Consider the following 259,544-nt stretch of genomic DNA (forward strand, 5'->3'; position numbering starts at 1 on the left):
AACAATAAACAGAGGGTTGTCATGGAGTATCAGTAAACAATAACAGAGGTTGTCATGGAGTATCAGGTAAACAATAACGAGGGTGTCATGGAGGGTTGTCATGGAGTATCAGGTAAACAATATACAGAGGGTTGTCATGGAGTATCAGGTAAACAATAACAGAGGGTTGTCATGGAGTATCAGGTAAACAATGGATAGTCAGAGTATCAGTAACAATAACAGAGGGTTGTCATGGAGTAACAATAGAGTTGTCATGGAGTATCAGGTAAACAATAACAGAGGGTTGTCATGGAGTATCAGGTAAACAATAACAGAGGGTTGTCATGGAGTATCAGGTAAACAATAACAGAGGGTTGTCATGGAGTATTCAGGTAAACAATAACAGAGGGTTGTCATGGAGTATCAGGTAAACAATAACAGAGGGTTGTCATGGAGTATCAGGTAAACAATAACAGAGGGTTGTCATGGAGTATCAGGTAAACAATAACAGAGGGTTGTCATGGAGTATCAGGTAAACAATAACAGAGGGTTGTCATGGAGTATCAGGTAAACAATAACAGAGGGTTGTCATGGAGTATCAGGTAAACAATAACAGAGGGTTGTCATGGAGTATCAGGTAAACAATAACAGAGGGTTGTCATGGAGTATCAGGTAAACAATAACAGAGGGTTGTCATGGAGTATCAGGTAAACAATAACAGAGGGTTGTCATGGAGTATCAGGTAAACAATAACAGAGGGTTGTCATGGAGTATCAGGTAAACAATAACAGAGGGTTGTCATGGAGTACAGGAGAGGTTGTCATGGAGTATCAGGTAAACAATAACAGAGGGTTGTCATGGAGTATCAGGTAAACAATAACAGAGGGTTGTCATGGAGTATCAGGTAAACAATAACAGAGGGTTGTCATGTGCATGGAGTATCAGGTAAACAATAACAGAGGGTTGTCATGGAGTATCAGGTAAACAATAACAGAGGGTTGTCATGGAGTATCAGGTAAACAATAACAGAGGGTTGTCATGGAGTATCAGGTAAACAATAACAGAGGGTTGTCATGGAGTATCAGGTAAACAATAACAGAGGGTTGTCATGGAGTATCAGGTAAACAATAACAGAGGGTTGTCATGGAGTATCAGGTAAACAATAACAGAGGGTTGTCATGGAGTATCAGGTAAACAATAACAGAGAGGGTTGTCATGGAGTATCAGGTAAACAATAACAGAGGGTTGTCATGGAGTATCAGGTAAACAATAACAGAGGGTTGTCATGGAGTATCAGGTAAACAATAACAGAGGGTTGTCATGGAGTATCAGGTAAACAATAACAGAGGGTTGTCATGGAGTATCAGGTAAACAATAACAGAGGGTTGTCATGGAGTATCAGGTAAACAATAACAGAGGGTTGTCATGGAGTATCAGGTAAACAATAACAGAGGGTTGTCATGGAGTATCAGGTAAACAATAACAGAGGGTTGTCATGGAGTATCAGGTAAACAATAACAGAGGGTTGTCATGGAGTATCAGGTAAACAATAACAGAGGGTTGTCATGGAGTATCAGGTAAACAATAACAGAGGGTTGTCATGGAGTATCAGGTAAACAATAACAGAGGTTGTCATGGAGTATCAGTAAACAATAACAGAGGGTTGTCATGGAGTATCAGGTAAACAATAACAGAGGGTTGTCATGGAGTATCAGGTAAACAATAACAGAGGGTTGTCATGGAGTATCAGGTAAACAATAACAGAGGGTTGTCATGGAGTATCAGGTAAACAATAACAGAGGGTTGTCATGGAGTATCAGGTAAACAATAACGAGGGTTGTCATGGAGTATCAGGTAAACAATAACAGAGGGTTGTCATGGAGTAACAGGTAAACAATAACAGAGGGTTGTCATGGAGTATCAGGTAAACAATAACAGAGGGTTGTCATGGAGTATAAGGTAAACATAACGAGGTTGTCATGGAGTATCAGGTAAACAATAACAGAGAGGTTGTCATGGAGTATTGTAAACAATAACAGAGGGTTGTCATGGAAATCAGGTAAACAATAACAGAGGGTTGTCATGGAGTATCAGGTAAACAATAACAGAGGGTTGTCATGGAGTATCAGGTAAACAATAACAGAGGGTTGTCATGGAGTATCAGGTAAACAATAACAGAGGGGTTGTCATGGAGTATCAGGTAAACAATAACAGAGGGTTGTCATGGAGTATCAGGTAAACAATAACAGAGGGTTGTCATGGAGTATCAGGTAAACAATAACAGAGGGTTGTCATGGAGTATCAGGTAAACAATAACAGAGGTTGTCATGGAGTATCAGGTAAACAATACAGAGGGTTGTCATGGAGTATCAGGTAAACAATAACAGAGGTTGTGGTGTCATGGAGTATCAGGTAAACAATAACAGAGGGTTGTCATGGAGTATCAGGTAAACAATAACAGAGGGTTGTCATGGAGTATCAGGTAAACAATAACAGAGGGTTGTCATGGAGTATCAGGTAAACAATAACAGAGGGTTGTCATGGAGTATCAGGTAAACAATAACAGAGGTTGTCATGGAGTATCAGGTAAACAATAACAGAGGGTTGTCATGGAGTATCAGGTAAACAATAACAGAGGGTTGTCATGGAGTATCAGGTAAACAATAACACAGAGGGTTGTCATGGAGTATCAAGGTAAACAATAACAGAGGGTTGTCATGGAGTATCAGGTAAACAATAACAGAGGGTTGTCATGGAGTATCAGGTAAACAATAACAGAGGGTTGTCATGGAGTATCAGGTAAACAATAACAGAGGGTTGTCATGGAGTATCAGGTAAACAATAACAGAGGGTTGTCATGGAGTATCAGGTAAACAATAACAGAGGGTTGTCATGGAGTATCAGGTAAACAATAACAGAGGGTTGTCATGGAGTATCAGGTAAACAATAACAGAGGGTTGTCATGGAGTATCAGGTAAACAATAACAGAGGGTTGTCATGGAGTATCAGGTAAACAATAACAGAGGGTTGTCATGGAGTATCAGGTAAACAATAACAGAGGGTTGTCATGGAGTATCAGGTAAACAATAACAGAGGGTTGTCATGGAGTATCAGGTAAACAATAACAGAGGGTTGTCATGGAGTATCAGGTAAACAATTAACAGAGGGTTGTCATGGAGTATCAGTAAACAATAACAGAGGGTTGTCATGGAGTATCAGGTAAACAATAACAGAGGGTTGTCATGGAGTATCAGGTAAACAATAACAGAGGGTTGTCATGGAGTATCAGGTAAACAATAACAGAGGGTTGTCATGGAGTATCAGGTAAACAATAACAGAGGGTTGTCATGGAGTATCAGGTAAACAATAACAGAGGGTTGTCATGGAGTATCAGGTAAACAATAACAGAGGGTTGTCATGGAGTATCAGGTAAACAATAACAGAGGGTTGTCATGGAGTATCAGGTAAACATGGAGTATCAGGTAAACAATAACAGAGGGTTGTCATGGAGTATCAGGTAAACAATAACAGAGGGTTGTCATGGAGTATCAGGTAAACAATAACAGAGGGTTGTCATGGAGTATCAGGTAAACAATAACAGAGGGTTGTCAATAGTATCAGGTAAACAATAACAGATGTTGATGCAGAAAACACTTTTCAGGTTATATGCATTTTTTCTTAATTAAATTCCCCAAATAATACTTAGGCCTTCAAACATAGGATAAAACTAGTGATCAAAGAGAGACACAACTCCAAATGTTTTCTCGTCTGCCCATATTCATGGATCAAACGTTGATGTAATGTATCGATTTTGTGGTCAATTTCCAAAGTTTCTCCATCTTTTTCTGGTATCTGTAAACGCGTCTCCAAATTATGGATTACTCTCCCCCTGATTGTGAGTTACACTGTGCCAAATGCAATTTATGTGTGTCTGACGCTGTTGCCCATTGTACTTTAGATTGTAGAAATATAGATATAGTCGCAATTAGAGATACGTTTTTTACAAAAGTTGTGAATATATATCCCGTTCGTGTATATGTTCTATTAGACCAAGCGGACAGGGAAGAACAAATACATATTATTCTTGGCCGCCCAAATGAGAACATTATTCTAGCTCTCGGTGATGATAATACCGTATATTCATTCGTTCAAGATTGTTTGTGTTTCGCAGATAAAGTGTCTGCATTGACCTTTTCAGTAATTAAATGCTCTATATACCATTCGCTGTATAGTGTAGCTATTTGATGTCTTTTCTCATAACTGTATTTGTAAGTTTATACTTACTTTTCAATTAGTGGCAATACAGTAGATTCAATTCAACATGTTTGTTGATAGTCAAAGTTAAACTGATGCTTTCCTGTGCATTCATATAGATTACAATTAATGATACTATTTCTATTCTATTTCCTTTTTTACTTTTTTGCCTTGTGTTCTCCCTTTCCTTAATGCTATCTCACCTTTTTTTGTTTTATTACCTTGCACCTTTTTTTGTTTGTATTCTTATATGTTCATGTAACTCTTCGTTTACGGAGGAATAAAGATATGAATGAATGAATGGAATTTAACCTGATAGATACATTACAATTGAATATGGAAAATAATAAGTTAATAAAATGTCATCAACATCGACTGGAGCTACCTCCCTTCAATGATTAATTAGAGCTAAAACTTTGTATAAGCCAAAAAAAAAAACATGTAAAAGTATATATACAATGTATGAAAAAATAACAAAAAATGTTGACGCAAAGTCCTTCTGCCTTTACATGCGCCTTCAGGCGGGATATTATATATTCATAGGTTATTCTGTAAAGTGATGTTATCACCTTAGAGTGGGGACCTAATAATGATTCACTAGTTACCAGTTTAATCATTTCTATCCTCTATCCTCTGACACAATCTTAAATATCAAATAGGATCGGGATAAAGCAGAAATCCACTAAAGGTTGACCACTCATTCACTTTCTGATTTGTTCCTGAATCCAATACCTTGACCCACAAAGTCTACCCGGAGATGTACCACAGCCATGTTGCTAGCCCCGGCATACTCATTGGAAACCGCCGGAGTGTGTGTGTGGATGATCTGGACGTTATCCTTGACTAGAGCGGTCCGGACGTGGCTCTGATATTCACCCAATATGGATATAAAGAACACATAGGTACCAGCTCGGTCAAAATTGAACACTCCGATATGTGGATTGTAGGAGTTTCCGATATTAGTGATGATATTGGGAAAATTGATCACCTGATTTGCCTTCAGGTCATGCACAATTACACCAGAAGCACTGAATGCAATATTGTCCGACGTATCGCCTGTAAAGTGAAGTTAATTTATTAAAATCAATTTGTAAATATATTATCATAAATATAGAACGTGTTGTAGTCAACATGAATTCATGGTCTGTATAGACCTCATTGTGAAATAACATAATCTGCCACTGCCTTTTCTCTCGCTCTGCTTCGATTGGAACCACCCTACTGAGTAATTCCGTGTGTTATTTTTAGAAAATATGCAAATGATATAAAGTTGAACTATAACCAAAACTATTTTTTTAAATGCTTTAATCAAGTGGAGGCAAAGAATGCATACCGTCTACAACGATTCATTAACATATTTATGAATTACCTGCTACTCTGCTCTTTCTTTCAGTCTCCTTCCATTGAGATCCCTCTACGGAGGAAGAATAGTTATTTTTGCTGTTGGAGAAAAAGATGTGGTAAATACGGTGTCCGATATCTGCCATCTTGTAGGGGGCGCTAACATAATTTACCATATAACTATAATATTTTCCTTAATATAAATTTCACAGGAATGTCTAGAATAATGTAAATTAAAACCGTTCATACATGTTGATGACGTTAAAGTTGTATGGTCTATAACTTTCGCTCTTTTTGTCATGGTGAAAACTCTTTAAGTGTTATACACATTTTTCTCCGTCTGCCCGAGGTTTAAACTTTCTACTTTTTCCACTTTTTATAAAGTTGCAGCACTGGAAGTATGTTTAACGTGTACGCGTTTAAAATAGCTGGGAAATATCCGAACTGTTCCGTTTTACTGGTATTGCCGATATTGAGTACGTGATGCAACTCGGTTTTCCGATATTACAAATGTCATATTGTAACTTGCAATACAATCCTATGTCAAAACTCAAATTATATCAAAACGTAATTTAAGGAACAGACAAAAACTCATCAGATAAGATGGAAATTATTCATTTCAATTTGATTATGCACAAACAATCAAAAGATACACTGTAAAACAAAATTAATTCTCCATGCATATCCTATATAACATATACAACATTTTATATGCAGTTAAATTGTCAGTCTTTAAGTGTGACACATTAAGCTTTCAACTATCTATGCCTTTTGTCTTATTATTTCAACACTAGATTCACTACTGGATATCAAAGTCCATTTCCTGTCTTCCAGTTGATATAAATATTCAGTCTTTTGTTGTGAGATAAGAACACTTTTTTTCAACAAGGCCTGTCATCCTAACAAGTTGGTTTTATTGAAAATTGCCTTTTCAAATTAAGCTGTTTTCATGTCAATGCCAGGTCAAGTTTCCATGATCAACGTTCTGGATGCTGAGCTGATTCATTGATGACACCTGAACCATTTGCATTCTACCTATTATTGATCAATTAATGCTGTAACTTGCATAACACAGCTTCACAATTTTGCAGTTTTTCAGTTCCTCCAGTTGCTTGCCTCTTTTCATGTTTCCTTTCACTGTAAAAATCAAAATGGGAAAATATTACAAAGGGTATTATACAATAATCTATTAAATTTCACGGATGAACAATTATTACCGGAAACACATAGGGATTGGATTTCGTTTTTATGTTAACCATGCTTGTATGGAGCAATTCCTCTAAGAATATATTCTATGGGGCGCGTTAGCGCCCCATATTGAATATATTCTTAGAGGAATTGCTCCATACAAGCATGGTTAACATAAAAACGAAATCCAATCCCTATATTTACACTCACACGACTTTTTATTTATATTTTATGCAATAAAATCGTCATTTGAAAGTGACGTAATTATTCAATGAAAGTCGGTCAAAAGTGGGAGGAGCATACTCAATTGAACAGCGAATGATGACGCTGCACGTAAGGTAGAATTATTCATCCGCGACGACAAAAAAGTTCAATATTTTTAGTGTAAAATAAACATGACAAACAAAGTAAATTTCAGAGATAATTTTATTTAATCAGATCAGAACTTTAAGTAGGTATTTAAATTTTGCAAAAAGTTCATATATATAGGGATTGGATTTCGTTTTTTATGTTAACCATGCTTGTATGGAGCAATTCCTCTAAGAATATATTCTATGGGGCGCGTTAGCGCCCCATATTGAATATATTCTTAGAGGAATTGCTCCATACAAGCATGGTTAACATAAAAAACGAAATCCAATCCCTATATTTACACTCACACGAATTTTTATTTATATTTTTTATGCAATAAAATCGTCATTTGAAAGTGACGTAATTATTCAATAAAAGTCGGTCAAAAGTGGGAGGGAGCATACTCAATTGAACAGCGAATGATGACGCTTCACGTAAGGTAGAATTATTCATCCGCGACGACAAAAAAGTTCAATATTTTAGTGTAAAATAAAACATGACAAACAAAGTAAATTTCAGAGATAATTTTATTTAATCAGATCAGAACTTTAAATATATATATTAAATTTTGCTAAAAGTTAATATATAGCGTAATTACATAAAGAATTTGTACTCGGCACATGTGTGAACTCGGTGACCGTTTTTGTGCAGCGAGGCGAAGCTGACGCACGCTTACACACTTGAGTTTCCGAAGTTGTCAAAACAATGATTTTCAAGTAGCTCAATGTGTTTGAGATGTCGTCTGACTTGACGATATTACATCCTTGGGAGCCATGTGATTATATAATCTACGCTTAGATCCATTATCGCCATCGATAGATGAAACAAATTCACTTGTGTTCGATATGGATACAATGTATTTGTGGTGAGACGCATAAGTGTCAAAACGTGGATTATTAGCGGTGCATGTTTTATAATACACATGATTAAATTCGCAAAGAACAAAGACAAGAGGATATGTTTATAACTGACCTCTATCAGAGGGTCTCACGCCCGTCCACCCCCAAAGGCTCGATCGTAGGACGAACATAGGCACAGAGGTAATGTTTACATTTGACACCCATCATTTTAAACAAAAATGAAAGCACGTCGCCCCGGTCGGGATATTTTTTCGTTTCTTTATACAATTGTTAATTTAAAAAATTGTTTGAATCATATATTAATGTAAAACATGTATATATTGTTTACATTTTTCCAAAATTCTATAAAAACAACAATATACACGTAATGTTGCGTCAAAATTTAAACAAAGCCATGTGTTGCTTTTAAAAAAAGTAGTCCTTTTACGTTGCACAGAACATTTTCATACGCAAGTTCAAAGTTCAATGTTACCATGCAGTTATGGTAAACAAAATCGGCTAGTATTAGCGTATAGTGACCAAGCCTAGCAAGTGTAAATATAGCGTAATAACATAAAGTATTTGTTCTCGGCCACATGTGTGAACTCGGTGACCATTATTGTGCAGCGAGGCGAGGCTGACGCACGCTTACACAGTGGAGTTTTCCTAAGTTGTCAAAACACCAGTGTTCAAGTAGCTAAATTTGTTTGAGATTGTCGTCTGACTTGACGATATTACATCCTTCGGAGCCATGTGATTATATAATCTACGCTTATATCCATCGCCATCTAGGCTATAGATGGAACAACTTCACTTGTGTTCGATGGATACAATGTATTTGTGGTGACGCGTAACTGTCAACACATGGATTACTAGCGGTGCATGTTTTATAATACACATGATTAAATTCTCAAAGAACAAAGACAAGAGGATATGTTTACAACTGACCTCTATCAGGAGGTCTCACGCCCGTCCACCCAAAAGACTAGATCGTATGACGAACACAGACACAGAGGTAATGTTTACATTTGACACCCATCATTTTTAACAAAAATGAAAGCACGTCGCCCCGGTCGGGATATTTTTCCGTTTCTTTATACAATTGTTAATTTAAAAATTGTTTGAATCATATATAAATATAAAACATGTATTTTATTGTTTACATTTTTCCAAAATTCTATGAAAAACAACAATATACACGTAATGTTGCATCAAAATGTAAACAAAGCCATGTGTTTGTTTAAAAAAAGTAGTCCTTTTACGTTGCATAGAACATTTTCTTACGCAAGTTCAGAGTTCAATGTTACCATGCAGTTATGGTAAATAAAATCGGCTAGTATTAGCGTATAGTGACCAAGCATAGCAAGTGTAAATATAAAGGCATAATAAGCACATTTATGTACATGCATGCACAACTAGAAAACTGGAAAGTCAGGAAGGGCCCTGATAAATGACTGGACCACCACAATAGCGGAGAAGGAATCATAATAGTGCGCATGTCTTCTGTGTCGTTCAGACTGGGCCAGCACAATGTAAAAACTGACGCTGCCTTTTCTACGTCAAAACAACTGTTTTATCAGTTCCTGAAATGTTGTAAATTAGTAATCTGTTGCATTTGTTAAATAACTTTTCCTGACACAGTACTCGGGAGAAATTATGTTTAACGTGTACGCATGCATATCAAATGTCTATATATTGTAACATATACAACAAATTTTATATGCAGTTCAAATTTGTCAGTCTTTAAGTGTGACACATTTTTAAGCTTTCAACTATATGCCTTTTTTGCCTTATTATTTCAACACTAGATTCACTACTGGATATCAAAGTCCATCTCCTGTCTTCCAGTTGATATATAATGTTCAGTGTCTTTTGTGGTGAGATAAGATACACTTTTTCCAACAAGGCTTGTCATCCTAACAACGTTTGGTTTCATTGGTTGAAATTGCTCTTTTCAAATTAAGCTGTTTTCATGTCAATGCCAGGTCAGTTTCCATGATCAACGTTCTGGATGCTGAGCTTGTTTCATTGATGACACCTGAACCATTTGCGTTCTACCTATTATTGTTCAATTAATGCTTGTAACTTGCCCCATAACATACAGCTTTCACACAATTTTGAAGTTTTTCAGTTCCTCAGTTACTTGCCTCTTTTCGTGTTTCCTTTCACTGTAAAATAAAAATCAGGAAAATGGGAAAATATTACAAAGGGTATTATACAATAATCTATTAAATTTCACGGATGAACAATAATTACCGGAAACACAAAGGCATAATAAGCACTATTTATGTACATGCATGCACAACTAGAAAACTGGAAAGTCAGGAAGGGCCCTGATAAATGACTGACCCACAATAGGGATATATCAGACTCTAACTTAAGCAGGGCCCCTTGATATATGCCATATGTTTATCAGTTAGGCCTAAAATGAAATATTGTTTATTTACCTAAACCTGACAGACGCACTTGAAAACCACTGACTCAAACTATTTATGTAAGTTTCAATTTTATGTTATTGAAATATTTTTCAACCTGTTTTCATGGATGTCAGTCAGATCTTCCTTTTTTTTTGTTGGTATGCTTGCCTCGTAAAAGTGTAGAACCGAAAATGTAGCTCTGTACAGTGCTATCACTTTAGTAAAGCAAATTTTCACAAAAAGATTGGTCTGCACTTGAATGTTTGCTTATTGATTAGGCCAAATTTATCAGGCAATATTTACCTTGAATGGAAAGTGACAGTTGTCCTGTAACATGTACTGTAGCCTTCTCTGTCTGTCACGGGAGCTGGAGATTACGTCGGTGGTATCAACCTAAAAAATCAACAACCATGTTCATTTTTTTCGAAAAAAAAATAAAAAAAGGATTACATAAGTAATTAACATTGATTAGGTAGACAGATCTATATGAAACTTCAAAAAACTTATCTAATGTATCAATGCGTATGGACCATTTTAAATATTATTTCAAAATATCAAACCGGTATATAGTATTATTCCAATTAAAGCTTTATACAAATAAATAACATGAACACTAATTAACAGTATTTATTTTAGACGCCATGCCCAAATACAGTAGCTTACAAGTTATTAAAGGATTTGTGCAGTCAAAATTTTTTTTTGATAATACGTCAGGATATTGCTTTGGATGGATGAAAAATTAAGTCCCACCCAACGAATCGCCTAGCTTTTAGCGCTATCGGTTGGTTTTGGTCGTGATTTACGGGTAGTGTCGACTACGGTTCAGAGATAATGAGCTAGGCGGTCACGTGGTCTTGTGATGTCACAGTAGTCCGCGGCTGCACAAGGTAAGCCTAGTACTATACATCTATACAGCACATACACGTACAGTGTATACGTTATTTCTACAATTTGAGTTTTTCGAGTAAATGGTTATTCTAGCTTTATGATGTAGATATTTTCAGTTTCAAAACATTCAATTTACACCATTTCAAACATTCAAACAAGCGTATATCTAACTTTAGATTAATTAATCAGTCCAATTTGATAGTGATATCAAAATGATGTTCGGATCAGTCTGGACTGAGATTGAGATAGCATATTATGAAAATTGCGGTGTAATAAAAAACAGTATAATGTAACGCTATCTTTTTACGATTAAAATCCCAAAATTTAGCATGAATATATCTAGAATCGGTGTTTTTATTTCAAACTTCTGCCATTGCGATGCAAACACGGCACAGTTTTTGAGTAAAAATAAAATGTGGACGGTTATCAGTTATGTGATATTGGAGTAACAATACCGAACTTATACCTGAAATAATATGTATATCTATATTGTTGCCTTTGAAACTTTATCCATAACGTTTACTAAAAAGCAGAAATACATCAATGATAATTCTGATATAAGTTCTTAAATTACAGTATAAGTGTAGATTTAAATTCATTATTTCAAAATTATACTAAATCCTTAAAATAGTATATTCATTGTCGATCCTTTTGTATATCATACCGCGATTCGTATAATCCAAAAAGTAACCACATATAGTGTTCAAATGAAAAATGAAATTACTTGTATACAGGCATTATAAATAGATTAATATCTTGTACCTTTTCAAAAATATACTTAGTGATATTTAAATAAGTATAAATTTGTGGTAATGATTTAAAGCCGCATGATCCGTATCTTTCAGGGTCCGTAAAACAAACAATGACAAGATATGGTGTAATAGCCCTAAAAAGTTATGAACTTTCCCCAAATTACAAGTCTAGAAAGTTAAGAGGTCCAAAGATATAAATATACAAAATTTTATTTTAGACTTATGCGCGGTCCGACAGAAAGTCAAAAGTTAACGCCTCCAAAGCTTACAAATGCTACTTTGCGCATGTACGGAAATAAAAGTTGTTTACCGCAATGTAGCGAGCTTTGCACTGAAAGCTCGCCGGCTTAGAACGAAATTATTTAAACTAAGAAATGTTGTGAATTGCTGAGAATATTACATGGAAACGAATTCGAGCTATGACAACAACTATGATTTGTGAATGGTCTACCAAAACCACATAAACAGACTTCTCTTCGTCTGAGTGGGGCCCCGAAGGGGTAACAGTTATTGGAATTGGTACCATAGTAAAATAGAGATTAGAAATTAGGAAAAGTGTTGATAAATTGGGGGACATATAACAGATTTAATCTTGGATTACAACAGAAGCATTAATAGAGTCGTATTATACGCGTTTATTTAATTTAAAAGATGATCGCATTCTTCAGTGTTATATGTATATACATGTACGATGTATATACATGTAGCTACTGTTACAGGCTTACAGCGTCAGGAGTGTGTTATCTTTTCCGATATCTATTTGTGTATTTATGTTTATGCACACTCCACATACAGAAAAGAAGAGTTAAATGAATTGAAAATGGCCACCATAAGGTGACATATTTATTATAAAAATTATATAAAACTCATATCAAAGTAATAAAACAAATATTATGCAAACAAATTGACACATAATTCAGTTTTATAGAATTATGTTAAAAGATTATGAAACATAACATAATCTAGAACATCTCAATATATCATAAGTGGTGTAAGTAAAGAATAGTAATTGACTTTTTAAAATATGTAATATATATTATGTCCAATACATTTAGGCTACATAAATTCTGGCACTAATTAGTACCATTATTCTTCACATGAAAATGCCTAGACCCCTGTAATTCAAAAAATGACTAACTTAGTATCTAGTGAGGTTTGATTTTGATAAACGTGTTCAAAAAATGTGTAATTGTTATAAATTTGATGTTTGACAGAAAAAAAATGGAACTTGTTTGTTTTACATGTAGGCTTACACTGAAAGATTATGTACATGCATACATGTATACAGTATTTATCTATGTACATAACTGACATTTACTCCATATTTTCTTTATAGAATGTATGGGACCTTCAACCAGATGACAGAAGTGCAAGATGTGATGGCAGCTCGCCCAAAAATAAAAAGGGAAAAACAACTCCATGTATCTCTGAGATCAAAACTGACAGTAAAAAATAAAGTCTGTTTGTAATGTACCCATTATGAACCAGAAAGAAATTATTTTCAAGAAGGAAGGACAGAACAAACCTAGCATAATTCTTTACTATTATCACCAGGATATTTTCAAATTATTTATTTCTTCTTCACACAAATGAAAAAAGGAATAATAATGATTATTGCATGTTTACATACCTAGTACGTATAACTTTTGAATAATTTATATGGGACACGGATGTAATTCCAATTTATGAACAATAAACTAAATTAAAATATGTCATTTGTCCGAGTTGTTTAATTATGTAGTGTTCATTTTAGAAATGTTCAAATACAGAAAATAAATAGCAAACAAGACTGGAGCCAGATCAAAGGTTATTTGGGTCAAAAGTCAGTGTCAAATCTCAGGATTTTGGCTCTATAGGTATACATATATCCCTATGTGTAATAAAAATCTTGTTGTGTAATACACAGATTGCACATATATATCAGAATATCCATATATCTGTAGAGACAATTGCCTGTGATGCATGTTGTTAAATTGCATTATTCATTATTGACTATTTTAAGTTGCAAAGTTTTGATTGAATTAGAAAGGAATAGACTGACAATAACTTCTTAATTAGTCCAGGTCAATCAAGGTCTACATGTACAAGCTCTTAGCAACTTCACTTAGTGTTTGGAGCAAGATCACACTAAAGGAATTAGGATTGCTTGAATATATAAAAATAAACAAACAAAATGCAACTAAAAAAGTTAAGATTTTCCACCAGGTTAGACTATATACAACCTAAAAAAATGAATTTTACTGCAATTACTCTGATGACATGAGAATCACATGCTATGGTCAGCTTATTTACTACTGGATGCTATTTTGAACTCCAGTCATTTTTTATTGACTTAAAATTCAATGCACAATATGTATACATGTACACTATACAATGTATATGAATGTGCTATTTGTGCATGAATATGATTGTATAAGAAACACCTAGGTCTTTCATTATACATGTTTCTGATTCATTTGATTCAGAGGCAAATTCATGGCTGGACATCATATTATATGGTAGCTATATGGTTTATTGGCAAACTATAATGTACATGTACATCACAAATTTAACTAAGGGAACTGTCTTCATTATATACACAGAAAATATATACATAAATGTTTGTTAGACATTCAGAACTTTTAACACACATTAAACCGCCTTATTGCAACCTCAACCCCATTCTTTCTTTTATTTTTTTTTTATTTTCTGTAATCAACCAAATGTTTATAGTTTCACCCAAAACGAACATGGAGCTTTTCCAACATAAATATCAGAAATATACATACAATAACATGTATTAAGTTTTATACTCGTTTATGGCGGTACATGGTGATCTTTTAACTAATACATGTATACACAGTACATATGACACTGAACGAAAATGCATATTATGTGAAGTTTGCTCTCCGTGCTTATTTTACTTGATTTATTATTATATTTCACTTGGACCTTTATAAAACAAGTTATATGGTTATCCAAGGCAAGTCAAATATCGTCTGAGATATTTATTTTTTAAAAATATCACCAGAGATTTACATGTAGATAACCATTTTCATCTCTATATAGTACGATGTGTCTTGTCTATTTCATTATTTATCAATACCATTATTTATATATCTGGTACATTTTTGTACAATTTATTCTCTTGTATGGTATCGCAACACGTATTTTATACGAAGTTTAAATACCGTTCCCACAAAAATCCCTCCGGTGGCCCCCGGAAATTAGGCAAAGCATAGTCAACCGATCGCCGTATTGTAAACACTCAAAATGACCGAATGGAAGTATTGTTTACACGACGATAATGTATATATATTGATCTGGGGGACTCTTTAACTTCATCACATAACAAAACATTCACTTGTTCATGATAAGTAACAAGTTCTTCCGTAGAAGTTCCTGCGAACATGAACGAAACACTTTTGACTGGGCACGCCATTTCGTTTGGTCTGGAAAGTCACGTGATCGTCTACGATTGAAAATGCATTTTAATCATTAATTTCTTTTGAACTCAGGACTTTTTGGGTGTGTAATTAGGGAAAAGTTGATAACTTTTTATAATATATGTACCCTAATTTTCTTTTGTTGATTTACGGACCCTGAAAGATACGGATTATGCGGCTATAACCTTTCTTGTATGACTATACATATGTAGCGTGACTAGAATTACGTCTGTTGTACATATATCTATAGATTGTTATTATTGTCATCATTCCATGTATTAAGTAAAGATAAGTTTGTAATGTTTAATATACGATGACATGTTTACGTTTACAGTTGTACTAGCCGGCCATGTGACTGGATGAAGTTTGTGAGATTGTCGTATTTACCCGCGGTAACAATACGTGTTACGATTATTCTAGGTTTTAGCGAGTTGTATCTTATCTACGCGATGTCGAGTTTACCTATATTACGGTCGTTAAGTGATGTTATTTGCCGTCTTAGGCATCGTGAATCTTGCAAACTTCAGACAGCCTTTTCCGCTTCGACTATTGTGTTGCGCATGTCCGCGGTTGGGAATCACATTTCCGGTTTGGTTATTTTGGCCAGCCAATCAGCGTGACGGAGTGCCCGCACGCGAATTCGGGGCATCGGGGGGCATCTTATGCCCCCGGGTCAGTTGCGCCATGTAGTCGATGAGGTAAGTCGTGTTCTCGATCTCGGAACCGATAACCTAGGGTCTACGTAACTCAGCCCCTATCTTCCCATGTAAATGGCTTTGGTGTATTAAGTGTGATGTCATAGTTAGGCTATTAATAGAACAGGGGTTTTACAGCTTGTCTATTCGGTTTATTTACATTAGCGACGCTGTCAAGGTCGTAGACTTGCGGTAGTTCCAGATAGTGTGGTACTACAATAGAGTAGTGGGAATAGAAATAGTATTAATTTGTTGTGGGATACTACTATAAAGAAAATAGTATTTATCTGTCATAAGTGAATTAATGTGGAATTATACTATTTAGATCTATTCTACTGTAGCTATAATGTATTATAACTGTTAGATATTGTACTGTGTGTTATCTGTAATTTCCTGGTTGTTTATATGGCCATGTAAATAACAATACAAATACTGAAACTTGATTTACTGAGTTTGTCAATTCTGTCACTGAGTGGTTGAACTTAAATATCTATAGCCTTGCTACCAAAGGCGTAATAGTGATACCTCGCTACCAGAGGTTATACCTGTAGAAACCTTGTTACCAAAGGTGTAAGTTGTTACCAGGGGTTTGAACCTTGTTACCAAAGGTTATAGAGCACCTCGCCTACCAGAGGGCTATACTATTTAAGTAGACTCGAGCATGTTACACATATAGATTCGAAACGATGAAAATACATGCTTAGAATTTTTACTAATATCTTAGAAAATACGGGTGATTGCTATATGCCACGATTCCGTAATTACAGTACTAGAGTGGAACAATTTTTAAGGTTAAATCTTTAGTTGAAATAGTTCTTAGAACCATTTTTGTTTCTGAATAAGTCAACTTCCATTATTGTTTTACCTGTGTACGACATATATATATATATGTATATATTTAATATATATTCCTAGGTATGATCAGTGATATTTTATTTCCATTTGCTTTTACATCTTCATTTTAAAAATGGAGGTGACAATAAAAAAAATCCAGAGCATAGATGTACGGGGTTTCCATAATTCAAATCACAATCCAATTAACGGATGTCCTAACCTGATTGACAGTAAGACAATAGCAAATACCCGATATAGTCCACCGAATAGCAAACTGCCCGCGGCCAGGTAATTACAGGTAAGTTCGATGAATGGCGTGGTGTACAGGCAAACAACATCCTGGTCCAGGTATTACATAACCATCAAACCAAAGGCATGGCATGGCTAATAATATATTTATATCGAAGTATCTACTCGTATATCGATTAAACATTGAAAGCGACCGCACGGTCTGAAAAAAATATTTTTTTTTTGCTTAATATCTGAATATTTAGATATTTTATAATATCAAAAATAAATTCTTTCTACCACATGCTGACTCTCACTCTCAATTTATTCGGTTAGCAACACACAACACACAACACAATGTTTGTAATGATCAATCATCGATGTGTATGTACAGAAACATACATACATATATGTATATATGTTTCTGGTATGTGCGTCAATACTTTAATAAAGGATTTCGTAAATTGTTACGTAAAATTTCATTTTACAGTCAAAAACTTTGTATTTCAAAGATACAGACTACAGGAAAATATTATCTAATAAAGACTATTCGTTGCTGAACTCCTCGACAAAAAATCCGAAACTTTCATTTCTGTGTGGATTTTCTTTCATAATTACACGAAGATACCTGCTATTAGAGCATAAATTATAGTATTTGAAACATCGAATTTCACTCTCTTAGTTATTTACATTCGAGCCAAAGTTATTGCAAAATCAACTTCACTCAAAAGAAATTATAAAAAATCGTTGATCGGCTTTTCCTGTGACCGTCGATGTAAGTGATAGCACATCACTTATAGTACAGCTATAAGCCACGGACTATTATGACGTCACACGGTTTAGAGCTAGAAAATATGCATAATCGGGCGGTCAGAAGTTTGGACCTCGATATCGACGGTTTACAGGTTATTCCGGTCGCGCGCGGAACGGAGAGGTTTCTACACGTGCTAATAAAGCCATTTCCAGCATAAACTGAAATTAACATTTTTGACTGCACAAATCCTTTAATGTACCGAAATGACTCTCGCTTGTACCGAAACGACTCCCTTTGTACCCAATCTAATTAAAATTAGACTTGTAATTCCGCTCCCACTACGATACTCTACGTTACGCTTCATTATTAGATTGTTCCGAGAGAATCAAGCACACCGAAGATTTCATAGGCGACGCGCTGATTGGCTAATCGTAGGGGTCATGCTGAGGTGACCCCGAACGGGGTATCGTTAGATCTTGTATTGAAGCGTAACGTAGAGTATCGTAGTGGGAGCGGAATTACAAGTCTAATTTTAACTAGAACACTGACACGTCAGAAAGGGCCCCGCTATGTGTCTGACGTGCTTAAGTGGAAAAGTAGTATTTTGACAACGAATTCTTCCGTGTTAGCTATATGTTGCTAATAAATAATTAATGTCAACATTAATTGGGAAACCGATGATGGTACATTATTATAATTCTTTGGAAAAAGTCTTCCAAGTATTTAACTTGAATCCTGATTCCAAGCTAACATTACATTAAGAGCATACAATTAACTCAAATAAATTTGACCTTGACCTTTGACTTAGTAACCTTGGCCCATGACCTTACCTTTGGACAGTCAACTCCTTGTTTAATTCTGAACAACTTTGCATCATAATGTCATAACAAAATGTTTATCAGTTAAGAGCAACAACATTGTGATTTTTTTAAATGTTAAAATCCAAGATGGCCGATTTTTTAATTTAATTTCAGCCTGAAAAATTACCAAGCAGATCTAGGATGGATGGGGAATCATCATGTAAAATATGGGGAAAATACTCCACTCCCTTCCATCATTAATGTGCAAAAGAAAAAAAACGGACAGACGGACGGACGGACAGACAGACGGACGGACAACCTGATTACTATAGGGCACCCGCATCTCGATGCGGGGCCCTAATTAGATTGCATGTAAAGTATGATTTTTATCGTTTTTCAATCAATTTAGACCTCTAAAACGTCTAAAAATGGTTTTAGGGCATTCTCGTGGGTCCATGATTATATAATGTGTAACGAATTCTCAGATCCCCGTGCCATTATATAGCAAAATACGTTGGGGGGGGGGGGGGGTCTCAAGTAAGGTCACATAAGACAAGGAGTCGCTTCATACAGGGGGTCGATCAGACAGTCTCGATTGTAGGACTATTTTTAGATTGTTGTGGTAATAAGAAGTCTTTATACATTAGCTGATAAATAAAACACTGTTAGGTTAATGGGGGGACCGTCTAACCAAACCTCAATCTATATACTACCGCCAGGATTGCTTTCGCCGTAAGCGGAAACCCTTTGAAAGGAGCAATCTACTTTCATTTTGGTGCGTCGGCATTTGTTAACCCTGTATCACCTACATTCCTACTTCAGTCGGATAAATAAAAGTGATCAATATGTATTTGATACAGTGTTGCAGCTGTTACATTTTATTGTTGTGTGGTTGTGTATCACAATGAAATTATCAATAGAGTTTATCAAAGTGTACAGCTAAATGGAGCCTCAACGTCGACTGGACCATTTTGTTATATTCAGCTTAAACCATGGGACTGTTTCCGGACCAGAACTCGTCCCCGAGACACTATCATCGAATGAAATGGCTAGGTCTAGGTGTTGGTTGTCTCGCCAAGTTTGTGACGGGGTCACTATTTGTCTTCAACGTCTACGAAGATGCTATCAAGAACACATTCAATTACACTGAAACTGAAGGTATGTCCTTGTTAAGTTAATTGTGGGTTATATTCAAAAACAATTGGTGTCTCTTTGGCTGACTCAAATACATAATTATCATTACCTTACTGTCAGATGTTGGAACGTTTTCTGTCATATAAAGCTATTGTGTTTGTTTGAAAAATGTGGGAATATAGGCCACTCGCCTTACGTATGATGTAATAATTGCTGTGGTCCATTTCATTGTTTCCATCTGTTTGATATAACACCAGTAGGGTTGAGGACGCGATATTATAAAAAGAAATAAATTACGCTCAAACGAAAGTTTAATTCTGGAAGAACATTACCGTACTGCAGCCAGAATCCAACTAAATTAGAATATTTCTTTTTTTTTTTTGCACTCAGGACTAAGGTCATTCTCTATGCATATATGGTCCCAATGCGACAATGGTATATAGCATATGTATATCTTTTATATATCTTTCACAATAACAATTCTCATTGTTTCTAACAGTAATTTTTTCCGACAGAGATAGAGAGAAAGAGGGGAGAATCGAGATAGAGAGGAGGGTAGTGAGAGTAAAGAGCAACGTAGAGAGAGAGGGGGTGGAGAGAAAATACAGAAAGATAGAGAGAAATACAGAGAGATGGTGAGAAAATACATAAAGCGATAGGGGGAAGGGGAGAAAAAAACAGAACGAGAGAGGGTAAGAGGGAAAAGACAGCGAGAGTGAAAAAAAAGGAAAAAGAGAGAGGGGGAAGCAGGCGGAAAAGACAGGAAGAGGGAGTTAGAGAATAGAGAGAATGCGGAGGCAAGCGAGACGGTCATGGGCGCATGGCAAGTAGGACTACTGTAGATGAGTGAGAAAGCTTAGAGAAAAATAGAATATCCGGTAAAGGGAGTGAGTGGAGAGATGAGAGTCAGGCTAGAGCAAGTGCGAAAGCTAAAGTAAGCTATGTGAGAGTCATGAAGTCATCATCTTTCTTACAAGGATTCACATTACGCTAATATTCAATTATAATACAATCATGCGGAAAGAAAAAATGTGAATATTTATATATTGTTTGAGTGATTTTTTTTTTGAATTGTTGTAAATATCCATTGTCTCACTTTTTCCATATCTGCTTAAGATATTCTTCTTTCAGTGTCATCATAGTGCATTTTTTTATTATTATTATCTTTTTTCACCATTGTTTCAAATACACTGTATTTAATTTCTAAGCGAGTCATGAACCAAAAACATTACTTACAATTATACTTAACAAAATTGATTTCATGCGCACACAATCTTCATTTGTACAGGTATACATCAAGTGGCATTGCCCAATATTCCACCAAACAGTCCATATAAAAAGGAAAAAGGCTATGACACTCAAAACTTATACAGAGAAAGTAAAAAAAAAAAAAAAAATTTCAAGTATGAATACTAATTGCCATATTTTGCATGATATTATTACAAACCTGTAAATGCAAATTAGATAATTCAAAGAAATTAATTTACAAGGTATCATTACACGCATGTAAAAAGTTATTTATGCATGTGTTACTTGGCAAATGTCTAATTTTCCTTACATCGCTATACATTTTCAATTCGTTTTTTAATACCCTAAAATGTCAATTTCCTTCGTTCTTTTTTCACTAACGTAGTATGTTTTATAAACAGAAAAATATATAATCGATACTAGGACATTTAAATCTTCATATACTGGCGATTCCGTTTTATAGCCGGTAATAATATATTTGATATTTGCAAAGTTCCTTCCAATTTTAATTATCTTAAACGTTTCATTGACTTTTTCCCAGAATCTTTTTACATGTTCACATAAAATAAAGAAATGATCGTAATCCTCCGTTACCTGACATGTAGTACACAAATGATTGGATTCTATTTTCCATTTGTACAGTAATTTTTTACAGGGTAGTATACACATGAAAAGTTTCCACCTAAAGATTTTTAATTTATTCTCATCCAAAGAGTGAAAACTAAAGTTGAGACTTGTTTTTAATTGAGTATCGCTTGACAATTCAAATTTATTTTTTCCAAAAATTAAATGTATGTGCTTTAATTTTCTTATTCTTTACTAATAAGTCATAAATTACTTTATTGGTAAGCTTTTCAAGAGGAATACACTGTCTACTCTTAGTCGTTATTTGCAATTTCAAAGCATCATGCGTGATTGTTGTATTAATAGAAGAATTAGATTGGAGTTCCTGTAACCACCACTTTGGAATTGATTTTTTCAACATAATAAGCTGTGACATCCAGTTCTGTTTCGAGGTCAGCTTGTTCAAAATATACTTCTCACAGATTTTTCCAGAATCATCGATTACATTGTCAATTGTTAATAGATTATCTTTAACCCAATTTGGAAATAATAAGGAATATTTCCCGTTTTTAATATGTCTGTTGCCCCAAATGATTTCTTTTCTTATATCTAGGTAATTTCGTGGATTGCATTTGTATCCACCCCCCACAATTTTCCACGCCTTTATTATGTCTAAATAAAAATCTGATTTAAAGTTGACTACATGGTCAGTTTGACTCTTATTGCATAAGAAAATAAGGCCATCTATACCGTATTGATCAAAATAGAAAAATGGAATAGAGGTCCAGTTAGCACCAACATTATCAAAAAATCTTTTAACCCATGCCACTTTTAACATATATATATGAGATTCCACATCGATCATTTGTAGCCCGCCGTCCTCGTGTTTACCGATAAGTGTCTTTCTCTTAACTTTTTCCATTTTTCCATCCCAAATGTAGGTGAAAAGTATCTTTTCCAATACACTAATTTGTACTTTACTTATGTTTTGAGTCGACGCTATATATGTAATTTTAGATAAAAGTATGGCTTTTACGACAGTAATTCTACCTAGCATAGTTAATTTTCTTTTCTTCCTATTCTTAATGTCACGTTAGAATATTTCTAACAATAACAGCAAGGACTATTATAATGTAGTTTTCAATCGTAACAGTATAATATAAAATTCTATGATTTCGTCCACAATCATCCTGATGGTTAAAATATCATTGAATTACTATAAACGTGTCGCTGTCTTAATTAAGGACAAAGAATAATGTCGCCCTTACCTGGTTTTTTTTCTTGTTTTTTATCTACCAACAGTTCAACTACAGTCATCCCTCCTGTGCATCGGACTTGGCTTTGGTTTCATCCCCGGGATGTTCTACGACAATTTTGGTCCCCAGTGGGCATCTTTGGGAGGCGTTATAGTGTCTGTGTTAGCCTACACGTTACTATGGAGTACACCTAAATATGTCTCCTTTTACCAAGACAAGAGCTGGCTGATGGCCATCTACTTCTTTCTATCGGGTAGGTTGCTATATCATAATGCTATAATCACATAATTGTTTTTATTTCGCGTTTATAAATTTTCACGATTTTCTCTTTGATAAACATATTAGCGGGTAGAAATTTACGGACAGTAATACACTATACAGGTTATCATCCATGCCAATCTTTTCACTGTAGTTGCCGTTATTTATAAAGATGCTCCACCGCTGATAAACGGTATTTTTCTCCATCACGAACAAGAGCAGACAAATTAGCATTTTTCTTCAGTTACAAATGTTACTTACTTCACAACATAACCACCATTGAACAGTTAAAGCTTCTAATTTTACTTCAACATAAAAATATTAAAAATAATAAATTGCGTCCCGAAAAACATCTGTTGCACTATGTCCTATATGGAATGAAGTACTGATTACACATATACCATACACATATTTTTTCATTATTTATTACACACATATATATATCTAAATACACTATTGAACACCAATTATTGTTAAAAAAATGAGTATCGTTAATACTGTCGGCGGTGGAGCATCTTTAAAGAATTTACACAGTAACTGTATTGACGAGTTAATTCTAGGAGTTTAGATATTCTACGGGGACTTAATAACTGTACTCAAAACACGCGATATCAATTTATTTGTATTGAAATAATGTTCATTAGTTTTAGGTAATATTGGCATTATTAACAGAAAGCAAGGCTAATGTAACGAACTGATTTTTAGTTTAAATAGTTTAATACTGACACATTAAAATCTTCATGGATTATTCAGGTCTTGGATCTGTTTTCACGTACATGGTCGCTCTCAACACTAATGTCATCAACTTTGATGAAAATCACAGAGGCAAAATAGTAGGACTTCTAAATGCATGCTTCGCTGGAAGCCCTTCTGTATTTGCAGTGATATATTACCATGTCATAGGAAACCCGACAAGCACTGAAAGCTTTTCAACGCTCATGCTGCTTTTTGCCATCGCGTTTGGTGTTACAGATGTCATATGCATGTTTTTCCTGAGAATTTACACCAAACCAACAGAACTCTTGGAACAACGCGAAATGAAAACTGAACTCGCGTCGGAAGGTAATGACTCTAGTTCCTGTTGTGATAGTGTCAGTAAAGGAAGGAGAAATGAAGGGACGCCGCTCCGTGAACTCCTACAAAACGCTGACTATTACATATTTACACTGATGTTTACATTCGCTTCCTGTGTTGGAGTAGTATACGTGATAGCCCTTACACAGACCACCAATTCCATGGGCTTCTCGTCACATAACCCTGATGTTGTGATGATCATCCCGATAGTGAGTACATTGATCAGTGTTTGTATTGGTGTGCTATCAGACCATTTTAGGGAAAGGCTTCCCCGACTTGCCATTCTCATTGCAGGAAGTACATCGTTTGTGGTGTGTCAGGTCCTGATAGTAACGCTAGCTGCCGGATACACCTGGATCTTGATATCGACTATATTCTGTGGGATTGGACTAGGCCTTATCTGGTCAATCGCTCCCACAGTCATGAGCGAGTACTTCGATGTTGCTAACCTGGGGCGAAATTGGGGTATAGCTCTCTTTCTGGGATCGCTTGTGGGCCTGGGAGCTCAGGAAAGTTTCGGTGCTTTTTACGACGCGGCAAAGACACACTCCAGTGATATAGATTGTTTTGGAATCGAGTGTGTTCGTAAGGGACATGCAGTAGCTCTGATATCTGGTATTTTATCAATAGTTCTTGGTGTAATACTTTATTTTAAACGAAGATATTCAAATCAGAATGTTTTTCAGAGATTTTAGTGATTAGGAATTAATGATAATCTTATTACATCAAACTTAAACTGAAGTATAATTATTTAGTTAAAGGCCCACTACCTTTCCGGAGCAAAATTTAAAGGTTTCTTAAAAACATTAATAACAAAAGAAAATATATATCGATGGCTTAAGATGAGGTTACAATACCAAACATATGCAAGATTTCCTGTCCAATGTACGATAACAGTGGAGATTCATTTCGCTGTTTTGCCGTCTGGCGCAGCGATAGTCAACTACCGCGCTGCATTTAGGACGACGGCGGGAAACATAAAATGACCCGCGTTATGAAAATTAACATTTTATTTATTCTAATTAAACAGTTCTGAAGGTGATGATAAGTGTGCTAGTAAACGTATAGTTAATAACTTCTGCGACTCTACAAAATTTTTGATCTCGTTTTACATTCCTATTTTAAAAATTAAAAACCGTCTCGGAAAGGTAGTGGCCCTTTAACTTTGTTTTTTAACTGTAAATCAACAAACAATTCAGATCTTGACGTCCACAACATTCTTTGCAAAGTTTTTTTTAAAATAAGTAAAAAGACATAAGGTGATAGCCTTATAATGTCAATGCAATGCTGTATTATCATCTTCAATTGTCCTTTATATTTACAACGTTCTGTATTTATCTCTTGTTCCATATTGGATACCTAATATGTTCAAGCTTGTCCGCATTGTTTAAAATGTTCTTGAAATGGAATCGATAGATTTATTGGTGCAAAAACAATAAAACATTTCCCTCAATATAATTTGTACCCACCCTACTTTAAGAAAAAATAATTGGTTAAATAAAACTTATTGGAAATTTCACTACTGGTCTTAATGAACTTATTAATATTAAGTAACAGAGATAAAATGAATAGTCAGACAAATCACATGTAAGAAGTGGTAGACACTTCTTGGATTATTAAGTCCCCGTTATGTTAACCACCTTAATGGGGCCACTAATTTGGTCTCTCTGGAAAATAGCAACAATGAGTGTTGTCTTTAAAATATGTTATGAGGTAAAATATCAAGTGTACCTGAATTGAAGGTGTTTTTATAACCTTGATTACTTTTGAATTATAAAAAGAGAAAAATAATTGATGAGGAACACTGGAGTCCTTTTAAGGACGCCTCCTGGATATTAAACATTAATTGAAATGCCAAATTGATTACTTTTTATTTTATAGATCAATTAAAACAGCTTCGTGGTGTGGTTTAATCTTAATAATCTTTCAGATAAAGTGTTGGTAATTATGGTATGGAAGTGATATTTGATTTTATTTCCGTAATTCATTGGCGCCATTATTGGCCTCGTATCAACACCATCTCCCAATAATACTGTCATAACGTCATATTATCACATGCCCAATAATACTGTCATAACGTCATATTATTACATGCCCAATAATACTGTCATAACGTCATATTATCACACGCCCAATAACACTATCATAACGTCATATTATCACACGCCCAATAACACTATCATAACGTCATATTATCACACGCCCAATAACACTGTCATAACGTCATATTGTCACACGCCCAATAACACTGTCATAACATCGTATTATCACACGCCCAATAATACTGTCATAACGTCATATTATCACATGCCCAATAATACTGCCATAACGTCATATTATCACACGCCCAATAACACTGTCACAACGTCCTATTTTATCGCACCTCGGACAGAAATGTCCCCAAATGATTGGCGGAGAGTCGTCACGTGGTGACCCCCTAACACTTTATAGGGGGTCAGTAAATTTTATTATGGTGCAATGTGGCGGCTGTTGCCCTCGCTTCAAAATTTAAACACATTCTCTACAAATAATATACCACTTCATTACCGTAAAACTATATATTAAATGCATTTTTTTAAATACGAGTTGCTTCCCCTACGCCAGTTTGAAAGTTGATGACGCGGCGAAAGTCAAACGTAGCAATTCAAGCGTTTTCTAGACTGTGATTATAAACAAATGGAGGTGTTCGGACCCACAGACCAATCCTCACTCTACAACCAATTTATCGGCATAACTTTTTAGTGATTATCTCAGCAAGAATGCACAGATGATCAAGGAGATTGTGCTTAAAATGTTATAGGCCGGGATCTAGGGGGGGTCTACGTGCTCCCCCCCCCCCCACAACTTAACGAACCAATGTTTTTCTGAAGCCTTATGACCCACTGATAACGAAATCGAGTGGTAACATTGTATAAACTGGGATGAACTTCCGGTTATGACGTCATCAAGATGGCCGCCATCTCGAATTTCACTAAAGATTGAAAAATAGTCATAACATTGACATTTTTCAACCGAAGAAGACAAATGAGGCATCAAAATGACCACAATAGAACAACAAATACGTATCAGGACCATATAATCCAATATATGTAGTTATTTCTACGCAGGAAATGAAAAAATCGGATTTTAAGCTCAAAAATGGTAATTTTTTAGCAATTTTTTCATATTTGGCTTGACGCAGCAAAAATGTTTGCAAAAAGCAAACTATTATTTCTAATCAGTTATTTGACCTCTTATCAATCAGTAAAAACGACACCAACAAAAAAACAATGTTAACATTGTATAAGCTCCGGTTATGACGTCATCAAGATGGCCGCCATCTCGAATTTCACTAACAATTGAAAAATAGTCATAACATTAACACTTTTCAACCGAAGTAGAAAAATGAGGTATCAAAATGATCATAATAGAACATCAAATTCATATCGGGACCACATAATTCAATATATGTAGTGATTTCTAGGTAGGAAATGAAAAATTCGGATTTTAAGCTCAAAAATGATAATTTTTAGCAAATTTTTCATATTTGGCTTGACGCAGCAAAAATGTTTACCAACAGCAAACTATTATTCGTAAACAGTTATTTGACCTCTAATCACTCAGTAAAACAATAAAATATATAGAGATACAAAAAAGAATTATTGTTATACCATCATTAAGTTTACAAAACATCACCGGGTGGGTATACTGGGTATATGCTATTTTTCTAACTCCAAACCGCTGACACTACAGTTTCCTGGTGTATTACAAGTTCCTTAAATAAGTTTGACTATTGGCGATTTATAAGTAGGAAACATGAATGTAAAGTTGACAGAATATCTAGCCTCGGGTAGGACAAGTCACAGTTTCGTTTATTTCCTATGCATATTATTAGCAAAATGTCAGATAGTTACCACAATGTCACATATTTCTTTCACTGGTTCTCAATTATAACCATTATCATTGTGCGTGCTTTCCCACCTCACTGCACTATCCTCTGACGACATGACTCGGCATGTCTGGTAGCTGGTACATGCAGTCCATATCAGAGTAATCGAGATATCAGTATCCAATTCGTCGAAAGCCAGGGCGTCGTCTTCGATGTCGATGAGATGATGTGACACTACATTACCAGTGGTGTTCTAGCCTGTCATCTTTCATGGCCCATCCATGGCCAGAGTTTATATCAGGAACAACAGGTTCAGGGATGTGGGATCTCCTTCAGATTCTAACACATCGTATATGCTGTTTCAGACTTCTCAGGAAATTACACCAGATCCAGATTCTTCGAATGGTGGAATGATTCAAGCACCATTCATTAACCTTGTGGACACTCGTGCGACTATAGATGGCACAGGTGATATCCTAGAGGTCTTTAATGAGGTCATAAATGTTAAATGTTTTTCATTGGTCAGACTTTCCCATGTCCCTTGAAGGTACTGATTGTGTCGCATCTGGTGTATACGTGGATACACCATTGAAGACTCTCCAGAAAAAGTTTTCTACAGTGCTCTCCAGACTTGGCAAAGAGAGGAACTTCACTGTAGACCTCATTTATGACCTCAAATAATTCACCTGTGTCATCTATGGTCACTGAGGGTTCACAAGAATGAGGAATTGTGCTTCATACGAATTAAGGAGATGCAACTCAACCCTTCGCAGAATGTGGCTCTGGTGTCTTTTCCATCCTACCGGAGAGGTCTGGAACATCATATACGATATGCGAATCACTAGGTTGAAAACAGGATGAGCTCCCACATCCGCGAACCCGATGTTCTTGATGTTACCTCTGGCCATGGACGGTTGACAAGTTAGAACCACGATGGTAAACCGGTAATGTAATGTCACATCAGCTCATCAGCTCATCGACACTCTGGCGAGAAAGCACGCACAAAGATAATGCTTATCATTAAGAACTATTGAAAGAAATATGTGATACTGCAGTAACCGTTTGACATTTCCTTACGTTAAAGTTAACAGTGGATGCGCTATTTCTAAAAGAAACAAATTTCGGAAAGTGTCGTGGTATTAACGGAAACAAATGCTTTCTTCAGTTTTAATTTGATACCCTATTAGTTGGCGTTGTGCAGTAAAAAATCATTTTGAGACGCTACTAGTCTACAAACTTTCGAACATGAAAATGAATTTTGTTAGGAAATTGTCAAGTCCCACTTAGATATTAAGCCAACTTATAATTCAAATGTGTTAAGATATGGATCGTCAATTGCCAATGTTATCTTCAGGAAGTTCTAAGACATCTGGAAACTGTAGTGTCAGCGGTTTGGAAAAAACAGCAATCATATACCCTGTATACGCACCCGGTGATGTTTTGTATACCAAATGATGGTATAACAATAATTCTCTTTTGCATTTCTATATATTTTTGTTGTTGTTGTTTTTACTAATTGATAAGAGGTCAAATAACTGATTACGAATAATAGTTTGCTGTTGGGAAACAATTATAGCTGCGTAAAGCCAAATATGAAAAATTTGCTAAATAATTATCATTTTTGAGCTTAAAATCAAATTTTTTCATTTCCTGCGTAGAAATCACTACATATATTGGATTATATGGTCCCAATATGAATTTTTTGTTCTATTATGATCATTTTGATACCTCATTTGTCTACTTCGGTTGAAAAATGTTAATGCTATGACTATTTTTCAATTGTTAGTGAAATTCGAGATGGCGGCCATCTTGATGACGTCATAACCGGAGCTTATACAATGTTAACATTGTTTTTTTGTTGGTGTCGTTTTTACTGATTGATAAGAGGTCAAATAACTGATTAGAAATAATAGTTTGCTGTTGGCAAACATTTTTGCTGCGTCAAGCCAAATATGAAAAAATTGCTAAAAAATTACCATTTTTGAGCTTAAAATCCGATTTTTTCATTTCCTGCGTAGAAATAACTACATATATTGGATTTTATGGTCCTGATATGTATTTGTTGTTCTATCGTGGTCATTTTGATGCCTCATTTGTCTTCTTCGGTTGAAAAATGTCAATGTTATGACTATATTATATGGATGTTTGTGTCACTCTTGTTTGTGATGCTTTCAATATACAGACGATCTGGTGTAGTATTGAGGTAAGTTAGGCCTACTGTGTACATAGGAATGTCGAACTTATTGTTGATTTATGAATTATTCAGTATTATTCTGCAGGTTCCTTATACAGTGTATTTGAAAATTCTTGAAATTAATAAATGAATAAATAAATGTATAGCCTACTGAAGTAGGCCAATTATTTTAAAAGTGTCGATTGTTTGTTATCATTCGCCAGTATGATTTAAGTTTGATTTCATATTCTTGACAAAACAAATACTATGAAATAGAATTAATGAAACAATTAAATGGTCCTCGATGCGATAAATTCGTTATATAGTCAGTTACTGACCCCCTATAAAGGCATAGAGGGTCAGTAAGAAGTATAGGAGGCTCGGGCTACGCCCTCGCCCCCTATAAATCTTACTGACCCTCTATGCCTTTATAGGGGGTCAGTAACTGACTATATAACTAATATTATCGCACCTCGGACAGAAATGTCCCCAAATGATTGGCGGAGAGCCGTCACGTGGTGACCCCCTAACACTTTATAGGGGGTCAGTAAATTTTATTATGGTGCAATATGGCGGCTGTCGCCCTCGCTTCAAAATTTAAACACATTCTCTTCAACTAAATATACCACTTCATTACCGTAAAACTATATATTACTTGTTAATTTTTGTGTAAAAATAATTTTAATCGTTTTAATACTTCAAATTAAATGAAATGCATTTTTTAAATACGAGTTGCTTCCCCTACGCCAGTTTGAAAGTTGATGACGCGGCGAAAGTCAAACGTAACAATTCAAGCGTTTTCTAGACTGTGATTATAAACAAATGGAGGTGTTCGTACCTGCAGATCATATCAATCCTCACTCTACAATCAATTTATCGGCATAACTTTTCAGTGATTATCTCGTCGAGAATGCACAGATGATCAAGGAGATTGTGCTTAAAATGTTAGATGGATGTTTGTGTCACTCTTGTTTGTGATGCTTTCAATATACAGACGGTCTGGTGTAGTATTGAGGTAGGCCTACTGTGTACATAGGAATGTCGAAATTATTGTTGATTTATGAATTATTCAGTATTATTATGCAGGTTCCTTATACAGTATATTTGAAAATTCTTGAAATAAATAAATAAATAAATGTGTAGCTACTGAAGTAAAAGTATCGATTGTTTGTTATCATTCGCCAGTATGATTTAAGTTTGATTTCATATTCTTGACCAAACAAATAGGAAACAAAGAATTAATGAAACAAATAAATAAATACGCCCTCGCCCCCTATAAATCTTACTGACCCTCTTACCTTTATAGGGGGTCAGTAACTGACTATATAACTAATAATCACATGCCCAATAATACTGTCATAACGTCATATTATCACACGCCCAATAACACTGTCATAACGTCATATTATCACACGCCCAATATCACTGTCATAACGTCGTATTATCACACGCCCAATAACACTGTCATAACGTCGTATTATCACACGCGCAATAACACTGTCATAACGTCATATTATCACACGTAAAGTAATTGTTCCATGACAACACATTAGTAAATATATGAAATTAAATAATAATATATTTAAAGTAATCACCACATAAGTTTTCCTCGATGCAGATATACTATTTTCTTGACTTTAGTTCCATTGTGTATCTGGATGATATTTAGAGTATGAAATCTTTATTTACAACAGTTAGTTTGTACCCTACATTCAGACTACCGCAATGAAGCTTGTAATGAGTTTGTTGCTTTGTTCAAATACTTACATCAACCACCAATGGCATTTCAAGCCAATTCATTGTTTGTATGTCCATTTACTTTTAAACAGTAGCCATAGCGCTGGTAACTTACAAAACAATGGAAATACATATATATAAGGTATAAAGGAGGGTATGTTTAACATTGGACATTTGTAATCAGATCTTTACCAGTGGTGGACTCACCTTAGATTACAGTGTTACGAAAATATGTATATGTGATATCTAGGTCATTTTGTCGCACTCAGCTGCTTCAGTTACGATTTCCATTTAAGTGTATTGTGTTTGTAAACAATTGGCTCTATTTAGAAGAATAATACACCTGAGGTATATTTATCTTATCATAGTACTTCCTGAGTGCTGATATCTTTGTTTATGAAATGTAGTAGATTATATAATATGGGACAAAGAAGTAATTCCAACCGTGTGGTTGAAATAAAAAAAAATGTCAAATTTTCAAGGCGATCTGCCCCATTATCAAGACACACAAAACGAACACGATTACATTATTTGACACGAAGAGTAAAACAGGACAATAAAAGTAGATAAATATTTACCAAAGCAAATGTGATCAGACTGTGTTAGTATGATAAGGGTACAAAGTGAGGACAACAATAGGACAAACAGCAGACAACAGAATGGAAAAACTGGATCACAAAAAAGTGGGAACTAGTTTGTGATGCAGACATTACCTAAAAATAATAAGGGTCAAAGAAGTAGTATCAACATGATTTTCCAGATGACACGGGATCCCATCAAACGTAAGTCTGTAGGATACGAATTACTTCAAATGGTAAATGTTGGACAACGGAGTAATTCCAACCGTGTGGATATTTTTTTATAATACTCACATTCGAGACCCTCATTGGCTATTGCTCCCGTAAATTTTTATATCGCATCATTTCATTGGTTGGCTCGTCGTTACGTTGGATCACTGAAAGTTTTTCAACGTTCATGCTGTTTCTCGTGTTGTTAAAATTTCTACTGAAATTACCAAAATCAAACAAGATAAAGGACAAACCTGCCTAATTCTACACGATATTTCATATTCTTCTGTCACCTTTAACTTTTAACCATAAATATTCTAATGAAATATTTTAATCTGTTACGACCAAGAAAAACAGAAATGAGAAACCAGCAGCTAAATTCAAAACAATTATATATACAATATTATACAGAGGTGGTTTACAATATCTAAAGTAATTGGTGGTGGTACAAGAGTAATACGAGAATTTAAAATGTTACTTATTTGTATGTGAATGTCCAAGTTCGCGAGCACATCTGAGTTTCGTAATGCTAGGTTTACACTATGTTCCCGGCGGCCACGGCAGCCCCGTTTCAGACCACCGTGGACAAAACGTGGTGACCGCGAGACAACGTGAGCAGCGGAGAAGGACGTGATAGACAAACGTAAGCGGCCGTGAATACCGTGAATGCCGTGCCAGATTTTTAAACTGTCAAAAAATTTGCCACGGAAGTCACGGTACAGATGGTGAACGCCACAGGACGTAATAAAACGGGATTGACGTGACAAAACGTAACAGTGCGTACGAGGCCGTAACAAAACTTCCAGACGGTCCGTGGTGGAACGGGCACCAAGCACTTTCCCCGGAATCTCACGGTAATTTCAAGTTTTGTGACGTTCTGTTAAGTTTTTTCCACGTTTTATCACGGTTGATGCAGATTGGCTGCACGTTTTGTGCCGTTTTGTCCAGGTTTGTCAAGGTTTTGACGGCAAGCCAAGGTGGAAGATAGCCGTTTCGATGCGTTCTGTCAAGGCACATCACGGCTTGTAGCGGTTGATAGCCCGACGTGATACGGCGTGTTGCGTCTTATTACGGTCTTGCGTTTCAAGCAATATATGATGGAGTATCATTGCCTGGCCTGGTACATATTTGCTACTTCATGGAGTTATTTGTATTAATAAGTAGAAATAGTCATTATCAAACACATTTAAACCATGAAATTATACCAAAGCTACCATTGCAAAAGGCAGATTAAGTGAGAACCATTAGAGAAAAAAATTATAATTTTGTAATCAAAACGTGTTTGAAATTACATTTTCGGCGATAAATATTGTTTCATTTGCTCCAAAAAAGCCCGGCATCAGACTTTCGTCCCTAGTAAGCCTTGGCGGACCGTGAAAAACGAGATTGATCAAAACGTGTAAAACGTAGCAGACCTCATCAGGTCGTAACAGGCCTAGAGAGAACGTAGTGGTATCCTTGATAGACCGTGCTTAAGCCGTAGTGTACCTTTAACCTCTGAGAACAGCACTTTCCCCTATATCCACGTTCTACCACGTAATCCGTAAAAGACCGTGGCAAAACTTCACAAGACCTAGATCAACTTGAATACAGAGACAAAAATAGCCAAAATTCCACGGCGCACCACGTTCCGGGCAAACGGGACTACCGTGGTCGCCGGGAACATAGTGTAAACCTAGCAAACTTAACACCACAGTCTAAACCTACATCTTGTACACCACCATCTAAGTCTAATTTACAAATATCAGCTCTACTTTCAATTTGTGATGGTACAGAGGCCAAAGTAGCAATAGGTTGAGAGGTCTTGCTCTCTTCTCTATCTACATATTTCTTAAGCATATCAATGTGACTTAAATGAGTTTTCTTGCGCCTCCCTGGAGTTTGTACAATGTAATTAACATCATCGACCTTTTTCTCAACAACATAAGGTCCAAAATATCTAGCTTGAGAGCCAAAATGTTGTCACCTGGATCAAAACTTCTTGCACGGGCATCTTTATCATACCATGTTTTCATTTTGGTTTGAGTAACGGCCAAATTTTCTTTTGCAAATTCACATGCCCTGGATGATCTGGAGCTGGTACATGACTTGTTGAAAAATACCAGACATGAAATTCGAACCTTGGTCCGATTGGACAGCTTTTGGAAGACCAACCAGTGTAAAGAATTGAACCAAAGCCTTGACTATGTTAGGGGCCTTAATTTTCCTGAGTGGAATGGCTTCAGGGAAGCATGTGGTAATAGTTAAAAGATACTCATTCCCAGACTTAGTTTTGGGTAGAGGACCTACACAGTCTATAATGACTTTACTAAATGGTTCCTCAAATGCTGGAATGGAGTGCAGAGGTGCCACACGGATTTTCTGATTAGGTTTCCCTACCACCTGACAAGTATGACAAGACCTACAATAATCAGCCACATCCCGTTTCAACTTGGGCCAAAAGAAGTGATCTAAGATCCTGTTATTAGTCTTGGTCACACCTAGATGCCCTGCCATAGGTACGTCATGAGACAAACTCAGAATATCCTGCCTATACCTCGGTGGGACAGCTATTTGATTGACAACCTTCCAGTCTTCTTCGGGAGACACGTCAGGGGGCGCCACTTGCGCATCAACACACTTGACTTACGGAAGTAACAAACTGGGACTTTCTCAGCCTCTTCCTCACTCAAAGCTCAATTACACAATAAGGAGATTTCGGGATCTTTTTCCTGTTCTACTATAAGTTCCTCTCTAGATAAAGATGATTTACTCATCATGTCAGCCAAAGAAGTACCTTTGTTAGGAACAACACTATCACTATCAAAGTCTACAGGATTGCTCAAAAGATCACACTTGTCCCCGACATCCTTTATATCATGAGCCAAGAAAGTGTCACCTAACCCTGGACTATAATGATCCTCAACTACTGCAACATCAGAAACCTTCTTAATCATTGAACGAGTTACAGCACAAAAAGGGAAAATATCAGGAAATTTCTGTTAAATAGTCTCAGCACAATCTGTCACAATCAGGAATACTGGACACTAAGGGATCTACCCTAACTTTCTCTCCAGCCAAGTCATTGCCTAAAATGAGCGACACGCCCTCTATGAGAAGTTCCGGTCTAACACCAATGGTGACAGGCCCAGTAACCAAGTCTGACTTTAAATAAACACAATGGAGAGGCACATTAACAAAACCTAACTCTACATCTTGAAGCAAAACACTACTACCACATGAGGTCTCCTCAGAAAAAAGTCACTACGCCATCTAATATCAAAGAATGAGAAGCCCCAGTATCTCTCAAATCCTTCACAGGTTTCAAGTTGGTGATATTACTAGTAAGTGAAACAAAACCTTCAGAAATGAAGGGAGAGTACTTCTCCAAGACCTTATCAGACTCTGAGCTCTTAATGTCAACAGACACTTTAGAATCTTCCACAATATCAGTAAGTTTCTGACTAGGCTTTGACATAGCTAACACACAAGGAACTGACTGTTTACGCCTTTGCTCTTCCAGGGATGGCGCTTTAACAAACTGTTCTACCTGCATAGTAGTCATGTTTATCTAGCTGTTGATTTCAAATGTAAATTCAAAGTTTGTACACAAATTTTGAAAATAACTAATTAAACTTCCAAAGTTAGATTTCACAAATTAAATATCGATCACGGACGAGCCCCCAATCTGTTACGACCAAGAATAACAGAAATGAGAAACCAGCAGCTAAATTCAAAACACAATTTAATTATATATACAATATTTTACAGAGATGGTTTACAATATCTAAAGTATTTGGTGGTGGTATAAGAGTAATACGAGAATTTAAAATGTTACTTATCTGTATGTGAATGTTCTGGTATAATCCTTAATCCTTCCAGGTTCCTAATTAACACTGTTCACAACTCCATGAGGAAAATGAATGTCCACAGATATTTGTTAAGTTCCAGTCAATATTAATAAATCCTCACAATGCGTTGTAACAATCCAAGGATAAAGTCACAATAGCTCTCCCAATAGAATCTAATATGGCGCTGTACAATTCTTGATATGTCTAATTACAGGTCTCATTTCAGTTCTCATTACAGTTCTGATTAGCCTTGGACAGCTGGAGTATATATAGCTAAACCCTATTGGAGAACCTTCTACGTCTAGCAATATCTAACTAAAAACAGTATCCAAATAAACACACAGAACTTTCTGGAAATAGATCATTCTAGATCCCTACTTATAATCAACATGTTTACAAACATGTATGTTTATACATGATATTCTAGAAAGTTCTATAACCTAAATTAATTATATAACCTAGAATGTATTAATAATAGCGCTATAGGAGTTATCTCCCTTATCTAATGACTACATGTATTTAGTGTCATACATAACTTTTGTTTGTTTGTTTGTTTGATTAATTAACGTCCTATTAACAGCCAGGGTCATGTAAGGACGGCCTCCCATGTATGCTGTGTGTTGCGTGTATGTTGTGCGAGGTGCGTGTTTTGGGAGACTGCGGTATATTCATGCAGTGTCTTCTTGTATAGTAGAACTGTTGCCCTTTTTATAGTGCTATTTCACTGAAGCATGCTGCCGAAGACACCAAGCAACACACCCCACCCGGTCACATTATACTGACAACGGGCGAACCAGTCGTCCCACTCCCTGTATGCTAAGCGCTAAGCAGGAGCAGAAACTACCACTTTTATAGACTTTGGTGTGTCTCGGCCAGGGGACAGAACCCAGAGCCTTCCTCACAGGGGCGAACGCTCAACTCAAGGCCAAAAGTGAGGCGGTGCCAAGGGAGGCATTAGGAAGAATAAAGTCAGTTAGGAAGAAGAGAAAAGATAAGATCCTAAATTTAGTCGCCTTTTACGATCATGCAATAGGGGCAGCAGGTACAATTCTTACGTCCTACCTGCAGGGCCAAGAAACTATTCTGAGACAAGCATACATGAATTTCCATTATATAGTATCAAAAGCCTTCTGAAAATTGATCGATATGAAACTTTTCAGAACGGTCGATTATATATTGAAATTGTCACATATTGTAACCTATAAACCTATATTTATGTACCCATTTTGATCTGTGTAAATAATAGTTGGCATTGGTAATTTTAATCTTATGGCTATAGAGTATGCCATAAATTTGGCGCCAGATTTCTAAATTAGCAGCAATAGCTTTCTTTCTTTTTTTTTTTCTTTTTTTTTTGGTAGTGTGACCGAACCATGATTCTGTGTTTCACTTAATTCACTGTGATTGTATGCCTCATTAAAGGCTCACTACCTTTCCGAAACCAAAATTTTTAGTTTCTTAAAAACAACAATAAGAGATGCATATTGATGGCCTAAGACGAGGTTACAACACCAAATAAATTCAAGATTCCCTCCATAATCTATGTTAACAATGAGGATTCATTTCGCTGTTTTGCCGTCCCGCGCAGTGATAATCAACTAACGCGCGGTAATAAGGACGACGGCGGGAAATATAATACGACCCGCGTTTTAAAAATAAACCTTTAATCAATTTTAATTAGAATGTTTATAAGGCAATGATAAGTATAGAATTAACGGTAAGCTAATAACTTTTGCTACTCTACAAAATTTACATTTTAAAAATCAAAAGTCGTTTCGGAAAGGTATTTGGCCTTTAAACGAATTAATTAGTAAAGATATTAATTGATTCCAATTTTTTTATTTATTTTTTCATATTATTTAGTACACTTTTGCATTCTTTTTCAGTAAATTTCCGATCTCGTGATCTTTTCAGTAAATTTCCCATCTCGTGATCTTTTTCAGTAAATTTCCCATCTCATAATCTTTTTCAGTAAATCTCCCATCTCGTGATCTTTTTCAGTAAATTTCCCATCTCGTGATCTTTTTTAGTAAATTTCCCATCTCGTGATTTTTTTTCAGTAAATTTCCCATCTCGTGATCTTTTTCAGTAAATTTCCCATCTCGTGATCTTTTTTCCTAAGCTTTTATGTTTTATTCTCTGTAATTCTTTTTATATAGTCTATAGTATTTTTGCTTGTTTATTTTAATGAACTGTATTTAACAGATTTGTTTTTATCACTATTTTTTAGTAATCCCATGTCTGTCGTTTGCTTCTATTGCTTTTGCATCATTTATGCACTTTATATGATATTCTGAAATTCTACATCAACCAGTATGCTATTATTAATTTTCCAAGAATTTCTATTTCGTCTCCAAGTATAAATTGTGTTTTGTTCTTATTGTTTTATCCCAAATATCTGTCAGTTTCAATGATTCTTTTAGATGTTTTAAAACTTATGTTATCTTCAATTTCTTTTTTGTTGTACTTTTTCTGTCTCAATTTTGAAGGACTTCGTTAAAATCCCCGCCCAGAATTGTCGGAACCTCTTGATTTTTTATCACTTATAGTGGATTTAAAAAAAACATTCATTTCATGTTTTGGGCATATACATATACAATAGTTTGCACTTTATCTGCAATTTCAACATTTAGTAAAATGGATATCCCACTTTCGTAGTTATATTCACTTATCACATTTGGGTTTAGCTGTTTTCATATAAAAAAATTGCTAACACTTTTTTGTTTTGTTCTTGAAAGCTATGATAACAGAAAGCAAAAGACTTGTTTCTAATTCTGTCAAATTACTTAGATTAGGCGTCAAATGTTCTTCTTGTAGTGAACATATATCCTAATGTTTCATCCATTGGTATAGTCGATGTATCTTTCCTTTAACCCTAGTCCTTGGGTATTTAATGTGTATATCATTTTTACTATTTACTTTATTTCATCTGTTCTTTTTAGTCCGTTTACCTGTGGCATCCTTGGTAGACCGGACGCTTTTCCCTATATACCTACGGCTCGCCACGTAATCCGTAAAAGACCGTGGCAGAACTTTGCAAGACCTAAAACATAAATACAAAAATAGCCCAAATTCCACAGCGCACTACGTTTCGGACAAACGGGGCTGTGGTCGCCGAGAACATAGTGTAAACCTAGAATAAGCGGATTTGGTAGATAATTCATAATTCATAGTTGTTGCAATAGCTCGAAATCTTTCCCATCTAACATTTTCAATCGTCCCCAACATTTTTTAGCTTAAATTCTCCTTATTTTCGTCGAAACAGCAGTTGATTCTAAGCCGGTGACATCATCCATGGTGTACAACAGATGTATAGTTTTACTATTCAATGATGGCCAGTTGGATAGTTTACTACCCAACAGTATTACCGTTGTATAGTCAAATATCCGACAGTTCAAATCTAGTGATAATCTGCATGATTTTTAATCATTGAGAACAATAAGACTATGAAACAAAAGTTCATTTAACTGTGGTAAATATAACATACTTATACATGTACGTATAGATATTGTGTTTGAAAAAATACCCAAAAATAACGTATGCAAAAAATCAATTAATCAACTGTTAATAAATCATTCCTTACTCCCGTAGATGTGGGTTTATTTGACTCTTCAAGCACAATGAACACTTGGTACAAATCCAAAATGTTTTTTGTTTGGAGTATCAAGGATTTCAATATGATGTCACGTTAGAACTTAACATAATCCAGGTATTAGAATCGTTACTCTATTTCGTTTGTGTCTGCATGACACCTCATGTGTCTGTAAGTGAAGCTGTAAATGGGTCGAATAAGATCAATATCCAATTTTAGAGTTATCATCTGCAACTCATCTTTAAAGGTGTTTCGTTCCCAATCATGATTTCGATTCCAAGACACTTTTGCTCCTTTGGAATTTTTAACTTCCTCATCATAAATATTACTGAAAATGTTTAAATCTTCATTTGATATCCACAAGAATAAAATTCACAGAAACTTTTTTGGATCGTTGTGTGTATTAATTATACTATAAACTGTATGTTAAATCCATTCTGATTCGATGACCATGTAACTGTGATATGGAAAATTGAATGCACGTGTACCTATATAAAAACCTTACCTGTATCTCTGCATCAGACCATATAATGAACATGATTTACCTGTGTAACCAATCAAGTTCTATTCAACTATCCAATAGTTGGATAGTTGAATTATTGCAATGTTTAATGGATGGGATTCTTTTGAGTTGGATAAACCACGAGTTTGTGTAGAATAAGCCAACACCCTATCTCGGGCCTTCGGTCCTCGATAGGTGTTTTTTCTCTTGACTGTTCTACACCAATTCATGGTTTATCCTATACATAAAAGTAAAATATTGTCTGTGTTAATAATAAAATGGATATAAATGCAATACACAAATAATTTCTGCATACATTCAAACAAATAATCCGTGTAATTTCATCGGATATAAATACTCTCTGTCTCGTTTTCAACAAAGAAAACATTTCTATAACAAATGAAAAATCTCAAGTCCGCCATATTGGATCCAAGTGAACGCTTCTGAAAACGAACCATACAGTTCTGCTGGTACGGGGCGTTCCATTTGAGTTACAACATATTCGTATCGATTCAACTGGTACGAATCCGCAAATTGAACGCACGGTTACATTTCCGTACATACCTATAAAAGCATTTTTAAGCATTAGAGGCGATAACTTTTGACTTTCGTTTAGACCAAAAACAGGTATAAAATACAACTGTACATACATGTGTTTATCTCTTTAGATCTCAGAACTTTCTGGACTTGTAATTGGGGGGGAAATTGGTAATTTTTAGGGTTAATACATCATATTTTGTCATTATTTGTTTTACGGACTCACTCGGAAAGATACATAGTATGGCGAGCATCCGGTTCAGGTCCCATTATCAGCTATCTGTGCATAGCTGCTGATATACAGGTACTACAATGCCAGGCAGATTTTACTTGATGTATGTCCCCATTTAGTAACTTCATACAATACTGATGTCCAATATACCTCAAATGTATTGATCTCATAAGATAATGATATATATACACTTGGGAACAGTGACATTGTTATTATAGTAAATATTCACGAAAGCATTTTTTGAGAAGAAAGGAAAGTTTTTTTAACGATAAATCGATCAATTTTATTGCTTGAGCATACACAATAAGGATAACATTGAACATAAAAGTAACCAAAAACACGTAGACATTAAAGGCGATCGAATACTTATATTGATAATACAGTATTACCGTGACATGAAGTTGTCATTGTTCCATTTATTTGTTTTAGCTTAGTTATGATTTCTATTAAATCATTTAGACTCTACATCTTTTCATAATGCATTAAACTATAAAGAATACGTGGTCGTGATAGTCCAATTGTTTGTAGATTAACAAATGACAAAGATGCCTATATAGCTATTCTTCACACTGAGTTTGATGTGATAGGGTTCTAATTGATTTGCAATCACTCAAATCTCTGAAAAGCATTCTGATTTGAATTTCGTCGTTTGAAATAAAGTGTCACACCAAGAATTATTGATACAATACCAGATGCCAAAGCTACTGCATGTCCCTTACGAACACACTCGATTCCAAAACAATCTATATCACTGGAGTGTGTCTTTGCCGCGTCGTAAAAAGCACCGAAACTTTCCTGAGCTCCCAAGCCCACAAGCGATCCTAGAAAGAGAGCTATACCCCAATTTCGCCCCAGGTTAGCAACATCGAAGTACTCGCTCATGATAGTGGGAGCGATTGACCAGATTAGACCCACCCCTATCCCACAGAATATTGTCGCCATCACGATCCAGGTGTATTCGGCAGCTAGCGTTACTATCAGGACTTGGCACACCACAAACGATGTACTTCCTGCAATGAGAATGGCAAGTCGTGGAAGCCTTTCCCTGAAATGGTCTGAAAATACACCAATACAAACACTTATCAATGCATTCACAATCGGGACGATCAACACAACATCGGGGTTATGTGACGAGAAGCCCATGGAATTGGTGGTCTGTGTAAGGGCTATCACGTATACTAGTCCAACACAGGAAGCGAACGTAAACATCAGTGTAAATATGTAATAATCAGCGTTTTGTAGGAGTTCACGGAGCGGCGTCCCTTCATTTCTCCTTCCTTTACTGACGCTATCACAACAGGAACTAGAGTTATTACTTTCCGACGAGACTTGAGTTTTCATTTCGCGTTGTTCCAAGAGTTCTGTTGGTTTGGTGTAAATTCTCAGGAAAAACATGCATATGACATCTGTAACACCAAACGCGATGGCAAAAAGCAGCATGAACGTTGAAAAGCTTTCAGTGCTCGTCGGGTCTCCTATGACATGGTAATATATCACTGCAAATATAGAAGGGCTTCCAGCGAAGAACGCATTTAGAAGTCCTACTATTTTACCTCTGTGTTTTTCATCAAAGTTGATGACATTTGTGTTGAGAGCAACCATATACGTAAAAACAGATCCAAGACCTGAAAAATCCATGAAGATTTTGATGTGTCAGTATTAAACAATTTACAATAAATTTCAGTTCTTTACCTTTTCCTTGCTCTCTGTTACGGGTACCAATTTTACTTATAATTAATGTACATATTTTCAAAACAAATAAATTGAAATCACATGTTTGAATACAATTATTTTGTCCAAGTATTAGTGATTAGTTTTATTTTTAAACTACTTTAATTAATTTATCATTACAGTTACTGTATACCGAATAAAATGAAAAGATTGACAATAATGATAACCTGTATAGTGTATTACTGATAAAATTAGCAATGCGCGCTAATTTCTACCCAGTACTAAGTATAAAAATGAAAATCGCAAATATTCATCAAAGCAAAATGAAACAGGTATATGATTGTAGCATTATGATATAGCAACCTACCCGAGAGGAAGAAGTAGATGGCCATCAGCCAGCTCTTGTCTTGGTAAAAGGAGACATATTTAGGTGTACTCCATAGTAACGTGTAGGCTAACACAGACACTATAACGCCTCCCAAAGATGCCCACTGGGGACCAAAATTGTCGTAGAACTTCCCGGGGATGAAACCAAAACCCAGTCCGATGTTCAGGAGGGATGATTGTAGTTGAACTATTGGTAAATAAACAATTAACAAGGTATTGTACTATCATGCTTTGTTTTTAGATATAGTAATCCAAGGACATGTTCACCATCAGTATGCTTGTAGACCATCATATTATATACTAGTATGGTAAACCTTCTTCGTATCTTTAAAGATCTTGCAATTAAGTCGTGGTCTAGACAAACGTACAACATGTTGATAAAAATGTCTTCCTGAACGTACCTTCAGTATTGGCCTAATATTACTGGTGATAGTATCCTCGAAATACAAGCACATGATAGATCTACATATAAATAGCAAAATACAAATGAAATAACATTACCTGATGACAGAATACATTCAACGATCTGACAATTAGATAACGATTATGAAGTGTTTGAGTCAGTCAATGAGACACCAAATGTGTTCGAATGTATCCCACAATGACCTTAGTCAAGACATACCTTCAGTTTCAGTGTAATTGAATGTGTTCTTGATGGCGTCTTCGTAGACGTTGAAGACAAATAATGACCCCGTCACAAACTTGGCGAGACAACCAACACCTAGACCTAGCCATTTAATTCGATGATAGTGTCTCGGGGACGAGTTCTGGTCCGGAAAAAGTCCCATGGTTTAAACTAAAAATAAAAAAAATGGCGAGCACTTTTCAAAAAGACCTCAAATAAAGGTAATTGATAACTAGTTACAACCGTTCTCCCACATTTTATCACTTGTGTAAATTAACAACGACAAAATGTAGCAACTGTAATGCTGTATCGCGCTGTATCGTAACCTGCTAACTCACAATTTAGACGGATCTACCTGCTCCAGAGCGATCAGGATCCCTCGACCACCTGATCGAGCAGGTGAACCAGATATATGTACACAAGCTGGGACAATGACTCTGTCCCTATTTTCTGTCTATCCACCCGTCGTACAAAAGCGTACCGCATCCTGCGGTATGTCCCGACACTACCTCTAACCCTGGATTCACATCTAGCCAGTGATCTGTACTCTGGACATACGCGACTCCTCCTAGTCCCTCTAGTAATCATTGCCGCCGATATGCCACTATCTCAGTCCTTATTATATGTTACAAATCTTGGGACCGCATGACATAGGTGACAAACACAAATATGGCGGCGTCAACATGTGCTTTTATTACCCATGATACAGTTGTCATAATAATTACCGCAAAGATATTACGGATATTGTAGACCGACAAACAGTAACAAGACTCAACTATTCAAATATATTACATCTCTCCACATTTAAGTTAAGGCTTTAAACTGCCTCTAGATTTTTATGAAAACAAAATAATTGAATGTTTTCCAGTTTCCATTAAAGATCACTTCACACATTTACATTACTATCCATGTCCATGTCTCTTACTATAGTATCACCGCTCATTAAATTTACTAACACTGTAAGAATCATTGTTTGTAATTATAACTAGAACTTCGAACACGTTAAAATGTACTGCTGGTACATTAAATAACTCTTGCAAAACTTAACACAGTGAAGATTTCTTCAAAACACTTTAAACATTTAACTCTGTCTCTAGAGACTCTGGTCTCTGTGATTTCTGACTGTCTGGTTCATTGACTGTCAGGCAATGTCTTTGTCGACTGTGATCGACATGACGTCTAGCAACAGTACCGTTTTGTCCTTCAATAATGTACGATACTGGACTATTCTTAGACACTATCTCGGCAGACTTCAATTTATGTCGAGCATTTTTGACAAAAACTTGATCCCCGACTGCAAATGAACGATGCTTAGCACGAGAGTCATGATAGTCTTTCTGAGATTGCTGTCGTTTCTCGACTCGATCGCGTACTTGGGGTTTTACCAAGTCTAACTTTGTTCTTAACTCGCGACCACATAACAGTTCTGCGGGTGATAGACCTGTAGTAGTAATCTGTTATACCGATATGAGAGAAGATGACGGCTCAATTTAATCATGGTATCGCCACCAGAATTGCCCATCTTTTTCAGCTAATCCGTTTGTAGAAGGGTGATGATGTGAAATTAGCACGTGTTTGATTCCGTTCTCTCGCATGAATGTTTCAAATTCCCCACTGACAAAACATGTACAATTGTCAGACATGAGTTTCTCCGGTAAACCATGTTTCGCGAAAATCTGACGCAGTTTACTGACAGTCACCTGTCCGGTTGCGGACTTCGTTGAAATGACCTACGACCACTTATTACAAAAAGAGTCAACAATGATCAAAAACATTTGCCCTTGGAAAGGACCAGCGTAGTCGAAGTGTATGCATGCGCGTCCATGGCCTCTCAGACCAATCCGACGAGTGTAATGGGGCCAGTGGTTGTGCAGGTCGCTGTAGCTGACATTCAGTGCTAGCCTGAACTCGTTCTTGAATATCAGAGTCTATGCCTGGCCACCACACATGACTGCGGGCTAGTGCCTTCATACGCACGATTCCTGGGTGTACTTCATGTAAGAAGTTCAACAACGTAGCGCGTCCTTTTTAGGTATTACTACGCGGTTGCCCCAAAGTAAAACACCATCATGACATAAGAGTTCAGCTCTCCTGTTAAAATATAGCTTTGCGTCCTCAACAACGTGTATGTTCCATCCATTTTGTACATGTCCTAGTACGCGACAAAGTACTGGATCTTGCTGTGTCCATGCTTTGATTTGCTCAAATGTAAGTGGAGTAGTTTCCAAATGTTCTAACAATAATATGGTCTCCCCTGGAATAGGGACGTCATCGACTCTATTGCTTAAAGGAAGGCGGCTGAGACCATCAGCATTACAGTTCTGTGTTCCTGGCCTGTATCTCATCTCATACTCATACGTAGCTAGTAATAGAGCCCATCTCTGAATACGTGCAGAGGCCATGTTAGGAATGGCGCGATCAGCCTTCAACAGACCTAACAATGGTTTATGATCTGTGTACGCGACAAACTTGGTGGAATTTTACGCACACCGAATATCAACGCTGCACCTTCTTTGTCAAGCTGCGAATAGGTCTTTTCCGCAGGTGCTAGTGTTCGAGACGCGTATGTGATTGGTCGTTCATGGCCATCAGGCATAATATGAGAAAGCATGCTACAAGTCCGTATGGTGATTCACCACACGACAAAACAAGTTCCTTATCCGGATCATAATGTACGAGTAAGGAGTCTGAAGCATGTCCTTGGCTTCCCGAAAAGCTTTGTCCTCAGTTGTGCTCCATTTCCACTTGATGTCTTTAGCACGCAAAGCGTATAACGGTGCTAATGTGGTGCTAAGCCGAGGCAAGTAGCACAAATGGTAATTCAACATTCCTAAAAATGTCTGTAACTTCTTCACGTTGGATGGAGCATGTGTGTCCTTCATTCCCGTGACCTTGACCTCAATAGGTTGCATGCCCTCACTTCTTATCCTGTGTCCGAGATATTCAACATCCTTATGAAGGAAGTGGCACTTACTTCTTTTTAGCCTAACTCCAGTTTTCTCCAAATGATTGAGAACAGCTTCTTAGTGTTCCAGGTGTCCTTGACGGTTCTTACCAGTAACCAAAATATCGTCTACACGCACGATTACTTGAGGTATGCCTTGCAATAAATTTTCCATAGTGCGCTGAAATATCCCTGGAGCAGATGAAATGCCATATGGAAGACGGTGGTATACAAGCAATCCCTTGTGTGTGTTAATGGTTGTGTACTGTAGTGTTTTGAACCCTCATCCAACTCGAGTTGCTGACACGCCTGACTCAAATCCAATTTAGAAAAATCTCCGCCCAGAATACAGTTCGGTATAACATGTGCCATACTAATTACCGGAATGATATTACGGATATTGTAGACCGACAAACAGCGACAAGACTCAACTATGCAAATAGATTACATTATATTCTATAGACAAATCATTCACGACTGCCAGCACTACCTTAAACAAGCAAATTCACGGAATTTCCATCCCCCGCTTTCAGGACATATTGTAGGTAAACATTATTGAGGTTAGGTTTAACCTTGGTTGAAACATGACAAAATAAACTGAAGTCTTATTCGGAAGTAATATTTGTAAAATAATGTCCGCTGGAAGTGATTATTAAACTTGGCTGAGCTCCTAAGGGAAATGGCAGAAAATGACTTTCTTTTATTAAATCAAGGGGCCATAACTCTGTTAAATAAGGTCCGTCGTAAGTGGCGATCGAACTTGGCCAAGCCCTTAAGACATTTAACTTTGTAACTAAGTTTGAAGAAAATCGGTTTATAAATATCACAGTTATTACACGGAAACGAAGTGTTACAGACAGACGGACAGACAGACAGACAGACAGACAGACAGACGGACAGACTGACAGACAGACGGACAAACCCAAATTAATATCCCCCGTTTCGGAGAAAGCGGGGGATAAAAACAGTGTCCTGCTCTGAAGTAAACCTACAACTCTTGGATAATCCAGCGCAGCCTTTTCAGGCGACTCCTTAATATAAATGTGGGAGCTTCTGGCGTACCCATGGCCGTTCACGTGTCGACATTGACACCACTGTACAACAGTCTTTGCAGGAAACCCCTTACTCAGGAGCTTTTGACACCTGGGCCTGGCACCATAAAATTTTCATATACATATGTTTTTACTCAAGTCTATGTAAAATAATATACTTAGCTAAAAAAACCATTTTGATCGATTGATTAAAGGGGCGTAACGTCCTTGTTCCAGTTTTTAAAGATTGCATAGGACGCTATTATCAACCATGATTAATTGATCGATTGATTGATGGGTTTAACGTCCTAACCGACCTAGGACACTGTGTGATTCTTTACATTGTAAAGATATATGTTCCCTGACAGTGATATAGCTCATTTGCTAATATAATCACTTGCAGTTCTTCGTGTTCAATACTCAACACATAATAACCTATATCAGTTTATTGAATTACTTTTTATATCAACACAATATTACAAGGTACTTTTTAAGGGAGATAACTCGAACAAAAATTGTCAAAGTATGTACATGTATATCCTTTGATAGTAAAAACTGCTCCTTTAGAATGATTTTTTTACAGCGAAATCAAAAATTGCATGTCAAATGTGGAGTTTGTTGGTTAGACAGTTATCCATTTATCTAAAGCTTTATTTGTAATATAATTCATTAAGACTTCTGAATATAATAAATTAGAAATAGCCCCATAGCATCTAAAAATGTAAAGCCAGTTACATACCCGAATGTCCGAACGGTTTTCTCCACAAGTGACCTCACTCCATCTAAGCCATCATGGTAAAGTTTATGCCTCAAAGGTATAAAACTGAAGGTTGATAATGGAAATATATGACTTGTATACAGAAGATTCACCCGTCCATAGTCCGCCTACATCATGTGCCGATGTGTGTCACACTTACCCGATTAACTAGTGCATGGTAAGCATCCGGTCCAGGTCCCTAATATACAGGTCCCATTATCAGCTATACGTACATACCTGCTGATCTGCTGATACAACAACGACATGACCGATATATGCCTTAAATGTATTGATCATATAAGATAAAGATATGTGTACACTTTGGAATGGTGGCATTGGTGTTGTAGTAAATAATCACGAAAGTTTTATAACTATATGTATTGATTAGACGTAATTAAGCTAATAAAATTACAAGTATGTGTGTACATGTGCATTTCAAAATCCGTCGATAACCATTATATCAATCATATTATTCCTTTATCATAAACTACGTCTGATAGGAGGACCACAGGGATCTGAGAATTAGTTACAGATTATGTAATCATAGACCCACCAGAGTGCCCTAAGACCATTTTTAAACGTTTTAGAGGTCTAGATAAAAAAACGATAAAAATTATACTCTACATGGTACTATTTACGTATATAGTATATAGTACCATGTAGAGAATGAGTTTTAATTGATCTGAAGTCCAATACCAATGGGACGTTCTCAGAATGGAGTGATTAAAAGGATCTGTATTTTAATCACATTGACCATTGTATTAACACCAAAGGGGAACTATTAATACGATACAGAACAGAACCTTGTTATGTTACTAATATTCGAAGTAGTCGCTTCATAATATGATTCTTTGTAATGTATACTACACTCAATTAAACCTGATAAGTGGATAGAACTATGTGGAAAATTCTTGTTGAATGACTGGTTGTTGATTTCATCGCCAATGTCAGATGTTTGATGGACATTTGTTCAAATAGTAAAATCAAATAAACGGATGGCACAAAGGGGTATAAGAGTATTTAAGGCAATATGTTTATTCCAATCGATGATCAGTTATGTAAATGCACACTTACATTGCCCAATACTGTATCATGTGTATCATATCGTAAAGAAATTAACTTGCATATTTGCAAAGCCAACATTGAGAGGTCATTTTCAGATACCGTATACCGGCCATTTTTCGACTGTATTGCTTAAAGGTAGGCGGCTGAGACCATCAGCATTTCAGTTCTGTGTTCCTGGCCTGTATCTCATCTCATACTCATACGTAGCTAGTAATAGAGCCCATCTCTGAATACGTGAATCAGGCATAATATGAGAAAGCACGCTCCAAGTCCGTATGGTGATTCATCACACGACAAAACAAGTTCCTTATCCGGATCATAATGTACGAGTAAGGAGTCTGACTGAAGCATGTCCTTGGCTTCCCGAAAAGCTTTGTCCTCAGTTGTGCTCCATTTTCAGTTGATGTCTTTAGCAAGCAAAGCGTATAACGGTGCTAATGTGGTGCTAAGCCGAGGCAAGAAGCACGAATAGTAATTCAACATTCCTAAAAATGCCTGTAACTCCTTCACGTTGGATGGAGCATGTGTGTCCTTGATTCCCGTGACCTTGACCTTAATAGGTTGCATGCCCTCACTTCTTATCCTGTGTCCGAGATATTCAACTTCCTTCTGAAGGAAATGGCACTTACTTCTTTTTAGCCTAACTCCAGCTTTCTCCAAACGATTGAGAACAGCTTCTAAGTGTTCCAAGTGTTGTTGACGGTTCTTACCAGTAACCAAAATATCGTCTACACGCACGATTACTTGAGGTATGCCTTGCAATAAATTTTCCATAGTGCGCTGAAATATCCCTGGAGCAGATGAAATGCCATATGGAAGACGGTGGTATACAAACAATCCCTTGTGTATGTTAATTGTTGTGTACTGTAGTGTTTCGAACCCTCATCCAACTCAACATATTTTATTGTCAATACAAAAGACAAAAGGGTGAGGCAAAATTTATTACAACTTATAAAAAACTTCTCCTAACATTTTCAAATTTAGATCAACATTCAAGTTTCTAAAGTTATATAATAAAATACATTTGTAATTGTGTCATTCACGAAATAAGTCGAAATTTAACTGGCTACATCGATGTCTTAACTTTGCATGTACAAGTTTTGTATTTCTGCCACCAAAATTTACTCAAATTCACTGATTAATTTTTATACATGTACATGTGATTTCTAATAGTTAAAAATGTTTCGCATATTATCATTTGGACATAATATTGAAATAATCATAGATTTTATTATATGTATTACTTTAACGGCATTCTCAATATGTTCCGTTTGTCAAAATATATCACTATCTCATACTAAACAAGTAATGCATGTTCCACCGGAATTAAATGCTAGCACTTCCATTTTCCACATATCGCCATAGCAAGCATACATGAATCAATGATAAATCAATACTAAACGAAAATTGAAGACATTTCAAATTGATTTCTTTGTTAAATAGTAGTATCTACATGTATCAAACGCTGCTTGAGATCGTGAACGTAAAAAAATCATCATTTGCAACATAAGTAAATGTAAGTTATTAACCTACTGTAACCAATCCTATCTAAAAAGAAGATCAATATAAAACAATAAACACTTTCTATTAATTTCTTTTGGAATAGTTAATCTTTCGTCATAAGCTTATTATATCTCCCTATATAAAAGTGGGTCATGTATATGTAACATAACTGTTTTGATATGCATCTTTTTATAAATCCCGTAAAAAACTATTGATTGAACATCGCTAATATAATTGTGATCTATATTAGGCTATTGTTTTCTTCTGATGGATTGCATCTTTATTTTATGGTGTTTGATAACTTAATAAATAACTATATACTTGTTTGCATCTTTATTTTATGGTGTTTGATAACTTAATAAATAACTATATACTTGTATGAATATAATCTTAATCCTTTCGTCTATCCGTTGCGTAATAGGAGTTCTACACAGTATCATAATCAATCATAACTTGTTATGGGTTCAGATTCTCTATTTGCTTTTTTTTTTCACTCAGATAAGAGAATATTCACTTTTATGAGCAAGTTGCTTATCATTCTCATTTTTTTTTTTTTTTTTTTTTTTTGCTTTAAGTTTACAACGACAATTTACGCTTTCACAGACACTCGCACAACCTTGATAAAAACATACATTCTTGATAAAATTGAAATGTATTGTAGTAGAGAAAGAGAGTACAAAACTTGATCTTAATCTTAATTACAGAAATGTTCTTTTCTAGGGCTAATGAAATATAGTTACAAAGATTATTATTTTTTTTATATATATATTTTGTGCATTAAGTAATTGAACTAACTTAAACATGTTGGGATATCGGACAAAATATGGTTTTCTAATATGATTTTTTTTTTTATAATTTACTTTTTATTCAGGTTTTTCATCAATACATGTACAATATACAATGTATGAAAATGCTTGCACTCATCTTTCATTCATTTGCACACACTTAAAGATATTGATTTTTTATATTCTTTCAAAAAGTATTTTAAACATAAACACATAAACACATATATATATCTACTATTTATTCCTAACAGGTTGCATATTGCGTTTAGTTTATATTAGCATATATTAGTTTAAAGTTAAAGATTATGTATTTTATTATGATTTCAAAGTGTGAAATCTATAATTGCATTTTTAAGGAAATAAAATTCACCCTCAATATCGTTATTGTAAAATGCAATAATCTCTGATTTTTTATCCTTTCTATATGTGTTCACACCTTATGCAGATAACCGAGATGCACACAGTAATAAGATTTTTGAATGAAGTTAATTCGAAAGTATTTCACGCAAATGCCATCTGTATTAAAGTTTTTGTTTTTTTTACCGAGGCTATGGAATAATAAAAATTAAAGCTTTCGAATTTTTGTCTATGTCCCACAGTCCGTTCTTAGGCTTCGTGATAAACACGTATATCTGTAGAATGCTATTATTTGATATTCCATTGACTATATTAAAAGATTAAATGTACATGTCGCTAGAACCGTGACCAATTTCACGGCTACTTGCGTCCAATTTGATCATTCGTTGATCTAATAATGAAATATCAGAAACAAAAGTGTCCATAATTTAGCATTTATTCTGCCAAAAGAAACGTTTTAAAGAGGTGTATAATTTACAATGTAGCGTTGTTGGAATTTAATAAACAGTTTCCAATTTGAAAAAAATACGTTGTACAAAAGAAAGAACAAAACAAAGCAAGAAAAAATATGAAAGAAATTAAACAATTTCACTGTAACAATCATTGTAGAATATCTAGGCATAGATTCTATATGTATAACGAAATGATTAGTTACAAATTAGTGACGTGTTTCGTATTTTTCTATCATTATAATGTACAAGATAATATATAGATTCTTCAAAAATAAAATAAACAAAATCAACGCTGAAATAAACATATGTTCCCTTTTCAAACATTTTTTTTTTTTGTAACGGGGCCGTTTTGACTGGGACCGTTATTGCAGTGGGGCCGTTCTGACCGGGGCCGTTTTTACAGTGGGGCCGTTTTAACTGAGATTCGTTTTGACTGGGGCCCTTTTACCTGGGGCTGTTATTGCAGTGAAGCCGTTTTAACCGCACAACGGCGTGAAACATAAGAAGACCCGCGTTATGAAAATAACTGTTTAATCTCATTTTTATTTAATTGTTCAGAAGGTGATCTTGAATGTAATTAATATCAATCTCGTTTTACATATTTCCATTTTACTAAAATTTTCAGATCCCCGTGAAGTTGCACACTGTCAACTTACCGATCTGATTAAAATACAGATCACCATTAGGCCCTATACACTACATTGTACGTTACACTAACGTAGTGTAAATGGTGATCGGTATATTATAATCAGATTGTCAACCTACATGTATGTTAGCTGGTCTTTTTTAGTCTTTGTTCGTTAAAGGCTTAGAATTACGCTGAATTTGAATTTGTGGCTTGAAAATATCTAATTAAATCAAAAGATGCCTTTGCAGTGTTTTGAATAAACAATGTTTTGACGTTTTGCCGCCACGCACCTGCTCCCTTAGCAACTGTAAACATTTTAAACGGAAGTAGAAATATTTTAAACTTCCGGAATGAGGAATTGTGGTATTGAATTCCGTCTGCAAGCAAGAATTCACTGTTGACATGAGCAAGGGGTAGTGATTCTGTTTTATCGCTTCTTTATAGTAAAAGAGAAGACGTATGGTTGAACTTGATTCATTTTCATCAGAAGAGTATTGAGGTTTAATCATGGATCCGAAAGTAATGAAGAAAACCCAGGACACACTGGGCAAAATCATCAAGAAGCCACCTTTGACAGAAAAATTGTTGTCCAAACCGCCATTCAGATTTCTTCATGATGTTGTGACGTCGGTAAGTGATAGGACTGAGCTCACTTGCTAATTATCCGGTACAAAATCAATTCTTGGATTTGAATTAATGAGTATAGCTCATATCACAACCAGCAAATCTCTGAAAAGAAAAACTGGTTTGAGTGTGCTCTCGGTCAATGCAGTAATTACATTGTAATACCAGGCAGTAAGCCGACACATTGACATTGTCTTGATGCAATACATTCCAAATTAAGTGTCATTCTTCAGTCATAATTTTCCATATCTGCAGTGTTCATACCTTTGAAACACAAGCAAATACTGATAATGTATGCTAACGACAATTATTCAATACTGGCGATCAAACAACTGGTCAGAATCTTGTACTTAATTTGTTATGTCATAGGAGAGGAGAAAATGTAGCAGCCAGACCGGGATTCGAACCCGGGACCCTCCAAACACTAGCCCAGTGCTCTACCGACTGAGCTACCTGGTCACCGATGATCGACCCAGTCCAATCCTGCTACACTCCTCCCTCCTTCTCGAAGTCTTTGCCCTCGAAGACATACAAAACCCTTCCAAACACCACCACTGTGGGTTATTTTGTTGCGTGCCAATAGGAGAAATGTAGCAGCCAGACCGGGATTCGAACCCGGAACCCTCCGAACACTAGCCGAGTGCTCTACAGACTGAGCTAACTGGTCACCGATGATCGACCCAGTCCAATCCCACTACAGTTATATTGTTAACATAAAAAATATTGGTTACTACTAAAATATGGAACAGTGGAACATACTAAAAAAGATGACCTGTTGTACCTGTGTATTGTAAATGTTGTTTGCCAGACACGCACTCAGGGGTCTGTTCTCAGTCCAAACTTGTTCTTATATTACATTAAAGGGACAATTCAGTCTAAGAGTACATTAAAATTTGCACATATTTCGGATGCAAACCAGTTCTTATAGAAATAGGATTAGTTGGTTTTACTGTGATATTTCAGAAAAGCCCACTGTAGTGAAATGTATGTGAAATGGTCAAACTCGCTTTATGTCGGCCATTATGTCGGTAGGATGTCTTGTATGCCGAACCCTGGCCCTTGCCAGTGTAGTAAAGAAATTTTTGTCTAGAATTGCTATAAATCGCTCTTACAGTAGTGTGTTTACCTTATTAGATGCAAAATAATTTCATCAACTCTTCAGTGGTTATGTATTGCATTTGTTTAACGTGCATGACTTTGGCTTTGGTATGGCAGTGATTTTATTTTGGTGCATTTGGGGCCGAAATAAGGCCCCTTCCCCTACAAAAATTAAATGCATTTTCCCAATTTCATGTAAATATTAAATTAGCCTCACTGAATTGTCCCTTTAATGATATGCCACTTGACCAAAAAAATTCACAAACACTCCAAAATGATCTAGACAAACTAGCTGACTGGGAAAAAAGGTGGAAAATGTCCAAGACTGGAACTCTCTTCCGCCAGATCTTGTAATCTCAAAGTCGCTAGACTGCTTCAAAACTTGTCTTTATCTCTAATTTAATTATTTTCTTCTCTTCCCCTGTTCATAACCACACCTTGAACAATATCAACATGATCTTCAATATGATGAAGTAGGTCGATAATTAGGTAGATGTAGATGTACATTGCGTGTGACAGATGCGATCACGATTTCCACCCACAGTACATTATGATTAGCAAAGCAAACGCTGAAAATAGAAAGATGTTTTTAACCTATGCAGAGATTGCTAAGCTCAAAAACAAAAAATAAGAAAATAAATAAAATATTTATCTTTATCCCATATATTTCTTCTATGTTCCGTTTACATTTAGCATTTTAGTATGTACTGTCATTCCGCATTCTGTATTTTAGTATGATCCAGTGTTTCGTCTTTTCATCGCTCTGTGTTTTAGTAAAAGACATAAATATTAAGCGTTCATTGAAAATCTATAAAAATCTATAAAATGTTTATTATTCAAGCTACAAGAGTAAAAACCTCAGCTCTCTTTTTGCTATTTATAAACTGCTTTGTTTTATTTCAGTTAATAAAAACTACTGGATTCATGAAGGGGTTATTCACAGAGGCAGAAATGAATTCAGAAAATGTCAAGGTAAAACCATAAACCATTCTTCCTTAATTAATCATAGATATTTAAATCCATGCTACAGGTCAAAATTCATTTAATATGTTTTAATTTCCAACAGAAGTTTTTAAAACAAATCCCTTTGTTTATGTAATATTTGCATTTAATGTATGACGTCTGTGATTGTAATTTTGATTTTATGTCCACGTTGTCTCAAGTTATATGCACACATTTAAATTTTTTATCTATCTTTTGAATTACATAATGTAAAATTTCTATAGTGTATAATTATGATAAATATGATTTATATACTTTTCATTATTTTTGCAGGATAAAGACAGTAAAATGGCATTTTTACAGAAAGTCATTGACTTCACATGTAAGTTATAAAAAAGCCCAAAAAATAGTGACATCCATGTGTAATTGAAACAAAGTTCAAACAAATTCCATGATCGTGATATATACTGTATCACATACAAAAATACAACTGTTGTTTTGACTATGATAATAATTTGTACCACTCTCAATTTATCATGCGTACCTCAATGATTATTGATATGAATTAACAGAAGATTTTGTTTGACAGCTTCAGTAACAGGCAAGTCTGTGTCAGCTAAACCTAGTAAGATAGTGGCAGGGCATGAGCCAGAGAGGACAAATGAGTTATTACAGAGTCTGGCAACGGCGGTAAATATGAAGGTATGGATACACTGACACATCAAAAAGATGGAACCAATTTGTAGTTTTTTCAAAGAAATGTATTTCTCATGAGTTTCTTTAGTCTTTATACCACAGAAAGAGAGCAATTAATCTATAATTGCTTTCAACGTAAATTATCCTAAATAACTTTTTTCCTATATGTGACCACAAAACATTGAAAACAGGGATTTTAACAAACTTTTATTTTCTTTACAGTACTCTAATACTAAAGGGAAAAGACATTGCATTTAGTTATAGATACATTTTACTGGATACCTTTGGATCCTTTTCAATGTTCATTTGGTGACTATGATGACCTGATATGCTTCCACTGATCAAATTCACTAGATGGTCAAATTTTACACATATGCTGAACATTTCAGGGGGGCTATGATGACCTGATTTGCTTCCACTGATCAAATTCACTAGATGGTCAAATTTTACACATTTCAGGGGGACTATGATGCACAGGTTAGCCGGTTTCTAGGTAAAGGTTCCAAAGAAGAGCCAGCCAAGGAGAAATCAAGGGACAAAGATGAAAAACGTAGAAAGGACCCTGAGGTATGAAAATATGAGGAAGAAATATTAAAGGTTGTTTTCCATATAACACTGAATCCTAATAGACATATATAGATCAGTAATAGACATATATAGATCAGTAATAGACATATATAGATCAGTAATAGACATATATAGATCAGTAATAGACATATATAGATCAGTAATAGACATATATAGATCAGTAATAGACATATATAGATCAGTAATAGACATATATAGATCAGTAATAGACATATATAGATCAGTAATAGACATATATAGATCAGTAATAGACATATATAGATCAGTAATAGACATATATAGATCAGTAATAGACATATATAGATCAGTAATAGACATATATAGATCAGTAATAGACATATATGGATCAGTAATAGACATATATAGATCAGTAATAATAGATCATAATAGACATATATAGATCAGTAATAGACATATATAGATCAGTAATAGACATATATAGATCAGTAATAGACATATATAGATCAGTAATAGACATATATAGATCAGTAATAGACATATATAGATCAGTAATAGACATATATAGATCAGTAATAGACATATATAGATCAGTAATAGACATATATAGATCAGTAATAGACATATATAGATCAGTAAGATACAAATTACTTTACTAGTAAATAAAAGGAATACTAACAGTGTGGACAAAATATTGTCAAAGTTTCAAGACGATCTGCCCCTTTATCAAGACACAAAAAGAACAAATGAAATTGATGGTCATGTACATTAACAATTACATATTAAGGATGGTCACGTACGTTCACAATTACATGTTAAGGATGGTCATGTACGTTCACAATTACATATTAAGGATGGTCACGTACGTTCACAATTACATATTAAGGATGGTCATGTACGTTCACAATTACATATTAAGGATGGTCATGTACATTCACAATTACATATTAAGGATGGTCATGTACGTTCACAATTACATATTAAGGATGGTCATGTACGTTCACAGTTACATATTAAGGATGGTCATGTACGTTCACAAAAACATAAACAATGAACTCATATAGATGTATATTATGTATATCGTTTTTACTTAAAAAATATATCAACTCTTGATAGAAACCAATTACAAATAACTTATCAATGAACTGTATCGTGTTACACAATAGCGTAAAACATCGAACATAGGAAGGTAATCTATGTAAGTAAATATTTATGATTAGGAGAAACGTGATAGAGAGAAGAGCAGAGATAGGGAAAGAGGGAAAGAAAAGGAGGACAGGAAAGATAGAGATGACAGAAAAGAGAGGTCTCGAGATAGAGAGGACCGACACAGAGATAGAGAGGATCGACACAAGGATCGGGAGGACAAACATAGAGATCGTGATGAAAGACATAAAGACAGAGATGAAAGGCAAAGGGAACGTGAGGACAGGCACAAAGATAGGGAAAGGAGAAAAAAGGTGAGATCTTTGTATCAAATGCATGGAATTTTTTTGATAAAAAATATTGAAATAAGTCATTTGTTTCCAATAAAGACCTTATTAAACATTAATATTTATAGTATTAGGCCTACTTTATGTTGCTTTACTAATTCTTAAATAATGTCTTCATTTCAATACTCTGTTTTGGTACAGTTTAATACTGTTCCTTATTCCCTTAAATCTGATGATTCATTAAAAACATTTAAATTTATTTCTAAATAGCTTAGATTGTCTATGGTTGGATGCTTCTTAGATATTTAGCAAGTATCTTTTCTATCTAGTTCATGTGTTCTTACTTTGCTGATATGGTAAACAGTGGTTATTTAATGATGAGAGGATCATATTTATAAGTCTAATATTTGTTATATCAAGGGGACTTTGTTTTGTATCTCATTAAGATTTGATATCCACACCATTATGAATACATAAGTATATTACTATGTTCCCTCACCATGATCACATGTTACAATCATCACTATAACAAACATAATTTTTTGGCCTCATCATCATAATATGTACCTACCTCGTTATGTGTAGGTTGTAGACATACCCGACCCTGATACTCTGGCCGAGTTTTTATGTGCTGACGACCAATCTGATGGTAATACTGACTCAGATTTGGACCTTCTTGCTAATCTATCGGATATGGATAGCCCAAATCATCAAAAGGTAGCAAACATAAAGAACAAAAAGGGCAAAAACCTTGAAATGATGTCTGTCAATCCTGTCCAGAAAGTTGAAGAGAAAGAGGTAGTAAAAACTCCGCGGACAAATCGGCCTGGTGCAGCTCGACCACGAGTCAATCGACGGCCTGATATTTCCTATAGCAATGAAGTGGTACATAAAGCTCAGGATTTGGAGCATAGAGATATAGCACCAAAAGGCCAGGACTCTATGGAGTACATGGAGCCAACTCAGGAACAGCAGAATATGGGGAAAGTTGAGAAATCACCAAATGGGGGCTTCATAGAAACAGAGGGGAAGAAAAGGAAGTCAGGCACAAAAAGTCGCATGGCTATTAGGGAGAGACAAAAAGAAGAGGCCATGAAAGTTATCCATGGCAAAAATGATGCTATCAGCACTAAACCAGAATCAGGCAAGTCACCGAAATCTTCTCCTGGGAAAAAGACTTCTTCAAAGGAAATTGTTGTTCTGGATTCACGATCCAAATCCACTAAAAGATTGCAAAAAAGCCAAGTGTTGCAGAAAAATAAAGCAGTCAAGCAACCAATAGTTACAAAGAATAGTCCAGCTAGGTCAAAACACCACAAAAACAGTCCATCGAAATCAGCGTCGGGCAAGGAAGACTCATCTTCCAGTAGACAGGAGGATCAGGTGTACCAGGTTGACCCATACAGAGTACAGGATATCAAAAGGAAACGACCTCAGGTCTACATTTGTATTTCTAATCCTTGTGGAGTTCATTGTTCAAGTTATTTTTTCTTTTATGAGGTTTTGAATTTTATTGTTTATTCTTGCCTAAGTTATTGGAGTTCATTGTTTTTTCTTGTTGGAGTTCCTGGGGTCACTTTTTCATTCTTGTTGGAGTTCCTGGGGTCACTTTTTCATTATTGTTGGAGTTACTGGGGTATTTTTTTCATTCTTGTTGGAGTTCCTGGGGTCACTTTTTCCATTCTTGTTTGAGTTATTTGTTGAGATTTAATTGTCTGCTGCCTCCATTTGAGTTTGATCAGGGATTTCCCCTTGTGGACAGCAAGGTTCCACCTTTCATCACTTGGTTCCCTGATTTTACTAATCCTGATGCAATAATGATGTTCCAATCTTGAAATACTGTTTACGGTATATTTCAGTTCATTCTTGTATATCCATGCAGGACTAACAATGTTAGCTAATGTTTATTTTCTTTTCCTTCCATAAGGTTTTACCATTGTAATATCTAAATGTTAAAATTTTATTTCAAAACGTTTTTTTTTTTTTTTTTTTTTTTGCACACACGTTCTATTTCATACCAGATACATAGTCTTATAACGAAAGTAATAGCAAACAAGTTTGTTGACATTATGGTAAAAATATTTAAAAAGAATTTCACTTACAGTGATGGAAGTTGCTGCTTCTGTCAAAAACTTTACTCATTTGAATTTGAGTGAAAATTTAAATCAACAGATGAAAGTGCCAATGAGTTAGTGATAATTCCTGTAACTTATGTATCTGGTTGTATGTAGTTGATTTAATTTTGATGTTTCTCTTTATAGTTTTGTTATCACTGATTTATCTTAAATTACATTGCTAATTTGTTCCTTTAGCATCTATTATTGATCTTTAAGTGTTTCATTTACTTTCATTGCTTGAATTATTTAAAATATATTTTTACAGGTTTTAAGATCTAATCTATTAAATTGATTTATATAAACATTTATATAAAAAAAATAATTCATAAAATTATCTGTATGTATATGAAATTGGCATCCTTGAAATATAAAGAAATAATGTCAAAAAGAAGGAAGAAATTTGCCCTCTAACTTCTTACTTTGGAATTCAAATAATTCATCAAACTTACAGAATTAACCTCATGTTTAAGTTTCCTTCTACATGTACTTGTATTGTTGATGTATCTACCCAACATTTTGTCTATTGTTTGTTAAAATGACCACTGACTGTACCTTATATGCTCTTCTTACAGCATAGAGATGATGATGAAGGGAAGGAAAATGAAGGCATGGTGAACGGAGAAAAACAGGATGTAAGTAAAAGTAATCCTTACTTCTGTAAATCTTATTGTTAATTAATAAGATCTGCATAAGACTCTGCCAAGTTTTAATGTTATGCTGGTTCAATTTTTTTTGTTCTGATTAGTATTAAAAGTTCTACCAAACAAAAGAGATGGCATTTAATTAAAGATAGGTTCACATGTATTAATTTGTGTTTTGTAAGTTATGATATTTGAGTTAATACCAAATTTATCAAGTAAATTAAAGTTAACTGAAGCCCATAATAAATACCAAATAATTGATTATTTGGGTTAATAGAGCCAACACTGGGTTCCCGAGGAGATAATAAGGTGGCTAATACTGGGTTCCTGGTGCCTCTGTCAGATACCTTGTGATGTATTGCAGGATGATTAAGGAAATATGGAAATCAAGATTTCAGAATTAATCATAGCAGACAAAGGGACCCTTTTGCCTGTCATGGGTACTTCTGCATTTTTTATTATTACTTAAATTGTGATGTACTTCACAAATCTGATATCAAAGCTCATAATTTTTACAATTCAGAAAAAATTACAAAATGAAATATGTTTGTAAACAACAAAAATTGAGCATAAATGTGCTGGTATACAACTTTAAAAATGATTGTCTAAAACCCCAGCCTGCACTTAAAGTTTTGTGCTATAACTAGGGGTGACTATTGCCTACAATTTTAACCATTGCAATACTTATTGCTATCGAGGAAAACACTATTGCAATAGTTTAACTATTGCAGACTACAATTGCAATAGTATTATGATAGTATTGCACTCTGAATTTGATGACAATCCAGTCGATGAATTGGCCGCCATGACTTACAGCTAGTGCAGTATTGGTTTAGAGTTACTTCCCTTTACCTGCTAGCGTCAGTACCAACTCAAACTCAATGGAGATAGTGATTGACAACATTGTCGGTGTTTGCATTTGATTGAAAAGCATGGAAAAGAGACATTTTATCGAGACTGTTAGTCTGTTTGTGTATCAAACCTCTGTGAGTACATGATTTTAGTCCAAGTTACAGAAAAATATCTGACTATTGAAACTATTGATAGTTTGGATTGTTATCAACTTTTTGAAATTGCCATCGATTGATCGAGTTGAGAGGCATACAATCGCAATATATTGAATCATTGATAGTCCGATGTATTGTTACATCCCTATATGTACATATATTTTACTTTAATGTATTATTTATCTTATTAAACCATCTATTTAGGGAAGATTACCTATTTAACCAATAAACTATTGTTTTATCAGGCCGATGTACAGAGACCAGTTCGTCCCTCCTCAGCAAAGGGCTCTAGGAGGAGACGAGATGGTAAGTAGAAGTCAGGATAGAGAATATCTCTCAAAATAAGTTTTCCCTGAAATATCAACCTCTATAACATCATGCCGCGGAAAAACTTTGAAATGTACTCGTCCGTCGGACAAGTGCTTCATCACAATCTACTCGTCCGAATGACATTTTTACTTGTCCGCAATATTTGTCAGATAAATAAGTAGATGTGACTGTATATATTAACCTACAGTGGTTTTAGATATATCCATTTGATTGTTAGAACTGTATTGATGCCGATTTGGGATAACATGACTAACAGACAGTTTTACAGGAAGACTGACAGAACATTTAATTCCCAAACAATTTTGTATGCAAGTGTTATAAAAAAAGATATCTTTTTAAAGGGTCGATATTTTAACTTACTTTCCAATGTAGTAGGTATATATCATTTTTAACTCCATTAGCTTCTGGTAAGATTTTTTTGAGGCGAATGTCGCAAAAAAATGAAGCAAATTTCGCTATGACATCTTGTTTTTCGATACACCTCTAGACTCTTGATTACGATATCAATAGACCTCGGATTTATTCATGTTACAATGCTGTACACGCGCATGCGCATTGAAAACGAAAGTCGGGAATTCCTAGAATGACGCAGAAAGCGAAAGCTTATCATTGCTTCGTCGTATTTTTAAGAAACCGTTACGAATGTCAGACCCTATATAAATTTATCGAGAAACGATACAATTAATAAGGTGTAGGTCATATAGTCACTGTCAGAATTTTTCACTCGTCCAACGGACAAGCGTGATGTCAACATTCACTCGTCCGATGGCCAAATCCACTCGTCTAGACGAGCGGATGAGTACATTTTCCCTGAAATATCAACCTCTATAACATCATGATTCAAAGACATTTAAAATCCTCATCCATATGAAATTGTATCAAAGAAAGCATTGTATATATATGTCATTGGTGACTGGTTGTTTTCAATAGATGTGTGTGCATTCAGACATATTCGTCCTGTATCTCATTACCTCAATAATACTAAATCAGTCAACAGTGTTTCAATTTGCAAATCTGGTGCAGATATCTTGAGATTTTTTTTTTTTTCAACCTTTTTTAAAAAAAAAATATTTAAATAAATAAGTTACAAGACAGCACTCCCATAAGGTGTGTTTTTTAAATAAGGATTTTTTTTCTCGAGAAAATCTGACCAGGCTATGTAAAGTCTTTCTGTGCACACATTAGCTGCCTATGATCTGTTGACGCCCAAGTGCACCATTCCTATATATACAGGATCACCCATAGCTCTGACTGAAATCACCACTCCCTATCTACTGTACTACTATACTGTATATTTAGTCCAACACATCAAACAGATTATACATTTTATGACTGATGCTGGTAGCTTGCATGAAAAACATTGGAATGGGATGGTGTTGGTACCATGTTCTGACTCCTTGGGCTTTATTGGAGGGATTCATAATGCATTTGAGGATGAGCATGAATTCTAACTTTAATACTGATAATAATGATGATGATACACAAATGATAAGATAAGATTTTGTGATTTATTTGGCTTCCTAGTAGGTTGTGTAGCTTTGAGTACATTTAGTATCACAAGCCTATTGGATGTCTGCTTTTAGTGTTAAGCTTGAACTTACCAGGGCTCTTTTTAAATCTTTTTAAGGAAACAAAAATAATATTTGAAGCATTGCTTTAGGATTCGATTTTACGATTTATCGTGGTTAGCTGTGCTGGTCAATGATGCAGGCAGTTTGTTGTAACCGTAGCTACGATGATGTAAATAAATACATTATTTATAAGCTATAGCTGCAGCATTTGCCACATTATAAATTAGTTGAGAATAAAACAGCCATCTGCTATCAGGGACATGCTTTTATGTAGAATACTAATTCCACATCAAGCATTAAAACAACTTTAAAAAGATTCCATGTTGCTTGGTCCATATTAAGGTACATAATACTACTATTTATCGTGAGGTTGCAGCTCTGAGAAAAGATCTCTCCTTTATACAAATATCAACTTTTCAGATAGGTACTTTTTAATCCTCCTTGTTCCTGTTTTATTTTATCTCACTTATGCAATATAGGCTGAGTCTTGTTGTAACAGTGTAAATATAGATAGTGAGTCAGTCACCAAAATTAAGAAGCACAATTATTGCAGTCTTAACAAAAACAATCTCCAAATTATGAACATATATGTATCTCTAAACTGTAAAGCTAGGTGAAGAATAGATCAGATGCATTAATTGGGTATGTTTGACTGGGTAATTTGTGTAATAGCTCTCAAAAACTAAGACTGCCTATGTGAGAGTTATCCCCCTTGTGTACCCATTGGATCATCTCTGAGTGTGGCTTACAAACAATTCCTTTGCTGCATGTACATTTTGTTATTCTATTGGTAACCTTGCAGGGCGGCATCGTGATTCGAGTGATGAAGGTATGGTTTTCACCAGACAGAAGGGCGTAATGTTTAATTACTGTGAAAATTACCCTAGACAGGAAAGTATTGGTATATTCTACATGTTAATCCAATGTTTGGCTTAACTAAGGGATTAAGTAAAAAAACATTTGCAGAAGAATTTATAACTTAAATGAAAGGAGAAAACATTTACACCAGTAGAATAAGGTAGAGCATAACATTGAAAAAGAAGAAAAAGAGAGATTATAAATTATCTACTGGTAATTAGAAAACTTGATTAATTGTTTTTTTTTTAATTTTTTCTATTTAGATTATTGATTAAAAGTTTCGAGAAATGTCAAGAAAGAAAAATATAATTGGATTTACATGTTGGAAGCTATACTTATACTATCTAGTTTTGGGTAACACGATCTGGGTTGTTCAAGGTGTATGAAATGTCGGTATTAACTCATGCACTCCCTTTACATTTCACTATGTGCATTGAATTGATATTATTTTAATTCCAAAAATCACATTGAAAATTGTGTTGTAAAGATTACTCAAATAACAAAAAGTCTGAGAATTGAAAATACAATTGTAATTCTCAAATTTGATTCATTTAACTTATCAATCCTGGAATTAACCTTCAATTAATTTCTGATAGATATGATTTCTAAAGCTCCATATTTCTTCTGACAAATTAGGATAATTCTTTACAAACACAAGACTGTAACAGTAAGAGTTTTATGATTTTAATAATATTTGATTTCTACAATCTTATGCACCATTGTTGATACAATATCACTTGAAAATCCACCCACCAGGTTTTACTTTTATCAAAAATGCACAATATTTTGGAGACTCGTTAAAAACCTGTCTGTCCATGTGTATTATTGTTAGCCTTGAGCAGCCTAATCAGCATGAGAGACTGTGGTACTTGTAGTTGTGTAGTTGTAGCATGGGCATGATGGTATATATCAGATTTCTCTATTCTGTCCCCTATATTTATCTCGCTTTCCATTCTCTCACCTCCTACAATATACCTGCAGGTCTAGATCCCAGAATGGTGCCTCTTATCTGTATTATAAAACATATCATTTAGTCTTGAATGTCTTGTTAAACTTCAGCTAGACATTAAGAAACTATAATATTTCCATTGTTAATGCTTATATTTTATCAAACACAGCAGTCTAAAATGCATCCTAGAACTTTCCTGTGTAAATGATGCTACCCAGGTAGATTGCCTGAGGATCTCTGGTTGAGGTACATTGTTGAGATGCTTGGTGAGAAATGGTAACATAACTAGACCTCAGCTTGATAAAGTGCCACTTTGAGGCTACGTTAACTAATCTTATTACTCTGTCATGACATTGAATCTACTTTTCTTTTTGTAATCAACAAACAGTGCAGTAGTTTAGTCTCTCAGGTAAAAAGACAGTGCGGTCTACTGAGTAACACCATGTTCTACTCCATGCTAGGAGTACAAGGGTCCAAATGACTCTTAACTTGTAGTAATAAGATTCTTTATTTATTTCTTAATACCAATTACCAGGTAGTTTTTGAAACACACTGGATGGGATTTTTCATTCTTATATTTTTGAAGGATTCTCAGAGTTTAATTTAAAGCATGGTTTTTTAACTTATTTTGAAGTTTTTCTTTTTTATGCAAGTATGAAACAACATACTGTGATATTTAACCTTCACTAAAGATGTGACCTAAAAATTTGATAATAATACTAAAAAGCATGGTTTTCAGTTTATCATTGTGAATATGATCATCAAGGATGTTTGTATAAAAACTGTTTTGTACTGCTGTCCCTCAGTTAGTTAGATATTATGTAACTTACATATATTCATGTGACATACAGGTAGCATAAAATCTTGACATCAAATTAACAAAGGTATATTTAACTTCAACTGACATTTAAAATGAGTCATTTTGTTGTAGTCAAGGATTTTGTTTCCTTGACAATGATTTGAAATACCATTTATATAAGGTTGGCTACAACACTAAATAATCTGCTTGTTTCAGGGTAGATAGAATACTGTAGTACTGTTATGTATGTCATATGATAGTCTAAGGTCATAGGTTGATCTGTAGGTGGTTGGGTGATATTAAGTTATATTGACTGGCGCCCAATTCTCACCATCACATATGTTGGATTGCATACAAGTCAATTATTTTTGAGGAGCTCTGTATAGTAGCATCTTCCAGTAGAAGATAACTATCCATTGGGGCTGCGGTGGCGAAGTGGCAAAGATATCCTAATATTTTATCACAAGCTCTTCACCTCTGGGTCACAAGTATGAATCCAGAGCTCTGGCCACTAGCAGTGGTTTTTCTTCAGGTACTCCAGCTTTTCGCCACCTGTAAATCCTTTTATCACCCTAGCTGTTAATAGGACATTAAAACCAATTAATTATTGATTTATTTACAAAAGTCAGTTTGTAATCCAACAAATACATGGTGAGTTTTGGTACGCCGCGATAATTGGTCGGTGGCTAGTCATACAGTAGATAGATAAAACGATAGAAATACTTGTATATGTAATGTTTTTCTATGGGAAAACCAGAATAATAATGAAGTATGTAAATATTGGATACTTGATCTTTTGGAATTTAAGTGATAGCTTATAGATGTTATAAAATTCAGAAACATTAAGTTTTATTATCATGGAATTACAATGCAATTGTAAAGTTTTTGAATGAATAGTAAAATTATTTTGTTGTAATGAAGTTTGTATCTTGTAGATAAATTATAGAACACATTATTACACTAAGTAAGGATCATAATATGTATATGTAGTAAATGAAATAGATGTATTATATATAAATAGGTTAACAAATGAGGTACGTTTTTATGATGTGTGGTTTAGTTTACAACGTGAAAGCATACAAATTACATTTAGGATTTTTGTTGACTGGTGTTAGAAAATCTTGAAACATATCAGGGGGTCTTTAGCCGAGGAATTCTGAAAGGGATCGAAATAAAACAAATGGACTTTAATCATATTTGTAAATATTAAACAAAAAAAGGATCTTGTTTGCTTATTACAATGACATAGTGATTACAAATGTATTTTATTGACAAAAGTGCTTTTATCCTTTGTTTGCTTTACATAAAGATATTTTAACCAGTTTGTGTCTTTTTATGCCTCTGCTATTATTATATATATACCCTTTGTAATCAGAACAGCTTTACAGAAGATCTATAGCCTCCAGGGCATCAGTTATCTAGGGGTTTTCTGTAGCTGATAATTGGCGTCATTCCCAAGGGAAATTATTTCCAAGTTTAGCTATATTCCCCGAAAATAGTCCATGAAAATGACTTGTTTTTTTACCCAAAACTAAGCAAATAGAATCAACCATTTAATACAGAATAAAGGATGTCAGTTCTGATAAGATATTCATCATCCCTCTAATTTGTTTTTAATCTGTACCATAAAAATGTTTTTGTCTCAGCATGTTGAGACCACTCCATGTTGTATGTTTAACACTTGATATTCACACCTTGATATCATTTATGTCCAATAAGAACACATCAAATTTAGTACAAGTAAAATGAAATCCAGTGGTACTGTAGCAGGTACAGATGTACTACACAAATAAATACGGTAGTGATAATTATGAACTAGCCAGCTAGATAATACATCACCTATTTATCAGTAGGTGTGTCTATGTTTACATATCTATTTTACTGTATTCTGTATCGTATCCCAGGTATAATTTTGATCTCTTGAATACTCAAATATTTACAGCTTGTATCTAGAGATATGGATTTTTTTATTGCATGCCACCATTTTATAAAACCTTATTTTATTAGTATTTATAAAGATATTCATCTAGTATTGTTCTTGGGTAGATAATCAAATTTACCAGTGTTTTCAAAAACAAAATTATTCATTTTAGTGGTTGAACATGTTATCTAGGTTTCAGAAATATTAACACAGCAATTAAGCTTTATTTATGGAAAAAGATATATACTGCATATTAAAAACATCAATTAAACTTTATTTATGGAAAATAATTCCTAATTTACAAATGTATTTCTTATATAAATGATTGTGAGGGGATAAAAGACTGTTAAGACAATCAACAATGAAGATATCTGTGATGAATAGATTTGACAGGGGTTCACACAGATCTCAATGAAAATTTTAGGTTTTGTTATCAATAAGCACTAGATTAAACAGTGTCCAGCAGGTAAGTCAGTGGTATAGGCTATTACTCGACAGTTTGATCTCTTCATCATGTAATACAGTACAATAAAGGTTAAGTGTAGTGATCGATATAGACAACATTGTCAGTTTTATGTCCTCTGTAAAAGAATGATTTTACTTCACTTACAGAGGATGAACAGCATCAACAACAGGCACCACAACAAAAAGCCCCAGCTCCATCAGAACCCATGGGTGAGGACGATCTCCCACCCCAGGTGTCAGCCACGTAAGTACCACACAACCACTATACCTCCATCGGAGTCCATGGGTGAGGATGATCTCCCACCCCAGGTGTCAGCCACGTAAGTACCACACAACCACTATACCTCCATCAGAATCCACGGGTGAGGATGATCTCCCACCCCAGGTGTCAGCCACGTAAGTACCACACAACCACTATACCTCCATCAGAGTCCACGGGTGAGGATGATCTCCCACCCCAGGTGTCAGCCACGTAAGTACCACACAACCACTATACCTCCATCAGAGCCTAAGGGTGAGGATGATCTCCCACCCGAGGTATCAGCCACGTAAGTACCACACAACCACTATACCTCCATCAGAGTCCACGGGTGAGGATGATCTCCCACCCCAGGTGTCAGCCACGTAAGTACCACACAACCACTATACCTCCATCAGAGTCCACGGGTGAGGATGATCTCCCACCCCAGGTGTCAGCCACGTAAGTACCACACAACCACTATACCTCCATCAGAGCCCAAGGGTGAGGATGATCTCCCACCCCAGGTGTCAGCCACGTAAGTACCACACAACCACTATACCTCCATCAGAGTCCACGGGTGAGGATGATCTCCCACCCCAGGTGTCAGCCACGTAAGTACCACACAACCACTATACCTCCATCAGAGTCCACGGGTGAGGATGATCTCCCACCCCAGGTGTCAGCCACGTAAGTACCACACAACCACTATACCTCCATCAGAGCCTAAGGGTGAGGATGATCTCCCACCCCAGGTGTCAACCATGTAAGCACCACACAACCACTATACCTCCATCAGAGTCCACGGGTGAGGATGATCTCCCACCCCAGGTGTCAGCCACGCAAGTACCACACAACCACTATACCTCCATCAGAGTCCATGGGTGAGGATGATCTCCCACCCCAGGTGTCAGCCACGTAAGTACAACACAACCACTATACCTCCATCAGAGTCCACGGGTGAGGATGATCTCCCACCCCAGGTGTCAGCCACGTAAGTACCACACAACCACTATACCTCCATCAGAGTCCACGGGTGAGGATGATCTCCCACCCCAGGTGTCAGCCACGAAAATACCACACAACCACTATACCTCCATCTGAGCCCACGGGTGAGGAAAATTTCCCACCTCAGGTGTCAGCCACGTAAGTACCACACAATTACAATACCTCCATCAGAGCCCATTGGTGAGGACAATTTCCTAGGACCCATGGGTTGTGATTTGTAGTGTATTGTCATGTAACAATGTGCTAGGTTATTAATTAGGAAATAAAGGAAGCTGTAGTATCTGGAGAAAAACCACCAACGAAAAATTATGGATAGCATCTGATGACTACATCACATGGAATTCAAATTCATTTAGGGGCACGGTGGCCAAGTGTTAAAGATGTTACAATATTACCACAAGCCCTCCACCTCTTGGCCGCGAGTTCTAATCCAACATGAGACTGTTGCCAGGCACTAACCACTGGTCAGTGGTTTTTCTCCAGGGACTCGAGCTTTCCTCTACCATCAAACCTGGCACGTCCTTACATGACCATGGCTGTTATTAGGACGTAAAACTAAACAAATAAAGAATTCATATTTGAAACTCATAGGTGAAAAGCTAGTGGTAAAATGTCAAAACATCCTAACCATTCAATCCCTGTGGGCCATCTTAAAAGCCCATAACTTGATTTGTTTGAAAGTTATCTCCCCTTACATTTACCTGTTTTGGTGGATAACTTGAGGAGTATTTAAAGGAATGATCATCTGTTCCAGGAGAAAAATGAACCGCCCCAGTAGTGCCCGCCCAGCACCACCCAGGAGGAAGCAGGAGACAATAGAGAATGAGCCAGCCATGAGGTGTGTATAGAAGCTTACCTTAACCTTTCTAACAGTTTGTAAACTGACACGTACTGATATCATAACCATGTGTACTTGTGTTTTAATTTTTGTTCATTTTCACCACAGACTGGGAAGTGGAAAACCAGCTAATGTAATTGTAGATGATGGAGATTCAGATGACGATGAAAACTTTTTAGTAGAAGAGTCTGCCCCTCCTCCTCCTGAACCAGATCAGGTCAGTGAATCGAAGCAACAATAGTAGTACTGTAACAGAGCGCAGAGTGTCATTAAGATTTAATCACTGCCTCTTCTAGGGGATCAAACTAGAGACTTCTGTATTACTAGTCTTGCACTCCACCAATCAAACTACAGAGAAATTTTCTTTAGCTGAGAGGAACCAGTATATTGCAGCTAGTAGTCAGGGTTTCAGTGGTTTTGAGAGATTATTTTGTTTAAAAAGAAACTTAAAAACTTTGATGCTAGCAATTTAAGTAAAAGTAGGTCATATATGATTGCAAATTAAATTACCTGTAGGATTGAAATAATCATTTTTGACTTTGTCCAATACATTCCATGAAATGTGTGACCTTAAATTGCAGCCCAGTTTTGTCTTGATATTTGATGTGGAGGTGGGGGTATTTACATCTTTACAATCAGAAAAAAATAATTTAGTGTTAGGTAATACATATATATTGCTCAATGTGTTAATAGATCATTAACACTTGTTTTTACAAATTTTTGCAGACAATTTCTCGGCCAGAGGATAGTGATGAGGATGATCATGGAGGACTTGTGAAGAAGATTCTGGAGACGAAGAAGGAATTGGAGGGTGGCAGTCAGCAGCAACAGCAACAGACAAGAAAAACAGAAGTAGTATGTACACATCACCAGAAAAATATAGATAGGCAGGGTACCATTTATATTGTGGTCTAAAGTCACCTCTGAGATAGGCATGGCACCATTTATATTGTGGTGTATAGTCACCTGTGAGATAGGCAGGGTACCATTTATATTGTGGTCTATAGTCACCTCTGAGATAGGCATGGAACCATTTATATTGTGGTCTATAGTCACCTCTGAGATAGGCATGGCACCATTTATATTGTGGTCTATAGTCACCTCTGAGATAGGCATGGCACCATTTATATTGTGGTCTATAGTCACCTGTGAGATAGGCATGGCACCATTTATATTGTGGTCTATAGTCACCTGTGAGATAGGCATGGCACCATTTATATTGTGGTCTATAGTCACCTCTGAGATAGGCATGGCACCATTTATATTGTGGTCTATAGTCACCTGTGAGATAGGCAGGATACCATTTATATTGTGGTCTATAGTCACCTGTGAGATAGGCAGGGTACCATTTATATTGTGGTCTATAGTCCACCTGTGAGATAGGCAGGGTACCATTTATATTGTGGTCTATAGTCACCTGTGAGATAGGTAGTCACCTTTAGATAGTCACTGGATAGGCACCATTTATATTGTGGTCTAAAGTCACCTGTGAGATAGGCATGGCACCATTTATATTGTGGTCTATAGTCACCTGTGAGATAGGCATGGCACCATTTATATTGTGGTCTAAAGTCACCTGTGAGATAGGCATGGCACCATTTATATTGTGGTCTATAGTCACCTGTGAGATAGGCATGGCACCATTTATATTGTGGTCTATAGTCACCTGTGAGATAGGCATGGCACCATTTATATTGTGGTCTAAAGTCACCTGTGAGATAGGCATGGCACCATTTTTATTGTGGTCTATAGTCACCTGTGAGATAGGCATGGCACCATTTATATTGTGGTCTATATTCACCTCTGAGATAGGCAGGGTACCATTTATATTGTGGTCTATAGTCACCTGTGAGATAGGCATGGCACCATTTATAGTGTGGTCTATAGTCACCTGTGAGATAGGCATGGTACCATTTATATTGTGGTCTATAGTCACCTGTGAGATAGGCAGGGTACCATTTATATTGTGGTCTATAGTCACCTGTGAGATAGGCAGGGTACCATTTATATTGTGGTCTATAGTCACCTGTGAGATAGGCAGGGTACCATTTATATTGTGGTCTATAGTCACCTGTGAGATAGGCATGGTACCATTTATATTGTGGTCTATAGTCACCTGTGAGATAGGCAGGGTACCATTTATATTGTGGTCTATAGTCACCTGTGAGATAGGCAGGATACCATTTATATTGTGGTCTAAAGTCACCTGTGAGATAGGCAGGATACCATTTATATTGTGGTCTAAAGTCACCTGTGAGATAGGCATGGCACCATTTTTATAGTGGTCTATAGTCACCTGTGAGATAGGCATGGCACCATTTATATTGTGGTCTATAGTCACCTCTAATATCATGTTGTCTTTAGTGCCATATATATTGATTAACTAAATTCCTTATTGCAGTGCATTGACTACAACATTAATATACATTCTCCATGTGTTGGTGTATTTATATAAAGGTATACAGCAGTTCTGTGATTTTAACAGTATCTTGACATATGAATATCAAGGGATATGCTAAGTATCATCAGACTTGTAAGAATATTTGAAATTGAATATTTTCATCTGCACTCGTGACTTCATGCTGAAATTGATAATAACATTTTCTCTAGGAGCGACCCACAATGTCTGATGCCCAGAGGCGGAAACAGCGTGAAATGGTCCAAAAGGAGATAGATAAGTTACGTGGTAGTATTCAGACTTTGACACGTAGTGCAAATCCTCTTGGAAAAATCATGGATTACGTACAGGAAGATTTAGATTCAATGCAGAAAGAGTTGGAGAGATGGAAAACTGAAAACAAGGAACATGTTTTGGCATTAAAGAGAGAGAAAGGGTAAGTTCTATGTCCACATGCTTGTATCAACATTAATCCATACAGAAATTAGAATTTGTTTTCCCAACAAAGAATGCTATTCCATCTTTGCATATTACAAAGCTATCTCCCTTGCTGTTAGGTATCGATTGTGACATCTTTGTTAGCAAAATTAAGTGGTTTTCTCTGTAGAGTATGATGTTACACTCGTAGAAACATGGCGGAACAATACCTCTGTACAAGGGCAAATATGCAAATACAGAATATCCTGTTTGAGACTCCTGTTTGAGTAATGATAAAAACATGGTCACACATAGAAAAATACTATTGACACAGAGTGCATCAGGCCATTTAATCATCTGTTGTCAAAACAGTCTCTGAGCTGTTTTTGGAGTTGCAATTTTTATAGCATATATACCAGGTATATATTCAATAGATTTGATATATAAAGCATGATATATATTCAACAGACAAAATTAATGACAAATTGTGTTCATTGTGAAAAGTGTTTAACTTTTAAAGAACCTGAAATTTGCATGTAAACAATACATGATTTAATATAGGATTATTGTAAATGCACTAGTGTAGAAATATCTGAATGATAAGATAACGTGTGTGCTTTACAAAAATGATTCCTGTGTTTGCAGCATCACAGACAAAGCTATAGAGCCTATGAAGGCCCAGCTCGGGGAAGTGGATCAAGCCATTGCTGACCAGATGGATCTCATTGCTGCTGTGAAATCCAACATTATTAGGAATGACCAGAAAATAGAGAAACTACTGCGCAGTATAGCCAAATCTTGAGTTTCCTATTTGTGTGTTCATGTTTAGTTTGTCGTCCGTCCAAAGACTTTAAACCAATATTATTAAATGCGCATAACTATGAATCACAAGAGGCATTGGTGTATCACCTGTGATACTGTTACACAGGAAATACAGTAGCCTTAGAAAGAACTTATTTTTAGAGAAAGGATCTGGTTTATACATATTGTTAAATGATCTGTCAACTTGTTGTTTATGAATATCATTTACATATCATTAATTTATGTCCATATCATTAGATGAGCTAGAATATTTCTTAGTGCTTTCTCTTGAAATAATTGAAAAAAAACTTTTAAGGTAAACAGTTCTGCACTATCATGCTTTAGGCATGGACTAAATATATATGAACTCCAGACTGTATCCTAATGACAGATCATGAGATGTGGACTAAAATGATCAAAAGTGAAACACATCAAATTATATTGCTCCTATGTTTCCGAATCCTGATCACCAGGTCCCAAGAATCTCTCGTATTGTGAACTCTTAACATAATCTGAAAGTTCTACAGGGATATTGGCTGATGTCTCCCTTTATGCAACCAAATTGTTTGGTCTGCCGACAGACTTCCAAAACATACAGAAATTCACACATGCAACACACTTCATACAGGGGAGGTTGTCTTCAAATAACCCTAGCTGTTAATAGGACATACAACTTGATCAACTAATCAACCAATGTCAAATGATTGTGCTTTCTATACGGCCATGGAACAGGGTAATCTACTATTGCCTCTCTCTGTCGAAAACTTGAGCTTGTTGTTTAGCATAATCACAAAAGTATCAGACCTTTGTGTGTGATAGCTCTGTTAGGTCTCTACATAAGTTTTAGAGAATATTGTATGAAACGACCCATTCATAGTAGTGAAAGGCACAATACATGTTTATATTCAAAATTGATTTTGTTAAAAGTCTCAGGAACACTGTATATAACTCGATCTATTTTTGGCATGAAAAGTTTTGGTTAGGAATCTGACAGTGAAAAAGAGAATAATTCATTACAACTAGAAACTCGTAGATGTGTTTGCATGTTTTCCTTGGCACGTAAGTTATTGTGCATAGCTATGTGTTAAAATTATATTTTACCATGAAATGTGTGTATGGCCTTAGGGACAGAGACAGTGTTACATGCGTGTGTGTATGTGTATGCTAGATTAGGTTACACTTGTACATATATTTATAATAATTACATATTTTTTCACTGTATGGAATGTGAAGAGTTAGTTCCCTTGACTGGTAAGAGAGGACTTTGTTGATTTTTGTATTTTCCTTTGTAAAGCAGGGCTACTGTTTTAACATGACAGGAAGTACATATGTATATTTGTCTCACTTCTCTTGACAGCATTAACTCTGCTTCACACACCTAATACACCGACTACATTCATAGATCTGCTGTAAAAAGTAACTTGTCCTTTATAATTTTATTTTGTTTCTTTTTTTCTTTTAACTTATTTTTATCAATCTTAAATATTTAAAATTACAATATAAAATATCATTGAAGATGTATTAATTACCCTTCTATGTAATGTGACTATTCCACAATACCAGGTATTAATATGAATTGTCAATTAATTGAGAACTTTTTCAGAAACTGTAATTTATTACATATAACATGTATTCCAGAATAATTGCAGTCATACGATTCTTTATGCAGCAAGGTAATAGTGATTGCATTATTTATTTGTTTTTAAAGTGATGATAAGGAATCTCCTTGTATTGTGTTAGTGTGAGAAATAACAGGGATGACGCCATCATTCCAACAAGTGCTTTATGTTCGTCTGTGATACATTCCACAAAATCGTCATCTTAAAAGTACCTTTCACCCAGCCAAACATGGTAAATCCAAGATTTCTCTCTTTTTATCTTTGTGTCTTCATTTAGAAATTTTGTTAGAATTGTGAAGTAATTAAATCATTAGATGTGGAAAGATGTGTTCACATCACTTTTTGTACAATTCATGTTTTCTTTTGAATGTTTTTGTTAAATCTTAAGAGATCAGACAACTACATATGTAGTATATGTAGCCTTATATTGTGTACTTCTCGATAGACAATATAACTCTGTAACATTTATCACATTTGTATTGATATTTTCAAGTGAAAATGGAAATACATTTAAGCCTTTGCAGAATTCTGGTAATTACTTATTTTAACTGAAAAAGAATTTCGATGGAAGGTCTTGTTTATAAGTTTTTGAAAAAAATGTGAATTAAATTCTAAAGACAGTCCACCTAGCTATAAGAAAGCAGAGTTATTCATACAAAAAGCCGAAGGTGACAAATTTCATAAATAAATCTCTAATGTACAAAAAATATTTAAATGTATAATGTTAAATGAGATGAGACTTAATGAAAAGTTTCTCTATGAAAATAAATCTTAAGTAAAATTGCATTTTTGGTTGTTATTTTTTTTTAGTTTTTGCTATGGGAATCCTGACAGAGATGCAATCTTTTAACTGCCCTTTGGTCGATTAAACTCAAACGCTGGTCAAACTCTCCTTTCCTTAAGTGTTTGTTTCAGGTTTGAAGCTTTAATACAAGTTCCATTTAACCATTTGAATCTTTGAGCTTCATGCAGACCTTTTCTTTTTAGAGACTCTTTTCATGATAAAAGATTGAGAACTTACTAACAAGAGATCCCAGAGGGATCTTGGCGCCCACCAAAGAATGATCTATGTCTGACAATGGAAAGAGGGATCTTTTCCCTGCTTTTCAAACTTTTTCAAACACACGACATATAAAATTTGAGACAGATCGCTATAGTACTTTCTAAGAAATAGTGGTAACAAACTTCAACAATGAAATCTAAGATGGCGGCCGGTTGGCTATCTTGTTTACCGATCAGTCCCGAAAGGCATAATGCATCAGTCCTAAAAGGTACTATGCAAAACTAGGGTACAAGGGGAACCTACACATAAAATTTGAGAGAGATCCCTTAAGTACTTTCTGAGAAATAGCGTTAACAAACTTAAACAATCAAAATCCAATATGGCCGTTGGTCGGCAATCTTGTTTACCGATCGGTCACAAATAACAATATGCACAACTAGAGTCCTTGGGGAACCTTCATATGAAATTTGAGAACGATACCTTCAGCACTTTTTGAGAAATAGCGGTAACAAACTTTAACTATCAAAATCCCAGATGGCCACTTGTCGGCCATCTTTTTGCCCGATCGGTCCCAAAATGCAATATGCACGACTAGGGCCCTAGAAGAACCTATATATGAAATTTGAGAAAGATCCCTTCAGTACTTTTTGAGTAATAGCGGTAACAAACTTTAACTATCAAAATCCAAGATGGCTGCCTGTCGGCCATCTTGTTGACCGATCTGTCCCAAAATACAATATGCACAACTAGGGCCCTAGGGGAACCTATATATGAAATTTGAGAAAGATCCCTTCAGTACTTTTTGAGAAATAGCGGTAACAAACTTTAACTATCAAAATCCAAGATGGCTGCCTGTCTGCCATCTTGTTGACCGATCGGTCTCAAAATATAATATGCACAACTAGGGCCCTAGGGGAACCTATTTATGAAATTTGAGAAAGATCCTTCAGTACTTTTTGAGAAATAGCGGTAACAAACTTAAACTATCAAAATCCAAGATGGCCATCTTGTTGACCGATCGCTCCCAAAATGCAATATGCACAACTAGGGCCCTAGGGGAACCTACATATGAAATTTGAGAAAGATCCCTTCAGTACTTTCTGAGAAATAGTGGTAACAAGAATTGTTAACGGACAGACGGACGGACGGACCACGGACGAAAGGCGATTTGAATAGCCCACCATCTGATGATGGTGGGCTAAAAATAGAAAATTTGATTCTGAACTGCATGTACATGTATATGCTTTATATTTGTACTGAATTACATGTTAATGAAGAACTGGTCAGCTATGAAACTGATACTTGTGATTCTGTAATCCTTATATTGTTACTTGGACATACTCAGGTATTTAAAGGTTTTTTTTTCTTCCCTTAGGAGCAGAAATTGATGGCTACATCATTTGCATCTCTGAGAAAACTAGTCAGTAAGTCTACCAATATCTAAAAGTAGCCTATACATTTTTAATGATCCAAGTATTTTTGTAAAGAAATCATAGTTCAAAGTAGCAGTGATGAAGTAGACTAAAATCAAAACTTAAATTTTGTACATGAAGTCAATAACGAGAGGCAACGGACATGCCGAGTTATAGTAAAACACATAAGTATCACAATGTAACAGTAGCTTAAATCCTCTAGGATTATACACAATCTTAATCACAGTCACTAATAAGACAACACTATAAGTTGTAGACAATGAATACGGACATTTTTGTTCCCACCCTAAACTGTCTAGGTAAGAAATTTTTCTGGACTGTCAAATTCTGTGATTTTAGTGAATATAAAACATTCATGTCATCCATTCCCCGACATTTTTGTCCGAACTGTAACAAAGGGAAGTAACTTTAATGAATCAGAATGTGGAAAACAATATCAAGCAAGTATTATAAATATATTCTAAAATATTGTGAGGACCTAAAAGCAAGAAAACAAAGATCAGGATAAAATTGTCGCTTTTATTTATACATGTATTTCAAAATAGTCTTCAATGTAAAATTAAAACATTTGTATTTAACCAATTTAAGACTTCATTTTAAAATTCTAACGAAGACTAGTTCTGAATACCAGGCTTGGTAATCGGTTACCAAAGTCGTAAAATCTGTGAAGAGGTAGCAATGTCTTCACACTAAATAAATGTTCATAAAACAGACTAGATAAACTGAATCAAAAATAGCTGGACACTGGTACAGAGCAAACTCTATCACCTGGTTATCTTCTCCAATCGGTGCCCTCTCAACTCGACAATTAATGTCTACGATTAGATAGTAGACACTCCATGTAATTATGGTATGTATACATATACGTTATATACATATAAATACTTCTTTATTGTTACTATGTATTTACAGAGTTACTTGGCCTTGCAGATTGATACATCATTTTCTCACATACACAAACTACGGCCAAGATCAGACAACTCTAACATACAAGTACAGAAAACCGTTAAATAGACCCGAACAGGTGGAACCATATTAACTCAAGGTCATATTAAAATCACTTTATTTTGTACAGTATTATGTTCAATTCCTTGTCGATCTTATTAAAATTATACTTGTTACAGTTCCTATTCAGTATAAATGAAGGAGTAGAAATACTGGTCTGTACATGTAATTCTATTTACAGGTAGATTGCACTTCAAAAATGCAAAATTAACAACAGCATATTGTTTGATTTTAGGTTTGGGAATGATATAAATCACATGACTATACATAATTAGTTCATTCATTAAAAAGGATTTTATCCTCTTGTATCAAATATATTTGTTCACAGATATTAAAGCAGAAGCCAATCAACCAAGAACATTCAAGTGCAACAAAAATCTTTTTTCTGGTTAATATACATCAATTTTTATTTTACATTTAAAATCTTTCATTCCATGCGATTTGGCTATGTTCTGAACTTGGAGTACAACTTCATATCTTAATATCACAGGTAATTTAATACAGGTAAGTTAAATGATCAAGTTTCAATATTCATATGTGTACATAGAGATATAACATCACAATATATCATTCATTCCATACAGAAAACATTATTCAAAGTCACTCATACAACTGCATTTATAAAAATTAATGTAATACCTGTAAAGTACTGCTAAGTATCACGTACAGAAAAAGCTCAAGGGTATTGATCTATTAACAATACTTTAGCATACTACTAACATAAAATGTCAGTCCTTTTGTATCTAATTCCGATGACACAGATTCCACACTCCCATCATATAAGGTGTACACTGTGAATCAGCACAAATAGATCATAAATCAGCTTCTAACAATCTCTTTAAAGATACAAAGTTTTAAAATGATTTTTGACATCACCAAGTATGGGACTAAGGGATGATCATTTTAAGTCTTAAAATATCAAATCTCTCCACATCATGGTACGTTGGAATCGTCTTTCATACCTCAGGGGAAAATTTGATATTCTGTCTCCGCTGTCTTTGAGTGTCCCAACAGGAAGATAAGAGTTTTCTCCCTGTCACAGTGTCCTGACAGGAAAATGAGAGTGATTGCCCTTTCACAGTCCTGACAGGAAGATGAGAGTGATCTCCCTGCCACAGAGAGTCATCAACTGTTGAATGTTACCTGGCTGATCACATCAGCATGATAAAAACAAAGAGCCTTAGACAGATCATATTGTTAACATCTGTTGTGTCAGTCGGTTACGTTCCCTGAACACAGACTTGATATATTCATAAGAACTTATCATAATGGCACAGGCTGGAGCAACTTTGATCACTCGAGGAACAATACCTGCAACAAATAAAATCATGCACCATTTATTATTTCCTTACAGTATTTTCTGTATTATCAAACTATTGTCCATATCTTGTTTTCATAAAAATGCACACAAATCATCATCCTTTATAAACCCTGTACCAGAAAAAAGTCTAATATTATAGAATTCAATTGAACTTGAGCTGATCTACTCAGAAGAAAGGTTTTCTTAAATCTTTCAACATTTTAATGGAAGAGCTTCTACAAATCGAATCATAATTAGAAGTTTATTCTCGAAGTAATAGAAGAGGGCAAATCGAGCTCCGTAGAAATGGAGCAAAATGTTTGGAATAACAGGATAATAAAAGGATAAGTTGAATAAAATCTGCAATAAATCAAAATCAAAGAAGATAGTCATATAACCTGTGAAAAGGGAGGTAATTCCTTGCTGCCTGTATAAACCTTGTATCAGACGGAATGTTGAGCTTGTTTGATTTTTACCTGTTGAACACAATTTTTTTTACATATTATAGAATGAATTTCAATTGATTATTACTCGTATAGCATCAGCATATTTTGGAATCCTGTTGACTTATGGGTCTAATTTATGTACCATGTTATAACCGATAACGTTTGTGCAGGACAAGTATCTCCATGTAGTGGTGATGAAACTTAACTCTTTGTAATCTTCCCATTGAAATGACATCATTAGTGGAAGATATCATCTTTTAGCATCAATCCATCACCAATAGAAACTAGCATTGTCGCCAGAGAGGCTGACTTATACCACCAACTGCACAAATAGTAAAAACTACATTAATAGGGTACATTGCAGAACTCTATAGTTTACTCAACTACCCTTTATGTCAAGGTTCTGTGTTCAAAATCTTGTCAAAATCTGTTTTGTAGTTTAGGAGTTAGCAGGACAAAAGTGTGTCTACAGACAGAGAGAGATGGACAACCGGATTCCAGTATACCCCCCCCACCCCCACCTCACACCTTAACTTCTTTGCCATGTGGTGGTGGTGGTGGTGGTGGGAGGGGGGATGTATAACAATAGTCCAACAAATGATAGTTTATCAAATATCATGTGTAACATGTGGATAAAGTTACAGTAATATTAATGGTATAATTATTGTTATTTCATAAACAGTGAAATCTATAACAGACCAGTTATGCCTTTAAAAACCTGCATCTCTACTCGTGTATCTCCAGCTTTAGTGTCTAGAGTTGCCTTACCTGCTGAGCTCATTAAGTTCCCCAGTTCTATCTGTCGATGAGTTTTGATTACATCAAAAGGTAATGTTATCACACCTGCAATCTGTAAAGACATCAAAAGGTAATGGTATCACACCTGCAATCTGATATCAATGGTAATTGATAGTAGTTACGCAATCATAACTTGTCATAGTATCATGTTGAACTAGAATAAAATTAAAATTTCTATCAATATGATCAAAGATTCATATCCTTTTTTAAAAGAATAAATCTTTCTGAAAACTTGCAATATCAAACTATCGATAAACAACAAGTTCTTTTTAAGAACACAGTCCGCCAGTCATATTTTCTACTCATTTCAAAATTAATATAAGATTAAAGCACAAATAGAAACCAAGACAACGATAACATGTCAGAAAGTCTACTATAACCTTAATCACTGGTCAATAAAAATCTAATTTGATTCTGGACATTCTGAAAACATATTATACCTAACCTCAATATGAGGCCAAGTGATCTTGTCAAATGACATATATAGCAACCTTGGTAGCCGACTCAATATTAAATAAGAAAGTGACACTTAATTATAGTAAAATGTTAATCAATTAAAAGATGTAAAGACTAATTTGACCATATGGCCTTGACCTCTTTTTTTACTTAACTTCAGCCTAATTTTGATTTATATTATAACCGAAACACCATTAACTATCATGAGACAATGACACATTTTACTTACAGCACCTGAAGCAGCACCAGCGAAGAAATTTTCCCAGAAATTAATTCTTGTTTTGCCATGAATCTTCTGAATCATTGATCTAAAGCTTTCATATCCAAACCAATACAATGCTGTAAAATTAAGGGTTGATGTAGCTAATGATACTGCCTGTAACTTTATTATTGATAGCAGAAAATGATTTAGAACCTATTCATAGAATAATACAAGTATCAATTTCCTTACATCATAAAACCAAAGGTATACAGGTAAAGTAGGTGTACACTGTCTACTCGAATCAAATCAGATCTATATAAAATGAAAAGCTGTTTAAAATGGAAAATCATATACACAGACAGCAATTATATTATGTAGTTTAATCTTAGAAATGTTGAAAAGTTTAAATAAATTAATCTTAATTTTGCTTAATATGTTCTCAGGTGTAACATTTAAACATAAAAATGACAAAAATATCAACCTAGAAAAATGCCTCACCAGAAAAAGGGACATCTCTGAGTAATGTGGGACCTAGTCCCATCCACAATCTCAGGACGCCTTCTTGTCGGACCATTTTCTTCACAGACTGCCATACAGCAGTATAACTCAGCTGTTCTGACTGCATTTTGGTACGCACCATCTCAAGGGGGCTTATCATTGTCACTGCCCAGGCTGAAAATATACCAAAATTTACCAGGCTGAAAGTATACCAAAACATACCAGGCTGAAAATATACCAAAATATACAAGGCTGAAAATATACCAAAAATATACCATTTTCTATGTTAATGCTATATAATATAACTTACTGCGAGCCATAACTCCAGCTGCCATGGGTTTCCATCATTTTCTATGTTAATGCTATATAATATAACTTACTGCAAGCTATAACTCCAGGTGCCATGGGTTTCCATCATTTTCTATGTTAATGCTATAGAATATAACTTACTGCGAGCCATAACTCCAGGTGCCATGGGTTTCCATCATTTTCTATGTTAATGCTATACAATATAACTTACTGCGAGCTATAACTCCAGGTGCCATGGGTTTCCATCATTTTCTATGTTAATGCTATACAATATAACTTACTGTGAGCTATAAATCCAGGTGCCATGGGTTTCCACCATTTTCTATGTTAATGCTATACAATATAACTTACTGCGTGCTATAACTCCAGCTGCCATGGGTTTCCACCACTGTCCGTGCTGAAGTCCATCACTATATCCCAGCTTGTTACGACACTGCTCGTAACAGGTGAAGTAGACAACTGTGGCAGGTACAGCCATTACCCTGTCAACATAAATTTAATTCATGAAATGGGGCTTATAGGCAAAGCATGGGTTATCCTCAAGGAAATGTTTACCAATCTTGAGGCTTTATGTGTGGGGATATCTTTAAGTACATGCATACATTAGCCTTCACTTTGCACTGGTATATTTCTATGAATCGCTCAGAGAGAGAGAGCTTATTTATAAGTTGTTAGAACTTGTGTCCAATCCTTTTTGTCAAATTTAAAAATGCAGATAAAATATGTGTACATCAATAATTTCTCCCATATAAAACACTAGTGAGAGTGAACCAGAATAAAAACTCTAAGACTATCAGCTGTTTTGACACTTACAATGTTGGTGGGAGGCCGCTCCATAGAGATGCTGGGCCCTCTTGTCTGGAAATCTTTATAAAGGCATCCTAAACATACAAAATATAAACTACATTTTATAGAACACATATACTGTATCAATACTGTTAGGCTTCCTAAAGATACAAAATAATAACTACAGTCTGTAGACACATATACTGTATCAATAATACTGTAGAATCGCAAAATTAAAATTGTCATGAATTATCAAGTCAATGGACAGAAAAACACAAAATTGAGCAGCCACGAAAATAATTGAAAACATAACAATTTACATTTATAGTGAAGATGAGTCACTGATCTATCATCTTCTTTTTAAAAAATATAAAATGTTTGTGTCATACATATTTGTAAATATAACAATTGTGTATGCATGTAAATATACATTCAATGTAGTTTTAGTAGGTAATAATAACTACCAAGTAAAGACTAGCTAAAATATTTGGACAATTTTATATGCACATTGGTATCCAAGGAAACAACTATTTTAAATTGTGTATTAATACACAACAAAAGTACAAAATGTCTCATGCCTTAATCTAACACCTGCTGTAATAAGTTAACAGGGATAACATGAGATTTCATCTAGGATTTAAAACCAGCAAAGGACAATTATCATGCAACATTTAACTTTAAAATTATAAAAGATTTGATTATTTTCAGCTCATTGATTATAACAAAATTTGATTTATAAAGCAAGTTTCAACGTTTTGCAATCCCAACAGCATCCTCGATACTCCAGGGCTTCCAATCACTTACGATCTCTACACCCCTGGACTATCTCATAGTAAAACTGGAGGCAACAGAATAGAACAGGTAATTTAGTCATTTGATGTACATCAAAAGAGCCGTATAACGGTACACTGTGGTTGACTGTGTGGCTTTGATGTTAGGCGTCGCTCTCTCTGCAGTCTTCAAAGAAGTCTTTGCTAGCCTGTGATTGGTCAAATGTTTTCCGCTGAGCTGCCTTCAATTTCACTATGAGATAGTCCAGGGGTGTCCAGATCGTAAGTGATCGGAAGCCCTGGAGTATCGAGGATGTCCCAACAGATGATTCAGCCTTTAATAGTTTGAAATTACCTGATGTGAAAATATAGTTGATAGCTGAAAAGCTGCTGCTTTGATGTAAGTCGAGGGTACAGCTCTGCAGTGTCACAACACCTTCAATAATTCTGGTAGATACAGCTTTTGACTAATCTTCATTACGTTTTATTTTAGGGAATTCGAACATAGCAATATATCTTGAGAATTAAAATAAGGTATGCTTATACATATGATAATACGTACCAGAGTACCTGTAAAAGGCTGAGGTAAGCCCCTTTTATACCAGTGCACAGGTTTGTTGTTATTTCCATTTCCGTTCCTACACCAGCATACATGATCCATCAAGCCGTTACAGTAGAGGAAGCATTGTCCCCTCTGTAATGGACTCTTCTGAGCCTGAAGTCGAATCTTTACAACATCTAGTGGCGTCACTGAAAATAATTGCAGTACCCGGTAACCATTGTTTAAATCTTATCATCCATTTTATCTTGAAATTCTATCAGCAATATATCAACCAGACAACCACCACATAATGTTGGGTTTTGACACAGGGTTATATACGGATTACGGCCCTGCAAGTAAGAAGTTAGAAATGTACCTAGCTAATGCCCCTCAATCTGCGGAGCTGATGAAACTGGCATCTTATCCTTTTTCTTGTTCCTAACGGACTTTTCTCTTCCTGATCATGACCTAACGTCTCTCTTAACAATGCCTCACTTTTGACCTGAAGTAGCATGCTCGCCTATGTGAGGAAATCTCTGTCCCAGACCAAGACACACCATAGCCTATCAAACTGCTAGTTTCTGCTCATGCCTAGCACTCAGCTGAAAGGGAGTTCGACAACTGTTTGCCTGCTGTTATAAGTATAATGTGTCACAGGGTGCCCCTGGGGGTGTACTCTTGGGGGTAAAGTCCTGTGTCTCTGGCAGTATGCTTCTGTAAGATAGCACTATAAAATTTGCAAGAGTATATAGATAATATCATAAACATATAGAGATTAGAAACTCCTTCTTTATCTTTGTTTACAGGCAGATCGAGGGACCTCCGTTTTATAGGCATTTTCCCTAGGCTAACTACTTTTTAAGTGTATTCTTTTAAAGATGCTCCACCGCCGACAGAACATAAATCAAATTCATCATTTGAACAATAATTGGTGTTTAATCGTGTATATATATGCCTAATTAACACAAAAAATAATATAAAATAGTTTGTTTCGCCTTTGGTGCGTGCGCATTCAGTACTTTGTTCCATATAGGATATAGTGCTGCAGAATTTTTTTCATATTTTTATCTTGAAGTAAAATTAGAAGCTCAAACTTTTCAATGGTGGTAATGGTGTAAAGTAAGTAACTTTTGTAACTGAAGAAAAATACTTAATTGACTGCTCCTGTTTTTGATAGTGAAAAAATACCATTTGTCAGCGGTGGAGCATCTTTAAACATGATATTTCTGTATCAATACAAAGTTTAAACATTAAATCAGGGTTTGATATGACCAATTGTCCCGATTAATGATTTAATTTGATTTTTGTAAGTTTCTCTCCTGTACTGAACTATTTTAGAGTATATATATAAAAAAAACCTAAGCTAATATAGAGGTACATCCGCTGATCGTAAAAATGGCAGAGTTACCAATATCTCTAATTTTATGTTTCTGATCATTTGCAAAGTGCGTTTAAATATTGAAATCTATTATCGCATATTATGTAAATTCGTTGGGGAAAAATGGAAAGCAAATAAGTCAAATCAAAGATCAAGATCTAGGTCAGTGTGACCTACTTTTGTTACATGTGATCTTTTGTACAACTTGGCTTGATCATCTAGGATCTAGCCATCAACAAACAGAGCACCGCCCATGTTATGTATGGATGGAGTGGTATGAAGATGAAATGACAGTAGTTAACAAAATACTTCATCTATATCATTATGAGTTATCTCCCTAGCTGACCCTTATATAACCTTTGACCCAGATTACTTTTCTTCAATAAAGTGTGAATATGTTTATGCAACGCAAATGCATGCATTAAAACCAAAAAAAGATTGTCAACTTTAAACAAATGAAAATGATTCCTACCGAAAAACGACGTGAGAATCGCTCCAGAACATGATGAAATCATCTGCTGCCATGGGGTGATGCTTTTTGCAGCATCACAGCTTTTCTCGGAGCTGCCGTCACTGTTGACTTCGCCCATCTTCCTCTTAAGTGTTATGGCTTCTTTCAAACCATGTTAAAATTAAACCCGATGTCATTTACCATTTAAGTTATCCGAATCATGTTATTCGTACATAATCCGCAGACGGGCCACCTTCTAGCTCACATGTTGAAGTGCGTGTTTGTTCTGCTATCGGTGAAACGCTTGTAACGAGGGTATTCGTAAAGTATTACAAGCATTTTTCTTACACTGACTTTTAAACTAAAATTAGAATCGATCCCGGGTTAGATGTACGGCATACTGAAAATTACATAATGTTGAAAATCTTTGTATAAATACTGCAAATGACGCTTCTAATTTCGTGTTCACGAATAGCATACTGTAGGTGCTTTAACATTGCGCAAGATATGTTTTATTGATATTTTGTGCATTGTTCGGGTTTATTCCGTTTTCTCATGTGTCCCATACTGTACAGTATATTATTGATAATTTCCATGAAAAACTTTGATACATGTGTATGCGTATTGCAAGATGAAGAAATATTTCCTTTGTTCACCTTTTATTAATGACTTTTTAATCAAAGGATTACTGTACTGTACACGCGAAGAGCAGGAGCTTAACTGTCCCTAATTCTAGTTTTTCAGAACAGTTCTAAACGTAACTATCCAAAACTGTTTTCAATGTATAAAACGAGACCGGTAATTTTGTAGAGTAGCAAAAGTTATTGGCTTACCGTTAATACTACACTTATCATCAACTTGTGAACAATGTAATTAAAATAAATCCAATATGTAGATTTTCATAACGCGGGTCGTCCTATATGTTTCCTGTCGTCATCCTATAAATATCGAGTGTTAGTTGACTACCACTGCGCCTGCTAGACGACAAAATTATAATACCAGAAACATGTTTTTGAAAATACCTTCAATTTTATCACATGAATTACATACGCCATCCTCGATATCACAAGGGTTACTATCACTGATGTGGATATAACGTCAGTGGTAGTAACACCTGGAATGTCGAGGATAATATTATGCAGCAAAATTTGGTTATTTTTTGTTTTTGTAGCCTCATCTAGGCCATCGATATATGATTTTCTAATGATATTAATGAGGATTTCAGTCCTTTAAAAATCCTTTATTTTCTCGCTCCGGAAAGGTGATGGGTCGTTATTGCGTGTATATGAATTTTTAAGTAAGTGTAATATAAAACATAATAAAACAATAATATAATAAAACATTTTCGCTATCCTAAAAAATATTTCGTACGTGAGCCTAATACGCTTCTGTAGAATATATATAAAATGAAGAAATGTATACCAATCGCAACAACTTGTAAAAATTTCCGGCAAGCTGGTTTTTGTGATTTCGACATGCCCCATTGACCTCTTGCTACGTATACGAAAATAATGAAAATATTAAAGATATAGGTAATTATCACACTGACAGGGACTTTTCATATAACTAATCATTCTATTTTTCTTTCTGGAATTTCGTTACTTGAACTTCGAATTTTAAAATGAAAGGGTTATATTGTTAACTCAAATTTTTACGAAACTATGTCCAGTGTCAATATCACCTGATTATATTCGCCATTGCGCCTGCTGTCGTGTCTCCAACAACGGTGAGAGTCGGATCGGTAAACGCTCATACACATCTACAGCAGAAATGGTGTGCGGAGGATTTCAATGTTCGAAGAATGCATTAGCTGCATTGAATGTGTTGTATATTGTAAGTTATTTATTTAATCGTTTATTAGAGTACAACCTTTTTATTCTCCAGAAATATTGGTGTGGTAAAATTGTGTAAAAATCTGCTGCATGGACATGCTATTGTAAAGCTATTGTGTGGTGTTGAATGTTATCAGGCCTCGGGACATATCGCCAGTCTACGTGTAAATATCTATGTGTCATTTGTAGTTTTAATGGAATCATATGTTTGACTGTGAACAAAATTAAAAATAGAATTGGGTAACTTCACTTTGGATGATTTATGTTGTAGAGCGATCAATACGATGTATTTAACGATAAGATGTATACACTGACCAAGTTGTAGCTAGTATTCATCAATATATGTCCAGGCTCAGTTACAACAGTCTGTTGTGATCACCAGCTATCATAGGCTCGCAGCTGTGCACACGTATAGAACATGCATACTGAAAATCTTAAACTGGAGTTATAATTATATATCATTGTAATTCTTATTCAGTGCATATTTAAAGATTGTATACAATAAATTTCAAAAATGTACTATTTTGATGTAATCAGCTATTTCAGAAAATTCAATGCATGAAATGAAAAGTCTCAGTTCTATAAAGATATTGATCACATTTATAAGGAGTAGATTAGTCATAATGTGAGCTCTCAGAAAACTACTTGCTCTATCTTCATATTTGTTTGAAATATTCTTCCTTTATTTGTTTTTTTGTAAAATAGACTATTACATGCACTTTGATGTCAATTTGTTCTTTTTCGTTACTTCATCAATTATTCCACTGGCAAAATTTAAAAAAAGTGTAACATTAGATATCCCTTGAAACATATACAAAATTCAGGAATTAGAAAATATTTTTCAACATTTACATGCACATTTAAGGAAAATTCATTGAAAAATTAACTGAGCCTACCTTCTGGCTGTCGATCTCACTCCCTGTGGCTATCAATTCAATATTTTATCTTACAGTGATAGTCATTATTATTATACAGGGCCATAAACAAGCACAATGTAACCCAAATTAATTAATTTTTCATAGGATATGACTAGATATCCCTTCATTTTCATAAAAACATTGTTCAATTTACATGAATTCAAATTAATTGTGTATTAAATAGGTTTTTTTTTTAAAGTAAGAAATCTTTGAAGTTCCTGGATAGATTGTATATTATAAACTTCAGATTAATTGCAGATACAATGTATACTAATTTTCTAAATCTCATCACCAGCAACAATCTTTTTTATGATTACAAAAGTTCAAAAGATTTTATGAAATTTCACACCATGAATAGTATTGCATTTTTGTGTTTGGACTGTCAAACAACTGCTTCATAAATGTGAATACATTTTTGTATTGCCTACAATGTCTGAATCACAACTATACTCATAAACATGCGTTTATTTTATCTAATTTCAGTTTGTGTCGTTCATTTTGATCGGCGTTGCAGCATATGGTAGAGTGGTTGCCATAGTGACCAATCTGACTCTAGTGGGAGGAATCATTGCCTGTGGAGTGTTCCTATTTATCATTGCCCTCATTGGTCTCATTGGAGCAATCAGACATCACCAAGTGCTTCTCTTTTTTGTATCCTTTTTTTTCATACCAAGTGCTGAATTTAGAGCAAGTACAATATCTATACTTCAGCGTATCTGTTGATATTGTATGTAATTTTATAGATATATCTTTTGGAAATTATTTGTAACCAAGAACAGATGTATTTTTTATCGAAAAGACTGCTATAAAGAAATCTGCAACATGATAAACACCATAGAAAAACAGCTGTGTATCAAAACATTTCAGATGAATGTCAGTATGTCTCTTTCTATCCTCCTAGAGATGAATTAATTATGGAATGGAATATTACACATATTTCACCGCTGGCAAATCATATTTTTTCTCTATGCTCTATCTGCAGAGGAGCATCTTTCAGACTTTCTTTCTATAACAACGTTTCATTTAAAATGATTGGGGAATTGAGTTATAGGATCCAGGTATCTTAGTCCATTAATTATCATTCATTGACCCTGACATAGGTCATTTAAAGGTGATGGAAGTCTCGTTTGTAAGTTATTAAAACAATTTGATCTTCCTTATGTACATCAGTATATGATTATTCTGTTCATGTTGTTTCTGCTCCAATTCTCCCTGGCCTGTGCATGTCTTGCAATCAACGAACAACAGCAGGAACAGTTTGCTGAAAATGGCTGGAGACTAGCGTCAAATCAGACCAAAGAAACAGTACAATACAAATTTGACTGCTGTGGCTTTTCAGATTGGAGTAAGCCCGGAGATGACCCTAGTGGACATCCTCCCTGTGGCGGGGTAAGCTTTCCTTTCAATGATGAAGAAATGACCTTGATTCACATCTAAGGTTAGATAGATCAATTTTATTAAAACACTCAAATAGTATCAAAGTCTCTAAGATTACCAAAATATACTAAAATCTTGAAAACAGTGAATACTTTTTAATTGCTGATGAGTTATAGAGATTAATTAGGTTGAAAAGCATGTACTTAAAATGTGACACTGTCTTCTTATTATTTGTAGATCAAATGCTGTAATGGCGGTAATTCAGGGCCTTGCTGTACAAAATCTTTTAATATCACTGACGCTGATCTACAAGAAAAATGTCCCTGTCAAACGTGCTTGAAAGCACTGCAAAATGAAATCCATTCTGCCTTTAAAATAACTGGAGGTGTTGGCCTTTTCTTTAGCTTTACAGAGGTACGTGTTTATTTTTTGATCCTGAACCATAATCGCTTAATCATCAATTATGATCATTTAGTGACATCTTATTGTTAGGGGCTCCAATCTACACCATCTGTTGGTTGTATTTTGGGTGGAAAGTGGGCCATTTTGTTTCGCCTCGATGGTTACTCAATACTGTACATATTAATCATTTTTAGTCATCATTGATATGAAAAAGACCAAAACTTGGGCAAACATTCCAAAGCTGGGTATCATGTTATTTATTTCACACATATGCTGTATTAGAGTACCTTGTTCAGATCTCATACCCGTGTCTGCTTTATAGCTGTATAATGTGGACAAGGTAATCAAACAAATCCGGCATTGTATGAAATAAGTAAGATGATACATAGCTTCAGTAGTTTGTTTGAGTTCTTTGTAATACCAGTATGTCTTTTTCATACCAGATGCCTCTGAAAATGATTATACAAAGTGGCCGACTTTACACCCAAAATATAACCGATTGATGACATAGATTGGTACTACTGTCAGATTTTATTTACCTCTCCATTGCCTGCTTATTTTTGTCTGTTTTTTGTTTCTTAAACCATAAACAGTGAATAATACAGTATGTAAATGATGTTATAATGATAGATGATAATTAGGAGACAATATCTGTGTTGTAATTGTGCGTTGGTTTAATTGGTTGTTGATCAGTTAATTAACTATAGCAAGGAGGTAGTGAATATTAACAGCTGCATGATTGTTTGGCGAAATAACAATGTTGAGATGCTTAAATTGGTTTAAGTTGTTACTAAATCATAAGGTTGGTGTCAGTTATCGGATAAAACTGCTGCTTTCTTAGGCAAGAAAAATTGATATTTGAATTTTATGGAAGATTTAATTTATATGGTGTTATATTGATATTAAAATTGGATATATTTGGTCAATTGTAAGGTGGACAGATTTCTCCACATTTAAGACGTAGAACAATGCATTCCTTTAATAAAATTTAACAGAATGAAGCAAGTCAGATTGCAATTTGTACTTTATAAAATTACAGTTTTCATTCGTTAGAAACATGAACAAAACATGATAGGCTGATATGATACAATACAGTGACTTTAACATGATTTGTCATGTGGCTTTCACGTTTACAGATAATTGGCGTTTGGATTACAATCCGATTTCGTAACCAGAAAGACCCACGAGCCAATCCAAGCTCGTTTCTTTAAATTGCGTCAAACTAACAAGTTTGTATACACGAATGTGTACTAATTATACCTATTTCCTCCTGGCATTGGCTTTCCTCCCAGTGGTGATCATAGAGCTATTCTTGGATTATCAGTGAAATTTTAAGGGGGAAAAAAATGTTTAAGAAATTATTATTGTGTTGTTCGTTTCACTCAAAGATTATTTCGTATTAAAGATTGAAAGTCAAATTTACTGCTGAATTTGTCAATCATGTACAACCCAATGTACAACCCAAGAAAAGCTCTGATGAATATTCATCTGTTGGTCTGGTACCTCTCTATGGTTGATAAAACGAAGATCAGGTAGTATTATACATTTAGTGATGTAGTATAACTAACATACAATAGTAAGGATAAAATAAATCGGATGAATAATTAATGTATAAACAATTCACAATTTGAATTACCTAGAGTTAAGTTTGACTACATTCTAAACTTCCCTCCAAAAGTTCTGTTACATATATTAAAATTTGCTGGCAATTAATTTATCTCGGAGAAAATTCTTAAAAAAACAATGAGTTTATTAATTAGAGACGATAAATAAGCTGATAAATAATATATACTGATGCCTGTAATAAAAAAGGTTTACATATTTCTGTACCGTATGTATACCTGCATAACTTTTGGAGGGCAGTGTATGTAGTAGTAACACTGGTATGATACTCTATCCCGGTTATATTACTGTGTATTCTATAAATATCATGACTTAGGACACTGAAGCTTTAGGGTGTGTTAACAGAGGTATCAGTATTGTTTTAGTTATATATATTGTCAAGATATTGTTGGAAGACTTACAGAATTAGATTAATACTGATATCAAGATATTCAAATGACATGTCAAGTTAGGTAAATTAATAATGCATGTAACTTTTCACTCAGTAGAAAATTGGTTGCTTATAAATCTTTATGAATTGGTTTGAAAGCATGACATTATGTAAGGTTTGCTATAATCATGGTGATGGATGTGAGGTATGTGGCTTCTCTGGAATTTGTATCAGGGTTTTCATTTGCATCTCTTATGATATTGTTTTGATAGCTATTGTCATTGGTATGTTTTAAAGTCATTCACTTTCACCAGTATCTTCATGATATTTTTAAATACCATGGTGTTCTCTCATGACCTAGATTACCTTTTTCAGTCACCATGCATTTGTCATTTGTGCATAAGCTAAAAGTTTTCCTTGTGAACATAATATTTAAATAAATGCAAACAGATTTTGATGAAAACAGCTTTGTAGCATAATAATTACATCTTGTATATTAATCTAATGTTAGTTGGAAAGGTTGAAAAAATAGAGTCAATTTAGTTTGAATTTACAAAGTAATTTGTACTGAATTACAATTCAATCTTGTTGAGGAGAGTCTACAGCTACATATACATAAAAATGTACTTATACACCGGTATGTAAAACATCCTTATTAATGTTGACAATAAGACAAATTTATTTGTACAGGATCAAGGCCTGGAGTTCATTTAATATTTTGTAGGACAATGTATTGAGCACTTTGAAATATATACTGGTTATATAACAACTCAGGTGACAATAGGTCTCTTGCGTCATATTTAGATAAAGTTGGAATGAAGATGATATTTTATCAAACAACCGTTACACCAGAGATTTTTTTTTAGTTATAGATAACAGATTAGAAATAGCAGGACAGGGATACACATTTAAAATATTAAGTGATTTTATGACAAAATGATCACTTTAAAGTGTAAAGTTGTCTTATTCATGCCATTGATCTACGCTATCCTACCAAGTGTTAGCAGGCTGTTACAATTGTAATTTGATGCTCCATATTGATTGGCAAAAAGCCCTACAGACTTAAGTCATATCACTTAGTAAATATTTTTAATGATTATCTAGGATTTTTTAGACACCAGCTTAAGTTGTTCATGTTGAAGGGCGTAATTATTGATGCATGATGATATGTAAATGATTTGTTTTGGAAACAGAAGAACGGTACTGTAAAGAGTGTTACAGGAGTATATTATATTTCCATCTACTTTCAATCTGATTAGTTGTTGATTTAATACAATGTACCATAAATTATGTAAGGAGTGATATTTTGGTATCTGCACATATATTGTATTACACAACTCAAGTTAATGGTATATCTAGATATTTTGAGTTTAGATGATGAGGTTGATTAATCCGTACTAAATAATCTATACTCTAAGTAGTTACTTATCCCTGTATATCTACACTAGCAGTTACATCTATGTACCATAACAAAACTGGGTTAATTAAAGGTGGGTTACCTATATCAATCAAAGGGTACATCATATCCTCAATTGTATGGATTATTGGTGTAGGGTTACCTATATCAATCAAAGGGTACATCATATCCTCAATTGTATGGATTATTGGTGTAGGGTTACCTATATTAATGGTGTAGGGTTACCTATATCAATCAAAGGGTACATCATATCCTCAATTGTATGGATTATTGGTGTAGGGTTACCTATATCAATCAAAGGGTACATCATATCCTCAATTGTATGGATTATTGGTGAGTTACCTATATCAATCAAAGGGTACATCATATCCTCAATTGTATGGATTATTGGTGTAGGGTTACCTATATCAATCAAAGGGTACATCATATCCTCAATTGTATGGATTATTGGTGGGTTACCTATATCAATCAAAGGGTACATCATATCCTCAATTGTATGGATTAATGGTGTAGGGTTACCTATATCAATCAAACTGTACATCATATCCTCAATTGTATGGATTATTGGTGTAGGGTTACCTATATCAATCAAAGGGTACATCATATCCTCAATTGTATGGATTATTGGTGGGTTACCTATATCAATCAAAGGGTACATCATATCCTCAATTGTATGGATTAATGGTGTAGGGTTACCTATATCAATCAAAGGGTACATCATATCCTCAATTGTATGGATTAATGGTGTAGGGTTACCTATATCAATCAAAGGGTACATCATATCCTCAATTGTATGGATTATTGGTGAGTTACCTATATCAATAAAAGGGTACATCATATCCTCAATTGTATGGATTAATGGTGTAGGGTTACCTATATCAATCAAAGGGTACATCATATCCTCAATTGTATGGATTATTGGTGTAGGGTTACCTATATCAATCAAAGGGTACATCATATCCTCAATTGTATGGATTAATGGTGTAGGGTTACCTATATCAATCAAAGGGTACATCATATCCTCAATTGTATGGATTATTGGTGTAGGGTTACCTATATCAATCAAACGGTACATCATATCCTCAATTGTATGGATTAATGGTGTAGGGGTTACCTATATCAATCAAAGGGTACATCATATCCTCAATTGTATGGATTATTGTGTGGGTTACCTATATCAATCAAAGGGTACATCATATCCTCAATTGTATGGATTAATGGTGTAGGGTTACCTATATCAATAAAACGTACATCATATCCTCAATTGTATGGATTATTGGGTAGGGTTACCTATATCAATAAAAGGGTACATCATATCCTCAATTGTATGGATTAATGGTGTAGGGTTACCTATATCAATCAAAGGGTACATCATATCCTCAATTGTATGGATTATTGGTGGGTTACCTATATCAATCAAAGGGTACATCATATCCTCAATTGTATGGATTATTGGTGGGTTACCTATATCAATCAAAGGGTACATCATATCCTCAATTGTATGGATTAATGGTGGGTTACCTATATCAATCAAAGGGTACATCATATCCTCAATTGTATGGATTATTGGTGAGTTACCTATATCAATCAAAGGGTACATCATATCCTCAATTGTATGGATTATTGGTGAGTTACCTATATCAATCAAAGGGTACATCATATCCTCAATTGTATGGATTAATGGTGTAGGGTTACCTATATCAATCAAAGGGTACATCATATCCTCAATTGTATGGATTATTGGTGAGTTACCTATATCAATCAAAGGGTACATCATATCCTCAATTGTATGGATTAATGGTGAGTTACCTATATCAATCAAAGGGTACATCATATCCTCAATTGTATGGATTAATGGTGTAGGGTTACCTATATCAATCAAAAGGGTACATCATATCCTCAATTGTATGGATTAATGGTGTAGGGTTACCTATATCAATCAAAGGGTACATCATATCCTCAATTGTATGGATTAATGGTGTAGGGTTACCTATATCAATCAAAGGGTACATCATATCCTCAATTGTATGGATTAATGGTGTAGGGTTACCTATATCAATCAAAGGGTACATCATATCCTCAATTGTATGGATTATTGGTGGGTTACCTATATCAATCAAAGGGTACATCATATCCTCAATTGTATGGATTATTGGTGGGTTACCTATATCAATAAAAGGGTACATCATATCCTCAATTGTATGGATTAATGGTGTAGGGTTACCTATATCAATAAAAGGGTACATCATATCCTCAATTGTATGGATTATTGGTGGGTTACCTATATCAATAAAAGGGTACATCATATCCTCAATTGTATGGATTAATGGTGGGTTACCTATATCAATCAAAGGGTACATCATATCCTCAATTGTATGGATTAATGGTGTAGGGTTACCTATATCAATCAAAGGGTACATCTATCAGGATTATGTTCTATATCAATAAAGGTACATCATAATTGTATGGATTAATGGTGTAGGGTTACCTATATCAATCAAAGGGTACATCATATCCTCAATTGTATGGGATTAATGGTGTAGGGTTACCTATATCAATCAAAGGGTACATCATATCCTCAATTGTATGGGATTAATGGTGGTAGGGTTACCTATATCAATCAAAGGGTACATCATATCCTCAATTGTATGGATTAATGGTGTAGGGTTACCTATATCAATCAAAGGGTACATCATATCCTAATTGTAGGATTATTATGGTGTAGGTTACCTATATCAATCAAAGGGTACATCATATCCTCAATTGTATGGGTTAATGGTGTAGGGTTACCTATATCAATCAAAGGGTACATCATATCCTCAATTGTATGGATTAATGGTGTAGGGTTACCTATATCAATCAAAGGGTACATCATATCCTCAATTGTATGGGTTAATGGTGTAGGGTTACCTATATCAATCAAAGGGTACATCATATCCTCAATTGTATGGGTTAATGGTGTAGGGTTACCTATATCAATCAAAGGGTACATCATATCCTCAATTGTATGGATTAATGGTGTAGGGTTACCTATATCAATCAAAGGGTACATCATATCCTCAATTGTATGGGTTAATGGTGTAGGGTTACCTATATCAATCAAAGGGTACATCATATCCTCAATTGTATGGGTTAATGGTGTAGGGTTACCTATATCAATCAAAGGGTACATCATATCCTCAATTGTATGGGTTAATGGTGTAGTTACCTATATCAATCAAAGGGTACATCATATCCTCAATTGTATGGGTTAATGGTGTAGGGTTACCTATATCAAAGGGTACATCATATCCTCAATTGTATGGGTTAATGGTGTAGGGTTACCTATATCAATCAAAGGGTACATCATATCCTCAATTGTATGGGTTACCCTCTTCATTTATGGTCGAGTAGTGATGGTAGAGTTAACCATGAACTATGAAGTATTTAGAAGTTTTCTATCATATGTCAGAGGAATAAATATTTCTATCATATGTCAGAGGAATACATATTTCTATCATATGTCAGAGGAATAAATGTTTCTATCATATGTCAGAGGAATAAATATGTACCTGATTTTATACCACCTAAGGTTAACATTTAGTATGTGTTATTATGCTTATACAAGGCCAATGTACATGTAATATATGATGTTTAAACAGAAAACAATATTTAATAATATTATTGTTATTATGCTTATACAAGGCCAATGCAATATATGATGTTTAAACGGAAAACAATATTTAATAATAATACCAATTGTACATGATCTATACTCAGTAACAGTACTTAATACCAAACACTGTTGGCACTTAATAACAAAAATGTCACTCACCAACATAATGAAAGGCATGTACAGGTATCATTGATCATGTAAAATACAATATGGTATAATTCATAATGGATAATAAATATTCTCTGATTTGTCTCGTTTCTTTGTTCTATGTGAAATAAAAGTGTGACCAGGAAAGTAAGATACATTATACATATGAATCGTGAGTTTAATTCAGTAGACTTCTTATTAGGATGCATGATAATTGCATGTTGAATAAATACTGATGGAATTTTATGCTTTTACTTGCAGGAACATTAGTGTAAAAATATTGGAGCTTTGTAATCAGTATGTGTTCATAAATAACATCTGTCTAGTTTTATAATCCTATACATATGATATGGTGCTGTTTCAGTCTGTTATGCACTATAAATGAAATATTTATGGGTGTTTTAAGATGGTTGTTTATAACATTTTCTATACTTTGTTTCAGATAATTGGAGTTTGGCTCGCACTACGATACAGAAATCAGAAAGACCCTAAAGCAAATCCAAGCGCGTTTTTATAGTTGTAGTTAGTTAGTAGTTTATAATTCCTATATAGATGTTCACATATTACTGTAAGTATTCCTGTTTCCAAAGTCCACCAGAGATATGCTGTGGACCAAGACATTGTGATGGGTAGTCAGTATTTCATTGGTATCAGTTTTAGGGCATAAATGGTATCATGGAAACAACTATATAAGTCAGTTTATTTACTGATTTCTGTATTTCATCGTATTCTTGAATGATCAAAATGGTATACATAATGAACTCATATTTCATTGACTCCTGTAACACTATTGGTGTACCCAATGGTTGAATACTGATGTCTTGGTTTGCAATATTGTCCATGTTTGTAAGAGATTAAATCTAGACTAGTCCTAGCTTAGATTTTGTGATAAAAGACAAACACAGAATTTTAACCTTCCAGATCTTAGTCAGTTTATTTACAGTTGTATGTGATCCTTGCCTGGCCCTACTGTTAAAAGTTGGCTCAGTACAGCTGATATGTTTTATTTTTAGTGCTAAATTATCAAACCAGGTTTTCCTTACATACTTAGCTCATATTTGTTATGATTTCCTGTGAGTTGATACCTGACAGCCTCTCGAACAGAGGCTCATATTTGTTATGATTTCCTGTGAGTTGATATCTGACAGCCTCTCGAACAGAGGTGTAATATGGGAGGTAACTCTGAATGATGTTTAGGGTAATAGTATAAGAGTAAATTAAGGCTCAATTAGGCAAACAAAGAAAACAACTATGAACATTCATAATATGGTTGTATACAGCTCACTGATCCAACTTTGACTTAGGTGCCACAATAATTTATATGTAAATAATGATGTGTCTGTTTCTCGTATTTATTTGTACATTCTGTAGTAGTTCTGTATATTGGATTAAGATGCATGTTGGGAATGTAACTGTGACATTAAAACAACTTACTTGGTTACTGCAGTTTATAGGTTATAGATTGTCTATGAGATTATGATATGTAGTAACAAATTATCAGTGTGACTAAATGTGTACTTATAATACAAAGACAATTTCTTGAACTGTTCCATTTTATAAATCTTCAAAATATTGTGTCTGAAAATTAATCCACAAAGACCAATTTTAACCAATTAGTAACATTGTACACTGCAGCTGCAATTAAACTCATCATTGATTTGATAACTTATGCATGTACAGTACTTGAATACAGGAAATCAAAAGAGAAGGCATGGAATATACATAGTTTTCCATTCGGAGTAAAATTTATCATAATAATACCATAGTATACTTTATGTAGTATGGAACAATGCTCAGTCAGTTACAAATGTACATGTACTTTTGGTATACAAGGTGGTCGAGTGCTATTCACAAGTGCTGCAGATTTTGTGAAAAATAACTTTTAAAATTATTTGACCAGTAAATCCAATTTGTTGTGTATTTGAGCAGTGGTGTATTGGTGAGCCTAGGTGTGGTACTGTGAGACAATAACTGTATGTTGTTATGTCAGGTATAAAAGGATTGTATAACTGATGGGGTTGTAACTTTACAAATCTTATAATGGAAATCCATGTTTGTGTGATGAGGATATGTACAAATCAGGTTGAAACATTTCTTTTCTCAGATATTCAGTGGCACTTATATAGAAACAGCTAATTAGGAGACCAATGAAGAGTACTTAATGAAAAGTTCATAAAAGCATCTTTTTTAAAATCCTATACCAAAGTGAAGACTTAGCTTTTGTAGTATTCTGTGACTCGGTTGTTTATTTACTGTTAATGTATTGTCCACATCTTTTTGTTTTGTTTTTGTTTTTATTTTAAATATTTTATCGCAAATGAAAATTTTACCATAGAGATAAGTGTGCAATAATAAACAAGTGGAGATAGTATAGTATACCGTTTGTAAATAACTTGGCACATTCGATTATAATCCATGACATTCCTGCACACTCATTTTAGGTACATATCGTTAACTGTCATACAGGTATCAACATCATTCCAACATTTAAGGCATACAATTGTTCACAGTTTGGATTAGAGTTTTAGAGACACTTGCATGCATTAAATACCATGACTTTATCATCTACATAAACAATGTAGATGTACGTCCTCAAATAAGTCAGTGTAACAGCAGATAGTCTCAGGTAAGACAACCGGTAAATGTATCCAGAGGAATGAATTTTTTGAAAAAATTTGAGGGATGTATCAAAGTAATGAGATGTTTTTTTACAGAAATGTTGTCTAGATTGATTAAAACTTTTCAGAAGGTACATGTAGTACCTTTATAACCGACCACGACGTAAACAGGATGTTATTTCCTGATACCGATGTAGCGGGTCCTTGGTATGGAAACAATGATCTGAGAATGTATTGACGGCTGCGTATTACAGTATTGAATTAGTGACCCTCATAGTATATATATACATATATGTCATAGTTCTAGTCTTTTAGTCTCGTTTATGTGTGGAGTTAGAATTTGATTTCAGGATATATGCTAAGTTAGTATTGAATTACTTGGGTATAAAACTTCAGGATTGAAAAGGCCATATTTATCGATGAGAAAATTAGGACTGGATGTGCTAGAGGTTGTAGGGGATATAACTCTAACACACTTGATTTTTCTCAAGTAATCTTTAACTGTTTTTTTCACCTTCATACAAAAAGAAGCCTAAATCCTGAAGTCGCTATGATTATGCATTACATTTTTCAAGTTATTGTTCTTGTTCTAAATGAAATAATGTATTGGATTCATTGTAAACTGTCATTATATACTGTATAATTACATGCTCAATGGTTTGAAGTCATTGTATGTTAATGTAAGGTCTTCCTGATGTACATTGGTTGTAATTCCTGTAATGTTATGAAGTTAATGTTCATTTCACTTATTTCGTCAATGAAAATTGATCTTTTACCATCAGCTCTCCCTGCTCGCATTTTATCCATATAATTGTATTACATGTCTCTATTAGAATGTAACATCAGTGTTAAAAGTAATAGAATCAAACACAGATCCTTGTGCAATATGTATGTAATTGTCCCTTAAAATTTTTTACTTGGTTGATTAAATGTGTTAGTGTATTTTGCTTAATCCAAAAAGTTCAACCAATGTGCGTTCATTAGTTAACAGATATAATCAGGAAATATCTTGGTGGTTTGGCCCTGATTTTCAACAATATGCACAGCATTTTACATTCCAGTAAAACATAAAACAACATCAGCATTGTTAACATTATCTTGTTGTGATAAGACATTATAAGCATCTTACATATGAATGTAACCATATCAGTGTAAATAAGCTAGACTGTATGCTTTCTTAAACACAGCTATTGATGATAACCAAAGCCTGCTCTGGTTTTGTAAACCTAATCAATGTACATAATATGACGTGGCTAAAATGCTGTTTAAAAGGTTATTTAAGTTTAGAAATACCTATGGTTGTGTTGATTGAATTATTTAGAAAATTTATTAATAAGTCAACAGGTCTATTTGTTCAGCTAGCACAGTGTAAACAAATTTCAATAATTTGATGGTTCTCACGTTTGATATAACTCTCCAATTTATTTTCAATTCTTCATCATCAGATTAATTTATTATGTGTCATTACTTTCTTCATTTCACAAAGGAAAAGTACATAGGTATATCTGTAATTAAGGAAGATGGCCAAAATAGGTATATCTGTAAGGAAGATGGCCAAAATGTTTCAAACATCCTTAGTTGTGTTAACAAATAAAAGGGAGATAATCTTTTTTGTTTCTTTATTTTAGTTATTGCTTAAGTTATCAGTTTTAATATTTTCTAAAACATTTCTTTTTTTCCTTTGTGAAGTCATTACAAAGCAACCTTTATTGGACATTACCTTATTCATTTCACTTATTATTATTGGCATTTAGACACCAAAGGGTAATTCAGTTTCTCTGCCAAGTGTGCTTCATAAAGAAATCCATTTGTTATTTAGTTTTCCTTTTATCTTGTGTATGATATGTATTTTACATGGTTTGTGTGTGAATGGGGAAGCTGTATATTATATACAACTGTAAAAGGTATTGAAGGTTCATTAATAAACTTGTTATAATCACAACATGTTTTTTTGTTCTCACCTAACATATGCATCACACTGTTATAATTTCAATGGTTTCAGTCTCCCTACTTCAAAAAGGATATCTGTCTACAAAACCATATCATTTGGTTTTTAAGTCACTGCATGTAGTGACCAAGACAGTGTTGGGCATTCTTAACTCATTATCTGCTATGAGATGTAAACCAACTTAAATTTGTGGCGATTTAATTTCGCATTTCTGCGTATAATTTCGCATTCTCTGCGTATTTTTTTTGAGATATCAGAAGAGGTTAATTACAAACAATTTGACTTTATGGACATCACTATAGACTTTATGGACATCACTATAGTTGTGAATAATGCTGCCATTAGATCACCATAATGAAGACCTTAAAACACTGTCTATGTTCTAACATCGAAAGACAGTACAACACTTGTCTGTTTTTGTTGCCATTAGTGACTAAGTCAGAATAGGCCGGAATTGACCACCTGCTAAGAACCCAACATACATGTATATAATATATGATAACCAAATGCTAGGCCTGGACTTCTTAGTACATATAATAGAAGTTGAACACCTTAATTATTGGTCAAAAGTGGCAGTCCACTTTCCAGCATCCCTAACTTTCTGGTAAAAGATTTTCACTAGTTTGATCGGCTCCTTGTGAATGAAGTCAAGATTATTCATTCTACAATATACAATTTTCCACAAAAAAATGCAAGGTTATGTATTTATTGAGTCATATAAATAACCATACATATCTATACATACTAATCACATGTTATATACACACAGGTACAATTTATATAAATAATAAGAGTAAGCAATGAATTGTGAAACAACATTCTCCAGAAACATCCTGACAGCTGTGAGATGAATAGTCGTTTCTCTGTCATATATTATGAAATAAACACATTCATAATTGTAAAATATTCATAAAGTGAAATGTGACACATAGAGTGAAACAATCAAGTTTCTTAAAAGTTTCAAAAGTAAAAACTGCAAAATCTGCACAGAGCTAACAGTACCAAGAGATTCAAGATAGTAAATGGCACTGCTCTAGAGTGATCTAAGATGAAATGTACTTTAATGTAGTTGTTCCTCTGAAATTTGACACAAAGATGTGGATAAATAATAAACATACAAATTGCATACAATTGTAAATCTATTACAGTAAAACATAAATATTAAAAACAAAAACCACAAGACAAGTAAGCGTCAGAATACATGATTATTCAACATAAAACATCAAACGTGCAAGCATTACATAAAATAGACATTCAGACAAAATGGTTAATGGTATTCAATACCCACTTTTAAAGAAAGGAGGAGCTGGATGCATGACAACCCACCCTACAGAAACCGGCTTATGCAGCTCAATTAAAATTAGTAAGTTCTACAAATGATGATAATTCACATTTTTGCTCATTAATTGTTCATTAAACAATAATCTACAGTACAAAATACAAAAAAGAAATATAAAGCTATAAATTTGATAAATCTATGCATACAACCTTATCAAAGCAAGGAAAACCTTTAACAATTACTGACTTGGTTAATGTGAAATGTAAATTAGTTTAAGGCAAATGCAGATAAGTATACAATGTCTCTAAATGGACATTACAAAAATAGCACCATATGAAAGCTGGCTATCAGCAGTTATCATCAACATGACCAGCCATTTACTCTCTAGCAAACAGAGTATTTAAAATCATAAAGTAACTTTGGTTAGGTTGGATATTTTGAAACCCAGTCAAAATACTTGTAGAGTTATACATGCATCCACAAAATCCCTGAAAGCATGATTCTGAGTCCTTAAACTCTTGAGTTTGGAAGCACATATCTGTTTTTTAAATATTTTGACACTATAAATTTCTGAGATGTGATAACTTTGCAAAAGAAAAAGTCTTGAGTCAACTGGACCCAGTTTTATGAACATTCCTTAACTTAAAGGAATTCCTTAACTTAAAATTCTCAATAGGAAATTATTACGGAAGTTAAGGAAAAACCCTAAGTTAAGGAGCCTTCCTTAAAATCTGCAATGCTTTCCTATGGAGAATTTTAAGTTAAGGAACTCCTTCAAGTTAAGGAATGTTCATGAAACTGCCCTGGATGAGCTTATTTCTGGATTTGAACCTTCAGAAAACTCCTAATATTAATAAAACTTATATAACTAAAGAAAATATTACCTAGACCTCAATAGAAATCAATCATTGATTTTTTTCAAAATTGTGTAAGTTGGTGATTATCACAAGCTAATCTGTCATGTCAATAAATTTTTACTCTGTGAAAGAATTTTTACCTGCTTACATAAGCTTCAATAAACTTCACTAAATTTCCAGTTCTGAAAATATCTAGGTTTTCTTGTTTGTCTCTAATATTTCACATCTCCCGACTGTTTGTATTACAACTGAGTGTCCCTTGCTGGCTGCTCATCCTCGACTGATTTTCTTAGACTTGTCGTTTGTCTTTGGAGGTGGCGCAGACTCGGCAGCAATGTGGCGGCCATACAAACTGCAGAACAAGTCATATATTGTTGTAGATTAAGGAGTAACTGACAACATGTCACATAACACTACCAAACTTTTAATTATTTAACTTGCGAATTATAACAGCATCATGATTTCAATTTTATGCATGATATAATCTTTAATTGGCTATCTATATATTTATTATCAAAGTATATCCTCTTCTTTCTCACAACATTTCAAATCCACTAAAATTTTAACGTCCTATTAACAGCCAGGGTCATGTAAGGACGGCCTCCCATGTATGCAGTGTGTAGCTTGTGTGAAGTGCGAGGTGCATGTTTTTGGAGACTGCAGTATATTCGTGTTGTGTCTTCTTGTATAGTGGAACTGTTGCCCTTTTTATAGTGCTATATCACTGAAGCCCCTGCAATTCAAGGATCCCAAATACACACATACACTACCTAACCTCCCATAAACAAGAAATTTCTGAGCAGCATAGTATCTTCTATGATATCATATATAAAGTATATTGGATAATCTCTCATATATAAAGTATATTGGATAATCTCTATGTAAACTTGAAAAAAAAAGAAATATCAAGCAATACAAATCCTGTATATAACATGAAATATACTTTCTTTCATGTTTTGGACTTTCAAATTATTTCTTAGGTAGAAACATTTGAACCAGATATTAAAGAAACTTACAATCTGTATGTGTCTGATCTAATGTAGTCAAACACATGGGACACGCCCACCTGGTACTGGTCAGCTATTGGGGTCACCCAGGGGTTATTCTCTCCGCGGAACACCTGCTTAGATCCCACAAGGTCAAGGTTACCTAAAACATAAACATGTCTTTTATTCACCAAATTAATCCAAACAAAATCACTCACACCCTATGGAGGAAAATGACAATATACATATTAGTTATATATGAACTTGTCAGAAAATCTTTAAAAACATGATATATATTTAAAGAACACAAGAATTCCAGGGAAGTGAATGTGTCGCCTGCACAGCAGTCATAATATCACAAAAAATAGTTATTTACAGTTGAAAATCAAGTCCCGTATCACACCCATTTGAGATTTCATTAATATAAAGCAATATATGCATACATGTAATTTGGTTGAAATCAGATAATAACTACAAAAGTTATTGAGCAGATCCAAGAAATTATCTGTTTTGACGATTTTAAAGTATATGCAAATATTATTTAATTTTGACCAGTATCAAACCAATCTGATATCTCATTGATATAAATTAAAGCGTTATACCTTATTTATTTATTCGATTGAAATCAGACAATTAATACTGAAGTCATCGAGTGAAAACCAAGTATTTATCTGTTTTGTCGTTTTTTAGTCACATAACTCTTGCAAATATTGATGGATTTTGACCAGTATCAAACCCATAACAGAACTTAGATATAAAGCAAAATACTAAATTTGCTTGAAATCAGACCATAAATACTAAAGTTATCTAGCAGAAACCATGAATTTATCTATTTTAAAAGTTATCTAGCAGAAACCATAATATATCTCTTAGATATAAAGCAATATCAGACCATAAATACTAAAGTTATCTAGCGGAAATTATGGATTTATCTAAAGGTATTTTAACGATTTTTAAGTCCTGTAACTCTTGCAAATATTGACAGATTTTGACCAGTATCGAACCCATCTGAGATCTCATTGATAGAAAGCAACATACCAAATTTGGTTGAAATCGGACAATAAATACTTAAGTTATCGCACAGAAATCTTTTTCCAGACACCGAAAGAGTGATACCTATATGTCGCTCTTGCGTTGCAGTGGACACAAAAAACCATCAGATTATACAATAAAAATGACAATACACACCTATCTCGGGTGGCAGTACTGTTAGTCTGTTTCCTTGAATGTGAAGTTCTTTGAGGCGAGGCAATTCTCCAACTTCCTTAGGGATAGCTATCAAATCATTGTCTCTCAAAACCAGCTACAAATATAAAACATAATATTTCATACCCTTTCTAATTTCACTACACTGCTAACAATTCCAAATCTATGAGTGATATTTCATATACCTCTCTATATAAACACCAAAATCATGTATAAGATTTCATTAATATTTCAATGACTGTTTACATGCATGAATCCTGGATTAAATCACTATCTCTATTTAGATGAAAACTTACGATCTGAAGGCTCTTCAGACGGCCAATCTCAGGAGGAATTATCTCAAAATCATTATCACCAAGGTACAGAGCCCTCAATGTATCTGGAATAAAATAGTGGTAAAATTTAAACTATCAAATTGACCATGAAGTGATATTCTGTCCAGTTAGGTTGGTGTTGCAATATACATTTTAGCATTACTATGTGGAGGTTAAAAGAGATTTAATCAACAAAAATATTTCATGAGGAAAGGTGCATCCAATAACCAAGAGCAATGAGCAATACATGTATAATGTGAATAAGGATAAATTCATACAATGAAAGACTAAGATGGCTGATTGGTTAGATGTCCCTACATATAAATGTAACAGAGCACATGAATCGATACAAACATTAGTCATAATCACTGCTTCTGCCAGCATTCGAACTCAGGACATCTGGGTTACAAGTCTGACACTCAACCGATCGAGCTAAAGAGAAGTTCTCTCTAGCTGAGCGGTATATTGCAGCTAGTATTCACCAGGGTTACATACTTCCCCCTCAAGGACAGAAGTCGTCCTCAAGTTTCTAGGGGTTAACAGCGATACCTGTGAGGCATGGCTGAGTATTTTCCGAGTCCCTACATGAGCGCCAATGTAACAGAGCACATGATTTGATACAAACACAATTGCTTCCTCTGCCAGGATTCGAACTTGGGACCCTTGGGTTACTAGTCTGATGCTCAAGCGATCGAGCTAAAGAGAAGTTCTCTCTAGCTGAGCGGTATATTGCTACTAGTATTCACCAGGGTTACATACTTCCCCCTCAAGGACAGAAGTCGTCCTCAAGTTTCTAGGGGTTAACAGCGAAACCTGTGAGGCATGGCTGAGTATTTTCCGAGTCCCTACATGGGCGCCAATGTAACAGAGCACATGATTTGATACAAACACAATCGCTTCCTCTGCCAGGATTAGAACTCAGGACCTCTGGGTTACTAGTCTGACGCTCAACCAATTGAGCTAAAGAGAAGTTTTCTCTAGCTGAGTGGTATATTGCTACTAGTATTCACCAGGGTTACATAAACACTAGTCCTGAACCTCTGGGTTGTAAGTTCTGATCTCTTTTGGGGCATTTGCCAGGTACTGATTGCTGGTCGGTAGTTTGTATCAAGATACTATGACTTTCCTCCCCAACCCACACCAGCAATGTTTTTAAATGACCCTGCCTATAAATTACAGTAGACCCGCAATAATCCAGACGTTGATAGTCCATAAAATTCAAAATCTGAACAGAAATGTCAGGGAACGGATTTTGGTAACGTAATTTATACCCACTACCCTGGAAATTCAGACTCTGAATCTGAAACTCTATTTTGGGAATGGAATGTTATTAATAAAATCACACAATAATCTTGAAGATTTTGTCTCGCCACTTGCCGAGAAAATCCAAAGCCACTTTTTATGTGTACAATAAACAGTACCTCTTGACACCGTATCATTATGTGAGCGACTTTGTGCAAGGAACTCATTTAAAAGTTAGACGTGAATGTGGTTGTTACACATCAGAAAGTAAAAGTGTTTTGTGGAAATGGTCAATAAAAACACACATTATACAAAATAACCATTTCCATTAGTCGATAAAAATGTTTTGAACTACTTCTTTTCATGGTTTTGTTAGGCCAATGATGTAGATATAGATCCTTGGTGAGGCATTTTGAAACATATAGTTTGCCGTACAACAGATCAAGAGTTGTAGTTATAGGCCTATGCTACATCGTACAAAAACGTCTTTTAAAAAGAAATATTTTTATTTCATATTCATAACGTAATTATCTGAAAATAAAACAAACTTAAAAACAACGAAGCGTTTATTTTAGTACATAAAAACCAATCATCGATTACATGGACAAGGGGAGTAACTTTTACAGGAGAATTTAATTCATTGACTAAGATCACAGAATTCAGCAGTCCAGAAAATCGTAATCCGAACAGTTTAGGCTGGGCACAAAAGTGCCTGGATTATCGAGGGTCCACTGTAGAGGATGTCAAATCAAACAAACCAAATCATAAAAGGAGAAGCGATTAAGAACAATATTTACCCAAACAGAAGAAATTTCCTGGCAGTGATCTCTCATTGAGATTGTTGTAAGTCAGTTCCAACACTTCTAACACAGGAAATGCTCCAAATCCACGGGGCAAAGAATTCAATCTATTCATTCTGGAATACATAATATATGTAAACCATCAATTTCATCATTTTGAAGTGAGGCTTATTACAGTACTAAACATATAGCTCTGAAAACATCAAGAAAAGCTTGTCCTTTTATGCTATCCTAGCATCATGAAATCAATTTAGGTTTTTGCACAGCTTGTTATTCAAATTCATATACATGTACTATGAAAACTTTTCCAATGTCTGTTTTATTTTCATCTGTAACTGGGTATTGAGTCAGATATCAAAAGAGTAAAAACTATCAACATCATGGAAAATAATAGGAATAGTTTTAGTTCAATGATCTTCCTGGGATTTTCTCTGATGTTTATAATTTAAATGAAAAAAAAAACATAGAATCTACATATATATAACTTACCCCAAATTCAATATCTTTAACTTCATCATGGAATTGATTGTACTTGGGATTTCCTGAGAAATCAGACAAGTTACTTTTCAATTATCTATGTTTGGTGAAGGGGTTGGCATAAACAATGTTTCAGAGGTATAGTCATTTAGAAATAAATAAAATCATGTTTACAAAACAAAAAGTTTAACTATCTTAAACTAATATTATTAAGTTAAACACTTTAGCCTTCATATTCCAGTTCAACTGAAAATCATTTATGTGTTCATCTGCAGTTTATTAATTAAATATTACCTACATGTAATCAAATCCAAGGGAAGAATACTAACCTTGATATGATTGTTGAAGAGGTTAAGATGTTCCAGGTTAGCTAGCTCTGTGATATTGGCAGGAATCACTACAGAACAAAGCCAATGATATACAAGAATTAATGGATTTAGAAATTTCAAAACTCTATGGGGAGCATATTAATTACGAAAATCATATACTAAACCAGTGCAATTATAATCAACAATCAACCATTACACAAAGGGAGAAAAATATGAAATATATTTGACTTATTTAGTTTATTATACTACATATAGTTATACAGCTGGTATGTACATGATGAAGCAAAAATAAATCACCTGTTATTTTATTATGGGTCAGTGTAAGTCTGGTTACGTGTTGTAAATCCACTGAAATAGAAAGAAAAGCCCACACATAAATCCAACTGCAATAATCAACTTTAATACCAGAACACATTAACATTTACTTACATAGAGATTCCTTTGATTTAACAAGTCTCTCTCTCAATAAATAATAGGAATTAGCAGATGATATTGTTCAGTTTTTCATTTTCTATATTAATTTATAATTAATCATAAGTGAAAAGTCTTCACCCAGGTACTGGTATTCATCTCCGTCTTGAAGAACACGTTTTTAGATGAAAAATGTAGCGAGAAGGGCTTTACAACACTAATCGAGAGTCTAATGATGTTAGCAGCATTGGTAAATGCCAATCAAAGCGAAATAATTGGAGTTTTTTTTCCTAATTCAACTATCTTAGTGTTTGTTTACATATTTGACTTGTACTGACACCCCTTTAAATGTGTATGATTTTTTCAATAAGTATGACTAGTTTACATATATATAATTTACAGTCAGATATTCTAGCAAAAGGGGATCATTATGACCAAATCCTGGTAGTCTTCTAAACAAAATTGTACCAAGTTTGTGTCTCAAAGTAGTGAAAGTACAATTAAGATGAAGATTTTTGTGGGTTGTTTTGGGTTTAAACATTTGCTTTCCCAGTCCAAACCTGATAATTAAAGACCTTCTATCAAGTCATGGCACATATACAGGTGCCAGGGTTCTAAGCGGTGTTATAATTTCTGCCATATTTTTACTATGTAGCAGGATTCATTGGACTGGGTTGATTATCATTGACCAGGTAACTCAGTTAGTAGAGCATTCATCTATTGTTTGGAGGTTCTGGTCCAAACCCTCCTCTTTAATTTTGTGACAACGCTGTGTCTAGAACAATGCATGGGCACCCGCATCCTCAATGCTCCAGGGTTTACTATCACTGTTATTATATTCAACCCTGGACTATATCATTGTTAAACTGGAGGCAGCTCAGCAGAAAAAAACAACTGATTGATCACAGGCCTGAAGAGACTTCCTTTGAAGATTACAGAGAGAGCGATGCCTGACAGTGTCACCACAGTGTATACTCCAACAATGTTAGAGGTATAGCATGACGAGACACTTTTAGAACATTACGTCGTGTCTAACCTCTAACTTCCGATAGGCCATTTACGCGATGCTGAGGGTAACATTTTCAAAGTTTGGATTGTGATAATATAAAACGTTTAAATCATATTTAAATTGTCATCAATGTCAAATACCTACCTCTTTTTCATAAATCAACAAGTATTTTGACAAAATCAGCCGTAAAATTCATCTAAAACAAATATTTTCATATCCTAACGTAAACTTTCATGACCCAGACAAAACTTCATGATGAAAGCGATCTGACCGGTTAATAGAAAAAACGAATTGCAAAGTCCCCAAAACGCTTGATCTGCCTATACTTTTACTTCTGTTATGCCCGCTTGAATTCATGTTCCGTTTTTTGTTAAATCTAGGTCAAAATATTACGGAAAGGATTCATCATATCTAATCTGCTAAAATACTATTTTATGAGGCCTAAAGTTATGGTTCTACTATATAAGTGGGATAATTAATACCTAAACTGTACGTACACATCGATGTTATCACTGTTAGAGCTATAGATATTGATATAATTGCATTTTTCCTTCCGCTTTCATCTGACGTCGGAAGCTGCATCAAAGAAATAGGCCTTCGGAAATGAGAGTCGACAGTCAGCAAAGTAATGTCCGATAAAACAACCGACTGACCAGTCGACTCTCATGTTATAGAAGTACACAGTGTACAGTTATTAGATTCTTTTGATGTACATTTTGTACATCAAAGATTCAAATTCAGATAAAATTACAAGTGTCTTATGTTGCCTTCAGTTCTACTATGACATACTGATAGTCCAGGAGTGAATTTTACGACAGTGATAGTCAACTTGGAGCATCGAGGATGGGGCACCTGTGGTGAAGAAATGTTATTTTTGCATCGATCTACAAAATTTGCCTGAAACCGAAACAAATACTACTGCTCTCTATAATGCCATTATGAAAGCAAATACATTTGTACATACAAGCAACGCATGATAGATAAACATAGATGGAGGTCGAATAAATCTACAACCATAACAGCAGTTGGCTGTGTTATGACTTCATGACTTACACAGTCCTGGTACTTCCGATAAGTTTACAATTGATTTGTCGACAAGCTCCAGTTCAGGATTTTTTGTTTCTCTGTTTTCATCAACATATTTTTTGGCCTTCCCTGCCATGATCAAATTTTCGATACCCCTTAAAGAGTGCTGTTGATGACAAATTCCTTCTCAAACTTCACTGATGTCCCGTTTTGGAAGAAATCAAAACCGGAAATGCCTAGCAACATCTTTTTTATTGAATACATCCGAGATATATAGTGCTAAAATTGAACCGAAATATTTCAATTTTGAATACACATTTAAATAGAATGATCAAACACTTTAATTTCAAAAACAGTTTTGAACTTTAAGTCAGAAACCGTATTGCAATATTTCCAAAATAAAAAATTACATTCGCGGAAGGAAATATTTTGCTCCGAACTATTTTCAAGATGTCTGCGCCCACCAGGTTTTTACCTCTGCAGCTGAAGTAGGAATATTCTTACTAACTGTGTTGATTTAAAGATATGGCAATGGTAATGGTATATATGACTTGAAGCTGAATTCATCATTATTGTGTTTTAGTCTATTAAATAATTTACTCGTAACGTTAAGTGGGATTTTTTTTATAAGATTTCCTCTCAATCGAGCCCCAGTGGTTTCTGGTTTGATATGTAAATGGAGCGGGTCGATGTGACTTGTACATGGTGTTAAAAACGGTCTCTGTCACTCAGCTGAAGGAGCATGCTTCTTTGGCTCAGTCGGTGAGAGCCGTAGATTTCCATCCGAGATATATAGTGCTAAAATTGAACCGAAATATTTCAATTTTGAATACACATTTAAATAGAATGATCAAACACTTTAATTTCAAAAACAGTTTTGAACTTTAAGTCAGAAACCGTATTGCAATATTTCCAAAATAAAAAATTACATTCGCGGAAGGAAATATTTTGCTCCGAACTATTTTCAAGATGTCTGCGCCCACCAGGTTTTTACCTCTGCAGCTGAAGTAGGAATATTCTTACTAACTGTGTTGATTTAAAGATATGGCAATGGTAATGGTATATATGACTTGAAGCTGAATTCATCATTATTGTGTTTTAGTCTATTAAATAATTTACTCGTAACGTTAAGTGGGATTTTTTTTATAAGATTTCCTCTCAATCGAGCCCCTGTGGTTTCTGGTTTGATATGGAAATGGAGCGGGTCGGTGTGACTTGTACATTGTGTTAAATACGGTCTCTGTCACTCAGCTGAGGGAGCATGCTTCTTTGGCTCAGTCGGTAGAGCCGTAGATTTCCACGCCGGCGACCCGGATTCGATTCCTGGTCGGGGCACTCTACAGGAATGTGTATTTTCCCTGTTCTTCTACATTGGCGCCCAACTAAATAACCCATGGAAGGTGGTTAAAGAGTCTCTGGTTGAGATTTAGGAAATCTCAAGAAAAACAGGGGGATTAATGTAAAAGGAGCGGGTCGGTGTGACTTGTACATAGTGTTAAATACGGTCTCTGTCACTCAGCTGACGGAGCATGCTTCTTTGGCTCAGTCGGTAGAGCCGTAGATTTCCACGCCGGAGACCCGGGTTCAATTCCTGGTCAGGGCACTCGACAGGAATGTGTATTTTCCCTGTTCTTCTACAAATAGAACACATTTCATGTGTTTGAAGTTTACTCTGATAATGTATTTTCTATGTGCTGTTCGTGCTTTTTCACAAATCAACAGCAGTACAAGCCGATCTTTTTCTCTACTTTCCAAGAATATTTATCTGTGTCTTTAAACAGATTGGGGACACTCCCAGATAGTCCTTTATTTGAGTGATAATTTTGTTACCCAAATGAAATGCAAGATTCTGAGAAATGAAAACAGATAAAGTTGTTTTAAACATTTTTATCAAAAAACGGCGTCATAATTTTTACATTGCACCAGCACTAATACAACTTTCCACATCGATATGTCACACTCTATATTTGTCCCAAAACCCCCATTTGAGAAGGAACTTCCCCAATCCCCCCTCCATTAGAGAAGGAAGTTTTATTTCCGTAACAGATATTCCTTTTTTGGTCAGCTGATTATTTTATTAAAAGTAGTCTAAATCACTTGCAAATGAAGAGAGATAGCACTGAGCATCTGCCAGATGAAGATTACTTTTGCCAGATCATAAGAGCGTTTGAATAGCTTGATTTTATAATGAGCTTACTTCAAAGCATCATATCCATGGTGATAACCCATGATTCCCCTCCCTATATGTATAAAAAAATTGCAGCAGCAAACTGAAGCTGTAAGTATATAGGCTTGGATTATGAAAATTGTTTGGTTTTTTTTGTCTTATATTTTCATGTTTGTGTTACCTTAAAAGAGCTTTGCACTCTGTGCCCTTAGCTGCACCCTTATTATTCAAATGAAAACAAATTTCATTATCTAAATGTTTGTAAAAGTCACAAACAAAATTACATATATTGCTTACTATGGGGCTAAAAATAGAGCTCGGGTAAAACTCAATCAACCATGACTTTTTCACTAAATTTTCCTGATGGTGAAACACTACAGTCTAAGGAGAGCACCTAATTAAATTGTCACTTAATTAAATTATGACAAAGTGTCAAAATAGAATTCAAGTGTCATACACAAAATTTAAAACATTGAGTCTTTAATCAGTTATATGGCTCTCTGAAAATTATGATACCCTTTTTTGATGCAATTTTTTTAAAACAACTTTTTTCCGTTTTCATTTCACAGAATCCTGTATTTGTATAACAAAATTATCCCTCAAATACAGGACTGATACACAAATGAAGGACTATCCTGCATATACGGGAGTGTCCCCAACCTGTTGAAGGACCAATATTTGTCAGGGTATTATCAAATCCTCTCAGATATCAACAATACAACAACAAATAATTTTACCAATTTTATTAAAGATGCTCCACCGCTGACAAATAGTATTTCTAATCAATAAAAAAACAAGAGCAGACAAATTAATATTTATTTTCAGTTACAAAAGTTACTTACTTTACACCGTTACCACCATTGAAAAGTTTGAGCTTCTAATTTTATTTCAAGATAAAGACATCAAAAATAATTAATTGCATCCCGAAAAAATTCCCTTGCACTATGTTCTGTATGGAATGAATTACTAATTGCACATGCACCAAAAGCAAAAAAAATTATTTTATATTATTTTTTGTGTTAATTAGACATATATATACACGATTAAACACCAATTATTGCTCAAATGATGAATATCATTTCTGCTCTGTCGGCGGTGGAGCATCTTTAATATAAATACGTAATATTGTTTCTTACTTGTACAACAAGTTGTCCATTAATTCATTATTTATCTATCGCAATACAGAAAATTTCTATCTGCATGTCGCTGGGTGATGGCCAACACAATAGGGAAATTGAGATAATTCCAAATAAATGTTGAGCTGCAGACATTTGTGAAGTCGTGTTTTAAGCTGAAAATTTCTTATTGTTACATCAATTTTTAAGTCTTTAAACCTATTGGTCATGGAAAGTGACGGACAACTCTGATTACATAGAATAATGTTATGTTTTCATCAGACCTGGTACCACATCAAAAATTTCGGGTATGTTGAATCACCAAAGTAATTTATAATAACTCGAAATCTGGGCTATGAATCACATGATCAGACATGTGACTTCTGAATCTTTGTTGACATACTGCTGATCAGTGCACATGGACAGTCAAATACTGATGGCAACGTTTTAAATTAAATTAAAGTTTCATTTAAAATGAAGAAAATACCATCATTTTTGGGTACATTGCTGCAATGTTTTTATAAATTTATTTGTTTATAACACACACTCCCTTTTAACGATGCTCCACCGCTGACAGACCATAAATGATACTCATCAGTTGAACTATAATTGGTGTGTTTAATTGTGTATACATAATGGTGTTTACATATGTCTAATTAACACACACATAAATATAATGTGTAATATAATATACAAATATAATATATGTCAATGATTTTGTTTGTTACAGTCCACGCTTGAGTGTGTGTCTGTGTTGGAGGGTCACGAGGACCGAGTGTGGTGTGTCAAGTGGAACCCCTCTGGGACTTTGCTTGCCTCATGTGGGGGTGACAAGACTATCCGTATCTGGGGCCAAGAGGGCGATAAGTGGGTCTGTAAAACAGTTCTTGAAGATGGCCACCAGAGAACTGTCAGGTCAGTGGCATGGTCACCATGTGGCAACTATCTCTCAACTGCCAGCTTTGATGCTACAACAGGGATCTGGAGTCGTAAGGAGGGAGAATTTGAGTGTATAGCTACACTTGAAGGTCATGAAAATGAAGTGAAGTGTGGGGCATGGTCTTCAGGAGGCAGTCTTTTAGCAACCTGTAGTCGTGACAAAAGTGTCTGGATCTGGGAAGGTAAGGAATTTCTATAATAATAACAATTACTAGATTCTTCTTTCATACCTGAGTGACATATTTCTATCGGATCTACAAATGGAAACTTTCAATTTTATGGAGATTTGAAATACATTTTGTACCATTAAATTATATTACGACATGTCAAATACATTTGCTTCTTGAAATTAGCTATTTCCAAGTGTGCGCTCTAGATCTCTATTTAGGTAATCAAACATTTAACCAGAGGTCTTCTACTTTCAGAATGATAATATAATAAAGAGTATTATATTAAACTGCATGTGATTTATCAGCTAACACTGATTTATATTGACAGTGACAGAAGACGAGGAGTATGAATGTGCCAGTGTCCTCAGCTCCCACACACAAGATGTTAAATGTGTCACCTGGCACCCAGATAAGGAAATCCTGGCCTCCTGTAGCTATGACAACACCATCAAACTCTTTAAGGAGGACACGGATGACTGGACCTGCTTTGCAACCCTTGAATCCCATGATTCCACAGTATGGAAAATTTGTTTTGATAAGTCTGGATCAAGACTTGTCTCTTGTAGCGACGACCATACTGTGAAGATCTGGCAGGAATACCTGCCTGGGAACCCTGAAGGAGTGGCTACCAAAGGTTCTGATCCTACATGGAAATGTGTTTGTACCTTGTCAGGGTATCACAGGCGTGTTATCTACGATATAGACTGGTGTCACCTGACCGGTAACATAGCTACAGCAGCAGGAGATGATGCTATACGTGTCTTTGTTGAAGAACCAAATTCTGACAAAAATCAGCCCAGTTTTCGACTAGAGGTGACAGTAAATAAAGCTCACAGTCAGGATGTGAATGCTATTTCATGGAACCCTAAGGACCCACAGTTATTGGCTTCCTGTAGTGATAATGAGGAGGTCAAAATATGGAAATTCTCAAAAGGCTGAAATTATAATCTAATCCTAATTGTTAAGGTTTATGATTCAGTTATTTTATGTTTTGTTTAATTATTTTAGCTAAAGGGGATAGACATTGAAAAATCGCTTTATAATTGATAAACAATATGGGATAGCAATGAAAGTTAAAAACAGCTATCACTTGTGATTATATATCTATTGATATCCACTTATCAGGTAATGTTCCCTATGTGTACTTACAAACCTCATTATTGTCTTGGTAATGTCTCTGTATATTGTAGCTTTCTGGATGGAGAAATAGTTTGATTCAAGACATATACTGTAACACAGGGAAATTTTGTCTTTCGCCTTTTAATTAAATGCATAAACACATTTCTGTATTTAATTAAATGCATAAACACATTTCTGTATATAATAATGACAGGTCTTATCAAATGTGTAAACAAGAAATGCCAGATGTGAGAGATAACAAAATTGTTCTATATAATGTATCTATATACATTTCTGTTCAAAAAGGGACAACAGTTGATAACATTAAACCAGAGTTAATATTATATTCTGATTTATGCTTCTATGGCATATTTGATGGACAGGTATTTACACTATGGCGTGTAAGTAAGATTTGTAACCATAAGGATAAATAAAATGAATGAAGATCATAGTACATCAAGTTTTATGTATAAATTCTTCTTGTTTGTTTAATTAATTATTTTGAGGCTTTTGTTTCCAACTAGACAGGAATGTATTCCCCCCCAGCAGAATAAGTGTGAGTCCTATGGCCCAGACAAACAGAATCATTACTATCAGCCCCTCTCTCTACTTAGGGGCCGCGGTGGCCGAGTGGTTAAGATGTCCCAACATATTACCACAAGCCCTCCACCTCTGGGAAGCGGGTTCGAATCCCATGTGGGGCAGTTGCCAGGTACTGAACGTTGGCCGGTGGTTTTTTCTCTGGGTACTCCGGCTTTCCTCCACCAACAAACCTGGCACGTCCTTACATGACCCTGGCTGTTAATAGGACGTAAAAATAAACAAACCAAATCTCTCTACTTCTTCCTCCTTAGGCTGACTGTGGTGGCCAAATGGTTAAGATGTCCCGACAAATTACCAAAAGCCTTCCACCTTAATCTCTTGGTAGCAAGTTGGAATCTCATGTAGGGCAGTTGCCAGGTACTGACCATGGGTCAGTGGTTTTTCTCTGGGTACTCTGGCTTTCCTCCACCATTAAAGCTGGCACATCCTTACATGACCCTGGCTGTTAATAGGACGTAAAACTTAACAAAACCAAAAGTCTGGCAAACTATACAGTCATACTAGAAGAAATTTATAAATAAAATCCACCCTAAGCTCAAACCATATATACTATAGCATTTTGTGTAGAGTTTTGTGTAACCTATACCATCTCGGAGACATTTATCTCTCATTCACCATATTGACTAATAAGTGATATATTTATTAAAATTTACCGGATATGGCTCAAGTTATGAAATGGTGAGGGGGCTTATTGCCGAGCAATGGCCTTTTGTTGGTAAAATGTGATTAAAGACTACTTTAAACATTTAGAATCCAAGTGGCTTTTGTAAATATAAAACCGAAAGTGAGTTCCAGTCGACATTCAAAAGATAAAAGTAAGTTCAAATATTTGTATATGTCCACTTTAATAGTTTTAAAAATGCAATTTTTCCACCTATCTTCCCTGAAAGTTGAACTTGACAAGACAAAGCACATTACGCAAATTTCTGTGACCAACTTGATAAATCTTGGATGAATTCGTTTAGTAATGAACTCAACAACTCTTTGATATCTATTACTGACAGTAAAGTGTACCTTTAGCAATGAAACTTTCACTATCGTGTGCAGTGACCTACATTAGGTCTATCGTTACAGGTCTGCACACGAACCTGGCGTGCACCGGTATTTTTATCTGAGATTAGATGGATAGTTATCATCTCTATAAATACTATGACGAATTCCCACTGATCTATGATAACGCAAGTCCTTTGATATCACCGGACAAATATCAACACGTGCCTGAGAGGTCAAATATTGCTTATCTGTATTTCTAATGCCAAACAATAACTGACAAAAGTACATGTACAATGAAAACACGGCAGATAACCTATCGTTTTTTATATAAAAAAATTAGAAGGTGACATAGGAAATAAGCATTTAAGGTGCACATGTACTGCTATTTTCGAGACGCCGTTAACAATGGTCACGTTAAAACCTCGTCACGTGTTCGTATGTGCATGCGTGTCATTTGTTTCCTGTCCTGATGTTAGCTACCGAATATATTGGTATTTGGCCGACGACACCGAGGAAATGACAGGATAAAAATATAAATGCATGTGACATGTCTAAAGATGCTCCACCGCCGACTGTCCATGAACGATACTCATCATTTGATAATCGTATATCTATATGTTTGATTAACACAAAAGTAATATAAAATAATTCATTTTGCCTTTGGTGCATAAGCAATGAGTACTTTATTCCATATAGGTCATGTTTAGTGCCACGGAATTTTTTCTGGATGCAATGAATTATTTTTTGTATTTTTATCTTGAAATCAAATCAGAAATTCAAACTTTTCAATGGTGGTAATTGTGTAAAGTAAATTTTGTAACTGAAGAAAAATATCAAATTGCCTGCTCTTGTACTTGATAGATAAAAAATACCGTTTGTCAGCGATGGAGCAAATTTAAACACACTCCCGAGAAAATAGTTTTGATCAGTGTCTGTTTGGACGTCATTAAAGAATAACAACACAAAATGTTGAAGCGAGCGATTGAATGTCATCCTTGTACTGTTGTGTAATATATGGTTCCTATACAATGAACTTGCCTCTGACGTGGCCTTGAGATAAAAAGCCGGGCATTGATCTAGATGTAAACAGATAGCACTTATCTTGTGGTTACGTTGGACCGTGATACATCTACACAAATAATCACAAAGGCAACATGGACGTTATCTGATTACTAACGACATCCATATTACAGTGAAAATTTGGAACAAATTTAAAACATACACATAATCATGGACAACGTTTCGACTTCCACGGTTCAGTGTTCATCTCTTGACGTCGCCTGGAATGATTGGATCCTCGACTCGACATACGCAAACGTTCACGTAAACGAGGAAGACTTGGCCGCAGAAATATCTAAGCTGAACAAATTAGCGTACGAAACAACCGCAGAATATGTATTAACCGGCGACCAAGAGTCGGATAGCTCTGTAAGTTTAGCTGAGGAACAGACCCCGGAGACAAGTAAGTCAAAATTTGACGAAGCTATAGATAATCTGGACGAAGAAACTATTAAACTCGATTCTGAAATATTTGGAGGTTATGTGAGTTCGGTATTGCAGTATCCAGATGAAATTCAATATTCCACGGTTAGTCACGAAGACAGGGTAGATAATGTTCTTGTGAGGAACATTGAGGATGTTGAAACGCCAAACAAGGAGAAGAAGCCGTCCAAACCGACGGCAACTCTCGATGTAGTGTCCGTCATAGGCGAAGGTTTCGCTTCTTTTCCGAATTCCAAACACCACATCACTGTCCAAACTGATATGTGCCACTCGCAACATTCGCCAGAGGCAGAAGAAAGCTCATCAAATGGAACGGATTCGTGCCCAAAGGAAGATATTGAAATTGTCGTTCAATCCGAAGAGACTAAATCAGGTAGTAGTAGCAATGATCGTAAAGTTGCTGTTCCGTGTAATAACCATTTAGACGCTGTCGCCGAAAGTTATTGTAAAGCGTGTGATGAATTAGCTTGTGCTAGTTGTATCCGTGGTCAGCATTTTGGACACAAGGTAGAACCAGTCGCGGATTCTATAGAGACTAAGAAACAGGAGCTCGTAGAGATGCTTGACATCCTCACCGAAAATTACATCCCCAAACTACATCAGCGTATTATCTCTAACAAACAGTTCAGCAGGAAGTATGATGATCGCATCGACGAGTTGATTCACGAGATTGAATCCAGAGAAACAAAACTCCAGACTCTTCTGAAAGACACTTCTTCTGCTAATATCGCTACGCTTCAGAACCACAGGAAACAGCACAAGGAAACAACAAGCCGAATTGAGTCAGAATGGGACGAACGGCTTGTTAATATACGAGACCTCGTAAAAGAAGGTCATACAGTATGCACCCCGGACAAGGCTTTCAAGGTTGTCAAGAATCTTAGATCAACTCTTAATTTGCTAGACGCTGCACTGGAAGAACTCCAAGGAACCATACAGACTCCAACATTGACAGGCAGTCAAGATATATCAGTGGATACGGTGACCGACATGTTAGGTACAGTCACCATAGCCGACAACAGTAGCGAGGAACTCCCACAACGAAAGAATCTGGAGCTACATACCACATTCAAGTTTGCCAAGAATTCGATATGGGCGCTTGTAACGCACGGGGATGGATCTGCATGGATCGCTGCGCACGAGGATTCCACGATCCGGCTTGTAACAAAGACTGGCGTTGTACTTAGGTCCGTTACTCTCTCGGCCAAAGTATATGATATCACGGTCAACATTGACGGGAATCTCCTGATTTCAGCTGTCCATGATAGTCATGTATGGCAGCTCTCGTCCAATCGAGACATCACGAGGTTCGTCAAGTTCAAAAACATGTTTCCTTGCGGCTTGTTTGCATCACCGAAGGGGCACGTGTTTGTAGGTCTTGTTGGAGGGGGACTTCGGGACAAGAACACTGACAGCAGACAATTCGTAGTCAAAATTTCCCAGAAAGGCAACGTCCTTCAGAAATTAGAAAAGGATGAAGAAGGCAATGCCCTTTATTCCCTCCCATATCGAATATGCGAGAACATAAACGATGACATATGTGTGGTTGACTGGACAGACTCGGCTGAGGCCAGACTGGTAGTTACTGACCAAACTGGCAAACTCAATTTCATATACAACGGATTCAGGGAGGAAGGACACTCATTCAGACCCGGCGGGATCGCGTGTACGCCTTCTGGTATGATATTGGTGTGCGACATCTATTGGGACATCATCCACCTGTTAAATGTAGATGGCCAGTGCCTAAAGTTGCTGAACTCTCAGCGACTTGGCGGACTTTACGGACCGTGTGATATCAGTTTGGATGCCGATGGCTTTTTATGGGTCGGTGGATGTAAGGGAAACGTTCAGTGCCTCAAATATAAATAATGGTTATCGTGAAGGGCGGCAAGGATGACGATTTTAGTGCCTCAATTACAATAACTAATTTTTGCACAGTGCGGTTGACGGATGATGGTTTCCCATGCCTATAGGAAAGTACTATGTACATCGTGTCCGTAACGGATGATACACGCTTACATCGTCATAGCGGGTCGTGGATTTTTCTTCTGACGGAATGTACCTTTCTTCTACTGGATAATGAAGTGTTGAAATGGATAGTAATTAGTTCACACGGATTATAGATCGTGTTACGTGACGCGAGTGATACGGGTTACGTGTACTTTCCTAACGGATTTTATTTTTCTCTTACATAGGAACAACGAGTAGCGCAAACGAAATAGCTTATACGTGCAGTGCTTTGTTCGTACGGATAATAATACGTAAAGATATTGTTTTCTTCTCTTCAAGAGTAATTTCGCTCTCAAATTGTTTTGTTCTGATGGACGTTAACTTGTGCTCACGACTAAAGATAATTTCCATGATAATTGATTCCGTTCCTAGTGGATACTTGTGTGTTCTAACGGATAATGGCATGTTCGTGCGAGTAATGCTTTCTTATTCTTAATTATTTTGTCTTGCGCTTATCACACAATTATACTTAAGATTTCTTTCTCTTGTATAACCTCTCTTAAACGTGTAGTATATTTTAATTCCGCATTTGCGTGTCATAAGTTCGTTCGGTGTCATATTATTTATTTTATAATATTTATTGATTATTCTGAAATAAATACCAGATACATTTCATTTGTCTTTTGGCAAGACTCTGTGTTCAGAGAGATAAACATTGATCCGAAGGTGGCAATTACGTAGCACAAATGGTGACAAAATATTAACACTAAGTTGATTGCAGATCAGCGTTATAGTTGGAAACCAAGCAGGTGAATTTCCGAGGATTGGCTCAGATAAACTCGGTCACCGATATACAAACAGACCTTATCACTTGTAAACAAACACATGACTTTAATAAGTTATCCTTCTTCTCCGACTTTCATGATGACTCTGACTTCCCCCACTACCCCGACTTCCCGCTTTACCTTAACTTCCCTCACTACCTTAACTTTCCTCACCACTCTGACTTCCCTGATTTTACAGCCTGTAACCTTGTTCCTGACTTCCCCCAGTTTCCTGATTTTCCCCAGTACCCTGACTTTCCCCACGACCCTGACTTTCCCCAATACCCTGACTTTCCCCACGACCCTGACTTTCCTTCCATATTGACTTTCCCAAGTACCCTGACTTTCCCCACGAACCTGACTTTCCCCAGTATCCTGACTTTCTCCACGAACCTGACTTTCCCCAGTATCCTGACTTTCTCCAGTACCCTGACTTTCCCCAGTATCCTGACTTTCCCCAGTACCCTGACTTTCCCCAGTATCCTGACTTTCCCCAGTACCCGGACTTTCCTACCATCTTGACTTTTCTCACTATACTGACTTTCCCCACTTCACTGACTTTCCTCACTACCTTGACTTTCACCATGACCCTGACTTTCCTCACTACCTTGACTTCCACCACCACCATGTCTTTGTCTTTCCCTATTTTCCTGATTTTGTCTTTGTTCCCGACTTTTCCCACCACCCTGACTTCCCCGATTTTGTTCTTGTTCCCGACTTTTCCCACCACCTTGACTTTCCCCACCACCCTGACTTCCCCAATTTTGTCCTTGTTCCCGACTTTTTTCACCACCCTGACTTCCCCCATTTTCCTGATTTTGTCCTGGTTCCTGACTTTTCCCACCACCCTGACTTCCCCCAATTTTTCCTGATTTTGTCCTTGTTCCTGACTTTTCCCACCACCCTGACTTCCCCCATTTTCCTGATTTTGTCCTGGTTCCCGACTTTTCCCATCACCTTGACTTTCCCCACCACCCTTACTTCCACCATTTTCCTGATTTTGTCCTTGTTCCCGACTTTTTTCACCACCCCGACTTCCCTCACTTTCCTGATTTTGTCCTTGTTCCCGACTTTTATCACCATCCTGACTTCCCCCATTTTCCTGATTTTGTCCTTGTTCCTGACTTTTCCCACCACTTTGACTTCCCCCACTTTCCTTATTTTGTCCTGGTTCCCGACTTTTCCCATCACGTTGACTTTCCCCACCACCCTTACTTCCACCATTTTCCTGATTTTGTCCTTGTTCCCGACTTTTTTCACCACCCTTACTTCCCCCATTTTCCTGATTTGGTCTTTGTTCCTGACTTTTCCCCACCACCTTGACTTTCCCCTCATCCTTGATTTTGTCCTTGTTCCTGTAAATGACACTGACTCTCCCCATGACTGTAATTTTCTCCAATACCTTGATTTTCTTCACTACCCGCAGGCAGTCATCTTTGATTTGGACAATCAAAATTATATATATTATATATAATTTCCCTTGAGTCCTATAGTTGTTTTAAGTGCATTTTGGGACCAGTCAGAACCTAATCTTGACATTTAATTTCTGATTACTACAGGATCATGTTGTGTCATCTGCATAAATAAAAGGCTGCCATCTTTGATTTTGACATGTAAAGTTTAATATCACTACATGTAAATGTCTTTATGGAATTTCCTATTTCTTAGGTTCATTTTGTGTCCGAATTATGTCATGTGCATGTTACAACCTATCAGAAAACATTATGCCAAAAACAGTATCTTAACAATTGAAATTTGTTTACCATGGAGATCTTTCTCAAATTGATTTTGTAGGGTCAACTTTGTCCATAGTTTAAACAAACACAAATTACTTAGGACTAATTAAGGCCATATTGAACGTGTCCCCAACTGTTGGTTTCTTAATAGCAACTGTCCTCATATCTGTCTGACTGTTCATTTCTCACTAACAACTGTCCTCATATGTTCTTGACTGTCAGTTTATCATTAACATCTGTCCTTATATCCCCTGACTGTCAGTTTCTCATTAACATCTGTCCTTATATCCCCTGACTGTCAGTTTCTCATTAACATCTGTCCTTATATCCCCTGACTGTCAGTTTCTCATTAACATCTGTCCTTATATCCCCTGACTGTCAGTTTCTCATTAACATCTGTCCTTATATCCCCTGACTGTCAGTTTCTCATTAACATCTGTCCTTATATCCCCTGACTGTCAGTGTCTCATTAACATCTGTCCTTATATCCCCTGACTGTCAGTTTCTCATTAACATCTGTCCTTATATCCCCTGACTGTCAGTTTCTCATTAACATCTGTCCTTATATCCCCTGACTGTCAGTTTCTCATTAACATCTGTCCTTATATCCCCTGACTGTCAGTTTCTCATTAACATCTGTCCCTTAACCTTATATCCCCTGACTGTCAGTTTCTCATTAACATCTGTCCTTATATCCCCTGACTGTCAGTTTCTCATTAACATCTGTCCTTATATCCCCTGACTGTCAGTTTCTCATTAACATCTGTCCTTATATCCCCTGACTGTCAGTTTCTCATTAACATCTGTCCTTATATCCCCTGACTGTCAGTTTCTCATTAACATCTGTCCTTATATCCCACTGTCAGTTTCTCATTAACATTGCCTTATATCCCCTGACTGTCAGTTTCTCATTAACATCTGTCCTTATATCCCCTGACTGTCAGTTTCTCATTAACATCTGTCCTTATATCCCCTGACTGTCAGTTTCTCATTAACATCTGTCCTTATATCCCCTGACTGTCAGTTTCTCATTAACATCTGTCCTTATATCCCCTGACTGTCATCCCTGACTGTTTCTCATTAACATCTGTCCTTATATCCCCTGACTGTCAGTTTCTCATTAACATCTGTCCTTATATCCCCTGACTGTCGTTTTCTCATTAACATCTGTCCTTATATCCCCTGACTGTCAGTTTCTCATTAACATCTGTCCTTATATCCCCTGACTGTCAGTTTCTCATTAACATCTGTCCTTATATCCCCTGACTGTCAGTTTCTCATTAACATCTGTCCTTATATCCCCTGACTGTCAGTTTCTCATTAACATCTGGCCTTATATCCCCTGACTGTCAGTTTCTCATTAACATCTGTCCTTATATACCCTGATTGTCGTTTTCTCATTAACATCTGTCCTTATATCCCCTGACTGTCAGTTTCTCATTAACATCTGTCCTTATATCCCCTGACTGTCAGTTTCTCATTAACATCTGTCCTTATATCCCCTGACTGTCAGTTTCTCATTAACATCTGTCCTTATATCCCCTGACTGTCAGTTTCTCATTAACATCTGTCCTTATATCCCCTGACTGTCAGTTTCTCATTAACATCTGTCCTTATATCCCCTGACTGTCAGTTTCTCATTAACATCTGTCCTTATATCCCCTGACTGTCAGTTTCTCATTAACATCTGTCCTTTATATCCCCTGACTGTCAGTTTCTCATTAACATCTGTCCTTATATCCCCTGACTGTCAGTTTCTCATTAACATCTGTCCTTATATCCCCTGACTGTCAGTTTCTCATTAACATCTGTCCTTATATCCCCTGACTGTCAGTTTCTCATTAACATCTGTCCTTATATCCCCTGACTGTCAGTTTCTCATTAACATCTGTCCTTATATCCCCTGACTGTCAGTTTCTCATTAACATCTGTCCTTATATCCCCTGACTGTCAGTTTCTCATTAACATCTGTCCTTATATCCCCTGACTGTCAGTTTCTCATTAACATCTGTCCTTATATCCCCTGACTGTCAGTGTTCTCATTAACATCTGTCCTTATATCCCCTGACTGTCAGTTTCTCATTAACATCTGTCCTTATATCCCCTGACTGTCAGTTTCTCATTAACATCTGTCCTTATATCCCCTGACTGTCAGTTTCTCATTAACATCTGTCCTTATATCCCCTGACTGTCAGTTTCTCATTAACATCTGTCCTTATATCCCCTGACTGTCAGTTTCTCATTAACATCTGTCCTTATATCCCCTGACTGTCAGTTTCTCATTAACATCTGTCCTTATATCCCCTGACTGTCAGTTTCTCATTAACATCTGTCCTTATATCCCCTGACTGTCAGTTTCTCATTAACATCTGTCCTTATATCCCCTGACTGTCAGTTTTCTCATTTACATCTGTCCTTATATCCCCTGACTGTCAGTTTCTCATTAACATCTGTCCTTATATCCCCTGACTGTCACTGTTTCTCATTAACATCTGTCCTTATATCCCCTGACTGTCAGTTTCTCATTAACATCTGTCCTTATATCCCCTGACTGTCAGTTTCTCATTAACATCTGTCCTTATATCCCCTGACTGTCAGTTTCTCATTAACATCTGTCCTTATATCCCCTGACTGTCAGTTTCTCATTAACATCTGTCCTTATATCCCCTGACTGTCAGTTTCTCATTAACATCTGTCCTTATATCCCCTGACTGTCAGTTTCTCATTAACATCTGTCCTTATATCCCCTGACTGTCAGTTTCTCATTAACATCTGTCCTTATATCCCCTGACTGTCAGTTTCTCATTAACATCTGTCCTTATATCCCCTGACTGTCAGTTTCTCATTAACATCTGTCCTTATATCCCCTGACTGTCAGTTTTCTCATTAACATCTGTCCTTATATCCCCTGACTGTCAGTTTCTCATTAACATCTGTCCTTATATCCCCTGACTGTCAGTTTCTCATTAACATCTGTCCTTATATCCCCTGACTGTCAGTTTCTCATTAACATCTGTCCTTATATCCCCTGACTGTCAGTTTCTCATTAACATCTGTCCTTATATCCCCTGACTGTCAGTTTCTCATTAACATCTGTCCTTATATCCCCTGACTGTCGTTTTCTCATTAACATCTGTCCTTATATCCCCTGACTGTCAGTTTCTCATTAACATCTGTCCTTATATCCCCTGACTGTCAGTTTCTCATTAACATCTGTCCTTATATCCCCTGACTGTCAGTTTCTCATTAACATCTGTCCTTATATCCCCTGACTGTCAGTTTCTCATTAACATCTGTCCTTATATCCCCTGACTGTCCATTAACACTGCCTTATATCCCTGACTGTTTCTCATTAACATCTGTCCTTATATCCCCTGACTGTCAGTTTCTCATTAACATCTGTCCTTATATCCCCTGACTGTCAGTTTCTCATTAACATCTGTCCTTATATCCCCTGACTGTCAGTTTCTCATTAACATCTGTCCTTATATCCCCTGACTGTCAGTTTCTCATTAACATCTGTCCTTATATCCCCTGACTGTCAGTTTCTCATTAACATCTGTCCTTATATCCCCTGACTGTCAGTTTCTCATTAACATCTGTCCTTATATCCCCTGACTGTCAGTTTCTCATTAACATCTGTCCTTATATCCCCTGACTGTCAGTTTCTCATTAACATCTGTCCTTATATCCCCTGACTGTCAGTTTCTCATTAACATCTGTCCTTATATCCCCTGACTGTCAGTTTCTCATTAACATCTGTCCTTATATCCCCTGACTGTCAGTTTCTCATTAACATCTGTCCTTATATCCCCTGACTGTCAGTTTCTCATTAACATCTGTCCTTATATCCCCTGACTGTCAGTTTCTCATTAACATCTGTCCTTATATCCCCTGACTGTCAGTTTCTCATTAACATCTGTCCTTATATCCCCTGACTTGTCAGTTTCTCATTAACATCTGTCCTTATATCCCCTGACTGTCAGTTTCTCATTAACATCTGTCCTTATATCCCCTGACTGTCAGTTTCTCATTAACATCTGTCCTTATATCCCCTGACTGTCAGTTTCTCATTAACATCTGTCCTTATATCCCCCGACTGTCAGTTTCTCATTAACATCTGTCCTTATATCCCCTGACTGTCAGTTTCTCATTAACATCTGTCCTTATATCCCCTGACTGTCAGTTTCTCATTAACATCTGTCCTTATATCCCCTGACTGTCAGTTTCTCATTAACATCTGTCCTTATATCCCCTGACTGTCATTTCTCATTAACACTCCTATATTGATCAAGATCAATTGATCAAAAAATTCTCTTTTTTTTGGTAAAGACACCCCCCTCCCACAGTTTGCCTTACGCCATGGAAGGTTTGTGAAAAATTTAATGAATTTGCTGCAGTAGTTTACAGTAGTTTAAGTGAAGAAGTCAAAAATGTAAATTGTTTATGTACATATGATGCATGGACAAAAGGAGATTAGAATATGATAGGTCACATGAGACTTCATCTTGAGTGATCTAATTAAACTTTAAAACAGGCTTTTCTTTCAGTTGATATGTTTATTTCCTTCAAAGACCAACTCAAAAAAATCATAACATATACATTTTTGCATTCAAAAATTTATTGCAAGTCTAACTCATCAGTCATTGTCAATGCCTGAGATAGTGAAAACTTCAAACTTATAAGTAAAGCTACAGGCATCATGCATACAACTCCATTAGATTAAATCATATCTAGATTTCCATTTAATGGGTATGGTATGGAATAAAGAAGGGAGATAATTTGTGGAAATGTTGTTGCCAAATTGAAAAGAACATCAAAAATAAATCTTCATTGAGAGTATTTGCAAACAAGGCACATTATTTATACATGTATATGATACTGGTATCAGCTTTATAAAGATTCCAAAAACGGTCAATTGAAATACCATAGATGTTCATTGATGGTCTAAATTGCAACACAAATGTTAAATGGTTTGAACATGTATGAACATTAAAACAATAATTGCATGTACAAGTACACAATGTTACTCTGATTACAAACGCTTGCTGGACTATTTTACACTTGGGTACCAGGGTTGTATTACATCAGGATCAAGTGGGATCGTAAACTTATCAAAAATATAAATATGTTTGTTCCCAAAAAATCTAAAATTGTATATCTCACAAAAAATCAACTGTGCAACAAGAACAATATTTTCAAACATTGCACCATCATATCCAACAACAAATAATATCATGGCATTTTCTTAAAATGGCAAAAAAAAAAAAATGAAAATTTCAAATGCTCTGCACCATATGTATACAAAGTACAGTCAAACCTGTCTATACAGACAACCCAAAGAACCAACACAAAATGTTAGTTATGTAGCCTAGTGACCTTTGAGAAAGTGGTCTTAATATGCAGGTGTTCTTTATACAGAGGTGGTCATTAAGGCAGGTTTGAGTGTACACAATAAAGTCATGTGTTACTTCTAAAACTTCAATGAGAGCAAATTTTCTTATCTTACAATAACATCATTCAATGGCTATGTAAATTTTCCTCATTCTTTCGATGCTACAGTGTATTTGTAAGTCAGACTAGATTGTCACTCTACATAAGTAACACAACCTGAAACATGTGTAAGAAAGTTACATTACATATGTATACATTAAAATTTTGATACATTTATTTCCCAGTATTAACTCTTTCTACATTCCATATTGGATCCAATACGCATGTAAGATGCCAATAAGTATAGTTGAGGGGACACATTTGTTTGGATCAATCAAAATTATATCACAAAAAATATTATAGATAATTTTTTCTTTCAACAACAAATTCTAGTTTTAAAAACTTATACATTGTATGTTAAACAGTTTCAAATCTCATTGTTATTAAAACACTTTGGGAGGTTTCCATCATGTATAACTTTAAGTTATTGGGGTACATCTGAAACAAAAAGGTGAGTGTGTTTATATACATGTTCAAACAATTGTGTAGCTGCTATAGCAATATAAAATAGGCCCTACTGCTTCCTTCTGACTTCTTTATATCCTGATTTATAGGACATTGCATAAGAAAAAATATCCATTTTTGTTTTGCTATGATTGTTAATTATTCTCAGAGTAAAAATAAAATCTATACAAGCCTTTCTAATGAGTGTTCGTCACCACTTATTTTAGAGTGATGCGAGTATAGAAATGTATATCTATTCTTCTACACAGTAAATCTATTGTGAAACAAAATATGTATCCATAGTATCCAGCCTTGTGTAGAAATAGGCAAGGCTGGTACCTGTAAGTCATTGATACCACAGATTATATACACACAAGGGACTGGCACCTATTCTGACCCACACAATATAAGGACTGGTAACTTGTGTACTGAAAGGTTATGAGTTAGTGCCATGTCCCTGTGGTATGAACCTTACACTACACAGAACACACTAATACAATGAGATCATATGGAGAATTGCTCGGATCCAACCCTCGTAGATGGCAGAAAACTAACCTAGAATATACTAATTTATGTACACTTACAAAAGGAAGAATGTTATTGGTTTTGTTTGATATTTCCATGACAAGTACAGGTTCTTTTGATTCTCCTTACCTATCTCACTTTATTACAAACCACAATAAATAAAAAATACCTGGTTACTTAACCCACTTTATAGATATACGCGAACTTCAACATAAAAGCTATGAAGAACAGTAGTGTGTTATCACAATAATTTGTTTGGTTATCTCCCCTCTCTCAATATGGAAGCACTAATGTATAATCTCACATAAAATCGTTAACATAAGCCATTGCACAGTGTTAGTGCTTTTAACACATGGTGATATTGTAATAAATAAAGTACATCAACCCTTTGGTATTGTCACTTAATGCCATGTACAATGTTATACACAGAAATTACATGCTATGTCTAGTTACGTCGTCATTGTGCTGGTACGCTCTCTACTAAAAGTTCTATATCCACGTCATCATGAGCTCCTTGGAGTAGCATTTCTCCTTTATATGTAATGTACTTCTTTTTCTTCGCTGCCCGAAGAGTTCCTACAAGGGCCTCGAACAGGTTAGCACATTTGTCATCAGCAAAAAGAGTACCAAACTTCACCACACAGTTTCCATCGGCATCTACAAAAACAGCATATATACAATGTATATATATATATATATATGATACAAAAAATAAAAGAATATGTTATTATGTAATACTTCTTTGAGATTACATGTATACACTATCACAAACTACACAAGGAGATCCTTTGATGGTTATAGAAAATTTCATCTTTTTCATCATCATGGATGGTATGAAGCAAGGTTTTGGCATCTTTTTCAAAAGAATATGCAGAGTAGTTTTGTACTGATCATCGTCAAGAATCATTGAAATTAACTACTAGATGAACCTTAACCAATGCCACCAATGATTAAAACAGATTGAAAAAATTGGGCATAATTTAATAGACTAAAGTATAAATATCCTCCTTCTGAAGAAACAATCATAAATTAAATATTAAAACTATTGAAAACAACAATGGCTATCTATCAGTCATTTTTATGTGGATTACCTTTATTGACTAAGGTAAAATTACATCCCTCTAATGCTTCCAAAAGAAATAGAAAATCAAAATTGTTTTCAAACTGGTGATTTGTTGAACAGTAGTTGTCTTAATTTTTAGATCATCTGACCAGAAGGGTATTAATTCAAATGATTTCTTCTCAATGACCAAAAGGCCTAAGCGTCGTAGCATACTGGGATAAAGGGTTATCAACTTTGTTCAAAAAATGGCCTTGATCTTCATTCAAGATCACAGGGATCAAATAGACTAAGATTTTAAACAACTTTTTGATCAAGACCAAAAGTCCTGATATTGGATCAGTAGTGTGCTGTATGAAAGGTTGCACAAATGAAGGAATGACTTTGGCCTTCATTCATGGTCAAAGAGGTCAAATAGAGTATTTTTAACAACTTCTTGTGAAAACCTGATAGAACTACAGACCTCATTATCTTGTTTGTAGAATGCTGGGATGAAGGGAAACAAAGTTTGTTCAAATGAATGACCTTAATCTTCATTCAAGCAAGGCCACAGTGGTCAAATAGACTAAAATCTTTATATGCTATTTTTTTCAATAATTAACAAGAGGCCCATGGGCCTTAACGGTCATCTGACTATTAGCACAATACAAGGTAGCCGTTTAAAGATTTTAGCATATTTGACCCCTGTGATCTTGAATGAAGATCAAGGTCATTCATTTGAACAAACTTGGTAGCCTTTCATACCAGCATCCTACGGGCCCAATATCAGTACCCTGGGCCGTCTGGTTCTTGAGAAGAAGTCGTTTAAAGATTTTTGCCTATTTGACCCCTATGACCATGAATGAAGGTCAAGGTCATTCATTTGAACAAACTTGGTAGCCTTTCATCCCAGCATCCTACGGGCCTAATATCAGGTCTCTAGGCCTATTAGTTATTCACAAGAAGTTGTTTAAAGGACTTAAGCCTATTTGACCCCTGTGACCTTGAATGAAGGTTGAGGTCATTTATTTGAACAAACTTGGTAGCCCTTCATCCCAGCATGCTACAGGCCAAAAATCAGTACCCTGGGCCGTCTGGTTCTTGAGAAGAAGTCATTTAAAGATTTTGGCCTTTTTGACCCCGGTGACCTTCAATGAAGGTTAAGGTCATTTATTTAAACAAACTTGGTAGCCCTTCATCCCCGAATGTCACAGGCCCAATATCAGGACCCTGGGCCTTCTGGTTCTTGAGAAGAAGTCGTTTAAAGATTTTAGCCTATTTGACCTCGGTGACCTTGAATGAAGGTCAAGGTCATTTATTTGAACAAACTTGGTAGCCCTTCATCCCACCATGCCACAGCCGAGGCCTAATATCAGGTCTCTAGGCCTACTGGTTCTTGAGAAGAAGTCATTTAAAGATTTTAGTCTATTTGACCCCCGCGACCTTGAATGAAGGTCAAGGTCATTTATTTGAACAAACTTGGTAGCCCTTCATCCCACCATGCCACAGGCCTAATATCAGGTCTCTAGGCCTACTGGTTCTTGAGAAGAAGTCGTTTAAAGATTTTAGCCTATTTGACCCCCGAGACAATGAATGAAGGTCAAGGTCATTAATTTGAACAAACTTGGAAGCCCTTCATCCCAGCATGCCACAGGCCTTATATCAGGTCTCTAGGCCTCTTAGTTCTTCGTTGAAGAAAAGGTTAGCATTTTTAGCCCATTTGGTCTTTGGTATTTTATACAAAGATTTTTTTTCTACTTTTTGTATAGTTCAAATGTGTTGTATTTTATCAATAGTCAAATGACTGTTTTTGTCCATGGGGCTCTTGTTTCAATAGTACATACATGTATTCTAAATGTTCTTTTCAATTTAAATAGAATTTTCGGTACACAGAGTTGATAAAGTAACATAGTAGAATGGTTGTTGGATGTGACCCATACTTACTCCTATTGTCAGCTCCTAGACGCTTCAGCTCGTCTACCAATAGTGTCACTTCATGTGCCACATTCATAGTGGTGTTTAAATGTCTGAAATGAAAAACAAAATGTTAATTAATTAAGCAAATATGGCTCTGCTTTAAAACACTGACACTATTATGTCATTGGCTGCCATACTATGACCTGGGTCACAATTATAAGACTACAGAGTCAATAGCTCTGCTGTAAAACACACATGATTATGGCTCTGTTGTAAGACACATGAGCTAAGACTTTGCTGTAAGACACAGAGTCAATAGCTCTGCTGTAAGACACACATAACTTTGTCTCTGTTATAAGACCCATGGGCTAAGACTTTGCTGTAAGACACAGAATCAATAGTTCTGCTGTATGACACACATGACAATGGCTCTGTTATTAGATGACTTTGCAGTAAGACACATACATAAAAATGTATGTCTATGACTTTGTTAATTTACAAAGTTTTTTTTTTAAATGAGATGAATTACAATGTACAGTGTATTGGTGTACGTTTCATATTTTTTCTTCAGTTTTTTATCATTATGTACAGATTTATGGACACTACATAGATTTATTATTGCAAACAATTTGAAATGTGAAATTCACTGCTGAATCCGATACGCCCATGGAACACTCTATGACATCATTAGATCATTGATTTTGGTTAACTCAGCGTGGAGTGACGACGTATTCGCAAAAAATATACTTACTAACTAACTAAATAGTATGATTGTGGGTTAGTTGTGAAAAAATAATTTTGGTAAACTCGTATTAGAACTTACATGAAACGTTGTGTATTCGACTGTGTATTCGCCGGTAACCCTAACCAGGAAGTAAACCGGAAATAGCGTGAAAAGATTGCGCATGTAAACTTTTCTACAGTCGCACATGCGCATCATTACAGAGCCATCTTGAAGTTGTCGACTGAAAATGGAATATTATTGGTGAAATTCTTTTAATTTTATCATAATAGGATAACTCTAACATGGCAATAGTAAGGAAAAGATGATAGAATGTGTATTCGACAATGAATTCGAGGAGTCCGATGCAGCCATACCTAAGTAATTCCCTGGCTATCCGTCAGGAGATCCAGCGATTCGAGAGCGTACACCCGAGTATCTACGCTATTTATGATTTAATAGATGCTATCCCTGACCCGTTAATACAGCAGCAGATTCGGGAGCATGTCGTCTGCATAGAAGGTATGTATCATCATCTTTTTATACCATGAATGCAGTCTTCCTTTATTAATTTAGTACAACAACACGCTGTAAATTACAGTGGAGCAGGCAGAGAAGCCATTTGTAAACAAATGCATGCAGAAGTTGGTCATACGATTCGGCAGCCGGCGAATGAATTTTCTTCAATTATGCTGTGGAATTTGACAGGAATGTCATCGTTGTTTTGTTAATATCTCTTATGATTAGTATTAGAGGAGATTTTAGGCACAAGAAGAAATGCCACTCGTAGATGTCAACTTGAAACACGTGATGTGAGGAGGCATCATGAAGCTACTACACCCATTTCCCCACTGACTGCCTAATCAGTGTCTGCATTTCTAATCAATGTGGCCATACAGTATCTGCAGTTGTCGAATCTTGCATGAATCGTTGCGGGAGAAAGTGTTGTTTGCATGTTAACTTGGCAAATGTTTATTGTTTTTTTGGTGACAGTTCTGTTTTGTCAAGTTTAATAATAAACGTTGAATAAAAAATTAATATATTAAAAGAACAATGTGAATTTTGAATGTATATTGAAAATTGCAATGATTCGAATGAATGTGCTGCCAACGCAGGGTTTTAAAAACCTTAATGGACCCTGGCCTGTTAATTCTAACTATTCTAACGATAACATGGTATCCAAGAAAAAGACCATGAAGGTTAGATTTGGTCACATATATCAAAATGCAGTTAATTAATTTTGAGACAAAGAGACAAGTTTCAATTTTAGGACCCGCAATTATCCAAAACTTGATCTCCACCAACATTCTGCTATGTTGAGCTACCAAGGGGTGAAGGATCATCAGATCAACCTGGTTATAAGTTCTGCCACAAAAAGCACTGCTAAAATCATTTGTATTGTAATTGTTTGATAAAACCAAACAAATTATGCAGTCAGGAATGAATAACATTTATCTGATGTATTATTTGTCACAAACTAGATTAATATAAAAATTGTAGGATTTAGAAAACGTCTACAGGGAAATTGTGGAATGATTGATTTTAAGTTTCAGTCTCTCTGTATATAAAATCAATAAAGCTTACATGTGTATCATTAAAACAGTAAATGTCAAATGCCATGAATACGTGTGCATACACTAACTATATCTGTTTGTTGACATCCATACCAGAATAAATAATATATATATACACAACTGACTGTATGTGTAAACACATAATCAGAGGTAATGTAATGCTGACGGGGCATCAAACTCCCTAGTTAGTACACCTCAAACTGACAGCCATGTCCTGTATTACCTGGTCACCTTTAGGCTCAGGTGTGGTATCATACCAGAAGTAGCCACCTTTAACCTCAACAAGAGCCCGCACCTTGTTTCAGTGGACATCTCCATGCATTCATGATCACAACAGTTTTCTTTCAGATATAGTTGTAAGTTACTAAAACTATATGTGATTTCATTCTGATATTCATTGTAATATCAAAAATATTTTCACTGAACTTGAAGTAGACATTAGAGGAAATCAATCAGCTCATGCATGTGTCACAACATTTTTAGCTAATTTGTTTGTATCAAACATCTTACCAGTCCAGTGGGACAGAAATTGATCCATATTTTCCTTTTTGCATTTAAAGATGCAAAGAAGTTATTATATCATAACATAAATAGGGCTGGTGGGTCATATTTGTCTGAATATTGGAATCTTTAATAGAGATACCATCCTCTATACTCCATTACTATCACATATTATATCCACCCCTGGACTATCTCATAGTAAAATCGCAGGCACCTGCAGACACAGGTAATTTTGATATTTTGATGTACACCTAGGAATTGCATAAACGGTACTGTGGCTATAGACTGTGTTGCTTTGAAGTTGGATGTTGCCCTATCTGTAATCTTCAAAGGAAGTGTCTTCAGACCTGTGATTGGTCATGTTTTTTCTCCTGAACTGCCTACAGTTTTACTATGAGATAGTAGGTGTATATACCACCAGTGAAAGTAACCCCTGTAATATCAGGGATGTAGAGGTACATGCAACAATTCATATAGTTCACTATTCATTATGATATTGGGTTTTCAGTATTTTGATTGTTGATTCAAAATTAGGTCATTTAATCTGCTTCTGTTTGAGCCAGTATTTATTAAAACTCTTGCAATGCCATTCTAGCTGTACTTGTGTAATTATAAAGCATATCATCTGATTGGATGATTTTGTCAGCAACATGCAATCGTTATCTCTGTATTATTCTAGTTTGCAATACTTTGCATGCATGCATGTCTAGTGAACTGTGATGGAACATATATGACAACATTTCAGCTTTCGATGATTACTGAGTGACACTTGATCACTCATCTGTGTAAAGTGTTGACACTGCATGGTTCAAAATGAATCTTTAGAACTGCATGTTCATGTGTTTTGGAAGAATCAAACCGAAAATGAACTAATTGAAATGCAATAATGGATCGTAAACTGCATCAAAGCGAAAGTATGATGAATCATTGTGGTCCTAATCATATAAAGGTGAATTTGATTGGAGAAATTCCAAAGAAGTGACCATTTTGGGAACTATCATAATGAAGTTTTCTTGACAGAGATCCATGGCAACAGATGAGAAATGACACCACAGAGTCCTTGTAACCAGTTGATCATCTGTTTTGCCGCAGTGATTTTACCATCTTTAGGAGATCAGGATCAACTGGAGAATTTGCTACTACACAAGACACACAGATTTTTTTTTTAATTGAGATAAAGCTAATTGAGTTATTCATTTCGTTTTGTCAATTTTTATTTTTTATATTCCAGGGTACATAATCATTCCATTAATGGTTGTTGGTTGCATTTCATCATCTGCATGAATGCTCTCATATATTTTTGAGGAATAAAGAATTCAGATGATGATAATGATGATGATGATGATGTGATGATGTTACAACAGTCATATATGTGATACATAATCAGTACTTGGAGTCTATCTCCATGGCAACTTAATATTATTATGTTTAATAAGTGTACTGATAATGGTATATAGTAGAACATGTGAATATAGTGTGAATGCCAACGTTACATAATGGATGTGTGAAGTATTCATGTAGCTAGGGAGTAACGAACAGAAGCACCTGTAAATGCCCACATGTACAGCTAGTATAAGCATGAGTGCCATTAGTAACGTAGTGGGTTTGGGGGAAACATGTTAAAAGAGAGCTACTGTTTATATTGATGTTGTGTTGATGTTATGAAGCTAATTATCACTTGTTACCTCATGACTAGAAGTATATTGGTTTGTTGGGAGGTGTATTGTGCTATATGTTCATTGTTAGGTTGATTAAGATATAATATGTATTATTGTGTTACATATTATTGTATATCAGCCCCAGGCCCTACCCCTACCCTCCCCCCCCAGCCCCAGGCCCTACCCCTACCCCCCCCCCCCCCCCCCCCATATCAGAGGAAACAACAGACTAGTTTGGATCTCAGCGTGTAGACATATTACTAATGAGATAAAAACAATATGAAGCTAGTATATTAGCAATTCGAAATAAAAGCCCATTATAAATTCTAAGTAAAATCTAAAATCTAAAACAATTTCTATGGAATAATATATATTCAGCCACTGTAGGGCCTTATTCAGTCCATAACAAATTATATTACTAAATGTCATATAGGCTTGCATAACAGTCGTAGCTAGTAGATCAATGGTTTGAAAAAATAGTATCTATGGTTAGCTAATTCATCATATCATTGAAAACTATTTCATAAAATCACATGGAATATTTATTGTTTGTGTCATAATGGGATATTTCTTGCCATGTTATTAAAGTTCTGTTGGGATATGTCAAGATTCCAATCCATGTTATATTGACTCTATATTCTCATCATTATCTTGACAAGATTCCAATCCATGTTATATTGACTCTATATTCTCATCATTATGTTGATTTACTTTCTGAGGCAGCATCTGGTACATGAATACCCTCCGGTTGTAGCAGCCAGTAACTCCACTATACCTTCAGCTGAAACTAATCCTTCACTTCCAATGTCTAAAACGCAATACAATTTATAGTTATAGTTGGGAAGTATCTCATTGATTTTAGATTAAATGTCTGCCCACATACATTATTACGTACAGTATACCCTCACAAATTAAGATTTAAGAATTTATTCAGAATCAGTTTCGAAAAGATGTGCTGTCTCTAGACATTAACTATAGACATGAAATATAAACAAAAGATAAAAAATGCTGAATCAGATAAAATATTTTAGATTTGTATTATGAGCAAAGGGAGTTATTACAACACATTTAGGTCAAAAATTTGACATGCCACTTGAAGACATTCTTGTATGCATTCAATACTTATATATGGCTACTTATGAACTATTGAAGTACTTCTAGCGAAGTTGTAGTAGATAAATTGCTTTCAGGGTCGATTGCTGTGACACATTTTCCTTTTGACAATTGCATTTGTATATTAATCAAATAATTTTTAATGCTTCTAAAATCTAAGTGGTATAGATCTTATAGGATGAAAAAGTGTTGATAAATGTTGACAATATATTTAAATATATAGAGCTAAATGCAACCCAGTCCTGAAATGGTAACAGTTCAAATGAAGTTTTACATTTGTACATGTTATTGATAAATTCTCTGGTAAATCCCAATCTAAGGGCTCATTTCTACTTCTGTATAGAGATGGAAAGTACCCTATATTAATAAATTGGCTGATAACTCCCAATTTATGGTTACATCTCTTGTTGAGTTACAGGTACATTTGTACACTAACCAGTATATATTAATAAGCTTCCAATCTAAGGGTGGAACCCTTGAGGAAGTGAAGTGTTTTCAGGTTGCTGACTACCACTGTTGAGGATGTCGACATAAACAGGTTATTCCCTGGTAATTAGGAAGAATTGGGTCTGTTGGACTGTGTAACATACCAGCTCACAAATAGGAATTTTAGCCTTAGTTCTAGTTCAGAAATGTTAAATTTCCCCATGAAAAGGCTATGGTTTGGCAGCTTCCTTGTAGTATGAATAAGTTAAAAGACAATATGCTAAATTCATTCATTATATGTATGTTCATCAAGGTATGGTATTCATTACAATTGAGAAGAATGTTGTTAATATGGTAAAATGTTGAGTTGGCAATTATAAACTGCTTCTTACTGCAGACAGCTGTATATAAGGTATATATATGTATACACTGAAAAAATACACTTGAGTGAATTGAACCAAGAATTCGCTGAATAGAACCCTCCGCTAGACAAGATATAGTTTATGCAATTATGTTGACCTTTAACCTTATCAGATTTTTGTGTTTATTGGGTCGTGAAATATCGCTGGCAGCTAAATACTTTCCATTCACATACTGAGTATAGATCTGTATGTATAGGTATGTGTATTTCTTTTTATATCCTAGCTACATGTCCATGATATTAAAACTTCCTTAGAAATTTTTGATATTCTGTAACTTGGTCAACATGGTTGATGCATGCACCAAAAGAAAGCAACATGTATGTTTAACCCATTCAGATCAGTGGCATTTAAGATGTGAACATACAGAGATGCTCTAGAAGAGACAAGCTCTCGAAGGCTGAAGTATGTCCTGACCACACTCAAGATTATAAACTTGAGCAGCAGGAAGTCATTGTAGAGCAAATTTTGTAAACTGGTTAAGTGTTGTGCTTTAATTTCTATAACGTTATAAAGAGTGAAATTAATCTTCAATATCACATACCCTACAATAAATATAAATAATGAAACTGCATGTTTTCATCTTGGATATTCAAATTGTTTGTTATACCCCTGTAACGAAGTTAAGAGGTGTATACTGGAATCCGGTTCTTCAACTGTCTGTAGACACAACTTTGTCCGGCGAACTCTTCCTAAAGTACTTGACAGATTTTGATAAAATTTGGTACACAGAACTCTGACATAAAGGGGAGATGAGTAAACTATATAGGGTTCTGCAATATGTCCCCTATTAATGGAGTTATTACTAAATTTGTGCAGTGGGGGTATTGGTTGTCCACTCTGGCGACAGTTCTAGTTTATTCTGATTTCATCATGTGCATTTTCAGCATACAGTGCACAAAATTTGTGTCTAATGTGAATGTCTAATGACAAGTCTGTTATTGTGATAGTAGATCCGTCATTTGTTAGCTAGCTATATATGGTGAGGTAGAGATTTCCATGGTCAGATTGAGAGAGTTCTCCATGTGATGTAATCAACCAAGCACTCTATATATAGATAGTTTCGTAGATAAGAACATAGTACATGTAGGAGGAGTGTGTATTGAACTGATTCATGAATCCAGCAGTTTGTTTATTCTGATTTTATCACACTTATTTGTAGCCAAGCAGTTGTTGTACAAGATCTTCAGTGATTTACCAGAGGCTAAGATGTTAACATCGACAAGAGAATATTCAGACTTGTGCAATGCTATGTGAAGATTCCATCCCTTACCCAAGGCAATATGCCACTCCCTAGAAAGATCGGGTTGATAGCACTACTGTCCTTAAATCTGTGTTGCTGTCATAGTTTACTTGTATGTTGGGCCAGATATTTATAGCCCCATGTCATAATAAAATTATCACTAATTGGTAGCCATCAGCTACTGCATCTGGACAGCTGATGTCATATCTAGTTTGCAAATCATAACTTACTGGGGGACAATGATTTTGTCACAACTGCTTCAAATTGAGGAATGTACAGGAGATATCTTTATGGGATAACATCTTTAACTTGTATGCATGTATTCTGAACAATAATAGTATACAAATCTTTATTGTTTTGATAAAAATGTTTTTATGTGTGTAGATTTAGGAAGTAAGAATTGACAAATACCTAATACATTAAGGAATTTGATAAAGAAACAAAGAATGAATACATTCCACACTCTAGCGATTGTTTTTGTCTGTTCTTGAGGACAATAAGTTGTACTGTAAGGTATGAGGCGACTGACAATTGTCATCTCAGCTTGTACATACATCTGTAATTGTAATGCATTAACACAATTCATCAAAATCTTCTATGACCCAAATTACATGTGTTTACCTTTAAGCTAGTATGTAATTGTCATTCAAGTAAGGAAAGAATTTAAGGAATGTATGATGATATTTATACATGGGATATACAAAGGTGGTTTAAAACAAGAAACTGTTACATTTCAGCTTCCGAAATATAATTGGTAGCTAAAGTTTGTAGCTTTGTGCATAAAAAAAAGGTTCATCAAATAGATAAAAAGGACTTCTTACAGCTGCCAGTGAATTTTGTCCATGCACCAATTTAACAAAAGCCAGTCAAGGTGCATTTTGGAATACTATTTAAGAGAAACTGTTAGACACCATTGAAAAATTCAAAAGGCTACAGAGCCCTGTATATGCTAGGGATGATTTAATGGAGCCATCCCGAGGTGTACACAAGGATTCCCTTTTTGGTCCAAAACTATATTAAATTAATGTTCAATTTCGTAAAACAAAATCATATTCTCAAAAGTATATACTTCTGCAAATTTTCTGATCATTTTAGCAGAGAAAGAAATCTTCATGTTGAGGTTCTGAAATGTAAGCTGAAGTGATAAACGTTAACATCACACACAGCTAGACCATACACAAAATAATTCATTACAACACCATCTGCATCAATTTAGGATGTGCCAGGTTAAGAGGTGAAGGAAGGCCAGAGTACTTGAAGAAAACCATCAGCCTACAGTACGATTTTATCAGGCATATTACAGCTATTATACACATAAATCTTGTCCCATATAATGATAAAAAGTAAGGTCAGGGATGTAATAAAGTATGATGGTTATCTTCTGGTACTGAGAAGACTCTCTACCATTTCTTGGATCCCCCATTAGAATGAACAGATAAGTAACCAAACATTACCTAAACCGATGGAAGACATTGTGTAACTCCCTTACAACCTACCACCAACTTCTACAGAGTACTAGAATCAAACGATGTTGAAACAAGATCATTCTGATATTGTGAGAATGTATCTCTTTTTTAATGTATCACAGAATATCCCTAAGCGAGTTGAGTTCATTTGCATTAATAGGTTTCAGTCTTTGATTGGTTCTTATGATGTATACCACAGTTTCTGATTGGTTGACAACATTATTTATTTTTAGGTATTATGCCATTAAATATAGTTTCAAATTTGTTATTTTATAAGCCTGCCATAGGATCCTATATGTCTATTTTCATCTAAAAGTTTGGTCTATTTCATCAGTCCCCAACTCTCTGTGGATGTTGTTCTCACAGCTGGACATCCTGTAGTAGGAGCCATCTATCTGTTTCTCATGTGTTTTAATCTTAGTACAGTAGTGCTGGTCGTTCAACTTCTGCTATATCCCTGGTAGTGGTCATGACCTAGTCTCCTTCTTACATGATACACTGTATCTATAGGATAGATCTCAGGCAGTAGATATACAGGATCTTTACATCATGAAGGACAACAATAAAATCTTATCAGATTGGTATACTTTCTGAGATGTCCATTTGTGTTTTGAGAGTTCCGTCCAAACAATATAGAGTTCATTCTTAATTATTTCATTCTGGGGATGGTGTGTGTGGGGAGGGAGGGTATTCTAATGAAATATATTACTGATATGTATATGGTGTGTGGGGAATGACGCATCATTGCAGGAAAGAGAGGATTCTGTCATTGGCTGCCATCTCCTGAGTGTTCCAAGACCAGCCAACCTTACCGCCAAAAGGTCATATGTATATAAACTGACACCATGAGCCATTGTGTCGACACACATGTATGCCACACCACCTCCTATAACTCTCCAGGGAGGAAAATGCTTACATGGCATTATTGATTAAAATTCTTACCAGCTAACTTTGTCCACAAAGACATGGTTTTTTTTTCATAACTTTGACAATTTCTTGAGAGAAACATATTTGTATGGCATTATTGATTCTGTTGATATATAGACTGTATAATATAAAGAAAAATTAAATACTAAGGAAACTTTTTCTTTTGGACATGTTTCCACATTTTGACCAGCAATTTTCTATAAGTTTATGCCTCTAAGTGTGGATACCAATATTCCAATGTATTATTCCAATTTTAAGCACCACTGTGAACATAGTACATTAAAATACCTATGTGTATTTTTGAATTTACAAGAAAGAAATTTCTTCTTATATATGCATGATCATATTGTTATTTAAAAACAACTAAAATCTTACTACACAATGTATTGTCCATTAATTGCCTATAATTTACAGTCTCAATACCCGCATTATCTTAGATCTAGGGGGAGATCACTTTAATTTGATTTGTTAAGCCCTCTGAGAAATTCTAACAAAGACTAAAATTGAGGATATATACCTGGCTTAATTATAAGTCTATATACTACTGTATCTTTTGTCACTGGCTAATTTTTCTGGGTAAAGAAGCTAACAATGTTATTACCTATATGTACCTGATAGATTAGAATATGAAGTTTTCAAGTGTTACTTGATCAAGCAAAGTACACCTTCTCAGCTGTATGTATCTCAAGAGTCAAGTTTGCACTGGTCGAACTTGAGCTTGAAGTGCTGGTCTGATGCAGCAACTTTCTATGTTACTAAGAGTTCATGATCTGCTATGGAAGACAATGGTGGGAATTGTAAATATGGACAAAATATGGCTGGAGAAAGTTAGCTGTGGATGATAGTTTACAATAAATGCCAATCTAGCCTTTGGGTTGTTCCCATGTGTGGTATATACAGATGTGTGAGCTAGCTATAGGGTACCGAGGTTAGTGGATTATCATACCTACATGTTTATCCCCATATCTTAATGATGCTAGTATTCAGGTACAGGGGGTCTAGGTTTTCTTTATCAATAACATATTATCTACCAATAGACACTTAAAAACACAAAGTATTGTAAGCTTACATTTACCTACCTATTCTACTTGTGCAATAGACACAGCTCATACACAAACAACCATTAGTGCAATACAAATAGCTATTCACAGACTCACAGGTATCTACTGTGAATTTGGTTTGATCCATCTTTGTATAATTGATCAGGTATGTAAAGGAAATGGCAGACTTACTCATTCTACTGGTAAATGGCGGCTCTAATCAATCAGACCAAGTTTTGTATTAGCCCTGGACTTACATGCAAAAGCCAACATGGTATGGCTGGAATTCAACAGATGGGGAAGAAATGTATACAAGGTTTCAGACATAAAACCATCAGTTTCATACACCAGCAAACTGCACTGGACTAAGACAGAGGTGTTTATTCTGGTTTTTGTTTCCCAAGTAAACAGGCCTTCTGTCAGTAGTATACAGCATAGCCAAAATACAGGGGCTGATGATGTGATAGCATCACAGTATCTAGGAGTAAATGTTCTTGTCCCACATTTATAAAAAGTTTGGTATTTGATCATTTTTGCAAGATTTGAAGTGAAGGTTCCCATCTCTGAGTATATATGCAGCTAGGCAGCTTGTTGTATTTTGATAAATTGATAAAGGCAGGTTATTGATCATGTACACTAGTGATGATATTAAGAATAAGATAAAAGTTATTGTTTTGTATAAAGAGTAATCGTTAATATGTAAAAGAAAAGATCAAAATCCAAAAACTTAAATTCAAATTAACAAATTAGTTATAAAATGCCAATGCAAGTTAATAATTAACCTTTACATATTTGACATGTACATAAGGGACAAAAATTGTGTTTAAGATTAAGATCAGTTGCATTGCTGCTAGAAATGTGAGTTTTTAAAGATGACACAGAGGCATTAGTTTCTGTAAAGTATTTTTGATCCCATAGTGAATCACCTTGGTAAAATGTAATTTCTCCAGAATCACCACACAGGTATGTTAACAGATTCTTTGAGTGAGAACACAGCTGTGATAGCGCCTAGGCGTGACATTATCCCAGTGTTACGTTCAAGGTGATGTACCAGCTGCATTCTTTAATGATGTATCCCTTCATGGCTTTGTGTGAATTGAATGTTTAGCACTGTAGTTTTCATGTTTTCCCCCTGTCCCATATTACCTTTACAGTCCTTGTACTGTAATATATGTTAAGGGTCAGTGGCGAGAATCTAATATAGTCAAACTTTAATTGACATGGGTTGCTAGTGAAGGTGTTCTATGTATGTATTAGTGACAGTATTACCTGTACATGTGTAGTCACATATGTGTATATTGCACACCTGTCCAATGTTATTAGGCTGCTGATGTAGGTGTTGACTATATTACCTGTATAATCACACCTGTATCTACCTGTCCAATGTTATTAGGCTGCTGATGTAGGTGTTGTATATTATCTGTATAATCACACCTGTATCTACCTACCCAATGTTAATTAGGCTGCAGATGTAGGTGTTGTATATTACCTGTATAATCACACCTGTATCTACCTACCCAATGTTAATTAGGCTGCAGATGTAGGTGTTGTATATTACCTGTATAATCACACCTGTATCTACCTACCCAATGTTAATTAGGCTGCAGATGTAGGTGTTGTATATTACCTGTATAATCACACCTGTATCTACCTACCCAATGTTAATTAGGCTGCAGATGTAGGTGTTGTATATTACCTGTATAATCACACCTGTATCTACCTACCCAATGTTAATTAGGCTGCTGATAAAGGTGTTGTATATTACCTGTATAATCACACCTGTATCTACCTACCCAATGTTAATTAGGCTGCAGATGTAGGTGTTGTATATTACCTGTATAATCACACCTGTATCTACCTACCCAATGTTAATTAGGCTGCAGATGTAGGTGTTGTATATTACCTCTATAATAACACCTGTATCTACCTACCCAATGTTAATTAGGCTGCAGATGTAGGTGTTGTATTATTATCTGTAATCACACTGTATCTACCTACCCAATGTTAATTAGGCTGCAGATGTAGGGTTGTATATTACCTGTATAATCACACCTGTATCTACCTACCCAATGTTAATTAGGCTGCAGATGTAGGTGTTGTTATATATACTTAAATAACCTGTATCTACTCCTGTTATTAGGCTGCGATGTAGGTGTGTATATAACCTGTATAATCACACCTGTATCTACCTACCCAATGTTATATAGGCTGCTGATAAAGGTGTTGTATATTACCTGTATAATCACACCTGTATCTAACTACCAAATGTTAATTAGGCTGCTGATAAAGGTGTTGTATATTACCTGTATAATCACACCTGTATCTACCTACCCAATGTTAATTAAGCTGCGAATAAAGGTGTTGTATATTACCTGTATAATCACACCTGTATCTACCTACCAAATGTTAATTAGGCTGCTGATAAAGGTGTTGTTTATTACCTGTATAATCACACCTGTATCTACCTACCAAATGTCCATTAGCTGCTGATAAAGGTGTTATTTATTACCTGTATAATCACACCTTTATCTACCTACTCAATGTTAATTAGGCTGCGAATAAATGTGTTGTATATTACCTGTATAATCACACCTGTATCTACCTACCAAATGTTAATTAGGCTGCTGATAAAGGTGTTATTTATTACCTGTATAATCACACCTGTATCTACCTACCAAATGTTGATTAGGCTGCTGATAAAGGTGTTGTTTATTACCTGTATAATCACTACTGTATCTACCTACCCAATGTTAATTAGGCTGCTGATGCAGGTGCTATATATTACCTGTATAATCACACCTGTATCTACCTACCAAATGTTAATTAGGCTGGTGATAAAGGTGTTATTTATTACCTGTATAATCACACCTGTATCTACCTACCAAATGTTGATTAGGCTGCTGATAAAGGTATTGTTTATTACCTGTATAATCACACCTGTAATTACCTACCCAATGTTAATTAGGCTGCTAATGTAGGTGCTATATATTACCTGTATAATCACACCTGTAACTACCTACCCAATGTTAATTAGGCTGCTAATGTAGGTGCTATATATTACCTGTATATAATAACATCAGTATATACCTACCCAATGTTAATTGGGTTACTGGTGAAGGTGAACCAGTGCCAGCCAAGGACGTGGTCCATTGTCACCTAATCACCACCATTATCAGATGTACCACATTCCGGATCAAGTGTCCTGGAAATTGGGTTACCAGCTAGGTATGTAGGTTCTGAAAAGATAGACCTGATACATTAAAGATGGACTTAACCTAAAGTCAACCTCAGTATACCAACTTCAACCATATCTATCATGTATTGTTGATCATGATCTGTCTTGTGTGCATAAAAACTTTTGACTATTGATTGATTCGGTTTGATCTATTTATACATCTACTAACAGTTTTAACTATACACATGTATCACCCTAATTAGATTGGTGGAGTTTATACAGTTTTCTGTTATGAGAAATATTCTTTTAGATCTGTTCCTTCGATTGGAAGAATATGAAAAATCATGAATATTTTACAATGATATGTGTACTGATTGTGTCTGAGCCTGAGAGGATATCGCCTCAGATGACCTTGCTATCCCCTGGCTATAGGTTGATACTATATTGTCTCAATGATGAATATGTCTTGCTCCCTAAGTGATGACCAGCATGCCTTACACCTGAGGTTAATTACAGTCCTCCAATTTTATGTCTCAGCTTCCTAAAACATCCAAAAAAAAATATTGCCAAATATAGATTCGGAAAAGAGCTATACACATCTGTGGTAATTCTAATTCCCTGAAAGATTGGTACTTATTATGGTTGTTTATCTTCAAATGACATTGTCTATAACTATACAGTATAAAACTGACATTGTCTATAACTATACAGTATAAAACTGACATTGTCCTTAACTATTCAGTATAAAACTGACATTGTCTAAACTATATCGTATAAAACTGACATTGTCCTTAACTATACAGTATAAAACTGACATTGTTTATAACTATACAGTATAAAACTGACATTGTCTATAACTATACAGTATAAAACTGACATTGTCTATACTTATACAGTATAAAACTGACATTGTCTATAACTATACAGTATAAAACTGACATTGTCTATACTTATACAGTATAAAACTGACATTGTCTATAACTATACAGTATAAAACTGACATTGTCTATAACTATACAGTATAAAACTGACATTGTCCTTAACTATTCAGTATAAAACTGACATTGTCTAAACTATATCATATAAAACTGACATTGTCCTTAACTATACAGTATAAAACTGACATTGTTTATAACTATACAGTATAAAACTGACATTGTATATAACTATACAGTATAAAACTGACATTGTCTATAACTATACGGTATAAAACTGACATTGTCTATAACTATATAGTATAAAACTGACATTGATATGCTTACACATTATAAATATCTGACAGAGCTAGATACAGTGAAGAGCTGTGATGATGTAAGATGTTTGAGGCCTTTGAGTTTACTGAGATTACCAGAATGTGTACTGACTTACCCAATCTCAGGTACATATACACCCTCAGTAATATTGACTTACTAAAAGGTACACCATCAGAAATATTTATATGTACCTACTCTGCCTCAGATTCCTCCTTCCTAGTTTAATGCACAAGTATCTCTAATTATCAAGCAGACTTTCTGTCTGAAATCTACTTTTGCATTTTCTGTATTGAAAGATGTGATCAGAATTGTCAGGATATTCAGACAATAAATGTTTTATAACCCAACCAAAGTTTACCTGTACAAGCTTTATGTCTCCATCAGAGGACAAGACCTGATTGATCACATAAACAGATCAATAGTTTGTCTATAAGGACTGGGAGTCTGTATGTACATGTACATGTAGTCCTCAGGTATATATACCTATTGTCATGATCTTGTTACCTGTAGTCCTCAGGTAAATATACCTATTGTCATGATCTTGTTACCTGTAGTCCTCAGGTATATATACCTATTGTCATGATCTTGTTACCTGTAGTCCTCAGGTATATATACCGATTGTCATGATCTTGTTACCTGTAGTCCTCAGGTATATATACCTATTGTCATGATCTTGTTACCTGTAGTCCTCAGGTATATATACCTATTGTCATGATCTTGTTACCTGTAGTCCTCAGGTATATATACCTATTGTCATGATCTTGTTACCTGTAGTCCTCGGGTATATATACCTATTGTCATGATCTTGTTACCTGTAGTCCTCGGGTAAATATACCTATTGTCATGATCTTGTTACCTGTAGTCCTCAGGTAAATATACCTATTGTCATGATCTTGTTACCTGTAGTCCTCGGGTATATATACCTATTGTCATGATCTTGTTACCTGTAGTCCTCAGGTAAATATACCTATTGTCATGATCTTATTACCTGTAGTCCTCAGGTAAATATACCTATTGTCATGATCTTGTTACCTGTAGTCCTCAGGTATATATACCTATTGTCATGATCCTGTTACTGTAGTCCTCAGGTATATATACCTATTGTCATGATCTGTTACCTGTAGTCCTCAGGTAATATACTATTGTCATGATCTTTGTTACCTGTAGTCCTCAGGTATAAATATACCTATTGTCATGATCTTGTTACCTGTAGTGCTCAGGTATATATACCTATTGTCATGATCTTGTTACCTGTAGTCCTCAGGTATATATACCTATTGTCATGATCTTGTTACCTGTAGTCCTCGGGTATATATACCTATTGTCATGATCTTGTTACCTGTAGTCCTCGGGTATATATACCTATTGTCATGATCTTGTTACCTGTAGTCCTCAGGTATATATACCTATTGTCATGATCTTGTTACCTGTAGTCCTCAGGTATATATACCTATTGTCATGATCTTGTTACCTGTAGTCCTCGGGTATATATACCTATTGTCATGATCTTGTTACCTGTAGTCCTCAGGTATATATACCTATTGTCATGATCTTGTTACCTGTAGTCCTCAGGTATATATACCTATTGTCATGATCTTGTTACCTGTAGTCCTCAGGTATATATACCTATTGTCATGATCTTGTTACCTGTAGTCCTCAGGTATATATACCTATTGTCATGATCTTGTTACCTGTAGTCCTCAGGTATATATACCTATTGTCATGATCTTGTTACCTGTAGTCCTCAGGTATATATACCTATTGTCATGATCTTGTTACCTGTAGTCCTCAGGTATATATACCTATTGTCATGATCTTGTTACCTGTAGTCCTCAGGTATATATACCTTATTGTCATGATCTTGTTACCTGTAGTCCTCAGGTATATATACCTATTGTCATGATCTTGTTACCTGTAGTCCTCAGGTATATATACCTATTGTCATGATCTTGTTACCTGTAGTCCTCAGGTATATATACCTATTGTCATGATCTTGTTAGAATAGAAGTCTTAACACCGTATTAGTTGTTGTACTAGGGCTAAAATTACATATCACACATTGTTTATAGATAGCTAATATTCACTTTTGGTTTGACATTTTTATCATGTTTCAAAGGATGTGTGATAAACAAATTTAGATGTAAGAATTGAAATAGAACCAGCATTATATTGTGTAACTTAGTAACAATACAGACGTTTCTTCCTCCTTCTATCCTCTGAATTGCTCACTATTAAGTTGTAATGTTATAAAGTGTATATCTGTAAACTTCAGTGACTCCTGTTTATAATACCTATAAGTAGTAGATTTGTACATACCTATAGATCTGATGGGTGTGTACACGACTAATATAACTGTGTGTTACCTGTCATACCTGTATATCATAAAGCCATGTGATTTAACAGCTATAATATCCACCTATATATTTCCTATGTATTCGGAGCTTCTATCTACCCAGGTATAGACTCACTCCTACATTAAATATTTACTTATAAAACACCAACTGGTCAGATACCAGGTAACTAACAATGATCTACCTTTGATTTCAGCGAATATACATACCTATATATCCAGATAGCAGGACCTGTGATGTTTGTATGTGATGATTCTAGGTATAAATATATACTGGCCATGTTAATAGAATAACATTTATGATATATAATATATTGGAGATATACTTACAGGCAGCAATTAATACAAGAAATATAAATATTTGTTCCGTTAAGGTTTTTTTTTTCTTTGAGAACTCACTTGTTTGTTTGTTTTTTTGTTTATATAGTATCAAATCTCTGAATGTTACAGTATATAATTGTAATAGATTGCTGGCGTACCTGCGACAGCTATATAATTACTTTGGGCCAGACTGACCTCACACTGAAGGACACTAGGTTAAAGCCTTTAGCTATAGGATAGTGATGATGTTACCTGTGTACAGCTTGTCCACCCAAATACACAGCATTCCTCGTTATCCACACCTGGGAGGACAATGGCCTCCTATTTGCCTGTATGGACATCATTACCTGGCACTAATGCTGTAACAATTTTCAGGTGACTGAAGCCAAATGTTTACTTTTTTACAAGATCTACTTCAAAGGTCATTCTAATTACCAGTTCAGATGTGTGGTGTTCGTTTACAGCCACTAAAGTAGCTCTATAGTACATACACAACCAGGTACATACAGGTATTTAATGATGGAATAGTATCAGTCAGTAATCCATGATTTTGCCAATCTCTAAAGAAATCTTTGACTCGAGTGCCCCATGGTTTTCTTCTTCTTTCCCCAGTATACAATCCTGCATTTATATGTAATTTCATTTCTTCCTTTGAAGTTAAACATGATCTCTATGATAATGATGGGATCTGGATTCAAATTGCTAATGGTATACCTATAATGAAATTAGTTTCTCATTAATAATTATCATGCTTAATTCAGCATCACGTATTGTATGAATAATTCATAATCACAATATATCAAACGTATATTCCTTAGAGGGAAACGTCAATCTCTGCAGTTCATTCAACCCCATTGTGATCAACTTGACTAAACCTTTGGTACCATCTAGACTTACGTACAGAGGTAATCCTGATCTGCTGACATGTGTGTGCGTGTATGTAGAAGAAAATATGTGTTTTGGTGAATCGTGCATTAATATTGAACTATGAATTATGGAGAATACTGGCCATGGGCATGCATGACTTTTACAAAATTAGCATACGTACAGTATACATATTTAGCTGGAGAGATATTGCTGGTGCATCACAGCTGCATGTTTCTCAGAATTTACTTCATTGTATTCTGTATGGGGAAAGTCAATTATATCAATTATTAGAAATATGCTTTGAGGCCATCATTTTTCATGTAATTATCATAGATATGAAGAAATTGTATTAACATTTTTAAAACCATATCTATAATATAAATATCAATATGGAGTTATATCCCATCTTGGTAGAATCTAGATTAATTCAATAATTGATAACTGTAGATGCAAATAAGCAAAGTAAAATATATCTCCAAAGAGGAAAAACTGATAATGATTCATTTTCTAAATAAAAAACATACCTGGTATGTAGTTGTATAGATTCTAATTTGACCTTAGAATTGTAAGACATTTAGTATAGTGACTGAACATTTAGACTGCATGGTAACCAGTGCAGGGAAGTAGAAACATGATTGAATTAAAGATGCATTAGAATCTGCAATGTGTGTTGTAAAACAGTTACAGCTGCGTCAGATTTAATGGAGGGAAAATCTCTATAGATTTTATCCAATTATTTTTCAAAACAGCTTAGATTTTATCCAATTAGTTTCTAAGACATTGTAAATAAGACATATTGAAAAATAATAGACAAAGAGCCTGGACATGCTTTATTTGTTATCTGTCTTGTAAAATCGTAAGTAGAAAATAATACACATAAACCTTAATTCCACTATAAATTTTATTGTGTTTACCAGTTGTGATCTGAGTACCTTCTATTTTAGAATGTTTACATTAGCTGTTGATGATGGTGAGGTTGTTTAGGACCAGTATATATAAACCAATACATGGCATAGAAACACTTGGCCTAGATTGAATTACAAGTGAGTATTACACCAAACAGGATTTCCTCATTATAAGCTGATCATGGCATATTGGTGGTAGGACTCTGTACTTCACCTTATATTAACATTCCGTAGGTACACTAATATGCTATTAATACATTTATAATTGGCTCTCCTATTCACGAGAAATCAAATTTATAGATTTCTGGTTCTGTAATGTCCTTGAGAGGTAGGTAACTACTTGAGGGCAACTTCTTTGATAAAACCTTATTTACAATTATCTCTTATCGTCTCCCCTTAAATTAGGTTATCTCCCTTCCATTGAATAGTCCTGTCATTTTAAAACTTTGTGCTGTCTGTTTCTGCTGATAATTAAATATTGTTTAACGAGCTAATATTATATATTTTACAAGATACTGACAGAGTACATAATTTTGAGAAGGTTGGTATAATCATTAGCAGGACCAGTAGGAGATGTAGGAGATATGACACCAAACAGAGTAGGTATATATAATCTCTGAGGACTGAATCAGTAGGAGATGTAGGAGATTTGACACTAAACAGAGTAGGTATATATAATCTCTGAGGACTGGGTCAGTAAGAGATGTAGGAGATTTGACACTAAACAGAGTAGGAATATATATAATCTCTGAGGACTGGATCAGTAGGAGATGTAGGAGATTTGACACTAAACAGAGTAGGTATATATAATCTCTGAGGACTGGATCAGTAGGAGATGTAGGAGATTTGACACTAAACAGAGTAGGTATATATAATATCTTAGGACTGGATCAGTAGGAGATGTAGGAGATTTGACACCAAACAGAGTAGGTATATATAATCTCTGAGGACTGGATCAGTAGGAGATGTAGGAGATTTGACACCAAACAGAGTAGGTATATATAATCTCTGAGGACTGGGTCAGTTGGAGATGTAGGAGATTTGACACTAAACAGAGTAGGAATATATATAATCTCTGAAGACTGGATCAGTAGGAGATGTAGGAGATTTGACACCAAACAGAGTAGGTATATATAATCTCTGAGGACTGGATCAGTAGGAGATGTAGGAGATTTGACACCAAACAGAGTAGGAATATATAAAATCTCTGAGGACTGGGTCAGTAGGAGATGTAGGAGATTTGACACTAAACAGAGTAGGAATATATATAATCTCTGAGGACTGGATCAGTAGGAGATGTAGGAGATTTGACACTAAACATAGTAGGAATATATATAATCTCTGAAGACTGGATCAGTAGGAGATTTGACACTAAACATAGTAGGTATATATAATATCAGAGGACAGGGTCAGTAGGAGATTTGACACTAAACATAGTAGGTATATACAATGTATAATATCTGAGGACTGGGTCAGTTGGAGGACCATGCAGTAGGAGATTTAGGAGATTTGACACTAAACAGAGTAGGTATATATAATATCTGCAGACTGGGTCACTAAACCTCCCAGATCCTCCATCACTTTACATCAAACAACAGCCAGCTGTTAGCCTTTAAATTACACATGTTACTGCAGTGTGCATCAACTGGTCTGTCAATCTCAATACGTCAGTGGTTCCTTAGTGGTCTCATAGCCTGTTCTGTGGTACAGCTCTATAAATCTATTCACTGGAAATCAAATATGTTTATAAATACTTAGCTCCATGGATGTTTGTACTGTTTTGCTGCATCTGAATAATCATGTATAAAATTAAAAATAAACCTGGGAGTGCTGTAGAAGGGAAAATATTAATTACTGTGCATGTCAATAATATGTCATTGCATGTCCAGTAAGGTGCCAACCAGAGACACTTTTTACTATAAATTGAGATTTATTTCCAAACTTTTATTATTTTCACCCAATATTTCACACTGTAATGGATGTAATGGATGAATTTCATTTTATTAAATTTGATCTTATTACAAAACAATTTGATTTTGATTAGAATTCTACAATTCTCCCAGGGCACCAGAGCATATTACAGGCAACATTAGTGATTGTGATTAGACCATTGATAGTAAGTGTTAGTAGCTGTAGGCAGTTTTATATCAGATATCACAGGTATGTACCGTGATACAATTCTATATAATTAGCTATTGTTACAATCCCTCAGGTATTACTGGAATTGGTCCGTGTAAAATTAGATCTCTATATGGAAGTTAGGTGTTGTAGTCTAACACATACATATGTCTGTAGTGGAATGATGACATGGCTTTGGTCTGAAGTATGATTGTCCTGATTTAGTTAATCATAGCTTCATATTGATATCCAGCTCATTCATCATGATTTTCTGTGATCGATCATGGGATGAAAATTGTAAGAGATATGGTATGTAGATTGGGGAGGATTGACATTCAGGTCAATGAATGAAAGAAACTTTTCATATTTAACTTGTTTACAGATATTTCTATTTTTTTTTTTTTTTTTTGATGTTGGCAAGAAATATGCTGATATTTAATAAACTACTGTTGGTAATTGTAAACTGTTCACATTGGCATTCAGATAGATGTTCTGCTGACAATCCATAAACCAGTAGACACACAGCATGCATACTGCTGGGGCGGAGAGCTACTTAGTCAACAATGCTGTTGGAGTTGCCTCCCTTGATACATCATGCTGGGTATTGGATGTACACATATTTCAAGAAATTACAATACAGTTGTATTTAAAAAAAAGAAATGCCTTAAGTAGGAGATCTATTGGCACACACATTTATTAATTGTACCCTAAGTTATGATATAACTAGCATGTGCAATTTAGTATTTTCAATTCAATGTTACACTTATCTTCAATTGAATAAGATGACCAAAATTAATATTTGAGGACAGGTATATAGGTAACAAATAAAAAATTTAGTATTGCTATTTGCGCATGGAAGAGTGGTTATAAATTGTCATAAATTCATAACAAGAGATATGAATGCATATTTTTACTGAAAATTATATGAAGTAGAATGTAACATATATATGTGTTCCTGCAGGCGTAGTATTGGTAATGGTTGCGAATTAGAGCAGGTCTACATGTGTATTGATTATATAGCCAGACAGTCCCTAAAGATCCCATATTAACTGATAGATTAATAATACCATAGATATGACAGAGTCAATGATCAGAGCAAATATGTTGTGATGGGCACGAATTATTCTAGAAAATTCATCTCTTCATATTTTGTGTTTGTTTAAAACGAAAACTTGAAGGCATAAAACACTTAACGTTAATTATGATGCTTTGTTTCTATTCTACATTCCAATATTTTGACTATGGCAGCAAATGCAGACATACAAGATTGGAGGCAAATATTAATGATGCTGTTTCTAATTAAGAGAAAAGGTTATCATCTTCTTAACTGGCATAGTAAATGATGTTATTGAATCTACAAAGAATAATTTGCTACCTGACGCTTCAATCTAACTGATAGATCACAGGCAGAATAGATATGTCTTTAACAGACACCCAGTCCTGATTGTTACACAGATGCTGTTCTATACCCTTTATATTTCTAAAAGTCTATAATTTGTGTGTAATTAAAAACACATATAGACATTGTTTAATTGTAGAAAGGTTAACAGTTAATTAGCGGGTCGTGCTGATCGTAAGGCCACGGTATGTTACATAAAGAAAGAAAACAATTAACCTATCTTTACTTTGCAGGTGCTCTTTAAGATCACTTTCAGAGTATAAATCTAGGCCAATTTCTCCATCTATATTGTTTTATCTTGTTCCAGCACAATTCTTTATACCTGACCTGACATACACAGAAATTGTTTATATACCTGGAGAGGGAGAACCGCCTGGGAAACACATGTAGGCTACATCTATATCCAATCCTGCCTCAATCTTATAAATGTCTGTCCTAATCCATGATCTTCAGTTTTGTCAGCGTGAAGCTCATCTCCAAGTGTGTGTTAAAAAAAAAAATCTGATGTAGTTCTCTGTACCGAGATTCAGTACATGGCACAGATATCATCATGATCAGTTAATTGTTGATCTGACTCATCCGTACACAATTTTATATTTGCTTTTTTTTTTTTTTTTTTTCAATCTGTGATATACACACTTTGATTCTAGTATTTGTGATATTTTGGTGTCTTTTCATAATAAGAAAAAGTACATTATATTTTTTAGTTTAAAAAACAGAAAATAATTTCTTTTCTTTTATGAACTTGTTGACTGGACTTTGAAAAAGGAAATTAATTGTGATTTGAGTCAACATGACATTCTGTTTGGATTATGTCAATGAAGTTAGTGTGACATGGATATAAAAAAAATTACATTCCATTGTGAGGAGAATTGCTATACTTCAACAGATTTTATCCAATTTGGTAGACAGGAAACTCCGATATAGTGTGTATATGAAACAATCAAATTATGAGATTGAAAATTGTGCCTGGAAGCCCAGTAAATGAAATAATATATAAGGTGTTATAGGTTTGTGCTGAAGAGGCAAACGTTGACAGTTTTCCATCTATTCAGGATCATATAAAGGACAAAAAACCAATATTCTGTGTATGTATAGCTATGAGGTGATTACATTAGGACACCAGACCACCAAAGGCAACAAAGTGAGACATCGCATCCGAACGTCGATAGACTCTCAGGCCAACAGTATAGAAACGAGAGCAACCTCCAACAAATGCAACGTGTGAGAGGTGTAGCATCCGAATGTCGATAGACTCTCAGGCCAACAGTATAGAAACGAGAGCAACCTCCAACAAACGCAACGTGTGAGAGACATCGCATCCGAACGTCGATAGACTCTCAGGCCAACAGTATAGAAACGAGAGCAACCTCCAACAAATGCAACATGTGAGAGGTGTAGCATCCCAATGTCGATAGACTCTCAGGCCAACAGTATAGAAACGAGAGCAACCTCCAACAAACGCAACGTGTGAGAGGTGTAGCATCCGAACGTCGATAAACTCTCAGGCCAACAGTATAGAAACGAGAGCAACCTCCAACAAATGCAACATGTGAGAGTTGTAGCATCCGAACGTCGATAAACTCTCAGGCCAACAGTATAGAAACGAAAGCAACCTCCATCAAAAGTAGCATATGAGAGGTGTAGCATCCACAACAACCTGTCTATTATAAGTCATACAACATCATATCAAGGTATTACAAGTTCAGAAATGGATAGCATGAAAAACTTTTTGAAAAATAAACATGGAGTGTGATGTTTATCAATCAATGACTTCAATTCCCCCAAATTTTGTTTTGTTAAACAGAAATGGGTAAAAAGAAACAAATCTAAATGAAATAATATAGAGTCCACCATTGGGTGCCTTAATTACCTGACATTCTTTGTTAGCTTTTCCTCAATCCAAGCAGAGATTTATTGATCCTTCCTGATCCTTATGAACAACTGTCATTTAGACGATGTCCAGTCCAATGCCAGTTGGGTGACCATTCTATCAGAAAATTACTTCCCCCTTGGCTGTAACACATTGTGAGGCGATTGAACCTCTATAACAATGTGTAGTGGATGAGAAGCACCTGTGTTTATATAAAAAAAGGAATCATACCTAATTGATGTACATGTATCATATTTTTCTAACTTTGTTTATATTGAGGAAATGTGTGGCCATAGTAACGCATCATTTTCTGACAGGTGGAAAGAGTTGAAGGTGAAATTGTTTGACATAAGGGTCACCATCATCATCATGTTCTCTATATAGAGCATGCATGAAAATGCAATATGTTCATTTGCTTCCTCATGAGCCCTCGTAGATCTCCATCAGTTATTTTACTAAATCATAACGACATTCATAGAACGGTAACTGATACGGCGTCAATGGCGTTGGCGAGTTGGGACAATAGCACCGATATCTGCTCCCAGGACAATACTATGATGGATATATAGTCTCTGATCTCTGATTAAATGGCGAGGTTTTTTCACTAACAATGAACTGATTAGGTCTGGGAGCTGGATTAGTGCTATTGAACGAGCTGGTGATGTGTGTAAACTGCCATATTCACACTGATTCTGTTTGTTTTACCTGGACAAACCTATGGAGATAAAGACCCAGCCTGCAGTATCAAGGCACTGATATTGATGGATTTATTGCAATCTTATGTTACATTTTAATGTTTACAAAGTACAAAGCAAATTTATAATGTCATCACCATGCAGGATTTGTCATCTTCAGAATATTAACAGATTCCAAATTGCTAAATTTGGACACGTACTGCTAGAAGACTACCTGAACACACGATGGTAGAAGGGCATTGACACTAACAATGTAACAAGTGACCAACATTGACAGAAACAGCATGTTTGGGAAGATCTGTGGACTTTACATGAAGGTCATAGTGGATTCAGGTAATTTTCTGTGAGTGTATAGATTTCCAGATGAATAGGGCTTGAGATTGACTTAAGGAATCAATGTTTGGTAGCTAGACACCAGAACCTTGCTTGTGTGTCCAGCTGACTCGTATAAGGTTTGGTATTTGAGATGTTTACTATAGTTAAGTTACTTGCAGTAGTAATTAATTTGCTTTCCTGAGGTCACTATATGTGATAAAATGGTTAATGAATCTCATCCTTAATTGTCCACGGCTTTCTTGCTGTGTAGCTGAGAAAATAACGCCAATCCCTGTAAACGGTAGACTTGTTTACTCCTAATACTTCAGAGTAAAGAAGCATTAAATATTCACCTATAATAATCAATATAGTTTCTATTCATTGAGTCAGACATAGTAGATGATGTTGTCAGTGTTACATGGTGACATATTTATAAGCTGATGATGATAATAGTAATGATAAAAATCAGAGGAACGACATGCTTCTCTGAACTAATATCTCTCTGGGGTGAGGGAGGGGGTATATATATTATAGTGTTATATATGGCTGTCCCATCCCCTTCCTTGGGTGGACTAAATGTCTTACAAATATTTCTAATTTGTCTCTGGATTCTTATATTCCTTCTATTGTGGTATTAATGAATGTTAGATATACTGGTAGATTGGCATTTCTCTTTTTAAGTCGTTATATAGGATACCAATTAAAAAAGACACCTGGTTTAATTTACAAAAAGCATTGTCAGATTCTCCTAATCGTTAAGAAGGTGCATGATCAACAGAAGCATTGTGAATACCTCCTTACTTATAGAGCTATATAAAACTCGGTAATTATTCTGTAACCCACCCATATAAACAAGTTCCTATTTGTTATTTGACATGCAAATAAATGTACAGCCCAAAATTGTTTGTACTTCAAACAACTGACTTACCAAAAGTATCTACCCCAAAAATGTTCATGTTTACTCCATCTTATTGAGATGTATATATGGGGTTTCAACATCGAAGAAAGCTGATATAGAATTGATACAGATATAGGACTTCTTGTGTGACAATTAGGTTCCCTCGCCCTCTATTACTATTGACCTGATTCTGACCAACATGGAGGTCCTCAAAGCCTTCAGGCTGTAACAGCGATAAGAACCCTGAAAGATGACTGAATGATGATGGATGATAGGTGTTGTATCATTGTCTAAACTCATCAATCGTTTGGTCCTGGTAAGCTTAAATCTGGAATGGTGAACTTTATCGTTGTTTAGTCCATGGAGTTAAATCTGTACAGGTAGATCAATTACTATCGTTTTTTCAAGTAAGCATTAATCTGTACAGGTGAACTTAACTGTTGTTTGATTCAGGTAAGCTAAAATCTGTACAGTTGGTTTGCCCTAATTATCCATGTAAGTGAATTGATAACATTAACACCAGTTGTGATGATGCCCTTCCCATTCCTGGAAGTAAGATGGTAGCAATGTTTTTGTATCGATCACAAAATAACAAATCAAGGTTATCTTTCAAATAATTTTGATGGATTTGACATTAACATGATGGCAAGCAATTCAAAATGGCATTATAAGGGGAGGCCATCATTGATTTGAAGGACACATTCAGGGCACCTAAATGATAGGTAGGAAGTGGCCCATGACTCACGGCTGTGTTAAGATCAACTGAATGTTTTTCTGCACTAATTGATAAAATGTCAATAAAGTGTTCCTGTTGTATGCCAGTCAGAGGCCATATTGATTTACATAACTCTATTGTGACTTTCAATTTTCGGATTAACCACACTTCCATTCAGCAAGATTAGTTTTCTCTACACATCACAAGTTGCGACATTTTGATTGGTCGTACATGTTCTTTATGGGCATTTCACGGGGAGGCATATTGATTATAGGGGTAAAAAGGGACACAATACTGGCATATTGGCAATATTTATTCTCCATTGTTGTTCAGGTTTTTGTGAGGTTCATACGGGGAAATGATCCTATATTAATTGTAAAAGTGGCCGTGAACATAAAGCTAAGCTGAACAAGCATTGGCACTTAATTTAAGTACTATATATATGAAAGACAGAAATAATCTTATAAAGGGAGGGAATTTATGGGGGATCTATTATGGTGGATCACACTTGGTAGAATTTACCTATTGTTTTGAATTTCTGGTAGACAGGTGGTGATGAGTAAAAGTACCTGTAGTATTCCCACCTGAGACTGATTATAGATGAACAGATTGTCTTCCTGTTATAGATGCTATAAAATGTATTCCACCAATGGGGATATTATTGATTAAACCTGTATAAGACTTGCAAGGTCATGGGGTTATTCTATTGTCCAAAAGATCTGATCAGTTCATTGTTCAAAATTTGTTTTATTGGTGTATAATGGTTATTGTTTTATGGTCACTGATGCTACCTGAATCATCTATAATCATATGCAAGGTCATAGGTCATTGTCATGGTTGATAGAATAGTCCAGGTCAAGTTATAGTTGTGGTTTGCAGTTCCAAAATTGCAGAGATGTTCCATTGTGGTAATGCTTGCAGTCTTCAAATACATGTGGGACAGCATGGGATTTAGGATGTGGTAGCATCGTGTTGTATCCTTTTTAATGAGAATTTAATCAAGTGATCTGGTTACTTTTATGTGTAATAAGGAATTCTACAGGTATAAAAACCACAGGTAGAACACAAAGGAATGGCAATCAATAGGTGTAATGAGGCGTCCTGTAGCCATCTCACTGGCTCAAACATTCTTGTTTGTTTGTGGAGAAGTGTAGTTTGTTTGTATCTAAGTAGTGTGTGCAGCATCATGCACAAATTAAGTAATGTATCTAGATATGGAAAATGAATAGTATACCTTTTGGTTCTTTGTCCCAGTCATCTTACATTAGTCTGTTCAGAGTGAAAACAGGTTGTTCTTTATATTTTATATTTAAAAATTGATAGTATAGAAAGTAGGTAAGATTTAAAGAGATTTTGGCACAACTTCAGTGCATGTGATTGACTTTGTAGTGTCTATAATTATAGATGTTTAGAAGATAGTAGCATGCCAGACAAAGGCAAATCTTCAAAACTGATTGACACTTGAGTCTCTGATAGGTACAATTATGTCAGGATCAACTCACTGATTTTCATGGAGGAACGATGTCAACAATTTGAGGAGTTTCTGAAAGGAACTCTGACACAGATGTCTTAAGTAATGACCTGGTATTGACACAGAAACAGTTTCTTGAAGGAATGCAGAAAATCTTTTTCTCTGCGAGAAAATTGGATGGCCATCAGTTGGGTGCATGTTGGTTATTAAATGGTAGAGGTAGCGTGTTCTATTTCTGACAATTTAATAATCGCCAGACGAGTTAAAAGTGTGGCTAGAGCTCTGATTTAATCACCTGAAGCCTGTGTTAGCTACGGCACACAGTTAATGGTATATCCTCTACATAGAAATGGGAGGCCATCTCTCTTAGTGTTTTATAATAACTCCTATCAAAACGTAGAGAATAGATAGTTTAGTTAGCTTTAATCTAATTACATGGCTAATGGATTGTGAAGGTAGAAAAGCTTCTTCCTGTGGTTAATTGGAAGAAGGGTGTAAACAATGGAGTGTGGTGCGATGAATCTGGGCCTGGGAATTCAGGATTATGACAAATGGGGAACTCTTTAGGTTTCAGTGATCTTTTTCTTAATCTTTTTGAAGGACACTAGATTGGGATTTTAAGCTATATTGCTTTAAATTACAATCAGACTATGAATTTGTAGCAGGTATATGCGATTTGCAGATATCAATATGAATCCTTTGCTGAATGTGGAAAATATTTCCTTTAATGCTTAAGTCTTAATGGATTGGATTTTAATTAAGGACTTGGGTAGGATTTGTCAAGATTGACATCAAGTATACATACAGCAATCCATATGTATGTACTGAACATATTTTTATGAATTATTTGCCATGTTGAATTTGTAATTAGGATACCCAGCATTGTGAAGAGTCAATTTGAAATCAAGGTGTTGAGTGGTTTGTAGTAACACGAGTTAGAACAGAGCGATAACGTGATGACTACAAAGAATTTAACCCGTCTACAACACTCTGAATCACCTGCTATACTTCTACACCGATGGTTTTTACAAAATTCCGTGAATTATGGATCTGTTCCAAATTTTCATATTTATAGTTATAAAAACTTCTCTATACATGTACAGCAGTTTATAATGGGAATTGATGGATCTGCAGCGGATCTTGATAGGGCCTGTCAGAGGTGAATTCTCTGTTTACGCAAGCAGATAACTTTTACTACTGTAATGATTGTTGGCTCTGAAGAAAAATAGACTCTGATAAACATGAATTAACTCCATATACCAACATTCTCATCATCAACATATAATATTGATTTAGATGTCATTTTTCACAAGGAAGAGAAATTTTAAAAGATTTTGATAAAAGGTTTTTTATATTATGTTAAGCATGAAGGAATATTACAATGTCAGGACATATAGAAGTCGTCTTTGAACATTTTACCTCTACTGTTTCCTGGGAATCACAAGTGATTGATTTAAAAATTGGATGGTTGGTGCTCTACTGTAGACGTAAAAATCTCGAGCAGACATCAGACAAAACGTTTGTGATGTTACACAGACCGGCCTGTGTATATAGATGATTTATCCTATTTTAACTGTGCATGATATAACCAACATTGATTTCTCTAGTGTACAAAAAATGCATCAGAATTTATAACATACAATAGCCAGTTCTAGTCTGATAGACTTTAGTTGCCTTTCAATATCTCCGTACAATTATAATTGTATGGTCTGACCGAAGATAAAATGCACACACTATTCTGGGTGAAGTAGTCAACAAAACAACAGTTATGTGAAAGAAAAAGAATATCTTCTGCAACATTTGAAGTATTGTCTCTGAGAGAAGCTTGGACTACTTCCCTGAGAGAAGCTTGGACTACTTCCCTGAGAGAAGCTTGGACTACTCGTGTGTGTGTGTTAGGGCAGTGCTATAGCCTAGAGGAGGTGTGCCGCTGTGTTGTTACCTCATTGTTACACTAGCAGAAACAGGTGTAGTAGGGGTGCACAGTCTCAGCTGCACACAAAGGAATTTGGGACATTTACGGAGTCCACAGTGTGTGTCATCACCTGTTTATTACTGTTTGTTATGATCGTGTGGAGATTTGTAACAATTTCATCGTCCATATCTGAACTTCATTAACATCACTTTCCATGAGGCCTGGGTGCTGATTGAACTTCATTGCTGGACAATGATATGTTACAAAAGCAAGTCTGTGGTGACTCTTTGAACAGTGTAGACTAGTTACAGATAGTGTTGAGAGATGCTAGAGACACCAGGATAATCATTCCATTATGGGAGGAGGAGGACACGAGGGGGCTGACTAAAAAATTGACACAGGTTTACAGGAAGTGGATTGATATGAATAAGAAAAGTGCAGGATAATACAAATTACCCAGCAGCTCTGCAGTGTTACATTCAGCATTTCAGGGGGGAAAACATTTCTTATAGAAAATATCATATTTCTCAAGGTTTAAGCATTCTTTCCTGTTGGTGGAATTTAAGCTTCAGATGTTCAATGGACATATGAAGAGGTCATGATATTGGCAGACTTGTTTATCTCTGAAAGTGTTTAAAGTGAGATAAGTCAGTCAGTTGTGAATGACTCAATCAGCCTTTAACACTCTGAGGGTCTCCAGTAACCTTGACCTAGAGACAGAATCCTGTGATAAAAATGTCATCTACCCTAAGGAAGTTTGTGTGATCGCCAATGATTAAAGCTAGCAGCACTTTTAAATATTGAGGTGTCAGATATGGGAGCACTTGTAAAGGTGTGAAATATCATTTGGGGACACTTATAGATTCTTGGAATACACAACAAGGCCAACACCTTACCACTGATGATCGAGCTGGAAGGATATTTTGTGTATCGGTGACATTCTACTAAAACCTATGTGTGAGCATTGACCAAAGAGTGACCATAGAGTGACCACAGAGTGACAAACTGTCAACAACTAATCTCCTACATGGACATACCAACATACACAGAGAAAAAAATGATTAGTGGAACAGAACATTTCTGATTTGTTAGGAATCTAAGAGCAGTACAAAACACAAGGAGATCCAGTCGAATCACTACTTGTTTTTAGGTGCTTCCTTCAGTGGAATTTACTATTGTGGACTTACTATTTAACAAAAGTTCAATTGAGTTAGTCAATAACCTAGTCAGGTACTGCTAGCACTGAGGTACGAGGCTGTATTAGTACAGTCTATACCTATAAAAGTCTAACTGGAGTCATACATTGTAAAATACAGACAGTTGCGGTAGTAAAAAACTGGATATACAAGGTATATATGGATTATAGAAAACCCAGTGTTCAGCATCACTTGGTGGATTTCACTTGAAATTTACGATTCCTTTGGGATTTGGCTGTCTGCAGACCACACTTTGTGTATCCTTTGCTTAGTATACCATAGACTTTGTCTGGTTGTAAATATTTTCAAAGTGTAAATGTTGGTAGGCTAAAGGTCATGGTTTATATCAAACAGCAGAAACATACATTTTCCTATCCCTATATCTATTATTGTGTTTTTGGTAGGTTTGACATCACATCAATTACTTCCATTCATCTTGTAGATACACGATAAAACCTTCAGTTTATAATGTTTGGTCTAAGGAAGGGAGATAACTTTGCTATAATCACTTGTAAAGTTTATGAGTTGTGTATACCTTATCTTCCTCGATAAACATCCTCGGTTCATTCAAAATTTTGTTCTTGGCTAAATATATCCAGGTAAGATATCTAAACTGAAAATCAGACTCTGGAAGTAGACAATTTCGTTGTGAAGATGGGAGATAAGCTGACTTCAAACCGTGGGGCAAGTGCTGATGGGCAGATGTAGGTCAGCTCGGTATGGTGAAGAAAGATCAGGGCAAGTTTAAAAAAATTATGAAACTGGGTAGATATGATGAGATGTACTTCTCCTAGAATATAAACATACAGAGTTATTTGAGAATGGTCACCCTAAAGTCTTTTAGTCAGTGCTTCACGACAATAGTTTAATATCCAGTTCTATAGTTAATACTGTATACTTATGAGAAACTTCACAAGAAAACCATAGGATTCAATTTAAAAAAGTGAGTACACAGGGTTGATATACATGTGTACCTGCTGTGATGTCATGTGTTATCCATTGATGAGGACGTTTTTGGTCGTGAAAGGGCGGGTTTGGTGTAACATGTGTACGCCCTGTAGGAGGCTGAGTCTCTGAACTCGTCAAGTCTAGACGCTCCTGACCAGCCCAAGCAAGTTAATTACAACATCAAATTGATACACAGATAACTGATTTACCAGTATATGTGTCATTTAATTTGGCTGCTAAAGCTTAATATCATATACATTAGTGTATGCTGGGTGGAGTAATATCGAAGGAATCTGGAAAAAATGACGATAAATCATTATAAGTTTCTCACGGCATCAACACCTATGTTCTCATAGATTATAATTATTTTGTTTGTATATTGTTGTATAAATAGTTTGTATGGAGATATATGAGAGCTATAGTACATTCCCCACATTGTACCCTGAAGCCCCTAACATACATCAAAGTGGGCCTGATGTTTCTCACTCTACTCTACACATGGCCGCTGTAGTTATGACATCCTCATCCATATGGCTTCTGTACAATTTGTGGAGAGAAAAAAAAACGTATCATCTTTTTCACATACCACAAAAAATATAGGCAGCAGTTGGTATGCTTGAGGCCCTGAAGCTGTACATATAGTGACTGATAATTTAATTAACATCGTCAAATCGTCATGTTTTTTGTTGATGATAGGTCTGTTTTGTGTCCTAGAATCAATCCATCTTCACAGTGATAGATTAGGGGATGTTAACCACAGTAGTTATATAAAAAAAAAATATGTAGAGTGTAGGATTAATGGTCATATTACTTAATAATCCAGTAAATGATAGTTTCGTGGCAATCCCGAAATATTCACCATGTCAAAATTGTATTAATAGGTTTTCAACTTTGAAATCACCTGCAATTTGAAATATAACATATACATAATTGATAATCAAGGCATTAAGAAAACTTGTGCTGGCTCTAATTGAACACTATCCAAGAGGTACACTCTACATGTGTATATTACTTATTTATGTAATAGTTTAAATGTTAGGAGACCAAATAATTTCGATTGATCAGATATCAACCCAAAAAGATTTTCTGGGAGCGATTTTATCTTTAAATCAGACATTTGGAGCCCAAAACCTGCTACAAAGAGAGCAAGTTTTGAGTATTCCATATGATTTTGTTTATACAGTCTATAGTTGATGTCCTATTTTCTTCCTTTGCTGTAATTATTTTGATGTTTGAATTCCTCCTCCCCCACCCTCCTCTCTCAGTGCCTGGCCCCATCAAACAGTAGTCCCCCTGTAATCTGAGGTCATTATAACCAGGCAGACTAAAACTTCAGACCAAGATTCTACATATTATAGTGATAAAAACCGGTTTCCATGGTAATAGTTTTAAATGTTGGAAAAGCTTAGGATGAACCTAGGTATATACTTCACCAAGATCCATCATCTTATCTGCTGCATACACATTAATGTCACGCAATTCAAGAAGTTTCATGTGTGGAATTCTTTGAAAAAATAAATGTTGATTGAGTTTAATTGTTAAGGAAAATTGTTTCATGAATTCTTTTTATTTAAAGTTTTTCTCTTTTAACCATTATTGTAAAAGAGGTCCATTAAGCTAGAACATGAGGGTATTAGTGTTCTTGGAATTGTTGAAATAAACTAGAAGGTGATAGTCACACAATAATTAAATACTAGCTGAAGGAATTTCTATGTCTGGGTAATGTATAATTGTCAATTGGTGAAGGCCAAGTTCAGGCCACATACCAGCTAGTAGGATTTCTGTAAGTGTCAAGGTGTATCAAGTATGACTTCATTGGCAGGTGTAAACATGTTTTTATTTCGTGACTAATATAATGTTTGAGCCAAATTCTAAATGAACAATATAAAGATAATGTTTTGGAGATTTTTGTAGGCAATTTGTGTACTGCTGCAAGAAAATTTATAGGCTTTACCTTCAAATTGGTTCCGAATTTTTCAGTAATTGCTTGTTTTTGGTGCAGCATCTGAGCAAGGCTGAGAAACTTGGCCTTTTCCCAGAAATGTTTTACAACAATTTGTGTATGTATCTATATCATTGGCCTGCACATACACAACACATTCCTGTCAGGTGTAAACATGTAATTGTTGTTATGTCAGAATGCCCTGTACAACAAGGAAGAATACTATTATATAGGTGTTGTAGCGTATATCAGCTCATGGATTCTTAAAACAGTGAGAAAAATCACTGGTTAGGTCAGTGATCATTTTGACATATATCATATAGGATTTGGATTTGTATTTAGGATCCTTACCGGGTATAAATCAGCAGTATAGTTTTAGTTTAGCACTATATGTATGGGGTAGTACATCACTTGTGACATGATACATATGGAGAACATGTTAAGGAAAAAGTCAGAGACGAGATTTACCAGATTATGGAGGCGAGAGAATGTTTGTTGTCTATTACAAGGGTTTGTTTATCACATAACTATCCTGTTATTGGTGTCATAACACCCATTACATCCATCGTTGGCTCTCGCGAATGGTGTACACTTTTCATCACATCACTGCAGTTGTTTCTTGTTAGGATGTCATAACACCTTATCGAAATATTTTATGCATTTTATATGGAATTACATAATTATAAACACCCAGTGGCAATAAATTGATTGTAGTAACAGTGAAACTTGCAGACTATCTCTTGACTTCACAAGGTCCCTCATTAAAAGTATTTGACTATCTTTTATAGATTTGTTCCTAAATTTGTCTTCTGAATATAAACTTTGAAATTCACAAAAAGAAGGAGGTTTGTTTCTGAGCTTTTCATCTTCCCTTTCAGTCATAAGTCTTTTCCCTATATATGTCACATTAAGTTCATTAATTTACTGAAATATAGAGTTGAAAGTTAGGTAAACTTAAAATTAAACATTCCATACATGTATTTGTTTGAATTGACTTAACGAGGTTTGCCTGTATAAGGGTTTCCTAGGGGGATTTGGTTAAGTTACAACTGGATAATTTACAGAAGTCAAGTGTTGTATGTTGCTTGGTGTTTGTAGTAAAGACTATAACTGGGGGATTCCTGTCTGGTGCCCATGTTTGATAACTATTGTATTTTATTAGGGTTCTAGACTATAACTGGGGGATTCCTGTCTGGTGCCCATGTTTGATAACTATTGTATTTTATTAGGGTTCTAGACTATAACTGGGGGATTCCTGTCTGGTGCCCATGTTTGATAACTATTGTATTTTATTAGGGTTCTAGACTATAACTGGGGGATTCCTGTCTGGTGCCCATGTTTGATAACTATTGTATTTTATTAGGGTTCTAGACTATAACTGGGGGATTCCTGTCTGGTGCCCATGTTTGATAACTATTGTATTTTATTAGGGTTCTAGACTATAACTGGGGATTCCTGTCTGGTGCCCATGTTTGATAACTATTGTATTTTATTAGGGTTCTAGACTATAACTGGGGGATTCCTGTCTGGTGCCCATGTTTGATAACTATGTATTTTATTAGGGTTCTAGACTATAACTGGGGGATTCCTGTCTGGTGCCCATGTTTGATAACTATTGTATTTTATTAGGGTTCTAGACTATAACTGGGGGATTCCTGTCTGGTGCCCATGTTTGATAACTATTGTATTTTATTAGGGTTCTACAATAGAGGCTTATTTCTTTGATTTCCAGCCTTGTTTGTGAGGCGTTGTGTCTTTAGTATAGGTTTACAGTTGGTGGGTATTGATTCAGTTATACAATTCCCTACACAACAAAAACTATTAGCATCACGAGCTGTGCCCATCAAAGGTCTGCTTAATACTCTGTATAAAAGTAAAATGTATTAGCCAACATGGAACATAAAATGCAGGGTTTGTTTTATATAGAGGAATATTGGATCTCACGCTGCTGACTTGGGGAATCGTGCAATGATGGCTAATGTACTATAAACTATTTAGTATAATATACATATAACAAGTCTAACTCACAAGTCCATGGGTATATAGCATGGATTTAAGTTATATCAATTAATCATCTGACATTGAAAGTGAATGATGTAATTCTTCTGTGAAGAAAATATATTTAAAGATAAAGATATTTGGTATGAAGAAAAATAAAATTGGAAGCCATCATAAACTAAACTATTTTAAGCTTATTGGTAATATTAGCAACAGCCTTTCAGTGGTCTCAAACTGGCAGCCTAAATGTTGAGAAATAGTTATAGAATACAGTTGGATGTTAAAATCAGGTTATTTTCTACTATTGAAAAATGGGGTCGATAAAGTAACTGTTTGAAAGCTCTAGAAGTGTCTTTAAGGTTAGTAAATATATGTATAGTTTCTAATTTCGATGCATGGTTGTCAGAAAAAGTCCTGAATTACCCCCATCCTACTGCATCCTATGTCACAGTAATCATATGTTTTGTAGGTCGATGCTGAGTTATATTCTTTTTGAAAAATTGTCTCAATAATTAACTGGACAGTCTTCATTTTCTGACCTAAGTTATGGGTAAAAAGAGTCGTTTAACAATTCATTAATTACATGGGAGCTGTGTAAGGGACTGCTGTGTGATGACAGGGTGTTAGTATTGATTAACAGTAATTGTTTAGGGGGAGGGGTTAAGATTACTGTATAGACAGCTAATCCTTGACACTAAAACAGACACTGGGAGGAGACGGAAGAACACCAAGCTTCTATTCAACCCTAATTGGCTTGGGTGTATACCCTGTAATAAAGGGATTATCTTAATCCGTCAGGAGGTGCAGATTTATATTTTTTTTATAATCTTGGATGAAATTGATATTTGATGTCTTGTCGATTGATAATTGGTGGATATTAATGAAAGACACTGGGAAAGTTTTGTATTGGACAGTGTAGATGAGGATAGCCTGTGAGTATGGAGAGGACTTGGTAAAATGTTAAGTACTCTCAAACGGCTATCACTGCCGTATCGCAGGACACGAACAGATAGCTCACTGCTACCTAAACGACGCTCGTGTAAGTATATACACTGTATGGTAAAAATACAATTTCAAAAACCTGCTTTCCACCAATTCTGCATGTTCTAGATACTATAAATGTTGTTAATTACATGATTATTGTAAAACATCATAACAATAAATGGAATCTTCTTTAAGTGGTCATAAAATTTTATAATTATTTTGTTTTAGTTGAAGTTTATGATTGAATTAATGCACCATTACTCTAAGATTGCATTTTAAGAAGCAATTGAAAGCTACTGGTAATACAATTTATATTGGATTTCCAGAGCTCAATGTTAACTCATAGCAACGAAAGAAGTTCATAATAATATGTCCAAACATTATAAATGTAATACTAAGCTACATGCTATTTGTAGATACAATTTTTTATCAAATTTATTGCTATAATACTTCCATTACGTCATGTTGACATAGTAATCATAATAAATAGTGTAGTGGTTGGAGTAACAACAGTAGATCCCTATCATTAAATAAGCTGTGAGTTGTCTGTAATGTTAAATAAGCTGTGAGGTGGCTGTAATGTTAAATAAGCTGTGAGGTGGCTGTGATGTTAAATAAGCTGTAAGGTGGCTGTAATGTTAAATAAGCTGTAAGGTGGCTGTAATGTTAAATAAGCTGTGAGGTGGCTGTAATGTAAAAATAAGCTGTGAGGTGGCAGTAATGTTAAATAAGCTGTGAGGTGGCTGTAATGTAAAAATAAGCTGTAAGGTGGCTGTAATGTTAAATAAGCTGTGAGGTGGCTGTAATGTAAAAATAAGCTGTGAGGTGGCAGTAATGTTAAATAAGCTGTGAGGTGGCTGTAATGTAAAAATAAGCTGTAAGGTGAGTGTAATGTTAAATAAGCTGTAAGGTGGCTGTAATGTTAAATAAGCTGTAAGGTGGCTGTAATGTTAAATAAGCTGTAAGGTGGCTGTAATGTTAAATAAGCTGTAAGGTGGCTGTAATGTTAAATAAGCTGTGATGTGGCTGTAATGTTAAATAAGCTGTGATGTGGCTGTAATGTTAAATAAGCTGTGAGGTGGCTGTAATGTTAAATAAACTGTAAGGTGGCTGTAATATTAAATAAGCTGTGAAGTGGCTGTAATGTTAAATAAGCTGCTGTTATGTTAAATAAGCTGTAAGGTGGCTGTAATGTTAAATAAGCTGTAAGGTGACTGTAATGTTAAATAAGCTGTAAGGTGGCTTCAAAGTTAAATAAGCTGTAAGGTGACTAATGTTAAATAAGCTGTAAGGTGGCTGTAATGTTAAATAAGCTGTAAGGTGGCTGTAATGTTAAATAAGCTGTAAGGTGGCTGTAAGGTGGGGGTAATGTAAAAATAAGCTGTGAGTTGTATGTAATGTTAAATAAGCTGTGAGTTGTCTGTAATGTTAAATAAGCTGTGAGTTGTCTGTAATGTTAATTAAGCTGTAAGGTGGCTGTAATATTAAATAAGCTGTGATGTGGCTGTAATGTTAAATAAGCTGTAAGGTGACTGTAATGTTAAATAAGCTGTAAGGTAGCTTCAAAGTTAAATAAGCTGTAAGGTGGGGGTAATGTAAAAATAAGCTGTGAGTTGTCTGTAATATTAAATAAGCTGTAAGGTGACTAATGTTAAATAAGCTGTAAGGTGGCTGTAATTTTAAATAAGCTGTAAGGTAGCTTCAAAGTTAAATAAGCTGTAAGGTGGGTGTAATGTAAAAATAAGCTGTAAGGTTTCTAATATTAAATAAGCTGTAAGGTGTCTGTAATATTAGATAAGCTGCAAGGTGTCTGTAATGTGTGTCTAGTATAACAATAACATCAGATTTGAAGATGGAGAGTGAATAAAGACAAAGAATTTTAATCAAAGTATGCTTTTACTTGATGCATGTAAGTGATGATAGCGCGGAAACAATTGATCATACAGACACCCTCCTGAGAGCTTTTGTAGTGTAGTCTTCTTGAAGTCAAGAAGCTTTTTCCTGACCTTAAATAATGAATGGATCAAACAGCTTAGAACAAGTGAAGAAACGTGTACTGTATAGCTATAGATGTGTGCTATCACAGAGTACAGACCTACATCAAACAATTACATTTTTAGCTACCTCATGTCTGATTGGACAGTTTTATACAGTACTGGGTTGGTAACTCAAGTTATACTTCCTACATTAGGTCTGTGATTGGGGCCTGCTTATGGGCCTTTTACCACTTTACGGACTAATGTAAATAAAAACACAATACAATTAGATGTTGAAGTGTCATCATGTTGATGAATTTGTCAATGTCAAATAAATTTTATAAAGTAATCCATATAACTTGGACCTCATCATCCTAATTGAAATTGATCTTTCGTCAGGTGTGTTTTAGTTTCTGTGCCGACTTTGACATGAAATTAATTTTGTGCCAAATTGAATTTAATTTACGCTCTGGTACCAACTAATTTCTGTGCTTGTTAAACGGTTGTGTTTCAGCAAGACACCGGTCATACAAGAGTATAGATAACTGATTTTGCATTTTAGGAATGTTAACTTGTGATACAACCAAAAATATTAATTGAGTTTTCAAAAAAATTTAAAATGCAATAAATGTTTTAAGAACGAAATGTCTACATTATGTAATAATTAAGAATTACCAAAAGGAAAATTAAAAAACAAATCATATTTTCATTGCAGTGTATACCTAAAACTTCCAGGAAAGACAAGTGACCTGTAGTGATTTGTATTACTTTTGATATTGTTTAAAACTTTACTTAGATAAGCAATCATTAATGTATCGCTTCGGTTCATGTTTTGCAGATTCCTTTGTAAACAGTCAAGAATGGACGTTGAGTCGCTCAGTTCCCGACCTCAAATTGGTAAGTCTGTTTATCTCTATCATTAGTCTAAATACGTTCACAGTTACTATATTATATACTTCTCAATGCAACCATGTTGTAATTATCTCTATCATTAGTCTAAATACGTTCACAGTTACTATATTATACTTCTCAATGCAACCATGTTGTAATTATCTCTATCATTAGTCTAAATACGTTCACAGTTACTATATTATACTTCTCAATGCAAACATGTTGTAATTATCTCTATCATTAGTCTAAATACGTTCACAGTTACTATATTATACTTCTCAATGCAACCATGTTGTAATTATCTCTATCATTAGTCTAAATACGTTCACAGTTACTATATATATATACTTCTCAATGCAACCATGTTGTAATTATCTCTATCATTAGTCTAAATACGTTTACAGTTACTATATTATACTTCTCAATGCAACATGTTGTAATTATCTCTATCATTAGTCTAATACGTTACAGTTACTATATTATACTTCTCAATGCAAACATGTTGTAATTATCTCTATCATTAGTCTAAATACGTTCACAGTTACTATATTATACTTCCAATGCAACATGTTGTAATTATCTCTATCTGTCTAAAGTTCAATGCAACATGTTGTAATTATCTCTATCATTAGTCTAAATACGTTCACAGTTACTATATTATACTTCTCAATGCAACCATGTTGTAATTATCTCTATCATTAGTCTAAATATCGTTCACAGTTACTATATTATACTTCTCAATGCAACCATGTTGTAATTATCTCTATCATTAGTCTAAATACGTTCACAGTTACTATATTATACTTCTCAATGCAACCATGTTGTAATTATCTCTATCATTAGTCTAAATACGTTCACAGTTACTATATTATACTTCTCAATGCAACCATGTTGTAATTATCTCTATCATTAGTCTAAATACGTTTACAGTTACTATATTATATACTTCTCAATGCAACCATGTTGTAATTATCTCTATCATTAGTCTAATACGTTACAGTTACTATATTATACTTCTCAATGCAACTGTTGTAATTATCTCTATATTAGTCATGTATCATTCTACTATATATACTTCTCAATGCAACATGTTAATATCTTCATAGTTAATACGTTACAGTTACTATATTATACTTCTCAATGCAACCATGTTGTAATTATCTCTATCATTAGTCTAAATAATACGTTTACAGTTACTATATTATACTTCTCAATGCAACCATGTTGTAATTATCTCTATCATTAGTCTAAATACGTTCACAGTTACTATATTATACTTCTCAATGCAACATGTTGTAATTATCTCATAGATACTAATTATCTCTATCATTAGTCTAAATACGTTACAGTTACTATATTATACTTCTCAATGCAACCATGTTGTAATTATCTCTATCATTAGTCTAAATACGTTCACAGTTACTATATTATACTTCTCAATGCAACCATGTTGTAATTATCTCTATCATTAGTCTAAATACGTTCACAGTTACTATATTATACTTCTCAATGCAACCATGTTGTAATTATCTCTATCATTAGTCTAAATACGTTCACAGTTACTATATTATACTTCTCAATGCAACCATGTTGTAATTATCTCTATCATTAGTCTAATATGTTCACAGTTACTATATTATACTTCTCAATGCAACCATGTTGTAATTATCTCTATCATTAGTCTATATATGTTCAGAGTTACTATATTATACTTCTCAATGCAACCATGTTGTAATTATCTCTATCATTAGTCTAATAGTTCACAGTTACTATATTATACTTCTCAATGCAACCATGTTGTAATTATCTCTATCATTAGTCTAATATGTTCACAGTTACTATATTATACTTCTCAATGCAACCATGTTGTAATTATCTCTATCATTTGTCTAAATACGTTCACAGTTACTATATTATACTTCTCAATGCAACCATGTTGTAATTATCTCTATCATTAGTCTATATATGTTCAGAGTTACTATATTATACTTCTCAATGCAACCATGTTGTAATTATCTCTATCATTAGTCTATATATCTTCAGAGTTACTATATTATACTTCTCAATGCATCTGTGTTGTAATGTTGTCTCTCCTTTGAATGGTGGGAGACATGTTTTAATTGCTGATGTTGATCGATCCTTAACTCTCTCTTGTCCATGGTATTCTTTAATATTTCTACTTAACTGAATCGTGAGCATTAAATTCAACAAATTATTCTAAAACACCAAGAGACCTAAGTTCATGATACATTATTGTACTTAGATAAGTAATTAGATTGATCAAACGCAAATGAAAAAAAATGAAAGTATGGAGCAGAAGAGTACAAGTATAATGTGTAATCATTTTGGGTTAACATTTTGTCAAATTGGTGATGTGACCAGTGGGTGATGTGTCCTGATGTACACTCAATCTCCTACTGATAGCATGTCCAGACTCTCAGAGCATTCATCAAATACTCAGTGTTATTGTACTTCTAACAGAACACGCTTTTGTCCTTTTGACTTCAATGCTGATGTTGGATTTCCTATGATCTTCAATTTGAGGTTGTATCCATATTTACAGGGAATCCTGGGAAGTGTCCACAGTGGCAAGTCGGCCCTAGTCCACCGGTACCTGACAGGATCTTACATGCAAGAGGAATCTCCAGAGGGTACCTTACTCAAGTTTTATCTGAATTTGAATAGGAAGGATAAAAGCAGTATCAATAAGCTGTGTTAATAGCTAAGATAGCCTATCTTAGAATAAGAATTATAGAAACAGTCATACACGTATCATACTTATTACCATTGAAATGGACATATTCAAAACATTCTATTGATAAAAAGCATTTTATTGTCTGTTTCGCTGAATAAAACATTTACTTTCCTATTCATGACTGTTACCTATCTCTGATAATGTGAATCATCAGAATGCATCACTTGTTCTAGAATAATAATTACCTAGTTAGAACATGCACATAAATATTCTATAAAAAGTAAAAAAAAAAAAACGTACAAAATAATGAGAATGAAAACAAAACAGGACATTGATTTACCTAATGATAGACTCTGGTTAGACACACAAAAAAGAAGACACAGTCTGGATCCAATAAATGAGAATGCCATGCATTATTTATATGTCAGGCAATGTTTAGCTGACAGGTCATGAATCTTTTGTGCTCAATGGATTATTGGGATCTAACTTCAGTGTATCCGAGTGCCAACTCTAACCCAGTAGGTATAATTAACAGACATTTTAGACCAGAAAATTGCAGATCAATAGTTGGTACCTTTAAAATTATGCAATCACATAGCAAGTTACAACAGTAGGCAAAGTATCAGCTTATGAAACAGAAACTTTCATTGGATAAAATTTTTTTACATGACAATTTCGGTCTTAAATGTATTCAGTGCACATGTTAAGTTTATTTACTGATGCTGGATTTAAAGAGAGGACTCAAAAACAATAATATATTAAATAATACAATGACATGTTGTCTCCATAAACAATAAATTTTGCTTTGGAAGAGGGATATGGTGAAAAATCATGGTAATAGAACATGAATGATATGGAATCCAGCTGAACTATAATTTTATATTGAAGGATGTACAATCTAGGCCTGTATATGCCCTTCCTGATAAATAAGACTTAAAATCCTGAACTTAATAGAATATTAAGAGGCTCCTGATGACCAAAACCAATACATGTACAGCAATAATGTACAGACTATCCCTTTGAAATCCTATAGGATTAAGATAGGCTGTAGTTAATATTTTCACCACTATTTTTTTGGCATTGGCCTGGGATCTTGATAAAAGAAAGTAATTGCTAGATAAGGATATAAATTTAACTTCTCCTTTTGAAATTTAATGACACGATGAGTTCATGTATTGATAGAGTGCCAAGAGTGTGCTGGGGGAAGGCAGGCAGACAGGCAATGGAATGTTTATACTGCTGGATCTGGATTCAATGTGTTTAACTTTCTCATTCACTATTACATATATGTTATATATAAATGGCAATAGTGTGTTCATGTTAATGCATTCATAGCAAAGAGAGCCTATTTTAAATATCTGAAAATCCTTTCGTAATACTGTGAAAAGTTTCTTACAAATTTTGGTAAAAAGAATTCTTGTTATCAGCAAGTTTAAACCAGATAAACTATCTGAACGAGACATCAGATAAATCTTGAGTTTATGCTTGCATGCCTAAAACTGTATAAATGATTTAAAAAATTAGTTTAAATTAATCAGATACACATGGTACATGTAGGTCAATATATGGCTATGTAGCAGGGCACCTGTCTGTGACTGACAGAGTGGCACCTGTTGGGTAAGATAGGGGTGGGATATGTGGGTTAGGATGCTCCCACTGCTAACAGCTATACCTGATAATAGTCTGATGTTGACTTCAATAAATCCTTCTGTGCTGCAGGTGGTCGCTTCAAAAAGGAAGTCATCATAGATGGTCAGAGTTATCTCCTCCTGATAAGAGATGAAGGGGGCGCCCCAGAAATGCAGGTAAGAAGATCATGATTTAACCAAGTATCTGGTATTTAAAGCTTTACGCTATCCAATGGTCTTTATAACCCCCTCCCCTTCCATGTTATTTAATATTTTATTAACTATATCAATCCTTGATAACAAATTATCAATTTCACCATCCTTAATCATTTAAGTCCCATCAATGATATCAATTATGCTGATGTATCACTTCTAATTAAGCCTTACATTTATGTCATAGGACATCAATATGGAATTTTAAAAAATGTCATACATTATGTATTAATAGTTTTGGAGTGTTTTATGAAATTGTTTTATTTTTTTATGACCAACAGTTCACACAGTGGGTGGATGCTGTAATATTTGTGTTCAGTTTGGAGAATGAGATCAGTTTCCACACAGTGTATTCATACTATGCCAAGATGGCCCACTACCGAAATGCTGCCGAGGTCCCACTCATTCTAGTCGGCACTCAAGGTAAGAACAAGGTCCCCATTTATCCTAGTCAACACTCAGGGTAAGAAATTAAAGAGGTCCCCACTTATTCTAGTCAACACACAGGGTAAGAAAGAGATCCCCACATATCCTAGTCAAAACTCAGGGTAAGAAATTAAAGAGGTCCCCACTTATCCTAGTCAACACTCAGGGTAAGAAAGAGATCCCCACATATCCTAGTCAACACTCAGGGTAAGACAGAGGTCCCCACTTATCCTAGTCAACACTCAGGGTAAGAAAGAGGTCCCCACTTATCCTAGTCAACACTCAGGGTAAGAAAGAGATCCCCAAATATCCTAGTCAACACTCAGGGTAAGACAGAGGTCCCCACTTATCCTAGTCAACACTCAGGGTAAGACAGAGGTCCCCACTTATCCTAGTCAACACTCAGGGTAAAAATGAGGTTCCCACTCAGGGTAAGAATGAGGTCACACTCAGAGTAAGAATGTAGAGGTCACACTCATCATAGATATTCTGCAATCGGGGTAAGAATGAGGTCATACTCAGAGTAAGAATGTAGAGGTTCTACTCATCATAGTCTGCACTCAGCGTAAGAATGAGGTCACACTCAGGGTAAGAATGTAGAGGCCACACTCAGGGTAAGAATGTAGAGGTCACACTCAGGGTAAGAATGTAGAGGTCACACTCAGGGTAAGAATGTAGAGGTCACACTCAGGGTAAGAATGCAGAGGTCACACTCAGGGTAAGAATGTAGAGGTCACACTCAGGGTAAGAATGCAGAGGTCACACTCAGGGTAAGAATGTAGAGGTCACACTCAGGGTAAGAATGTAGAGGTCACACTCAGGGTAAGAATGTAGAGGTCACACTCAGGGTAAGAATGTAGAGGTCACACTCAGGGTAAGAATGTAGAGGTCACACTCAGGGTAAGAATGTAGAGGTCACGCTCAGGGTAAGAATGTAGAGGTCACACTCAGGGTAAGAATGTAGAGGTCACACTCAGGGTAAGAATGCAGAGGTCACACTCAGGTAAGAATAGAGGTCACAGGTAAGAATGTAGAGGTCACACTCAGGGTAAGAATGTAGAGGTCACACTCAGGGTAAGAATGTAGAGGTCACGCTCAGGGTAAAAATGTAGAGGTCACGCTCAGGGTAAGAATGTAGAGGTCACGCTCAGGGTAAGAATGCAGAGGTCACACTCAGGGTAAGAAGGTAGAGGTCACACTCAGGGTAAGAAGGTAGAGGTCACACTCAGGGTAAGAATGTAGAGGTCACACTCAGGGTAAGAATGTAGAGGTCACACTCAGGGTAAGAATTCAGAGGTCACACTCAGGGTAAGAATTCAGAGGTTTCGCTTATCCTATAGCTAGTCAGCACCCATGGTAAGAACAAATTACAGCTTCTCTTTGTGAAACAAAAATTGTGTTTTAGATCCTGTTTTAGACTGAATATATTTGTTCACTGATTGCATTACTTAACAGTTATATTTTAAAACAATATCCTTATACAAGAAGTTTTAGGTTAGAATGGGAGGGATGTGATTTTCTCTGTAAAGACATTAAAGCAAAACATTTGTGAAGAGATCAGATTATTTAGGTGTTTATCTGGAATGTGTTTGTAAGAACTTGTGTACAGTCATTGGATCACGGCACAGATAGAGTAACTAAAGGTGCTTCCCAAGCTACGGTTCACCACCAATTCAAGTATCCAATATCTCTTAGCAGAATCCAAATTAGCCTGTAGGCCAATAATCATTTTAACCCAGTTTGATAGAAATTACAAGGAAGCTAGAAAATTGTAGATTTTTTGTGTGAGAGGTAAATAAGTGTTGTCCTGCAGCTGCTGCCAACACAGTACGACAGTTATACATGTGTGTACACCCAGACTTATCTCCAGGCTAATCTCTTAAAATTTTCATCTGTCCCACTCTGGCTGGGCTGGAATGCTTACACTGGAACATGGTTACTGGGAAATATTCAAATCTTGGAGGACATATTGTAAATCAATCAGGGCTGGATGTTACTCAGTTTAATTGTCTGAGATCTGTGGGGTAAGCTGTACTGTTCTGTTTCACCGTTGGAGGTCTATATCCAAAGATACTTACTATTTAAAAAATATTTGATCTTACAAAGAGTTTCTTCAATACATTCTCCCATTATAGCATTCATTACTTCACGATCCTTATCTAAGATTTAAATTAAAGTAGTTAAAAATGCTTTGATTTGAAATGTTTAAAATGATAGTCGTATGATTCATAGATTTGTCTTCAGAACTTCATTGAATCATTAGATTGTTTACTCAAACTTTTGTTAGTTTATACCGCAACCTACAGTGTGAGAAATGAGTAATTGAATTTAGATTTAGAAATTGTGATCTTTAAAAAAACCATAAAAGTATTTCCAATATACACAAGCATGGAATTCAAGGTGTTAGATTTCAATTAGCTTCGTTTTATCTCTTGTTAAAAATATTTTTGGCAGAACTGTATCTTGTTAAAAATATTTTTGGCAGAACTGTATACAGTCTGCATGTGTACATTTGATACGGTAAATGTTCCTTGATTGTGATGATATTTTAATGCCTTCAGTATTCAGGAAGGTTTGCAAAACAGAATGTGCAGGTCCTGCGTTTTGCAAACTTGCATCAATTTCAGCATTATTTATTCACAAAGTATATACTTACAAACTCCAAGAATTTGCTATATATGCTTACTGAATATTGAGCTCTAAATTCAAAAACACACATCAAAAACTTAAGTGAGTGACTTTTGGAGTCTGTCCTTTATCATTTATGAATTATTTTGATAGCCCAGTTGGCCTTGACCCTGTATTCAACAGTTCTAGACTAGACAAAGACATGGTTTATTTATAGATGTCATTGATCATGATTATTTAAGATTTGTGTCTATTAAGTACAATTTATCAGCTGCTGAAATAATTTTGTAAAGCTGAAGAATTGTATATGTCTGGGCTGTATATAATACTTTTACTGCTAGCTTTCCACCCCTGTGTTGCAAGTTCAAAACTTGTATGTTGTTGGATTTTCTCTGTGTACTTTGGCTTCCCTCACCTCCATAATATTGGACATTCTTGAGCTGTTAATAGAGCATAGTAAAAAAAAATACATAGATATACATACCAGTAACGTATTTTGTAGAGAAAAATAAGTAAGATAGAACTTATTCTGTAGAGAAAAATAGGTAAGATAGAACATATTCTGTAGAGAAAAATAGGTAAGATAGAACTTATTCTGTAGAGAAAAATAGGTAAGATAGAACATATTCTGTAGAGAAAAATAGGTAAGATAGAACTTATTCTGTAGAGAAAAATAGGTAAGATAGAACTTATTCTGTAGAGAAAAATAGGTAAGATAGAACTTATTCTGTAGAGAAAAATAGGTAAGATAGAACTTATACTGTAGAGAAAAATAGGTAAGATAAAACTTATACTGTAGAGAAAAATAGGTAAGATAGAACTTATACTGTAGAGAAAAATAGATAAGATAGAACTTATACTGTAGAGAAAAATAGATAAGATAGAACTTATACTGTAGAGAAAAATAGATAAGATAGAACTTATACTGTAGAGAAAAATAGATAAGATAGAACTTATACTGTAGAGAAAAATAGGTAAGATAGAACTTATACTGTAGAGAAAAATAGGTAAGATAGAACTTATACTGTAGAGAAAAATAGGTAAGATAGAACTTATACTGTAGAGAAAAATAGGTAAGATAGAACTTATACTGTAGAGAAAAATAGATAAGATAGAACTTATACTGTAGAGAAAAATAGGTAAGATAGAACTTATTTACTGTAGAGAAAAATAGGTAAGATAGAACATATTCTGTAGAGAAAAATAGGTAAGATAGAACTTATTACTGTAGAGAAAAATAGATAAGATAGAACTTATACTGTAGAGAAAAATAGGTAAGATAGAACTTATTCTGTAGAGAAAAATAGATAAGATAGAACTTATTCTGTAGAGAAAAATAGGTAAGATAGAACTTATTCTGTAGAGAAAAATAGGTAAGATAGAACTTATTCTGTAGAGAAAAATAGAGGTAAGATAGAACTTATTCTGTAGAGAAAAATAGATAAGATAGAACTTATACTGTAGAGAAAAATAGATAAGATAGAACTTATTCTGTAGAGAAAAATAGGTAAGATAGAACATATTCTGTAGAGAAAAATAGGTAAGATAGAACTTATTCTGTAGAGAAAAATAGATAAGATAAGATAGAACTTAAGGACTTATGTGGAGCGCGTATTCGCAGGATTTAATTAATCAGTGATCATGCTGGAGTAACTGTTTAGGCGTAAACGTGTACACTTGGATTGGTAAATGTGATAAATTTTGTTGAAAACTAACAATATATTTAAATATACATGCACATTTACAGATCCCTAATATACAGTATTATTGTTATTCAATGAAAGTCTATATAAAAAAGTATCTAGGTTTTAACATAATTTTTTCTTATACATTCTCATAAGTTTATTAGATAAGTCCCCCCGTTAAAGAGTACAGTCCAATTAGTTAGAGGGCAAAGTTTTCAACAGCTCAAATATACAGGTATAATTGTTTTACAGAATCCTAATATTCAGTATATATTTTACCAGAAGCTTTACTCCATGAATTGGGTTATATAAGTACTTACACTAGAAGTTCCCTAAAATATACAAGTGAATTTAGTTTTTACAGAATTTCTAAATAATGACAGTATAGTGAATTTAGTTACAGAAGTCTAATATACAGTATATAGTTACAGAAGTCTAATATACAGTATATAGTTACAGAAGTCTAATAATATACAGTATATAGTTACAGAAGTCTAATATACAGTATATAGTTACAGAAGTCTAATATACAGTATATAGTTACAGAAGTCTAATATACAGTATATAGTTACAGAAGTCTAGTATATATACAGTATATATAGTTACAGAAGTCTAATATACAGTATATAGTTACAGAATTCTAATATACAGTATATAGTTACAGAAGTCTAATATACAGTATATAGTTACAGAAGTCTTAATATACAGTATATAGTTACAGAAGTCTAATATACAGTATATAGTTACAGAAGTCTAATATACAGTATATAGTTACAGAAGTCTAATATACAGTATATAGTTACAGAAGTCTAATATACAGTATATAGTTACAGAAGCTTAATACACGTATATAGTTACAGAATTCTAATATACAGTATATAGTTACAGAAGTCTAATATACAGTATATAGTTACAGAATCTAATATACAGTATATAGTTACAGAAGTCTAATATACAGTATATAGTTACAGAATATACAGTATATATACAGAAGTCTAATATACAGTATATAGTTACAGAAGTCTAATATACAGTATATAGTTACAGAAGCTTCTAATATACAGTATATAGTTACAGAAGTTTAATATACAGTATATAGTTACAGAAGTCTAATATACAGTATATAGTTACAGAAGTCTAATATACAGTATATAGTTACAGAAGTCTAATATACAGTATATAGTTACAGAAGTCTAATATACAGTATATAGTTACAGAAGTCTAATACAGTATATAGTTACAGAAGTCTAATATACAGTATATAGTTACAGAAGTCTAATATACAGTATATAGTTACAGAAGTCTAATATACAGTATATAGTTACAGAAGTCTAATATACAGTATATAGTTACAGAAGTCTAATATACAGTATATAGTTACAGAATTCTAATATACAGTATATAGTTACAGAAGTCTAATATACAGTATATAGTTACAGAATTCTAATATACAGTATATAGTTACAGAATTCTAATATACAGTATATAGTTACAGAAGTCTAATATACAGTATATAGTTACAGAATTCTAATATACAGTATATAGTTACAGAAGTCTAATATACAGTATATAGTTACAGAATTCTAATATACAGTATATAGTTACAGAAGTCTAATATACAGTATATAGTTACAGAAGTCTAATATACAGTATATAGTTACAGAAGTCTAATATACAGTATATAGTTACAGAAGTCTAATATACAGTAATAATACAGTATATAGTTACAGAAGTCTAATATACAGTATATAGTTACAGAAGTCTAATATACAGTATATAGTTACAGAAGTCTAATATACAGTATATAGTTACAGAAGTCTAATATACAGTATATAGTTACAGAAGTCTAATATACAGTATATAGTTACAGAATTCTAATATACAGTATATAGTTACAGAAGTCTAATATACAGTATATAGTTACAGAAGTCTAATATACAGTATATAGTTACAGAAGTCTAATATACAGTATATAGTTACAGAAGTCTAATATACAGTATATAGTTACAGAAGTCTAATATACAGTATATAGTTACAGAAGTCTAATATACAGTATATAGTTACAGAAGTCTAATATACAGTATATAGTTACAGAAGTCTAATATACAGTATATAGTTACAGAAGTCTAATATAGTACAGTATATAGTTACAGAAGTCTAATATACAGTACATAGTTACAGAAGTCTAATATACAGTATATAGTTACAGAATTCTAATATACAGTATATAGTTACAGAAGTCTAATATACAGTATATAGTTACAGAAGTCTAATATACAGTACATAGTTACAGAAGTCTAATATACAGTATATAGTTACAGAAGTCTAATATACAGTATATAGTTACAGAAGTCTAATATACAGTATATAGTTACAGAATCTAATATACAGTATATATAGTTACAGAAGTCTAATATACAGTATATAGTTACAGAATTCTAATATACAGTATATAGTTACAGAAGTCTAATATACAGTATATAGTTACAGAAGTCTAATATACAGTATATAGTTACAGAATTCTAATATACAGTATATAGTTACAGAAGTCTAATATACAGTATATAGTTACAGAAGTCTAATATACAGTATATAGTTACAGAAGTCTAATATACAGTATATAGTTACAGAAGTCTAATATACAGTATATAGTTACAGAAGTCTAATATACAGTATATAGTTACAGAAGTCTAATATACAGTATATAGTTACAGAAGTCTAATATACAGTATATAGTTACAGAAGTCTAATATACAGTATATAGTTACAGAAGTCTAATATACAGTATATAGTTACAGAAGTCTAAATACAGGTATATAGTTACAGAAGTCTAATATACAGTATATAGTTACAGAATTCTAATATACAGTATATAGTTACAGAAGTCTAATATACAGTATATAGTTACAGAATTCTAATATACAGTATATAGTTACAGAAGTCTAATATACAGTATATAGTTACAGAATTCTAATATACAGTATATAGTTACAGAAGTCTAATATACAGTATATAGTTACAGAAGTCTAATATACAGTATATAGTTACAGAATTCTAATATACAGTATATATAGTTACAGAAGTCTAATATACAGTATATAGTTACAGAAGTCTAATATACAGTATATAGTTACAGAAGTCTAATATACAGTATATAGTTACAGAAGTCTAATATACAGTATATATAGTTACAGAATTCTAATATACAGTATATAGTTACAGAAGTCTAATATACAGTATATAGTTACAGAAGTCTAATATACAGTATATAGTTACAGAAGTCTAATATACAGTATATAGTTACAGAAGTCTAATATACAGTATATAGTTACAGAAGTCTAATATACAGTATATAGTTACAGAAGTCTAATATACAGTATATAGTTGCAGAAGCTTAATACACGGTACATATATATATATAGTTACAGAAGTCTAATATACGTAAGTTCAGATATATACAGTATATAGTTACAGAAGTCTAATATACAGTATAGTATAATATACAGTATATAGTTACAGAAGTCTAATATACAGTATATAGTTACAGAAGTCTAATATACAGTATATAGTTACAGAAGTCTAATATACAGTATATAGTTACAGAAGTCTAATATACAGTATATAGTTACAGAAGTCTAATATACAGTATATAGTTACAGAAGTCTAATATACAGTATACAGTATATAGTTACAGAAGTCTAATATACAGTATATAGTTACAGAAGTCTAATATACAGTATATAGTTACAGAAGTCTAATATACAGTATATAGTTACAGAAGTCTAATATACAGTATATAGTTACAGAAGTCTAATATACAGTATATAATTAGTTACAGAAGTCTAATATACAGTATATAGTTACAGAAGTCTAATATACAGTATATAGTTACAGAAGTCTAATATACAGTATATAGTTACAGAAGTCTAATATACAGTATATAGTTACAGAAGTCTAATATACAGTATATAGTTACAGAAGTCTAATATACAGTATATAGTTACAGAAGTCTAATATACAGTATATAGTTACAGAAGTCTAATATACAGTATATAGTTACAGAAGGTCAAACTAATCCTTACTAGTAATATACAGTATATAGTTACAGAAGTCTAATATACAGTACATAGTTACAGAAGGTCAAACTAATCCTTACTAGTATCTCAGCTCTATCATACAAGAATTAGTGACTATGAATAATTTAACCTAGAGTACTGGTTATTTATAAATACAGATTTAAAGCAATAAAGATTAAGTTCCACTATGTATTTGTTTCAATTCAAAAGTAAAATGATCTAGACTAAAGTGTACTGAACTAAATACTATGACCTTGTCAGTATTGTAGTATACTGTAATGACTATTGTACTGTTGTAGCGTGTCAGAAGATAGTACAGACCAGGTATCCATCTATCCCACTGTCAGTACAGAATGTTCCGAGTACACCAGTCCATGCCCAGCGCCACTTCTTCATCACACAGGCCGTACCCTCTAAACCCTATGATACGCACAGTACAAGTAGTCAGTCGACGTCCAGCTCCGGCACACTGGTGACCGGTACGACCAACAACACCTCAGGTCAACAGACTGTGGCACAGGTGATCTCACGTCTTATTTCAGACACGGGCAAAACAGACAGACATGAATGTGTCTTTATCACAAGCTTATAGACACATCTACACATGTTTAGTTAAATACATCGCTGCCACGATGTGTATGATTATGATAGCCAAAAAATATCAAAAGAACTAAGGGATAAAGATTGTACAGAGAACCTCATGGAAGTGGTAAAATGGGGTTTAATGAGCATTTCCTAAATAGAAAAATCATTCTCCCATGTGTATGTCATATATCACATGAAAATTTCTATTAGCTTATTTGACAATCATGTAAACAGTTAAACCTCTCTATACAGTTAAACCTCTCTATACAGGTAAACTTCTCTATACAGGTAAACCTCTCTATACAGGTAAACTCTCTATACAGGTAAACTCTCTATACAGTTAAACCTCTCTATACAGTTAAACTCTCTATACAGTTAAACCTCTCTATACAGTTAAACCTCTCTATACCTCTCTATACAGGTAAACCTCTCTATACAGGTAAACCTCTCTATACAGGTAAACTCTCTATACAGTTAAACCTCTCTATACAGTCACCTAAGGGACAAAAAAAGGAGTTTTTAGCTCACCTGGCCCAAAGGGCCGGTGAGCTTATGTCATGGCGCGGCGTCCGTCGTCCGTCGTCCGTCGGCGTCCGTCGGCGTCCGTCTGTCCGTCAACATTTCCTTTAAATCGCTACTAGTCCTAGAGTTCTGCATGGAATGTAACCAAATTTGGCCACAAACATCCTTGGGGGAAGGGGAACAGAACTTGTATAAATTTTGGCTCTGACCCCCCGGGGGCAGGAGGGGTGGGGCCCAATAGGGGAAATAGAGGTAAATCCTTTAAATCACTACTAGTCTGCATGGAATGTAACCAAATTTGGCCACAAACATCCTTGGGGGAATAAGAACAGAGTTTGTATAAATTTTGGCTCTGACCCCCCAGGGGCAGGAGGGGTGGGGCCCAATAGGGGAAATAGAGGTAAATCCTTTAAATCACTACTTGTCCTAGAGTTCTTCATGGAATGTAACCAAATTTGGCCACAAACATCCTTGGGGGAAGGGGAACAGAACTTGTATAAATTTTGGCTCTGACCCCCCGGGGACAGGAGAGGCGGGGCCCAATAGGGGAAATAGAGGTAAATCCTATAAATCGCTATTAGTCATAGAGTTCTGCATGGATTGTAACCAAATTTGGCCACAAACATCCTTGGGAAAAGGGGAACAGAACTTGTGTAAATTTTGGCTCTGACCCCCCAGGGGCAGGAGGGGCGGGGCCCAATAGGGGAATTAGAGGTATATATTCTCATTCCTTCGGAAAAGAAACAATGAACCTGTATTCAGAACATTACTTGGCATTACAAACCAGGTGAGCGATACAGGCCCTCTGGGCCTCTTGTTTTATATACAAAGGTCGATTAGTGCTGATATTGACCATTTGGAACCCTAAGAAAGGTGATGTTTGTACAGAGGTGTTTGCTGAGGCAGATTTTACTGTGTATAATAATATCTGGAAAAATTATTTTAACATACCTATCCAGATTTTGAAATATTTTAACCTTATAGAGGAGAAGTAATGCTTTTGTCATGACAAACCATGTGTGTGATCACCATAGGTCCAGCCCACAATGAAGGACGGCAAGGATGGACAGAGCACCAAAGAAAAAGATAAGTCTGAAAAGAAGAAAGATAAACAACAGCAACAGCAGCAGATGCTGACAGAATCTCAAGAACAGGTATGTGGAACAATAAGTTAGATAAGGAAAAACTAACGATGATAACTTTCATTTACAGGTACAGCCCAGTAAGTGATGTTAGGGTACCAGTAGGGTTATCACATTACAATACCAGCACAACGGATATTAAACAAATTAACACATCTCACACTTAAATCCCCGAAGTTCCTCCTGTCATTGTTTTGGACTAATGTAACCATTAAAAGCTCAGAGAAACAATAATGAACTAGTAGCACTAATGATTTTATACTTACCAAAGCTTACTTCAGTGGTGTGTGCTTCATCACCAGGCATGGAGTGGTTACTATGGACATTGTTTTGTTACCATGGAGAATGTTCACTTCTGCACCCTGGTTGTGGTCCCTCCAATCTCGACTGCACTAAAGATAAGGATAAGGGATCTTAGTATTAATTATTGACATTCCACATTATAATCTATTGTTATTAATAAGACACTTTTTTGTTCGCTCCATATGAAATATCAATCATTATACAGGAATTTGCTGGTAATAGGCCATAGTTTATTTAAACAAGGAGGGATGGAGGGAATGAAATCTTCTGTTAGAGCTTAGTAGAGGGTTAAACATATACTATATGGATTTCAATTGATGAGGATTATTAACTATGGGGTTGTGCCTTTGGGATTGGTGTGAATTTAGGAGTCTATAAATAGATATTTGGTGTTGTAATGAGCTTTGCGATCAGCTTGTCAATGTGATGCTTTAATGTAAAGTTTGAATATGGATGCTAAACATTCACTTCTAAATTACATTTCTTTTCTATTTTTCATCCTATCAGCATTTAGTTACATTTTAAAAACATCTTAGATGCTGGAAATTTAGCTATAATGATTTAAAAAAATGTCTTTATATTTTATAATCAAGGTTCTTAACAAATACATTGCTACACTCATAAATAATGTTAATTGTATCCAAACAGTTTATCAAGATAAATATTCAGATGTTTCATATGTATTAATCGAGAGCTCTTTGATTCCATGTTTACTTCCTGACCTTATGTTAACTACCTGTTCTTTTTCCTTTCTTTGTGGAGTCACTGTCGTATCTATGACTCGTTAAACTTAATTGATTAGTAAAAATACTTTTTTGTTCTGTCCTGTGTAGACGCTTCACACCTGTGTATTGTTTCTGACTGTAATTTTAAAAATATGTCTGAACATCTTTATTTGATTTTCCTGAAATTGTTTAAAAGACTGAAAATATGAAAATAGATTTAACTGAAATTTGTTGGCGTTAACAAATCACTGTTTCCCTGTTTAATTTCTTTACTTTTTGATGTTGATCACGATGTTGTAATGCTTTAATCAGCCCTCAGTACTCTGTTGACTCACTCACCCCTGAAGTTTCACAATGAACTGGTCTAATCATTGATTTAGAAGAACTTAAAGTTGTCTTTAGGGGTTAATGAGTTAATGGTCGGGTGGTGGAGGGCTGACTCAGTCATGACATGGCTCTATCATTAATGTTTATCCTTTGTTGTGTACATGTATAGTGAAGAACTAGTCAATTTTAGAAAGGAGAGAAAACTAGGTTGAAATATGAAATTTAGAAATTTTAATGTAATAAAAATTGCACCTGATCAGTGCACATTACCAGTTGTTCTTCTTAAAGATTGAATTTAAGAATAGAAAGTTTTTACATTGATAATTATAGACTTTTTACTTACTCTGGTAAAATTTATCAAGCCTTTGTACCTAAGATGCCAGTGGCAGTTCTTCACTGTACTTGATGGATACATTCAGAAGTACTAATGCATGTTGCATGCTGTGTATGGTCTTCTTTTTTGTCTTTTTCATTGTAGGAAGAGGATCGCGTGGACTTTAACGATATTCCCCCTTCTACACCCCTGTCATCTCGTAAAAACAAGAAATCCTCAATCATACAGAAGTCTAACTCCTTCAGCGTAAGTTCTTCTTTGTTGCTCTGCCTTGAGAGTAAAGGGGGGCTACTTTCATTTTCCATTCATTTTACATTGGAAACCAACTTGTCTACATGACTGCCCTGACAGACTTTGATTGTAGCTGCTAGAGGACATGTCTTCACCTTCTGATCCTGTTTGAGGGATCTACAACTCTTTATTTCAGCAAAGCCTGGATGTTCAGAATTTGTACGCAGACTTTATAGAGTCTGCTGTTTGTCTTTCTGTGCTACCTGAATGCATAAATAAGATTGGGATTGACAATTATCTACTCCTAAAATATTATCCAAATTATTTTTTGAATAGATACAGGGCTTTTGAACTTAGCAACATTTTGTATATCAGAAAAATATCATTGTTCTAGTTCTTGACTTCATTTATTATATTTTTAACAAGAAAGTAAAAGTTACTCGTTTAATGATAATTGAAAGAGTTCTCATTACAGTCTACATATACTAGTTAACATTAAAAAAAACTAGGATAGGTATTGTTAAGTGTATATTTTTGATAAACCTGGTTTTAATTGCTGCTATGTGATATTTGATAGACTGAACCAGTGAGTAAGTTCTGGGCAATTTTAGGTGGAGGCAGAGATCTACATCACATGCTTGTGTAGATCTCATCTCAAGGACTGGGTTCATTCCACAATCACTCCATAACTTTTCCCCTCACTTTTGATGTTTTCTGGACACTGTACTCAAATATTATCATAATATCGTGTACTTTAATAAGTCACCAGGTTTCATTACATATGTATAGACATCCATCATAAGATATCTACCTGATTATATACACTAATGTATAATTACACATACTATCTAAACAAGGGACTGGCACATTTATATAACTGACCAGAGATATAAAACTGACTCATTATCTTTACTTAATCCTGTCTACATTTCAATTTGCTTTTATTAATTGATAACACAAACTGGTCTATAGCTGTATGCTCTGTTTTTTGTGGGTTTTGTTCCCTTCTTGATTTTGTTATGATAAAATAGAGCTATTTCCTGCTATTAAAGGAACAGAAGATGTGCAAAAATTGATTCTTAAAAACAGTAAGTTATAGAGATTTCTGATTATGCAATTTTAGAATTGCAATAGCTTTATTTGTAAGCGAGAAAGTTTGAAGGTTTTTGATTTATAATACTTTGAAAAATATTTACAAAATGAATGAATATTTTAAAATGCTTAAATTATAGATAATCAAAGATCATTACTCCTTAAATATGTCATAGTACCATTCTTTTGAGTTAGGGTTCTATAGAATAGGATATATACATGGATTCCTAGTTGGTGTATCACATCTCTGTTGTATTTGATCATTTGTTCTAATTATTGGGTTATTTTGTTTCAGTTTCTTTGCACTGTAATTGTTTAAAGGCTGGCTGTGATCTGCATGTCCAAAGCCTGACTTAATGCATTTGATACTGCCCATCTCATACATACAGGTTCTTCTGGTGTCTACTGAGTATTATAAGCACTGCTTTATAACAAAATCATAATGGGATGGGAGCAGAAGTAATGCACATTTGGAAAATATTTGTGTTAAAAACGAATTTCAGAAATCTGTTGATGAATTTGGTATAATCTAAGCTAACTTTCACTTAACTAATAATAAGTAAGAGATAATCAATTACAGAGACAAATTCTTTTGTATATTTCATTATATAATATGTTAATATTTTCTAGAATCTGTACGTGTGAGATATGCTGATGACTGTGATATAGGACTGCCTATAGATAATGTTATTGCCTGTTGTATGTTATTCAGTGTTCTAGAGATAATGGCATGGAGCTTCCTATACCAACTAATGTCGGCATGGCAACAGTACATCATTCTGATTGGCTATCTGCATGATTCATTTCAATACTGCAGCTAATACCATTCACCATTTTATTGGCTAATGACGATAAGTTCATAAAAATAATGAAAATTTGCCTTACAATATAAAGCATACAATACCTACCAACTACAACATTTTGTATGTCCCAATTTGACCCCACACCACTACAACATAAAACATCTACTCAACATTGTAACGCTTGATGTCCGTGAGTCTGCCGCTGGTCACCCACACAATTTGTCTGCTTGTCTAACATTGATGGAGGTCTAAATGCTTATGTGCTGATATTTGTCTTGGAACACTGAATTCCTCATGTATTGTGGTACATACTCATTCCATGAATTTGAAATTTCCTAAATTTTATCTTATTATTGAAGTTATTACTCAATCTGGCATTTTTTTTGATAAGTTAAAAAAAAACCTAGCAAATCATGAAATTCAGTAAATGGAATTTAAAAGATCTTGAGTGAATAAAGAGAAATTTTTTAATCATTTAAGATATTATAAAATGGAAGTTGTACCACATACAGAAATAATTATCCTGTGTTATTTATGATTTAGACAATTATTTTTTAGTTTTGTTATTTAAGATTTATTTGATTTGCGTCGTTTTATGATTTCTGCATGTCGTTTTGGCTTGTTTCCTACTTACAGGGACCTGTTGATAGACTGTTTTCTTCTCACCCGGTATCCACACCGATTCTCCATCGGAAAAATTCAAAGTTTCTCAAAAACTCGTTTCTAACTGTAAGTTTGTGAGGACCGTACCAACACAGGAGAGTGTTGAACATATACTCCCGTATACCTGTGTTATTTATTGGTGTTACTGTTGTACTCCTGTAGCTTGGCCTGTTGTAAGGCCTACAGCATGTTTGAGATACATTTTAAACATCAATATAGACTTACCCAATACTGTTTAGATAGTCCAGGGCCCGGCACCATAAAACTATCCTCAGACAGATTTTTTACTCAAGTATATGATTTTCCATAGGCTTGAGTAAAAAAAAATGTCTGAGTAAGTTTTATGGTGCCGGGCCCAGGTCTCAAGATCTAGCCAATCAAAGATGACCTTACAAAACATTAAATGACAATATATCTGATTTGCTAATCTAAACTTAAATCTTAGATTGTTTCAGTATCCTAGAGTCAGGCCATTTATCATTTATTGGTAATTTGAAATGACAATTAATTGATATACCGGTATGTATTTTGATTAAAATAATTGATAAATTTTATCAAAGGCATCTTTGAATTCTTTTGAGGTAATGCATAACCTTTTGAATTTAAAAGGTATCTCAGAAATGCTTTTGTCTGCATATTTACCTAATTCATTAATAATACCCACTAGCTTTTACTAACTAGAACCTGGAGTATTTGGAGAATTAAGTTGTAAATCATTAAGTTATGATAAAAGTGTCATGAATTTTCATCATCATCATTTCATATTCAGTGGAAACCATTAATATCATAGAAAATTTACAATAATTTTAAAAGTTTGTTTATAATTGAATTTTAACAGAGAAAACTTTATTGTTTTAATAAAATTTAAAAAAAGAAAATCTGTTTATTTTATTTACTACCATCTCGGTTTTTTTTCCCAGGAGATTTTCTTAATTTTATGACTTATTTATGGAGTGCAACATTCACCTTTACATAGCAGTAGCATACCTTGACCTTATATATCTAGATTATATATCAATATAAATTAATATTATCTTATATTAATATTAATTAACCTATATGCTACTATAAGTTTCTTCTCTTAAGTGTATACTGGTATATAAATAATATTATCAAGCTTTGATAATTATTCATATCTCACAAAATATATGAAAACAAATTGATAATTAATCTTGAGAAATTTGGAAAAAAATACTAATATTAAATATCTAACTTTTGTATTTTAAAATCAATTTTAAATCATTTAAATATAAAGATCATTGTTGATAAGGTTTTCTATTGGAAGCTTCCTTATCAAAATAAGAGTTTATACAGTAGAACTATTATTTTTTTTAATGTGATGCTTCATAAAAATGTTTTGAAATAACATTATTTAATATAACATTGGATCTAAAGAATGATTTTCCTCTGTTTATTGTCATTGCAAATAATGACTATCAGTAAAGAAAATGAAATTGTTTGTAATTGTTGTATGTAGAATTTAATACTTAATAATGTGGTTGAAAAGGTGAAAAAATATTGTCCATGACATTGTAAATGTTAGTTTTTTGTTGCCTTATATATCATTAGAGCTAATATACAGTACTTCAGTATTAGTGATATATATGCATGTAATGTATACAGTCAAACCTGTCTAGTATATCATCTAGATAGGCTGTACCATTCCCCAACCATATCATTAGTTACCATAGACAGGTTTGACTGTTACCACGACAACAGTATTAGTTCTAGTTTAGTATAGGAGGAGACAACTCTAGTTGGTATCATCAGTCAGTTCATAGGGCCTACATTACAATGGAGCATAGGTTCAGGATACCTTATGTAGTCAAATAATCCATTTGAAATAAACTAAATTAATAAGCTACTGATACTGACATTATGTTTTTCAGACAAACGCTTCAACAATTAGATAGGATTTTTTACATTACAAAGAGTTTTCAAGGGATCCTGAACTCTACTGTTGTAGTGGCATGGTTTAGTCATGATATGCCTACATAGTCACTGTAGGTCTTTCTCACTGGAGATAGATTTCATGGTCACATAGTCAATTGTAGATATCAGACTCTCTTTCTCACTGGAGATAGATTTCATTGTCACATAGTCAATTGTAGATATCAGATTCTCTTTCTCACTGAAGATAGATCTTATGATCCCCACATTATGTTTTTGTGTTGCCATCTGTCACCATACACTCTCTGTGCTCTTCAAAAACCAGCTTTGTTACAGATTTTCTTTTATTAGCCTTAATAAAATTCATATGAGTAAAGTTTTCAGGTCATAATCATATAATATGATAGCAGATGTCGGTGAATCTAGACTGATTCTCAGCAACTCTTACATTGTGGCCTGAATGTCAAGATTTAGGATGATGTTGGCATTCTGATGATAATCATATATAAACAAGCTGAACTGTAAATGTAAGTTTGATCAATCAAAGTCTGGCTGGATACCAATGAACAGGACAGCTAGTACATGAAATGATAGTCACAAGTGAAAGTGAAAATTCACATCTGAGGCCTTTATGATTTCAATACTCTATTTAAACCTACCAAGGCTTTGGTGGCCCAAAGAGGCTAGAGTAATACGTCTGATCTTGAGTTTGCTAAGACAGGCTCTATATTAAAGATACTCTTTCAGAAGTATCAGATTTATTTTGGTGTTGCTCTTTTTCAGCCCGATATTCTAATGTCCATATACACGGACATCAAGGTATACTGCTCACTTACCATTGTCCATGGGGTCATATCCTGGTGTCCTTATAATTAGGACAGGGTCTTTCTGTCCCAACTTCTACTTTTGATGTGCTTTTTCTCCCTTTCTGCCATTATTTTGCTCAGTGAATAATGTCAAGGTTGTTGGTTATCGAATACTTATCCAATTCTTTTACCTCTATATGCTTCACTATGAGTTCGCCTCTTTTCTTGCTGTTAAGTTGAACAGAAGATCTTTTAGTGCAATACTGTTGACAGTACCATCCTCATTTCATCATTGAGTAGAGATCATCCTGCCTTTGAATGGTGCTTGATGAATAGAGTTTGTGGGCGTTTTGGTGCTAACTTGATGTAATGAATGCAGTATTTGTGAAATTAGTCACTAACATGATAAAAAGTTGGGGATTCAATGTCTGCTGTTTATCATATAAAGACTCAGTCTTCACCTGTTCTGCATTCTCAATGATTGCACTATATACCAAATACATATATATATATTACAATGTATATATCCTACCTTGGTTTAGGTTGTTTTTTTATATATAATCCCACCTACATCAAAGGAGTAAAGTGAAATATTGTTGATTTTGATCAAATGTGTAAAGTAGTATAGCTAAAGAATAAAATTCTTCATGATACAAATATTTTTTAAACTTAACTTTTGATTTTTTGATTATTTCTTCATTGAAGTTTCATTGAAATAGCTTTGTATAAATGGTATTCAAATTGCAAAGTAATACAGTCTGGCAAATAATATTATTTTTTTTATTAGTATTATTCTTTATTGAGTTTGAGATTATAGGTTTTAATATATTGTGATTAAAGGACATTTTTTACATTGATGTAAGATAAAATATAACTTTATTGTTATTTGCTATATTTTCTTTTTTTCTCCGACGGATTGCGGTTGTATAGGAGAAAATGGATAGATATAAGATGGAGTTACACATACACGACAATAGTCCGTTCACTCCACTTCTCAATCGAATGACAAGGGTACGGTCAAGTCTTGTGCTCGTAAGTTATAATATCACAAAGCTGCCCGGACAATATGGACATCTTTTTGGGAGTGATACTGGAATTGTCTCCCTTCATTGCCTTTGTTTTTGTATGGCAGGTGTTTCTATGCATGTTTGTTCCTTCAATGCTATTCAACATTGTCTTTCCTCTGCCATTTTTGTTGAGACTCCATCACCAACCACATTTTTTCCTGTTTTTACAAATTTACAGATAATCTTTTTATTCTAGTTTATCTCCCCTGAACCACTGAATTATCCCCCCTTTATTACCAACTTGACTTCGTCTGCATGTTTCAGCTGCCTTAAGCTATGTTGACAACAGCTGTGGTACAAAACATTACACTGGCACACACTTTTCCATCTGTTGAACACGATTATAGTTTAATCTTCCTTGGTGCTATTCAAACATGTTGGTGATCCAGATGCTTTTTTGCTTTATTCAATTCATTGTTGTTTTATGAGTGGACCCAAAGTTGGAATGATGTTCCAGATTATTTTCGTTTTAACACACTCTTTATACACACATATTTGCACTCTGACACATATACCCTGGAATCACAGTACATGTGTGTCTACTATCCTCTGTAAGTGATGCCTAAATAGTAAACGTATTATTTTTTTGATGTCACAGATCCCAAGTAATATCTGTTGATCAGGAAGGAGACATCCATTTTGGGATAATGTAGAGGTTTTTTTTAGGTTCTGCATTACGGCGAGTTTTGAAGAACAATTTGTTTTGTTCAGTATTTGTATGTTTTACATGCCATACCCTTACCATAAACCAGCCCACATCTAACTGTACTTGGAAGCTGTGTATCCCATACAGTAAGATTGAGCCCTGTAAACAGAGTGGGCAGATACCTCCTTAAGTCCTTGTATGGTTTAATATAACTTTGGCATAGATTCTCATGTCCCTTCAATTGTGATGATTTACATAGTATAAAAGGACCCAAGCTAACATCATTAGCCAGGACAAATATGAAATCTTAATTGAAATTTGAAGTTAGTCCTCACAGAAATGTTGCAGAAGACCCTGTTTGTTATCTGTGAATTAGGCCTAGGTCCTAGTATTTGTAAAGCTGTAGATTGATTAAGTAAGTAATTGTAAGCATGCTATTTAGTATTTATGTTGCTGTTGATGTATATTTTTTGCAGCTGATTACATATTTGATTTTAGATTTGCTAACAACCACAGGCTGTTACATTATGGCCTATAGTACTGACTGTATATGTGATTACTGAGGCAAGTTGTCATTGTGAATCAAAATTCTAAAAAAAAAACCCGCCTTTTTATGAGATGTAGAAAAATATTGACTTGCTAGAACCAATCTTTTGAGCAGATCATTGACAGCATCTTGTTTCAGTAGTTACAAATACAGTGTTTTATTAACTTATATATCATGTATGCTTGCTAAACAGAACAGACTTACCAAAGCTTTTAGACTTACAGGGAGTATCACTTTCAGCTGCCATTCCATTTCTAATGTAGAAGCTTAACTTGAATCAATTCTCTCTGTAGATTTCTCAATTTTGTCATTTTGATTCCACTTTCTTGGCACTGTCTAAAAAGAAGAGAAAGTACAGAGCCCTTCTTAACTCCTGGTAGTTTTGCCTGATGACAGATCATCCCTTTTCCCATTTGTTAGGATTTAGAATGAATATTGGGCTTTGCCTTTAATACACCATCTATAATTGTGGAAGCCTACTCCTTTGGAGGGTGGGATGGTTTCATTTTGTTTTCTGTGAGTTTGTTACTTTTTCTAATGATTAATTAATCAGGATTTATCACCGATACCACATCTTACTCTGGATACAGTTCCACCTTAATGAAGCTGTCGGTCATTTACCAGAAGTAGGTCACAGTGATCTATATCTTTATCATTGACCTTCATCACAGAAATTGAATGAAATTTTTCAATGACTAGTCTCTCCCACACCAGAACCACCAGAACGTCTGTGATTGGTCATAGGTTCACCTTGGTTACATGGGTCATTATTAATAAAGGTCAAAAGTTATCAATATAAGCCATGTCCTTGACCCACACATATCTGTGCATTCCCCTCCTCTCATGTTACATCCGGAAGGACACTTGCTTTATTATCTTGTTTTCATCTATGCTTTGTACTTTTCTATTTTCATCCAGCCTCTTGAGTTTGCAGTTTAACAATTATAGCAATACTGGACAGGATTAACATCTTTATATATAAAAATAAATTAAGCTAATGCTTGTAGTTCTTTTTAGTCTGCTTGCTCTTGGTGGAGGACGTACTACTGGCTTGTAGCTGAGCATCTTCTGGCTATATTTAGTATATATATTTAGACATGTAGACACATTTAGCATTTTGGCCATGTGCCTGCTTTGCTTTAGAAGGTGTACTCTCCATAGTGGCTACCTACACAGCCTGCTGGGCTTGGGTTAAAGAAGGTCAAGCCCAGTATATATAGGGGCTTACTGAGGCCAAATGCAAGCTTTCTGTACTGACCGGTATGGGGGCTACCGGTAGGCCAAGCTTTCTGTACTGACCAGTTTGGGGGCTACCTATAGGCCAAGCTTTCTGTACTGACCAGTTTGGGGGCTACCTATAGGCCAAGCTTTCTGTACTGACCAGTTTGGGAGCTACCAGTAGGCCAAGCTTGCTGTACTGACCAGTTTGGGGGCAACCTGTAGGCCAAGCTTTCTGTACTGACCAGTTTGGGGGCTACCTGTAGACCAAGCTTTCTGTACTGACCAGTGTGGGGGCTACCTATAGGCCAAGCTTTCTGTACTGACCGGTTTGGGGGCTACCTGTAGGCCATGCCTTGTGGACTGACAAGTATAATGGCTCGTTGTAGAGAAGTATAGAGGTAGTACTGACTATATCTAACCCGTTCGTCCAATGTGTACGTTACAGGATAAGACTGAGGCCAGAGACTTGCCCACACCTAGCAGCACACCAACACAGAGTCGCAAAAATAGGCGGCGCTCCAACCTATTTAATGTAAGCAAAACATAATAACAGTCAGGTGGCTGTGGTTGGTGGTGAAATGTGGCTCTCTGATTAGCTGGTCTAAGTCACATGACTGATTTTCATTGGCTGATCATGTGACTGTTCACTTTTGACACATGGTATAGATTGTGTAGGATCACTTTGATTTGTTCTTTGTTATAATCACAAACTTATCAGACTTAATTTTTAACCATGACTTTTGTAATTAGCTTGATTTGAGTGTCTAATTCCACTATAGAATTGAGATAATCAAGTACCTAACTTCTGTATAATTTTTGTTTGTCATAACGCTAATAAAAACTGGTACTGCTTTACAATTGTAATGTACTTTGCTCAATGTAAATAAGATAAAGAGTTTCACTTTGAAAATGGTCGAAAATTGCTTGGAAGTATTAGAATAATATAGTTAAAGTTATTAGACCATATTCATGTTGGAATTAAACAACATGACAGTAGAAGATGTAGGAGTTATTTTAAATCAGTCATGTACCCAGTAAAATCAGGTGTTGCGTTGACCACTGGTCAGTTATCCATCTAGTTACCTCTCTTCGTGACCTTAAATGACATTGAAACGTCTGTGGGAAGCCAGGGTTCTGAGCCAATTTGGACATAATTTTGACAGAAATAAAATTGTAGGTAAATACAAAGAAAAGATAAGCTATTTTAACACAATTTGATGTGCTTTTGTTTGATCTTTTCTACACTTTGATGCATTGGAATTTTGACCGATATGTTCTTTAATCAAAAGTAAAAAAAAAATTCAAGTATTTTCTTTTCAAAAGTCTTTTTTTTATGTGTTTGCTTTCATTTTGCTGTAAGAAGCTTTTTATTGATCAATATTTTACTCATTATTGACCTTTTAACCTTGAGCTCTGGTCTCCCAAAGAAAACGACCTTCAGTGAAACTGGTGTCACGTATAATTATGGCTAATATTTCTACCGGTCACATGACTGTTGGTTGGTTTACTTGAATATCCTTGTAAAATGTGTGATGAACACCATTGGACATTAACTGCATGTTTGTGGATTATGTGCTAGTCATGTTAATGTTTGCTGTATGTACATGGATTGCTATATAGCTGTCACTATTGGAATGATTTTGTTGTAATTTTAACAGAGATGCAATTTTGTTTATGATTTTGTTTAATTTTGATGATTTTTGTTTAGTTATTCAGGTATTAGGCTATTTCTAATGGAATCAATTCTTCCATCCTTCCCACATATGCCTTGTCAAATAGTCTTGTCCTTAAATGGGTATCAATATTCAACATATCAAATGTAGATTCAAAGGATAACAAATCATTCATAAGGCTTGACCTATAAATAGCTTAAATTTTAATAAGAAGGATATTTAAATAATTCGAATTATTATTGCACTCCGTTCAAGAACTACAGACTTAAGAATACAATTGTGATGAATTTAAAATAGAAATATTTAAAAGTGGCACAAGGTTGGGGAGCTTGGACAGTCTTACTGTCCTAACAACTAGCCTATTGCAGTAATCACATGATAATGAAACACATTTTTTTGTAGGGGCTATCTGATATTGCTGATAAAGGGCAATAACTCTTGGATATTTTTAGAGATGTTGTCATATTACTTATCCATTGGAATCAAATTTTGAGTTACATGTTATTGATGATAAGGCTTAAGTTTTTTAAATGTTAGTTATTATTTTGTATGTAGACATAACTGATGATTTAAATATTGATTTTCTTAATGTTTTTGCGACAATTTTTTTCCATGGAATTTTGTAAGACCTGTTATCCTTGTACAACCATTGGAATACATATCTTGATTTGAACCATTGCAGCAATTGGAAAAATTATTCTTAACACAAATATCTGTCACCTTGAAAATAGTATCATTGGTTTGAATGTGTGATAGTGACAATCAGTAAACAGATTGCATCTCTGTTCATGTAGTCACAAGAGTTATCTCCCATAGATCACAGTTGAGTTATCCCCCTTGGACCATGATGTTAAGATAATAATCAGAGTTGTCCCCCTTCTGCATAGTCAATCACAAGAGTAACTGCCTTTGATCATATCCATTGGAGATAATCACTAGAGTTATCTCCCCATTTACCATACTTTGAGTTTCCACCAGCAACTTTACAATGTGACTATCCACGTGGTTCGTAAACACTATCAGAATTAGATAGCCCCTGTTGCAGGGAGGTCTAGTACAGACTGATGGTGGTAGACTGAGATTTTTATGCCCAGAGGTTGTCGTAGTTCAATCCTCTCCAATATTTGTTGAGAAACAAGAACAGGTAAAGGTTTGTAGAGGTTTTAACCTTAATCTTAGCTTTAAACATCCAATCCAAATCCAGAAGAATGTAGAGGGACATTGAGCTCCTATGATCAAGAATTAGATTTTAGGATACACTTTTGGTCATCTCTTCTTCTAGAGGTCCTATAGTTTCGTGGAATGAATTCCATTTCACTCCCTGGCTGTAAGAGCTTTTACAATACTGGTGATACAACCAGCGGTTGATACCTTGAAAGACATAAAGGTGTAGGGTGTGTATGCTCAAGTTACTGTGAAGACAGGTTCAGTGGTCAGCTTATAAGGTAGATGAGCTTAGATAAGCTGTGGAAAAAAGATGGTTTGACTGCCCTTACAGGACACCGATGTCAGATCCATGGTCAATCCTGAGAGTGCAGGGTTCGACTTTATGATGTACGTTTTATTATTCAAAGATGACAAATATGATCAACTATTCATTTCTATAAGAAAAATAATTATCCATATCAAATGGCACGGAAATTGAATGATCAAAATTAACTCTGAAATGGATCTTCTTATTTAAAAATGAAAATATAGTTATAGATGTCTCTTCATTATTGTATGGCCAGTGCAACAATTATAAACAAGTGATATAGTATAGCATCAATATGGAATGGTTTTGTGTGTTAGATATAAGGACATGTATCCCCATAAGATTCTCTTGAATCTGTACCATGGTTTTATCTGAGTTTTTAATTTGCACACTTTCCACGTACACATTTAACGCACATTTGATTTCCAGACTTAAACAGCTACTTGCTGGTGTGCTTCTTGTGTTTTTGGCAGTTTTTCACACCTAAAATTCTACTACAAGCTCAAAGCTGTTTGTACAACTTTGCTGGCTGTTGTGATTGGCTGAGATCCTCTTATTGTTTGATGGTTTTTGGTTGCTTGACCTTGGACTTTGACCTCTTGACCCCTATCCCATCCACCTCCTCTTATCCTGTCACCCATTGGTTATTACTTATACATTAATTTGCATGACGTTTATGCAGATTCAGTTTTTGCCAACATTGTTGATTATTGAATAATTAAATAAACTTATTTGGCTGAAACATTTTGATTGGTCATAAATGATGACATGTATTCACGATTATTGAGATTATGAGAAACTTAAATATACAATAATTTCCTCTTTCCCTTTGTTTTATAAATATGAATGGTACTGTGACCTAATGTTTAGAATAAATTGATGTTCTGCTCATTAGAATATGAGAATCAGTTGGGATGTGTAATAGGTCAGTCACAGTTTTAAGTTTTTAAGTAGAGAGAGATCACTCTATATTTTAAAGGTCACAAAGTTTGATAAGTAAGTGTAAAAGTCGGACTTGAAGGGAGATCACTCTATATTTTAAAGGTCACAAAGTTTGATAAGTAAGTGTAAAAGTCAGACAAGAAAGGAGATCACTCTATATTTTGTTAGGCAAAAGGAGCCAAGTTAGAACTGTATAGTGTACAAGTTGGATGATAAGGGGAAATTACGCTGTTTGTTTGTCAGAGTACATCATTTGGGTAACATATGGACACACCAAAACTGATAAGTTTAGTGTAGGAGTGGAAGAAGAAAGGAGAGAACTCTGAATTTGTCATAGAAATACCATTCATCAGGACAAGGTGCTTTAGTTTATCAGGATCAGTGCTTTTTATGCCATCATTGAGCAGACAATGTTTTGTTAAAATGGTTTTATATGCGTCTACTGCCTTCATTGGTGAAGGAATTTTGTGTTTATGCTTTGATATGTGGTCACATGCTTGGAAGTAATTCATCAAGTAATTTAAAGAAGATTGATCAATATAAAGTATACAGAAATTTTCTGGTCTGAATCATACTTATGTAATGAAAGGATAATTATAAATAAGGATCTGGAAAACTCTTATTAAATAGACTATAATTCTATGTTGGTGGCATATTTTGATATCATGAGCAAAGTATCATTTTCCCTTCAAAATTATAAAAGTAATGTAGAAATTTATCAAACTAAGAAAAATCGAAATTGAAATCTGTAATTTTGCCTTAAGAAGAGAAGTACCTGATAGGAGCAGTTATATATATATATGTAAAGGGAAATGTATCCAAACTTTGTCATTTTTTTATAGATTTTAAAGGTTTAGTTTACTACGTTGTACTTATTGAATATTTTGATTTTAGACAAGATATTATTTCAGTCTAACTTACAAATTCATTGATATTTTATTCGTCCTTCATTTGTCCTTAACAGCCCAAGAATAAAGAAGAAGAGAAGGTGAAAACCTTACCGGAGACAGAAAAGTTAGGGAGTGGCCGTGTCATACCTCTCAAACAGGTACAAAATCTTGTAACCTTAGAACACATAGGTATTCTCATTATTGTTCCTGAGAAAGAGGATAATATGAAGGTCATGTTTTACTGAAGAGGAAATGTAAATATTTCTCTCGGCTTATTGACTAAATCATTGGGATAATTGCCATGTACTTGATTAATTTTCCCCAGTAGATCATGCTTCCTTATACCACTTAAGCCTGCCAGTTTACGCATTTACTAGAGATATTAAAAGAACATAATGAATAAGTTCTTTCAAAATAATCATTTGCCTTAAATGATTATTCAAGTATCATTTTCATTTTTATGTAGTTCTTTCATTTATTGTTATCATAAAAATAATTCAGATGATGTATTTATATTTGATTCTTGTGTATTATATTTGTTTAGGGCTACTTATACAAGAAGAGCCATGGTTTAAATAAGGAATGGAAGAAGAAATATGTAACTTTACTCGACGATGCACGCCTAGCATATCACCCTAGTCTTCATGTAAGTTGAATTTAGTAACCGTTCGTACCTCACTCTTGAAAAGTCTTGTTGACAAGGACTGTCTCTCAGGGAAAGTTGCTGGTATCACCAAGTTTGATCTTGCTGTCCCTGGTGTCACTAAACTCCGGGGGACATTCCTTGGTGTCACCAAATTTGCCCACTGAGAGTTGTACGAAAATATATGCCTTAAGTCAGTTTTTGACTTTGTTTCGAGATATCAGGGTCAGGTGTTACAATACTGGAGACTCTAGTGTTGCACAACTCGCTCTTGTATGAACATAACTAATGTCTCGGTTCATGTTCTCCATGCTTTGACTTTGAAGACTCGTATTTTAAAAGGTTTTGGATGTGAAGAATTCCTTACAAAAAAATATTGTGAAGATCGTCATGTGGTTTTAATTCTTGTTCCCTAAGACTAAATATTCATTTTATATATAGGCCTATAACATGTTCATATTCTATCTATACTGCATTATAGGACTACATGGATGATGTACATAAAAAGGAAATATCACTTATGCACACAACGGTAAAGATTCCTGGTCTGCGTCCACGAACAACGAAGACAGTCCCCAACTATCCCCCTCAGCACCCTAACCAGGACCCAGCCAATGGCCTGAAAAGTAAGCAGACTACCATCTGTATTTGTGGTGTTGTCTTTGGTGTTGTATCTGTGGTGTTGTCTTTGTGTTGTACATTTCCTGATACCTCACCAGTGTAAGTCTGGAAGGTTGTCCCCAATGAACTCCCCCTATGACCTTCCCCAATGAACTCCCCCTATGACCTTCCTCCATGAACTCTCCCTATGACCTTCCCCAATGAACTCCCCCATGACCTCCCCAATGACCTGTCTGATTTATAAAGCCTCCATTTACAGATATGAATTAATATGAATCCCGATAGCAAATAAGTAAGGGGGAATTATTCACTTAATAAAAAAAAAAAAGTTTGCAAGACAAAAGAGGGGGAAAAAAACACCACACAAAAATTAATCACTTCTTGCAGAAGAGCTAGCCAGTTTCAAGTGATTAAGTGATATGCAGACTTATATTACATAACATTGTAAGCAAAACACAAAGTCCTTTTAATCGGTGTAATAATTCATAGATCTGTAAATGGAGTATGAGCCCCTTGTTGTTTTTGTGGTGTCTCAATCTTGCTAAATGTCTAATTGAGTCTTTTAGCTATAAAGAGTTATCTTTCCCTGGGAGCAAGTATTGATTGTAGCTTGATTTGTTTTTGAAACTGTAATTGTCATAGCAACATATTTTTCGCATAGAAAAAAATAATGTAACAATCAGTTCGTGCTGACAAGGGGAATAACTCTGCATAACAGAAATGACTTGGTACGCTGACATGGAATTAGAATAAAGGCACAGCTATTACAGTAATTTAAATATTTCCTTATTTATTTAAGTCCTTATGTTTTGCTTACAAAATATCTTGATAACTTTTGTTAAGGTTTTGCACGTTTTTCCTAGAAATGTATAGAGGTATCACATTTTAATTGAGCATGATCAATATTTATATATCATATATATCATATATGGATCAAACTAACAGACAAAATTAATGATGATTTACTGAGACTATGGATGACTACATATAGGCAGTCTTCATACAGACAAGAGTAAACAGATTATGTATAGAAAGTGGCACATCCTGATAGTAAGGAGAATTATGTTATGGGAGTGTTGGATAATTATTTAACCAGTTATCAAGAAGTCTGGACTCTAAAAGAAATTGTGAAAGAAAGAAAACAAGTTCGCTCTTGGTCTGTTTCTATATTGAACACTGGAACCCAAGGGACTATCTCAGCATCTGGTTTCTTCTTTATCCTGTGTGACTGCCAGCATGCTGGATGTTTGTATCGGAGGCTATTTGTGTATGCTCAGTGTTTTGTGGAAGCTTGCATGTCTGTGTTGTAATACAAGTGGCCCTTTATTCCAGGCAAGAGTTCAAGGGACAAAGAAAACGTCACATTGACAGGATTCGACATTGTGCGAGATCGTCATCATTCCAGTTCTGACAATTCTAATTCTTTACAAGGTGCGTCTTGTATTGTCTGGAACAGGGGAAGGTTTTTCCTGTTTAGAGGGATGGAGATGGGGTTGATAGATTTGTCTCTGCTGAAGTATGGAGAAAACAACAGAAATAAAGAAAGCTACTTGCTATAAAGTTATGTAATGGAAGGTTGATAAAATATTTCTAGGCCGTAAATGCACTTTATGAGGGTATAGAATATACTTGTAAAGGGTTTTATGCATGAGAACACATAATAGTTTTACAAAATAGTTTTTATTAACTTACATAATGTATATTTTTTATTAACTTACATAATGTATTTTGAGATTATAAACAATATATTAGGAAATATTATCTATAATCTGTTCTGAATGTTAAATGTTATATCACATTAGTTATCATGTGTGACTGAAGTATGTTTGTGTTACTACCTTATACTGAGTGGCATGTATATTGCATGATTATTCATTTGTATCTCTATATCAGATGTGACATTAATAACCTCCCTGTACCTTTATATTTGGGTACTTTGTTGGCTTCACAGACACTACTCCAGATAAAATGTGTGATATTGCTATTATATGGACAAATTGTCAAAACATATCTCAAATTCATATGAATCAGACAGCTTTTTAAGTTAAGTCGTGAAATTCCATTGCTACTTTGGCTAAAATATATATGTGCACAAACGTTTAGATTTAAAAAACACACATTTTGTGACACATCATTCGGAAGTGTTCATGTTTTCAGTTTTACATTTAAAAAGTAGTTGCAAACATGGTATTTAAGAAGAAATATTTTAATTCACATGAAAACGTTGCTTGGAGTTTTGCTCCTGAGGGACCTGCACATGCCTGTGTTACTGAACACGCACAGTATCTTTTCTACAGGTGTTTAACAAACACAGGAGATTGTGTTTTTATCAGCCTACCTAACCCTGTTATTTTGTTACTCACCTTAACATTACCAGTATGCATTACTCATACATAGGATGAGCTCACAACTGCCATATGTCTAAAGGAATGTGTCCAAACCAAACTTTAACTAAATTACTTACAGCTTCATTATGTATTCTCTTAAAACTATCGAAAAATCTTGATTATCTCCCTTCTTAAATTTTCATGGTTATGCTTTATGAAGCTTTTGCTTTCAGTAAGATAAAGTAATAATGATTTGATATGTGCAGTGATACAAAACTTTGACTGTAACCATAAAAATATGTATTCTTTCTTATCTACCATTATTAATACACAAATTGTGAATTCATTGCATGCCGATTTTCCTGATTTACGTAATAATGTATTTTAAAGCAATTCTATATACCTGGTTACATTTGTAGGTTAAAAAAATCTCAATTTTCACTTCAAATGAGAAAATTGATTTACAATAAATTTTAATCCATCTGACTATAATTTTTATACCAATTTATTATTAAACACCAATTTGCTATTTCACTGATAAAAATTTCACCATCATATAAACGTCCCACGAAAAAAAATTACATAGATATTATCCCCATGAAAAACTGGCTATACTTAAATTCTGTAAGATGAAGTGTAAGTATGATATATAAGAAATTCACAAATCTACTTAATGGTGATGATGTTTTTTACTAGGAGTAAATGGTAACAGTGTAGGATCTAAACTAGACACACCTAATGTGAAGAAGCGACACCGGCGGGCCAAGAGTGGAGGCCTCAAGAGTATGGAGCCAGGGGCGGGAGATGGTGAGTCTTATAGGAAAGTCTCCATTAGTGGATTACAATATTGGGACGACATCAGTTGTAAATTAATAAAGAATTGTCATGTTGTGTTCATGCAAATAATTTTTTTCAGAAGAATTTTTTCCCATATTTAAATGTTTCTGAGCCAAACCATCCTTATGGTTTATAGGTGATAGTGTCCTTTATTGTACTAGTCATTGAAACATCACACATACAAAAAACATCCTTGATGGTTTATAGGTGACAGTGTCCTTTATTGTACTAGTCATTGAAACATCACACATACAAAAAACATCCTTGATGGTTTATAGGTGATAGTGTCCTTTATTGTACTAGTCATTGAAACATCACACATACAAAAAACATCCTTGATGGTTTATAGGTGATAGTGTCCTTTATTGTACTAGTCATTGAAACATCACACATACAAAAAACATCTTTGATGGTTTATAGGTGATAGTGTCCTTTATTGTACTAGTCATTGAAACATCACACATACAAAAAACATCCTTGATGGTTTATAGGTGATAGTGTCCTTTATTGTACTAGTCATTGAAACATCACACATACAAAAAACATCTTTGATGGTTTATAGGTGATAGTGTCCTTTATTGTACTAGTCATTGAAACATCACACATACAAAAAACATCCTTGATGGTTTATAGGTGATAGTGTCCTTTATTGTACTAGTCATTGAAACATCACACATACAAAAAACATCCTTGATGGTTTATAGGTGATAGTGTCCTTTATTGTACTAGTCATTGAAACATCACACATACAAAAAACATCCTTGATGGTTTATAGGTGACAGTGTCCTTTATTGTACTAGTCATTGAAACATCACACATACAAAAAACATCCTTGATGGTTTATAGGTGATAGTGTCCTTTATTGTACTAGTCATTGAAACATCACACATACAAAAAACATCCTTGATGGTTTATAGGTGTCCTTTATTGTACTAGTGTCCTCTTATGTTTGTGTCTAGTCTATTGAAACATCACACATACAAAAAAACATCCTTGATGGTTTATAGGTGATAGTGTCCTTTATTGTACTAGTCATTGAAACATCACACATACAAAAAACATCCTTGATGGTTTATAGGTGATAGTGTCCTTTATTGTACTAGTCATTGAAACATCACACATACAAAAAACATCCTTGATGGTTTATAGGTGACAGTGTCCTTTATTGTACTAGTCATTGAAACATCACACATACAAAAAACATCCTTGATGGTTTATAGGTGACAGTGTCCTTTATTGTACTAGTCATTGAAACATCACACATACAAAAAACATCCTTGATGGTTTATAGGTGAGTGTCCTTTATTGTACTAGTCTTACATTGAATGTACTAGTCATTGAAACATCATCAGACACACACATACAAAAAACATCCTTGATGGTTTATAGGTGACAGTGTCCTTTATTGTACTAGTCATTGAAACATCACACATACAAAAAACATCCTTGATGGTTTATAGGTGACAGTGTCCTTTATTGTACTAGTCATTGAAACATCACACATACAAAAAACATCCTTGATGGTTTATAGGTGATAGTGTCCTTTATTGTACTAGTCATTGAAACATCACACATACAAAAAACATCCTTGATGGTTTATAGGTGATAGTGTCCTTTATTGTACTAGTCATTGAAACATCACACATACAAAAAACATCCTTGATGGTTTATAGGTGATAGTGTCCTTTATTGTACTAGTCATTGAAACATCACACATACAAAAAACATCCTTGATGGTTTATAGGTGATAGTGTCCTTTATTGTACTAGTCATTGAAACATCACACATACAAAAAACATCCTTGATGGTTTATAGGTGATAGTGTCCTTTATTGTACTAGTCATTGAAACATCACACATACAAAAAACATCCTTGATGGTTTATAGGTGATAGTGTCCTTTATTGTACTAGTCATTGAAACATCACACATACAAAAAACATCCTTGATGGTTTATAGGTGACAGTGTCCTTTATTGTACTAGTCATTGAAACATCACACATACAAAAAACATCCTTGATGGTTTATAGGTGACAGTGTCCTTTATTGTACTAGTCATTGAAACATCACACATACAAAAAACATCCTTGATGGTTTATAGGTGACAGTGTCCTTTATTGTACTAGTCATTGAAACATCACACATACAAAAAACATCCTTGATGGTTTATAGGTGATAGTGTCCTTTATTGTACTAGTCATTGAAACATCACACATACAAAAAACATCCTTGATGGTTTATAGGTGATAGTGTCCTTTATTGTACTAGTCATTGAAACATCACACATACAAAAAACATCCTTGATGGTTTATAGGTGATAGTGTCCCATATTGTACTAGTCATTGAAACATCACACATACAAAAAAACATCCTTGATGGTTTATAGGTAATAGTGTCCTTTATTGTACTAGTCATTGAAACATCACACATACAAAAAACATCCTTGATGGTTTATAGGTGATAGTGTCCTTTATTGTACTAGTCATTGAAACATCACACATACAAAAAACATCCTTGATGGTTTATAGGTGATAGTGTCCTTTATTGTACTAGTCATTGAAACATCACACATACAAAAAACATCCTTGATGGTTTATAGGTGATAGTGTCCTTTATTGTACTAGTCATTGAAACATCACACATACAAAAAACATCCTTGATGGTTTATAGGTGATAGTGTCCTTTATTGTACTAGTCATTGAAACATCACACATACAAAAAACATCCTTGATGTTTTATAGGTGATAGTGTCCTTTATTGTACTAAGTCATTGAAACATCACACATACAAAAAAACATCCTTGATGGTTTATAGGTAATAGTGTCCTTTATTGTACTAGTCATTGAAACATCACACATACAAAAAACATCCTTGATGGTTTATAGGTGATAGTGTCCTTTATTGTACTAGTCATTGAAACATCACACATACAAAAAACATCCTTGATGGTTTATAGGTGATAGTGTCCTTTATTGTACTAGTCATTGAAACATCACACATACAAAAAACATCCTTGATGGTTTATAGGTGATAGTGTCCTTTATTGTACTAGTCATTGAAACATCACACATACAAAAAACATCCTTGATGGTTTATAGGTGACAGTGTCCTTTATTGTACTAGTCATTGAAACATCACACATACAAAAAACATCCGTCAGAGTGACATCCCTTCTCCAGATCTATAAAGTTCTAGTCTAGAATAACTAAAACATTCTCTCTCACTTATCATATTGCCTCCTGTTTGAGTTTTTGTTCGTATGATAGTATTCCTTGTGTTCCACATTATCTATTGATGGATATTACTTTATTTCTCTTTACAGAATCTGATGGTTATGAATTTATGATAGTGTCTCTAGAAAATAAACAATGGCACTTTGAAGCAAACAATCATGAGGTAAGTAAAACCTGAAATCCTGAAATAGGTTTTCAATGCCATGCAGAGTTTGTAAGCATATCAAGTTAATAGTACCAAATAAAATATCAACAATAGTTACCAATGCCATCCTGTTCCCTTATGCCACTTGGAGTCTTGTCCAGATTTTAATAGCCCACCATCATCAGGTGGTGGGCTATTCAAATCGCCCTGCGTCTCTGGTCCGTCGTCCGCCGTCCATCGTCCGTCGTCCGTCCGTAAACAATGCTTGTTATCACTATTTCTTAAAAACTACCGCAGGGATTTTGTTCAAACTTCACATGGAGGGTCTCCTTGGTCCATATTTGTGCCATACAGATTTTGTGGCTGATCGAAAAAACAAGATGGCCGCCAGGCAGCCATCTTTGATTTTGGCAGTTGAAGTTTGTTATCGATATTTCTTGAGAACTACTTAAGGGATTTTGTTCAAACTTCACATGGAGGGTACCCTTGGTCCCTAGTTGTGCCATACAGATTTTGAGGCTGATCGAAAAAACAAGATGGCCGCCAGGCAGCCATCTTTGATTTTGGCAGTTGAAGTTTGTTATGGATATTTCTTGAGAACTACTTAAGGGATTTTGTTCAAACTTCACATGGAGGTTACCCTTGGTCCCTAGTTGTGCCATACAGATTTTGAGGCTGATCGGGAAAAACAAGATGGCCGCCAGGCAGCCATCTTTGATTTTGATAGTTAAGGTTTGATATCCCTATTTCTCAAAAAGTGCTGAAGGGATCTTTCTCAAATTTAATATGTAGGTTCCCCTAGGGCCCTAGTTGTGCATATTGCATTTTTGGACCAATCTGTGAACAAGATGGCCGCCATCTTGGATTTTAATAGTTAAAGTTTGTTATCGCTATTTCTCAGATAGCACTGAAGGGATCTGTCTCAAATTTCATATATAGGTTCCCCTCGGGACCTTGTTGTGCATATTGTATTTTGGGACCGATCGGTCAACAAGATGGCCGCAGAGCAGCCATCTTGGATTTTGTTATTCAAAGTTTGTTATTGCTATTTCTCAGAAAGTACTGAAGGGATCTGTCTCAAAATTCATATGTAGGTTCCCCTAGGGCCCTAGTTGTGCATATTGCCATTTGGGACCGATCGGTCAACAAGATGGCCACCAGGCAGCCATCTTGGATTTTGTTATTCAAAGTTTGTTATCGCTATTTCTCAGAAGGTACTGAAGGGATCTGTCTCAAATTTCACATGTAGGTTCCCCTAGGGCCCTAGTTGTGCATATTGTGATTTGGGACCGATTGATCAACAAGATGGCCGCCAAGGAGTCATCTTGGATTTTGATAGTTGAAGTTTGTTACCGCTATTTCTTAAAAGGTACTGAAGCGATCTGTCTCAAATTTTATATGTAGTATGTTTGAAAAAGTTTAAAAAGTAGAGAAAAGATCCATCTTTCCTTCGTCAGATATAGATCATTCTTTGGTGGGCGCCAAGATCCCTCTGGGATCGCTTGTAAAGATATCTCGTGTTCTATCTATGTCTCTTTGCACCTCGTCCAAATTTCAGATTTCTTATACATTTGTGTCTATACATCAGGGCTTGTTATTTAGAAAGGTGTTCTTATTTTTCCTATATTCAGTAGACTTTATGGTATTGTTTTGATTTTCAGGAGAGAGACGACTGGATCACTGCAATAGAACAACAGATATTTACAGCTTTACAAGGAAACGAAAGTTGTAAAACGAAAAAAGTCTCAGCCACAGACCCAGATACAATACCCACCATGCGTAACACAAGAGGCAATAGTGCATGTGCTGATTGTGGTGCACCAAGTAAGTTTTTGGGACTAACTCACGTACCTTATGATACCTGATAACATTTGTGCAATACTATTGTTTCTAATGGTGATGGAATGACGTCGAAAGAAGATATCCCGCACTAACATCATTTCAACGGGAAGATTACAAAGAGTTACATTACATCACCATGGGAGATGAAAGTCCCGCCCAAACATTATCGGTATCACATGTTACGTGAATAAGTCTGCTCGGGGAAATTCTCAATGACTGGTAGTGGTATTTGGATACTGTAAACTACATCTTTTAGCAGTAATCATGTTTTAGTAAGTCTTTGATGCAGTAATAATTGTGAATACGCAAATTCATCGTTGTGCTAACTTGCTAACTTGTTTATAATCAGTTTTGCTCTTAACATTTGATTCCTTAATGTTACTGATAGTATTTTGTCCTGCCTTACTTAGTCATGTTGTGTACTTATCTTTTTCAGGTCCAGATTGGGCAAGTTTAAATTTAGGAACCCTTATCTGTATAGAATGTTCAGGGATACATAGAAATTTGGGAACACATTTGTCCCGTGTGAGATCATTGGACCTTGACGAATGGCCGTAAGTATCTCCTCTTTTCTCTTCCTCTCTCATTCTTTAGAAGAATCTTGTTCATAGGGGAAATATTTTGAAGCACATTAGTTTAAAAACATAATTTTTTACATCCATCTGATGAAATTTACCCTAAAACTAGCCAATTTTGCCTGTTGATCCTAGAGATACCGACAGAAAACTATCTGTTATTTATTCTCTCTGAATAAATTTTTAGTAAATATCTGTTTGTGTTATTAGCTCACCTGGTCCAAAGGACCGAGGTGAGCTTATGGGATACCGCAGCGTCCGTCGTCCGGCGTCCGGCGTCCGTCAACAATCGACTTCTTCTCCATAACCGCTGGTCGGATTTCAACAAAATTTGACTGGTAGCATCCTTATGGGCTACTAACTGAAAATTGTACAAATGGTGGGGCTGACCCCCGGGGGCCTGAGGGGCGGGGCCAAAAGGGGTAAATTCGGCTATTTCCATATAAACGACTTCTTCTCTGAAACCAAGCATGGGATAGCACCCATAATGCAATGGTAGCATCCTTATAGGGTGGAGATTCAAAATTGTACAAATGATGGGGCTGACCCCCGGGGGCCTGAGGGGCGGGGTCAAATGGGGTCAATTTGGCTATTTCCATATAAACGACTTCTTCTCTGAAACTAAGCATGAGATAGCACTCATAATGCAATTGTAGTATCGTTATAGGGTGGGGATTCAAAATTGTACAAATGATGGGGCTGACCCCCGGGGGGCCTGAGGGGCGGGGTCAAAAGGGGTCAATTTGGCTATTTCCATATAAACGACTTCTTCTCTGAAACCAAGCATGGGATAGCACCCATAATGCAATGGTAGCATCCTTATAGGGTGGGGATTCAAAATTGTACAAATAATGGGGCTGACCCCCCGGGGGCCTGAGGGGCGGGGTCAAAAGGGGCCAATTTGTCTATTTTCATATAAACGACTTCTTCTCTGAAACTAAGCATGGTATAGCACCCATAATGCAATGGTAGCACCCTTATAGGGTGGGAATTCAAAATTGCCCAAATGATAGGGCTGACCCCCCGGGGGTCTGAGGGGCGGGGTCAAAAGCGGTCAATTTGGCTATTTCCTCATAAATGACTTCTTCTCTGCAACTAAGCATGGCATGGCACCCATTATGCAATGGTAGCATCCTTATAGGGTGGGGATTCCAAATTGAGCAAATGATAGGGCTGACCCCCCCCCCCCCCCTGAGCCTGAGGAGCGGGGTCAAAAGGGGTCAATTTGGCTATTTCCATATAAATGACTTCTTCTCTGCAACTAAGCATGGTATAGCACCCATAATGCAATGGTAGCATCCTTGTAGGCTGGGGATTCCAAATTGAGCAAATGATAGGGCTGACCCCCGGGGACCTGAGGGGCGGGGTCAAAAGTGGTCAATTTCCATATAAATGACTTTTTCTCTGCAACTTAACATGGGATTGCGCTCATAATGCAATGGTTACATCCTTATAGGGTTTGGATTCAAAATTTTGCAAATGATGGGGCTGACCCCCCGGGGGCCTGAAGGGTGGGGTCAAAAGGGGTCAATTTAGCTATTTCCATATAAACGACTTCTTCTCTGCAACTAAGAATGGAAGAGCACTTATAATGCAATGGTAGCATCCTTATAGGGTTGGGATTTGAAATTGTACAAATGATAGGGCTTACCCCCTGGCCTTAAACGGCAATATATGCGAGGTCAAAAAGGTCAATTAGGCTACTATTTTCATATAAATTACTTTGTCTCTGAACCTATGTATTGGATAGCATATTTGTATGGTATCAATAGCATCATTGTATGGTTGTGATTCAAAATTAAACTTTGGGAGTCAATTTTGCTTATTTTTCTAATTGTCAGAGTCTTGTGATAATTACTAACAAAAAACCAGGTGAGCGATACAGGCCCTCTGGGCCTCTTGTTGTATTTACAAGCAAACCATCATCAGTTGTTGCACCTTGGACTGTATCTATATATAAATCACCATAATTCTTTCTGTATTTCTGGTTTCAGACCTGACCTCACCAAAGTGATGATTTCTATAGGAAACTCTACAGCCAATAGTGTTTGGGAGGCCCACCTCAAGGGTAAAACCAAACCAAGTCCATCTTCACCAAGGTGAGTCCTCACACCCTAGATACCCAGGAAACCAGGAGCCTGGGACTATAGTTGTGTCTGTTACTCGTCTGTCCATCCTTCTGTCTTTCCTTGCATTATCACATCCTGTTATATAGGGCAATAGGGCATTTAAACTTCCTGCTTGGTATATCATATGTCTGTTTGGGCCTGTATGGTAGGAATTCATCAAATCCTCTTGTTCATCTTACTATAATAATAGGCCAGCAAATATCTCCTCAGTAGCTCATCTAAACCAGGGTTTTCATAGAACTTCACTACCCCATATGGGATTCAAACCCATATCCAAGAGGTGGAGGGCTTTTGATTTGTTGGACATGCTTACCTCTTGGCTATAAACTTTATTTATTTTACATCGATTGAGAAACAAGTTATACAACTTATGTAAATCACTCTGGATGGCCCGGATGTAAGCATGCGAGGGGTCTTAGTGTGATCAGGCAGGTGACCCATGACCTTTTTCACGTCCGTGTCGGGGATTGAACCCCGGCTGGCTAGGTGAAAGGCGAGCAGCTTTACCACTACACCACCTAATCACCCGAACTTGGCTAGCCTGGCCCCCCAGATAACCAAACTGATCTGTACACATGCAAATCCAATTTTGGATATATCCTAATAGATACTAGATGGTAACCATTTACATCTCTGAAATATTATACTTTCCCACATTTGTTGTCAGCCTGTACAAATTTATTTTTGCCCTTCAGAGAAGAAAAAGAGCGATGGATTCGAGCCAAATATGATACAAAAGAATTTTTACCACCAGCACCCTACCTGGATATTTCTCTTAATCAGGTAATTATAGGTGTAATAGATGTATAAGGTAAAAATATAAAATTGGAATGTTCCAAAGTTCAGTCCAATCTTTGAAAATTGAAATCTGTATATGTGATCATATACATATCATAGTCATGAAACTTGTCCAGCTCTAATTAGTTTGGACATGATACTTGGTCAGTGAATATGTATGTAGTTGTCGTCTTGTCAAAGCCTTCCAATCTCTTGTTATTTGTGGACAGAAGTTTAAGATGCCATTTGTTTTAGAAAACTGTTTGACTGCCTTTTGGAATGTAAGATTTTTACCTTTTCAGCAACTGATTGATGCTTTGGTACGAGAGGACATCAGGAATATTGTTCTGGTGCTGGGACACAGCACAGCGGAGGACATAAACGCACCCTACAGTAAAGACGATGGTCGCACTGCCTTACATATAGCAGCTGCTTTAGGCAACGTTGTCTATGTCCAGTTACTTCTTTGGGTAAATCATCTTTCTTACCTGTAGTCATCTTCAGTTTACAAATAAATCTTTTCTTTGGGTAAATCATCTTTCTTATCTGTAGTCATCTTCAGTTTACAAATAAACCTTTTGGACATAACCCAAATATTGCAAATCAGTAATGTTGTGAAAAGTAAGTTAAAATTGCTGAACTATAGTAATAGTAACTTGTTCCTTGGTAAAAGTACTGAAATTAGTAGATACATACTAAATCTGGTGTATTATTCATGATGTGGTTTATGGTATCTTTAATTTATACAGACAAATGTCATTTGACCCTTGTGACCTACATTCCATGTAATGACCTCTGTGTCCTATTTTGTGTTACAGTACAGTGCCAATGTAAAGGTGGTGGACCATGAGGGGAGGAATGCCCTGTGGTACGCAAAGAGTTCGGGATCTACAGATTGTGTAGAGCTCCTAATGAACAGTGGCTGTCCAGAACATCCTACGTTACCAAGGAGGCGTGGGAGTGCACAACCTGGCAAAAATGACGTTTTTGAAAAATTGCCAGCGAGTGTTATATGAGATTATTTTATAAGTTAAGACATGTAACCAATTGTCTCCCTACGTTAGGAGCTATCTCTCACTACACTGACAGTGTCTTGTCTCAAGGCCCAGGGAATCTTTCTCACATGCTGAGAGAGTAGTGGCTGTCTCTGTCTGTGTTCCTCCGAGGAGATCCTCGCATGGATTGGAGGACAGCCGTCCCTGTAGGAGGGTATCCCTATGTACTCCGTTGAGGGGTCGGGGCGAGACAAGGTGAAGTAGTGTAGAATGCTAGGTGTGAGATTTCAATGGATGCTCTAGTCAACAGTTCCAAACTGTCCTAACACTTTGGCCAGGTGACCAGGTAACAAATTGTGCTTAAAATAGAAAGTGCTGCCGTGACCACTTTAGGTCACATGATTACTGTCACGTGATTTTACATAAGTCAATGTATTTGATCATGTGACCTTTTAAATACTTGCTAATTTCATCACTTATTCTAATGTAGGTAATAGCTGTATTATATATCCAGCCCCTTTGAAGAGTAAAATTATAGATCTAATGTAAATTTTCATTGCTACAAGATTGACAAGCACCTGCTGACTAAGAAAGTACTGGCGGCAGGATTAGGTGATCATTTTATATTGTGATATACGCATGGGTTAGTGAGATTGTCTCCAATTTATACGCTACTTTTTAACAATAATAATGCCAGTCCAATACATTGTAATTCATTGTCATGGTTGTTAAGCAATGAGAGTCTTGAGTTTCGATGCCAACACATTTTTTATTCAATTTCTTTTATTTGAATCATCCAAGTGTGTTAGAGAAGAGAAATATATCAGATCTACCTTGGTTGTATGGTATTTACATGCCTTATCAACATACTCATTGCTCTACTAAACTATATGGTCGGTTGTTTCATTTGTTCAATCAATATTTTGTATTCTACTGCAATTTTATAAGCATTGAAAATATGAAGTGTTCAAGCATCAAAAAATCATGTGTAAACTGAGAAGCCTGTTTTGATTATGAGTTGAGACTGTGATTAGTTCCTGTTATGTTACCATGCTTGCCTTTATATGAATTAATATTAATTAGAAAATGGAAAGATCTTGTCACCACTTGGACAGCTAAGCAACGACCTTGAAGGTTCAGGGATGCCCTGTTAGATATGTCAAAGACAACTATGAATAGGTGAGGGGTAAATGTCAACTCAACTGTTTCGCAATATATTTCAGCATACTTGGACTTCCAATTATGTTAAAATGTTTCGAATAATAAACACATTTGAACTCTTCTAGAGTGGATGACAGGTTCAGAGGTACCCCTGTAGAGTGGATGATGGGTTCAGAGGTACCCCTGTAGAGTGGATGACAGGTTCAGAGGTACCCCTGTAGAGTGGATGATGGGTTCAGAGTAACCCCTCTAGAGTGGATGATGGGTTCAGAGGTACCCCTGTAGAGTGGATGCAGGTTCAGAGGTACCCCTGTAGAGTGGATGACAGGTTCAGAGTAACCCCTGTAGAGTGGATGACAGGTTCAGAGGTACCCCTGTAGAGTGGATGACAGGTTCAGAGGTACCCCTGTAGAGTGGATAACGGGTTCAGAGGTACCCCTGTAGAGTGGATGCAGGGTTCAGAAGTACCCCTGTAGAGTGGATGCAGGGTTCAGAGGTACCCCTGTAGAGTGGATGATGGGTTCAGAAGTACCCCTGTAGAGTGGATGACAGGTTCAGAGTAACCCCTCTAGAGTGGATGACAGGTTCAGAGGTAACCCCTGTAGAGTGGATGACAGGTTCAGAGGTACCCCTGTAGAGTGGATGATGGGTTCAGAATAACCCCTGTAGAGTGGATGACAGGTTCAGAGGTACCCCTGTAGAGTGGATGACAGGTTCAGAGGTACCCCTGTAGAGTGGATGACAGGTCCAGAGGTACCCCTGTAGAGTGGATGACAGGTTCAGAGTAACCCCTCTAGAGTGGATGATGGGTTCAGAAGTACCCCTGTAGAGTGGATGATGGGTTCAGAGGTACCCCTGTAGAGTGGATGACAGGTTCAGAGGTACCCCTGTAGAGTTGATGATGGGTTCAGAGGTACCCCTGTAGAGCGGATGACAGGTTCAGAGGTACTCCTGTAGAGTGGATGACAGGTTCAGAGTAACCCCTGTAGAGTGGATGACAGGTTCAGAGTAACCCCTCTAGAGTGGATGATGGGTTCAGAGGTACCCCTGTAGAGTAGATGACAGGTTCAGAGTAACCGTTCCCCTGTAGAGCGGATGACAGGTTCAGAGGTACTCCTGTAGAGTGGATGACAGGTTCAGAGTAACCCCTGTAGAGTGGATGACAGGTTCAGAGTTACCCCTCTAGAGTGGATGATGGGTTCAGAGGTACCCCTGTAGAGTGGATGATGGGTTCAGAGGTACCCCTGTAGAGTGGATGACAGGTTCAGAGTAACCCCTGTAAAGTGGATGATGGGTTCAGAGGTACCCCTGTAGAGTGGATGCAGGGTTCAGAAGTACCCCTGTAGAGTGGATGACAGGTTCAGAGGTACCCCTGTAGAGTGGATGACAGGTTCAGAGGTACCCCTGTAGAGTGGATGATGGGTTCAGAGGTACCCCTGTAGAGTGGATGCAGGTTCAGAGGTACCCCTGTAGAGTGGATGACAGGTTCAGAGGTACCCCTGTAGAGTGGATGACAGGTTCAGAGGTACCCCTGTAGAGTGGATGATGGGTTCAGAGGTACCCCTGTAGAGTGGATGACAGGTTCAGAGGTACCCCTGTAGAGTGGATGATGGGTTCAGAGGTACCCCTGTAGAGTGGATGACAGGTTCAGAGTAACCCCTGTAGAGTGGATGACAGGTTCAGAGGTACCCCTGTAGAGTGGATGATGGGTTCAGAGGTACCCCTGTAGAGTGGATGCAGGTTCAGAGGTACCCCTGTAGAGTAGATGACAGGTTCAGAGGTACCCCTGTAGAGTGGATGATGGGTTCAGAGGTACTCCTGTAGAGTGGATGACAGGTCCAGAGGTACCCCTGTAGAGTGGATGATGGGTTCAGAGGTACCCCTGTAGAGTGGATGACAGGTCAAGAGGTACCCCTGTAGAGTGGATGATGGGTTCAGAGGTACCCCTGTAGAGTGGATGATGGGTTCAGAGTAACCCCTGTAGAGTGGATGACAGGTTCAGAGGTACCCCTGTAAAGTGGATGATGGGTTCAGAAGTACCCCTGTAGAGTGGATGATGGGTTCAGAGGTACCCCTGTAGAGTGGATGACAGGTTCAGAGGTACCCCTGTAGAGTTGATGATGGGTTCAGAGGTACCCCTGTAGAGCGGATGACAGGTTCAGAGGTACTCCTGTAGAGTGGATGACAGGTTCAGAGTAACCCCTGTAGAGTGGATGACAGGTTCAGAGTAACCCCTCTAGAGTGGATGATGGGTTCAGAGGTACCCCTGTAGAGTAGATGACAGGTTCAGAGTAACCGTTCCCCTGTAGAGCGGATGACAGGTTCAGAGGTACTCCTGTAGAGTGGATGACAGGTTCAGAGTAACCCCTGTAGAGTGGATGACAGGTTCAGAGGTACCCCTCTAGAGTGGATGATGGGTTCAGAGGTACCCCTGTAGAGTGGATGATGGGTTCAGAGGTACCCCTGTAGAGTGGGATGACAGGTTCAGAGTAACCCCTGTAGAGTGGATGATGGGTTCAGAGGTACCCCTGTAGAGTGGGATGCACAGGGTTCAGAAGTACCCCTGTAGAGTGGATGACAGGTTCAGAGGTACCCCTGTAGAGTGGATGACAGGTTCAGAGGTACCCCTGTAGAGTGGATGATGGGTTCAGAGGTACCCCTGTAGAGTGGATGCAGGTTCAGAGGTACCCCTGTAGAGTGGATGACAGGTTCAGAGGTACCCCTGTAGAGTGGATGACAGGTTCAGAGGTACCCCTGTAGAGTGGATGATGGGTTCAGAGGTACCCCTGTAGAGTGGATGACAGTTTCAGAGGTACCCCTGTAGAGTGGATGATGGGTTCAGAGGTACCCCTGTAGAGTGGATGACAGGTTCAGAGTAACCCCTGTATAGTGGATGACAGGTTCAGAGGTACCCCTGTAGAGTGGATGATGGGTTCAGAGGTACCCCTGTAGAGTGGATGCAGGTTCAGAGGTACCCCTGTAGAGTAGATGACAGGTTCAGAGGTACCCCTGTAGAGTGGATGATGGGTTCAGAGGTACTCCTGTAGAGTGGATGACAGGTCCAGAGGTACCCCTGTAGAGTGGATGATGGGTTCAGAGGTACCCCTGTAGAGTGGATGACAGGTCAAGAGGTACCCCTGTAGAGTGGATGCAGGGTTCAGAAGTACCCCTGTAGAGTGGATGATGGGTTCAGAGTAACCCCTGTAGAGTGGATGACAGGTTCAGAGGTACCCCTGTAGAGTGGATGATGGGTTCAGAGGTACCCCTGTAGAGTGGATGATGGGTTCAGAGGTACCCCTGTAGAGTGGATGACAGGTCCAGAGGTACCCCTGTAGAGTGGATGCAGGGTTCAGAAGTACCCCTGTAGAGTGGATGATGGGTTCAGAGTAACCCCTGTAGAGTGGATGACAGGTCCAGAGGTACCCCTGTAGAGTGGATGCAGGGTTCAGAAGTACCCCTGTGGAGTGGATGATGGGTTCAGAAGTACCCCTGTAAAGTGGATGACAGGTTCAGAAGAACCCTGTAGAGTGGATGCAGGGTTCAGAAGTACCCCTGTAAAGTGGTAGACAGGTTCAGAATAACCCCTGTAAAGTGGATGACAGGTTCAGAGTAACCCCTGTAGAGTGGATGACAGGTTCAGAGGTACCCCTGTAGAGTGGATGATGGGTTCAGAGTAACCCCTGTAGAGTGGATGACAGGTTCAAAGGTACCCCTGTAGAGTGGATGATGGGTTCAGAGGTACCCCTGTAGAGTGGATGATGGGTTCAGAGGTACCCCTGTAAAGTGGATGATGGGTTCAGAGGTACCCCTGTAGAGTGGATGATGGGTTCAGAGGTACCCCTGTAAAGTGGATGATGGGTTCAGAGGTACCCCTGTAGAGTGGATGACAGGTTCAGAGGTACCCCTGTAGAGTGGGTGACAGGATCAAACGATGTCCCATTTTAATTGCAATAAGTATTACACTGCCTGAGATGATGTTTGACATGTGTTTACGTCTCGTTGTTAATGTTACGTTGAATCATTGTGACCTTCCTCGCGTTGTCCTCACACACCTAAAATGGTATTACAGCAAGTCATTCTGTCATGTGAATTGTGTTACTAAACTATCAGTTCAATATTAATCCTTAAAATAGAATATTTACGAGTGGACTTCACATATTAATATTATTTTATTGTAGAAAAACAGTTATTTGTATTCAATACACATATTGAAAAGCATTGTTTATATCTTATACAAAATACATGGTTAACTTTTCAACATTACAATTAATAAATAGTCAAACACCAAATATTAATATAGTTAAACCATCCTAGTTTAAATTTATCCCAGTTAGAGGAGTGTTTGTGTGTTCTGTCTCCGAATCGTCAGATAGTCAAATATCCAGCTGATATGGAGGATCTGTTACCTAAGAGTGTTCAGTATGTCTAGGGGAATACCCTGATACAGGCAACATATAGGGACAGATGAACAAGGTTGGGATTATATTATATATATAAGGTCCGTTTTATATTAGTTATGTAAACCTTTTTCATACACAGATAATGTACAGATTCAGTAGCTCACAATTAAAATTACTCGGTAACAGAATCACAATTATTGGGGCTACTAAATTCCATACTTGTAATAAACTGATACAAACCAATAACGTAACTGAGGTAGAATAAATGACAAACTGACCAAAGTTTCCTAATTGTTCCTTGCTGTAACAAGTTACCATCAGGACTGGTTTGTAACTTAAGTGGTACAATGTAAAATGTAGTTGAGGATAGCCATTGTATGGTTGTATTGGATTTTCATTGTAAAGTTTATGGATAAACTATGTCTCACAAATACATGTTTACCGGTAAGTTTTGTGCTCCTACTTAAGTTGATTATAATAACACATTTTTGGGGAAACTTTACTTAATTATATATTGATTTTAAGCATGTGATACGAAATGCCCGTACAAACTAGGAATAACTCTTCCAAAAGATTAAACAAAAATAGAAATCCTTCTATAAATAGGACTGTATCTCTGACAAATAGAATATTTATCTTTAAGTGTTACGTGTATCCTTGAAATGTTATAGAGATTTAATGTACAGGAGTTACCCTGGAAATGTACCAGAACACCCAGTATGTTGACTTAAGGTTATTGGTCAACATTTTATGTGCAATATAATGAGGAACAAAGATAGTCTATGGGTGTTCATATATGTACATTATATACAAGTCCAGATTCTTTATATGACTATAGCGCTGGTATATATTACCATGCACAAATTTAAACCTCCTTAGATCGGAATCACTAGGAGATTTTTATCAAACATTATGCATCCATGCCTATTATTTTATAACAAATAAGTAAGTGTATTTGATAGCTGTTTTTTATCTGTGGTTGTTTGCTATAAGGGTTGAAAGGTGTTAATTATAATACAAAAGTATGAACTGTTTATGTTTTTTGTATTATTTATAGTAAACTGTATGTATAAGGTCCATGTACTCTTACAAGTACACAAACAGAAGAAGCATTACACTATTTATTAAATGTACAGGAATACGAGTTTGGGGAGAAACTGTTATTTATGTTAAACATGTGTACAAATGCTTGGAGAGATTATTATTTATATTTAATGTGAAATGTATTCGGGGAGAGAATAATACAATGTATTTATGTTTCACATGGATGGAATTTATTATCTAGCAAATTTATTACAAGAAGAAGTCTTCATGATATAATATAAATATGTTCATATCAAGGAAAAAAATAGTAACAAACTATTTAATCAATTTCTTCATTGTAAACAAGACTTCATAAAAATTCCTGTCGTATGAATGTACCAAATATTTAAACAAGACACAAGTTCCAATCATGTGCACTATAAATATTTCTTAAAACAATGATTTATCAAAATGAAATCCAAACTTATTTTATTTAAGTAAATGATGAAAGATATTATTTTACTTACTGTATCCGACCCAATAAGCGCTCCTGTCCCTATAAGCGCCCCTCCCCCTTTTTGAAATTCAATTTCACTCTCCTTTAATTAAGTGCAGACTAAAATTATGAAAACCAGCCTAGTTTTTCTTGGTTTTTTTTTTTTTTTTTTTTTTAATTTATTGCAAATTGAAAGGCGCTCATTGGGTCGATTGTGGTAGTATATTGAGACAACTTGGTGACGAGTTGTATTGTTTATTTTCATGAGAATTATAAAATGTGGGTCATAAATTGTTTACATCAATTCTACACAAGGTTGTAAGATGTCAACACAAAACCTACACAAGGTTGTAAGATGTCAACACAAAACCTATACAAGGTCGTAAGATCTCAACACAAAATCTCAACACAAAACCTACACAAGGTTGTAAGATGTGAACACAAAACCTACACAAGGTTGTAAGATGTCAACACAAAATCTACACAAGGTTGTAAGATGTTAACAAATAACCTACAGAATGTTGTTTATACAAAACTCTTAACATTTTAGGCTATCAAAAAATCCACACACATTGTTTATTCAAACCTACACAAACTGTTATATTTATAAAAACAATATGCACACAAACTCTTAGTACAAATCTAGTAAAATGTTCACTAAAGGTTGTAAAATGTTAAAACGTTCAAGTTAAAGGTTGTCAGCTTACGGAATGAGGGGCCAAGAATAAGTGTTTTAAAACATATAGACCATTTTTTTGTAAAGATTTTATTGTAATGTCTACTTTTCTGTTCCAAAAATAGCCTCCTTCTGTTTTATATAAAATCGTCATAATGGCATAGACAATACCAGTAACGGCCAACAAGTTTTAATAAATTGTACCATTTGGGTAGGGATATTCACATTTAAACTTTTAATTTACTTCTCTTCAGAAATGAGATACCAAAGGCCCCTGAATCTTGTGTCTTCACCGTGAATGTATAAGGGAGAGAGTTTTGTGAAAGTGAGCGAGTGAGGTCAGACATACTGCCCATGTCTGGTATGGATGAGAACGATGTAAAAATGTGCTTGTCGTGTATGACTGAGGTAAATGATGTATTCTCTGTATAGATACTGTAGAAATTAAGACAAATGTAAATCTCAACTCTTGTACAGTTTCAACAAGACAATTAAAATAAAATCTCAAAGAAGAAAAAATTTGTAAAATAAAAGAGTTGTGTTTTCTGTTTGTATGGATAGTCATGAGAAAAGTCATATTTGGATTAGTCGCTGGAATTTCAAGAATATTTCTCAATATCTTAATGGAAGTTAAATTTTATATGTACATATTAAAATTGTATTTCTTGTAATCTTCACTATTACTTACTCTCATAAAACATACAATTTGTGAATATGGATGCTTATATATGATGATCCAGATCCATGAAATCACCACTATGACGGTAATATCGGAAATTCTAGTTACATCACATGATCAACATCGCAGACCATACAACTTCCACACTACGTAAACGGTAAAAATTAAACTAAAGGAAGCGTTTTATTTGGGAAATGTTGCTTGCATAATTTGCCAGTCTTCAAAATTGATTATACATCTGTGAGACAATGGAGAATGAAGGGTACAAAGTGAAAATTGTGACAGCTTTCTGTCTATAATTAATTCAATTAGATCACTCTTGTGAATGTTGGAGGACTTTCACAAGTGTATGAGGTCTCTCACAAGTGTCTGAGGTCTCTCACATGTGTCTGAGGACTCTCACAAGTGTACGAGGACTCTCACAAGTGTCTGAGGTCTCTCACAGTGTCTGAGGATTCTCACAAGTGTCTTAGGTCTCTCACAACATGTGTTGAGGACTCTCAACATTAGTGTCTGAGGTCTCTCACAAGTGTGTCACAAGTGTTGAGGATTCTCACAAGTGTCTGAGGTCTCTCACAAGTGTCTGAGGTCTCTCACAAGTGTCTGAGGACTCTCACAAGTGTCTGAGGACTCTCACAAGTGTCTGAGGTCTCTCACAAGTGTCTGAGGACTCTCACAAGTGTCTGAGGTCTCTCACAAGTGTCTGAGGACTCTCACAAGTGTCTGAGGACTCTCACAAGTGTCTGAGGTCTCTCACATGTGTCTGAGGACTCTCACAAGTGTATGAGGACTCTCACAAGTGTCTGAGGTCTCTCACATGTGTCTGAGGTCTCTCACAAGTGTATGAGGTCTCTCACATGTGTCTGAGGACTCTCACAAGTGTCTGAGGACTCTCACAAGTGTCTGAGGACTCTCACAAGTGTCTGAGGTCTCTCACAAGTGTCTGAGGTCTCTCACAAGTGTCTGAGGACTCTCACAAGTGTCTGAGGACTCTCACAAGTGTCTGAGGTCTCTCACAAGTGTCTGAGGACTCTCACAAGTGTCTGAGGTCTCTTCACAAGTGTCTGTCTGAGGTCTCTCACAAGAGTCTGAGGACTCTCACAAGAGTATAGGAGGAGGTCTCTCACAGAGTGTCACTGAGGTCACTCTCACAAGTGTCTGGGGATTCTCACAAGTGTCTGAGGTCTCTTACAAGTGTCTGAGGACTCTCACAAGTGTCTGAGGTCTCTCACATGTGTCTGAGGACTCTCACAAGTGTCTGAGCCCATTCACAAGGGTCGGAGACCATCCACAAGGGTCGGAGGCCTCTCACAAGTGTCTTATGACTTTCACGGTTTTCTGAGGCCTCTCAAAAGTGTCTAATCATAAGTGTCTGAAGCTTCTTACAAGTTTCTGAGGACCTTCACAAGTGTACGAGGTCATTCACAAGTGTCAGAGACCTCTCACAAGTGTGTCAATGACTCTTGTACATGTCAGAGGACTCTCAAATTTGTTGGAGGACTCTCCCAACAGTCTACCCACAAGTTTCTGAGGACTCCCGTGTGTCAAGAGGTCTCTCGCGTGTCTGTAGCTGCCAAAAAGTGTCGGAGGCCTCTCACGAGTGTCTGAGGCCACTCACAAGGGTCAGAGGCCACCCACTAGTATCGGAGGACTCTCCCAACAGTCTGAGGATTCTCACAAGGGTCTGAGGATTTACAAGTGTCGGAGGACTCTCGCAAGTATATGAGGACCCTCAAAAGTGTATGAGTGCTCTCTCACAAGTGTTTGAGGACTCTCACAAGTGTTGAGGACTCTCTCACAAGTGTCTTAGGTCTCTCACAAGTGTGTCTGTCTGAGGTCTCTCACAAGAGTCTGAGGACTCTCACAAGTGTCTTAGGTCTCTCACAAGTGTCTGTCTGAGGTCTCTCACAAGAGTCTGAGGACTCTCACAAGAGTATGAGGACTCACAAGTGTCTGAGGTCTCTCACAAGTGTCTGGGGATTCTCACAAGTGTCTGAGGTCTCTTACAAGTGTCTGAGGACTCTCACATGTGTCTGAGGACTCTCACAAGTGTCTGAGCCCATTCACAAGGGTCGGAGACCATCCACAAGGGTCGGAGGCCTCTCACAAGTGTCTTATGACTTTCACGGTTTTCTGAGGCCTCTCAAAAGTGTCTAATCATAAGTGTCTGAAGCTTCTTACAAGTTTCTGAGGACCTTCACAAGTGTACGAGGTCATTCACAAGTGTCAGAGACCTCTCACAAGTGTGTCAAGGACTCTTGTACATGTCAGAGGACTCTCAAATTTGTTGGAGGACTCTCCCAACAGTCTACCACAAGTTTCTGAGGACTCCCGTGTGTCAAGAGGTCTCTCGCGTGTCTGTAGCTGCCAAAAAGTGTCGGAGGCCTCTCACGAGTGTCTGAGGCCACTCACAAGGGTCAGAGGCCACCCACTAGTATCGGAGGACTCTCCCAACAGTCTGAGGATTCTCACAAGGGTCTGAGGATTTACAAGTGTCGGAGGACTCTCGCAAGTATATGAGGACCCTCAAAAGTGTATGAGGCATCTCACAAGTGTTTGAGGACTCTCACAAGTGTCTGAGGACTCTCACAAGTGTTTGAGGACTCTCACAAGTGTCTGAGGACTCTCACAAGTGTCTGAGGACGCTTACAAGTGTATGAGGCATCTCACAAGTGTTTGAGGACTCTCTATGTGTCTGAGGACTCTCGCAATCGTAGTTCTTATAAATCGCATCTCACAAGTGTTTGAGGACTCTCTATGTGTCTGAGGACTCTCGCAATCGTAGTTCTTATAAATCGATAAATCAGATTTAAAACATTTTGTGGCCTCAAGATATGGCAAAATGTCTTACAAAAATAGGTAAAGCTTGATAGTCTCCAATATGACTTGTAGACGTTTGCGGTTGTAGTTGAAATATTATGACATGATTGAGAAAAAAACAGTAAGGCCTGGGCTCTGGATGATGAACAGACCGTTTTTGACAGATTAATGTCAAAAACGTGGCGCAGGCAGCGTGCAAATATTCCTTTTACAAAGAAACAGCAATTGGCAACCATGCTTTAGGTGTTCTGTTGTCACTAGGCCTTCTGATCATCAGTATATTATCAAATTCTTCTGGACAGTACCTTAAATGTCACGTTTTCATTTGATATTTAACCACAAAGTAAGTAATGTCTTTATACACTTTAATAACATAAGTTCGTATTTGACGTCTATATTGTATATTGAAAGTACATCTCAGTGTATACCATTTGTCCACGATGTGGATTTCCAACCGACTTAATCATTATAAACAGATTTATCAGGTTATAGTATTTTTTCAGGACAATTAACTTCTGTAATTAAGCAGAAGCAATCGTTGTTGTAAGGTTGGTGTATTTCACCATCATCTGAGTACAAGGCTGGTCATACATTAGATACGGAAGTCATCAGACACTAGGTGTTTCAGTTTTCTAAATGACATAGACTGATGAATGTATGCATTTGAGAAAACATTTGTAACGTTTTATAGTACACTACCTTTATAGAGCTTCCATGAATAGATTTCCTGTGTTTAGTTCTCTTTCTAATTCTACATTGTAATGTACATTGGATGAGTAGGACATTTCTTGGATGATGATCCAGTAATCATGTAATTAACGACATCAATTTTATCCGGGTGCAATCTTCCGAAACGATCACGTTTGTCAGTGGGTTGTTATAATTTACGCTTATTTATAGACTGCACCTTACACAGAATGTGTTACATTTTCTTTAATTAACTTATTAGTAAATATTTGACCATACAAAGACGAGAATCAGACATATTCGTCAATACCATATTGTGTCATTTTCTCTGAGTAAATGGAACTTGATGTCCCTAGATCTAGAGCTGTTATGGAATAGATGACAAACGTCATTATCTCGATTACTGGCTTCTGCTGATCTCACATATTCGTACATTAGTTCGTGAACACGCCTTTTAAATTGACACAAATTTGCAGGGGAAAGGGACTATTAAATGGTTGTTTTGAAGTACAAAAACGAACGTAATTCTATTTGCACTCTTGATATTTTCTTTGATGTTTTTCTAGTGTTTAATTCGAATCGTTCTTCTCATCCTATCCATCTGCATACACCACGGCACTCTAGACTACTTGGTATTCGGTGGAAAGATTCGGAGTCGTTGATAAATCTTTTTTATCAACGACTCTCAGAACAATCAATTTAGTTTGTACACAATCGTCTTGAGCGAGAATGAATTATTGTATTTGGTGTCTTCTTTCTTGAATGCAGTGAAGCACGACAGCTATGAAGCAATCAGTGACGAATTATTAGTTCATATTTGGGCATAATCGTGGGCTAAGTAGTAGTGATTGTGTAGGTGTAGTAAAAAGTACAATGTCCTGATTTACCTTAGCGCTCCGTCAAGCGTGACGACTAACTTATGTCTTTCTACGCCCGGTAAGTGTGTCAGTCATGTATGCGCGCGCCTTTCCATACGTTCCATTGTTATTGAGCTGTTCCTTTAGACATACCTGAGCTACATTTACCTGGGGCTGTTATACACGTAGTACAACACACAGGTAATACCACACCTGTAATCAGTGTTTACCTGATCTGGCTTTCTCTGCGGGACACGTCCGGAGTTCTCGCTTCTCCAGACCAAGTATTGACGGTCATTTACCTATTATTGGGTAACTGTAGTGGTCATCTATTGGGGTACTGGTACAGCACGATCTGTGAACTACGGGAGCATAAAGATCACCTAATCGATGTGTGGGTGATTGGAATGAGAACATTCCAGGCCTGTGACGTTTGAGTGAGTCAATAACATGTCGGGAGACAGTAGTTCAGTGTCGTCTGCTTCTGAGGCAATGGCATCCGTCACGGAGGACAACAGTGCCATTGGTGAGAGTCTGGATGCAGAATTCTATGAAGATGTGTTGGGACGGTTAGACAAAGTCGAGATTTCGGCAAATTTAGACATACCAGAGGAAGATGATAATGACGACAGTAGGAACGAAGACGATAGTACCCCGGAAACACAGTCTCTTGGTGCCGAGTCGTCTGCAAGTGACAACAGCAAAGATGCCAAATCCCCGTCTATATCGGATCAAAGGAAACCAGAAACGAAACCAGCACAACCGGAAACGGAACGTTTAAAGTCAACAACACCAAATAGGAAACTATCTTTAGACTCTAAAGATTCCAAAGACATTAAACCTAAAGGGTCTGTGTTCTCCAAATTAAGACGTTTGACAAAAGCAGATAAAAAGAGCCGAAAAAAGCACGAAGAATCGCCACTTAGTGATATCAAAGTTGAGAAGTTACCTCAGGTGTTCGTAGCCAAGTATCTCGGTAAAAAGGCTACCAAAGGTCTGTTTGGACTCCAGCACGTGCGGAAACCCGTCGACAAGATGATAGGTAATTTAAAGAAAGACTTGCGTGAAAATGAAAGAGTGGAACTTCCATTGACCTATGTAGTTATATCGTCTAAAGGGATAGAGATCAGAGAGCATGCGGCTTCCAGGGTGAAAGATGTGGGCAATATTGGACTCGTTCCCATAGATTTTATTTCGTATGGTGTTCAGGATATCAAATTCTGGAAAGTGTTCACCTTCATTGTGGTCAGTGAACTCTCGTCTCGTGCCAAAACCACGGAGTGTCACGCGGTTCTCTGTGATTCGGACGCCACTGCCAGGAAAATGGCATTGTCTCTAGCAGCTTCTTTTAATGTTTACAAGAAAAAGCTCAGCAAGGAAGGGAAACCTAACAACTTTAAAGTGGAGCTACGACTGCCGACAGAACTAGCCGAGGCTTTCGAGGAGGAGTGTGAGGCTTAGAACTGGTAAACGATAATATAGGGCCAGTAAATCAAATAGCTTATATATTGCTCTGAGGTCTGTTGAGAAGATTAGCGAATTAAAACTTATAATACACATGTGCTACCTAAGTCAGACATAGTCACATGATTCAGGACGAGTGCGAACTTATCTCTGATTACACTGCAGGTATCGAATGATGTAATATAAGGTTGGGTAAAGTGCTTAAGTCCATTGTCAAAAATTCGTACTTTAAACATCCTGTACTTATTCACGTATATATTTTACGTTGTAATTTGTTGGTTATCTCGCTAATTTTTCAAAACTATTTCAAAAATGCAAAAATGCACGAAACTGATTATTTAGAAAAAAAATATGATGTGCACAAGTGATCATATTGATTTAAACATTTATAACAAAGTACTTGAGCCTTCATAGTTTTGATGTATTTTACTGATATCGTGTGGCGCATGCTGTTTCAGTGCTACATAACGGGTCACAATAAGTTAAAACCTGTTTACAGTATTACGAGGACATTGCCATATTGATATACAATGTCACATGTTAGTATAGCTGACAGTCACACTAAACACATGGGATGTCATTGAAATTCGACAAAAGCTTTAAACTGAATCTAGCCATAACACGATCCATCGATCTGTATATTGTAACGTTATACTGCCGATGGTAGGGAAATAACATATTTTATTGACAGACTTATTGTATTCATCGCCTGAACCAGTAAGCTCAAGCAGCTGCTGCCCGTTAAATCTCTTATATTGTTGTTTTCAATTCAATAACAGGCCAAATTGTTTATGGACATTACAGGTGACCGAAAGGGTTGTTTACGTGCTTTGTATCACCATGGCAACACATGACAATGTGTGAAGGTATATACAATGAGAGAGAGAGAGAGAGGGTTGTTTCTGTGCTTTTTATTACCATGGTAACACGTGACAATGTGTGAAGGTATGTACAATGAGAGAGAGAGGGTTGTTTACGTGTACTGTTTTGCCATGGTAACAAATTGCAATGTGCCAAGGTATGGAGATCTAGAGAAGAAGAGGGAGAATGGCAGTGTTAAATTTGTACTCAGTATTCCGGTACCAAGGACATGAAACGATCTTAGTCTTCAAGGTACAGCGATTTTAATGTGACGTTTGGATTAGGCAGGCCAATAACAGACGACGTAACGAAATGTTACGTCATTTTTGATTGTCTAAACAAAACATTAAAATGTCAAAGTCTAAAATGGGGCCACGATCCTGCAACCAATATTGTTTGAAAGTTTATGTTAAAATTTCTGATGTTTCTGACCATGTTACGCCTATAGTGTTGTCTCCACTTTAGATGTCTTCCCTATAATGCTGTGACACTAACACCAACCAGTTTTATCCTTCGTCTCTGACAAGACAAGTCGTTAATTATTCACGGAACAATGATCTAATCAAATTTATAAGTCTAATATATCGCATTTACCCGGTAGCATTTATTGTATCTGATTTAACTGTACCGAGTATTGGAGGTACCTACTAATAACCTCAAGAATGAAATTATTACACGGAAAGGTACGTAATTGGAGTCAAACATGTTTTTTGTATACATTGTTTTGGACTGTACATTTTTCAAAGCATAGTGAGTCTTCTTTAAAAATTCTTAAAGACAACTTAAGTTTTGAGCATTTAAAGACAATTTAGCCTACAAATGGCTTTGGTTTCTTACCAGTCAGGGAGTTGTAGCTTCTTGAATACTGGATTTCATGGAACCAATGACCTTGGACATACTGACTAGGTGACAGTTTCTAAACCTTTAGCCTACTGACAAGGTGACAGTTTCTAAACCTTGAGCCTATACTGACAAGGTGACAGTCTCTTAACCTTTGACCTACTGACAAGGTGACAGTTTCTTAACCTTGGGCCTACTGACAAGGTGACAGTCTCATAACCTTGGGCCTACTGACAAGGTGACAGACTCTTAACCTTGGGCCTACTGACAAGGTGACAGACTCTTAACCTTGGGCCTACTGACAAGGTGACAGTCTCTTAACCTTGGGCCTACTGACAAGGTGACAGTCTCTTAACCTTGGGCCTATACTGACAAGGTGACAGAATCTTAACCTTGGGCCTATTGACAAGGTGACAGTCTCTTAACCTTGGGCCTACTGACAAGGTGACAGTCTCTTAACCTTGGGCCTACTGACAAGGTGACAGTCTCTTAACCTTGGACCTACTGACAAGGTGACAGTCTCTTAACCTTGGGCCTACTGACAAGGTGACAGTCTCTTAACCTTGGGCCTACTGACAAGGTGACAGTCTCTTAACCTTGGGCCTACTGACAAGGTGACAGTCTCTTAACCTTGGGCCTACTGACAAGGTGACAGTCTCTTAACCTTGGGCCTACTGACAAGGTGACAGTCTCTTAACCTTGGACCTACTGACAAGGTGACAGTCTCTTAACCTTGGGCCTACTGACAAGGTGACAGTCTCTTAACCTTGGGCCTAACTGACAAGGTGACAGTCTCTTAACCTTGGGCCTACTGACAAGGTGACAGTCTCTTAACCTTGGGCCTACTGACAAGGTGACAGTCTCTTAACCTTGGGCCTACTGACAAGGTGACAGTCTCTTAACCTTGGGCCTACTGACAAGGTGACAGTCTCTTAACCTTGGGCCTACTGACAAGGTGACAGTTTCTTAACCTTGGGCCTACTGACAAGGTGACAGTCTCTTTAACCTACTGACAAGGTGACACTTGGGCCTACTGACAAGGTGATCTCTTAACTTGGGCCTACTGACAAGGTGACAGTCTCTTAACCTTGGGCCTACTGACAAGGTGACAGTCTCTTAACCTTGGACCTACTGACAAGGTGACAGTCTCTTAACCTTGGGCCTACTGACAAGGTGACAGTTTCTTAACCTTGGGCCTACTGACAAGGTGACAGTTTCTTAACCTTGGGCCTACGAAGGTGACAACTACTGACAAGGTTTCTTAACCTACTGACAAGGTGACAGTTCTAACCTTGGCTACTGACAAGGTGACAGTTTCTTAACCTTGAGCCTACTGACAAGTTGCATTGGTAGTCTCTTAACCTTGGACTTACTGACAAGGTGACAGTTTCTTAACCTTGGGCCTACTGACAAGGTGACAGTCTCTTAACCTTGAGCCTATTGACAAGGTGACAGTCTCTTAACCTTGGGCCTACTGACAAGGTGACAGTTTCTTAACCTTGGGCCTACTACTGACAAGGTGACAGTCTCTTAACCTTGGGCCTATACTGACAAGATGAAAGTTTCTTAATCTCGAGCCTACTGACAAGGTGACAGTCTATTAACCTTGGGCCTACTGACAAGGTGACAGTCTCTTAACCTTGGGCCTACTGACAAGGTGACAGTTTCTTAACCTTGAGCCTACTGACAAGTTGCATTGGTAGTCTCTTAACCTTGGACTCTTACTGACAAGGTGACAGTGCATTTTTCTTAACCTTGGGCCTACTGACAAGGTGACAGTCTCCTCTTAACTTTGAGCCTATTGACAAGGTGACAGTCTCTTAACCTTGACAAGGTGCCTCTTAACTTGAGCCTATTGACAAGGTGACAGTTTCTTAACCTTTGGGACTACTGACGAGGTGACAGTTTCTTAACCTTGGGCCTACTGACAAGGTGACAGTCTCATAACCTTGAGCCTACTGACAAGGTGACAGTTTCTTAACCTGGGACCTACTGAAAAGGTGACGGTCTCTTAACCTTGGGCCTACTGACAAGATGACAGACTCTTAACCTTGAGTCCACCGACAATGAGCTACAGTATCTTAACCTGGTCACATAGGCTTATAGCCTCTGCTATATTTGGTCAACAGGCTGGAGACTTTATAGCTTCTATCCTGGAGACGTAAAGAGCGCTATGTTTATAGACCATTCCAGTTTTCGAGTGAGACGTACAAAAGTAAACTGCAGTCTTCTAAACATCTAGACTATGAAGACTGTTTATTATCTTATACACTTGGTATAAAACTTTGGACCTACAGTATGGACTTTAAAGTACCGAGATGACCTAGGCATATCCCTGTAAATAGTAAGGGTTACAGTGGATGTATAAACATCCTTGTACCATCTACCTCACTATGTAATGATGAGGGTCATGTTTACCCAAGTCTTTAGGCTGTCTATCTATCGTCCTACCCAACCACGTCACACAACATCCAAACATTCATTTGTAAAATAAAATTTCTCTAATACTAGAGACGGAAAGTCGCACAAGGTCCAAACCCAACAATTTGGTAGTTACGGGAACATATAGAGATACTTAGTCTGTATCTTATATGATTTATAACAGTTTTATCGACAAGAAAAATCTGCCCTTTTTACTATAGTTATTGAGATTTCATGAACATAAAAGTGACCGATAGGGTTTTAAATATTATTGATTGAGAACATTTGAACGTATGAATGTACGTGGATTTACATTGATGTTATGAAGTCTGCTGTTTTTGATGTATCACGACACTTGGTAAATCAGACGTGCTATCCTCTGGTCAAAATAGTTATTGTGCATAATAAAGTATAAAACTGATAACCTTGTATACATACTTGCCATAATATTCATGCAAAGCATTTATTTTCATTTTCTGTGCACTAACCATGTTAACTCTTTACTAAATAAAGAGAAATTAAATTGTTCTTTGTTTTTTTTTTCTGTTTTTATTTCAAACATGAACACAATGGGATTCCCAACAAATTACACTGTACCACAGGGATCTGAGAATTAGTTACAGATTATATATAATCATGGACCCACCAGAGTACCCTAAGACCATTTTTAGATGTATTAGAGGTCTAGATAAAAAAACGATAAAATCATACTCATGATTATATAATCTGTAACTAATTCTCATATCCCTGTGCATATTACCACAAGTCCTCCACCTCTGGGATGCGGGTTCGAATTCCATGTGGGGCAGTTGCCAGGTACTGACTGCTGGTCGGTGGTTTTTCTACGGGTAATCCGGCTTTCCTCTATCAGCAAACCTATGACCTTCTTACATGACCCTGGCTTTTAATAGAACGTTAAAACTAACAAAAACCAAACAATGGGATGCTCAGTGCACGTGAATCTTAAGCTTGACGAAGTCCAGAACTTAAAGCCGGAGTATCGAATACGGCATTGGTTAAGCAGGTGATTTCTAAATAAGTATTATATATGTAATGATGGTCCTAGTATAATCCATATCAAGTCTACATTAAGTAAGGCATGGATTGGAAATCAGAAATTCAGTTTACTACAAACAATATACTGATATTCCTTACACACGTACTGTACCACAGGGGTCTGAGCATTAGTTACAGTTTATGTAACGTGTGTGTGCTTCTGTAGAGGAGAGAAAGTTTGCTCCTTGATGAAACATATGTATCTTTTTTTTTCTTAGTTTCTTCATAAAACATTTTATTACTGTAGGGTACACATGTTTTACACAAGTCGTAACAGGTGTATTTTAAGGTTATAGATAAGTTGTCTATTGCTACACTGACAAGTATTGTCCATATGTGCTATCTTGAGAGTTTCAAAGTTTTTATTTATTGATATAAGCGGGACACATATCTTAAACAATCTATATGAACTTTGTTTATGACACCTTAAAATCTTGAACCAGTTTTAAAAGTAGTTAACCATGTATACCTAACTTAGTATATATATACTGGTGACATATCTTAAACAATCTATATGAACTTTGTTTATGACACCTTAAAATTGTCTCATGTCTGTTAATGTATACAAGTTAATACACAATGAGATTCTATCAAAAGAAAAACAAAGAAAGCCATATGTATATTCATGACACACCCTTATTGATAATAGGGTGAATAAATATACACTAACACAGGGAAGTGATACTGGTTTTAGGTATATATGGTCAATCACAGGCCAGCACAGGGAAGTGATAATGGTTTTTAGGTATAATATGGTCAATCACAGGCCAGCACAGGGAAGTGATATGGTTTCAGGTATATATGGTCAAACAGAGGCTAGCACAGGGAAGTGATACTGGTTTCAGGTATATATGGTCAAACACAGGCCAGCACAGGGAAGTGATAATGGTTTCAGGTTTATATGGTCAAACACAGGCCAGCATTGGGAAGTGATAATGGTTTCAGGTTTATATGGTCAAACACAGGCCAGCACAGGGAAGTGATAATGGTTTCAGGTATATATGGTCAATCACAGGCCAGCACAGGGAAGTGATAATGGTTTCAGGTTTTATGTGGTCAAACCCATGCCAGCACAGGGAAGTGATAATGGTTTCAGGTTTATATGGTCAAACACAGGCCATTACAGGGAACAGATAATGGTTTCAGGTATATATGGTCAATCACAGGCCACACAGGGAAGTGATAATGGTTTCAGGTTTATGTGGTCAAACCCATGCCAGCACAGGGAAGTGATAATGGTTTCAGGTTTATATGGTCAAACACAGGCCATTACAGGGAAGTGATAATGGTTTCAGGTTTATATGGTCAAACACAGGCCAGCACAGGGAAGTGATAATGGTGTTTCAGGTTTATATGGTCAAACACATGCCAGTACAGGGAACAGATAATGGATTTCAGGTTTATATGGTCAAACACAGGCCAGCACAGGGAAGTGATAATGGTTTCAGGTTTATATGGTCAAACACAGGCCAGCACAGGGAAGTGATAATGGTTTCAGGTTTTATATGGTCAAACACAGGCCATACAGGGAAGTGATAATGGTTTCAGGTTTATATGGTCAAACACAGGCCAGCACAGGGAAGTGATAATGGTTTCAGGTTTATATATGGTCAAACACAGGCCAGCACAGGGAACAGATAATAGTTTCAGGTATATGGTCAAACCCATGCCAGCACAGGGAATGTGATAATGGTTTTCAGGTTTATATGGGCAATATTCAAACACAGGCCACCAGCACAGGGAACAGATAATAGTTTCAGGTATATATGGTCAAACACAGGCCAGCACAGGGAAGTGATAATGGTTTCAGGTTTATATGGTCAAACACAGGCCAGCACAGGGAACAGATAATAGTTTCAGGTATATATGGTCAAACACAGGCCAGCACAGGGAAGTGATAATGGTTTCAGGTTTATATGGTCAAACACAGGCCAGCACAGGGAAGTGATAATGGTTTCAGGTTTATATGGTCAAACACAGGCCAGCACAGGGAAGTGATAATGGTTTCAGGTTTATATGGTCAAACACAGGCCAGCACAGGGACAGATAATGGTTTCAGGTTTATATGGTCAAACACAGGCCAGCACAGGGGGATAATGGTTTCAGGATGTCAAACACAGGCACAGACAGGGAAGTGATAATGGTTTCAGGTTTATATGGTCAAACACAGGCCAGCACAGGGAAGTGATAATGGTTTCAGGTATATATGGTCAATCAACAGGCCAGCACAGGGAACAGATAATAGTTTCAGGTATATATGGTCAAACACAGGCCAGCACAGGGAAGTGATAATGGTTTCAGGTTTATATGGTCAAACACAGGCCAGCACAGGGAAGTGATAATGGTTTCAGGTTTATATGGTCAAACACAGGCCAGCACAGGGAAGTGATAATGGTTTCAGGTTTATATGGTCAAACACAGGCCAGCACAGGGAAGTGATAATGGTTTCAGGTTTATATGGTCAAACACAGGCCAGCACAGGGAAGTGATAATGGTTTCAGGTATATATGGTCAAACACAGGCCAGCACAGGGAAGTGATAATGGTTTCAGGTTTATAGGTCAAACACAGGCCAGCACAGGGAAGTGATAATGGTTTCAGGTTTATATGGTCAAACACAGGCCAGCACAGGGAAGTGATAATGGTTTCAGGTTTATATGGTCAAACACAGGCCAGCACAGGGAACAGATAATAGTTTCAGGTATATATGGCACAGGGAAGTGATAATGGTTTCAGGTTTATATGGTCAAACACAGGCCAGCACAGGGAAGTGATAATGGTTTCAGGTTTATATGGTCAAACACAGGCCAGCACAGGGAAGTGATAATGGTTTCAGGTTTATATGGTCAAACACAGGCCGCACAGGGAAGCAGATAATGGTTTTCAGGTATATATGGTCAAACACATGCCAGCACAGGGAAGTGATAATGGTTTCAGGTTTATATGGTCAAACACAGGCCAGCACAGGGAACAGATAATAGTTTCAGGTATATATGGTCAAACACAGGCCAGCACAGGGAAGTGATAATGGTTTCAGGTTTATATGGTCAAACACAGGCCAGCACAGGGAACAGATAATGGTTTCAGGTATATATGGTCAAACACAGGCCAGCACAGGGAAGTGATAATGGTTTCAGGTTTATATGGTCAAACACAGGCCAGCACAGGGAACAGATAATGGTTTCAGGTATATATGGTCAAACACAGGCCAGCACAGGGAAGTGATAATGGTTTCAGGTTTATATGGTCAAACACAGGCCAGCACAGGGAAGTGATAATGGTTTCAGGTATATATGGTCAAACACAGGCCAGCACAGGGAAGTGATAATGGTTTCAGGTTTATATGGTCAAACACAGGCCAGCACAGGGAAGTGATAATGGTTTCAGGTTTATATGGTCAAACACAGGCCAGCACAGGGAAGTGATAATGGTTTCAGGTTTATATGGTCAAACAGAGGCCATTACAGGGAAGTGATAATAGTTTCAGGTATATATGGTCAAACACAGGCCAGCACAGGGAAGTGATAATGGTTTCAGGTTTATATGGTCAAACACAGGCCAGCACAGGGAAGTGATAATGGTTTTAGGTTTATATGGTCAAACACAGGCCAGCACAGGGAAGTGATAATGGTTTCAGGTTTATATGGTCAAACACAGGCCAGCACAGGGAAGTGATAATGGTTTCAGGTTTATATGGTCAAACACAGGCCAGCACAGGGAAGTGATAATGGTTTCAGGTTTATATGGTCAAACACAGGCCAGCACAGGGAAGTGATAATGGTTTCAGGTTTATATGGTCAAACACAGGCCAGCACAGGGAAGTGATAATGGTTTCAGGTTTATATGGTCAAACACAGGCCAGCACAGGGAAGTGATAATGGTTTCAGGTTTATATGGTCAAACACAGGCCAGCACAGGGAAGTGATAATGGTTTCAGGTTTATATGGTCAAACACAGGCCAGCACAGGGAAGTGATAATGGTTTCAGGTTTATATGGTCAAACACAGGCCAGCACAGGGAAGTGATAATGGTTTCAGGTTTATATGGTCAAACACAGGCCAGCACAGGGAAGTGATAATGGTTTCAGGTTTATATGGTCAAACACAGGCCAGCACAGGGAAGTGATAATGGTTTCAGGTTTATATGGTCAAACACAGGCCAGCACAGGGAAGTGATAATGGTTTCAGGTTTATATGGTCAAACACAGGCCAGCACAGGGAAGTGATAATGGTTTCAGGTTTATATGGTCAAACACAGGCCAGCACAGGGAAGTGATAATGGTTTCAGGTATATATGGTCAAACACAGGCCAGCACAGGGAAGTGATAATGGTTTCAGGTTTATATGGTCAAACACAGGCCAGCACAGGGAAGTGATAATGGTTTCAGGTTTATATGGTCAAACACAGGCCAGCACAGGGAAGTGATAATGGTTTCAGGTTTATATGGTCAAACACAGGCCAGCACAGGGAAGTGATAATGGTTTCAGGTTTATATGGTCAAACACAGGCCAGCACAGGGAAGTGATAATGGTTTCAGGTTTATATGGTCAAACACAGGCCAGCATTGGCCAGCACAGGGAAGTGATAATGGTTTCAGGTTTATATGGTCAAACACAGGCCAGCACAGGGAAGTGATAATGGTTTCAGGTTTATATGGTCAAACACAGGCCAGCACGAGGGAAGTGATAATGGTTTCAGGTTTATATGGTCAAACACAGGCCAGCACAGGGAAGTGATAATGGTTTTCAGGTTTATATGGTCAAACACAGGCCAGCACAGGGAAGTGATAATGGTTTCAGGTTTATATGGTCAAACACAGGCCAGCACAGGGAAGTGATAATGGTTTCAGGTTTATATGGTCAAACACAGGCCAGCACAGGGAAGTGATAATGGTTTCAGGTATATATGGTCAAAACACAGGCCAGCACAGGGAAGTGATAATGGTTTCAGGTTTATATGGTCAAACACAGGCCAGCACAGGGAAGTGATAATGGTTTCAGGTTTATATGGTCAAACACAGGCCAGCACAGGGAAGTGATAATGGTTTCAGGTTTATATGGTCAAACACAGGCCAGCACAGGGAAGTGATAATGGTTTCAGGTTTATATGGTCAAACACAGGCCAGCACAGTAATATGGTTTCCATGGTCAACACAGGACAGGTGATAATGGTTTCAGGTTTATATGGTCAAACACAGGCCAGCACAGGGAAGTGATAATGGTTTCAGGTTTATATGGTCAAACACAGGCCAGCACAGGGAAGTGATAATGGTTTCAGGTTTATATGGTCAAACACAGGCCAGCACAGGGAAGTGATAATGGTTTCAGGTTTATATGGTCAAACACAGGCCAGCACAGGGAAGTGATAATGGTTTCAGGTATATATGGTCAAACACAGGCCAGCACAGGGAAGTGATAATGGTTTCAGGTTTATATGGTCAAACACAGGCCAGCACAGGGAAGTGATAATGGTTTCAGGTATATATGGTCAAACACAGGCCAGCACAGGGAAGTGATATGGTTTCAGGTTTATATGGTCAAACACAGGCCAGCACAGGGAACAGATAATAGTTTCAGGTATATATGGTCAATCACAGGCCAGCACAGGGAACAGATAATAGTTTCAGGTATATATGGTCAAACACAGGCCAGCACAGGGAAGTGATAATGGTTTCAGGTTTATATGGTCAAACACAGGCCAGCACAGGGAAGTGATAATGGTTTCAGGTTTATATGGTCAAACAGAGGCCATTACAGGGAAGTGATAATAGTTTCAGGTATATATGGTCAAACACAGGCCAGCACAGGGAAGTGATAATGGTTTCAGGTTTATATGGTCAAACACAGGCCAGCACAGGGAAGTGATTATGGTTTCAGGTTTATATGGTCAAACACAGGCCAGCACAGGGAAGTGATAATGGTTTTAGGTTTATATGGTCAAACACAGGCCAGCACAGGGAAGTGATAATGGTTTCAGGTTGATATGGTCAAACACAGGCCAGTATAGGGAAGTGATAATGGTTTCAGGTTTATGTGGTCAAACCCATGCCAACACAGGGAAGTGATAATGGTTTCAGGTTTATGTGGTCAAACACAGGCCAGCACAGGGAAGTGATAATGGTTTCAGGTTTATATGGTCAAACACAGGCCAGCACAGGGAAGTGATAATGGTTTAAGGTTTATATGGTCAAACACAGGCCATTACAGGGAAGTGATAATGGTTTCAGGTTTATATGGTCAAACACAGGCCATTACAGGGAAGTGATAATGGTTTGGTAGCACATTGATGTCAAGGTAAGAAAGCGAATGGACGAGATGAAGTCATCACGTACAATGTAATAGATGAAGAGGGCAGGTGACTTGAAGACTGAAGTTGATAGGTGATACAGTATCAACTAGTATTATAATAGAGACTTTTGACTCAAGTAGTCATTAATGTAATGTTTACACGACAGAGTCCTATATGCCCGATGGTTTATCTTGTAAGGAGGGTTAGGATCATCTGACGTTGAATTTGTGTATCTTGGTCAGCCATTTATTTATTTTCTTTGAAGTTCAAGAGAGGGCAAGTTGAGTACAATCTAGCTGCTCTTCTTACGTCATTTATGCCCAACAGACTCAAGCTCAATCGTTAGATCATCCAGCTATTATTCTGAGGCCCACGGTTAGAACTCCAGTCTGGTCCTGCATTTTCTGATCATCATACATCTTGGTGTTTGTGTTTCAAGCGATGTGAGTACTTGACAATGGGATATTAAACCCAAACCTGGGTTATGTCTGGATTCTTCAGGGGCGATGATGAAAAACGACCAGAGGGAGAACAACGTCGTTTTCTGAACGGATCGATCGTATGAGACGTAGCTCAGTTGGCAGAGTATCCGGCTAATGTCCATGGGACTTGGGCACGAATCCAGAAACTGGCAGTACATTTTCCTGCCCGTCTGTAAAGTTGGGTTCCATGTAGCTAGCAAGGACAACGCAGCGATGGTCTTACTAGTGTTTTGTACTCCCGATTTGTAAAATTATCTACGAGTCTTATGGTTTCTATGGAGACCTGCATGGGCAGAGCCTGTACTCATCCCCAAAACTCCAGTGGCTGCTATCACTCTTGTTGTAATCGCCCCTGGACTATGTCACAATGAAACTGAATGCATACGAGAAAACCATCTGACTAATCCACTTCATTTGAAGATTGCAAAGAGCGGTGCCAGACTTTAAGCCATATATGCATTGTACTGTTATTCGATTATTTTGATGTATGTCAAAGGACCAAACTACCTGTCTTATTATTTGTCGCACACATATCCTTCAGTTTTGCAATGATATGTTCCAGGAGTAGCTATAACGTTAGTGTGAGGTAACCTCTGGAATTTGGAGGATGGGCTTTAAAATATTCATTTGTTGAAAATACAAGTGTAGGTGATAATTCCATTCCAGGTTTTAGTGATGATAATTGAGGATATAGATTTATCTTTATGTTGTTACCCTTTCTAGTGTAATGTGTGTGATGCTACACCTTTGTTTTTATGTGTTAGATAAACTGTACAAGTAAGACAAATATATTCCTCCCCACTTGCTTAGCCAAACATGTTTTATATGCAAGAGTTATCTCTCTTGCGACAGCGTCTATGAAGACCTCTACTATATTTGGTTCTTCATATATCTGACCCTTGAACTAATCCTGAAATCTATGTCAGCATGATAAACAAACCTTAAAATTATAGTTTTAAAGTAGTATCTCATCCTCAATATTCCAGGGGTTACTATCACTGTCATGTTACCAAACGACATCTAACCATTTCTGACCTGCATGTAGGAATATCAACTCCTTGTGAGTATGAGAATCAAAACTTAAAACTGTATCTTTAAAGTGTTACCTTACTTGTACCTTAGTTATATTGATTGATTCTGAATAAAGTAGGCAAGATACGATGATTGAATCAATTTTCTAACATTCCATAAAATATCTCTTATGTATAAAGTATGTCGAACAAGATATGATCAAGACCAGAAAAGATGTGTTAAAGAATATTGTTTTTTTCAATTGAGATGAATATTTTGAATTATGTTTAATAGCAATCTAAAGACAATAAAATCCAAATGTGTCACAGATGAACAGTTTATTAACAAGTTATACGAAGTGTAATATATAGGTTAGAAATATTGATATCACAGTCTGCAGACCCTGATATAAAACGGTCGTGTATAGGTGTGGTCTGTATACAGCTGAGTGGTCATACACAACTTTTAAAATTTTCAAAAATACATGTTTGATTTAACGAAATTGTAAAATACATTGAAAAATACATAAAATATTGATTCAGCTGTTTTATAAATAATGTGATTGTCACATAAAATAACAGACATTGAACATCACTTGTAAGTAGGGATAGGACAGGTTAGTTAACACATTACAGAAAAATGTGTATAGAGCTAAAACAACACAAACTAAGTCAAAGGGAGTAGCTTACATGATATTCAGGGCTGGTATCACATGTCTTCATTATATTGTTTTAAATCATCTACAAACTTTGTATCCTCAAAGTCAATCGAGTTTTAGTTTTGTATCCTCAAAGTCAAAATCGAGTCATGGTTTAAAGAATTACCATAGTAGAGTATTTAAATCAAATGAGTAGAAATATTCATTGAGAGAATTGGTCAAGATTTAACAGTCTAAAAGGCCTTAGTGGTGATCTGGACACATCCTACCTCCACCACATAAACTCCTTCATACTATAAGACGACACAAATGTTATATGGTCTTCTATTGCTAAGAGTTCAATGATATGACACCATTCAATTACATCAAAATATTCAGCAGCTACAAAGACAGCAGTACAGGCCTACATTAAAATACAACGAGAATAATCTAGTAATAACACTGCACATTATTAACAAGAATTTATATTTGATCAGACAAGTTTATACCATATTCTACCATTAATATGCTCCCACTCAATCTTAATATCCAGACCTGTTTGATCAGGTCTTTTAAAGCTATGGCCATGTTCAGTAATAAGCCCCCACTAAGTATGAATTAGACATTCGGTAATAAGACCCCTTCCCTCAACATCATTTATGTATAGGTGGTGGGTGGGAGTATAGCCAAAACAGTATAGACAAATTACATTTAAGTCCCCCACAGTACAATATCTATAAGCCAAAAGGTTGTATTTAGCTCTCACATACTGGTACATGTATCCACTACTAAGTGCTATTGCATCATGGTAGAGAAGTGGGCCTTAACTTTTTTCTTGACTTTACATTGAAGGTAAAAATGTAGGTCATAGTGACCTAGTTTGGAACAGATAACCATCTTACATTGGTAGACTTTTATACAATGTAATAAAAAGGTTCATTACCTTTGCCCTTGGTTGGAGGTATGTTTTAAAAAGGTTCAAAATGTAGGTCACAGTTTCTTAATTTTGGTATAGACTCACTAACTCACTAAAGTCACGAATACTAATCACATAAAAAACAAGTTTCAGGTACAGGTATAACAATACAAGTCTAAATCAGGACTGATCAAGTACAGGGTTAACAGAACATTACAAATCAGGACTGATCAAGTACAGGTATAACAGAACATTACAAGTCTAAATCAGGAAGTCTAAATCGGGACTGATCAAGTACAGGTATAACAGAACAGTACAAGTCTAAATCAGGACTGATCAAGTACAGGTTTAACAGAACATACAAGTCTAAATCAGGACTGATCAAGTACAGGTATAACAGAACATTACAAGTCTAAATCAGGACTGATCAAGTACAGGTATAACAGAACAGTACAAGTCTAAATCAGGACTGATCAAGTACAGGTATAACAGAACAATACAAGTCTAAATCAGGACTGATCAAGTACAGGTATAACAGAACAGTACAAGTCTAAATCAGGACTGATCAAGTACAGGTATAACAGAACAATACAAGTCTAAATCAGGACTGATCAAGTACAGGTATAACAGAACAGTACAAGTCTAAATCAGGACTGATCAAGTACAGGTATAACAGAACAATACAAGTCTAAATCAGGACTGATCAAGTACAGGTATAACAGAACAATACAAGTCTAAATCAGGACTGATCAAGTACAGGTATAACAGAACAATACAAGTCTAAATCAGGACTGATCAAGTACAGGTATAACAGAACAATACAAGTCTAAATCGGGACTGATCAAGTACAGGTATAACAGAACAATACAGTCTAAATCAGGACTGATCAAGTACAGGTATAACAGAACAATACAAGTCTAAATCAGGACTGATCAAGTACAGGTATAACAGAACAGTACAAGTCTAAATCAGGACTGATCAAGTACAGGTATAACAGAACAGTACAAGTCTAAATCAGGACTGATCAAGTACAGGTATAACAGAACAGTACAAGTCTAAATCAGGACTGATCAAGTACAGGTATAACAGAACAATACAAGTCTAAATCGGGGGACTGATCAAGTACAGGTATAACAGAACAATACAAGTCTAAATCAGGACTGATCAAGTACAGGTATAACAGAACAATACAAGTCTAAATCGGGACTGATCAAGTACAGGTATAACAGAACAATACAAGTCTAAATCAGGACTGATCAAGTACAGGTATAACAGAACAATACAGTCTAAATCGACTGATCAAGTACTAACAGAAAATACAAGCAATCAGGACTGATCAAGTACAGGTATAACAGAACATTACAAGTCTAAATCAGGACTGATCAAGTACAGGTATAACAGAACAATACAAGTCTAAATCAGGACTGATCAAGTACAGGTATAACAGAACAATACAAGTCTAAATCAGGACTGATCAAGTACAGGTATAACAGAACAATACAAGTCTAAATCAGGACTGATCAAGTACAGGTATAACAGAACAATACAAGTCTAAATCAGGACTGATCAAGTACAGGTATAACAGAACAATACAAGTCTAAATCGGGACTGATCAAGTACAGGTATAACAGAACAATACAAGTCTAAATCAGGACTGATCAAGTACAGGTATAACAGAACAATACAAGTCTAAATCAGGACTGATCAAGTACAGGTATAACAGAACAATACAAGTCTAAATCAGGACTGATCAAGTACAGGTATAACAGAACAATACAAGTCTAAATCAGGACTGATCAAGTACAGGTATAACAGAACAGTACAATCAAATCAGGACAATCACAAGTCTAAATCGGGACTGATCAAGTACAGGTATAACAGAACAATACAAGTCTAAATCAGGACTGATCAAGTACAGGTATAACAGAACATTACAAGTCTAAATCAGGACTGATCAAGTACAGGTATAACAGAACATTACAAGTCTAAATCGGGACTGATCAAGTAAATCGGGACTGATCAAGTACAGGTATAACAGAACAATTACAAGTCTAAATCGGGACTGATCAAGTACAGGTATAACAGAACAGTACAAGTCTAAATCAGGACTGATCAAGTACAGGTATAACAGAACATTACAAGTCTAAATCGGGACTGATCAAGTACAGGTATAACAGAACAGTACAAGTCTAAATCGGGACTGATCAAGTACAGGTATAACAGAACAATACAAGTCTAAATCGGGACTGATCAAGATACAGGTATAACAGAACAATACAAGTCTAAATCGGGACTGATCAAGTACAGGTATAACAGAACAATACAAGTCTAAATCGGGACTGATCAAGTACAGGTATAACAGAACAATACAAGTCTAAATCGGGACTGATCAAGTACAGGTATAACAGAACAGTACAAGTCTAAATCAGGACTGATCAAGAACAGGTATAACAGAACAGTACAAGTCTAAATCAGGACTGATCAAGTACAGGTATAACAGAACAATACAAGTCTAAATCAGGACTGATCAAGTACAGGTATAACAGAACAGTACAAGTCTAAATCAGGACTGATCAAGTACAGGTATAACAGAACAATACAAGTCTAAATCAGGACTGATCAAGTACAGGTATAACAGAACAATACAAGTCTAAATCAGGACTGATCAAGTACAGGTATAACAGAACAATACAAGTCTAAATCAGGACTGATATACAGGTATAACAGAACAATACAAGTCTAAATCAGGACTGATCAAGTACAGGTATAACAGAACATACAAGTCTAAATCAGGACTGATCAAGTACAGGTATAACAGAACAATACAAGTCTAAATCAGGACTGATCAAGTACAGGTATAACAGAACAATACAAGTCTAAATCAGGACTGATCAAGTACAGGTATAACAGAACAATACAAGTCTAAATCAGGACTGATCAAGTACAGGTATAACAGAACATTACAAGTCTAAATCAGGACTGATCAAGTACAGGTATAACAGAACATTACAAGTCTAAATCAGGACTGATCAAGTACAGGTATAACAGAACAATACAAGTCTAAATCAGGACTGATCAAGTACAGGTATAACAGAACAATACAAGTCTAAATCAGGACTGATCAAGTACAGGTATAACAGAACAGTACAAGTCTAAATCAGGACTGATCAAGTACAGGTATAACAGAACAGTACAAGTCTAAATCAGGACTGATCAAGTACAGGTATAACAGAACAATACAAGTCTAAATCAGGACTGATCAAGTACAGGTATAACAGAACAATACAAGTCTAAATCAGGACTGATCAAGTACAGGTATAACAGAACAATACAAGTCTAAATCAGGACTGATCAAGTACAGGTATAACAGAACATTACAAGTCTAAATCAGGACTGATCAAGTACAGGTATAACAGAACAGTACAAGTCTAAATCGGGACTGATCAAGTACAGGTATAACAGAACATACAAGTCTAAATCAGGACTGATTACAGGTATAACAGAAGTCTAAATCAGGACTGATCAAGTACAGGTATAACAGAACAAACAATACAAGTCTAAATCAGGACTGATCAAGTACAGGTATAACAGAACAATACAAGTCTAAATCAGGACTGATCAAGTACAGGTATAACAGAACAATACAAGTCTAAATCAGGACTGATCAAGTACAGGTATAACAGAACAATACAAGTCTAAATCAGGACTGATCAAGTACAGGTATAACAGAACAATACAAGAAATCAGGACTGATCAAGTACAGGTATAACAGAACAATACAAGTCTAAATCAGGACTGATCAAGTACAGGTATAACAGAACAGTACAAGTCTAAATCAGGACTGATCAAGTACAGGTATAACAGAACAATACAAGTCTAAATCGGGACTGATCAAGTACAGGTATAACAGAACAATACAAGTCTAAATCAGGACTGATCAAGTACAGGTATAACAGAACATTACAAGTCTAAATCAGGACTGATCAAGTACAGGTATAACAGAACAATACAAGTCTAAATCGGGACTGATCAAGTACAGGTATAACAGAACAGTACAAGTCTAAATCAGGACTGATCAAGTACAGGTATAACAGAACAATACAAGTCTAAATCAGGACTGATCAAGTACAGGTATAACAGAACAATACAAGTCTAAATCAGGACTGATCAAGTACAGGTATAACAGAACAATACAAGTCTAAATCGGGACTGATCAAGTACAGGTATAACAGAACATTACAAGTCTAAATCGGGACTGATCAAGTACAGGTATAACAGAACAGTACAAGTCTAAATCGGGACTGATCAAGTACAGGTATAACAGAACAATACAAGTCTAAATCAGGACTGATCAAGTACAGGTATAACAGAACAGTACAAGTCTAAATCAGGACTGATCAAGTACAGGTATAACAGAACAGTACAAGTCTAAATCAGGACTGATCAAGTACAGGTATAACAGAACAATACAAGTCTAAATCAGGACTGATCAAGTACAGGTATAACAGAACAATACAAGTCTAAATCAGGACTGATCAAGTACAGGTATATAACAGAACAAGTACAAGTCTAAATCGGGACTGATCAAGTACAGGTATAACAGAACAATACAAGTCTAAATCAGGACTGATCAAGTACAGGTATAACAGAACAATACAAGTCTAAATCAGGACTGATCAAGTACAGGTATAACAGAACATTACAAGTCTAAATCGGGACTGATCAAGTACAGGTATAACAGAACATTACAAGTCTAAATCGGGACTGATCAAGTACAGGTATAACAGAACAGTACACGTCTAAATCAGGACTGATCAAGTACAGGTATAACAGAACAGTACAAGTCTAAATCAGGACTGATCAAGTACAGGTATAACAGAACAATACAAGTCTAAATCAGGACTGATCAAGTACAGGTATAACAGAACATTACAAGTCTAAATCAGGACTGATCAAGTACAGGTATAACAGAACAATACAAGTCTAAATCGGGACTGATCAAGTACAGGTATAACAGAACATTACAAGTCTAAATCGGGACTGATCAAGTACAGGTATAACAGAACAATACAAGTCTAAATCAGGACTGATCAAGTACAGGTATAACAGAACATTACAAATCAGGACTGATCAAGTACAGGTATAACAGAACAATACAAGTCTAAATCAGGACTGATCAAGTACAGGTATAACAGAACAGTACAAGTCTAAATCAGGACTGATCAAGTACAGGTATAACAGAACAGTACAAGTCTAAATCGGGACTGATCAAGTACAGGTATAACAGAACAATACAAGTCTAAATCAGGACTGATCAAGTACAGGTATAACAGAACAGTACAAGTCTAAATCAGGACTGATCAAGTACAGGTTATAACAGAACAATACAAGTCTAAATCAGGACTGATCAAGTACAGGTATAACAGAACAATACAAGTCTAAATCAGGACTGATCAAGTACAGGTATAACAGAACAATACAAGTCTAAATCGGGACTGATCAAGTACAGGTATAACAGAACAGTACAAGTCTAAATCGGGACTGATCAAGTACAGGTATAACAGAACAGTACAAGTCTAAATCAGGACTGATCAAGTACAGGTATAACAGAACAGTACAAGTCTAAATCAGGACTGATCAAGTACAGGTATAACAGAACAGTACAAGTCTAAATCAGGACTGATCAAGTACAGGTATAACAGAACAATACAAGTCTAAATCAGGACTGATCAAGTACAGGTATAACAGAACAGTACAAATCGGGACTGATCAAGTACAGGTATAACAGAACAATACAAGTCTAAATCAGGACTGATCAAGTACAGGTATAACAGAACAATACAAGTCTAAATCAGGACTGATCAAGTACAGGTATAACAGAACATTACAAGTCTAAATCAGGACTGATCAAGTACAGGTATAACAGAACAATACAAGTCTAAATCAGGACTGATCAAGTACAGGTATAACAGAACAGTACAAGTCTAAATCAGGACTGATCAAGTACAGGTATAACAGAACAATACAAGTCTAAATCAGGACTGATCAAGTACAGGTATAACAGAACATTACAAATCAGGACTGATCAAGTACAGGTATAACAGAACAATACAAGTCTAAATCAGGACTGATCAAGTACAGGTATAACAGAACATTACAAGTCTAAATCGGGACTGATCAAGTACAGGTATAACAGAACATTACAAGTCTAAATCAGGACTGATCAAGTACAGGTATAACAGAACATTACAAGTCTAAATCGGGACTGATCAAGTACAGGTATAACAGAACAATACAAGTCTAAATCAGGACTGATCAAGTACAGGTATAACAGAACAATACAAGTCTAAATCAGGACTGATCAAGTACAGGTATAACAGAACAATACAAGTCTAAATCAGGACTGATCAAGTACAGGTATAACAGAACAATACAAGTCTAAATCAGGACTGATCAAGTACAGGTATAACAGAACATTACAAATCAGGACTGATCAAGTACAGGTATAACAGAACAGTACAAGTCTAAATCAGGACTGATCAAGTACAGGTATAACAGAACAATACAAGTCTAAATCGGGACTGATCAAGTACAGGTATAACAGAACAATACAAGTCTAAATCAGGGACTGATCAAGTACAGGTATAACAGGTATAACAGAACAGTACAAGTCTAAATCAGGACTGATCAAGTACAGGTATAACAGAACAGTACAAGTCTAAATCAGGACTGATCAAGTACAGGTATAACAGAACATTACAAGTCTAAATCGGGACTGATCAAGTACAGGTATAACAGAACAATACAAGTCTAAATCGGGACTGATCAAGTACAGGTATAACAGAACAATACAAGTCTAAATCAGGACTGATCAAGTACAGGTATAACAGAACAATACAAGTCTAAA

The 259,544-nt window shown here is 35.7% G+C and overlaps 14 protein-coding genes and 1 long non-coding RNA gene across 32 annotated transcripts; 8 read left to right on the forward strand and 7 right to left on the reverse strand.

Moving 5' to 3' along the window:
• Positions 1-4,930: 4,930 nt before the first annotated feature.
• LOC138322082 (uncharacterized) lies at positions 4,931-5,720 on the reverse strand. Its single transcript, XM_069266138.1, has 2 exons — positions 5,603-5,720; positions 4,931-5,289 (listed from the first exon to the last, which is right to left on the reverse strand). The coding sequence occupies exons 1-2, from the start codon at positions 5,718-5,720 to the stop codon at positions 4,931-4,933; spliced, it is 477 nt and encodes a 158-aa protein (XP_069122239.1).
• Positions 5,721-19,689: 13,969 nt separating this feature from the next.
• On the forward strand, positions 19,690-25,849 carry LOC138322389 (uncharacterized MFS-type transporter YhjX-like). Its single transcript, XM_069266427.1, has 3 exons — positions 19,690-19,903; positions 22,994-23,200; positions 23,959-25,849. Exons 1-3 carry the CDS (start codon positions 19,738-19,740, stop codon positions 24,972-24,974), a joined length of 1,389 nt encoding a protein of 462 aa, XP_069122528.1. The 5' UTR covers positions 19,690-19,737; the 3' UTR covers positions 24,975-25,849.
• Positions 25,850-40,268: 14,419 nt separating this feature from the next.
• Positions 40,269-49,133, reverse strand: LOC138320504 (uncharacterized MFS-type transporter YhjX-like). The gene is made up of 4 exons (XM_069263499.1): positions 48,936-49,133; positions 44,219-44,392; positions 43,577-43,783; positions 40,269-43,163 (listed from the first exon to the last, which is right to left on the reverse strand). The coding sequence occupies exons 2-4, from the start codon at positions 44,382-44,384 to the stop codon at positions 42,145-42,147; spliced, it is 1,392 nt and encodes a 463-aa protein (XP_069119600.1). The 5' UTR covers positions 44,385-44,392; positions 48,936-49,133; the 3' UTR covers positions 40,269-42,144.
• Positions 49,134-54,101: 4,968 nt separating this feature from the next.
• On the forward strand, positions 54,102-77,843 carry LOC138320505 (TRAF3-interacting protein 1-like). 4 transcript variants are annotated; one of them, XM_069263500.1, is made up of 16 exons: positions 54,102-54,373; positions 56,369-56,437; positions 56,741-56,789; positions 56,997-57,109; positions 57,563-57,670; positions 58,870-59,109; positions 59,668-60,519; positions 61,772-61,831; positions 63,093-63,153; positions 65,551-65,577; positions 69,888-69,984; positions 71,741-71,824; positions 71,933-72,041; positions 72,551-72,679; positions 74,435-74,658; positions 75,285-77,843. In XM_069263500.1, the coding sequence occupies exons 1-16, from the start codon at positions 54,251-54,253 to the stop codon at positions 75,439-75,441; spliced, it is 2,502 nt and encodes an 833-aa protein (XP_069119601.1). In that variant the 5' UTR covers positions 54,102-54,250; the 3' UTR covers positions 75,442-77,843. The 4 variants fall into 4 exon arrangements, with proteins under 4 accessions (XP_069119601.1, XP_069119602.1, XP_069119603.1 ...); XM_069263501.1 differs by lacking the exon at positions 65,551-65,577; XM_069263502.1 differs by lacking the exon at positions 59,668-60,519.
• A 2,157-nt stretch (positions 77,844-80,000) lies between these two features.
• On the reverse strand, positions 80,001-88,747 carry LOC138320506 (mitochondrial glutathione transporter SLC25A40-like). Its single transcript, XM_069263505.1, has 9 exons — positions 88,457-88,747; positions 86,628-86,815; positions 85,323-85,390; positions 84,861-84,991; positions 84,201-84,374; positions 83,730-83,839; positions 83,015-83,096; positions 82,199-82,276; positions 80,001-81,811 (listed from the first exon to the last, which is right to left on the reverse strand). Exons 1-9 carry the CDS (start codon positions 88,572-88,574, stop codon positions 81,690-81,692), a joined length of 1,071 nt encoding a protein of 356 aa, XP_069119606.1. The 5' UTR covers positions 88,575-88,747; the 3' UTR covers positions 80,001-81,689.
• A 1,361-nt stretch (positions 88,748-90,108) lies between these two features.
• Positions 90,109-104,735, forward strand: LOC138320507 (tetraspanin-31-like). Of its 3 annotated transcripts, none has more exons than XR_011208196.1 (6): positions 90,109-90,268; positions 91,668-91,835; positions 92,355-92,573; positions 92,799-92,975; positions 100,618-104,292; positions 104,327-104,735. XR_011208196.1 is itself a non-coding variant. In XM_069263507.1 (6 exons), exons 1-5 carry the CDS (start codon positions 90,206-90,208, stop codon positions 94,172-94,174), a joined length of 702 nt encoding a protein of 233 aa, XP_069119608.1. In that variant the 5' UTR covers positions 90,109-90,205; the 3' UTR covers positions 94,175-94,192; positions 100,618-104,735. The 3 variants fall into 3 exon arrangements, 2 of the variants coding, with proteins under 2 accessions (XP_069119608.1, XP_069119607.1); XM_069263507.1 differs by adding an exon at positions 94,100-94,192 and having other exon boundaries at positions 100,618-104,735; XM_069263506.1 differs by having other exon boundaries at positions 100,618-104,735.
• Positions 104,736-105,433: 698 nt separating this feature from the next.
• LOC138320508 (ras suppressor protein 1-like) lies at positions 105,434-114,922 on the reverse strand. The gene is made up of 9 exons (XM_069263508.1): positions 114,705-114,922; positions 112,529-112,579; positions 112,232-112,299; positions 111,915-111,967; positions 111,423-111,541; positions 109,366-109,448; positions 109,052-109,166; positions 107,894-108,026; positions 105,434-107,229 (listed from the first exon to the last, which is right to left on the reverse strand). Exons 1-9 carry the CDS (start codon positions 114,811-114,813, stop codon positions 107,148-107,150), a joined length of 813 nt encoding a protein of 270 aa, XP_069119609.1. The 5' UTR covers positions 114,814-114,922; the 3' UTR covers positions 105,434-107,147.
• A 680-nt stretch (positions 114,923-115,602) lies between these two features.
• LOC138320509 (probable cytosolic iron-sulfur protein assembly protein CIAO1 homolog) lies at positions 115,603-120,357 on the forward strand. The gene is made up of 3 exons (XM_069263509.1): positions 115,603-115,730; positions 118,690-119,080; positions 119,397-120,357. Exons 1-3 carry the CDS (start codon positions 115,722-115,724, stop codon positions 120,005-120,007), a joined length of 1,011 nt encoding a protein of 336 aa, XP_069119610.1. The 5' UTR covers positions 115,603-115,721; the 3' UTR covers positions 120,008-120,357.
• A 2,202-nt stretch (positions 120,358-122,559) lies between these two features.
• Positions 122,560-125,909, forward strand: LOC138320510 (tripartite motif-containing protein 2-like). The gene has a single exon (XM_069263510.1). The coding sequence runs from the start codon at positions 123,014-123,016 to the stop codon at positions 125,153-125,155; it is 2,142 nt and encodes a 713-aa protein (XP_069119611.1). The 5' UTR covers positions 122,560-123,013; the 3' UTR covers positions 125,156-125,909.
• Positions 125,910-126,253: 344 nt separating this feature from the next.
• On the reverse strand, positions 126,254-127,441 carry LOC138322083 (processed variable antigen-like). Its single transcript, XM_069266139.1, has one exon. The coding sequence runs from the start codon at positions 127,439-127,441 to the stop codon at positions 126,254-126,256; it is 1,188 nt and encodes a 395-aa protein (XP_069122240.1).
• A 4,958-nt stretch (positions 127,442-132,399) lies between these two features.
• LOC138320514 (costars family protein ABRACL-like) lies at positions 132,400-138,125 on the reverse strand. 2 transcript variants are annotated; one of them, XM_069263526.1, is made up of 4 exons: positions 138,038-138,125; positions 137,242-137,324; positions 134,695-134,915; positions 132,400-133,727 (listed from the first exon to the last, which is right to left on the reverse strand). In XM_069263526.1, exons 2-3 carry the CDS (start codon positions 137,306-137,308, stop codon positions 134,716-134,718), a joined length of 267 nt encoding a protein of 88 aa, XP_069119627.1. In that variant the 5' UTR covers positions 137,309-137,324; positions 138,038-138,125; the 3' UTR covers positions 132,400-133,727; positions 134,695-134,715. The 2 variants fall into 2 exon arrangements, with proteins under 2 accessions (XP_069119627.1, XP_069119626.1); XM_069263525.1 differs by having other exon boundaries at positions 132,400-134,915.
• A 24-nt stretch (positions 138,126-138,149) lies between these two features.
• LOC138320513 (centaurin-gamma-1A-like) lies at positions 138,150-183,549 on the forward strand. 2 transcript variants are annotated; one of them, XM_069263524.1, is made up of 6 exons: positions 168,609-170,025; positions 175,360-175,695; positions 178,455-178,513; positions 181,071-181,158; positions 182,922-183,007; positions 183,325-183,549. In XM_069263524.1, exons 2-6 carry the CDS (start codon positions 175,614-175,616, stop codon positions 183,508-183,510), a joined length of 501 nt encoding a protein of 166 aa, XP_069119625.1. In that variant the 5' UTR covers positions 168,609-170,025; positions 175,360-175,613; the 3' UTR covers positions 183,511-183,549. The 2 variants fall into 2 exon arrangements, with proteins under 2 accessions (XP_069119624.1, XP_069119625.1); XM_069263523.1 differs by lacking the exons at positions 168,609-170,025; positions 175,360-175,695 and adding an exon at positions 138,150-138,457.
• Positions 183,550-192,245: 8,696 nt separating this feature from the next.
• On the forward strand, positions 192,246-227,478 carry LOC138320511 (centaurin-gamma-1A-like). 11 transcript variants are annotated; one of them, XM_069263511.1, is made up of 17 exons: positions 192,246-192,378; positions 194,000-194,119; positions 195,941-196,042; positions 198,559-198,651; positions 205,208-205,294; positions 209,816-209,899; positions 210,286-210,387; positions 210,866-211,010; positions 212,338-212,436; positions 214,029-214,139; positions 217,490-217,563; positions 219,207-219,369; positions 219,824-219,941; positions 221,957-222,061; positions 222,787-222,874; positions 223,171-223,338; positions 223,687-227,478. In XM_069263511.1, the coding sequence occupies exons 2-17, from the start codon at positions 194,012-194,014 to the stop codon at positions 223,882-223,884; spliced, it is 1,845 nt and encodes a 614-aa protein (XP_069119612.1). In that variant the 5' UTR covers positions 192,246-192,378; positions 194,000-194,011; the 3' UTR covers positions 223,885-227,478. The 11 variants fall into 11 exon arrangements, with proteins under 11 accessions (XP_069119612.1, XP_069119615.1, XP_069119614.1 ...); XM_069263514.1 differs by lacking the exon at positions 212,338-212,436; XM_069263513.1 differs by lacking the exon at positions 198,559-198,651.
• A 3,619-nt stretch (positions 227,479-231,097) lies between these two features.
• On the reverse strand, positions 231,098-231,493 carry LOC138320515 (uncharacterized). The gene is made up of 2 exons (XR_011208197.1): positions 231,391-231,493; positions 231,098-231,345 (listed from the first exon to the last, which is right to left on the reverse strand). It is a non-coding gene; the product is annotated as an uncharacterized lncRNA (long non-coding RNA).
• Positions 231,494-236,798: 5,305 nt separating this feature from the next.
• LOC138320516 (uncharacterized) lies at positions 236,799-240,569 on the forward strand. Its single transcript, XM_069263528.1, has one exon. It carries the CDS (start codon positions 237,113-237,115, stop codon positions 238,121-238,123), a length of 1,011 nt encoding a protein of 336 aa, XP_069119629.1. The 5' UTR covers positions 236,799-237,112; the 3' UTR covers positions 238,124-240,569.
• Positions 240,570-259,544: the final 18,975 nt, after the last annotated feature.

The sequence above is a fragment of the Argopecten irradians genome, chromosome 4 (assembly GCF_041381155.1).
Source record: "Argopecten irradians isolate NY chromosome 4, Ai_NY, whole genome shotgun sequence".
In the NCBI taxonomy this organism is placed as follows: domain Eukaryota; kingdom Metazoa; phylum Mollusca; class Bivalvia; order Pectinida; family Pectinidae; genus Argopecten; species Argopecten irradians.

Bases quoted from the DNA above. Each gene is read 5' to 3' on its own strand.
- LOC138322082 (XM_069266138.1), bottom strand. From the start codon at position 5,720: ATGGCAGATATCGGACACCGTATTTACCACATCTTTTTCTCCAACAGC. The intron at 5,290-5,602 runs GTAATTCATAAA...TTCACTTTACAG, and splicing joins AAGAAAGAGCAGAGTAGCAG to GCGATACGTCGGACAATATT.
- LOC138322389 (XM_069266427.1), top strand. From the start codon at position 19,738: ATGGGACTGTTTCCGGACCAGAACTCGTCCCCGAGACACTATCATCGA. The intron at 19,904-22,993 runs GTATGTCCTTGT...ATCTACCAACAG, and splicing joins CAATTACACTGAAACTGAAG to TTCAACTACAGTCATCCCTC. The intron at 23,201-23,958 runs GTAGGTTGCTAT...TGGATTATTCAG, and splicing joins CATCTACTTCTTTCTATCGG to GTCTTGGATCTGTTTTCACG.
- LOC138320504 (XM_069263499.1), bottom strand. From the start codon at position 44,384: ATGGGACTTTTTCCGGACCAGAACTCGTCCCCGAGACACTATCATCGA. The intron at 43,784-44,218 runs GTATGTCTTGAC...ATTTACCAATAG, and splicing joins CAATTACACTGAAACTGAAG to TTCAACTACAATCATCCCTC. The intron at 43,164-43,576 runs GTAGGTTGCTAT...TGGATTTTTCAG, and splicing joins CATCTACTTCTTCCTCTCGG to GTCTTGGATCTGTTTTTACG.
- LOC138320505 (XM_069263500.1), top strand. From the start codon at position 54,251: ATGGATCCGAAAGTAATGAAGAAAACCCAGGACACACTGGGCAAAATC. The intron at 63,154-65,550 runs GTAAGTAGAAGT...GTAACCTTGCAG, and splicing joins CTCTAGGAGGAGACGAGATG to GGCGGCATCGTGATTCGAGT. The intron at 71,825-71,932 runs GTGTGTATAGAA...TTTTCACCACAG, and splicing joins GAGAATGAGCCAGCCATGAG to ACTGGGAAGTGGAAAACCAG.
- LOC138320506 (XM_069263505.1), bottom strand. From the start codon at position 88,574: ATGGGCGAAGTCAACAGTGACGGCAGCTCCGAGAAAAGCTGTGATGCT. The intron at 85,391-86,627 runs GTACGTATTATC...TTGTATGTTTAG, and splicing joins AGCCTTTTACAGGTACTCTG to GATGCCTTTATAAAGATTTC. The intron at 81,812-82,198 runs GTTATATGACTA...TATTTGTTGCAG, and splicing joins AATTACCTCCCTTTTCACAG to GTATTGTTCCTCGAGTGATC.
- LOC138320507 (XM_069263507.1), top strand. From the start codon at position 90,206: ATGGTGTGCGGAGGATTTCAATGTTCGAAGAATGCATTAGCTGCATTG. The intron at 90,269-91,667 runs GTAAGTTATTTA...ATCTAATTTCAG, and splicing joins CATTGAATGTGTTGTATATT to TTTGTGTCGTTCATTTTGAT. The intron at 91,836-92,354 runs GTATCCTTTTTT...TATGTACATCAG, and splicing joins ACCAAGTGCTTCTCTTTTTT to TATATGATTATTCTGTTCAT.
- LOC138320508 (XM_069263508.1), bottom strand. From the start codon at position 114,813: ATGGCAGGGAAGGCCAAAAAATATGTTGATGAAAACAGAGAAACAAAA. The intron at 112,300-112,528 runs GTGATTTATTTT...TTTGTTCTGTAG, and splicing joins GACCCATAATAAAATAACAG to TGATTCCTGCCAATATCACA. The intron at 107,230-107,893 runs GTAAGTTTCTTT...CTTGTTCTGCAG, and splicing joins AGATCAGACACATACAGATT to TTTGTATGGCCGCCACATTG.
- LOC138320509 (XM_069263509.1), top strand. The intron at 119,081-119,396 runs GTAAGGAATTTC...TTATATTGACAG, and splicing joins AAGTGTCTGGATCTGGGAAG to TGACAGAAGACGAGGAGTAT.
- LOC138320510 (XM_069263510.1), top strand. From the start codon at position 123,014: ATGGACAACGTTTCGACTTCCACGGTTCAGTGTTCATCTCTTGACGTC.
- LOC138322083 (XM_069266139.1), bottom strand. From the start codon at position 127,441: ATGGGGAGAGTCAGTGTCATTTACAGGAACAAGGACAAAATCAAGGAT.
- LOC138320514 (XM_069263526.1), bottom strand. From the start codon at position 137,308: ATGAATGTGGCACATGAAGTGACACTATTGGTAGACGAGCTGAAGCGT. The intron at 134,916-137,241 runs GTAAGTATGGGT...CTGTTTTTGTAG, and splicing joins TCTAGGAGCTGACAATAGGA to ATGCCGATGGAAACTGTGTG.
- LOC138320513 (XM_069263523.1), top strand. From the start codon at position 138,283: ATGAATTCGAGGAGTCCGATGCAGCCATACCTAAGTAATTCCCTGGCT. The intron at 178,514-181,070 runs GTAAGTCTGTTT...CCATATTTACAG, and splicing joins CAGTTCCCGACCTCAAATTG to GGAATCCTGGGAAGTGTCCA. The intron at 181,159-182,921 runs GTACCTTACTCA...TCTGTGCTGCAG, and splicing joins GCAAGAGGAATCTCCAGAGG to GTGGTCGCTTCAAAAAGGAA.
- LOC138320511 (XM_069263511.1), top strand. From the start codon at position 194,012: ATGAAGGACGGCAAGGATGGACAGAGCACCAAAGAAAAAGATAAGTCT. The intron at 210,388-210,865 runs GTAAGTTGAATT...ACTGCATTATAG, and splicing joins CATATCACCCTAGTCTTCAT to GACTACATGGATGATGTACA. The intron at 219,942-221,956 runs GTAAGTATCTCC...TTCTGGTTTCAG, and splicing joins TTGGACCTTGACGAATGGCC to ACCTGACCTCACCAAAGTGA.
- LOC138320516 (XM_069263528.1), top strand. From the start codon at position 237,113: ATGTCGGGAGACAGTAGTTCAGTGTCGTCTGCTTCTGAGGCAATGGCA.